General features: G+C 43.2%; 1 protein-coding gene across 2 annotated transcripts; it reads left to right on the top strand.

Annotated features, from left to right (window-relative positions):
* Positions 1-127,110: 127,110 nt before the first annotated feature.
* On the top strand, positions 127,111-270,153 carry LRRTM4 (leucine rich repeat transmembrane neuronal 4). Of its 2 annotated transcripts, none has more exons than XM_064731225.1 (3): positions 127,111-127,982; positions 131,711-133,307; positions 268,772-268,895. In XM_064731225.1, the coding sequence occupies exons 1-2, from the start codon at positions 127,979-127,981 to the stop codon at positions 133,261-133,263; spliced, it is 1,557 nt and encodes a 518-aa protein (XP_064587295.1). In that variant the 5' UTR covers positions 127,111-127,978; the 3' UTR covers positions 133,264-133,307; positions 268,772-268,895. The 2 variants fall into 2 exon arrangements, with proteins under 2 accessions (XP_064587295.1, XP_064587293.1); XM_064731223.1 differs by having other exon boundaries at positions 127,115-127,982; positions 131,711-133,257; positions 268,772-270,153.
* Positions 270,154-288,358: the final 18,205 nt, after the last annotated feature.

Genomic DNA, 288,358 nt, shown 5'->3' with positions numbered 1-288,358 from the left:
CTGTTATCACTGTCACTCATCACTTGATTAATATATATTAATATATATTTTTCTTATATATTAATATTAATAAATATATTATTAATATATTAATACAGTATTATTTAATATATTACTATATTATTTATTAATTTTATATATACATATAATATATATTATTTATACATTTATATATATACATTTATATATATGTATATATGTATATATGTATATATATATACACTTTATATACACTTTATATATATAAAAAGTATTAATTAATTAGTATCCAATTAGTATTAAAGCTGGGGCTGTTATCACTGTCACTCATCACTTGATTACATATATTAATATGTATATCTATATATTAATATACATATTATGTATATCTATATATTAATATTAATAAATATATTATTAATATATTAATACAGTATTATTTAATATATTACTATATTATTTATTAATTTTATATATACATATAATATATATTATTTATACATTTACATATATACATTTGTATATATGTATATATGTATATATGTATATATGTATATATGTGTGTATATATATATATATATATATATACACTTTATATATATATAAATTATTAATTAATTAGTATCCAGTTAGTATCAAAGCTGGGGCTGTTATCACCATCACTCATCACTTGATGAGGACCCATCCATTTAAATCCTGGCTCTGTCCTGTTCCTTGGCTCAGCTCTGCTCCCTCTTTATCCACCAGATCCACACTGGAGGCTCTGATTTCACAAAATTCGGATTCTGAACTTCCTTCCCGCATGAGGAGAGATGGCTGCAGGGTTTGATTTATGCCCAGGGATTTTTCATCAGGAAACTCTGGAGAATTGTTTCAGCCCTCTCACACCTCCCTGATCCATCTTTCTCTGGGAAGTCATTTCGGGGTGTTTGTGATGGGAACATCTCCTGGTACAGAAAATGCTGCAGCTGTAATTCCTGGTGATAGACCAATTCCAAATCCTGGTATCTCCTCTTTCAACAGGGGATGAGGGCTCCACTTCTGTAAAACATAACAAATCTCTGATGTCTTGATTGGGGATAATTTAAGGGGTTTTTACCTCTTCTAAGCCTTGAGAGAACTGAGATTTTCAGTTTTCCAAGCTGGTTTGTATCATGACAGAAAAGATGCATCTGTGTGCCAAAAAATTAGTTCATGTTTTAGACACAAAACAGGAATTTTATTGCAGAAATTTCTTTTACTGGGCTGCAGGTCCATGAAAGGATTTGGATAAATTTTGCAGAGTTCTTTTTATTAGTAATAAAAATTATCCACAAGCAGCGATCGAGTTGGAAACTGGAAGCAGAGATTTTAAACACAATTATCTTAGTGCTCATTGTAAACACTTGGGGTGCAACAACCCTGTGTGGGCTTTTTTATGAGTCGAAATGAATCCTTTAATTGAAGTATTGCAAGTAATTTGAAGCGTTGGTAACTTGTACACAGTAAAAGTTAATGATTCTCAAATATTAAAATATGGGTTATAAAGAGATTTGGTTTAAATTGTAGAACATGCCCTGGCCATTACTGACCTGGAGAGTGACACTGTCATTAATCACTCATTAGTGACTTAATTGGCACGGCTCGGGCAGTTTGTCCTGGTGCCATTTCTTTTGAAGATGTGGCTGCTCAGTGTTTTCCTTCAAAAGAAAAAAACCCACTGAACATCCAGCAAAATCTGGTTTTGTCATTAACAGAAAGAGCAAAGTTAAAACACGCTGTTAAATATCCAATAAATCTTTCGCCTCTTTCTTTTGACCCGATCAAAGGCTCTGTAGTGATACAACTGCAGCTGATAATTTAAGAAAATGTCTTTTATTTTCTGCTGCCAGTCCTGGGGACAATGGCCCTGCGCTGCAGATCAATAGATATTTTCTTGCAGGGCTGATTTAGCTTTGACTGGAAAGGAAAGCAATTAAGTCAGGCAAGGAAGGGTTGGAAATGTGGAGATGAATTCATAGGGGTGGCAGCTTAATGACCTACTTTTGGTGATAGTATTGAAATTTTAGCAGGTTTCAAGTAAATACCAAATGCCAGCCAAACAGTTACCATAGTAATGATAAAGGAAATGGAATTGCAGTCAATCAAATGAATATTCAGTTGATGCAGTTAATTTGCACAAAGGTGCTCTCGTTTCAAACCTGTGTTTTACCACGTCCAAGCGGGGATTTTTCTGCAGTTGGCAAAACATTTCTCGTTCTTCAGGACTTTTGTTGTGAAAATTCCATTGTGGAGCACTGGGCAGCTGCACTGGTGCTTCAAGTGTTCAGTATTTATTTATTTTCCAAATCTTTATGAAGGTGGATATCCCAGCCAGTGGGAAAAGCCTGGCTTCATTTCTTTGGAGGAAAGCTGAGTGTCTCTTGTTTCCTGACGCTCCTGCCACGTGCAGATGAAAGTTTTATTTATTCCAATTGATTTGTTCAAGATTTCCCTGGAAATTTCCTGTATAATCCTGGTCAGGATTCCATTCTTAAGCTTGCATATTCATAGTTTTGGGGAAATGATTATCTGGGCTTAAACATCCTCTGTTTAGGATAAAAACGATGCAGGACCACTTGGAGAGGTCCTTGAAGACACAAAAGGGACAGAGAAGTGCTGGTAAAAATATCACTGTGGTCCTTAAAACCAGTGGATCTTCTCAATGATTTCTACTAATGAGAAATATTTATTTCCATTCCAAAAGGAATGCCACTGCTGCTGCCTTCAGAATGTCCTTGAGTACGATTTCAGTGTGACTTTAATCAAATGTCATTTTAACTCCAGTCCTGTGCTGCAAATCTCTGGTGAAATTCTATTAATTTTCAATTAAACTTCAAGTAAACCAATTAGCATTCTCATTTCTACAGAGCAACAAAGGCAGAATCTGTAATGAGCCTTTCCAGTTGCTCACAGAGGAATAAATGGTCTGGATGGATTTCTCCAGTGTGTATCTCTGGGAAACTTTGTCAAGTATATTACCTTTATCATCCCCTGCTCTGCTTCAGAGTGTAAATTGGCTTTCTCGTGCTGTGCAAAACCATCTTCAGCCCCTTCTCTCCCTGAGCTGCCGTCCAGAATTCTTTGTCTTGACTGGAAATATTTAACCTTGCACGAAAGTGTGTTTGCATCAAAGTCAGAGCTGAGGCACAAGGAACCCTCCTTGTCCTCAACAGCTTCAGGACCTCAATTTGATGGAGAAAAAATTTCCCTTTTTCATTCTAAATATACAAATAGAAGTGTCTGGTTTATCCCAGCTCCAGTTCAGTTTGTTTGTGCCTCTCAACACCACAGCCCATCATTAAAGGTTGATGCAAACTGGCACCAAATTAACTGAAATTCTCTGACTTGAGACTTAGATCCAAAGATTAGGGGAAAAAAAAAACACCAAAAAAAAGGAGATTTCGCTGTTTGTGACGGTGTTCACGGGGGTTTTAGGATGAGGGAAGAGATGAGGATCTGACTCCATGTTTCAGAAGGATTGATTTATTGTTTTATGATATATATTACATTAAAACTATACTAAAAGAATAGAAGAAAGGATTTCATCAGAAGGTTAGCTAAGAATAGAAAAAGAAGGAATGATAACAAAGGTTTGTGGCTGGGACAGAGAGTCCGAGCCAGCTGACTGTGATTGGCCATTAATTAGAAACAACCCCATGAGACCAATCACAGATGCACCTGTTGCATTCCACAGCAGCAGATAATCATTGTTTGCATTTTGTTCCTGAGGCCTCTCAGCTTCTCAGGAGGAAAAATCCTAAGGAAAGGATTTTCCATAAAAAATATCATGGTTACAGCTGTTTACAGGTGCAAAGACGTTTACAAGGCTCCTAAACAAGCCTTGGTGGGATGTGCAGCTTCTTGTGGCACTTGGCTCTTTAAATTTCTTTTTCTCTGCTCTCTCAGGAACCCGAAACCTCCCGAACAGGAGCTGCTGGTGCAGCAGGTGGAGTCCTGGCTGTGTTTGCTGAGCTGGAAGCCGAGGATTTTACTGCCATGGCACTTGGCCCCTTCCTGTTCCAGCCCTCACAAACAACCCCGGAGTTAAGTGGCCGGAACTTGTAGGAACAGGAGAAACCGTGTTAAATTAAATAGAGCAAAAAATGGGGGTGTTTGGGCAACAGGAGGCTTTTAGAGCGTTGTTTGGCTGTTTGAGGAGAGAGCAGCCGGGAGGAGGAAGCGCAGAGCTCCCGCTGCTGCTCCTGACCAGCCAGGGCAAGGTAACGCACGGGGAGCAGGGGATCCAGCTGGAGCTGAAAAAGCAAACAAAGAGCAATGAAAACACACAAATAAATCTTCCTGAAACCCCAAGCAAAAAGCTGCACCAAAACCTCAGTCTGATGTGTGGCCTGCTTGCGGAGATGGGATGATGAGGAGGCAGCAGGAGCTGCCTTCATCCCCCTGCTCCGAGAGAAAACCCTGCTGTGCCCCATTGTATTTGTGGGGTGCCCTGATGAAGGGAGGAGTGATGAATCTGACTCCATGTTCTCAGAATATAATTTATATAATATATATAATAATAAAATAATTTATCATTATATAATTTAATATTATTTATTTACTTGTTTGTTATATTTATTTATTATATATTTTATATATATTGATAAATATATATTTATAAATATATTATATATACTTATATATTTATATATAAATACATAAATATATTATATAATTAAATATAATTATATTTATTATTAGTTCTTATTTATTTGTTATATTTATATCATATTGCATTAATTATATATTACATTATATTCTTATTATATTTTATTCTTTATTTTTATCTATTATATTTACTATATATTAATTATTTAATAATAAAATTTATCATTCTATAATATTACATTATATTATATATATTATATATTATATTATATTATATTATATTATATTATATTATATTACATTGCATTACATTACATTGCATTGCATTACATTGCATTGCATTGCATTGCATTGCATTACATTACATTACATTACATTGCATTACATTATATTATACTATACTAAAGAATACAGAAAAGATACTCACAGCAAGTTTAAAAGATAATAATGAAAACTTGTGACTATTTCCAGAGTCTTGGCCCTGATTGGTCAATAAGTCAAAACAATTTACATGAAACCAATGAACCAATCACCAGCTGGATAAACAATCTCCAACCACATTCCAAAGCAGCAAAACACAGGAGAAGCAAACCAGATAATTCTTGTTTTCATTTTTCTCTGAGGCCTCTCAACTTTCCAGGAGAAGAATCCTGGGCAAAGGGATTTTTCCAATAAATGTGACAGTGCCAGTGCCCTGGGCCAGGCTCCCCATGGCATTCCAATGAGAAAATCCCAAAATCCCATCCAGCTCTCGGAGCCCACATGCTCACCACACCCATGGGGCTCTACTTCAGTTTTAGGCATTGATGAAAGAATTAAAACCTTTATTTTGCTGTTCTCAGAGCTGCTCAGTCGGTGAGACAGAAGCAGACCAGGCTGAGCTAAAGGCTGAGGGTTTAAATGCACATTTCTCTTGCATTTCATGTTATTTTTGCTCACATAGCTCTGAGTTCAGTCCAGTGAAGTGAAACACCCCGAAGTTCCATCCCTGGACTGAGAACAGCCTCCTTCCTTAAGGAAAAAATTAAATGCAAATCCTTCTTCATTTTCCTTTCACGCTTGGATTTTTTTGCAGCAGAAAAAACCAGTGCAGGGTTATTAATGCTGCAGGTTGCAGGATTGACCTTGGCTTTGACAAAAAGCCATTTTCAATTTTCACCCTAAAGGGCTTTGGAAAAAATCTCTGTATGAATAAGTTTATTATTTTAACAATAAGAATATGGGATGCTGTGCTGTGTGATATGAAAATTGGGGTATCCTGTGCATTTTAGCAGCTGAGCCAACACACCCTGCGTTTGAAATTCCCTTTATTGCCAATATATTTTCAAATGCTGGCCTTGAGCAGGCTGAAAGCCTTGCTGTGACCTCTGGTGTTTGGGATATTGGTAAAAACAATAATTTGGGAATCTTTTTGTGGTTTCCTGATGAAAGCGAACGTGTAATTACAGATTTGAATTAATTACGTTGCCCTGGAGTGAAGTGAGATGCCAAAGGCTGAGCGAGCCCCCCAGCTGAAAATAAACCACAAAGATTTATTGTGATTTCTCCTCTGTGTTTCCCCTCAGGGTTGTTGTGTCTGGACCCCAGAGCCCGAGGGAAAAGGATTTTCCATGGGAAATGTCTGAGAGCCCCAGAGCCCTCAGGGAAGAATTATAAAAATTCTTTTTGTAAACACACTCCCCTAAATCCACTTCTTTACACACTCGAGGTGACCAATTAGAGCAAGCAGCCCAGTGATCAACTGCTGTAATTAGAGAAAATCCACTAATTAGAGTCACAATCCATCCATAGAATTTATTTATTAAATCACCCAAATTGCAGGAATTTCAAGGGGGAAGCCAAGGAATTTTCTTCCCCTTTACAAGGAGAAAAATTATGTGGAAGCCTAAGGGTCTGGAATTGGTATAAAGTTGAATTTTTGACACGTTTTTCTGACTTCTTAAAGCAGCCAGAGCTCTTGGATGACACCTCAGAATGAGTGAACTTCTTGGAAAATTTGGAAAAGAATTTTTATTTTGTTTGTGACCCAGTGGAATTCCTGGCGTGAGCTTAAACAGGTTGTGACAAACTTCAAGTGTTGATGTTCAGTGTTTTTCCCCCAGATGTACTTGAAATATTATTTTCCCAGCAGCAATAATAATAGTTAATTATTATTTAACTCGGTTCTGTATTAGTTATTACTGTAATTGATCATTTGGCATAAATAAGCTCTTCATTTGCATTCCTGCAAAATTTTTGTGCCTATCCTTAACAGGAATTAAAAAAAAAAATGCAGGGAAGCAGAGGTGGTTGTGCTTAGCTGCAGTTATTTTTGACACAGTGTGTAATTATGGCTGTAATTCCATTTAGCACATGTGAATGCAGTAAATGAGATAAACACAGGAGTGGCTTCCCCTGTACAACATCCCTGTCCTGACTGGGGTGGAAAAAATGGAATTTTCACTCTTCCAGGTTTGTGCTCCACTCTTCATTTATTTATATATTATTCCCTATATAAATTTCCACGTTTATTTGAGACTTGTGAGCTAATTTCACTTTATTTTAAGTTTATTTATTTATATATTATTCCCTGTGTAAATTTCCACGTTTATTTGAGACTTGTGAGCTAATTCCACTTTATTTTCACTTTATTTATTTATATATTATTCCCTATATAAATTTCCACGTTTATTTGAGGCTTGTGAGCTAATTTCACTTTATTTTAAGTTTATTTATTTATATATTATTCCCTATATAAATTTTCACGTTTATTTGAGACTTGTGAGCTAATTTCACTTTATTTTCACTTTATTTATTTATATATTATTCCCTATATAAATTTCCACGTTTATTTGAGGCTTGTGAGCTAATTTCACTTTATTTTCACTTTATTTATTTATATATTATTCCCTATAGAAATTTCCACGTTTATTTGAGGCTTGTGAGCTAATTCCACTGACCTTCTTCAGTGTCTCATCCCACACCCAGTTCCATTTAAATCAGAAGCAGAGCAGGGGCATTTAAACCTTTTTTTTTTAATATATATATTTATTAGTGGTGAATCACTTACACCATCATTCTCTTTGTCCTTGCTTCGAGCCCGTGCCAAGTTCACATGAAAATACACAAAGTTTGGGAGAGATCCGTGCTGTTCCATATTTCTCTCGTATTCCCTGGGCGATATTTTGTGTTTATTTTGCCCTCCCTGTTTTTGATGTGCGTCTGCACAGAGCAGCCAGCCAGCGGGGGCTGGATGTGATTTTAGGAAGAATTATGCAAACACATTTTTTTTCCTGTTTGCCCAGCAAGGTTTGAGTTGCTCTGACTTCCCCATACAAAGCAAAGGGGATAAAAGTGGGGGAATAAAAAGAGGAGGGATGATAAAAGCGCCGTTTTTCCTCTTAAGAACAAAGCTGTTTTACACTTTGCCGCAAACCCCTGCTTGGTAATATATTTAGGATGATTTAGGAGCGCTTTAGATTTTTTTAGGGGTGGATTGCAGGATTTCTGGGGCTCTGCAGTTTCTGCAGGGCTTTGAATAAATGAAATATTCTCTCAGCTATTGTGCTCCATTACTGAACTATCAGAGCCACTCTTAACCTTTAATGTTCTTGCTCTGACAGCAGCCCTGGCACTCAGAAAAGTTCCATTATTCCTTGCACACGTGAAGAACTGAGGAACAAAGAGGCTCAGACTGAGATTTTCTTCTCAGGCTGCTTGAGTGAGAACTCTCAATCTTCTTCTGCACAGAAGTTCGTTAGTGGTGCTCTATTAATTGGGGCAACATCTAAAATCCTCCTAAAAAAATAATTAGGAATTCCAGGATGTGAGTGTGAAGTCAGAGGAAGTGAAATGATTTCTGTATGGAATGTTTTGGTTGAAGTCATTGAAATTAAAATTATTTCTTTTCAATAATTGTACGAATTCTCTTTGCAGAAAGTAAATAGAGGCTGAAGTGCTTTTTGGAGGAACTAATTTGGATTTGGGGGATTATGTGATGTGATGACAGGAATAACAAATTGATGCATTTTCCTTTGAAACGTGAAATAATTCAGAGTGATTTTTCAAAATAATAAACTCCATACCCAGCTCATGGCTTTCCTTGTGTGGCTTGAACTTTTTGCCTGTTTTTGACCCAGAAACAAGAAAGCTCTGGGGTGGAGCTGGGACTCCAAACTTGGATTTTTGAGGGTGATTCCAAACTTGGATTTATTTCTGCTCCATGCTGGGGCTCTGCCTATCAAGTCACTAATTTGCCTTTATTTTCCTATTTATCCACTGGGAGAAAAATAGAAAAAAAAAAGCAGGAATTGATTTCTTTATTTGCTTTGAAACCCACTGATAAATGTTATGTCCATTGCCTATTTATATATTTTATAAATGTATATACATATATATTTATATATATGGGTAAAATATAAATAGTAAAGGTAAAATATAAATAATTATATACATTATTAATATATAATTATATATAGGTAAATATAAAAATATTTTAGTATTTATATATAATATTATATATAATATTATATATTTTTTATTTAATAATAGCCTAATAAGCATAGCTAAAATATAAATAATTCTATATATTACCTATATATAATTATATATAGGTATAATATATAATTATTTATATTTTTATATCTTTATATTTTTATATTATTATATTATCATTGTTTTATCATTATATATTATTGTATATTTATATATATTTTTATATATTTTATATTTTGAATATGTATATTTACACTGAATAATCACACAAGCAGATATTATATTATTATATTATTATATATTATTATATTATTATATTATTGGTTTTATTATATATTATTATATATATATTATTATATTATTATATATTATTATATTATTACATTATTGGTTTTATTATATATTATTATATATTTATATTTATATATTTAATATTTTGACTATATGTATTTACACTGAATAATCACACCAGCAGATGTTAAATAATCAATTCCACAATAATTAATTGTTATGGCTGAGGGGTTTTTTTAAGGGATTCTCAGACCAAGTCTTGGATTGCTAAATTTTCTGTTCTCGCTGTACATTTGCAGATTGCTGTAAATGTTCTGTTCTTTGGGCTGATTTTATCTTGGCAAACCTGAGCGTTTCCAGGCACAAAGCTTCATTTTCTTGGCAGGAATGAGATGTGAGGGAAATGCGTCCTGCAGGTCAGCCAGGGATGATTTCACCCTGTGTGCCGTGATGAGCCCCTGGACGTGAGGCAGGGGAGGAAATGTCCTGCTGAGAACGACTCTGGTTTGATTTCATGGGGCTTTCCTTGAATTTCAGATCAATCTGATGGTGGGGTGTCGCAGACATCTTTTATGGAAAATCCTTTCCTTGGGATTTTTCCTCCTGAGAAGCTGACAGGCCTCAGGAACAAAATGTAAACAATGGTTATCTGCTGCTGGGGAATGCAACAGGTGCATCTGTGATTGGTCTCATGTGGTTGTTTCTAATTAATGGCCAATCACAGTCAGCTGGCTCAGACAGAGAGTCGAGCACAAACCTTGTTTTATCATTCCTTCCTATTCCATTCATTCATTCCTTCATTATTCATATTCTATTCATTATTCATTATTCATTCATCTTTCTATTCTATTCTATTCTTATCCAGCCTTCTGATAAAATCCTTTCTTCTATTCTTTTAGTATAGTTTTAATGTAATATATATAATAAAATAATAAATCAAGCCTTCTGAATCATGGAGTCAGATCCTCATCTCTTCCCTCATCCTCACACCCCTGTGAACAGGAGGGGAGGGAAAGCCAAGCCAAGCTACTTTTTCCTGGAAGAAGTTAAAATGCTGATAATCTTGGCTGGTTTTTATCAGTGAGGATAAGAGGATTGTGTTCATTAACATTTGTGCATTTTCTCTTTCATTTGCAGCCCCTTTTGAGGTGCTGAAACCCAACTTTCTCCTTACAGCTTATTCAAATAACCCACAAACAGAGCTTTTTCCATTCAGGTTCTATTCCTTGCTCTTTCCTCTGCACTTCCCAGTTGCTGTGTAATTTAAATTACACCAGAGAAACGACAGAAATTTTATTGTTTATTTTTCAGAAAACTTACACTCCTTAAGTTATATGTTACATTTCATCCTGGCCCGTGGCAGGGGTTTGGAACAAAATTATATTTAACGTCCTTTCCAACCCCAAACCAGTGTGTGATTTATGGTTCTGTGGGCAAACACAACAAAATCTCCCCTGAACGCTTTTGTTAGCACGGCCAAGGTTTGATGCGCAGCCTGCACGCTGTGTCAGATTTGTTTCCACGGGTGGCAAGGTCATTAAACATCACCTGCTGGCTCCAGGTGAGGTGGAAGATGCTGTGAAGGAAAATAAAACCCCCTGGCTGCTCCCCGCAAAATCCACCCAAACTCCGCTGCCTGACAAACGGCAGGAATGCAATCAGCCCGGCTCAGCCCTCGGAGAAAAACGGGGTTATTAAATCCCAGATTAGAGATAAGCAATTGCTGATTTTATCTCTCTCACAGACAAGATCCAATTTAGCTGATAGGGAGCTGAACCTGAAGAGAATTCTCTAAGTTGTTTATTTCCCCCAGAAATGCATCGCTAATGTTTAATTTGCAAAACATGTCCTTGCTGTGTTCCTTTTCAACCCTTTTCCCTGTCAGGAAAATTATGGGGAAAATGAGAAAATAACCTGTTGTGTTTTATTCCTCTCCTGAGAGCAACCTGGGCTTGGTAAAGGTCAGCTCCAGCCACAGGTAAATAATTCCAGAAAATTCCAGAAAATTCCACAAAATTCCAGAAAATTCCACATAATTCCAGAAACTTCCAATGGGCTTAAACCCTCCTGGATTTGCTTTTGCTGGAGATTCTCCACCACGTGGATGATTTTCCTGTTTTTTAAATATCTCCTGCAAAATCGAGCTTCCAAAGGACACCTGTAACCTGTAATCAAAAATTTGGGCTTCCAAAGGACACCTGTAATCTGTAATAAAAATTTTGATCATCCAAAGGACACCTGAAGTCTGTAATAAAAATTTTGATCATCCAAAGGACACCTGGAGTCTGTAATAAAAAATTTGAGCTTCCAAAGGTCACCTGTAACCTGCAAACCCACCAGGCTTCCCCAGAGCTCCCTCTGCTCTTTGGTGCTGGAAAATAAAATGGTTTTTGTGAAGCACAAGAGGCAAGGAAATGCAGTATAAATTGTATAAATAAATGGATTAATTTTAATTTTTTTTCTTTTCTTTTTGGTCTCAGCAGTGACAAATGGGATTTGCCAGTGCAGTTTTCCTTCTTGTCAAGATTTGAGTGAGATTTTACTACATTTGGAAATGCTGATGGAAATGCCCCCTCCCCATTGCCATGGAGGAGCCCTGGGAGCTGGGAAATCATCATCCCCACAGGAGGAATTAGGAATCCCAGGGAGTGAGCTCCCACTGGAATTCACTGTCAATCCCTGATTTGCACCAGCATTTCCTCTCCCTCTTCATTGCCGTGGGAGTCGTTTGTAAAAATAACTGTAAAAAAATCCCAAGTTTGGGTCTTTGTGCTGCTGAGATTTGATTTTGAGATTTGAATCTGAGATTTGAGTTTGAGATTTGAATTTGAGATTTGAGATTGAGATTTGAATCTGAGATTTGAATTTGAGATCTGAGATTGAGATTTGAATCTGAGATTTGAATCTGAGATTTGAATCTGAGATTTGAGTTTGAGATTTGAATTTGAGATTTGAGATTGAGATTTGAATCTGAGATTTGAATTTGAGATCTGAGATTGAGATTTGAGATTGAGATTTGATTTTGAGATCTGAATCTGAGATTTGAATCTGAGATTTGAATTTGAGATCTGAGATTGAGATTTGAGATTGAGATTTGAATCTGAGATCTGAATCTGAGATTTGAATTTGAGATTTGAGTTTGAGATTTGAGTTTGAGATTTGAATCTGAGATTTGATTTTAAGATTTGAATCTGAGATCTGAATCTGAGATTTGAATCTGAGATTTGAATTTGAGATCTGAGATTGAGATCTGAATCTGAGATTTGAATCTGAGATCTGAATCTGAGATTTGAATTTGAGATTTGATTTGCAAACCCCTCACAGCCCAGGCGCATCCAAATCCATATCCAGATCCTGGCTGGATTTGTACCCCCTTCACAAAATAAATAATCCCCTCCTTCTAATCCCCTTTTTTAGGTACATTTATGCAGCACCTCACATTTTTTTGTTCCTTGAAAGAGGAATTTTCAGAGCCTGGAGAATGAAGGCTCTTGCCTGGCTTTGATGGATGGTCCTTTTACCCAGGGCTGTGCTGTACCCGTGCACACAACATCCAAAGTATCACACACATTTTCCAATTGAATGGCTCTCCTCAGTGAAGAAAATCCATATTCTCTGCTCAACAATGTGGACCAAAAGTCGAATAAACAGTAAAAAAATAAATGGAGTAACCAGGGATTAGCAGACAGTGCATTATGTTGATTACCCACATTGTCTTCTGCTTAATAAATTCTATTTTGCTGGAAGTCAGCTCAATTGTGTGTGAAAATAGAGAAGGTGGAAAATGAGACTGAACAAGAGGGTTAAATGACAGTGTGCAGTTCCAGAGGCAATTAAAAACCAAAAACTCCAGCCCTTGAGGAGCAGGAAAAGAGGAGGTTTTGAAGTGTAAAATAAAAGACACAATTCTGTGCTAATGTGGGGAAGTTAAAATTGTCTGTCCAAGGCTCATCATTAAACCTCCAAAAAGGCAGAACTTTTTACTTGCAGCCCTAAAAATGGGCAAAGAGGATGGATCAGGGATTTAAACCGTGATTTTGGAATCCCACTCACTGGATCCAGATTAAAATCCCTTGGATTCTCCATCAGCGCTCTGTCCTCAGTGAGACCCTCGTGGGCTGTCCTAAGAACAAATTTACAATGAAGTTTATGCTTTTTTATATCGATAATTATTGCTTTGCATTCTTTTCTGGAAGAAATTTGATGGACTGTTGGTTTGTCCAGTGTCGTTGGAGAGGTGGCACTGTCACCCTCCAACCCACTGCCACTTTTGGAAATCTATAAATGTTGGAGTCAGAAATTAAAAGTGCTTTTGTACCTTGAGACACCAGGCATTTTCTACCAAAAATGGCCGGACCAGTTTGTATTCTGCCAAAATCTCTCCAAAAGGGAGTGATGGAAACATGAATTTGCTTCTGCTGTGAGTTACAAGAGACAAAATTGTTCCCATGTGGAGATCCTTGTCGGATCTCAGGATCTCAGTCCTGAGGTGCTGAGCCACCGAGACCACCTTGGGGGGCTCGGGAGTCCTGGAATGTTCCAGAAGTGTCTGGTGGCTGCACTTTGATCCTACACAGGAGACGACACCTGTATGAGGACAGGAGGGTTTCACCGGGGTGAATGGTGAAGGGATTGGTTAATTAGAGGGTGAGACACAGGGTTTAGGATTTCTGTACAGGGGGGTTTAGAGAAGTAAGATGGAGGAATTGGGGCGTGTCCTGTCCTTCTTCTTCTTCTTCTTCTCCTCCATCTTCTTTGGTGATGGTGGCACTTTCGGATTGGTTATTACTGAGAGTGCACCGGGTAATAAGAATAAATGGTATTGGGGAAAAATGATAAATATTGTACACGTAACAATGGGTATAAAGATAGGTGACTGTCCGGAGGGCAGCACAGTGTGCTCATGGCTGGCTGCTGAGCAGAGCTCTGTCGGGCCGAAAGAACATCTTTTAGATAAACAATTAATAAACATAAAGACCGAAAGAAGAACTGAAGCCTCTTCTCGTCCTTCGATACGCGGGCTGCCCCAAGGCCACTCCGGGCCTTTCCAGGCCCCTCAAACAGCCGAGATAAACCGGACAGATCCTCAAGTGTCTCCCTGTTCCTCTAAATCCTTCCCAGCCTTCTGATGTGGTTTTTCCCTGGATTTTCAGAATTGCTGGGGGTCATTCTCTGCCCGGGCAGTGGAAGGGGTGGTGGCTGAGGCAGGGGTGACACAAGTGACAGCCCTGGCTGGCTCAGCGAGCCGGAGCTCTGTGAGAAGCTGTTGAACTGCGGAGCTCTGAGGGCAGACACAGACAGAACAACCCCTTCAGATCCTCCCGTGCCTCCTGCAAGCCTTTGTCTCTCCCTTTTCCCTTCAAAGCACCAATTTCCCTTTGTGCTTTTTATGTTTTTTTCCCTTTTTTCCCTTTCCCAGCCCTGCTCAGCAAAGGCTCTCCTGGGAGCCGGGGTTGAGCTTGGCACGCTGGGCCAGGCTGGAGCTCTGTGTGTGCACAACTGGCCAGGATAAAACTGCTGGATTCATATTTCAAATGACTCCCCAGCAGCGTGGCAGGGATCCAGGGCAGCAGGGTTTTCCTGCTGAAACCTGCCTGCCCCTCTTAAAACAGCTAAAAACTGTTTATTGTTAAAGCTGCTCCGTGGAAAGAGCAAGGCTTTTGCTAATGGTGAATTCTGACACCTTTCCTTTGGCCTTCCACCAGTTTTATTTCTAAATTCTGTGGATTTTGCTGGCTGTGGATTGCGACTCCATTGCTGGGAATCTCTCTGGAGTTAAAATATCTTTATTAGAGCTTTATTATCCTGAGCTCTCCTATCAGACAGCTGTAATTTAGATACACAAAGCTTTGGTTTGTGTTACCATAACTTTTATCGATTTAACAAAGGGCAGCATTTTTTTTCACTGCTGTAGGAATTGCCCATAATTTGATTTACCAGGGGCTGATAAATATATAATAATATATATGATTTATAATCACTGTGATTATAAATTATATATATATTTATATATATGTTATATTTTATATATATAATATATAGCATATAATATATAGCATATAATATGTAATAGTATATATAATAATAATATAGCATAATAATATTATACATATATATATATATATAATGTATATGATATATATTAATATTAATATATATATTATATATATATTATATTAATAATTATATTATATATATATTATATATATATATATATATGATATGTATATATATGTATTATATTATATATTATATATAATATATATTCTGTCAGAGCACAGAAAGCAGAAGCTGAGAAGATCAGGGAATTTCTCAATCCATCAGGATCCCCATCTCCTCAGAGGGAAGCATTTCCAGGCTGATCCCACCAGCAGATCCCTGGCATGTGGCAAAGGGCCATTTTTTATTATTTACACCATGGAGACACCGAGTGGCTCTGATTATAATTAATGCCTCATTAGCTGGGCTGTCATCACCTCCCTCCAGCGCTGACCCAGACAGGGAAGGTGATGAATTGTTCTGTTGGAAGGATTGTGGGGATTCAGGGGGCTGGAGTGAGAGCGGAGCTGGGGAAGAGCCCAAAATTCTGATTCTGAATTTTGCTCCTCACATCCAGCTGTGCCCCTGCCAGATGTTGCTGCTGTTCCTGACTGGTTCCATCTCACAGCTGCTCTGGCAGAGCTCCCAGAGCCCAAATCTGCTGCAGGGATATTTACTCCCATAAAAAAAAGGAGCAAAGTTAACAAAAACTCCTTTTTTCTCCCCTCAGGAATGTGGGTAGTGTTCGGCCACTGTTGTGGAAGAGTTTCAGGAGAGGAAAACTCCTTTTCCAGCACATCTGGATCTGGAAGTTTTCCCTCTTCAAAACAGGGGACAGAGACACATTTTTGTCAATGTTTTCCCATCTCCTCCATTGAAATGAAATTTTTTATTTAATTATTGTTCATCTGAATCAAAAAGGAGATAATTATTTCTACATATCTTTATATTCTAATTATTTCTGTATATTTCTATATCTGTCATTTTCTGTATAAACTTTTAACACTTCATCCATTTTGATGTTTGAGGCTTCCCTAATGAAACAAATTCTTAAAATGGGGTTTGAATAAACTTCTCTGTTGAAAAAAAAATAAAAATAAAGGATTCACCAGGGAAGGAAAGATCTCCCATTAATCCTGGGAGTGGAGGAGATATTATTGTTATTAATTCCAGTAATTAGGAGGAAAACATAACAAATGACTCCTAATAAGCCTTTCAGACAGGATTTTCTTTTAATCCTCAGGCTCATTTATATTTATTTTTATATTTTCAGCAGCTGAACTTGGCATTGTCTGCACACTCTGCAGTGACCTTTGTTTGTTTGCTGACAGACGCAACCCAGAGGTTGAAATCAAAATGATTTGGGGTTAATTTATTTTAATTTAACAGTCAGGACAAAATCAGAGATAAGGGTATTTTTATTTTTTCAGTTTGTGGATGGATTTCCACTCTCTCCATGCATTTCTTCCTTATTTCTTCTAAACACGGGAATATTTGTGATAATTGTCCTTTTTGGACCAATAACTGGCTGAAAAATCTTTTTTTGGAACTTAAAACCAGTGCAGGGAAAGGAACTTTGAGCTGCTGCTTTCCAGCTCTTCCCTTAACCAGCAATCCCTTATTTTAATTAAATTGTCTTGCATGTAATGAGAGTATTTTTAAATATCTTTAATTTTTTTGCAGGTTGAATGCAGAGCTGCAAAAATTCCTTGCAGGGCTCATTTATAAAATTTCTGCCCGTGTGTGACTTCACAACCCAATGCTGACCAGTTGCTGCTGCTAATTCACATTTTCCATGGGTTCGAACTCAGATTTTCCATGGTTTGAGTTCTTTTCTTTTGGGTAGCTTTATTTTTTCTATTGTTTTGGGTCAGTTTTAGGTCACGATCTGACCATCAATTTTTACTGTGCATTACAGAAAAAAAGAGAACATTTTCATCCAGGAGGTTCGAGTTGACCTGGAATATTTAAAAAAACAACTTCGCCTTGAACTCCACAGTTTGAGCTGCTCCCGCTGTTCCTTACAATGTGAATTTTGTCTCCTGCTCCCTCTTACATTTTTTTCCTGTTATTTATTTATAAGGCAGAATTCAATATTTTCTCTTCTTCCACTTGCTCAATCTCTTCCCTTTCTTTTCCACTTTCCACCAAAACTCCTCTAAATTCAGAGCTTTTTTCCCCAAATCTGCTGCTGCCCCTTCCTCCTATTCCAGGCATCACCCGAGCACCCCAAATTTTATTTTTTTAGCATGGAGAGAACCAGTTCTGAGAAGGTTGGTGTGGATTTACCTTTCCTTGAAAAAAGAAGTTTTTTTTTTATCACAAATATTTCCATATTTAGAAGAACTGAGGAAGAAATAAAAGGAGAGAGTGGAAATCCATCCACAAACTGAAAAAATAAAAGTACCTTTATCCATTATTTTGTCCAAGGTTGGTCCAAAACTTCTCTGAGGTATTTGGACCAACCTGGAAAGGGTTAATTTGTGGTCACAGCTGCCAAAGCTGAGCCATCTGCTGGGTTCAAAGTTGATTAAGTATCACTGCTTTTAAATTAATAAAGGCTCTGTTAGAAGAGTAATTGGAAGTTGCATAAAATATGGATTTAGGACTTGGTATGGAGCATATATTTGATAAGAGCTTTAGACTATTTCTATAAAAAGTTCCACTCTTGTGATTACTGCGGCATTAAATTCTGTAATGTTTGTGGTCTAATCCCATCTAAAGATTAGGATTAGTAGCACAGCATTATTCCCTAAACCCCCAGGCCCGAGTTCCCCATTATTAAAGGCTGCCAGGGCAGATTTGCCCTTCAGGAGAGCCCTGGGAAATTCAGGTTCCCTTTGTTTCCCAGATTTGGGGAGGATTGCCCTGATTCCATCAGCACCATGGACAGCGGCAGGAATGAGAAAGGAACGGGATCCACCCAGCAAAGCTGGAAACAAAACCCTGTTCCGCCTCAGCTGGGGGTGTGGGGGTGTTTGAGGGTCCCAAGGATGAGGGAAGAGATGAGAATTTGACTCCATGTTGCAGAAGGCTGATTTAGTGTTTTATTAGATTATTATATTAAAATAAAATTATATATTAAAAGTATACTAAAGAAAGGAGACATTGATCAATGCTGAGCACAAGAACCCTGAGTCTCTGACTTCTTGTGAGAATTCGGGAATGGTTTGGGTGGGAAGGGGCCTTAAATCATTATTAAAATCTCTATGTCGCAGACAACTTTTATGAAAAATCCTTTCCTTAGGATTTTTCCTCTTGAGAAGCTGAGAGGCCTCAGGAACAAAATGCAAACAATGGTTATCTGCTGCTGTGGAATGCAACAGGTGCATCTGTGATTGGTCTCATGTGGTTGTTTCTAATTAATGGCCAATCACAGTCAGCTGGCTTGGACAGAGAGCCGAGCCACAAACCTTTGTTATCATTCCTTTCTATTCTATTCTATTCTATTCTATTCTATTCTATTCTATTCTATTCTATTCTATTCTATTCTATTCTATTCTATTCTATTCCATTCCATTCCATTCCATTCCATTCCATTCCATTCCATTCTATTCTTAGCCAGCCTTCTGGTGAAATCCTTTCTTCTATTCTTTTAGTATAGTTTTAAAGTAATATATATCATAAAATAATAAATCAAGCCTTCTGAAACACGGAGTCAGATCCTCGTCTCTTCCCTCAACCTCAGACCCCTGTGAACACCGTGACATCTCTACATTTTTACTTTTTAACTACTGCTATGTATTTAATAATCTTTGCTCTGAGGCAGTGATTCCTTAATATTGCCAATGCACACTTTCAAAATTGATCTTTGTTCTTCAAAATCCCACCAGCTCTGAAACAGAAAAGTCATGGAATGGGGTTGGAAGGGACCTTAAAAATTATCTGGAGCCACCTCTGCCATGGCAGGGACACCTCCCAATGTCCAACCTGGCTTTGGACACTTCCAGGTCTCCATTAAAAATCCTTCCAGCAGAAGTTTTCCCTTATTCCACTTTTATGTTTTAGGTGTGTGGAAGAGCTTCAGTAAATGATTTTTGGTGCTGAATATGAAATCCAGATCCATGAGAGCTCTCCCAGGATCAGGAATCATCATTGCTCATCCTGCAATGCTCTGGCAGGCAGGAGAAAGTCACCTCTCATTTTGTTGTTGTGTAGCAGCACTGGTCAAACATTTTATAACTTATTTTAGGTAATTTAATCCCATTAACATGCGGCTAATTTAGCATGACACGAGCTGTAGCTGCGCAGCTCCTGCTTTGTTCATTAAATCCAACATTAAGTCATTGTTCTGACACCCCAAAGAGGTATAATCAGCCACTGATTAATTAGCACCAGGATGTCAGGCTCTAATAATTGACCAAAAGTTTATCTTGTCAGAAACGGCCTTTTGGTGAATTTTACGCGCTCGCTGAAATGGAAAACACAGCCCTGAAAGGCAAGGGCAGATCTCAGGGGGCACCTGCAGGGTTTGCGTGCCAGGTTTGTGTGCAGGGCCATCCTCCAGGGCTGCCCGAGCTCCAGCAGCGCCTTCCCACTGCTCCTTGGGGAAAAATGGGTTTGGTTTTGTGAGGAAAAACTGTGATGGCACAAAACTGTCTGCTGAGGAAAAACTGTTTGCTGTGGTCTCTTCTTCTTCTGTGTTTCCTGATCTCCTTCTTCTGTGCTCCCTGATCTCCTCCTGAGCTTCTTGATCTCCCATTTCTGTGTTTTCTGATCTCCTCCTGTATTTCCTGATCTCCTCCTGTGCTCCCTGATCTCCTCTTCCTGTGCTTCTTCATCTCCTGTGCTTCTTCATCTCCTCCTGTGCTTCTTGATTTCCTTCTGTGCTTCCTGATCTCCTTCTGTGCTTCCTGATCTTCTCCTCCTTTGTTTCCTGATCTCCTCCTGTGCTTCTTGATCTCCCATTTCTGTGTTTTCTGACCTCCTCCTGTATTTCATGATCTCCTCCTGTATTTCCTGATCTCCTCCTGTGCTCCCTGATCTCTCTTCTGTGCTTCCTCTTTCTGTCCTCCTCTGTTTCTTCTCCTTCTGTTTCTGATCTCCTCCTGTGCTTCTGATTCCTCCTGTATTTCATGATCTCCTCCTGTATTTCCTGATCTCCTCTTGTGCTTCCTGATCTCCTCCTGTCCTTCCTGATCTCCTGCTGTGCTTCTTGATCTCCTCCTCCTGTGTTTTCTGAGTTCTTCTGTGTTTCCTGATCTCCTCCTGCACTTCCTGATTTTCCTCCTGTGTCTTCTCTGATCTCTTCTTCTGTGTTTCCTGATCTCCTCTTGCACTTCCTGATCTCCTCCTGAGCTTCTTGATCTCCCATTTCTGTGTTTTCTGACCTCCTCCTGTATTTCCTGATCTCCTCCTGTGCTCCCTGATCTCCTCCTGTGCTTCTTGATTTCCTTCTGTGCTTCCTGATCTTCCTTCTGTGCTTCCTGATTCTTTCTGTGTTCCTGATCTCCTCCTGGTTTCCTGATTTCCTCCTGTGCTTCCTGATCTCCCTTTCCTGTGCTTCTTCATCTCCTTCTGTGCTTCTTGATTTCCTTCTGTGCTTCCTGATCCTCCTTCTGGTCTCCTGTTCTGATCTTCCTCCCTGTGCTTTCCCCTGATCTCCTCTGTGTTTCCTGATCTCTTTCTGTGCTTCCTGATCTCCTTTGTTTCCTGATCTCTTCCTGTGTTTTCAGAGCTCCTCCTGTGCTTTCTGAGTTCCTCCTGTGCTCCCTGATCTCCTCTTTCTGTGTTTCCTGATCTCCTCCTCTGTTTCCCGGGTGCCTTTTCCAGCCTGGGAGCTGCTCTGAGCCTCCAGCTCCTGGGATTTGTCCCCTTTAAATCTTAAATACCTCTCAGGTCAGGGGAGCCGGGTTTATGAGGTGATGGGAGCAGGGAGAGCAGTAAAGAGCTGCCTTTTACGAGTGGCACTGCCATCCAAGCCCCAGCCCTGCTGCTCGCGCTGGAGACGTCCATAAAACCCCTCCGACAATCCAAACTCCGCTCAGGGCTCATAAAGCAAACTCCGCTGGTAATGATGTTTCTTTCAAGGGTTTGTAGCCACGAACAAATCAACATTTCACAGCCTGGGGACAGCTCTGGAGCTGCTGCCTCTCTGAGCTCTGCAAGGTGAGGTACAGGAGATCAGGCAGCCTTTCCAAGAGGGACAGGATTCCTTGGAATTCCTCCCCTGGGCATTTTCTGCATTTGGAAAATGAAATGCACATAAAATGGGAATTTTCTTTCCAGGAGGGACAGGATTCCTTGGAATTCCTTCCCTGGGCACTTTCTGCATTGGAAACATGGCAATGTGCATAAATATGGGAATTTTCTTTCCAGGAGGGACAGGATTCCTTGGAATTCCTTCCCTGGGCATTTTCTGCATTGGAAACATGGCAATGTGCATAAATATGGGAATTTTCTTTCCAGGAGAGACAGGATTCCTTAAATTCCTTCCCTGGGCACTTTCTGCATTTGGAAATGGGGCAATGGGAATAAATATGGGAATTTTCTTTCCACGAGGGACAGGATTCCTTGGAGTTCCTTCCCTGGGCACTTTCTGCATTTGGAAATGTGGCAATGTGAATAAATATGGGAATTTCTTTCAGGAGGACAGGATTCCTTGGAATTCCTCCCCTGGGCATTTTCTGCATTTGGAAATGTGGCAATGTGAATATATATGGGAACTTTCTTTTCAGGAACAATGGGATTCCTTAAATTCCTTCCCTGGACATTTTCTGCATCTGGAAATATGGTAATGCACATAAAAATGGGAACTTTCTTTCCAGGAGGGACAGGATTCCTTGGAATTCCTTCCCTGGGCATTTTCTGCATTTGGAAATGTGGCAATGTGAATAAAAATGGGAACTTTATTTTCAGGAACAACAGGATTCCTTAAATTCCTTCCCTGGGCATTTTCTGCATTGGAAACATGACAATGTGCATAAATATGGGAATTTTCTTTCCAGGAGGGACAGGATTCCTTGGAATTCCTTCCCTGGGCATTTTCTGCATTTGGATATGCATAAATATGGGAACTTTCTATGCCTATAACCAATGGAAAACCACTGATCTTTCAGGGATGATGGTTCTTGGGTATTATCTTGTCCTGAGCAGACCTTATATTTTTATTTTTTAATAAGAAATCAGTAATTTTTTTTTGTTGCAGCCCTGCCAGGCTGGTGTTTGGTCAATAACAGCCAATTTAGCTCAATCCTGGCCCTTGTTTCTGTCACTGGTGGCAGATGAAGCCCATAATGAAAAGGCCACTTGAGCTGTGATTCAACAAATGCTGCTTTATGTTCCTGTGCTTAATAACAACTATTCATGGATCTCTCAGAAAAAAAATAGAGCTGGTTTACTGAAAGTCTCTAAGGTGACACTGATTTTTCACAGTTTAATGTTTATGGGAAAATTTTGGCTGAAATAACTCCAAATGAAGGAGCCCAAAGGTAATTGTGGGGTTTAACATCTCTCCCTCACCGCAGTGTGAATTCCACCTGGTCACACTGAATTCTCAGAACTCTCACCAGTGGGGCTGATGGAAATATTGAGTTTTTGGGGTGGTGTTTAATTAAAAAATCGTGGAGTGGTTTGGGTTGAAGGGACATTAAAGCTCATCCAGCCTCTCCCCCTGCCATGAGACATCTTCCAGCAGCCCAGGTTGCTCCCAGCCTTGTCCAGCTTGTCCTTGTCATTGCAGGCACACCACAAAATCTTCATTTTCTGTTTGCTCTTCTAATTCAGAGCCTTCGGTGACACAGCACATGTAAAACTCGATCCTTATTTGCTGTCACTCCTTTGTGCACACGTGGGAATCCATAAAATCGCAGTGAAAATGAACTCTCCAAAATTACCTGGAGCAAAGCAGGGCACATCTGACAGGAGGGAAATGTTCCTCTGGCATCACCTTCCTGCTGTGGTGCTAATAAACCATAATTCCAAACGACTTGTAAGCTGTGTAAATAATGAGTGACCTCCCATTAAGGGCTGCTCAGTGAATGAGCCTGGCTGCAGTTTGGGCTGCAGGACCAGCGGCTGATTGTGGTCTGTTCTCGGGGTGATTTACATCACCCTGGCACTCCAAAGGGGAATTAAGTGAACATAAATGTGATCTATGCCCACTTTAAGAATCCCTTCCTGCCTGGGTGTTGAATAAAGGGAGCTTACTGTAAATAAGGCTGAGAAAAATGACATTCAGTTGCTGTTTTGGCAAGAGAATGAAGCTCAGCAATCCTCAGGGGAGGAGGACTGGAGCAGAGAAATTTCAGCTCATGAGAAAGGGGACAGAATCCTCAAAGGGTATTGGGAAAATAAATTCAATTCTCTTCACCCAGGTCACTGAAAAGCAGCTCCTGATGCCTTTCCTGCTCAGGAATATGAAAGGTGGGAGTGGGAACCCAACACTTGAGAGGATTTTGGGAGCACTGAAGTGAATTTCATGGCCAGAGAGTCACATCTGTGCAATGACAACAACAGCAAAGTTCCCCAAAAGTTAAGAAATAAGAAAAAGCAAAAATTCCCCACAGTGAAAATTAGGAAACAAACCTATATCTTTCCTGCTCAGGAATATGAAATGTGGGAATGGGAACCCAACACTTGAGAGGATTTTGGGAGCACTGAACTGAATTTCATGGCCAGAGAGTCACATCTGTGCAATGACAACAATAACAAAGTTCTCCACGGTGAAAGTTCAGAAATAAGAGAAACCAAAAATTCCCCACAGTGAAAATTAGGAAATAAACCTGATACCTTTCCTGCTCAGGAATATGAAAGGGGGGAATGGGAACCCCACTCTAGGAAAGATTTCTGGTAGCACTGAAGTGAATTTCATGGCCAGAGTCACATCTGTGCAATGACAACAACAACAAAGTTCCCCAAAACTTAAGAAATAAGAAAAAGCAAAAATTTCCTGCAGTGAAAATTAAGAAATAAAAGAAACCTGATGTCTTTCCCGCTTAGGAATATGAAAACTGGGAATGGGAACCCCACTCTAGGAAAGATTCTGGTAGCCCTGAAGTGAATTTCATGGCCAGAGTCACATCTGTGCAATGACAACAAAGTTCCCCATAGTAAAAGTTAAGAAATAAAAGAAAGCAAAATTCCCTACAGTGAAAATGAAGAAATAAAAGAAACCAAAAATGCCAAATTTCTGACTGATAAAATAAAAAGCAGAATGCAGCGTATTCCAAGGTGGTTTTATATCTTGTAATATTTTTTGAAAAATCCCTTTGCCAGGATTTCTTCTCCTGGCAAGATGAGAAGCCTCAGCTTGTCCACGTTTTGCTCCTCTGGAATGTGATTTGGAGAATTGTTTATCCAGCATGTGAATTGTTTTAATTTAATGGCCAATCCCAGTCCAGCTGTGTCAGACTCTGATCAGTCACGAGTTTTTATTGTTTGTTCTTTTCCAGACTTCTGATGTCTCCTTTCTCTTCCTTTAGTATAGTTTAAGAATGGAATGGAATGGAATGGAATGGAATGGAATGGAATGGAATGGAGTGGAGTGGAGTGGAGTGGAGTGGAGTGGAGTGGAGTGGAATGGAATGGAATGGAATGGAGTGGAATGGAATGGAATGGAATGGAATGGAATGGAATGGAATGGAATGGAATGGAATGGAATGGAGTGGAATGGAATGGAGTGGAATGGAATGGAATGGAATGGAATGGAATGGAATGGAATGGAATGGAATGGAATGGAATGGAATGGAATGGAATGGAATGGAGTGGAGTGGAGTGGAGTGGAGTGGAGTGGAGTGGAGTGGAATAGAATAGAATAGAATAGAATAGAATAGAATAGAATAGAATAGAATAGAATAGAATAGAATAGAATAGAATAATCAGCCTTCTGAGAGCTTGGAGTCAGATTCTCCTCTCTCACCTTGTCCTGGCACCCACAACAGTTTCAAACCAACGAAAACCCAGCAGATCCCCAGCTCTGCTTGTCAGACATTCCCAGTACCAGCCAGGCACAAACTGGGAATGCAGGGAAGGAGGGATGGAGCCATCCCAGCCTGTTTTTGCCAATGCAGGTTCCCTCATTCCCAGCTGCACCAAAAATTCACCTCCAGGATGCAGAAGAGAGCAGAAGAGCGGGGGTCACACGTTCAGCAGTGACAGGAATTCCCTGCAGGTGACAAAAAGCCGCTTGTCTATCAGCAGCCTCCTTTTGTGCCTGACTTTGAGGAGCATTAACTCTGCAGAAAGTGAAACGTGGGTGTCCGGTTATCTCGGCTGTTTGAGGGGCCTGGAAAGGCCCGGGGTGGCCTTGGGACAGCCCGCGTATCGAAGGACGAGAAGAGGCTTCAGTTCTTCTTTCTGTTTTTATGTTTATTAATTGTTTATCTAAAAGATGTTCTTTCAGCCGAACAGAGCTCTGCTCAGCAGTCAGCCATGAGCACACTGTGCTGCCCTCCGGACAGTCACCTATCTTTATACCCATTGTTACGTGTACAATATTTATCATTTTTCCCCAATACCATTTATTCTTATAACTCGGTGTACTCTCAGTAATAACCAATCCAAAGGTGCCACCGTGGCCAAAGAAGATGGAGGAGAAGAGGAAGAAGAAGAAGGACAGGACACACCCCAATTCCTCCATCTTACTCCTCTAAACCCCCCTGTACATAAATCCTAAACCCTGTGTCTCACCCTCTAATTAACTCATCCCTTCACCATTCACCCGGTGAAGCCCTCATCCTTGTCGTCTCCTGTGTAGGACCAAAGTCCAGCCACCAGACACTTCTGGAACATTCCAGGACTCCCGAGCCCCCCAAGGTGGTCTCGGTGGCTCAGCACCTCAGGACTGAGATCTTGAGATCCGACACGTGGGGGGATGAAAGAGGGGAAAACAAAGCCTGTAAACAGCGCAGAGCAAACACCCCAGGCTGCCGAACTTCACTGGCGTGGAAGGAGCTGAGTGCGCTGGGGGCTCTGTGCTCTGCCAGCCCAGGAGAGGCGCACAGAGCTCGCACTGCCAGAGCTGCTCTTGTCCTAAAATGCTCTTCAATCTTCTCCCATTGCCTTCTCCCAGCTCCTTTTCCTCCTACACAGATCCCAGCTGGAGCTTGGCAACAGCCCACCTGAGTGAGGGCTTTGTTTGATGCCTCCCATCCTCCCTGCGTGACGTGGCTCAGTCCCACAGCTGCTGCTCCCACACGTGGAAATTCGCACTGAGATAATCAGGAATTGTGTGCAGGCAGAACCCTCGGGGCTGGACAAAGCACAGGGCAGGGTGTGTTTGCTCCAAAGGTGGGAGAGGCAAAATGAGGGATGTGGGACTTCAGGTGGCTCTCCAAAATGCAGATTATTGTGTACAAAATGCGTTTTATTGTATCCAAAATGCAGTTTATTGTATCCAAAATGCAGTTTATTGTATCAAAAATGCAGTTTGTTCTATCTAAGAGGTTGCAGCAGCCCAGGGCTGTGGGTGACAGAGCTGTGCCCACAGCTGTCAGCTCCAGCTGCAGGCAGGCCTGGAGACCCTTAGTTTAGGTTACAGTGCATTATTTACTTTTCTTTTGGTTACAATGCATTATTTACTTTTCTTTGCTGAGCATCTTCATACAGCAGAACCAATCTATACCTTAACTATTATCTATCATAACTACTGTAATTACCATATTCATGTCACTGTTCTCCAATCACTAAAAGCTAGCACGTCACAATATAAGCCAGAAGTTGTTTTTCGGTTTTCTTGCAGTGGAAAATTCTGAGACTTTTTTCTCCTTGTAACTTTGCTGCCTTGTTTGCCTGTGCTCTCTTCCTGCTTGGTAAAAACATCTTCTTGTTTGGGGTGGGTTTATCCTAAAAACCCCTTCTAACTAACACACCCTTTGCCTCCTTGGTTATCCAGTGAGACTGGCTCAGCAATTCTTTTCTTATATATCAAAACTTGCTTTAATTTCTGTTCCTTCTTCAGATCTACATTCAAAAATCTTTCTGCCAAGCACACAAATCTGTGAGAGTTTCCTGTCAAACTTTCATCCTTCCCAACACAAAGGTTATGAAATGATTGAGACTCATTTGATATTTACCAGCATTGTTTTACATTTAATACCCAGTGCCCAAGGCCAGGCTGGAGCACCCGGGACAGTGGGAGGTGTCCCTGGATCACTGGGGTGGCCCTGGATGATTTTTGAGGTCCCTTCCAACCCAAACCATTCCACGACTTTGTGTTTGTGGGATTTTGTGCGCCAGAAGAACAAAGATCAATTCTGCAAGTGCGTGTTGCCAATATTAAGGACTCACTGCCTCAGAGCAAAGATTATTAAACGCAGAGCAGCAGTTAAAATGTAAAAATGCAGAGATTTTAATCAATTGTCTCTCACGCCTGTTTTAAGGAGAAAAGCCACTTGAATGAGGATGAGCAGATGGATATTGGTCAGCTCTGAAAGGCAGTAATGAATAACCTCAAAATTAAGAGCAGGAGGAAATAGAAAAATCATTTCTGTTGTTTGCACCGCATAAGGGTATAAGAGTTATGTATTTTATGAGAAGAAAACTGCCTACAAGTGGTTGTAACCCAAACCTCACCAGAAAATCCCTGGTGTCAGCAATGTGAGGTCAAATCTCAGGAGCTGCTGATGATTCCTTCCCAAAGGAGAGTGAATTTAGCACTGCAGAAATCCACCTGCATTCCAGAAATACACCTGGATTCTAAAAATACACCTGGATTCTGAAAATACACCTGGATTCTGAAAATACACCTGGATTCTGAAAATATACCTGGATTCTGAAAATAACCTGGATTCTGAAAATACACCTGGATTCTGAAAATACACCTGGATTCTGAAAATAACATGGATTCCAAAAATACATCTGCTTTCCAGAAATACACCTGGATTCTAAAAATACACCTGGATTCTGAAAATACACCTGGATTCTGAAAATAACACAGATTCCAAAAATACACCTGGATTCCAAAAATACATCTGCTTTCCAGAAATACACCTGGATTCTAAAAATACAACTGTATTCCAAAAAATACATCTGGATCCTGAAAATGCACATGGATTCCAAAAATACATCTGGATCCTAAAAATCCCCCTGAATTCCAAAACTTCACCTGGATTCCCAAACCCCTCCTGCATTCCTGCTCTGCACAGCTCCGTGTGCTGGTTTCTCTGTGCCTGAGCAAAAAGAGAGAAACCTTCTGCTGCTGCCAATGGAATTTGGATGAAATCCCCACCAACAACAGGAACAAGAAGTTTATTTGAAGCCTTCCCCGTCAGTTCTGTTCCAGCCTCTGTTCAGTCACTCCAGGCTGCACCAGCTTGGTTCTGTTGGAACTGAGCCTCAGGAAAGGAGACAATTTACCCTAAATTTACCTTAAATTTGCTTTAAATTCACCAAATTATTCCCCTCCACTAAAACAACTTTATGGCTGTGGAGCAGCTGTCCCGCACAGCAATCCAGCCACCTCTGCCACATTCCATGGCCACCGTTATTTATAAATATATTCAGTAATTAAATTGAGTTTGATGACCTTGAGCAGCCCCTGGGGTTCACTTTTCCCTTCTTGGGCAGCTTGAAATACACTTTGGGTACCTTGAATCACACTTGAGGGAATGTGAGGAGAATCATGACATTTACCAGGAAAAATCCTGCACACGATGCAAATTCCCACGTGAGATTAGGATGCAGAAATGATTGAGGCTCGTTTGACATTTAACAGCATTGTTCTACATTTAATATTTGAAAGCAATCACCACCAATAAAACTTAAAAAGCCCAAATCAGGAGAATCAAACCCCCCCAGCCCTTCCCTCCTAAGTGCACACAATAAATCAGGGTGGTTAAGGAGTTTTAAGCCATAAAACTGCAAATCAGGCATTCTGTGCTGCAAATCGACTCCTATTGAGAGCTCTCCCTCGTGCAGCTTCATTTGGAGCTGCCAGGGGTTGCTGACAGAGTTTGCAGCAGCCAACCCAGATGACAGGACCCAATCTGCCTCTGTGGGGGCAGCCCTTGCATCTGCAAGAGAAATGGGAATTTTGGGGTGGTTTTTCTTTTTTTTTTTTTTTTTTCCCCTCAATGCAAAGCGGGTAAAATTGAAAGCAATTTGTGCGAAATTGAAGCGCGAGTTAAAGCGCTGCTGCAATCCATCTCCAAAAGTTCAGCTCTGCTGTACTTGAATTTTTCTTTTTCATTTGTTTTTTAGCATTTATTACAGCAGGGAATGATGATGCCTTAGGAAGGGGAGATTTAGTGCTGTGCAGGAACAGGAGCAGACCAGAACTAGGAGCACTTTGTGCTGCCTGATGCCAAATAATATCTTTGCCTGATTCTAAAATGCACTGCAAATAAAAGCTCTGCATTCATGCACTACATTAGCACTGAAAAGGAGCCCCAGAGAACATCTCATTTCTGCAGCGTGGATTATCAAGCTGCCAAGAAAGAGCTACTGCAAACTGATTTTATGATGCTTGTTACTGGCTGATGAAATTAATGTTGTCACGCAGCAAACACGGATTCTTAATACTTGGATAAAATAGCAGTTGTCATAATGAAATCAGGCTGCCTGGGAGCCAAAATAAAACAAAAAACGAAGGGGAGATGGTGCTTCAGACAATTTTGGGAGTTCAGTGGGGACAGAAAATATTAAGACAGACCTGAGCTTGTTGCCCTTCTCATCACAGACAAATTGGATTATGGGTACCTGGTTGTTTGCTCCTTTGTTTGGTTCCTGAATGCAGTGGAGGGACTGGTTGAGGAATTGGGGAATTGTTTGGGTAATTCCCAATTGGGTAATTCCCATTCTGCATCCCCAGGGAAGGGATGCCAGCCACGAGAGGATGTGCGGCTTCTCTGGATGAATTCAATCGCAACACTCGCACAATTGAAGTTAATTACCTGACCCAAATCCTTTTCTGGGCTAGGAATGCACTGCTGGGGCTTCGCCAAGAAAAAAATGCCACACGGATATTCCCAGTGAAGGCACTGCCGGTGCTGAACTTTTATCTGGAATTTCCTCAGAGTCAGAACAATTTCAGACACTGAAATTGCTGTGAAAATTTTATGGTTTCTATGAAATCCTGGCCCCGTAGGAAAATTGCATCACCAGCTTGGTGGGGACCTGATTTCCCCAAAGTTCATTGTTTATAGTGCAGGATGTGCCTAATTAAAACCCATATAGGAAGTTGTTTTCCCTGAGGTGTAACTTGGGTGCAAAGCTGTTTTAAGGCAAATACACAAAGGATGCCCAGACACCCCTCACCATCCTCTCTGCTCATGTGGGAGCCTCAAACGCACATGAGGACATTTACTCACTCCATAAAGTTTATAAAGCCATCACTGAATATAATTAAAGGTATATTTTCTTCTAGCTGATCTTTTTAAAGTGGGTCATCATGTTGATTTAAGTAACTGCAGTGGTGCCTGTGAATGTTTAATGAAAATAAAGGCCAGCGAGGAACAAGCACAGACAATTTATTGTCCCATTCCCGTTTCACTGAGGTTCTTACTCTCAGCTACAAAGCCACTTTTAGAAGTAGTAATAAGATCATTTCCTCTCCTTCCCCCCCTTCCCCATCCCTTTTATTCTGGGAAGATTAAAAAGAATAAAAGGATGTGGTCATAAAACCTGAAAGGGACAAGATTCACAACGGCTCTGAGCCCTGTTCTGCCTGCAGAGCGTGGCTCCAAGGGGCTCTGGCCCTGGAATTGTGACATTCCCGAGCAGGTGACTGTCCCCAGTCCCAGAACAAGGGAAGAGATGAGAATCTTGACTCCCTGTTTCAGAAGGCTGAGTTATTATTTTATGATCCATATATTATATTAAAACTGTACTAAAAGAATAAAGGATTTCATCAGAAGGCTTGAAAGGAAAGGAATGGAATGATAATAAAATCTTGTGACTCTCAGAGAGTCTGACACAGCTGGACTATGATTGACCATTAATTAAAAACAACTAACAGGACCAATCAAAGATGCGCCTGTTGCATTCCACAGCAGCAGATAATTATTGTTTTTCTTTTCCTCTGAGGCTTCTCAGCTTCTCAGGAGAAAAAAATCCCGGCAAAAGGATTTTTGATAAAATATCATGGCTACAGATCACAATTCCTGAAGCACAACCCCGTCATCATCCTATTTTCTGAAAAAATCCCTTTGCCCAGGATTTCTTCTCCTGGGAAGATGAGAAGCCTCAGAAAAAAATGAAAACTATAATGATCTGATTTTCTTCTCCTGTGTTTTGCTGCTTTGGAATGTGTTTGGGCATTGTTTGCCAACTGGTCATTGTTTGATTGGTTTAATGTAAATTGTTTTTACTCATTGGCCAATGATGGCCAAGCTGTGTCGAGGCTCTGGAAGGAGTCACAAGTTTTTCATTATTATCTTTGTAGCCTTCTGTCTGTACCCTTTCTGTATTCTTTAGTGTAGTTTTAGTATAGCATTTCTTTAATAAAATATAAAAAAAATAATAAATTAGCCTTCTAGGAACATGGAATCAGATTCTCAATTCCTTCCAACATCAAGGACCCCAGAAAATACCACACAACCCCATCAGCACCTTACAGAATCCAGCCTTAAACCACAGCATTGCAGCAGAGAAGGAATTTGGGTCCCAAACTCTATTTCTGAGCTCACTCCCACCACTCTGGGGCACATCTCCCACACTCCAGGGTGGGAAAAGAGTGGAAAAAGGATGGGAGACAAACTCCTTTGCCTGCACCTCAGCTCTGAGAAGGGATCATTAACCAGATTTCCTTTCCAAACCTTCTGCTGTTACCAATCCTATAAATACCCAGCGCTCTCCTATTAAGCAATCACCCCAATTATTAATCCATTAGCAATTCCATTGCAGAAAAATTCACTGTAATGTCTGCTCAGAATGTCTATTCTTGACAGGCCATTTTTTGGGGGGGAGGCATTGTTTAATGATGATTTTAAAAGCTTGGCTTCCTGAACTTAACAAAGAATTAAAACCTTGAATTGCTTCACCTGACTCTGGCAAAAACTGCTCCCAAATTAACTGCACCCCCTGTTCTATGCCTTGAGAACTTCTCAGGGCATGTTGAAGCTCCTTTCCTCTCCTTTTTTTGTGAGGAGGAGCAGGATTATGTAAGAAAATGGCAGCAATTATGATATTAACATAATGGGAACAATTAGTGCGGCAAAATCCGCGAGTTAATTGAAGTGCACTCATGTCTTTTGAAGAAGGGCTTTGTCATATCTTGATTTTCCTTCTGGGTGTTACAATGCTCTGCTTTCTCTGAGAGGGGGTGAAAGCCAAGTGAGAGTGTTCAGGAATTGGAGGGGAAAATAGGAAAAATGTGGAAAAAAAATGGAAAAAGCTGCCTTGTAGCTCTGACACCTGACAGGGATCAGATCAGAAAATCATTGATGATTTTCCCTTGAATCCTTTCAGGAAGAAGGATGAGGCATCTGAAATAAAACATCAGAAAATGTGGATTTTGTCCTCTTATAAACTCTTAGAAAAGCAAAAATTTACTCCTTGAAACTTGGGGAGGAAAATAGGGAAAAATGTGGAAAAAGCTGCCTTGTAGCTCTGACACCTGACAGGGATCAGATCAGAAAATCATTGATGATTTTCCCTTGAATCCTTTCAGGAAGAAGGATGAAGCATCCAAAATAAAACATCAGAAAATGTGGGTTTTGTCCTGGAAAGAAACTCTTAGAAAAGCAAATAAAACATCACAAAATGTGGGGTTTGTCCCCTTAGAAGAAACTCTTAGAAAAGCAAAAATTTACCTGTCGAAACTTGGGGGGGGGGAAATAATTATTTTTCCAAGGGAAATAATTATTTCCAAGGGATTTAATTTCCAGCATTATTTGTCACAGATAAGTGGAATTCACACCCATCTCATGTGCAAAGACAACTGCACTGAGGGATTCCCAGCAGCTACGAGTTTGATTGATTATTAATAAAGTGATTAATAAGTGATTAATAAATATTTATGGCACTAATAGCCCCAGTCTAACACAAACTCACCCCTGATCACCCAACGTTTACTGAATGTGGTTTTCCAGTAGGAGGAAAAATTTTAATTTTTAAATTTATTTTTATTTATTTAAATTTATATTTTTATTTATTTAAATTTAAATATTTATTAATATTTTATTTTTTATTTGATTTATTTATTTTCCCTCATAAAAATCCTCTGCAAAAGGGGTGGGAGAGGAGATTGTCCTGTGGGGATGAGCTGGGCAGCAAAGCAGAAAGGGACAAGGACAACTTTGGGTGTTTGTCACAACTTTGCCCAACTCGGCGTGTAGGGCAACTTGATTGGCTTAATTAGCAAATTATCGTTAGCCCATTAACCAACTTGTAAAGGTGGAATTGTTTCCCACTTTATGCAGTGTAAAGAAACTCAGCCATGTGGCAGTAACAAATTCTGTTTGCTCTCCCTGCTGAAAATTGGCTTTTTGTAGTTTAATTTTAATATTTGGAAGTGGCTCTTGCTGCCTCCCCTCCCTGCACTGCAGCATATGGTTTCCTAAAGGGTTGGAAGGAGAAATTCCATTTGTGTGTGAGTGTGATTCCAGGCACAGCTCCTTCGCCTGAAACCCCTGAGGATGTGTAAAATGTAAAACTGCTAAAAAAAGAAATTTGCTGCGACTTCCTTTGATTAATGGATGGCTGAAGGAAAAAGGTTCTGCAGGAAATTTCCAAATTGAGAAGTGTTTGTTTCAGAATATCGTCAGCAAATCAAAAGTGCAGCACGGCAGCATCATGGGTTGATGTGTTCCAGTGGTCGAGCCCTTCTGGACAGAAAAATGAAATAAAAAAGCCATTTCTTCAATCACAAATGGGCAGAGTAATGAGTTTATTTTGTTTTTAGGATGGATGGCTCCTGACTTTTGAAAGGTGCAGTGTCATGTAGAAATTGTGGCTGATACGGGAGCTGTGATTTGACACCTGCTGACTCCATATATTTAATTAAAACTCAGGGCAGGAAAGTAATAATTTAGCAGCATTATAAAAGGCTTTGGCTCACAGCGAGAGGCATTGGGGGGATCAAAGATCACAACCTTGCTGAATAAAAAGGGGCTCGGTTTAATGATCACTGATCCAACATCATTTAAATGTTCAGCTGAAAAAAAAAAAAAAAAAAAAAAAACCATAATGGGATGTAACGGAACATAAATTCTCCAAGGAGAAAATAAAACCTCTGTGTGTGTCCGTATTTTATATCCCAAAGATTTGGCAAGGACATGGATGCAGCTCCCTGGAGCTGGGGGATGAAGAGCTCAGGAGAAATTGGGGTTTGTACCCTTTTATTTTCTGATCCCATTGTCCAGGTCTGTGCTATTTCAGCTTGGTCTGTCTCTGCTTTTAGTGCCAACCCCATAAATAAACGCTTGGCTACAAGAAATTACGCTTCCAAAAGCTGGAATTCTCAGAACCCATCCATCAGGAAATTACGCTTCCAAAAGCTGGAATTCTCAGAACCCATCCGTCAGGCACTTCAGCAGGCACAGGGAGACTTTGGTGCGCTCCCACCAGGAATTGTGAGGCTGAACCTCCTCGGAGCCCTTGGATGTCTCCAGCAAAACCCCACACGTGCAAAACCAGAAAATTATTTTTAATATCGCACATCTGTGGTGTTCAGGAGCTGCTGAGCTGCTTTAACACCAATTAAAGGTGTTTTTCCTGTAGTTCCTGTAGTTCCCTGATCTGCTGCCACAGGCAGGAGTTTTCTATTGATTCCTCCTCCTCACAGCGAGGGATTTTCAGGCTGACCTGTAAACAACCCAGAGAGTGTTGTGACAATTCCCTTCACTCTAAATCACCTCATGCTCACTGGGCCAGCACCAAGAGCTTTTCTCTTTGCTGGAATTTTTCCTCCTCCTCTAAAACGCTGCAGGATCAGGCCAGGGGAGGAAGGAGCTCTTAAAGTTAAGCACGTGCTTGAGTGCTTTTCTGGATCAGTGCCCTGCTCCATCGATGTTCCCCGGAGCTGTAATTGCCTGCCCGCGTCTGCAGCGGCTGCTCAGCACTAAATCTCCGCGTCCTCTCCTCCTCCTCCTCCTCCTCCTCCTCCAGAGCCTCTGAAGGTCACTGGACAGCCACAGGATGAGGAATCCAAGCCTTGGAAGTGTTGTTGTGGCTGCTGATGGCAAAGATGAAACGATTGTGGGTCGGTGGATGTGGGATCTCAGCACCTCAGGACTGAGGTGCCGAGTCACCGAGACCACCCTTGGGGGGCTCGGGAGTCCTGGAATGTTCCAGAAGTGTCTGGTGGCTGGACTTTGATCCTACACGGGAGACGACACCTGTATGAGGATAGGAGGGTTTCACCGGGGTGAATGGTGAAGGGATTGGTTAATTAGAGGTGAGACACAGGGTTTGGGATTTCTGTACAGGGGGGTTTAGAGAAGTAAGATGGAGGAATTGGGGCGTGTCCTGTCCTTCTTCTTCTTCTTCTTCTCCTCCATCTTCTGTGGTGATGGTGGCACTTTGGATTAGTCATTACTAAAAGTGCACCGGGCAATAAGAATAAATGGTATTGGGGAAAAATGATAAATATTGTACACGTAACAATGGGTATAAAGATAGGTGACTGTCTGGAGGGCAGCACAGTGTGCTCATGGCTGGCTGCTGAGCAGAGCTCTGTCAGGCTGAAAGAAAATCTTTTAGATAAACAATTAATAAACATAAAAACCGAAAGAAGAACTGAAGCCTCTTCTCGTCCTTTGATACGCGGGCTGCCCCAAGGCCACTCCGGGCCTTTCCAGGCCCCTCAAACAGCCGAAAACCGACAGGTGGAGTCGTCATTTTGGGGATTCATTGTCACGACCTTGGGCAGCCAGAGAGCACAGGAGTCTCTTGAGCTTGACTTCTTAGAATCCCAGAATTTTTTACACTGGGAAAAAAACCCCTTGGGATGGTTGAGTCCAACCATCAAACTGCCAAATCCACCCCTAAACCTGTCCCTCAGTGCCACATCCACTCATCTTAATGATTGTGATTTTTTCAGCTCCTTATGTTTTGCCATGAGCTCATTTCAGCCTGGTTATCAAAAGCAGAATATTCCACCTCACTTCAGTCTGGTTGTCCATAACCAGAACATTTCAACTCATTTTTTCTGGTTTTCCATAAGCAGAACATTTCAGCTCATTCTGGTCTGGTTACCATCAAGCAAAATATTTAATCTCAGTTCAGTCTGGTTATCAATGACCAGAACATTCCAACTCATTTTTTTTCTGGTTATCAATAAGCAGAACATTTCAGCTCATTTTGGTCTGGTTATCCATAAGCAGAATATTGAATCTCCCTTCAGTCTGGTTATCCATAAGCAGAACATTTCAGCTCTTTTTTTTTCTGGTTATCCATAAGCAGAACATTTCAGCTCTTTTTTTTCCATGATTATCTAAGCAGTATAAAACAGACTCATTTTTTTTTCCTGGTTATCCATAAGCAGAATATTTCAGCTCTTTTTTTCCTGGTTATCCATAAGCAGAACATTTCAGCTCTTTTTTTTTCCTGGTTATCCATAAGCAGAACATTTCAGCTCTTTTTTTTTCCTGGTTATCCATAAGCAGAACATTTCAGCTCATTTTTTTTCCTGGTTATCCATAAGCAGAATATTTCAGCTCTTTTTTTTCCTGGTTATCAGTAAGCAGAACATTTCAGCTCATTTTGTTCTGGTTACCGTCAAGTAGAACAATTTCGCCAGCACGTTTTTGTTTTTAGTTTGGGTTTTTTTTTTTTTTTTTTGTGTGTCCAGCTGAAAAGCAAGGTGGCAGCAGCAGCTTAAAATGTTCCTCCCTTGGCACATAAAGGTTGGGATTTTGCCTCTCTCCTGAGCCTGCAGGACTTTGAAACCAACCACAAAAGGTTCAGGGGTGCCAGAGGGAAGATCTATGCTCTGATCAGGAGGGATGTCTCCTCAGAGCCCCGTTAGCTGCCAAGAAAGTACTTTTGCAGAAGTGGAGGTCTCCGAGAGCTCCTCAAAGAATTGGCTGGAGGGATGTGGGGTGACCTGGCTGAGCTCGGAGAGGTTTCCTGGAACAGGGGCCGAGGTGCCACGAGCAGGAGCGTGCTGGGAATGCACAGGCACCGCCAGCAGAACGGGCCCTGTAATTGGATTTAAACCCTTCCTGTGCAGCAGGAGCAGCACAGATTGCTGGCTGGGCGAGCAGCCTGAGCCCAGCGCCCCCAGCTCTGACAGCAGCGCTTGGTTCTCACTGTTAGAGGGGTTTAACAGGGAATCCTGCGATGGTTTGGGTTGGAAAGGATCTTCAATCCCACCCAGTGCCACCCCTGCCATGGCAGGAGCACCTTCCACCACCCCAGGGTGCTCCAACCAGGCCTTGGGCACTTCCAGGGATTTCAGCTCCTCTGGGAGTTCCATCCCAGCCCCTCTCCCAATATTTCTTCCCAAAATCCCATCTAAACAAGCACATGGAATCCTGGAATGGTTTGGGTTGGGAGGGACCTCAAAGCCATCCAGTCCCACCATGGGTCCCACACTTTCCATAGACCAAGGTGCTCCAACCTGGCCTTGGGCACTTCCAGGGATCCAGGGGCAGCCACAGCTGCTCTGGGAATTCCATCCCAGCCCCTCTCCCAATATTTCTTCCCAAAATCCCATCTAAACCTGCCCATGGAATCCTGGAATGGTTTGGGTTGGGAGGGACCTCAAACCCATCCAGTCCCACCATGGGTCCCACACTTTCCATCGACCAGGCTGCTCCAACCTGGCCTTGGGCACTTCCAGGGATTTCAGCTCCTCTGGGAATTCCATCCCAGCCCCTCCCCACCCTCCCAGCCAGGAATTCCTTCCCAAAATCCCATCCCAACCAGCACACGGAATCCTGGATTGATTTGGTTTGGAGAAGACCCCAAAGCTCATCTGGTCCCACCATGGGCAGGGACACCTCCCACTGCCCCCGGTGGCTCCAACCTGGCCTTGGGTTGGAGTTGGGCACTTCCAGGGATTCAGGGGCAGCCACAGCTGCTCTGGGAATTCCATCCCAGCCCCTCTCCCAATATTTCTTCTCAAAATCCCATCTGAACCTGCCCATGGAATCCTGGAATGGTTTGGGGTTGGAGGAGGCCTCAAACCCATCCAGTCCCACCATGGGTCCCACACTTTCCATGGACCAGGGTGCGCCAGCCTGGCTTTGGACACTTCCAGGGATCCAGGGGCAGCCTCAGCTGCTCTGGGCACCCAGCACCAAACCATCTGATTTTCAGGAATGTGGAGCCTGGAGAGTTAATAGATTTTTCCCTCAGGTCATCCCTCAGCTGCCGCCGCTGCCATGCTGAGCCCTGGCCCTCAAATTTGTGGTGGATGAGGCCCCATTTTTTAAAAGGCAGAACCAATTCTACTGTGGTGGCTGTGATTTAGAGCTTTGTTCCATGCTAAAACACAAAAAAAACCTCGGGAAGATTTAGGTGCTGTGCCAGCTCTTACAACAAGGAGGATTTAGGTTTGTGCTTCCCACCAACTTTTGGTGCTGTTTGTTGTTGTTGTTGTTGACTGAAGTTTTCTTGAGGGAAGTTCTGGGCTTGGCTGGGAATGAGCAAAGGGTGAAACCACAGAGGGTCAGGAGCAGCACAAAAGATAAAATTCCCAGATTTGCTGTGGCTGCCCCTGGATCCCTGGAAGTGCCCAAGGCCGGGTTGGAGCCAGCTGGGATGGTGGAAGGTGCCCCTGCCCATGGAGGAGGCAGCACTGGATGGGATTTAAGGTCCTTTCCAGCACAAAATATTCCAGAATTCCATGATAAATCCTCCCCCCAAGTGTCTGCACAAGTCAAATCCGCTTCTCTGCTGTGTTGGAGTGTCTTCGACAGAGAAATCCAGAAATGACCAGAAACTCCAGAAATCCAGAAATGACCAGAAACTCCAGAAATCCAGAAACTCCAGAAATGACCAGAAACTCCAGAAACTCCAGAAATGACCAGAAACTCCAGAAATCCAGAAACGACCAGAAACTCCAGAAATCCAGAAATGACCAGAAACTCCAGAAATGACCAGAAAATCCAGAAATCCAGAAATGACCAGAAACTCCAGAAATGACCAGAAACTCCAGAAATTACCAGAAACTCCAGAAATCCAGAAATTACCAGAAACTCCAGAAATTACCAGAAATGATCAGAAACTCCAGAAATGACCAGAAAATCCAGAAATCCAGACATGACCAGAAACCCCAGAAATTACCAGAAAATCCAGAAATGATAAGAAACTCCAGAAATGACCAGAAACTCCAGAAATGACCAGAAACTCCAGAAATTCTGAAATTACCAGAAACTCCAGAAATGACCAGAAACTCCAGAAATGACCAGAAACTCCAGAAATCCAGAAATTACCAGAAACTCCAGAAATCCAGAAATGACCAGAAACTCCAGAAATTACCAGAAACTCCAGAAATCCAGAAATGACCAGAAACCCCAGAAATGACCAGAAACTCCAGAAATGACCAGAAACTCCAGAAATGACCAGAAATGACCAGAAACTCCAGAAATCCAGAAACAACCAAAAACTCCAGAAATCCAGAAATGATAAGAAACTCCAGAAATGACCAGAAATTATCAGAAACTCCAGAAATGACCAGAAACTCCAGAAATCCAGAAATTACCAGAAACTCCAGAAATGACCAGAAACTCCAGAAATCCAGAAATTATCAGAAACTCCAGAAATTACCAGAAAATCCAGAAATCCAGAAACGACCAGAAACTCCAGAAATCCAGAAACGACCAGAAACTCCAGAAATTACCAGAAATTACCAGAAATCCAGAAATGACCAGAAACTCCAGAAATTACCAGAAACTCCAGAAATGACCAGAAACTCCAGAAATCCAGAAATGACCAGAAACTCCAACACCCCAAAGGTGAGCACCAAATTCTACCCCTCCACTCCTGAAAGTTTTTGCCTAGCAATAAAAAATTAACTCAGGAGAATTGCTAAGTAATTTCAAGTACCATAAAGTAGCTGCTGGGAATAAAAAGTGTCGTAACTGCGAAAGCATCAGCCCAGTTTCTGCAGGAGTGAGTTATTATCATTAATTATCACTCTATTTTATAGTTATTGCCTGTAATTTCAGACTTTAAATACTCCAAAGCATAAACAATGCTAATTTAATTACAGTGGGAAAGTCATAAAAATTTGCATGCGGAGGAAGCAATCATTAATAAAGTTTATTCCAAGAGAAACTTAAAATAATAATTAGCATTTGTTGGCATTTTTAGTGTCATGGAATTAAGTATAATTTCTTAGTTTGGGCTCGAGATATTATTTACTTTTGTTTGAGATAGAGGATTGTGGAGAGAGTTGCATGACCTGTGAGTGCTGAGCAGCACAAAAATAATTCCCTTGGTGTAAATCCTTTCCATCAGGTTCAATCCAAGCACAGCATTGGAAAAACCATTCCTGGGAGTGGGAAAATCCAGATCCTGCTGCTGGAAATATTTCCCCAGAAAGGTGAAATGCTCCTCCAGGCACGAGCAGGGCATGGAAATTGCATTTCCTCTGATTTATGCCGTTGTTTTCTGTAATTTGATAATGATCTCCTGTCCTCTGTCAGCAACCACTCCTGCAAGTTGTGTTTCATCTCTGTCAGTGGGATGGTCACTTCCATCAATCCCAGGCGTTAATGAAGTGGTTAATTAGTGCAGAGCACCGCAGCATCCTGCTGGAAACAGAGCTGACATGGAATTATTTTTCTTCCCATTTGTGTTACAGCTGGAGGCCTGCTTATGTACAAAGATATCTGTTTATTATAATTATAATTATATTATTACTATAATTATAATAATTATAATTTAATATATAATGTTATCATATATTAAATATAACATTATTATTATTATTATATCTGTTTAATGTGGATCTTTGTACATTTAACATTAATTTATGGACTGCCTGCATCCTTTTTTCCTTTTTTAATTCTCTTATTTTTCTTTTTCTTTAGCTAATTCTCAAAGCACTTCAGGTCACAGAATTTTACAGAAAAGTAAAATTCTTGGGATTGGAGCCCCCAGCTCTGAAATCTGACAGACAGAGTTAATTAAAGAAGCTTTTCTGCCATGTCTGAGGGGCAGAAAATACAAATTTGTGTATTTAAACTCCTTCACAGAAAGGGGTTTAAACAGAGGGAAATCATTCCTTAACCTCAGATCTTGGCAAAAGTTTAAATTTAAGGGATTTGTTCCTCAAGTTCCAGTGGTAAAACAGATCTGTTTGTAAAAATGAATTCTTTATAAAGCAGAAATAGATAACAGGCAGAAGATCTCAATCAGAATTACTCAGCAGACAGTATAAAACTAAAGAACTACCAGGAGATTACAGCAGAACATAAACCAGTGCTGGCATTAAAGCCGGCAAAATCAACAGTATTGATTAGGAATTGAGTGTAATTTACCACCAAAACAAGGACAATGTGCTCAGATTCCTTCACTCAATCCCTTGGAAATTACTGAAATCCGTTTCCCCACTCATGGGAAAACCCCACACATTCCCAGGAATTCATTTTAATTTATTTTCATTTCCATAATGTGAATAGGCCGCTTACTTTCTCTGCATCAAAACTGAGAATGCTTTAAATCCTTTTCAAGTAAAAAAAGATTGAATGTGTATATCCAGAAGTGAGTAAAAATGGATTTTACTTCTCACAAAAGACCGAAATTTCAAAAATTACATTTTGATGCCAGCAAAACAGAAAGTCCAAGAACTAAAAACGATGTCAACTTCAAAGCTAACGAGATAATAGTTAATTAGAGCTGAATTAGCAGCTACAAAGAAATTCAGGTCCTGAGTCCTGTGCATCCTGATGCCATGAGCAAAAATTCACACACATACAGTGAATCAAAGGATTTGGAGAGGTGATAAACTGAATTACCCACTCAGGGACAATGGAGCGCCACCGCGATTCCTGTCGGTATTTCCAAGGTAATTTTCACCTCTGCCACTGATTCCGTGTCACAGCTTGGCCCTGCCCGTTCCTGATGGCTTTGGAATGGAAATGAGCTTTAAGTGGTTGTTAACAGAAATTGGCTCTGAACCCTTCAGCGGGAGAGCAGAGACCCCTGAGCTCTCCGGGTCTTACAAGCAGGATTTATTTATTTATTTCTGCATATAGATATAGGTAATTATAAACTGTAAAATGGAATTATTAGCTTTATTTGTCTTTTATTCTTGTTTATACCCCATGTTTTTATCCCGGTTTCCCAGCTTCTCTCTTTCGCCATTTCTGAGGTACTTGAGAGGTTCAGACTTCCCAAAACACCTGATGCTGAATATTTCTCTCTAATGTATAAATCTCCCTTTTAATTTTTAAATTCTTACAGAATTTGGGGGCTTTTCCCCGTTTCTGAGGTACTTGAGAGGTTCAGACTTCCCAAAACACCTGATGGTGAATATTCCCCTCTAGTAAACTCCCTTTTATTTTAATTCTAAGAATTGGGTTTTCCCATTTTACTTTCAATGACCAATTATTACCTCATCCCCTTTAATTTTTAATTCTTACAGAATTTGGGTGCTTTCCCCAGTTTCTGTACTTGAAGTTTCAATCTCTCATTATCACCTGATCCCAAAGATTCCCTCTTAATTGTAAACCTACATTTCATTTTCCATTCAGCAATAAGTGGTTTCCTCCATTTCTGGGTACTTAGAGTTCAGTACTTCCAACACTGATATTGATATCCCCTGATGTCACCTCCCTTCTCATTTTAATCCTACGACTGAGTTCCTCCATTGTTACATTCACAATCAGGAATCCTTCCCTTTTTTTCTCTCATCTGTTTTCTCTACAGCTGTGAAAATCATGCCCATCCGGCTGGGGAAATTGAATTGCAGCTTGCAAAGCATATGTTTTTTTAATCACTGGCCTGGGGTGCTGACACAGCCCCAGGAGTGACAAACGAGGGAAGGTGGCGCTGTCACACCCCTGACAAGTTCTGCTGCCATTTCATTGCTAAACAGGGAATTTTTTTTAGCTCTAATTTGTTTTTTTGAGGAGGCAGGAGATTGAGATTGCAGAGGCAGATCAAGCAGCCTGTGTTTATTATTTACATGCTCCGTGGAAAAGCTGAGCTGCCAAATTCAAATGAGGGACAGGATTCTATTGAAAATTAATACAGAGATTTTTTTTTTTTTTTGGCTGTCAGCTCTGTCTGATTTCCTGTCATTTTTTTTTCATTTTTTGCATTATTCAGAGCATCAGTTTGGGTTTGGGGAATGGTGGGAGGGAGTGTGGTGGTCCCAGGATGAGGGAAGAGATGAGAATCTTGACTCCATGTTTCAGAAAGATGATTTATTATTTTATGATATGTATTATATTAAAATAAAATGACCTATTAGAAGTATAGTAAAAGAATAGATGGAAGGATTTCATGGGAAGGGAAGGGAAGGGAAGGGAAGGGAAGGGAAGGGAAGGGAAGGGAAGGAAAGGGAAGGGAAGGGAAGGGAAGGGAAGGGAGAAGGAAAGGGAAGGGGAAGAAGGGAAGGGAAGGGAAGGGAAAGGAAGGAAGGAAAGAAAGGAAAGGAAGGAAGGGAAAGGGAAGGAAGGAAAGGGAAAGGAGGAAGGGAAGGAAGGGAAAGGGAAAGGGAAGGGAAGGAAGAAAGGGAAAGGAAAGGAAGGAAAGGGAAGGAAGGAAGGAAGGAAGGAAGAAGGAAAGGAAGGAAAGGAAAGGAAAGGAAGGAAGGAAGGAAGGAAGGAAGGAAAGGAAAGGAAAGGAAAGGAAAGGAAAGGAAAGGAAAGGAAAGGAAAGGAAAGGAAAGGAAAGGAAAGGAAAGGAAAGGAAAGGAAAGGAAAGGAAAGGAAAGGAAAGGAAAGGAAAAGGGGATGACAATAAAATCTTGTGGCTGCTCACAGCCTCGACACAGCTGGACTGTGATTGGTCATCAAGTAAAAACAATTCACATTCACAATTCTCCAAATCACATTCCAAAGCAGAAAAGCATGGAGAGGCTGAAACTCCCAGCTTCTTGGGAGAAAAGATCCTGGCAAAATGATTTTTCATAAAATATGTCCGTGACAAGGGACAACCGGTGGAGTTGAGGGTGGATTATGCTCGCCCATGTGGGAGGGACCAATATCGGCATTTTGGCGCTTAATATTCTTCAAATTATTTATTTAAAATGATATAATTTCTATAAAATTTATTATGCAATTTATTAAAAAAATTTGAATATTTAAAATATTTAATAATCTAAATAATTAAATAATGGAAATAATTAAATCATTAAAATTATTTTTAAAAAAGTTCACCTGGGATTCTTTGTTAATCTGCTTTCATTTCCCTTCTTTTTGACACAAATGCCTTGCTCTGATGAGTGTCTGTCCCTTCTGCTTTGCTGACGTGACAGAAATGAGATTTCTCCACCCTGAGACTTCCAGAAGTATCTGGGTCAAACGATGTTAAAATCATCAGGAGGAGAAGAAACAAGCACAGCTCATTAATACTTTAATTGGGAGGTGAGAGGTGGAGGTGTGATAATGTTTAATTTTCATCACTCCAAGTAAAACAGAGCAGGAATTGCTCAGGAGTGGGAACAAGAGCTCTGGGATGCGAATTCATTAACAAGTGTTTCATTATAATTTGTTTATGCTTCCTGCTTTCCTTTGGTAAATTATTAAAGTGATTTGAACTCGGCTCTTGGCGCATTCACTTCTTGTAATTGTTAATAGAGGATGTAACCCCTCGGATTTATTTAACAACAAACAAAAGGTAGGAAATGGAATAGAAATGTTTGGATGCCAAATGCAAGACAGATTTTTGTTCTTTTTTATTATCTTCTGTATTTTTTAAGGAAAAAAAATATCATTGTTTCAGGAAAAAAAGCTGCATTCAGCCACAGAAAAAATTAATTTGAAAATGTTTCCAATTCCAGCCACAGGAAATATTAATTTGAAAATGCTTTCAAACACTCTGGTGTTTGAAATTTGGTAAATTTTGGTAAATTTTTGAAGTGATTTGAACTCGGCTCTTGGCGCATTCACTTCTTGTAATTGTTAATAGAGGATGTAACCCCTCGGATTTATTTAACAACAAACAAAAGGTAGGAAATGGAATAGAAATGTTTTGATGCCAAATCTAAGAAAGGTTTTTATCTTCTGTATTTTAAGAAAAAAAAATTAGTATTTCAAGAAAAAAAAGCTGCATGAAGCCACAGGAAAAACAAATTTTAAAATGTTTCCAATTCCAGCCACAGGAAAAATGAATTTGAAAATCCTTTTCAAACACTCTGCTGTTTGAAATTTGGTAAATTTTGGTAAATTTTTAAAGTGATTTGAACTCGGCTCTTGGCGCATTCACTTCTTGTAATTGTCAATAGAGGATGTAACCCCTCGGATTTATTTAACAACAAAAAAAAAGGTAGGAAATGGAATAGAAATGTTTTGATGCCAAATCTGAGAAAGATTTTTGTTATTTTCTGTGTTTTTTTAAGGGGAAAATCCCTATTTCAGGGAGAAAAAGCTGCATGAAGCCACAGGAAAAATGAATTTGAAAATGGGAGAAAATGGGATTATTGAGATGGCTGAGGAGCAAAATCCTGCGGTCACTTGAGCCAGATGGACAAAATTCAGCTGAGGGAACCAAATTCCGTCTGAATTTCAAATCAACAGGTGGGCTTGAAGCATAAATGATATGGATATATATATCCATATATATATAACTCCTGGATATGCATTTTTAGATTGGAATATTACAAAAAATCACATCTTTAATCCCTGGGGTGAATATCCAGGGAATTCAGGTGCCATGGATTGTGGCTGTGCATTCCCTGATCCTGATTTTCCAGGGAATTGCAGCTGTCCAGGCCCTGGATAAATGCTTCTCTTTGATTTTCAAATATTCTTAAATCGCCACCTAATTTCTCTCCTTAGAAATATTGTACAAATCCAGCCTTGTCCCCAAAGCATGGCCCGGCTTTATGGCATTTCAAATACAATATTTCATGCTGGTTTCCCAAAAATTAATGGGTTTATGGTGTTTTTAATGCAATATTTCATGCTGGTTTCCCAAACCTGATGTTTTTCACCCTCACCAAAACCAGAAAAATCAATGCTCGAGCCCACAAAGGACAAACCACTGGCAATAAAGCAGAATATCCACGCTGGGGAGAAAGAAAACTGTCAATAAGGAAATGGATTTTTCTTTCAGGTTGCTAACAACCACAACAAATTGCAAAGTTATGAGCAGCCATTGGCTTTTTGTGGTTTTTTTTTTTTTCCTTCTTTTCTCATGGAGTCCCCAGACTCAAATTAATGATGGGAAAAGGTTTAACTGGAGACCTGAAATAGGAAAAATGTTGCTGTAAATACGATCACGCTTAAATTTGGGCTTTAAAATTTTTAAAATAGGAGACATTTTTGTTCAAAATTTTCAAATATCTGCACTTTTTGGGTTGACTTCTGTTAACACTGCTGAAATACACAGTTATTTGGTAAATAAAATTAAGATGCAATTTTTTTTCAACCTTGACAGTGAGTATGAAATGAAGTTGCATACATATATACAATATACAATATACAATATACAATATACAATATACAATATACAATATATAATATACAATATATAATATGTAACAAATTACATATAACATATTATATATTACATATAGATCTATCTATATGTATATTACATTACACAGAGATTTTATTTTTTTTCTTCATTTCCTTTGAGTTCCATAGGATTCTGCCAGGACATTTCCCTTCCTAATTCCCTCCTCAATCAAACAATAAAAATAAAACCAATTAATGTCTCAATTTTCTTTTATTTTTTCCCTATTCACAATAATGATCCTTGGGAATAACTCCTGGCTCTTGATTTAGGATCCTGTTTAAGACTGGGTGGTAATTCACTGGTTTTACCCCAAAACTGTGATAGAAAATCACAATTTCCTATCACATTAGGGTTTGGAACAAAACTCCGTTTTTTGGCATTTTTAAAGCCATAAAATTGCTCCCCCATGGGTGAAAAGTCCAAATATATTTATAATTAAATTAAATTAAATTAAATTAAATTAAATTAAATTAATATATAATCATCCTTTCCCCAGAGTTGTTTTCCTCCAGAATTAAAGATTTTGGCTCACAGGGGTTTTTAGCCCCTGTTCCTGTTTTTTCCTTGGTGCTGCTGTCCCATCCCAACTTTTCTTTGTGCAACACCAATCCTGGGAAAAATGGAAAAGGAAATTCCCCAAATTTCAATTTTCAAGCTGGAAAAGGGCACCAGGTTTTAGCAAAGGGCTCTGTGGAGCCCAGCACGAGGAATAATCTAAAATATTGCTTTCCCTGCCTGTTTACAGTCCCACCATAAAATCAAAAATTATCCTCCATAAAAAGATCTCCTGGAGCAACATTTGGAAAAGAGGAGGGAGGAGAAGATTGTTTATTAAACAGATGCTGTGAATTTAATACGGGAACATCGTTGCCACCCAGGGTTTTATTAAGGATATCTTCTTATCTGGAAATTTATTGTGTCTGCATCCACTTTTATTTAATCTTGATTTCCAGAAAGAAACAATTAATGAGTTGTTATCTGAGGAGTGAAAGGGGATGAGATTTAAATCAAAAAAGCATCAAAGGCAAGCACAGAGCAGGAGAATGTGGCTTTTTTGTCTTTTATTTTTAATATTCTAACAAAGCAAAAATGTAGAGAGGAACCAGCTGAGGGGACGAAACTCTGCTGGGGTTCTGACCACGAATGATTTCAGTTTGCAAAGGGATAGAAGGGAGGTTTAGGGGGGATTTTGGAGGGAATTCCTGGTTTGAGGGTGGGGAGGGGCTGGGATGGAATTCCCAGAGGAGCTGGGGCTGCCCCTGGGTCCATGGGGAGAAGAGGAGGATCCAGGGGGAGCTCAGAGCCCCTGAAGGGGCTCCAGGAGAGCTGGAGAGGGATGGAGGACAAGGGATGGAGGGACAGGACACTGGGAATGGTTCAGACTGGGAAAGGGGAGAATTAAATGGGATTTTGGGAAGGAATTCCTGGTTGAGTGGGTGCCCGGGGCTGGGATGGAATTCCCAAGGGCTGGGGCTGCCCTGGGTTTCCATGAATTTCCCCAAGGCATGGGTCTCAGCATGGTTGTTGTCCTAAAATCCCATTTTCAGAATGGAATCCTGAATAATAATAATAATAATAATAATAATAATAATAATAATAATAATAATAATAATAATAATAAAAAATAAAAATAAGTAATAAGTAAAAGTAGTAGTAGTAGTAGTAGTAGTATGATAAGAAGGAGAAGGGAGGAGGAGAAGAAGAAGGAGAACAAGAACAAGAAAGAAGTTGAAGAAGACGAGGAAGAAGAAGAAGCAGAAGAACAAGAAGAAGGAGGAGGAGGAAGAGGAGGAGGAGGAGAAGGAGAAGGAGAAGGAGAAGGAGAAGGAGAAGAAGAAGAAGAAGAAGTTGAAGAAGACGAGGAAGAAGAAGGAGAAGAAGAAGAAGAAGAAGAAGGAGGAGGAGGAGGAGAAGGAGAAGCTCCCTCAGCTTTTGCTGAAAAGCTTAGAAAATACAGATAAAATCCAGGGGGAATATTAAGGAGCCGAACGTCAGAGCAGCCTGAGCTTTGCTGATCCTGTCACTTTGTGACCCCAAAACCAGCCCCAGGCTCGGGTCAAGGGTGGATTTTGGGCGAGGGAACGACGACCTGCAGCTTGCAAAGCTCCCCCAGATGGAATTTTATTCCTCTGTAATTCCTGTGCCTGGCATCAAACCCTCCCTGAGATATTCATTATGAAAAATCAGATTAATTGATGGATGGAGCCCTGGTTTGCTGCTGCTGCCTTTCCCCGCCCTGGCAGAGCCCTCAGGGCGTTACAGATGTGTGGCCCAGGGATGAATCCATCCTTCACAATTCCCTTCATCGCTGCCACCCCAAAAATGGGTTAAATCTCGGTTTATGGCATTTTCTGACCTTGCACACCCTCAAACAAGGGGCAGGGCTGGAAGAAGGAATTGTAAAGAACATTTTTGTGATCACACCTCCCTTGCTGCAGGGCGGGAAAACCTGCAGCTCTTCTGGTGGATGAATCATTCATTTTTATTTCACTTACAACTTGTGGCTGTCCAAAAAGCTGTGGATAAATTCTCCTCTGTAAGCGCCTTAAGAATCGACTTTTTTTGGAGAGTTTCAACAGCTAAAAAAAATTAGTTTCAGTTCTCTGGAAGAAAAATATGAGCAACAAGAAGCTGGAATCCCAGCACTGAGATGCTTTGAGATTTTCCTGTCTGATGTTTACACACCTCAACTCTTTTGTAACAGTTTGAAGTGGCAAAAAATAATTTTCTTTTTTACTTTGAGAGTGTGGTAACATTTATTCCCTTAAAAAAAAAATAGCAAAGGAACTTTCCCTGGAATTTTCAGGGAGAACTTCAGCTCCGCCCTAAGACAGGGTGTAACATTTCCAGCCCCAGTGCTGCCTCATTGCCAGTTTATTTATTTATTCAGTATTCAATGCAAATGCAGCTCCTGTGCCTGTGTTGTTGGAGCTCTCTGGAGGAATTTCGGCACAGTCTCAGCCCTTGTTTCCTCAGCATGAATAACAAAACCATCACCGCTGCTCTGCCTGGTGGAAACCTCAGGGAGAAAAGTCTTTTCTTCCCATGGCTCATTTTAGGGTGAAGCACCAGCAGCATCCTGAGGGTGTCAACACTGGAGTAAATATTTCAGCTTTTTGTAGCAGAATCTTCAACTCATTCAATTCCAGCCCAGAATTCCTTCCCTGGTGAAGTTTTTTTGTAAGGCTGCCTCATTCTGAGAGTTTACCTTGGAACGGAAAAGGGGAAATCCCTTTTTTAGGACAAGAAATCAGCTGAAATCAATGGTTCAGAATGTTTCTTTCTCCTTTTTCCCTGCTGCCTTTGACACCTGAGTGGATTAATGCTCCAGCCTCTGCTCTTTTTCTCACAGGTGCAAGACGCAATAATTTTAATGCCCAATACATCGGAGTAGCTCGGGTTCTGTTCGGGATCACGTTGACCTTTTCAGTATTCAGTATTTTGATTATCTGCTGATCTTTTCCCTGCTGGAAGCAGCAGCAGGCAGGGGACGGGCAGAGCAAACAGCAGAGCAGAACCCAACAAAGCTGCTGCTCCAATTTGCAAACCGCAGGACACGTCCAAATATTTGCAAATTGTCTTTTATCAACTCGCCAAAGGGAACAGAAGCTCGGGGATGGATTGCTGTGGAAGGACAGGGGAGATGATGAAGATTGAGGGTTTGATTTACAAGGAGAGATTGAAGTGACAAAGGATGAATGGTTTGATTAAACAGGTTTTGAGTTGGGCTGTAAAAGCTGTCTGAGGGCAGGGAAAAGGCAGAGCCTGGGATGTGGGGTCCAAATTTCAGTGGGGCATTAAACAGCAAAAAGAAAATTTTAGGGAGGGATAATTCAGGTCCATGTGAGGGATTTCAATGCGTTATTGACTGACTGTGGAGTGAGAGGGGTTTGAGCATCTTCTTGAGAGGAATGGGGGATTTGTGTTTCCAAACAAGCTGTGGGGGATAAAACCAGCACTGGGAATAAAAGAAACAATGGGAAGGATTCCACTGATTGATGAATGGAAAAAGAGATTTGCTTTTACAAATAAACTTTAGGCTTGCTGATAAATGAAACTGGGCATTGAAAGATGAAAGAAACAACGGGGAAGAAAAACTCCTAAATTCCGTAAGAATTAAAAATGAGAAGGGAGGGTTATGCATTAGAGGGGAATCTTTGGGATCAGGTGTTCTGGGGAGTCTGAACCTCCCAAGTACCTCAGAAATGGGGAAAGAGAGAAGGGAAATGTGGCTGGAAATTGGGATAAAATGGAGGCTGCATCCTCCAAAAATCTGAGAGACCCCAGGGGATGCCCCATGGCCTCTGCCTTTATTGGAATAAATCAAAGGACTCCTCTGTCTCCTTTTTGGGCATAAACCTCTGGTGTTTGTGGGTTAATTTTCCTGACATTTTCTTCTCCTGTGGCTCTTGATGAGCTGCTGTGCCACCAGTCCTGGCTTGGAGTGACCACACCACAAATCCTGGCTTGAAAAATATTCCTGGGCTGTCTCACCCTCTGAGCCCCCCAGTTTAGAGCTGTAAATGAAACCTGAACTCCCCTTTTTCTCCCTCTTTAATTCCCTTTCTGTTTTCAGCTGAAATTCTCAGCCTGGGTAGGAATATAAGAATGTAAGAATGTAAGAATGTAAAAATGTAAGAATATTTCCCAGCGCTCATTAATCCACGGGCTGGTGTCATTCATGCGCCACCCTTCAAAGAGATGAGAAGGAGATAAAAGGGATCCAAAATTTGCAATCAGGTTCCGTTTGTTCAGTGCTGATGGGGAACAGCCCAGCTCCAAAAGGAGGGGAATTATCTCTGCTGCTCCTCAGGCTGTTGTGTGCAAGGTGCTCACAACAACCAAACCACTCCTGAACGCTGCAATCCTTCTTTAAACATCCCTAAAATGTGATTTTTTTTTCTTGCTTGAGAAGTTTATCCTGAGAAAGGGCAGGGAAAGGTGTCCATGTGAGGGTTATTTCAGATTATTGCTGAAGGAAATTATTGTGGGGCCATTCCTGCTACAGAGAGAGGCCCTGCTAATCAGGCAGGATTTTAATGTCCGTCTGTCCTTGTGTCTTTGTGTCACTTCCAATTAAAATGTCCATTTTTACAAGTGTCACATCCCTGCGTTCTCCAGTTCCTTCTGTGCCCTGGTTTCGTGGTGGTTTTTTAGGGTTTACCTGGGAAAAAAGCCCCAAATTTAATGTTTAATGCCTGGCTGAGGCCTGCAAAGTTTGGTGCCATCAGGATGATATTATTATTATTATTATTATTATTATTATTATTATTATTATTACCCACAAAGCTTGGTGCCATCAGGATATTATTATTATTATCATTATCATTATATTGTGTTATATTATATGGTATTGTATGATATTATATTATCTTGTATTATATTATATGGTATTGTATGATATGATATGATATTGCATTGTATTATATTATATTATATGGTATTGTATGATATGATATGATATTGTATTGTATTATATTATATTATATTATATTATATTATATTATATTATATTATATTATATTATATTATATTATATTATATTATATTATATTATATTATATTATATTATATTATATTATATTATATGGATTGGAGGGTGACAGTGCCACCTCTCCAACGACACTGGACAAACCAACATCCCATCAAATATTCCTTTCTCTATAAAAGAATGCAAAACAATGAGTTATTTACATAAAGTGTGTGAGAAAGTTCATTACAAGAATGCAAACAACAGAAGGCTTAAAAAAATCTTAAATCAGGGCAACATGCATCCTCTTAAAATTTCAAAGACAGCATTATTTTATCTGTCAGCAGCACGTCCTGCTCTGTGTGTGTATTTTAAAAGTCAGATATAACCCAGGTTTCATCACCTCCGAGTGACGATAGATCTCGTTGGAGACAAATTTATGGCGATTCCATTTTTGTGCTGGTGTCAGCCAACCTTGGCAGGCAGAGCCCCTCTTGCTGATGGGATGAATCGAATAAATCTTGGCTTTTCCACTTTCTCTTCCTCCTGCTTTTGAAACCTTGTCCCCTCCTTTATTCATGGCAGCCAGAGCATCCTGCGGGCTGAAATTCCTTCAAGGACCTGGCAGCAATATTTCACCCCCCTTTTAACATTTTTTAAAAATTTATTTCTCTCTCTTTCCTCGATGCATAAAAACCTCCATGAGCAGCTCTGTGATGGCTTCAGAGGCACTGTGTGGATATTTGTTTATTGTCAGTAATTTCCAGAAGCTGAAAGCAATCTCCAAATGCTTCCATTCCGATGAGGGGTTTGATCAGTAAGAGGCCTTGGTTCGTTTGATTTCCCACCACAATCCTGTGGTTCTGCATCTCTGAGGAGCTCCTTCAGCACAGGATGAGGGTTCTCCTGCCTCTGGACCCCTTTTTGCTGCCTTTTTTTTAATCAATAACAAATTTTTTTAATCAATAACAAATTTTGCAGCCCGTCTTTCAAGCCATTTGAGCTGTTGTTTAATTTAATGAAGGATCTGCAATAAAAGATGCAGCTCTTGGAGCCGAGTGAAAAAATCCTGTTAAAATATGGTGTGGTTTTAGTTCTTGGTGAATCGAAGAAAAATCAGAAATTTGGAATGGATTTTGTGAAAGCATTGCTGGGAATGACCTGGGAATGAAGAGTGGAATTCTCAGCCCCTGGTCTGCCAGAGTCCATGCTCATTAATCCCAAATTTCCACTCAAACCGGCCCAAGAACGTGGAATTTCATGCAAATGAACTCCTTCACTGAAAAAGCAACTTTCAAGCTACAGAATTATATTGCAAATAGAAAAATAGAAGAAAATGCCAAGATCTGGAGGTGTTTCTGAAGGGCTGGAGTGAAGAAGATGATAATGATGATGATGATGATGATGATGATGATTATTATTATTATTATTATTATTATTGTTGTTGTTGTTGTTTGAAGGACTGGAGGATTATTATTATTATTATTTAATAATAATAATAATAATAATAATAATAATAATAATAATAATAATAATAATAATAATAATAGTATTGGCTGTGGTGTTATACACAGACACATAGAAATGTTTCTACAAATCCATATCCATATCTCCAACGTGGCAGCTCCTGCAGGACCCTGCAGTTATTTAATTTTTTAATTAACCCTCCAATTTCCAAGAACAATCAGTTCCTTTCTACCCAAGGTCAATGGTATTGAAAGAATTAAGTGAAAATATCTCCGAATATCTCAAAGGTGAGGCATTGCTATTTTTCTTATTTTTTTTTCTTATTGCAAACTTCCCTCTGAACGAGCAGTGGAATTCAAGCTCAAAACCAGGTAAAAATTTCCTTCCCTTATCAGAGCTGAGCTCTCCCAGGACTGTGAATGCCTTGGGGGGAATATCAACAATTATCTCAGCAGATCTGCTGGTGAATAAACCGAGGAAACTCCGAGAACTGAGCATCCTCTGCCTCATCCAAACAAACGAAGATTTCGGCAATCAGATTTGCATAATGAACACGTTTATGCCACATTACAGTCACCTGCTTTGCAAATTCAGAGAGCATTTCCCAGCCATTATCCGCTGTCAGGGCAGAAAAATGGAGCATTTGGGTGAAAACGGTTTGCGAGGAAACGTGAATGTGTTTTGTTTTGTGCTTTTTAACATCTGATCCTCAAGGAGGGCTTAATTGGGGCTTGGAAGTGTGGGATTGGTGCCTCAAGCTTTTGGGGATTTGAGAGGGGATTTTTGGGCTGAATCCTCTTCCAGATTGCTAAAACTCAGCACCTGCCTGTCTTCTGTATCCTCTAATAGTTCTGTTATTTTTTAAAAGCTTTTCCACGCAGTTAATTATTTTATTGGTGTTATTTCCCAGCTTTATCTGTGCAGAAGTTTCAGAGTCCAGCACGGTTACTCTGGCCCATTTTTAAGCAGATTTTCAAGAGCACAAAGAGGAGTTTATACACATCCAAAAATCCTGCAAATCCCCTGGTGCTGCTTGGGCAGCCTGTCCAAATTCGGGATTTTCAGGATTTCCCGTGGGATATTTTTCCTTGTGACCCCTAATTAATTTTTCTCTGATTTCTGGAAGGTCAGTGCATAAAATCTGAATTGCACCTCACATCTTCTTCCCATCCTTTGTTACCTTCCTGAGGGGGGGTTTTAATGCTAAAAGTTTTCAGTTATAGCTCCCCCTGTGTGGATTTTCATCAATGGGGTGATGCAGCTGTAATTCACTGGAAATTAAGGGGCAGCTGAGTGTAAAGTGGGGCTTCTGTGGGAAATGAAAAGTGAAATAACTTCATTAATAACTTCATTTCTTGCCCGGGTGTTGTACCCCCTCCTCTTTCCAATATTTAACTTTTTAGTCCTTTTTTATTTTTTTTTTTTTTGCTTAGATAAAGGAACCCAAACAAACCCCCCACGGAGACAGAAAAAGAAAGAAACTTCAGACAAAAATTGCCATAATTTATGCAAACGATTGCATTTCCCCCTGGATATTTGCCATCCCCTTCAGGCAGGTCTGAAACCTGGCTGGGTGCTCATCCCCTCCCTCCCCCTGCTGCTTCCTGCACTTTTCAGGATTTGCTAAAAACAATTTCCCAGGTTCACTGAGGGTCAAGGAATGGATTTTTTTTTTTTCCTTTCCTTTTTGTTGCTGTGGCTGGAGGTGGAAATCCCAGGGACAAAGCCAGTCCTGCTGCCTTTCCCAAAATAATGAGGAGGAGCACACAAACCTGGGGGAATAAATCTTGTATCAGGGTTCTAATCTGGTGTGGGATCTACAGAACAGGAATTCTGTGGTGTGAGGGACCAGAGGCGTCTGATTCATTTCTAATGGGGGAAGTTAAAATGTCCAGGCTCTAAATTCAGGATAAACTCAGCTCCCAAATCCTCAGTATCTAATGGACAGTCCCTAACACAGTCCCTGGGACTGAAGTTGACTGATTTATTCTGATTTTATGATGTTATAATTTTTAAATTCGATGTAAAGGGCAAATTTAGCATCCAGGGTTGTTTATTTTTTATCTCCTTTTTGCAGACCAGAGGTGACAGAGTCAGATTTTATGAAGTGCAGCCTCTTCCACCCTGGGTCCGTAGTGATTTATGCACTGGCTTTATTTTCTTTTGGGTTTATTATCTTTGCTTGTGTCTCTCCCTTTTATTTATTTATTTTTCTTCCAGCACAAAGTCAATTCCTACACTTGTGATGTATTTTCTTGTGCAGAGAGAAAGAGAATTTATGGCTCCCTTATCAGAGGAAAGGAACTTCTTCCCTCCTTGCTGAGCCCTGAGGACGCCTCAGGATTCAGAGGCAGAAGCTGACACTGCCCAGGCAGAATCCTGTGTTTAAATGGAATTTATGCACCATGGATGAGGTGCATGAATATGCAACAGGCTGTTGCTTTTAAGGGTTAATCCTCTGTTAACGTGGGTCCTTTTTGGGCTTATTTTGTCCAAAATACTGTCCTTAACGTTTTGTTTCTACTGTCTCATATTGTCCTAAATTCTTATTCTCCAAATTATTATTACTCTATTTATATCACTATTTTCATAACCATTTTCTTACTATTAAACTTTTAAATATTTTAAAATTTTAAAATTTTAAAAACAAGTGAAAAGAGATACCCAGATTTTCTGTAACTCTTTATTTCTATTGTCTCATATTGTCCTAATCCTAATTGTCCAGCATAATTATTATTCTAATCATGTTACTATTTTAATAACCATTCAATTACTATTTATAACCATTTTATTACTATGAAACTTTTAAAATTTCAAAAACAAGTGAAAAGAGGTAGCTGGACTGTCTGTAACTCTTGTTTCTTTGTCTATATGTCCTAACCAGTTTCAAGTTACTATTTTATACCATTTATTACTATTGAAACTTTAAATTTAAAAACAAGTGAAAAGATGCAATTGTCTGTAACTTTTTATTTTATTGTCTTGCATTATCTAATTGTCCAAATTTTTATTACTACAATTATATACTATTTTTAACATTATTACTATCTATAACCATTTTATTACTATGAAACTTTTAAAATTTCAAAAACAAGTGAAAAGAGGTAGCTGGACTGTCTGTAACTCTTTGTTTCTGCTGTCTTGTATTGTCTTTAGTCTAATTGTCCAAAATTTTTATTACTCCAATTATATTACTATTTTTATAACAATTTAATTACTATTTATAACCATTTTATTACTATGAAACTTTTAAAATTTTAAAAACAAGTGAAAAGAGGTAGCTGGACTGTCTGTAACTCTTTATTTCTATTGTCTTGTATTGTCCTAATCCTAATTGTCCAAAATTTTTATTACTCCAATTATATTACTATTTTTATAACAATTTAATTACTATCTATAACCATTTTATTACTATGAAACTTTTAAAATTTCAAAAACAAGTGAAAAGAGATACCCAGATTGTCTGTAACTCTTTATTTCTATTGTCTTGTATTGTCCTTTTAGCTCATATATGTCCAAAATTTTATAATTTACTCCAATTATATTACTATTTTTATAACAATTTAATTACTATCTATAACCACTTTATTACTATTAAATGTTTAAAATTTTAAAAACAAGTGAAAAGAGATACCCAGATTGTCTGTAACTCTTTATTTCTATTGTCTTGTATTGTCCTAATCCTAATGGTCCAAAATTTTTATTACTCCAATTATATTACTATTTTTATAATTTTATATTTTATTATTATTATTAATAATTTATATATATTAATATATATTATATTTATTATTATTATTATTATTATTATTATTATTATTATTATTATTATTATTATTATTATTATTATTATTATTTATTATTATAAAAATATATTTTATAATAATTTAATTACTATCTCTAACCATTTTATTACTATTAAATGTTTAAAATTTTTAAAAACCAAGCGATTGGGGTTCTCCACACTCCCTGATTGCTCAGCACAGGAGCTGCTGTCGGCCAGGGCAGAGCTTCCCTCAGCTCTGGAGTTGTTTATTCTGGAGCTGTGTGAAAAGCAAGGGAAGCCTTGTCAGGGCCGTGCTCGTAGGGCTGCAGGAACACTTGTACCTTTTAATAAACAAGATTTCCTAGCAGTGCTCAGCCAGCATCAGTACCTTTTAATAAACAAGCTTTCCTCGCAGTGCTCAGCCAGCACCAGCTCAGATTCCCGTGATAAACAACACCGAGCAGCCCTTAATAACACCTGACTTACAGCAGAATTCCTTGTAAAGCCAAATGAATTCCTCTGCCTGGGGTGCGACGCTGAGAGGAAAAATATGAGAACAAGGACAGGAGGAGTTTTTACACTTTTCAGTGAGTGTCTTTATTTTCTTTTTTTTTTTTTTTTCCCTGTGAAACGCTTGTTAGGTGGTGGAAACAATTAAAGGGAAGAGGAGGCACGAGGCTGGAAGCTCAGGAATAAACAGAGTTTGGAGCCTGGGAATGTGGGAGCAGTCTTTTAAGCCATTTGAGCTGTTGTTTAATTTAATGAAGGATCTGCAATAAAAGATGCAGCTCTTGGAGCCGAGTGAAAAAATCCTGTTAAAATATGGTGTGGTTTTAGTTCTTGGTGAATCGAAGAAAAATCAGAAAATTGGAATGGATTTCATGAAAGCATTGCTGGGAATGACCTGGGAATGAAGAAACGCTTGTTAGGTCGTGGAAACAATTAAAGGGAAGAGGAGGCACGAGGCTGGAAGCTCAGGAATAAACAGAGTTTGGAGCCTGGGAATTGGGAGCAGCCCTGGGGAGCTCTGAAAGGGGACAGGACTGACCCAGCACACCCTGGGGGTGTTCTCACACACCTCTCTCCCAGTAAACTCTTTTTTAATTTTCCCCCTTTTCCCCTATTTTGTTTGCTTGCAGAGTACAAAAATCCATGGCAACACCGAATCTTTCATTCTCCCTTTATCCTTACTCTGTCTGTGATCCCTAACAAGTGAAATGGAAAAAAACAGACATTAATTCAACTTCTAACTCCATTTCTGGTGGAAACTGGAAACTGGAATTTGTTTGGCTGTTGGGAGGAGGCTCAATGAGTTCCTTTTGGGGGGGTCTTGTCCAATGCAGAGCACAAAAATCCACGGCGATCCCAAATCTTTCATTGTCCGTCTATCCTAAGGAGTAAAATGGAAAACCCCAGACATTAATTCAACACCCAATTCCATTTCTGGTGGAAACAGGAAACTGGAATTTGTTTGGAGGAGGCTCAATGAGTTCCTTTTGGGGGCTCTTGTCCAATGCAGAGCACAAAAATCCACGGCAACACCAAATCTTTCATTATCCATCTACCTTATTCTGTCTTGATCCCTAAGGAGTAAAATGGAAAACCCCAGACATTAATTCAACACCCAATTCCATTTCTGGTGGAAACAGGAAACTGGAATTTGTTTGGAGGAGGCTCAATGAGTTCCTTTTGGGGGCTCTTGTCCAATGCAGAGCACAAAAATCCACGGCGACACCAAATCTTTCACTATCCATCTACCCTTATTCTGTCTATGATCCCTAAGGAGTAAAACGGAAAAAAACAGATATTAATTCAACACCTAACTCCATTTCTGGTGGAAACTGGAAACTGGAATTTGTTTGGCTGTTGGGAGGAGGCTCAATGAGTTCCTTTTGGGGGCTCTTGTCCAATGCAGAGCACAAAAATCCACGGCGATCCCAAATCTTTCATTGTCCGTCTATCCTAAGGAGTAAAATGGAAAACCCCAGACATTAATTCAACACCCAATTCCATTTCTGGTGGAAACTGGAAACTGGAATTTGTTTGGCTGTTGGGAGGAGGCTCAATGAGTTCCTTTTGGGGGGGTCTTGTCCAATGCAGAGCACAAAAATCCACGGCGATCCCAAATCTTTCACTGTCCATCTACCCTTACTCTGTCTATGATCCCTAAGGAGTAAAATGGAAAAAAACCAGATATTAATTCAACACCTAACTCCATTTCTGGTGGAAACTGGAAACTGGAATTTGTTTGGCTGTTGGGAGGAGGCTCAATGAGTTCCTTTTGGGGGCTCTTGTCCAATGCAGAGCACAAAAATCCACGGCAACGCCAAATCTTTCACTGTCCATCTACCCTTATTCTGTCTATGATCCCTAAGGAGTAAAATGGAAAAAAACAGATATTAATTCAACACCTAACTCCATTTCTGGTGGAAACTGGAATCTGTTTGGCTGATGGACCTGTTGTAGATGGATAATGAGCTAATTGGCTCTCCCAATTAAGGGATAACTATTGTGTGAATATTAAGAAAATCTTTAGTGATTTTTAGTTATGTTATTGTGGTTTAGATGTCCTCTGTTCTCCCCACGGTTCCCTTTTGCCCTGTTCCAAGTTCTTCTAAGCCTTCTGATGTTTTCAGTTTTGTGATGGAGTTTCTCACACACGCTTTCATGTAAATAATGATTGTTTTGCATTCTGTTCTGGAGGAGGAGGGGAAAATGTGGAATTCAGAGCCACTTCCAGCCCTTCCTCTGCCTGGTTGTCATCCCAAGCCCTCTGAGCAGGGCAGTGTTCGATGGCTGGACAGAATCATTGCTTTGATGGCCGCAGTTTGTAAATCAATTAGCTAAATCAGGAGATAAAGAGCTGAATTGGCAGCAGGGCCGGGCTGGGAGTTCTGTTATTCCTTTTTCTGGGCAGAGACACGGATTTGCCAACACCACCGGCAAATCCTGGGAGGTTGGAACACAAGGGATTGAGGAGGACACAGCAACATCTGGAAGCTCCATTTGGTTAAATCTGTTTGAGGAGTCCTACACGAATTCCAGGCCTGCTGGACCTGCCTGGAGCATCCTGGATTAGTGGAAGATTCCCTGTCCATGGTACTGGATGGGATTTAAGGTCCCTTCCCAACCCAATCCAGTCTGAGATGCTGAATCTAAACAAGGCAGCTCGTGGGAAAAATCCCAATAAAATCCTCAGTCAGATACCCAGGAGCAGATGAAGAAGAGCACAGCAAAAGTTTTCTGAAGGAAATCTGAAAGGCAGAAATCAGAACTCTGCTGTTTACTCCTTCTGCTTTATCCTTCCCTCTAGAATTCCTTTTTTTTGCTTTTCCTTATGGTTCAGTGCTCCCTGCAACAAATTCTGACTCCTTCATAAGCAAATTCCTGTTGAATGAAACATTCCACTAGAGCGGTTTAAACCCAGACAATGGGCTCAAAAGTGCGTCTTTCCCTTCAGCTGCTAATTCATCTGTTGCTAATTAGAGGAAGGACCAGATCAAACATTTGTTTTGCTTTCCAACTCGGAGACACCTGTTGGTGAAAGCAATTAGAGTTTTAGTTCAATAAAACAGCCTCTGGTTTGTTTATGCAGCGATTTGATGTGGGTACATTACTGGAAGTCCATCCACATGAATGAAGCCCAAATGGTGAGGGGGGGAGGAAATCCAATTTCTTTTGTCTCAGCCAAAAAAACCCATGCTGCTCTAATTAAAAATCTGCATGGAATATTTATAACTGAGGAGAAGAAGCAAAACTCCCCACAGCGAATCTGCCAGAAATAATGAGAGCAGAGTGGAAATCCTCTGAGTGAGGGAATCATAAACTTTTCTGTAATGTTTGTCTTCGTTTTCCCAGCTCTGAAGGCCTGAATGACAGTTTGGATAAAATATATATGGTGTTATTAAAAAATAAATCCAGTTCAGTGCTGGAGCTACCAGATGAAATCATGTCGCTTGCATTATGCAGGAGGCTGGGAGATGTTGTAACGTTGCTTTACTGGTGTAAAATGGGAACAAAAGCCTCAGACAGGCAGAGTCAGGGAATCCCAGGATGATTCGGGTTGGACAGGACCTTAAATCCCATCCAGTCCCACCCCTCCCACTGTCCCAGGTGCTCCAAGCCCTGCCCAACCTGGCCTTGACCCTTGTGGATGACTGGAAAAAAGTTTCCTGCTCCTCAGAAAGCTCAAAATTCCTCTTAGGGTCCTGTTCATGAGTGGATTTTGAAGAATTCGGCACCATACCCCCGTGCTGCAGATTTGTGGGGGAAAAATGAATTGTGGTATTGGGTCACAGCAGCCAGAGGGACACATTGGTGAAAAAGTCAAAACAATTCCCATGAGACCAATGAAACAATCACCTGTTGGATGAGCAATCCCCAAACGCATTCCAAAGCAGCAAAACACAGGAGAAGCAAATGAGATAAGAATTGTTTTTCTTTTTATCTGAGACTTCTCAGCTTCCCAGGAGAAAAATCCTGGGTGAACGGATTTTTCCAGAAAATGTGAATGCCACAAAAGGGAGTTTCAACAGCTGGGATGGATTTGGGCATGATGTCTCACCTCTTTGGGGCTGTGCACAGCTCAACATTTCCTCCTCTGTTTGAAGAGCAGCACAGCTGCTTTTGACTCCTGAGTTTTGTCCTTCGTTCCAAAATTGGATTGTTCAGCCCTCTCCACTCCCAATCTGCCTGGGGAACAAAGGGGGCGAGCACAAAGAGGAGAACACAAAGAAACTTTGGGAAAGGAATCTGTCAGCTCTTTGAGAGGATTTTGCCGCGGAGAAAAGAAAAGAGGAGAGTTTTATTTTAAAATCATGAAGGAGCTGTCAGGCAACTCTTGAAACAGGAGATCATCCCCAGTCCATTGTGTGCCACGCCAAGGAACTGAGCTGCAGCTTCAAGCACTTTGCAGATGCTTCAAACTGAGTTATTGAATCACAGAATCCTGGAATGGTTTGGGCTGGGAGGGATTTTAAATCCCATCCAGTGCCACCTCTGTCATGGGCAGGGATACATCCCACTGTCCCAGGGGGCTCCAGCCTGGCCTTGGGCACTGCCAGGGATCCAGGGGCAGCCACAGCTGCTCTGGGAGTTCCATCCCAGCCCCTCTCCCAATATTTCTTCCCAAAATCCCATCCAAACTGCCTATGGAATGCTGGAATGGTTTGGGGCATCAAAGCCCATCCAGTCCCACCATGGGTCCCACACTTTCCATGGACCAGGCTGCTCCAACCTGGCCTTGGGCACTTCCAGGGATCCAGGGGCAGCCACAGCTCCTCTGGGAATTCCATCCCAGCCCCTCACAGCCTCCCAGGCTGGAATTTCCTCCCATTATCCAAACTGAATCTACCTGAGGATGCTGAGTCCCAGCAGGATGGGTTGTGGGGAGGAGGCTGCACCCAAATCCCTTCCCTGGAGATCTCCTGGACCCATCCTGAGCATCCAGACAGGAAAGGAATGATCTGCTGGAGCTCTTTGGAGATGTGAGGATGAAAGGAATGAAATCCAGGCTTCTGCTGTCCCGATAAACGTTTAATAGCGGGGTGTAAATGCCAATCTGATAAGGTGTTTAGTGAATTTAAATTCTATTGTTGACATTAATCCCTGGAGGAGGATTAGACTGCAGCGAACAGGAGCCTCTGGGCTGCTGAATGGCGATGCTCACACTCCTTTTGTGTTCATTAACACCACCCTTTTAATTAATGCCTCTCGGATCCCCTGAACGTCCAGCTGAATGGGTGCTCAGACCTGCGTGGTGCAAGGTGTCTGATACTTTGCAAATTGTGCTTTTATTTTTCAGAGCTTTCCTAAATGAATTCAAAGACAATGCACAACAAGCTCTTGTAAAGCCAAAATTAACATTAAAAAAAAAAAACAAACTAAAAAAACTTTTGATCCCCTCAGTTTTATCAGGGGAATGAATAGACTATTAAGGCTCAATATCCTTATATCATCTCCTGCCATCAGGACGGGCAGGAAATAAGTACCCAAATCACTAAATTGCTTCAAAGCTGCTTGGCAACTGCAAATTGCAAAATTGATCATCTGACTCCTTTATTCCCTCTTTCAAAGGGGAGAAGAAGCTGGGAAGCAGCTCAGGATTGTCACCAGGAGTAAATCCTGGCGCAGCCATCACGGCTTGGTCAGAAGAAGGACACGCTCCTGATGTTAATTAGAATTTCATTCCTTGATTTTCTTATCAGTCATTTCCTGAGGAGATGTCTCTGACCCTGCCAGAGGCTGGGGTAGATGTTCTAGATGGTGTTCCATTAACGGCCATTTTGCTCCTTTATTTTTTGGGTTATGCCCAATCTGTTGAAATTTTGAGTATTGTATTTGTGGGGTGCCCAGACAGAGGAAGGAATGATGAATCTGACTCCATGTTCTTAGAGGGATAAATTATTATTTTATGATACTATATTACATTAAAGGATCCTAAACTATACTAAAGAATACAGAAAGGATACAGACAGAAGGCTAAAAAGATAATAATGAAAACTCGTGACTCTTTCCAGAGCCTCAAAACAGATTGACCATGATTGGCCAATAAATCAAAATAATTCACGTTAAACCAATCAAACAATCACCTTTTGGATAAACAATGTCCAACCACATTCCAAAGGAGCAAAACACAGGAGAAGCAAATCAGAGAATTATTGTTTTCCTTTATCTCTGAGGCTTCTCAGCTTCCCAGGAGAGGAATCCTGGGCAAAGAGATTTTTCCAGAAAATGTGGCAGTGACATCTTGAGTTCATCAGACCCCCACCTGGTGGAACAAAGAAACTCAAAATTCTTTTTCCAGGGCAAAGGCAAACAAAACCCCTTGACTAAAGTTACACAAAAATATTTAAACTGGTATTTTTACCAACACCTGGAGCATCCCAGTAAGGTGTTGGCACCTGTGTAAGGTGCAGCTTAAATGGGGCTGGATGTGGAGCTTAGAAATGTGAAACAAACCCCTAAAAGACCTGTTCCTGTACCTCAAAACCTGCAGGATCCTGCTAAAAACCCAAAATTCACCTCAAAACTGATGAAAAGAAATTTAAAAGTGACAGTAAAATGTTCCATCACCTTGGCTGTGCTCACCCTCTGCTGTGGTTTCTGAGAACACAACAGAGGCTCAGTTTTTGCCCCTTTTTGAGATGTTTTTAAACAGTCAGCTCCTGTTTGTGTTTTCTCTGCAACGCTCCTGAACACAAACACTATCAGGGAAATGGATTTTGCTCTGGGCTTATCTTCCCTTCACTGTGACTTGGCGAAAACCTGCCAGGTAAATGTTTGTGGCCTCACACAGGTCTGCAGATTGCTGCTATCATCCTGATGACAAAAATATGGGACTTCCATTTCTGCCTCCTGGGAGGCAGGAGTTTCAGAAAATTACTTAAATTTTCCCTTCATTTCCCAGAGTGTCCTTTGAAAGGAGAAATGCCCACACCAGCCCCAGAACCACTGAGCACAGCCCTGCTCTTTCTCACCCCTCCAAATGGAACAATCAGAAAATTGACAGCCGAGCTCAAAGGGAGGGAGGAGAAACCTGAGGGGTCGGCAGGAGACAATTTCAGCTCCTCAAAAATCAACCTGTGCTGGAGGAAGGGTTGGGCACTCACTTAACCTGTGGTTTAGACTCAGTTCTGCTCCTTGCCTGACAGATCCTGGACATCTTGTGGGTTTTGCCCCCCTCACTTCCATTATTCTGCGTTTTGGAGGACGCAGAAAATCTGTGTACAAACCCACTGGGGAGATTTAGGACCCATTTATTTGCAGGAGCTCTGAGTTAGTTATGAGGAGTCAGATTTCATCATCATCATCATCAATGTAATTAATTTCTGGTGATCGTAATCATCACCATCATGGACTGGGTGATCTCAGAGGTCTCTTCCAACCTCATCATTCTGTGATTCTGTGAAATATGATTTTCAACAGAATAAAAATACAGGAAGGCCAAATTCCCACCCTGGGTTCTCACACAGAGCCCTTCAGGTTTCCTGGTTCCTCTCTCCACAATGAGAATTAGGGTTCTGTCCTTCAGATGAATGAGAAATTTTCCATCTTAAACGTTAAGAAAAACGTTTTGCGAGTTCATAAAATTCTTGGAGTCTTTAATAGTAGAATTACATAATAATGGAATTATCCTGGAATGGATGGGACCCATCCATCCAATCCTGGCCCTGCACAGATATCCCAAAATCTTTAAAACTCCTGGAGCTCCGGCAGTTTTGGGGCTGTGCCCATTCCCTGGTCAGTGCCCAGAACCTTTCCCTAAAATCCAACCTAAATTTAGACTAAATCCAACCTAAATCAAGCCCTCACCTGTCCAGAAAATATCTCAAGAATATAAAAATTACAGGTGGCCAAATGCAGGATTCTCAAGCAGATAAATCAGGATTTCACTGGAGGCAGTGCAGCCTGATTTTCAAGGCAGGTTCTGCCGTATCATTGAAAAATAATCTCATTTAGGGGTTTTATTCTTACAGCTAATGTTGGTTTCAGAAATCTATAGCTCACTGCTGCATCTTTCCCAGATTTGTCTCTTAATTCACCGGCCCATGTGATGTCTCACATTTTAGACATCAGAGAGTTTTTCCTGGAATAAGGAAATATTAACAAGTTATTTGCAGTCACTCGGTGCTCCCTCCCCTAATGGATTCTGTGGCACTCAGTGTGCACTTACCTCACTTTTATCTCTGCCCATCACCCTGGCCCTGGAGTTTTTCCCATCACAGCAAAATCTCCTTCCCCGAAATGCTGCTGGGAGAATGGAAGGGCTGCTTTAGGAAATAAACCCAGGAGGACAAAGCTGCATTTTGGAGACTCAGAGCCCCCAGGCCACACCGAGGGTCTCTGTGGAATAGGAATCTCCTCCAGCCAGGTCTCACAAGCTCCTGGCCATCTATTTCACACCCTCAGCTACCTCAGAAGGCATTAAATCAGCAGGACGGCTTCTGTGGCAGTGTTGGAAACAAAAAGGTTTTAATAAAAGGCAAAACAACAAAACTCTTTACAGAGAAAAACCCAGCCAGGTGCAAGAGGTCCTTGCCCCTGGTAAAACACCTCACAAAAGCGATTTGTTTCTTTGTTCTCTTCTTTTTCTAGTGGATTGCTCAGGTGGGACTTTTTGGCTCCTGTCCTTAAGATTGAGGTGAAGTCCCCCAGGTCCTGTGAGATGTTTTCACCTCATTGAGGAGAGAAACTTCTGGGCTTATTTCCTTTTTAAGGAAACAAAGGAGAATTTTGTCACTCCTTCAACAGGGGACACATTCCTGTATCTGTGTTTGGGTCTGGGTGTGATCAGGGATCTCCATGGAATCTTCCTCCAGTTTTCCCAGGGTGGTGTCACACACTGCTGGCATGTTGGGACAGTTGGTTGTGGTTGGTCATTTTTGGAGAGATTTTGGCAGAATTAAAAATAAACAAAAACAAAAAACCCAACGGTTTTGGCCGTTTTTGGTAGAAAACATCTGGTCAGGTGTTGCTATAGGACACAAAATAACACAATGAGCACATCCAGCTCTCCCAAGGTAAAAAAGCACTTTTAATTCTTGACTCCAACATTTATAGATTTCCAAAAGTGACAGTGGATTGGAGGGCGACAGTGCCACCTCTCCAATGACACTGGACAAACCAACAGTCCATCAAATTTCTCCTCCTCCAGAAAAGAACGCAAAAACAATAATTATTTACATAAAAGTGTGTGAGAAACTCCATTACAAGAATGTGAACATCAGAAGGCTTAGAAGAATTTAGAACTTAGAAGAACTCATTCCTCTGAACTCCCCAAAGCTCCCTCTTTAAACCAAACCCTCCGTGACCTTTCCAAGCGATCTCCAAAGTTTCCTCCCCGCCCCGCGGGTGTTGTGAAGATTAATTAATGTTTGCAAATCCCCACGAGCTCTTTGGATGAAACTGCTGGGGCTCATTAATATTAATAATAACAGATGAGCCCCGGCAAGGCTGTGGCACAGCGGAATGAATTAACATGAATCAAACAATCAACAACAACAAATGGAGGCCGGAGCCGCGGGCAGGGCGTGCAGCTGGTGGGATGCGACAGCTGAGCCCTCCTCAGTCACTTCCACTGGAATTCAAACTGGCTGCCCCGGCCCCGAGGCACCCAGGAGTCACCTGCTGCTCAGATTTGCTCTTTCCAGCCCTGGATTTTCGTTGTCATCCTCTGTGAGTCGTCTTCAGCATGGCCTGAGTCAACAGAGGAGCTTTCGTGGGGTTCGGAAGGGACTGGGGGCAAATTTGGGGACATTGACCCAAGAGAGAATTTTTCCTTCTGCAGGGATTTCACCACTGGGGCTGTTCCTTCTCCGAAGGAGTTGACTGGAAAAATAGAGGAAAAGAAAAAAAAAAGAAATGAAGGAACAGAGACTGGAGGGAAATTTGGTGCCGTTCAGCATGACCTGAGTCAACAGAGGAGCTTTTGGGGGGTTCTGAAGGGACTGGGGGGAAATTTGGTGCCATTCCCATGGGGACATTGTCCCAAGAGAGATTTTTTCCTTCTGCTTTCACCACTGCATTTCTCCATAATGGGGCTGCTCCTTCTCCAAATGAGTTGACTGGAAAAAGAGAGGGGAAAAAAAAAAATTGAAGGAACAGAGGCTGGAGGCAAATTTGGTGCCTTTCCCATGGGGATATTAGCTCAAGAGAGACTTTTTCCTTCTGCAGGGCTTTCACCACTGCATTTCTCCATGATGGGGCTGCTCCTTCTCCAAATGAGTTGACTGGAAAAATAGAGGAAAAAAAATTTAATAAATGAAGGCACAGATGGTGGATAATCTGCCAGTATCCAAGGAAAAGTGGGATACACTTCCAGTACCTCAGGAGGGTTTCAGGGGGCTGGAGAAGGACTTTTCACAAGGACATGGAGTGGGAGTAGTCTTGAGCTGAAGGTGGGGAGGTTCAGGTGAGATACGGGGGAGAAATTCCTCCCTGTGGGGGTGGTGAGGGGCTGGGATGGAATTCCCAGAGCAGCTGTGGCTGTCCCTGTGTCCGGTTTTCGGCTGTTTGAAGGGCCTGGAAAGGCCCGGAGTGGCCTTGGGACAGCCCGCGTATCAAAGGACGAGAAGAGGCTTCAGTTCTTCTTTCGGTTTTTATGTTTATTAATTGTTTATCTAAAAGATTTTCTTTCGGCCCGACAGAGCTCTGCTCAGCAGCCAGCCATGAGCACACTGTGCTGCCCTCCGGACAGTCACCTATCTTTATACCCATTGTTACGTGTACAATATTTATCATTTTTCCCCAATCCTTTTTATTTTTATTGTCCGGTGCACTTTCAGTAATGACCAATCCCAAAGTGCCACCATCACCACAGAAGATGGAGGAGAAGAAGAAGAAGAAGAAGGACAGGACACGCCCCAATTCCTCCATCTTACTTCTCTAAACCCCCCTGTACAGAAATCCTAAACCCTGTGTTTCACTCTCTAATTAACTGATCCCTTCACCATTCACCCCGGTGAAACCCTCCTGTCCTCATACAGGTGTCGTCTCCTGTGTAGGATCAAAGTCCAGCCACCAGACACTTCTGGAACATTCCAGGACTCCCGAGCCCCCCAAGGGTGGTCTCGGTGGCTCGGCACCTCAGGACTGAGGTGCTGAGATCCCACAGTGAGGGGCTGGGATGGAATTCCCAGAGCAGCTGTGGCTGCCCCTGGATCCCTGGCAGTGTCCCAGGCCAGGTTGGACAGGCTTGGAGCACCCTGGGATAGAGGGAGCTGTCCCTGCCCATGGCACGGGGCTGGAATTCCATGGCCTTTAAGGTCCTTTCCAGCCCAAACCATCCCAGGATTCTCTCCATGGAAATGCAGTCGCTGCCCTCCTTTCCTGGCCATCCTTTCAGCTGCCAGATGCTCTGGAAGTTCAAGTGCCCAACAAATTCACCCTTTGCTCTCCTCTGCTTTGATCATTCCCAGGACAGGATTTCACACCACAGAGCTCAGTCCTTCCCTGCAGCATTTTGCATTTTCCCTCGGGGGATAATTTGCCTGTTGTCGTGTTGAGTCATTTATTTAATGAGACAGGGCAAGCCCTGAGTGGATGCTTTCCACCACGACTGATTAGAGGCAGAGTCCCTGAAGTGCTGTGGGGAGACATCCAAAGACATTCAACCTGTAATTACGGTCGTGGCCAGCATTCCACACCACACACCGCCGGCAAAATGTGCATTTGTTCATTCAGCGCCATTTCCAGGGAATTTTTGGACTCCACCTTTGCTGTAATAACCCAGTGTGGTGAGTTATTTCCACAGCCTGATTTCATCTCCTCTGCCCGTGCCCCAATATCCGTGCAGTTTGTTGTCATTTGTTCAATCCTTTTTTTTTGCTGTATTAAACTGATTGTATTAAACTTTGCTGTATAAAAGTCCTTTTTTTTTTTTTTTCCTGTAGCAACAGCCCAGTCACTTGGTTTGTGTTTGTATTGCTTTTAATTCCCACTGAGAACATTAAATCCCCAAATCTCAGATTCCACCCCCCTCCATCCCCAAACAGCCCATGGAACTCCAATGTTTATGAGTTTAAGAAATTATTGTGGCTTGCAAAGACATTGCCATTACTTTAAACAACTCTGCCCAGCAGAGATTAGCTTTTAGCAACATCATATTGAGGATAATCAGGATGATTACATGAATATCCAGTGTTTTCTACATGAATATTAAACACCCTCAACTTCAGGAAAGACTCTTCCACCGCGTTGTGGATTTTTTTGGCAAACTGCTTTTTTCCCCTCAATTTCTGACACTGTGAAATGAGGGAGAACAAATGAAGTGGGCTGGGGAGTGCATGAAGTCGGAAACGTATCCCTGTCCTTCAGTTTTGTGGCAAATAATTGTGCCCCTGAGGAATTGGCTGTGGAGCTGCTCTGTTGGCCAGCGCTCAGAGCTGGCTGGGTTTTCCAGCTGCCTCCCAGCCGTGGATCTTGGCAGGAGCCCTGAGCAGCGACACCCCAGAGGAGGAGGAGGAGGAGAGGGGGACTCAGATCATCCAGAGTTCAGTGGGGAAAAAGAAAAAATCCAAATATTTTTGTAAATTCCCTCCAGGAGCGGGAATTCCCTGCCAGGATTTTGTTGTCCAGCACTGGGCACCTGTCACTTATTTTCTTTTCAACCTTCATAATTCATTTTGCTCTGTTTCCACGTGTGGAGTTATGTGGCCTTGTCCTTGCGTGTCGCCATCATATTTTCTGGAAAAATCTCTTTGCCCAGGATTCTTCTCCTGGGAAGCTGAGAAGCCTCAGAGAAAAAGGAAAACAATTTCTTATCTCATTTGCTTCTCCTGTGTTTTGCTGCTTTGGAATGTGGTTGGAGATTGTTTATCCAACAAGTGATTTTTTCATTGGTTTAAGGGAAATTATTTTGATTTATTGGCTAATCAGGGTCAAGCTGTGTTGGGACTCTGGAAGGAGTCATGAGTTTCATTATTATCTTTTAACCTTTTGTAAGTATCTTTTCTGTATTCTTTAGTATGGTTTTGTATCATATCATATCATATCATATCATATCATATCATATCATATCATATCATATCATATCATATCATATCATATCATATCATATCATATCATATCATATCATAAAATAATAAATTACGCTTCTGAGAACATGGAGTCAGATCCGTCATTCCTTCCTTTGTCTGGGAACCCCGCAAATCCAACACATGGGTTTGGGAATTATTGGGTTCAGATTCAGCTGGAAATTCTGCAGGGAAATCTTTCCCAAGCCCTCAGCAGCTGAAGAGCAGAGATTTCTGCTTTGTGGTGCTGCTGCCCAGGGCTGGATGCTCCAGATGGGATCAAAGGGTTCAACCAAAGAGAAGTCACAGATTTTAGGGTCAGAGGACAACCCTTGACTATTTTGGGCTAAATGTAAGTATATTTAGCATTTTCATTCCCTTCCTTGAATTTAAACTCTGCTGAATCTTTAGGGTTGGAAAAGACCTCCAAGATCAAGTTGAAGCTTTGCCTGAATCTCACTTTTCCCCCCAATTTGTCCAAGGGTGGTGACATTTCAGAGTGTCCCCTCTGCACAGCTGTTCCTGGTAGATGGACTTTCAATGGACCCAAACCTCAGGAGAATTCAGGCTTTTTAATGCTCAAATTATGTTTAAAGATTGAAATGAGGCTCTAGAAGAGCAATTTATGTTGTTAAAAGCAGAAAATCCTCTGCACTCACCCATTTCCCTCCGTGAGCCTTCGCCCAGCTTGAGGCTCCACTGGTTAAACCCAAAATGCAGCATTCTGGTTTAATGCTGAGCATTATAATAAATGGGCGATGTTGTTCCACATTCCAGCACTTTTACAAACCTCTTGCCATGCAATTCTTCCATATTTTCAAATAACAACACCCAATTAAGCACTTGAATCAGTGCTGCCCTCAGCAGAGATGTAATTAAGCAGGTGTTTAAATCCCTTGTTAAATTAGTCTCTTATATTTTTCTTTCCTAATCTCCCATTACTATTCCTGTGCAGGAAAATAATGGGAAAACAAATGAATCCTGAAGTTCTGGCTCCGGGCTTGTAGGGGTCAAACTGTACCAGCCATGCAAAGAAGATCTATGGGATCTAATCAAATTTGGGGGGGAAAAAAAAACAGCTTTAAAGAGGATTCAGTGAATAACAGCAGTGAAAGGCAAAACATCGCTTCCCTGGGAAGGGAAAAAAGTTAAGTGAAATAAAAATCCACTTCCAGAAGGGCATTATGTGGCACTTTTCCCAAGTAATGGCTCGAGTGCTGTAATTCTGAACGCTCACAAAATGCATCCGTGGCCCGGCCATAAAGAGAATGGGGAAACAAAGAGGTTGCTAATTCAATTACAGATGTTAGAGATCAAGCTCCCTGCTCTTCATCCAAATGAAAATTTACACTAAATAACATTCTCATGAATTGGCTCAGCGGCTTAATGGACTAAAACTCTCCCCACTAACAGATTGCCCAGGCTCAGAGAGGTCCTGAAAATTGTGCCTCTGGTGGGTACCTTTAGCCAGGCCTCCTCTTAGAGGATAAATGGAATAAATCCACATCAGCCCCTTCCCTGTTCTCTTAGCTGAGGGGCACCCAAGAGTTTCTGGTTACAACCAAATCCATTGGGAAAGGCAATAAACGTCCCAAACTTTGAAATGGCTTTGAAAGCGAGAGTCGAGCTCCCAAATCAGTTACAATTCTGAGAGTGGGAGTGATGTAAAACCCAGGGGAAAAAATGTGGTTTTGTTCCATTCCCCCTTCGAAAAGTTTGCACATCCATGTGTGGTTCTGGTGCTTGACATGGAACACCTCAAACCTTTTTTATATGTTTTTAAATTCCCCAAATTCTTCCATTTTTCCAGCTATGACTTAACACTCAGGACAGCCTCAATTCTTTTGGGTGAATTTTGAATCCTAAATGAAGCAGCAAATAACACGTTTCTGCTTAATCCCATGATTATTAAATATAGAGTGTGAAAACGCTATTGATGAAGAGTTCCTTGCTTAAAAGGTTATTTTCCTAAAAATAAAGAGGAGCCCAGGCACGAAGGCTCATTTCCTCTGCCTAGCAGGGACAAAAAGCTGCGTTTAAAGGTCACCGGTTCTTTTGTATGTTAATAAACAATTAGTGTGGCTGGGGAGGGAGCGGCACCAGCTCCTTCAGAACGGGTTCCTGAGCAAATTAACCATTCCTGACAGGTCCAGGATTCCGGGATGAGCATCTCCTGGATGACTTCTCAGCCCGAGAAAATGCTGCTGTTTAATCAGCTCTGGCTAACAATTATTTTTCTCCTTGACGAGCACCCTCTGGGACTCCAGTCCCCCCTCCTCCCTGAGATTATTATTTTTATTATTGTAACGTTTTAGAGCCGATAAGGAAGGAGCATTTGGAAGAGGCAATAAGTGCTTTTTGCTCGCAGGCAGCTCTGCTGTGTATGCAGATGAGTTTGTGTGCTGGCAATCAGAACGGGACGTTCCTCAAACCCTGGAGAGCAGCGCTGGGGGGAGATCCACGCGTGGCTGTGGGGGCAGTGCCCCCCTCACCCCCTGCCCCACAAACCCTGAGCGTCCACTCAACAAACCCTGAGCATCTGCTTCATAAACCCTGAGCATCTGCCCCAAAAATCCTGAATATCTGTTCCACACAAACCCTGAGTATCTGCTTCATAAACCCTGAGCATCTGCCCCAAAAATCCTGAATATCTGCTCCACACAAACCCTGAGTATCTGCCCCACAAACCCTGAGTATCCACTCCACAAATCCTGAGCATCCACTCCACACAAACCCTGAGTACCTGCCCCACAAACCTGAGCATCCATTCTACACAAAACCTGAGTATCTGCCCCACAAACCCTGAGTATCTGCTCTGCACAAACCCTGAGAACCTGCTCTACAAATCCTGAGTATCTGCCCCACACAAACCCTGAGTATCTGCCCAACAAACCTGAGCATCCATTCCACACAAACCCTGAGTATCTGCCCCACACAAACCCTGAGTATCTGCCCTGTAAACCCTGAGAATCCACTCCACACAAACCCTGAGTATCTGCCCTGTAAACCCTGAGAATCCACTCCACACAAACCCTGAGCATTCTGCTCTACAAACCCTGAGTATCAGCCCCATAAACCCTGAGTATCTGCCCCAAAAACCCTGAGTGTCCGCTCCACACAAACCCTGAGTATCTGCCCCACAGACCCTGAGCATCTTCCCCACAAACCTGAGCATCCATTCCACACAAACCCTGAGAATCCGCTCCACACAAACCCTGAGCATCTACCCCACAAACCCTGAGTATCTGCCCTGCAAACCCTGAGTATCTGCCCTGTAAACCCTGAGAATCCCTCCACACAACACCAGAGCATCTACCCACACAAACCCTGAGAATCCACTCCACACAAACCCTGAGTATCTGCCCTGTAAACCCTGAGAATCCACTCCACACAAACCCTGAGCATCTGCCCCACAAACCCTGAGAATCCACTCCACACAAACCCTGAGTATCCACTCCACAAACCCTGAGGTGCCCAAGCTCCCCAGTTTCCAGGATTTCGAACGGAGATGCAGCTGCTCCTGGTGCTCCCCCCAAACCCCTTGGAACGGAGTTTTGTCTGGGTACAATTCAGCTGAAAAGCAAATGCTGCGGAAAATTTACATTACACCCCAGAGTTTCATTGAGCACAGAGCATTTTTCAATTCCAGAGTGAGCTGCAAAGCTTTAACCGGGCAAAGAATTCATTATTTTAATGATAATAATTTACACTTGCATGGGAGCTTTCATCCAAGAAAATACCACCTTAGAATTTTCCCTTCACAGCCTCTCCAAGATGGGATAATTTCACCTTGATAAGTGTGTGCATTATGTTTGCCTTTGCTGCTTCTGAGGGAAAAAAAAATGAAGATTATTATAGTTTGTACAGTTGAGTGTTTATTATAGAAATATTTTGCATTTATATTGTAGTTTTCTTAAAATCTGGATGTGGTTTTAAAACCCTACTTTAAAGCTATCAATCTCCTCTCAGGGAAGATTATCCCAGTGCTGTGTCCTTGGGGAAACTCAGGGAAAAACCTCCTGGGGCTGCTCCGGGTCTGGTTTTGTTTCCTTTTTGAAGGAGGCAGGGACTGATTTGCATCTCTGGGAATGGGGACCCATTACTGACATCAAATCTGTTGGTCCAGGGCAGCTGGGACCTTTAAAATCAAATATTTTCTCTTAAAAGGGAGTTCTCCATCTGCAAGCCTCAGAGTGGGGATATTTTCCTATTTTCCATGGTTTCAGTCCAGCTTTTAATATCTTTGTCTATGGAAAACACAGCAGATCTTCCTTTTCTTCCGATAATGGCAAATTGAGCCAATTTGGCCTCTTTTGATGAGTAATAAATTCCCCAGACCAAAGCTGTTTCCTTTCAGCTTTTGTCTTTTTGGAGGTTTTGCATAAATATGCAAAACTTTATTTCTATTTCTTTTTCTTCTGCAATTCTCTTTGCACTATTTACTCATTTTTAAAAAATAAAATTTCTCTTTCCTCTCACCTCCCCAAATCTGTTGGGAACTTTTAATTTAAACATGTGGGAGCAGCAGAAGGCAGCCCAAAAACACGGAGGCAAAATCATTTCATAGCAAGGGGTTTAAAAATCCTAAATGAGCCAAACTGGGCTTAAAAAGCATTTTGCAGAGGAAATATCCCAATTACAGGACAGATTGCAGGACCTATCCCCTTGGTGATGGATTTATACAGTGTTGGAACATTGTTGAATTTATAAATAAGTTTAGATTTGATTCTGTGTGTTGGTTTGACAAGACAGGTGTCTGTTAAGAAAGGCAGGAAATGGAAAATGTAAACCACCTCCCTCTGAATTATTATCATTTTGAAAGTAAGGGGGTCTCGGGTAAAGATGTGGGAGTAGGAATAACGGTTCTTTATTAGGAAAATTTAAAAAATAAAAATAAAGGTAAAAAAGATAAAGATAAAAGAAAACTAAATATAAAAGTAAAAATAAGAATAAGAATAAAAATAAAATGCAGTAATACAAAACAGCACTGCCAGAAGGAGAGCAGGCCCTGGCACGCTGTGTGCCAGGGTGGTGGCACTGCCCCATCCATGGGGGTGATCCTCTGCAGTGCCAGTGTGGCTCTGCGGGCAGGATCCTGGCACAAGGGGGGGTTTCCTCTGCAGTTCCAGGGCTGCGGGAGATGGCTTGGAATTCCTCGGGGAAATTGCAGGAAGAAAGGAACTGCTGTGGTGTCCAAACCTCAGATTGTATCAGGAGGAATGGTTGAAACCCAGATTTATCTGGCAGGAATGTTTGAAACCTCAGATTGAATTCAGGCAGGAATGTTTGAAACCTCAGTTTGTATCCGGGTAGGAATGTTTGAAATCTCAGATTGTATCTGGGTAGGGATGTTTGAAATCTCAGATTGTATCCAGGCAGGAACGCCTGAAACCTCAGATTGTATCCAGGCAGGAATGTTTGAAACCTCAGATTGTATCCAGGTAGGAATGTTTAAAACCTCAGATTGTATCCAGGCAGGAATGCTTGGCTCCTCCCCCTGGGCGGAGCATCTCCCCATGGGATGATGGGATTTCATCAGCCATGCAGGGACACTCAGTGCCCCATGAGAAGAAGATAATTCATAATCAATGGCCTATGAACAAAAGATAATTAATAATTAATGGCTCATTAACAGCAGAGATCTCCTGGAGGGAGGATTGGGTGTGGAAGAGAAAGAAAAACTGCCCAAAGAACAGAAGAGAGCTGCCCCAGCTCTGACAGATGGGAACAGAATACAAACCCTATCCACATTTTGCATTTCCAACCTAAGGCATTCTATCATAAAGATTTTATAGATTATTTGGGGATTTTCTTCTTTCTTAACTGGTGGGAGTGACAAAATTTGATCAGACTTGAACATTAACGTAACAGTAAGGTAACATAGTAATTAAAATAGTAATAAAATAGTAATTAAAATAAAACTGCAATATATTAGTAGTAGGAATAATCATAGTAGTATAATAATGTGCGATAGTATAATATATAAATTCCAATAATAATTATTAATAATAATAATGAAATAATAAAGGTAATGTAAATTAATTAATGGACAGATATGACCTTATTCTGCCTTTTTCCATCACTGTCACAGCTGTCCCACTGCTTTAAAAAAACCCCAACACTTTGGCTTAAAACTTAGCAAAGCCTCTGATAAACTTAGAAAACCCTTTAATGTCAGCGCCGAGGACAAAACCATCAGGGCAATTAATTGCTTCAGTCACATTCTACATGGCAAAGAAAGAATTAATATGTTTGTATTTTTTAATTTAATAAGTAAATGCAAAAAGAAAATGTAATTTTGGGCTACCCATAGGAACTCCTGCAGGATTTCATGGTCTGGATTCCTGGGTTTGGGGTTGCTCCAACTGGAAAAACTGGGAGTGGTGTTTGTTCTTGTCTTCCTCAAAGCATCTGAGGCACAGGAATGATTAAAGGCAGTAATTATTCATTAAATGAGGCGGTTCCATGCAGAAATCCTTTGGATTTCCCAGCCTGTCAGTGGACCCAGCAGTAACTAAAGCTCCTCGTTCCTTTCCAGGCTGGTTTATGTCTCCCCATCCCCACTTCTTTCCTGTTTTTTATTTTTTTTTTCCCACCAGTGCCTTATTAATGAACTGTGAAAGCTGACATTTCCAATAAGGAACAATTAAATCTGGGACTAAATGAAATGAAGTCATTCATTTACAAAATAATAGCTAACAAGCACGAGGAGGGGGAAAAATGATTGCAAGTCAGGGGAGAAAAAAAAGGAAAAAGAGTAAATTAAGTCTGACTCCATTAATGTTCTTTAAATACTTCTGCTGCTTGGAAAATTAAATGGGAAGCACCTTATTCCTTCCTTGCAGAAGGGAGGAGGGGAAATTCAGCATGGAAAGTGTTAAAGGCAGAAATCCTTCTGAGGTTGTTGTGTAGGGAAAGGATTAAAAATCTCAATTTTCACCTTCTCTTCCTGGCAGAGGTGCTGGAGCAAAGAATGGTGGAATTATGGAATGGTTTGGGTTGGAAGGGACCTTAAGTCCCGTTCAGATGGGCAGAGACGCCTCCCACTACCCCAGGTTGCTCCAGTCTGGCCTTGGGCACTTTCAGGGATGGTGAATTCCCTTGGTGGGAATAGACATCAATGCATTTCAGAAATAAATGCATTTCACCTAAAAATGCTGCTGGGATCAGCACTGAGGGTCCTTCCAGCCCTAAAAACCTTTCCATGGGGCTCCAGGGCTCTTGGATCCAGGGAACAGGATGTGGGATGTGGGATGTGGAATTACCCCAATGACAGTGAGGAATCCCTGGGGTCTGGCTCGGGGTCAGGGTGGGCAGAGCAGGGACAGGAGCAGGAATGGATTCCGGGGATCCTGTGGAGGATCCTCCAGACAATCCATGTTCTCCATGCTTTGTTCCATCACACTGCAAGGACAGAATTCCCTTCAAACCTCAGAGGGTTGGGGCTGAAGTGTCGATCTAGGACACGAAACAAAACAACTTGGACACTGGAGCCTCCGAGGTAAAAAGAAGAAAGTTTCATTCCTGACTCCAGCATCTAGAGATTTCCAAAAGTGACAGTGCCACCTCTCCAATGACACTGGACAAACCAACAGTCCATCAAATTCCTCCTCCTCCAGAAAAGAATGTAAAACAATAATTATTTACATGAGTTCATTACAAGAATGCAAACATCAGAAGGCTCAGAGGAACGGGGCCGCACTGAAGTGCCCCTGCCTCAGTTTCTCTGCTCATGGGTGCAGAATTTCCTGCCCTTCCTGAGGGCCTTCAGCCCCAGCACTGCATTTCAGGGAATTTCACCTCATTTTCAGTGCCCAGTTCCAGGTTTGCCTTGCTGCCTTAATTCATTTTGGTTTAAAATCTCCGAGGGATCAAGTTAATGTTTTGCAATCAATTATTCTTAGAGGAATTTGTAGAATTCACCATTTTCCCCTAAGAATTTGAGTTCTACTTGGATTAATCTAAAAATCTCCATCCTTTTCTCAAACATTCCCCAATGTTTTCTCAAACATTCTCCCTGCAGGAACCAATGGGAAAGATCCCAGCACCGCATTTCAGGGAATTTCACCTCATTTCCTGTGCCCAGTTTCAGGTTTCCCTGGCTACTTTAATTCATTTTGATTTAAAATCTCCAAGGGATCAAGTTAATGTTTTGCAATCAATTATTGTTAGGGGAATTTGGAGAATTCACCATTCTTCCCTAAGAATTTGAGTTCTACTTGAATTAATCTAAAAATCTTTTCTCAAACATTTCCCACAACCCTGTGTGTTTCTTCCCCTCAGACTGAGGAATATTTGAAAAGGAAAATTAGAAAGAGATTCGGATCCATGTTGAAAAAAAAAAAAACAAAACCCAAAGCATTGATTTCCTCAGTTATACTTAAGGCCCTTTCCTTTTGTAAAATAAATAACCTGAATAAACACGTCAGGGAAGATTAAAACCTCATTAAAAAGTGTAAACAGAGTACAAAGGAGATAAAAAAAAAAGAACTTGGCTGAATTGAATAATGGCAATAATAAAATCACCACCCAATAATGCCAGTTAGAAGTCCCTGCTAAGGGGGGAGATGGGAAGCAGAGCTGCTGTTATCTCGCACTCAGGATGGAGATTTCTTCTCAATAATTAGATAACGTTTTAATGAATAAATTAATTCCATTATCCAGGAAATGGGCACGGTTGATAAAGCTGATTCCAAGCCAGTTCCCAAATCTAATCAGGGATATTCTGCTTGGGAGGGAGCTGCAATATTTCTCCCTGCCCACCTAAAGGAGGCACAAATGCTGAGGCCACCACTCCATCCCTGCCTGCACAAGAGCTCTAAAATCCCAATATTAATGCAAATTATGGCTTTCAGGCTAGCAATTATGCATTTTTATTTCTCTGAGGTGAGCAGGATTGTTGCATATATCAAATGCTAAAGAAAACAACTTTATCTTCTTTTGAGGTGACATCCTTTTAAAGACAAATTCACAGAAAAGGTGAAATATTGCCTGGTGCAGAGAAGAACTTTGAGAGCAGGATGAATTTGTGTTAATGCAGTGGCAGCGCTCAAAATTTTTAATTTAAAGGGTAAGGAAAGGGAAAAGATGCAGAGGGAAGGATTTAGTGAAGAAAAGGACAAAATGAGTGCACAGAGGGAATGTTTCCATAGGAAATGACAGGAGCAAGGGATGGAATTATATTTTTGAATTGAAGTTGGAATGTAATGCAGGAGGAGGAGGAGGGATGTGACTGGGCACAGGCACCTTGTGATTATCATCCCTGGCAGGGGACAGCGGGCTGGAAATGCTCTAATTGCCAGCCTGGCCTTTCAGTCAGGACCCAGCACTGGAATTTCAATGATGAAACCTTCGAGATTTCAGGGTTTGCCTCAAAACCTGGGGTGCCTCCCTGATAATTCCCTCCCAGCTGTGTCAGTCACCTCTGACCCCTCCCACCTGTGTCAGTCACCTCTGACCCCTCCCAGGTGTGTCAATCACCTCTGACCCCTCCCAGGTGTGTCAGTCACCTCTGGCCCCTCCCAGGTGTGTCAATCACCTCTGGCCCCTCCCACCTGTGTCAATCACCTCTGACCCCTCCCAGGTGTGTCAGTCACCTCTGGCCCCTCCCACCTGTGCCAATCACCTCTGACCCCTCCCAGGTGTGCCAATCACTTCTGGCCCCTCCCACATGTGTCAATCACCTCTGACCCCTCCCAGGTATGTCAGTCATCTCTGGCCACTCCCAGGTGTGTCAGTCACCTCTGGCCCCTCCCAGGTGTGTCAGTCACCTCTGACCCCTCCCAGGTGTGTCAATCCCCTCTGACCCCTCCCAGATGTGGCAATCACCTCTGGCCCCTCCCACCTGTGTCAATCACCTCCAACCCCTCCCAGGTGTGTCAGTCACCTCTGGCCCCTCCCAGGTGTGTCAATCACCTCTGGCCCCTCCCACATGTGTCAATCACCTCTGGCCCCTCCCAGCTGTGTCAATCACCTCTGGCCCCTCCCAGGTGTGTCAGTCACCTCTGACCCCTCCCAGGTGTGTCAGTCACCTCTGGCCCCTCCCACGTGTGTCAATCACCTCTGGCCCCTCCCACATGTGTCAATCACCTCTGACCCCTCCCAGGTGTGTCAATCACCTCTGGCCCCTCCCAGGTGTGTCAGTCACCTCTGGCCCCTCCCAGGTGTGTCAATCACCTCTGACCCCTCCCAGGTGTGTCAATCACCTCTGGCCCCTCCCAGGTGTGTCAATCACCTCTGACCCCTCCCACCTGTGTCAGTCACCTCTGACCCCTCCCACGTGTGTCAATCACCTCTGACCCCTCCCAGGTGTGTCAATCACCTCTGGCCCCTCCCAGATGTGTCAGTCACCTCTGACCCCTCCCAGGTGTGTCAATCACCTCTGGCCCCTCCCAGGTGTGTCAGTCACCTCTGGCCCCTCCCAGGTGTGTCAATCACCTCTGGCCCCTCCCACGTGTGTCAATCACCTCTGGCCCCTCCCAGGTGTGTCAATCACCTCTGGCCCTCCCAGGTGTGTCAATCACCTCTGGCCCCTCCCAGGTGTGTCAATCACCTCTGGCCCCTCCCAGGTGTGTCAATCACCTCTGACCCCTCCCAGGTGTGTCAATCACCTCTGGCCCCTCCCAGGTGTGTCAATCACCTCTGGCCCCTCCCAGCACTGTCTGTCACTCCTGGAATTCCAGAAAGTTCCTCGAGTGATTGGCAGATTCGAAGGATGCCCCCTAACCCTGGTGTGGTGATCACAGGGGTCCCAGGATGAGGGAAGAGATGAGAATCTTGACTCCATGTTTCAGAAGGCTGATTTATTATTTTATGAGATGATTTTATATTATCATAAAATAATAAAGATTTTAAAAATATATTTAATAATATAAAAAGAAATCAAATATATCTTTTTGAATATATATATACTTATTTTATGAAATATATAGTTTATAAAATAAAAAATTAATACAGACTAAATACAGCATCATTTGGGTTCATTTAACTCATTCCTAACTTCTCTTACTGACTCTAGAAAAGAAATATATTTATTAAAAATAAATATTTTAAAATATTATTTTATGATATTACTTTATAATAATATCATAATAATTATTATGTATAATATATTTACAATATATAATATATAATAATATATAATATATGTTTTAATAATATACAAATAATACAAAACTATTTTATAAAATTATATTTATAATTTATAGTTTTTTATAAATTATATCAATAATAAGACATAAATATATAATAAATTTTATAAATTTATTTATAGAAAGAAATATTTTTAAAATATTTTTTAAATTATTCTATATAGATATAAATTCAGTTTGAGAAATCAGATTAGATATAGATATAGATATAGATATAGATAGATTCAGTTTGGGAAATCAGGGTCAGGATTAGTTATAAATTAAATTTGGGCAAAGATTTTAATGAGCACCTACTCCTGACAGCTCAGGGTACCAGGCTGACAGAAGAATTACCCAGATTTTGTTTTCGGCCTTGTTGGTGTTAATTTTGACAGATGTAAAGGACAAATCCTTTCCTGAGGTTCCTCTCTGAAAAGTTCAGGTTTGATGTTTGTATTAATTTCTGTATATTAACATCAGACTCTGGCAAGCACAAATATTTCTCCCATAAAAAATTCAGCACTCCCTGTTAAATATTTCACAGCAACCATAAACTTTTATCAGTCACTTTAATTGACAGGCTCCTTTAGGTCTGTTTTGTTCTGAATAATTAAATCTTTCTGTCTTCATCAAAAACCCCCAAACCTGTGAATATTCTGTGCCTGTCCCTTGGCAGCTGCGGGTTCTGAGTTTCTTGTTTGCCTCAATGCCTCAAGAAAAATGTCACTGAGCACTTGCCTGAAGTTTTTAGGGCTGCAAGGACTCAGGATTCAGAGGCAGAAGCTGACACTGCCCAGACAGAATCCTGTGTTTGAATGGAATTTATGCACCATGGATGAGGTGGATGAATGTGCAACAGGCTGTTGCTTTTAAGGGTTAATCCTCTGTTATTTGGCAATTTTTCGGGCTGATTTTGCCCAGAAAGAGGTACTTGGACTGTCCATAACTCTCTGTTTTTATTGTCCTAATCAAAATTGTTCAAATTGTTATTACTGTAATTATATTACTATTTTTATAACTATTTGATTATTATTAAACTGCTAAAATTTTAAAAACAAGTGGTTGGTGTTTTTCACGAATATTTCTATGAGGCTTGGATTTCCTTCCTTCCTTCCTTCCTTCCTTCCTTCCTTCCTTCCTTCCTTCCTTCCTTCCTTCCTTCCTTCCTTCCTTCCTTCCTTCCTTCCTTCCTTCCTTCCTTCCTTCCTTCCTTCCTTCCTTCCTTCCTCCTTCCTTCCCTTCCTTCCTTCCGCCACTTCCTTCCTTCCTTCCTTCCTTCCTTCCTTCCTTCCTTCCTTCCTCCTTCCTTCCTTCCTTCCGCCCTTCCTTCCTTCCTTCCTCCTTCCTTCTTCCTTCCTTCCTTCCTTCCTTCCTTCCTTCCTTCCTTCCTTCCTTCCTTCCTTCCTCTCCTTCCTTCCTTCCTTCCTTCCTTCCTTCCTTCCTCACTCCCGCCACTTCCTTCCGCCACTTCCTTTCTTCCGCCACTTCCTTCCTTCCGCCACTTCCTTCCTTCCTGCACTTCTTCCTTCCGCCACTTCCTTCTCGCCACTTCTTCTTCGCCACTTTCCTTCCGCCACTTCTTCCTTCCTTACCTTCCTTCCTTCCTTCCTTCCTTCTTCCTTCCTTCCTTCCTTCCTTCCTTCCTTCCTCCTTCCTTCCTTCCTTCTTCCTTCCTTCCTTCCTTTCTTCCTTCCTTCCTTCCTTCCTTCCGCCACTTCCTTCTTACTTCCGCCACTTCCTTCCTTCCTTCCTTCCTTCCTTCCGCCACTTCCTTCCTCATTCCTTCCTTCCTTCCTTCCTTCCTTCCTTCCTTCTTCCTTCCCTTCCTCCTTCCTTCCTTCCCTTCCCTTCCTTCTTCCTTCCTTCCTTCCTTCCTTCCTTCCTTCCTTCCCTTCCGCCACTTCCTTCCGCCACTTCCTTCCGCCACTTCCTTCCGCCACTTCCTTCCTTCCTTCCGCCACTTCCTTCCGCCACTTCCTTTCCTTCCTTCCTTCCTTCCTTCCTTCCTTCCTTCCTTCCTTCCTTCCTTCCTTCCTTCCTTTCCTTCCTTTCCTTCCTTCCTTCCTTCCTTCCTTCCTTCCTTCCTTCCTTCCTTCCTTCCTTCCTTCCTTCCTTCCTTCCTTCCTTCCTTCCTTCCTTCCTTCCTTCCTTCCTTCCTTCGCCCCTTCCTTCCGCCACTTCCTTCCGCCACTTCCTTCCGCCACTTCCTTCCGCCACTTCCTTCCTTCCTTCCTTCCTTCCTTCCTTCCTTCCTTCCTTCCTTCCTTCCTTCCTTCCTTCCTTCCTTCCTTCCTTCCTTCCTTCCTTCCTTCCTTCCTTCCTTCCTTCTTCGCCACTTCCTTCCTTCCTTCCGCCACTTCCTTCCTTCCTTCCGCCACTTCCTTCCTTCCTTCCGCCACTTCCTTCCGCCACTTCCTTCCGCCACTTCCTTCCGCCACTTCCTTCCGCCACTTCCTTCCTTCCTTCCTGTTTTTAAGGGTTAATCCTCTGTTAACTTAGGTCCTTTTTCAGGCTTATTTTGCCCAGAAAAAGGTACCCAGACTGTCCTTAACTCTTTGTTTTTATTGTCTCGTACTGTCCTCATCCAAATTGTCAAATTTACTTGAATTACGATTATATTATTGTAAAGAGTTAAATAACCAAATGAGTTTGATCTACAACTAATAATTAAACAGATTCTAATAACAAGTTTGGGTCTTTTCACAATATTTTCTAATTTCCTGGTCCTACCCTTCTTCCTTCCTTCCTTCTCCCTTCCCTGTCCCTTCTTCCTTCCCTTACCTTCCTTCCCTATCCTCATTCCTTCCCTTCCTTCCTGTTGATTTTGTTCCCTGAGTGGAAGCCGGAGTAAATCCGACTCAGAGAGTTTTGTCATTGAGTGAAGGAAAAAATAAACAGAATTTAATCATTAGAGCACCAGCCAGTGCTCCTGGAGAGAAGAGAGCTCCTCATCCCCGCTGGTTCTGATGTCAGTGACCTTCCTCCTCCTCCTCCTCCTCCTCCAAACCCATCAGCCCCAAAAGCAAGGGCAGAAATTCCGGAGTGGGGGAACGAACACATCCTGTGGTGGATCCGAGGTGTTTTTGTCCCTTATCAGCCCCTAATGACAGAGCAGAGATGGCAGATAATGACAGGGCCCCCAATGACACCGCTCTGCCAGAGAGGTGAAGAGTGCACGTTTTATTTTGGAAAATAATTATGCAGCTAATTACGGCTCTTGACTCTCCTTCCCCTGCCTGTGTTCTTGGGGAGGCTGCTCTGCTCAGCTTGCACACGACAGTGTCAGTTATTCTAAAGGTCAAAAGAGTCTCTTGTTAGCATTTGTAATTGCTGGAGATGGGGAATGAAATAAATACAGAATAAATACAGCAGCGTTTGGGGTCATTTAACCCATTGTTAACTTCTCTTGCTGACTCTGTTCTGTTCTGTTCCACACTGAACCCACTCTTAGGATGAGTTTATCTGAAAATTAGGATTTATTTTATGTGGGTGAAAGAGGAGAAATAACCCAAAACTGGAGCTCTGGACTCTAGTCAGAAGGGGAATAAAATAAATACAGAATAAATACAGCATCATTTGGGGTCATTTAACTCATTGTTAATTTCTGTTACTGACCCTGTTCTGTTCTGTTACACTCTGTGCCCACTCTTAGGATGAGTTTATCTGAAAATTGGGATTTACTTTATGTGGGTGAAAGAGGAGAAACAACCCAAAAATGGAGCTCTGGAGCCTCAAGGCAGCTGGACACGCAGGGATTGATCACAAGGATTTCTTGAGAATTTCCCTGGAATTCCTGAAATAAAATTCCAGGAAATTTTAGTAAAACGCCAGGAAATTGAAATAAATACAATTTCCAGTGTTGCTCATTTTCCCCTTTTTAATGGGGTAGAGCTGCTCCATCCCACCCCTTTTTGCATCCCAATTTTGTCTAGTTGGGGTTTTGTTTTTTATTTAATTTACAATCATCTGGTGCAATTCTGCACAAACACCCCATCCAGACTCTGTTTAATATGCACCAGAATTATTGTATTTGATATATATCAATTTTAAATCTGTTTCCACACAACCTTGACTGCCTTTCTGGCTGTATATCACTTCATCAGGCCAGCTTAACTAGAGCTTCTTTTTCATTTTTTTATTACCCCCATAAAACCTAGGAATGGAACATTTCGATTTTTCTAGCAGTAATTTTTATTACTTTTTGCTTCTTTTTTTAAGTACTTGTCACTGAGATGCACTGCTTTGCACGGAGTATATTTTCCAGCTCTGCATTATATTTTTATTTCAATTTATTTTAGCCAGAACACCCAGCATACATCTAAATAATACCTCTGGTGGTACAAATGAGTGGGTTATGAATGCAATTAGGGGGGATATAGGAATTGGTGGATTTCAGACCCAGATATTTCCAAGTAACTCCTGCAAGGATAACTCACGTTGCAGTTTTAATGTTGCCCATAAAACCCCATTGCAACGCAGGAGGAGAAAATGAATTTATTGCCATTTTTTATGGGTTTACTTTAATTCTTAGATTTTTCTAGATCTTTCCCCCGGGTGTGTTATTGCACTGCATTTTATATTTTTTTTTTCCCCCAAAGAACACAGAAATTGTCATATTAGCCCTGATCTGCCCAGCCAGAGAATCTTCCCAAGCAGGAATATAATATAATATAATATAATATAATATAATATAATATAATATAATATAATATAATATAATATAATATAATATAATATAATATAATATAATATAATATAATATAACATAACATAATATAATATAACATAACATAACATAATATAATACAATACAATATAATACAATACAATACAATATAATACAATACAATACAATATAATACAATACAATACAATACAATACAATACAATATAATACAATACAATACAATACAATACAATACAATATAATACAATACAATATAATTATTATATCAGGAGAGACCTGAGATGGAATATGGACTTATTTCTCCTTTATAATTTTTCCTTTAAATTTAAAAAAAAATTAAAAAAATAATGCTCACTTTAAAATTTTCTCTATAAATTTCTTGATCTCTATATACAGATTTAACCGATTCCAGCTCTTTTAATTGGAATAAAAACCAGCTGGAGGGAGCTCTCCAAAACTCCCAGGCAAGTTGAGCATTAATTCCTTCACTGAAAGGAGTGGATAGGGAAGTCTGCAGGCACAATAAAGCCAGATCCCCTCAGGTTTTAATAAAATTCTGGTTTTTAATAAAGAATTTGAGAATGAAGACCTGTGGGGAGAGGCCTGGGAGCTGCTCCCGGCTCAGGAGCTTTGATTAAAACATCAGAACTCAGATGTTCCTCAGCGCTCGCTCAGCCTCATTCTAAGTGTCAAAAAGAGATTGTTCACACAAGGATTTGTTTGTTTACAAGGATAATTCTTGTTAAGTGACAGTTTAAAAAGAATTACTGAGGCCTCCAACATTGCTAGGCTGGGATTAAGGAGAGCAGTAAATAAATTCTGGCCTTGGATTCTGTTACAGGGTTGTTTTTCCCCTCCTTTCTATCCAGCAGTCTGGAGGAGGGCTGGAAATCAAATAATCCAGATTATCAGTGAAATTGGAATCCAGATTATTATTATTATTACAATTGGATGGGTGATGGAAATAAAATTTCATTTGAAAAGGGGAATGGCTGTAGAGTACACTCTCTAATTCTCTAATTTTATTTCCTATTGCAATAATTTCTTTTCCTATCTCTATTATTTTTTCTATTTCTCTCATTTTATTTCCCATTTCAAGAAATTCTTTTCCTATCTCTATTATTTTTCCTATTTCTCTAATTTTATTTCCTATTTCAATATTTTTTCCTATATCTCTAGTTTTATTTCCTATTTCAATATTCTTTCCTATTTCTCCAATTTTATTTATCATTTCAAGAATTTCTTTTCCTATCGCTATTATTTTTTCCTATTTCTCTAATTTCATTTCCTCTTTCAATATTTTTTCCTAGTTCTCTAGTTTTATTTCCTATTTCAATATTTTTTCCTATTTCTCCAATTTCATTTCCCATTTCAAGAATTTCTTTTCCTATCTCTATTATTTTTCCTATTTCTCTAATTTTATTTCCTCTTTCAATATTTTTTTCCTATCTCTATTTTTTTTCCTCATATTTTCTATAATTTTTTCCTATTTAATTTTCTCTCCTTTTTTCCACTGCAGGATTGCTCCAACCTCCAGCTGGGATTAGCAGGCTCTGGAATAATTCTGAGGTGGACTCTGATATTGAATCCTGTATTTTAAGAGCTATTAAGATGTTAAAAAAAATTAATAATTGCCTCTCTCCCCACTGGCATCCCTTGAACTTTATCTCCTGCCTGTCAATCTTGGCTGTCAAAGGAATTTAGGTATTAATTACACAGTATTAATTACATTTTATCTGGGATTTTTCCTCCTTTATATGGCAAAAAAACCCCTCTGAATATTCTTATTCTTTTAAAAATGATGTCTGATATTCTCTGGCTGAGCAAAGCAGAGAAAATTTTAAAAAATGGTTAAAAAGTTGTTTGCTAGACAAGAAAAATTCAGGATTTTTAGAGGACAGAATCCAGGGAATGCTGGCTAAAAACCCATGGATGCAGTTTGACAGCAGAAATCAAACCAATCTGGTTTTTCCCTATTTTTAAAGAAGTTTTTTAAATAATTGTATTGAAATTTACCCTGGAACAGATTTTTCCAAATAAAAAGCAAATTTTTTCATCATTTATAAACTTCTAAATGAAAGGCTTAAGGAATTTTAAATTCTTTTTATTATTTTTTTGGCTGGCAATGCTTGGCTGAATTTCTCATCTGACAAGAATGAGAGATTTCAAACTTGGTGAAATGCAGTTTGAGCTTATTTTTTTTTTTTTAAATATCGCTATAAATGATCATTTTCAAATGGATAAAAGAGTTAATGGTGTTCCATGAATTAAATGCTGACGGGTTCTTTTGTCAAAAGTCTGAATATTGGGAAGTAACTTCTCTGACTTTTTGTTCTTGCCATGCAAAACTCTCCATTTCCAATGTTGGGTTGATTTAAAGGATTCACCATTCCCACAATCCAGGAAAATCTCCTGGATTTCAGAAGGAATGCAAGCAGGGAGATTTTCAGGAGCCATCTCTGTGTGCGCTTAAATTACGTGGAGTCCTTCAAAAGGCAAAAAAATTTTAAAAAATCAAGGAAAAAAATTCAATTTGCCTTTGGCAGCTGTCTCCACAATGGCTGCCAGTCACCAGAGGATCTTGGCTATTTTTAAGTCTCCTGAAATCAGTCAGCATTAAGGCAATAGCTGGGCTTGGATTGGAGCCCAGGACTCTATCAATAAAAAATGATTTGTTGGAAGTTTAAAGATGCTTCATCCCCATTCTCTCTCTTTTCATTTGCATTTTAAGCTTTCATCAAAACGTGGATCAACAATCCTCAGGGAGCTTTTTTCCCCCTTCCATCTTTCTTTTTCTCCAAAGAGCACCTGAGATTGGGAGTTCTCAACCTCAGCCTGACACGAGGGGGGTTCTTTTGAAAAGTTATTAAGATGTTAAAAAAAATTAATAATTGCCTCTCTTCCCACTGGCATCCCTTGAACTTTATCTCCTGCCTGTCAATCTTGGCTCGATTGTCTGTCAAAGGCATGGAAGGTTTTAATTACTCAGCCAAGGCCATTTTATCTGGGATTTTTCCTCCCTTATATGGCAAAAAAAATCCTCTGAATATTCTAATTCCTTTAAAAATGATGCCTGATATTCTCTGGCTGAGCAAAGAAAATAGTGGTTAAAAAGTTGTTTGCTAGACAAGAAAAATTTAGGATTTTTAGAGGACAGAATCCAGGGAATGCTGGCTAAAAAGCCATGGATGCAGTTTGACAGCAGAAATCAAACCAGTCTGGTTTTTTCCCTATTTTTAAAGACGTTTTTCCTTCTCTTCAAGGTTCTTCCATTTTTGTCCTGAAAAAATCTCTTTGCCCAGGATTTTGCTCCTGGGAAGCTGAGGAGCCTCAGAGAAAAATGAAAACAATAATTATCTGATTTGCTTCTCCTGCGTTTGCTGCTTGGACATTGTTTAACAACAGGTGAATGTTTGATTGGTTCCATGTTAATTGCTTTTTCTTAATGGCCAATCACAGTCCAGTTGTGTCAGACTCTCTGAGTCACAGGGTTTTATTTTTCATTTTTGTTAAGCTTTCTGATGCATCTTTTCTTTTTCTTTAGTATAGTTTTAGTGTAGCATCTAATATAATGCAATGTAATATATAATATAATGTAATGTAATATATAATACAATGTAATGTAATATAATACAATATAATAATACAATGTAATGTAGTGTAATGTAATGCAATGCAATGCAATATAATATAATATAATATAATATAATATAATATAATATAATATAATATAATATAATATAATATAATATAATATAATATAATACAACACAATACAACACAATACTATATAATATTATGCAATACAACACAATATATTATACAATATAATATATTATAATACAATACTACACAATATAATACAATATAATAATAAATCAGCTTTCTGAGAAATTGAAAGTTCTCAAATTCTTCATCTCCCACCTCACAAACACCACTGAGGAGCCCAAACTGAGCCTTTCCTCGTTGCTTGGTCTGTGCTGAAAAGGCTGAGCTGATTTTTTTACAGCTTTGCTGTAAATATTTGTTAAAAATAGCATCACTCGATGGCTTTGAGCTGACTCTGGTTCCTTACATGTAATTAAAGCAGAGCTGTTTGATCTTCTCCGTGGCTGAGGGAGTGGCTGACAAAGAAACAGCAATTTTCTTGCCTGTCCTGCTTCCAAATATGCGCCAGATAATTCTACAAATAAAACTGGTTGGTTGTTTTTCAGCTCTTTTCTGCCCCCAGGGTATTTTGCACCAGTGTTAACACCTCAGGATAAAAAAAAAAAAAAAACCAACGAAAGTTCATTCTCATTCGTTATTTAATTCCTAAAGTTTCATAATTTGTCTAATTTCTGGGCTTTTGGCATGGAAAGCTCGCTGGCTCTGCCGCTGTTTCCACGCGTGGCTCAGCATTTGGAGCTCTCTGGTTCATCAGCAACGTCAGGAAAATCTTGCTGGAGGTTTTCCATCAAACCCATTTGGTGATGAAGGAGGGAACATCTTTTCCAAGGCTTTAAAACAGGAGCCATAAATTCTGCACTGAACTCCCAACGCCCTCATTAACAGAGAAGGAAATTTTTCAGCATCCCCCTGACCTGGGGAGGGAAAAGGGATGTGCTGGGAATGGGAATGTTCTGAGTGAGGAGCTGGGCATCATTTGGAGGAGGAATTTTCGCTCCTTGATGCCAAATTCCTCATCCAGAGGCACAATCCCTGCTCCTGTCACATTCTGGGGATGAGGGGAAAGAGTTCAGAAACTTTGGCTTCCTCCAGGATGGTTCACTCTGGAATAAACTCCATAAAATCCATTTTTGGTGGGAAAATGATGATAGTTTTCAAAGCTTCCTATGAGTGTGCAATGTGCAAACTCTTTGTCCCATTCTTTAAAAAACGTTGCCTAGAATTGATAAGATGCAAATCAAAGTGGGATGAAAAACAGGTCCCAACCAATCACTGCCATAAAAATATCCCCAAAAATCAGTGTACTCATAAAAGTGTCCAATCTCCGTGCTGTGCAGAGCCAATAAAATCAGTGTAAACAGAATATAACCTTGAGAGGGAATAAATCCATGCCAACGTCATGAAGGAGAAATAATCCCTTGGGCTCGGTGCCAGGCAGTGCAATGCTGGCTTCTAATTGCCTGCAGAGAATAAAAGAGCCAAATGTCCAAATCCAGCTGTTCCTGCAAGCCCAGGATGCTCCTGCTGACAGCCAGGGGCTGCCATCCCATTTATCAGCCATGTTATTTATGTTATTTATTCACTAACAGCTCAGCTTGTCACATGTCTGGGCTTTAGAGCCAAGAAAATCAGCAAAAAAATGACATTTTGGGATCAAAGATTTTCCCATTTTTTGGCTGATTCGCCCCCTGGAATTCCAAGGGACGTTTTCTGCTAGAGCAGGTTGCTGAGATAAAGTTTTATCTGCAATCAAACACTTCTTGCAGGGTTCTTAGATATGCTCCAGGTGTCTCTGAGCGACTCTGGGATCAGATATTCCGTGGTAAGGTCTCCAAGCCATTGTGTCACCTGCTCTGAAAAGAAACCGTTCACTGCAAGGAGATTTAACTTCTGAAGATTAAGTTCTTCAATAAATACAAACCTCACCAGCCCACTTTACTTATCCACCCTGTAATTCCCATGAATTTGGAATATATTAATAAAGCATGAAATAGAAATTTTTCCTCCCCTCAAGGTACTCAGAGTTGGGGGTTTTTTGCCTTTTTTCCCCCCAAATATGGGGAATTAACAGCAAGGAAAGGGTGAGGATTAAAGCAGAGAGTGGCTGAGTTTTATTTTCAAGTATTATTAGAGCATAAATACATTTAGATGGGTTCATATACAAAATATATTATAGTTTGTTATTCAGCTGCATCTGAGAGAAGGGAAATACGAGTTGGGAAGAGTTGGAGTGGGGCAGTGTGATTGAAAATAACTGGAAAGCAGCAGACAAGTCCCTGTATTGATTTTGGGATCATTTGAATTTCATCTCTGTAATGGGAATGGGAAGGACAGGAAAAAGGGATCCAGAGGATGAGAGGATTTCAATGCAGAGCAAGAACATCTTAAGGAGCAATTGAATCTTAATGTGTGCCATTGCTTTTTGTTTGAGAGCCCAGCCTGGGCCTCACCTGGCAACTCCTCCTGAAATTCAAACCCTTGGGACCCATTTGTGCTCCAGAGCTGAGGAGGGAGATTAGGAATTCCCCAGGACAGAGAATTAAACTGAGATTAAACAGGATAAGGAGCAGGGAAGAATAAATGGAACGAGTCTGCAGGTTTCCATGGCGGGGGGTGTTCCATTGCCACACGTGTCCCATTGCCACATGTCCCATGTCCCATTTCCACAAGGGAAATTGTGGATTCCACATCCCTGGCAGTGCCCAAGGCTGGGTTGGATGGGGTTTGGGCACCCTGGCACAGTGGGAGGTGTCCTGCCCATGTCAAGGGTGGCACTGGATGGGCTTTGAGGTCCTTTCCAACCCAAAACCAACCTGGAGTTCTTTGATACTTCTCAGACCATTTATCTATAAAGAAATCAGGCTCTGAACTCTGCTTCTGTCTATTTTTCACATTATTTGCCCAACTTTGGGCTTCAAGAATGGGTTGGGAAACCTGAGAACCTTCTGGTCTCAGCTTTCCTGAAATAAATGTTTCTCTTTGTTTACAGCAGGACTGCAGCGGATTAATTTGATTTTGATTCAGCGTGGGGAAAAAACGTTTTTCCTGAAGAGCAAAAGAGATTATTTCTCACCATTATCAGAGGTTGTGACACGAGGCATGCTCTGTATCCATGGGGTAGGGAAACAGGGACAGGCCAGGAGGCAATTAGGGAAAAAAATAAACCTGTGTGACTCGTACAGGATCTGTGCTGCTCCAGCTCCCACCTGAAAAGCACTGAACATCTCCTCTTGGAAACACACCCTGTTATCCACTGAATAATTAATATCCCTCCTTTGATAAAGAACTTGTCTATGCTAATTGAAGATATCCAGATCTGAGCAGAGAGAGGATTAATCCTCCCGTGGTGTGTAAGTAAAGCTGAGCCCTTTCAAGCTGCCTGAGCCAATTTACAGCAGCTCAGGATCAATCCTGGCTGCCCTCAAGGATTAATTAACCCCGGGCACCTTGGCTAGCAGGAAATGCTCTCCCAACATCCCAGATTGCAAGGCAAGATTTATTCTATTACCATCTGGATGGCTTTTATCAGGTGGGCAACTTTCCTTATCTCTCTCTGAGTGATCACAATCACTCCTCCCTCCAGGGGACAGCTGCTGATAAGAGGCCACTGAATGTCCCTGCATGGCTGATAAGAACTACAGCATCCCATTGGGAGATGTGAGCCCGGGGGAGGAGCCAAGCATTCCTGCCTGGATATAATCTGGAGATTCTGGAACACCAGCCAAGCATTCCTGCCTGGATATAATCTGGAGATGCTGGAACACCAGCCAAGCATTCCTGCCTGGATATAATCTGGAGATTCTGGAACACCAGCCAAGCATTCCTGCCTGGATATAATCTGGAGATTCTGGAGAACCAGCCAAGCATTCCTACCTGGATATAATCTGGAGATTCTGGAACACCAGCCAAGCATTCCTGCCTGGATATAATCTGGAGATTCTGGAGCACCAGCCAAGCATTCCTGCCTGGATATAATCTGGAGATTCTGGAGAACCAGACAAGCATTCCTGCCTGGATATAATCTGGAGATTCTGGAACATCAACCAAGCATTGCTACCTGGATATAATCTGGAGATTCTGGAACACCAGCACGGCTTCTCTGCTGGATTCCCCAGAGGAGCAGCAGCTGCCTCTGCCCCTGGATCTCCAGAGGAAGAGACTCCACCCCTGTCCAGGATCCCTGCTCCAGCAGAACCAGCCCTGACACTGCAGGAGGGCTGAGCCACAATTCCAATGGCACTGCTGCCAACACCCTGACCCACAGGGTGTCAGGTTGGGTTCTGTCTCTGTGTTGTTCTAGTTCACTGCATTGTTTATTTTACCCTTTTATTTTTCTTCCCTATTAAAGAACTGTTATTTCCTGCTCCCATATTTTTGCCTGAGAGCCCCTTAATTTCAAATTTATAACAATTTGGAGAGGGGAGGGTTTATATTTTCCATTTCAGGGGAGGCTCCTGCCTTGCTTAGCACACACCTGGCTTTCCAAACCGAGAAACCCAAGGATCCTGTGGAGCTGTTATCACCTGTGGGATGCATGGGAATCCACAAAATCAGAGGTTTTGGGAAAGCTGCAAAAGACAGGCCAGAGACAGCAGAATTGTGATTGGAGCTAAACAGCAGCCATGAGATTGGTCAGCAGAAAAATTATGTAAAAAGTAGAAAAGCAAGGACAAATAGAACAATGGTCTGTGTATTAATGCTTGTCTAGAATAAATCCCTAAGCTGCAGAAAAGTTTATCTAGTGAGATATTAGGGAGTTCTAAGCTTAATAATGGAGCTCTGTGCATTGTGCTTTAAGGTTTACAAGCAGGTGTTGTATTTGAAATAAAGCAAGCATTGTTTTAACCAAAGCACAATGAAGTTGCTCCAGACAGCACAAAAAGTGGCGCTTCCCACCTCCCAGAGCTGGGATATTTTGTGAGGCTGGGGATGGGTTGGGTACAAAGAGCATCTCAGACTATTTTTATTCCCGTCTCTGTTATTTTTCCCCCTGTGCAGGAACACACCAGCCTCAGTTTGTTGCCTGCTTGCTCCCGTGTCTCACACGGATTTTCTGCCTCCTCAATCACTTCAATTTGCTTGTTTCTCACACAAAAAAATTCCATAGCAACCTGTATTTAAGGAACTCTTTCTCCTCCTGCAATTTTAGTGTAAACAGGCATTAAAACAAAAGTTTTAAATCACAATTAGCTGATGAGCAAACAGCTCAAACTCAGTTTTTTCCTGTTGTTTTTCCTGTATCAAAGACAGTCTTTTACAATTCCCCGCTGCAGATTTTGATTGTTTACATGCAATTTTCCAAGGGGGAAAGATGTTTTCTCCATGGAATTTAACTCTGAATATTATTGCTGTGGGTGCCTGGGAAAACCTGGAGATTTCTGAGCTCCCACATTGAAAATGGTCTCGATTCTGCCCAAGGCTGCCCTGACCCTTGGAATGTGCAAAAATCCTTGGATTTGTAGTGATTTGATCCAAGTCTCCCTTCCTGCAGGGATATAAACATGCAGGAGTGAAAGAAATTATAAATCCAGGCTGTCCTGGCAATTTCTGTGCAGCTGGAGGAGCTGAAGAGGTTTTTCCTCTATAAAAGTCATTTAAACTCAAGCTGGGCTGTCCCACCCCACTCCAGGGTGGGCTGGGGGAGCTCCTTTGTTGATAAAATAGAAATTAAAACCAGCAGGGTTTATTGGATGGAGGAGAACAGAATTTGTCCCAGAGTGTCTCAGCTACAAATAATTAGATGATGATCGAACATCTGCCCTCTTCCCCAAAACCCTCACCTGGTTATTTAAAGCCAATAAATGGAATCATGCACAGCCATAATATTTAATTGCTGGGCATTTGTTTGTTGTAAATCTGCTTGGATGATGGTTTCCTATCCCTCCAGGTGACACGTTGGGTGGAGTTTCCAAGTTCAGATTCTTCGGGCGGAGAGTTTTGCATCCTGCCCTCCTTCAAGGTCACCTCTCACTCCTGAAATGTGGCCGCAAATCAGACATTTTGCAAAAAAACTTCCTAATTTTGAAGAGGGGGTTGTCTCTAAGCAGGTATCTGGATTTCCTGCTCTCAGCACTCTCAGGAAACCTGGGGATTGGGAAGCAGATGGGCAACCAAATTCATTCTGAACCTCCAAAACCCCCCAAAAAACTGTATTTTGGGGAATAATTTACTGAAGAGAAAAATTAACTCCAGGTACAGCTGAACAAAAAAGACAGCAAGGCACAGGTGGAAATATTCAAAGGCTTGAAAAGTCAAAGGTTTCCAAATTTCAGGTCTTTTTTCCAGCAGTGATTTATTCCTGGTGTGTGGATGTTTGATTCCTGAAAAGAATCTCCAGGTCCCAGAGGTCCCCTCTGGTTTTCATGGATCTGTAACAAGCAGGGCTGGAGCTGCAACCTGGGGCAGCCTTTAAAGGGAAAAATGTCTCCTCTTGCCCCTGGAAAGATAAAAAGAGACTGGAAACATAAACAGAGACCCAACTCCTGCAGATCACTCTGGGGGAATTTTAAACACAACGCTGGAAAAGAGAAAAAAATTGAGTTTCGGGTACATCCAAAGCCAAGCTGCCCTGCGCAGTTTGGTGTTTAATTAGTGATAAACACCTTTGGTGACCCTGGCAGGCAACTTCACCTCCATGAGGCTTTTAAAGTCTGAAAGAGTGTTTTAAATTGAGAGCTCCAACCTTCTGGCCTCCTCCCTGACCTGCCACTCCAATTCTTGCACAGCATCTCCCTCGTGCCCACCTTTGCTCTGTCCTTTGTGCCCCGCTGTGAAATATTTGTGTCACCCCCGTGCCCACCTTTGCTCTGTCCCTTTTAGCCCTGCTGTGAAATGTTTGTGTCACCCCCGTGCCCACCTTTGCTCTGTCCCTTTTTGCCCCGCTGTGAAATGTTTGTGTCACCCCCGTGCCCACCTTTGCTCTGTCCTTTGTGCCCCGCTGTGAAATGTTTGTGTCACCCCCGTGCCCACCTTTGCTCTGTCCCTTTGTGCCCCGCTGTGAAATGTTTGTGTCACCCCCGTGCCCACCTTTGCTCTGTCCCTTTTAGCCCTGCTGTGAAATGTTTGTGTCACCCTCGTGCCCACCTTTGCTCTGTCCTTTGTGCCCCGCTGTGAAATGTTTGTGTCACCCCCGTGCCCACCTTTGCTCTGTCCTTTGTGCCCCGCTGTGAAATGTTTGTGTCACCCCGTGCCCACCTTTGCTCTGTCCTTTGTGCCCTGCTGTGAAATGTTTGTGTCACCCCCGTGCCCACCTTTGCTCTGTCCTTTGTGCCCCGCTGTGAAATGTTTGTGTCACCCCGTGCCCACCTTTGCTCTGTCCTTTGTGCCCTGCTGTGAAATGTTTGTGTCACCCCCGTGCCCACCTTTGCTCTGTCCCTTTTAGCCCTGCTGTGAAATGTTTGTGTCACCCCCGTGCCCACCTTTGCTCTGTCCCTTTTAGCCCTGCTGTGAAATGTTTGTGTCACCCCCGTGCCCACCTTTGCTCTGTCCCTTTAGCCTGCTGTGAAATGTTTGTGTCACCCCATGCCCACGCCCTGCTGTGAAATGTTTGTGTCACCCCCGTGCCCACCTTTGCTCTGTCCCTTTGTGCCCTGCTGTGAAATGTTTGTGTCACCCCCGTGCCCACCTTTGCTCTGTCCTTTGTGCCCCGCTGTGAAATGTTTGTGTCACCCCCGTGCCCACCTTTGCTCTGTCCCTTTTAGCCCTGCTGTGAAATGTTTGTGTCACCTGCAGCCCTGGAATTAAATCAGAGCAAAGCTCTGCGGTGGGAACTCCCATAAAAACCTGGAGCAGCCCTTAATTGGCCAGGTAATGATGGTGTTGGAATGGAGCGAGACAGAAAGGAATGCTGGGGTGAGGGGAAGCTCGTTAACCCAGCACTAATTAAGACAAAGCTCCAGGGAGGTGCCAGACCTGCAGCTCCACGCTGGGCATCAAAAGGGGCACCTGGGGCACCTCCCTGGAGCTGCTGCTGCCCAAAATGCACAACCAGGTTGTGAGCTGGAAATGCAGGGAATGCCAGAGACACGGAAATGCTGCTGGGATGGGAGCCTGGGAGCGCAGGATGGGGCACACGTGTGCCATAGAGCGCCGGGGCATTGCTGCCACAAACATTCCTTCTCACATTTCCCCCAGAATTTGTCAGCTGCGAAGAAATTTTTGTGACAAGTGTTCCTTGAAGTGGAGACATCCCCGTGAAAAGCTGCAGCTCCAAAAAATCGATATATTTTCAACAACAACAGCAACAACAACAACAACAAAAAAAAGAGCAGAAAATTCACAGTTAGTGCTGCTCCTGGGTCTTGTTCCTGACTCAGATATTCCCCTGTGGGATCGTGGGTTTGCCTGGCAGCAAAATGAACACAGAGCTCCAAAACTGTAAGGATTTTTTGTTGTTGTTGTTGGGTTTTTAGGTACAGAGCGGTTTTTTTGTTTGCCCTGTGCCTCAGGCTCGGTGTAGCCTTTTCTGCCCTGTGTTAACTCCATCAGATTTCCACGAGCTCCACCTAAAAACTGTTTTCCTCCAAACCTCCTCCAGGGTGCTGAATTTGGGGATTTTGTGCCTCTCAATGCAGAGATTTTTGCTGCACACATACAAACAGGAATATCCATTAATATACCCATAACTATTTATCTGAGGAGGTTTTTTCAATTTGTTTCTTAAATCTTCCCAGGATTTTTCATTTTTCCCAAAGGTGCTTTTGGTGCAACTCTCTCCTCACATCCAAATAATTCCTTTTAGTTTCAAGCAAATGCTTTATTTTCCGAGCAGGATCTACTGAGGGATTCAGACTATTGATTCCTTTCCAACAGCCTCAGTCTGGAGCAGCTTTATCCTTTTTGTTCATTTTTTATGGGTAATGAAAAACACTTTAATATCATTATGCTCATCAGATAAGGCTTAAAAACTCGCCGAGGTTCAAAGGAAAGGCCTAAATAGGTTGGGAGGCTCAGCTCGGGATGCTGTCTCAGGGGAGCTGTGGATTTTCCAGGCTCCTGCATCCTGACACATCCAGCCCTCCCCAGGGTTTATTTAATAATGCCAGGGAATGCTCCTGGGCCGTGGTTTGTGATGCCAGGGGGAATTAACAGCTTTATACCAACACAGAGTAATGGCAACACTCAAAACAGAGTTTTTCCACTCTCCAGCCCCACATTGGGCGCCAAATTTTACCCTGGTTTAGGGCAAATTTGGGAGAAAACCTCCAAAAGGGGCCCCAGAGTTTATTTAATAATCCAGGCAATGCTCCTGGGCTGTGTTTTGTGATGCCAGGGGGAATTAACAGCTTTATACCAACACAGAGTAATGGCAACACTCAAAACAGAGTTTTTCAACTCTCCAGCCCCACATTGGGCGCCAAATTTTGTCCTGGTTTAGGGCAAATTTGGGAGAAAACCTCCAAAAGGGGCCCCAGAGTTTATTTTATAATCCAGGCAATGCTCCTGGGCTGTGTTTGGTGGTGCCAGGGGGAATTAACAGCTTTACACCAACACAGAGTAATGGCAAAACTCAAAACAGTTTTTTTTCCACTCCCTGTCAAGCCCACATTGGCGCAAATTTTACCTGGTTTAGGCAAATTTGGGAGAAAACTTCCAAAAGGGGCCCAGTGTTTATTTAATAATGCCAGGAATGCTCTGGGACATGTTTTGTGATGCCAGGGGAATTAACTGCTTACACCAACACAGAGTAATGGTAACACTCAAAACAGAGTTTTTCAACTCTCCAGCCCCACATTGGGCGCCAAATTTTACCCTGGTTTAGGGCAAATTTGGGAGAAAACCTCCAAAAGGGGCCCCAGAGTTTATTTAATAATCCAGGCAATGCTCCTGGGCTGTGTTTGGTGGTGCCAGGGGGAATTAACAGCTTTATACCAACACAGAGTAATGGCAAAACTCAAACCAGTTTTTTTTCCACTCTCTGTCAAGCCCCTCATTGGGCGCCAAATTTTGTCCTGGTTTAGGGCAAATTTGGGAGAAAACCTCCAAAAGGGGCCCCAGAGTTTATTTAATAATCCAGGCAATGCTCCTGGGACATGTTTTGTGATGCCAGGGGGAATTAACTGCTTTATACCAACACAAAATAATGGCAACACTCAAAACAGAGTTTTTCCACTCTCCAGCCCCACATTGGGCGCCAAATTTTGCCCTGGTTTAGGGCAAATTTGGGAGAAAACCTCCAAAAGGGGCCCCAGAGTTTATTTTATAATGCCAAGGAATGCTCCTGGGCCGTGGTTTGTGATGCCAGGGGGAATTAACTGCTTTACACCAACACAGAGTAATGGCAAAACTCAAAACAGAGTTTTTCAACTCTCCAGCCCCACATTGGGCGCCAAATTTTGTCCTGGTTTAGGGCAAATTTGGAAGAAAACCCTTTCTCCTAATGTGTGCTCATTTCTTGAAAATCTCTTTTTTTTTTTTTTTGGTTGTTCAACTCGTGTCTTAATCTTTATTGAACTCTCCAAAAATGAATTTCAATCTTTATGGTACAAAAAAAAAAAAAAAAAGGAGAATAATGTTTGATTCACACCCTCCTTGATTTTCATCAATCAACCTCTGCTGCTCAAGTACTATTTAATCAAAAAAAAAAAGAAAAAATAAAATCCCAGATGGCTTCAAAGATTTATCACTGGAATGGAAATTGCTGTCTCTCAGTCAGCTCCCACATTCAGTGGCTCCGGAAAGGAAAGGAAAGGAAAGGAAAGGAAAGGAAAGGAAAGGAAAGAAAAGGAAAGGAAAGGAAAGGAAAGGAAAGGAAAGGAAAGGAAAGGAAAGGAAAGGAAAGGAAAGGAAAGGAAAGGAAAGGAAAGGAAAGGAAAGGAAAGGAAAGGAAAGGAAAGGAAAGGAAAGGAAAGGAAAGGAAAGGAAAGGAAAGGAAAGGAAAGGAAAGGAAAGAAAAGAAAGAAAAGAAAAGAAAAGAAAAGAAAAGAAAAGAAAAGAAAAGAAAAGAAAAGAAAAGAAAAGAAAAGAAAAGAAAAGAAATTTTGGTAAAATTGTGGAATTTTAGTGCTCCCAGGTGAATTTTGTGGTCAATTTGTGGAATTTTGGGGTGAATTTGAGGAATTTTGGGATCCCAGCTGGATTTTGGGGTGAATTAGTGGAATTTTGGGGAGTTTTGACTGGCTATTCTGATACAGGTTTAGAGCAAAACCACGATAGGGAAACTTTGACCTTCCTGCTCTGAAACAGCTGCTCGGTGTCTCTGAGACACCAGGAACAACTTGTTTGCAGTAGAAACACAGTTTAAATTAAAATTACCCTCAGAAAGTTCAGGCACAGCAACCCACTGGTTTCTGAGGGGCTGGGATGAATGGCAGAGGAAAAAAAAAAAATCTTATTTTTAGCTCTGCTATTTGTGGCTGCAGATTATTGAGAGATGTAAATGCAGCTGATTTGAGTATGAGATGTTTTTTGGGAGCTTTATCAGATCAGCACTTCAAGGCCGGGGCAATTCCACCTGAGCTCTTGGAGCCTTACAGTTATGTGAAGAATTCTGCTGGATATAAATTGATTTAAATTCCTCAGGAGGAAAAAAAAAAAAAAAAAAAAGAGAAAATGATAAGGGCTGGTCCCATCTGTGATAGGAGTGTGAAAATGGAGTTGGGTGTCTCGGTCTCCTCCCTCCCAATGCCATTCATCCCAGCCAGGAGTGTCAGTAACCTTGGCAACTCCGTGTTTGTGGTTTTTGTTTTCCTCTCTGCTCCTGTGACAGCTGAAATTCCCTTTATTTTTTATTGTATTCTGTGGTGATGTAAAACCAGAGCCCAAATCACATCACGTTGAAGGAGGCGGAGGGAGGAAAAGGCTCAGGAAGCTTTTTTAATGCAAATTTTATGTATCTACAAGCTTAGGGGTAGCTGAGATGTGACTGTAATGTTTTCAACAAGTTTATTTTGTCTGTAGATCTGTGTGGGTGCATTTAATTTTATCTAAATGCCACTGAAACAAAAATTTTTAGTTTTATTTAAAATGCCACTGAAACAAAAATAAAGGGATGGAGATGTGGCATCAAAAGCCATCATTTTGTGCCATCAAAAACCATCCTGGAGGAGAAGTGGGCAAAGATGGGGATTTCTTCCCGACACCCCAGAGTTTTGCAGTCTCACACAAATAACTGAATAAACACGAGAAATTCTGTATATCCCCATTGATTACCCTGGATTTTGGTGCTCCATGCTCAGCTTTTCCTCTGCTTGCCCCAGCTGCATTTTAAGCATTTAATCCTTTATTTTTTTTAACCAAGATGCTGCATTTGGAGGCTGCAGATCCTCGGCTGTGTTGTCCCACTCTGATCTATGATTTAACTTCCCAAGTTCTGCGCTGCCAAAGGACTCTGATAGAAGGTCAAGCTTGTTGATTATGAAAAAGTAATTGAAATTTGTTTTATTGGGGCAGGGGAAGGAAGGGAAGATGATTTGTATGTATCTGATAATAGAAAACATTATGGTCATTTATTTCAGTTTCTGTAATTGAATTTCAAACCTTTCAAGTCGAGGCTTGTGCTCTGTGGATGCATCCCAGCCCAGAAACTTTCTGTCATTCCCTCATCCACTCTTGATCAATTTTAGTGATTGCATGGATTTGTCTCTTCCCGGGCTGTGCTTAAAGAGCAGCAGCTGATGAAGGAGCTGCAGTGTTGGCAAAGAGCTGAAATGGGGGTCAGGATTGCTGATGGCGGCTGCAGGGCTGCTGCCCCATGGGGAGGGCATTCCCTGCATCTGGAATTCCCTGCATCTGGAATTCCCTGCATCTGGCATTCCCTATCCCTGGAATTCCCTGCATCTGGAACTCCCTGCATCTGGAACTCCCTGCATCTGGAATTCCCTGCCCCTGGAATTCCCTGCATCTGGAATTCCCTGCCCCTGGCATTCCCTGCCCCTGGCACAGGCTGGGCAGGGGAAATGGGGGCACCTGGAATTTGTGGTGCATCCTTTCCCCTCTAACATGAGGATCATGTTAGAGAGGGAAAGGATGAGGTGAGAGACTGAGGAATCTGACTCCATGTTCTCAGAAGGCTGATATTATATTAGTTATATTATATTATATTAATGATATTTTATCATATCATATCACATTATATTGTATTATATTAATACTATACTAAAACTAGACTAAAGAAAGGTTATGTTATGTTATGTTATGTTATGTTATGTTATGTTACGTTACGTTACGTTACGTTACGTTACATTACATTACATTACATTACATTACATTACATTACATTACATTACATTACATTACATTATATTATATATGCTCTACTCAAACTATACTAAAGGAAGAGAAAGATACAGATACATTATGTTATATTACATTATATTCTATTGTAATATAATTTAGTTATAAGATCATCTAATTTCCAAATTATATTATATTAATTATATTAATATTATACATATAATATAATCAATATAATTATTATAATATTAATTATAATTATCCTAATTATATTATATTAATGCTATACTAAAACTACACTAAAGAAAGGGGCGACAAGGGGAGGCAGGGAAAGCAGCACAGCAGGGCAGGGGGAGCTCACCCGGCCCCTGCTCATGGAAAAATTTACCTGAGAGTGCTCCAAAACTCTGTCCCAGACAGAATGAGGATGGCAGGACACTGATGAGGGAACTCCTCGCTTTTCTGTAGATCCAGGTGATGCCAGAGCTGACAGAATTCACCTCCCTGCAGGGAAATTCGGGGCAAATCCCTCTGTCCTTTGCTTTGATGCCCTGCTCATCTCCCAGCAGCTGGAAATGTTGAAGTTGGCAACGTCTGACTGATTTTTCCCTCCCTTAAAACAAACCAATTATCCAGGCCTGACAAGAATAGAAGCAGAATGTGGTAATTTCTTGCACTCTTTAATTGCCTCCCAAAGAGGATAAAGCAGTTACTTAAAAAGACTCGAGTCTTCATCTGCGCTGTTGAAATAAAGCCTTTGGAGGATAACTTGAAAGGACAGATGAAGAGCCTGGGTTTGTTCAGGGGAGCCAGGCCTGAATGAGCTGCTGCCTTTGACAAACCTTGCCATCATCAGGAATTCTCTCTGTCCCGGGAAACAAAAAAAGGGACAAGGTTTGGGTTTCAGAGCCACGAGGAGTGACTGAAGGCAGTTCAGGGGGTAGGGAGAAGGTGTGAGGGGTGGATTGTCCCACTGGAGCCTTGAAATTTTCTGTGGGATCTGTGAGAGTTTTGGGTGTCCAGGAACTGAGTCCTCAGATGTGAAACTGTGCCATAATTCAGGATTTACACTGGGGACTGATTTCTTTGTGTTATCTCTGCTGTCAGGAGTTTCCCTGTGCCTCTCCCCAGTCCCAGGTTCATCCTGCACTGCACTGACACTGACAGGTTCCAGTCTGGGGTTTTTGGAGATAAAACCTCCCTGATCCACCCTGTGGGAAGCAAATGAGTGGCTGTGGCCAAAATCACTATTATATTATATTATATTATATTATATTATATTATATTATATTATATTATATTATATTATATTATATTATATTATATTATATTATATTACATTACATTACATTACATTACATTATATTATATTACATTACATTACATTTCATTATATTACATTATATTAATTTTTATAATATTCCTCCTGTCCTTGGCTTTTCTGCAGAAAGAGGCTTTTGAACTAGTTATCATATGGAGTGGGGAATGGAATGTACCAAAGTCATGAATAGCTATTTGTATTTTGAGTGTTCAATACTTGTATGGATAAAAGGGCTCTGTAATCACCTGTAAATTGGGTGTGTATTTGGGAGTTATCCCACAATAAACACAAACTTTCTAACTCTAAACTGTTGGAGAATTTTTGTCCATCACAGTCGGATATCGGTACTGGATCAATGTCCATATTTTTTAATAAATCATATCCAAGGAGAATTTTTTTGCCGATGAAAATAGAAAAAAAAAAAACAAAACAAAACATTAAACAGTGGTTCAGTACAAGGGCTGAGATGCCAAGTTCTGTCTAAGAGAATAGAGGGAAAATCCTGCAAAAATCCCGGGAGCAGGACAGGAGGGGGAGCTCCCCGAGCATCCCAGAGCAGATCCCTCCCTGCCCGGAGATTAGGAGGGAAAATCACTTTCCAGCCTGTCCCTGGGATTGTTTAAATCCCCCCGTGGCCCGGCTTTGAACCAGACCCCAAAGGGTGCAGGGCTCCTCTCTCCCTCAATCCCCAGAGGATGCAGCTGCTCCCGACACGGATTTGTGACAAATCCCACCCCGAGGGCAGCGGCCTCTGCTCTGCTCCCTCTGATCATCGGCGCAATTTAAAGATTTCCCTCTCTTCCCACCCCTCCCGTGCCCGCTGCACCCTTTTCTTCCTCCTGCCATCTAAATCCAGCTAAACCTTCGGAAAAGGAGATTAAGAACAGGTGGATTTTAAACATCATAAACCCAGGTGGATGCTCACATTCCAAGGGGTTTTCCCCCGGTTTTTTAATAGACAAAGAAGTCCTGAACTTAATCTTTGAAGACTCAAAAAACACTTGTACAAAAATGTAAATATCCTTGAGCAGGGCATTTTCTTTTTGATTCTAACCCTTGGTTTTCTTGGTGATTCTAACCCTGACCATCCTCGACTCTTCCTGGCATTCCCTGCTTCACCTTCCTTTTCTTGTTCCAAAACTGAGCCAGTTTCAATAAATAAACTTTCATCGTCCTTGTTGATTTCAGGGGGATTTGTACCTGAGCAGCATCAATGGAGATTTTCCACCCTTTGGCCTCCAGTTCACAGCCACTCTGTACTCCGGGATTAACAGCTCCAGGATGTCCCTGTGGAATTCCTGCTGGGCTGTCGGGTGTGGAAATTGTGTATTTTATGGTTGGTTTTCCCCAAATATTAAAAATGAATATTATATGTGGTGTGTTTGAAAGTGATGCTGTATTAATGTTCTCAAAGAGTGTATTAAAATATAGTTTTAGGGTATAATATAATGATAAATAAAAACTAAGCATGTGGGATATTCCTTTAAAGAAAGTAATTAGCTACTCACACCAGAGAGCAGCCACAGGACGCCAAAATCTTTCAGAGAAAATGAATTTATTGCTCCATTATCAAGTTCTTTCTGCTTCTGCCCTGAAGATGCCATCAGGATTCAGAGGAAGAAGCTGACACTGCCCAGAATCCTGTGTTTGAATGGAATTTATGCATCATGGATGAGGTGCATGAATATGCAACAGGCTGTTGCTTTTAAGGGTTAATCCTCTGTTCACCTGTGTCCTTTTTCGGGCTTATTTTGCCCAGAAAAATTACCCAGATTGCCCTTAATTATTTGCTTTTATTGTCTTGTATTGTCCTAATCCAAATTGTCCAAATTATTATTACTCTAATTACATTCCTATTTTTATAACCATTTTATTACTATTAAAATTTTAAAAATTTTAAACCCAAGTGATTGGCGTTTTTCACATTGGGTGTTTGCAGCAGGGATGAGCTCTTTGCTCAGAGAGAACAAGAAGAGCAAGGGCAGAACGTGGCTGTGGTGCTGCTCAGCTCTGTTCGCTGCCACTTTCTGAGGTGTTTAAAAAACAGAGACAAGGTGATCAGCAGCTGACTGTTAATTAATGCAAATGCACGTGTCTGCCTTCAGCTCATCCTCCAGGATCCCTCCAGTTCCTTGTGGAACTCTCCTCTTGTATGCTTTCCAAATTTTATGACCTCAGCATTCTTTAAAACAGGATTAAAATCACGATATTACCCTTGTGGTTCATTTTTCTAAATGTTATTGTAAAAGAACCAGCAAAAATCAAAAATCACAGTATTTTTGGTATTGGGGAAGTCTCAGGATGTCTCTGGAGTGTTCAGACAAAGGGGATGTCACAAAGACTCTGTGTCATTGTCCTATTGATTTCAGGTTCAGTGCAGCTGAGGAGCGAGGGGTGACACTCTCAGAGCTTTATTTTGGGTTTGGCAGCCCAGCCTGGAATAATTTACAGGAGCGAGGTTTGAACTTGGAGCTGTCCTCGGCGTTTATTTGTGGGTGGCTGGAACCAGGTAAGGTCAATTCTGGATCTCTGCCCAAGATCCCTGCTGATAATTTAGGCATTCATCAATCTCTGCGCTGTCTCCTTCCTTTTCCTGAGCATTCCTGGCCTGGGATTGAGGAAGCAAGGAAGACAAGTGGGAATGTCTTCAACAGCCCATAATCTCACTCAACCAAGCTGATTTATTCTTCTTCTGCTCTTGGAGAAAATTCACTCTTGGAGACAACAAAAACTTTCTCCTCTGTTGTCGCAGACATCTTTTATGAAAATCCTTTCCTTAGGATTTTTCCTCCTGAGAAGCTGAGAGGCCTCAGGAACAAAATGTAAACATTGATTATCTGCTGCTGTGCAATGCAACAGGTGCATCTGTGATTGGTCTCATGTGGTTGTTTCGATTAATGGCAATCACAGCCCAGCTGGCTTGGACAGAAGTCTGAGACACAAATCTTTGCTATCATTCTTTCCTATTCTATTCTTAGCCAGCCTTCTGATGAAATCCTTTCTTCTATTCTTTTAGTATAGTTTTAATGTAATATATATCATAAAATAATAAATCAAGCCTTCTGAAACATGGAGTCAGATCCTCATCTCTTCCCTCATCCAAGAACCCCTGTGAGCACCGTCACACTCTCTGATTTCAAAAACAATCAATCCTCTCTGATCCCTCAGCTTCCCTGCCACGTTCCTTGGGAGATTTTCCTCCAAAGTTGTGTCTGAGCAGGGCAGGAACATCTCCCCTTGCTCTCCCCTGTCTCAGATCAATACAACGACCTTCAGCAGAGCTGTAATTGCATTGGGCAGGGACGCATCAAACCTCAGAATATTTGATTTGTCCTCAACCTGAGCTGAGGGCTCTCAGTGTGTTTTTTTTTTCCTCCCTGGCTTTCTGCAAGTGTAATTCTGTTTAAATCTGTGGGGATCACTCTGAGATTGCTCTCATAAAGGAGGTTGGGTTAATATCCCTCCTGTCCTTGGCTTTTCTGCAGACAGAGGCAACCAGGGGCCTAATTAGTGTGATTGGGTTGGTGCTTATGGAGGCTGCTCCAAGAGGAGCTGGACTGACACCACGAAACTCATTAAACCCAGCTCCTCCAACAGCAGGGCTTTATGTGGCAGAGAAAAGAAATCCGGCAAGGGGGAAGTCAAAGCAGAATCCTCATTAGAGTAATTAGTGCAAGTCATTATTTCCTAGAAGCCTGGAATGGGCACATTTGTTCTGAGGAGATGCCAAGGGTACGGCTGGATGGAGGGGAGGCAGGAGAGGGGGTTTGCCCTGGGAGGGGATGGGTGATCCCATTAACTCAGCACAGCTAATCCCCTTCCACACTCATTCCCTGCCTTTATCTCCACTTGGCTGCTCATTTCCCTCATGGAATTCTTCTGGGTTCCTGTTGAGAAAGGGGAAAAATCCTGCCTGGGCTGTGGCAGGGTTCCTGGAAGGAAAAGAAGCTGCTGGAAGGTCTGAGAGAACCTTAATAAAACCTTAAAAAAACCTTAATCAAAGCTCAATAAAACCTTCTGCTGGTGATGGCACCTCCTTGGAGAATCTGTGTTCCTGTTCCTGGAACCCATCGTGTTCTTTGCTGCTGAATTTTGAATGCCTTGCCTCAGTCAACATAAACAAAGAGTTCTGCCAGCAAACTTCCTTGGAATGGCTTGGAGCGGAGGACTTGGAATGGAGGAGAACAGGAGATCATGGAACAGAGCAGAAAAGTGATTTACCAAAGTCCTGGAACGCATTCTCGGGGCCCCAATTGCAATTCCAGTGTTGAGGGCACCATGGGGTCAACCCTTGGAGCACTCCTGAGTTTTCAAATTGTGAGTACAACCTTCAGAACTTCCTGCTCTGGTCTCTGGCCAGAATTCCTCATGGATGGGCCTTTTATGGGCCCAATTTTGTCTCTGCATCCCTGGAAGCGTCCAAGGCCAGGCTGGACGGGGTTTGGAGCACCCTGGGATTGTGGATGACGTCCCTGCCCATGGCGGGGCCTGGAATTGCATTAATTTCAAGGTCCCTTGATGCCTAAAGCATTCCCTGATATTTTATTTCCCTGATATTTTATTTCCATGATATTGCTGGGAGTTGAGTTATTGGGGAGCCCATTCCCCTGGGGTCCCTCAAATTTTTGGAGGATGCAGCCTCCCTTTTTATCCCAATTTCCAGCCGCATTTCCCTTCTCTCTTTCCCCATTTCTGAGGTACTTGAGAGGTTCAGACTTCCCAGAACACCTGATCCCAAAGATTTCCCCATAACATTTAACCCTCCCTTTTATTTTTTAATTCTTACTGAATTTAGGGGGGTTTCCCCATTGGCTGAAGTACTTGAGAGGTTTAGACTTCCCAATACACCTGATCCCAAAGATATCCCTCTAATGCATAACCCTCCCTTTTAATTCTTACTGAATTTGGGGGTTTTCCCCGTTGCTTCTTTCATCTCTCAATGTCCAATTTCATTTACCAGCAAACCCAAAGTTTGTTTGTAAAAGCAAATATCTTCTTCCATTCATCAACCAGTGGAATCCTTCCCGTTGTTTCTTTTATCTGGTTTTATCCACCAGCAGCCCCACAGCTTGTTTGGAAACACAAATCTACTATTCGTCTCATAATTGAAAATTAAAACAAAATATATATTAAGCAAAAAAATCACCTGGTTGTGTTCTGGAGGTCACATCCTGCACTTGAAAAGGCCAACAAAGGGGAAAAATCTCCATTTTCCCACCCTGACGCAGGAAAGGAGCAGCCGTGACCTTCTACAACATTTCCCATCCGAGCAGGATCCCCCCGCAGGCACGAGACCCCCGGGCCTGCCATAAACCCAGCAGTCAGAAAGGATCATAATTATTGCTGGCTTTTAATGATTTTAATAAGCTGGGAGAGGGAAAGGCAGGTTAAGCGTTCATCTGTACCTGACAGATCCCATTAAGAGCTCGGGGCCTCTCCGTGCTGAAAGGTCTCGTTTGACACATTTTGTCTGCAGGTCACAGCGCGGCCCTTCCGTCTTTCCAGTTGCATTTGCAGCATCTCTGCTCTCCATGACAAAGGAAGGGTTGGAGAGGCAAACGCTGCCTGACAAACGAGCTCCAAACCAGGAATTATCCCCGTGGCATCGCTGAGTTATTTGTTTCCCTCGCTTTGGCATCCACTGCTGCGGATGGGGAGGGTCCAAAGGGAGGGAAAATAAATCCATAAATAAAAATAATCGTTTTTTCCACCATGAAAGCATCACCCTTCTTGTTGTATTGATAAAGCAGGGCGATATAGAGCGATGCAATAAATATCTTTTATTATTAAAAATAATACTTTTTATTATTTATTATAAAATAATTATATTTTTATTATTTATTATAAAATTATTATTATTGTTATTAATTATTATTATTATTATTATTATTTATTATTATTTATTATTATTATTATTATTATTATTATTATAAAATAATACTAAAATTAAAAATTTTATTATTAAAAATGATACCCCGATATCAACCACAGGCAGAACCCCAAACCAAGCCCTCCCTCCTCAATAACTCAACTCCCGGCAATATCATGGAAATATTTTATTTCCATGATATTACTGGGGGTTGAGTAATTGGGGAGGCCCATGGAGCCCTAAAAATCCTAAAAAAGGATTTTTTACATTTAGCACTTCAAACATTTTTCTACTCATGTATCTCATAGAACTGAGTGTGATGGAGCTAATTTCTCAAAGCTGAAAATACAGACTGTCATGGAAATCCATGGGAAGAAATCCATAGGAAGAAATCCATAGAAAGATTCCTGTTTGTTTTATATCAAACCAAAAAAAATCACTTTTATTCCTGAGTTCCTTGCCAGCCAGGGAGTCTTGAGACAAAGAATTAAATATCAGATCTGGGGGTCTGACAGATTTTGGAGGGGTTGTGAAAGTCCCTGTCTGGTTCAACACCAGGCATCGACAAAGCAATCAGTGGAAATTCTTCTTCAGTGCAGATTATGCTGTAAAAGCAAAAAAAAAAACTCCAACCCAGCATTGATTTGGGTTTGTAATAAGATGACAAGTCTGTAATGATCAGAGATTACAGAAATGTACTTTTCATTTCTCTGACACCACGTCAATACCTTTTCCAGCTGTTCTGAATACCCTGAGAGGTTTTATCTTAAAATCTGGGTTTGAGAAAGAGAAGCGAGAGAAAAGGTTATTGAAATGGTGTCACTTCTAAATTCTTTTGTGTTTGATTTAATATATTTTATAAAGTACAAATGGGGTCAGGGAAACACCTTTTGCTCCACTTGAGGCTGACCTGAGCCCTGTGTTTGGGTGATTTTTGGGTTGACCTAAGCCCTGTGTTTGGGTGATTTTCAGAACACAACACTCATGAGCTTTTGGGCTGTGAGGTCAATTTTTCTTGTATTGTGCCTTGCCAGAATTTTTTGCCATTTAATTAACCCCCTTTTTTAACCCCTTTTTAAGGAGATCAACCCTTAAAAGCAACAGCTTGTTGCATATTCATACACCTCAGACATGATGCATAAATTCCATTCAAACACAGGATTCTGTCTGGTCAGTGTCAGCTTCTGAATCCTGACCAAGGCAGGAAGAACTAAGACAGCAATAATAATGAAATAAATAAAATAAATAAAATAAAAATAAAATAAATAAGAGAGCAATACATTCTTTTTCTCTGAAAGATTTCGGTGTCCTGTGGCTGCTGTCTCAGAGTCCTCTCTTAAAAAAATATCTTACATAGCATAGTAAGATACTATTCTATTTTAACTGTTCTATTTTTCTATTATTCTGTACTATTCTATTTTTCTATTCTATTCCTGTAAGATACCATTTCTGTTTTAACTTTATGTTATAACCTAAAACTATATTTAACACACTACTTCATAAAATTAATACAGCATCACTTTCTAACATAACACATATAATATTCATTTTAATATTTGGGAAAAGCCAATCATAAAATACGCATTTTTCACACCTGGCAATGGATTTATTCTGGGTTTATTTATGGAAGGGAGCTCTGGACTGGGTTTCCCAGCAGAATTCCCTTTCTCTGCCTGTGGGCCACACAAACCCTTCTTGTCCCTCTCTTTCCCCTCTCCACCCTCTGCCCCGCAGCCCCGTGAATTTGGGGAATTTAGTTGAAATTCAGGCATTTGTTTTGTGTTCATGTCACACGTTGTTTCTGCCACAGTTGGTCTCCTTCCCCCCTCAGCCAGCAGCACACGGAATAAAAGGAGCTTGTGTGAGATTTGGCTCAGCAGCCTCAGCTCTGCCTCGGTGCCAAAGCCCTTAAAGCTGCAGCAGCCCGGCCTTGGCAGGGATTTTCCTCTTCTCTTCTCTTCTCTTCTCTTCTCTTCTCTTCTCTTCTCTTCTCTTCTCTTCTCTTCTCTTCTCTCTCTCTCTTCTCTTCTCTCTTCTCTTCTCTCTCTCCTTCTCTCTCTCTCTCTCTTCTCTCTCTCTCTCTTCTCTCTCTCTTCTCTCCTCTCTCTCCTCTCTCTCCTCTCTCTCTCTCCTCTCTCTCCTTCCTCTCCTCTCCTCTCCTCTCCTCTCCTCTCCTCTCCTCTCCTCTCTCTCCTCTCCTCTCCTTCCCTCTCTCTCCTTCCTCTCTCCCTTCCTCCCTCTCCCTTCCCTTCCCTTCCCTTCCCTTCCCTTCCCTTCCCTTCCCTTCCCTTCCCTTCCCTTCCCTTCCCTTCCCTTCCCTTCCCTTCCCTTCCCTTCCCTTCCCTTCCCTTCCCTTCCCTTCCCTTCCCTTCCCTTCCCTTCCCTTCCCTTCCCTTCCCTTCCCTTCCCTTCCCTTCCCTTCCCTTCCCTTCCCTTCCCTTCCCTTCCCTTCCCTTCCCTTCCCTCTTCCCTTCCCTTCCCTTCCCTTCCCTTCCCTTCCCATCCCATCCCATCCCATCCCATCCCATCCCATCCCATCCCATCCCATCCCATCCCATCCCATCCCATCCCTTCAAATCCACCTTGAAACCCATCTGATATTGTCGGGGCCTGTCGCAGACATCTTTTATGAAAAACCCTTTCCTTAGGATTTTTCCTCCTGAGAAGCTGGGAGGCCTCAGGAACACAACGTGAACATTGGTTATCTGCTGCTGTCAGATGATGCACTATCAACAGGTGCGTCTGTGGTTGGTGAGAGGCGCAGCCTGCAATGCAAACCCCGTCTGGTTTTCAGAGCAGAGGAGCAGAGCTCTTTGTTTGTGAGCTAATCCTGTTGCTGGTAATAGGATTAGCAGCAAGAACAGATGCAGAGCAATTCCTGGTGTCTCTCTGTGAAAAACGCCGGTTACTCATTTTTTTTTAAATTTTTAAAAGTTTAATGATAATAAAATGGTTATAAAAATAGCATAACCCTCCATTTTAATTTTTAGTTCTTATGGAATTTCGGGTTTTTTCCCCATTTCTGAGGTACTTGAGAGGTGCAGATTTCCCAGATTACTTGATACTGAAGATTCCCCTCTAATGTATAACCCTCCTTTTCATTTTTAATTCTTATGGAATTTTGGGTTTTTTTCTTGCCCATTGTTTCTTTCATCTTTCAATGTCTAATTTCATTTTTCATCAAACCTAAAGTTTATTTTCCTTTGTGTCTGCTGCTTGTTGGACACTCAATTCCCCAGTATTTCTCTCTTCTAGAGATGGAGAATTTATTCTATAAAATCAGGGAATCAGTGGGGTTGGAAAAGGCCTCCAAGAGCATCGAGTCCAACCTTTGTCCAGATCCCACCAAAACTCAACCACAGGGGCCACATCCACTCATTGTTTAACACCTCCAGGATCTGGGACTCCACCTCTGCCCTAAAAGAAATTTTCCCTAAAAAATCCAACCTGAGCTTGCCTTGGTATAACCTGAGGCCATTTCCCCTCATCCAAGAGGGGAAAAGATGCCAGAATTCTGGAAAAAAAACATAAATTTTCTTGGAAAGACCAGAAATTTGAGTTTCTAATTCATCATTTAGGATTGTAACAACTCAGAATTCCAAATGTGCTCAGCTCCAAATTCCATCAGCACCAAGGGCTTGTCAGTGCTGGAAAGCGAGGCCATGCATTCCAGCTTCCTGTGGAAGTTTTGTTTTTTTTCCATTTTCTTCACCCAAACAGCAGCTCCCAATCCAGGTGCTGCCTGTGGGGAAGGTTTGGAGGGACAGAGCTGATCCCTCACCTCTCTTGCCTCCAAATTTGGATTTAATGCCTCTAATTTCAGATTTCCAACACTCAGATGGAGCCAGCAAGGGCTGAAACACTTCAAACTCACCCCCAACCCAAAGTGAGGAGTAAAACAACACACCATGGAGAATTTTCATCTTTAAAATTTAGAATTAGAATTAGAAATTTGAAATTTCATTAGAAATGAAAATTAGAATTTTCATCTTTAAAATGAAATTTTGGTCTGGTCATTCCCTTCCTGAGGAGCCTTCCATAAAATTCCAACCATTTTGAGGAAAAGCTCCACCAGCTTTGTGGGGAGTTGGCTCCTCCTGCTCTGGGATTTTTTGATTCAGAGCTCTGTGTTATTCTCTGGAGGGGTGCCACACGTGTTCATTTTTCAGTCATTAATTCCTGCTAACAGTTCAATCTCTGCAAGATCAAAGGTAGTTTTTGCTATTTAGGTCAGCCATATTTTATTTTTTTTCTTCCCCAAATGAACCAAAGGAAAAGTTTATGCACAGCGCTATTTAAAAATAATAATTAAAAAAATAATACATGAATTAAGTATTTCTGGATGTTTGCATGGTCTGTAAGGAAAAAATGAGTAACATATATATATATAATATATATCATTTATTATAATTATATTTAAGTAGAAAAATTTTTATTTAAAATTTAAAGGGAATTCCTATATATTTAAATATATATTTATATTTCTATTAATATAAATATGGTTATATGAATTCCTATATATTTAAATATATATTTTTATTTATTTATTTTATTTATAAAAAATTATAAAATTATATTTATTATAAAACTAGTTGGAGTAAGAAGGATCCCAAGACGGCACTCAAAAGGAAAGTAGAGGGGGAATGGCTTCCCAAGGCAAGAGGGCAGGTTTGGATGGGATTTTGGGAAGGAATTCCTGGTTTGAGGGTGGGGATGGAATTCCCAGAGCAGCTGCGGATCCCTGGAAGTGCCCAAGGCCAGGTTGGAGCCCCCTGGGACAGTGGGAGGGGTGGGACCATGGTGGCACTGGGTGGGATTTAAGGTCCCTCCCAACTCAAACCAGTCCATGAATATTCCATGAAATATTCCATGAAATATTCCATGAAATATTCCATTAAATATTCCATGAATATTTCTGCTTCCCTTCTGCCCACCCAGGGCACCCCTTCAGCTCCCCCTTTCTGCACCCAAACTCCCCAAACCCAGATTCCCCTCCTGTGTTTTCCCATTTTAATTCCAGCCCTCGTCAATATGCATCAAACTCAACTTTTAACCACAGCTTTCCTTTAATATTTTACGAGCAAGCAGATTTACAAATTATTCCATAAAGGTTCTGCTGGATGGGCTTTCTGATGTTGTAATGCTGTCAATTTATCATCTTGTAAAATTAATTAAAGGCAGCTCGATGCTATAGACTTTTAAAAGAAAAAATAAAAACCAAACCAGGCGTGCGTTTTCCATGGGATTTCATATTTTGTGTTTATATCCCAAAAAAAAAAAAAATAAAAGGGAATATGGGGGATGGATTTGGATGAGGGGATTGAACTGGGGGATCTGTAGGGTCCCTTCCAAACCAAATTGTTTTGTGGTTTTATGAAACAGGAAGGAGGAGGAGGAGGAGGAGGAGGAGGAGGAGGAGGAGGAGGAGGAGAAGGAGAAGGAGAGGAGGAGGAGAAGGAGAAGGAAAGGAGAGAGAAGGAGAAGGAGAAGGAGAAGGAGAGGAGAAGGAGAAGGAGAAGGAGAAGGAGAAGGAGAAGGAGAAGGAGAGAGGAGAGGAGGAGGAGGAGGAGGAGGAGGAGGAGGAGGAGGAGGAGAGGAGAAGGAGAAGGAGAGGAGGAAAGGAGAAGGAGAAGGAGAAGGAGAAGGAGAAGGAGAAGGGAAGGAGAGGAGAAGGAGAAGGAGAAGGAGAAGGAGGAGAGGAGAAGGAGAAGGAGAAGGAGAAGGAGAAGGAGAAGGAGAAGGAGAAGGAGAAGGAGAAGGAGAAGGAGAGGAGGAAGGAGGAGAGGAGGAGGAGGAGGATGAGGAGAAGGAGGAGGAGGAGGAGGAGGAGAAGGAGAAGGAGAAGGAGAAGGAGAAGAAGGAGGAGGAGGAGAGGAGGAGGAGGAGAGGAGGAGAAGGAGGAGGAGAAGGAGAGGAGAGGGAGGAGAGGAGGGGAAGGAGGAGAGGAGAAGGAGAAGGAGAAGGAGAAGGAGAAGGAGAAGGAGAAGGAGAAGGAGAAGGAGGAGAAGGCTGCTCTCTACAGCCCTGGTCCCAAGTATTTCATTACAGCTCATGCACAAAAATCACTTTGATCCTCTTCCATTTCTCCTCCCCCACCATGAGTATTTTTTCCCCAAGAATTCTCAGTGCTTTGCATTATTTTAATTAAGGGCAATTCTCCTGTTGTCATGTCAGGAAGGAAAAGGCAGTGAGTGTTCACAGCATTAGAAAAGGGAGATAATTTCTTTATTTTTATATAAAGATAATTGTGCTTAGTAAACAGTGCTACAGAAATGCTTTTAGGAGTGGAAAAGACTCCAGACTTAATGAAAATATTTAATCTCCAACCCCAGGTGATAACACCAAAGGCACTGAGCTGCAGACAAGGCGAAGTGCTGTAAATTCTGGGATGGAATTCCCAGAGCAGCTGTGGATCCCTGGATCCCTGGAAGTGCCCAAGGCCAGGCTGGAGCCCCCTGGGACAGTGGGAGGTGTGGGACCCATGGTGGGACTGGTTGGGCTTTGAGGCCTCCTCCAACCCAAATCAATCCAGGATTCCTTGTGCTGGTTGGGATGGGATTTTGGGAAGAAATATTGGGAGAGGGGCTGGGATGGAATTCCCAGAGCAGCTGTGGATCCCTGGATCCCTGGAAGTGCCCAAGACCAGGCTGGAGCCCCCTGGGACAGTGGGAGGATGGAGGAGGATCTTTGCAGCCCCTTCCAACCCAGCCCAGTCTGGAATTCTCTTTGCTCACAGATCCCCCAGGCCAGTCCCTCCCTCATCCCCATGGATCCAGCCCAATCCCATCAGCATGCCGAGAAACCTGGAACAAACCAGGATTTAAATCTGGCCTCACAATGGAGAACTGGACCAATTGTTTAATGATTGATGAGGGAAATGTCAGGTGAATTATTTGCCAAATGATACTGGGTCCATCTGTTGCAGAATTTTGCATGTGATGACAGAAAGAAATTAATTATGTCTCCTTCAGAGATAGAAACATTCCAAAGTGTGAATCTCAGCTCTCCTCATAAACAAGCCCAGCATCATTATCTCCATCACCCAAGCAGGAAAATGGGAGCGTCAGTGGAAGGGGAGTCACAAACCTGAACTTCAGAGAGGTGAGGAGCCTAAATCCGCATAAAAACTGACCCAAAACTCACTCTTTTCACAGAGGATGTGAGTCACAGAGGGATCTTTCTGTCTCCAGGTGAGATTCAGGGGTGGGAGGGCCCCAAATTTACCTGGGCACCGGGCAGGACCAGCACAACGCAGGGCTGGCTGTCCCCACATCCCTCCATCCCTCCTCCACAGCTCTGCCTTGTCCACTGATTTCTCATGCGACTCCAGTGGCCTCAATTCCCAATTCCACCGGTGTGTTACATCAAAGGCAGCTGGATTTAACACCATTCAGATTTCAGGAACATTGGAACTGCAGCATTTTAATTTTTTTTTTTTTTTTTTTGCCTCAGATTTAACTCCTTGCTCGCCCCCACCTCCTGTGAGAGGATACCAAGCACGCAGAGTTTTCCACTCCATTTCACAGCACGTTCCCCAAACATATGGATCTTCCAATCCCTTCATCTATTGGGATTTCTCAAACTAAGAATGTTTTGACATTAGGAAAAGGAAAAAAACATCGTGCAACAGGAGGAGCATCCCTGTGGCACAGGGTGCCACACTCCGGATGGTGCCACATATTGACAGTAACTGAGAGGTGCCAAGAGGTAAAATATCAACATTTAACCTCTTTTTGCTTTAGTTTGGGAATGACAATTTCATCCTGAGCCAATTCCGCCCTGATTTTCAGTTAAAACCACATTTTACCCTCATGTTTCAGAGATGAGGGATTTCCTCATCTCTTTGCTGCACTTAGAGATCTTTACATCCAGGTTCCTCCAGGCTGTCTCGGTGAAATTTCTCTGCTGTATTTCACATTTCTACACAAATAAAACCCCCAAAGCAGCAGCTTGACCTATGATAACCCAGCTCCACTCAGTCCTCATTTTTAATTCATCTTTCCCCTTTGACTCCAGAAGACAATCCTTCTTTGCAGGCCATGAAAAATTCAGGAGATGTAGGAAGGGAGTTTGAGAGCAGCCCAGCAAAGAGAGATTTGGCAAAGGCAGGGTTTAGTCCAGGATTGAGGATGTCACCGGGCAGGTGACAAATGTTAAATCAGAGTGTAAATCACTGGTGGGAGAAGATTTCAGAGCTGCCAAATCTTTTAATTTGGGGCTGGGGCAGCTTGGGCTCTAAGTGTAGGGAAAAGCTGGGAATGGCTGAGGTGGGTGCACTGAAGGGAGCAAATCAACCTTGCGAAAAACGCTGATCACTTGTTTTTTAAAATTTTAAAAGTTTAATAGTAATAAAATGGTTATAAAAATAGCAATATAGTTAGAGTAATAATAATTTGGACAATTTGGATTAGGACAATATGAGACAATAAAAACAAAGAGTTAGGACAGTCTGGGTACCTTTTCTGGGCAAAATAAGCCCAAAAAAGGACCCACGTTAACAGAGGATTAACCCTTAAAAACAATAACTTGTTGCATATTCATACATCTCATCCATGATGCATAAATTCCATTCAAACACAGGATTCTGTCTGGGCAGTGTCAGCTTCTTGCTCTGAATTTAACAGCATCTCCAGGGCTGAGTGAGGTAGGAAGAAGCTCATTTCTTCTGATAATGGAGCAATACATTCTTTTTCTCTGAAAGATTTCAGTGTTCTGTGGCTGCTATCTCTGTGTGACACATTCAGCCCTGATTGGCCAAAGAGGCAAAACAATTCCCATGGAACCAATCAAACAATCCCCTGTTGGATGAACAATCTCCAACCACATTCCAAAGCAGCAAAACACAGGAGAAGCAAATCAAATAACTATTGTTTTCCTTTTTCTCTGAGGCTTCTCATCTTCCCAGGAGAGAAATCCTGGGTGAAGAGATTTTTCCAGAAAATGTGAATGCCACACCAGCCTTGGTGCATGGAGGTGGATTTGGGCTCGGTTTGGTTTCCTCTGTTGAGTGGAGAAAGTGATGAGGAAGGAAAGATGTGAGGGAAAGAGAGGAAGAGCAGCAAGGAAGGAGGTGAGGGAGGGAAGTGTGACGGTGCTCACAGGGGTTTCGGGATGAGGGAAGAGATGAGAGTCTTGACTCCACGTTTCAGAAGGCTGATTTATTATTGTATTATATATATTATATTAAAATGATACATTAAAACTGTACTACAAGAATAGAAGAAAGGATTTCATCAGAAGGCGGAAAGGAATAGAAAGGAATGATAACAAAAGCTCGTGACCCTCAAAGAGTCCGAGACAGCTGGACTGTGATTGGCCATTAATTAGAAAAAACCAACATGGACCAATCACAGATGCACCTGTTGCATCTCACAGCAGCAGGCAATCATTGTTTTTCTTTTCTTCTGAGAAGCTTCTCAGCTTCTCAGGTGAAAAAATCTTAACAAAAAGATTTTTCATTAAATACGTCTGTGATAGGGAAGAACGGCCCTGTCTGGTCCTGAAATATTGAATCCAGGAGATGCAGCAGCACTGACAAAAATCCTGCTTTTGTCAGCTCAGCTCACATCATCCGAGCAGCTCGAGGAGCGGTGCCAGCACAGAAAGTTTGCCTGGCATATGCTCAGGTCCTACAGGGAGGAGCTGCCAGCAAGGCTTTGCAGAAATGATTACAGGAGCAAAGAACGAGGCTGTGCTGCCCTTCAGCCCCGTCAGGGAGAGCTCACAGATGTTCTCCCCGCTCCCTTCCCCATCATCTCCCGACACCACGGGTCCCACACCTCCCACCATCCCAGGGTGCTCCAACCCGGCCTTGGGCACTCCCAGGGATGCAGGGGCAGCCACAGCAAACCTGGGGATTCCATCCCAGCCCCTCTCCCAATATTTCTTCCCTAAACCTGCCCAGGGAATCCTGGAATAGTTTGGGTTGGAGGGACCTCAAAGCCCATCCAGTCCCACCATGGGTCCCACACTTTCCATCGCCCAGGCTGCTCCAACCTGGCGTTGGGCACTTCCAGGGATCCACAGCTCCTCCAGGAATTCCATCCCAGCCTCTCACCACCTTCCCAGCCAGTAATTCCTTCCCAATATCCCATCCATCCCTGCTCTCTTGTAGCTTGAGGCCATCCCCTGTGTCCTGTCCCTCCATCCTTTGTCCAAAGTCTCTCTCCATGTTTCCTGTCTCCTTGGAAGTCACAGTTTGGTCACCTGAACCTTTTCTTCTCCAGGCTGAACTGATGCCTTTTGGGACTGCCTAAAAACAGAGCCAGACAAAATTAAGGGAAAACAAAGCATTTCTATTTATTGAAGGACTTTCAGGTACATTTAGGGTGGTGACTACACCCAAAATGGGCTCATGGGTTTTCACGCTTTTGTAAGTTTGGTCCATTTGCATACTGGGGGTTAATCTAATCACAGCTTCAGCTAATGAAGTCATTTACCCCAAATTTGCTGCCCCCAACTCACTTTTGTTTAATTTCTGGGTCCTGAGGCAGAGAGGTGTCCTTGGTTCTCAGGCCAGGAGAGGAATTGATGTGTTTGCCCAAAATGGGGAACAGCAGCTCACACTGGGTATGGAGTTCAGAGTTACGCACTAAAGAATTACAGGCTTACAAATATATAAAAAATATAAAAGTTAAAATCCTAAGGCATCAGAATAATCCTAATTTTCTCCCAGCAGAGCTGCTCCATCCCCTTTGACCCTCCAGCAGCTCCAGCTCCTCCCTGTGCTGGGGCAGCACTGCAGGTAACAATCAGGTAACAATTGAGCAGGGCACAATCCCCTCCCTGACTTTGTGGGAAAATTTCCTGATTTTCCATCACTTTCTGGAAGTTTCCATCACTTTCCATCACTTTCACTATCACTTTCTGGATATCCCAACTCCCTGCTGACAGGAAAACCCGGCCCCAGGTTGGTGAGCTGGCTCTGTGTGGCTCCAGGACAAAGGTTTGTCACAGCTGACCTGGGTGAATCCTGCAGCCTCATTAAACACCCAATAAATCCCTTTTCTTTTTTAATAGTCTCTTGAATTTTTAAATCTTGGAATTGCTAATGCCCAGGCTGGGGATGTATGGAAATGGATATTTCAAAACTGGGCCCTAACTCGAAGCAGGGTGATTTGGATAAATGATTTCGCTTTTCTTCCACCTTTTAATTAAAACCATTCTGTGCTCCAACACCTTCCTTTAATAAATGGCATTAGGTGCCATTAAATTCCAGGGATTACTCCAGGTTAACTCTCTCCTTTCTGGGATTTCCTCAGCTCTTTTTGGGCCTTTTTCTTTACTCTTTTGTCCTGCAACGTCTCTCTCTGCAGACACTTTTTTTATATTTAATTCTAAAAGAGTCCTGTGAAATAGAACAGCATTGTCCAACCTATTTATCCTGCCAGAAACACGAAGGGGGATGAATGCCCACTTGTCATGGAGAGGGAACAGGAATAGGATCTGGAGTGAAAATCTCGACCTCAGGGTGTTTCACCTGGGCCCTGAGCTGAAAAGGAGCTGCTCCCCATCCAACACACGTTCCATTGTTATTCTCAAGTGCCATCCTTCTCCCACAAGAGGCTCCTTGGGGAACTCGGGGGAAGGAAATTGGTTTGAGGAGCTGAGTGCCCTTGATGTCGATGGGTGTGAAGGATGCTCAGCCTCGGCAAAGGGAGCTCTGGACGAGGCTTTGACCTGGCTGGGAAGAGCTGGGATAATGAGGAGTTTCAGGGCAGGGTTTCCTGGTGGTGCTCCTGCTGTTTCCTTCACCTGTCAGGTCTCCTGGGTGAATCTTCTCAGCTTTTTGTCATGTGGAATTGTTGGTGGTCAGCCCAGGGGCTTGCAGGAGGGAATTATTCCATCTGGGAATTGAGGGAAATTGGAAGATTCCTGTGAGCAGCAGCATAAGGGGCAATGGGGAAGATGAAACAGGAAAGCCTGATAAATATGATTGCCTGGCAAAAGATTTGGAGAATATGGAAACTATAAGTGAGATTGAAATGAAAGCAAGCTTTGAGATCCCTCAGTTACTGAACAACTGGAAAACAATGGTGTGGCTGCCTGAAGGTGATCCCCTTTGGATGGAACAACACCCTCTGCTTGCAGACAGCTCCAAGGGTCAGAGCAGACCCTACAGCTTGGCAGAAGGGCCCAAAGAGGAGTTTTTAGGGTTTAAAATGTAACACAGGATGGTAATGTAATGATTCTTATAGGCTGTATGTAAATGCTGTAGGATTTGTATCTTGTACTAGATTGGTTAGTGAGAATCAGAATAGTCAACACAGAAGAAGATTTATTGTATTGGAACGGGAACTTCGCTCTTTTACCCTCTCATCCTCTCTCCCCCTCTCTTCTCTCGGGCCTGCTCTGAGCTGTGGCTGCAGCTCCCAGCAGGGCCCTGCACTTGGCCCTTTGCAATAAACCCCAAATTCCATGACCAGAAGAAGATTTATTGCATTGTAACAGGAACATTGCTCACTCTCTCATCCTCTTTACCACTCTCTTGCCTTCTTTCTCTTTACCACTCTCTTACTTCCTTTGAGGCCTGCTCCGAGCTGTGCCTGGCAGCTCCCAGCAGGGCCCTGCACCCACCCAGGCCCTTTGCAATAAACCCCAAATTCCACAACCTGGCTTCAAAAATCTCTCATCTCCATCCATCCCAACCATCCTACCCTGACGCTCCTACGAATTTAGAATTTGTTTCATTTCCGACATTTGGGCTACAAGGGAGGTGAGCCATGGGTGGAAACACACCCGGGGATCCACAGGGGTTTTCTGCACTCGGGTTTTAACGCACCAGCCCAAGGCAGAAGTCATGGATTGTTGACAATTAAACACTTAGCACATGAAGAGCTGGAGATAAGGACTTGGATGCGAGTTCTGTCATCAATAATTCACAGGACATTAGAGCCTCAATGTCAGAAGTTGTACCAAGCAAGCCCTGACAGGGTATTAATGAAGCTGCTCCAGCCATTACACGCAAATTGCTAATTTATTCATCATTTACCAGCGGTGGGGAGAGGGGGGAAAGGGAAACCTAAGGTGTGAACAAAGCTGCACATCCCTGAGCTGTGGATCTGCTTCATCCTTGGAGAACGAGCCCAAATTAAGAGGGAACATTTTTGGGTTTTCTGTGCTGATTAAAACTTCCCCATTTCTTCTTCTTGTGTTCAAGTGGGTCTGTTTTCATCAGAAAATGTAAAATTAAATAAAAATAAAATTGAGGGGGTGGCTTATTTTGCCCAGAAAGAGGCACCTGGACTGGTGCCTTAACTCTTTCTTTTTACTGTCTCATGTTGTCCTAATACAAATAGCCCAAATTATTATAACTCTAAGTATGGAAAAATAGAAGACAGTAGGGTCTGTTTTCATCAGAAAATGTAAAATTTAAAAAAAAATTTAAAATGAAGGGGGTGGCATTTATGCTGCAGAGTGAAAGCTCCCATGGTTCAGCTCGGCTCCTCAAGTTTTCTGCCTAGGAATTGATGAAATTTTCCATTAGGGCATTACAGGATTTTTAAGGCAGCAAAATCATGTCCAATTTTTGGTAGGAACGTGGGGATTGTGAGGCTCAGTCAGTGGCAGAAGGAGAGCTCCTGTCTGCGCTGCTTCAGCTCCTGTAGGATCCAAGGATTTGGGGAAAAAACATCCCTGGAATTGTGTGGAGCTCCTGTGGACACTGCTCTGCTCACTCCCAGACCTGGCAGGGTTTCAAATGGACCCATCCTGGAGAATTATCAACACAAGGTGGCATAAATAACTGCACACTTCAGCTTTTACATTTGTTGGGAATAATAAATATGAATTCCTGCTCCAGTGCTCCCGGCTGCGATGCAGATGGGGTTAACTGAGATATGGGAGAGGTATTTTCAACATCACTTATGATAATTAAGTTCTGAATCTTGTTTGAGGGAGTTGTGTGTGCTGCTGTCCAACCCGGAATAAAAATAGTGATTAATGATGATATTTTTCATATGCAAATGAATATCTGATCTATAGGTAGCGACAAATTGTCATAACAGAACAAACCAAGCAAGGGTTTTTATTCAGAAGTGAATATTTATGCAGTGTGGGTGCAGATGCAGTCTGGATGCAGATATAGGGGAGGACAGGTTGGTTTCCATGGATTGTTTTGTGGGTTATTATTTATTTTTCGGAATGGAGTTGAACTCTTGGCCCATCCTGCGTCCCAGGGTTTTTCCTGCTCCTTCAGAGGATCCTGGGGCTGTGACTTCACCTGGGATGGATTGCAGGGGCAAGCAGCAAGCCAAGAATTCAGAATTGGGATGGAAGGGCTGGAATCTGACCTTGAGATCTGTGCAATTTTAATTTTTGGTACACAGTGAGATCATCAGAGGAATCACCCCCAGAGATGTGGAATGCTGAGCAGGGAGATCCTGGGCCACAGTGGGAAATATTTTAAATATTTAAAACTTAAATAACACCCAATGGTTGGCTCATGACTGACTTTATAAAGCACTGCCACCATCTTGGCAGCTGAAGTGGGATTTGGGCAGGGAGTTGTTCCCCAAATAACTGATGGGGGTGTTCAGCACAGGGAGGAATGGAAATGGCACAAATATCCAAGTTTTAGGAGCTGTTAAATCTGTTCAGAACAGGCCAGTGCTGCCCTCTGAGCAACCTGAGTGTGCTGGGGCCAGAAATGGTCCCTGTGGGATCCTGGCCCTGCCCTGAGCATTCAATTCCTTGGAGCTTCTGGATAAAGGGCTCCTCAGAACCAGCTCAGGGAGCTGCTGCTGCCCCTGCCCCTGTTCCACATCCTCTGGCACCTTCCTGATGAACTGGGAATTAACCCAGCCCTGGTGAACTGGGAATGAAATCAGCACTGGTGAACTGGGAATGAAATCAGCACTGGGGAATTGACCCAGTCTTGGTAAACTGGGAATTGACCCAGCCCTGGTGAACTGGGAATGAAATCAGCTCTGGTGAACTGGGAATGAATCCAGTCCTTGGGAATCAACCCAGCCCTGGTCAACTGGGAATTGACCCAAACCTGAACTGGGAATGGACCCAACACTGGGGAATTGACCCAGTCTTGGTAAACTGGGAATTGACCCAGCCCTGATGAACTGGGAATGGACCCAATCCTGGGGAATTAACCCAGCTCTGGTGAACTGGGAATGAATCCAGACCTGGTAACTGGGAATGAAACCAGCCCAGGTGAACTGGGAATGGACCCAGTCCTGCAGAATCAACCCAACCCTGGTGAACTGGGAATGAAATCAGCTCTGGTAAACTGGGAATTTAACCCAGTCCTGGTAAACTGGGAATGAAACCAGCCCTGGAGAACTGGGAACGGACCCAACCCTGGAGAATTAACCCAGTCCTGCTGAACAAGGAATTAAGCCATTCATGGTGAACTGGGAATTAACCCAATCCTGGAGAATCAACCCAGCCTTGGTGAACTGGGAATGAAATCAGCTCTGGTAAACTGGGAATTAACCCAGTCCTGGTGAACTGGGAATGAACCCAGCTCTGACGAACTGGGAATGAAATCAGCCTTGGGGAATCAAACCAGCTCTGGTGAACTAGGAATTGCCCCAGCCCTGATGAATTGGGAATTCCAGCAATGGTGACCTGGGAGGTGACATCTGAGAGGTGACACCTGGGAGGTGGCACAGCCCAGGTCCCACCCTGGCTCCAGGCTGGACCCTGCAGATCCCAGCCCCTGCTGCGATGAGAGGAGCTCAGGAGGAACGAGGTGTCTCTGATTCTGCATCTTCACTCCTGCCCTCTTTATCAAAGTGGGTGTTTTTCTGACTAAAAGGCACTTGGATTTAAAAAGAAAAAAAATTACAGGCTGCGAGGCAGGGGATTAACCCTGTCCCAGCCGCAGCAGGACGCGGAGTGTTTACATTTGGAGTTGCTGCCTGCAGTCAAATCAAACGCCTTTTGTGGGGATGATCGGTGTGATCACAGCCCCTGCACCAAGGTCTCACTTTTAACCTGCAAACCTTCCTTTTCCTGCCTCCCTTCCCACGGGAATACAGGAAAAATAAAATAAAAAAAGAAAAGAAAAAAAAGAAGAACAGTTTAGAATTTGCCCAAGCCAAACACACAGGTCAGGTGGATTAGAGCAAGCTCAGGTTGGCAAATCCCACAGGGGAGCAGATGTTTTGTTTGGCGTCCCTTCCCGAAAATCCCACGCCATGAACATTCCATAATCCAGGGCAGACGGAGCGAGCCGGGCAGGGGACGGACGGTGGGCAAAGGCAATGCTGTGTCTTTAATTTTCTTTTCCGAGAGGGAAGCGAAGTCTGCAGAGCCATGACAGCCTCACTTGTTCAGCCTTTAATGCGCGCTGGGTTTTCTCCAGTGGAGGGCACTCGGCGCTCCGCAAACTCCATCCCCGGCACCCGCCAGCTCCGGAGCATCATCGCTCTCTGGAAAGCCTCGGAATTAGACGAGAGCTGCCTCTCAGCACAGCCACAAAACACTTTAAACCCGACCAGCTGAATGGAATAAACCGAGCCTGCGGGGCTGCCGAGCCGGGCTCGGGCACAGCGCGGGAGGCCCTGCGGAGGATGGATCGCGGTGCCCGGCCATGGCAAGAGGCAGCAGCGGCACAATGAGGGATGCCAGGCACCGCCAGAGCATCGCTCCTTCCTCCCGCAGAAGTTGGTTCGTCTCCATCGCCTGCTCCGGCTTTTCTTTCGAAAAAATCGCCACTTAACGCCGCCGCTCCTCTGATGACTTCCACAATGGCTCTCAGAGCTTAGAGTCCCTCCCTACCCCCCCACACTCCCCCCATCCTTCGTCCTGTCTTCCCCACCCCCAACCCCTTCCCTTCTCCTTTTCCCTTCCCCTCGTCCCCCAAAAAATTCCGGCTGCTCCTCTCCGGGGAACTTTGTGGGGTTCCTGGCGGGCAGGGCTGGATGGCGGCGGGGCGAGCGGCAGCGACGTGAGGATGCTGATGGTTTAAAGAGGGAGAGAAGGAGGCTGAGGGGGAAAAACCCGAAAAAATTTTGAAAAGGGGGAAGAGAGAGGAGAAAACATCTGGAGGAAGGCGAAGGAGGACGTTATTGATGACAAAAGGATGGGTGAGTGAACTTTTTGTGGTTTGCTGGCTGGCACAGCTGCAGCTGTGGGGTGGATTTTGCAGCTGGATTATTCGGTGGTGGCGGCGGGGAGGGGGGGGCAGCAGCCAGCGGCGCATTCCGCTGTGCCAGGTGACTCACGGCACTGAAAAATCGCCTTTTTAGCCCTTGTCCCCCCCTCCGGGCACGCAAACACACAGACACACACACACCTTTCCTCCCGCAGTGGCACCCACGGGCGGCTTCCTCAAATCCCACCCCCGCACCTGCAGGGCACCTTTGGGGTCCCGACCCCCCCCCAAAAATCCCTGCCGGCTTCACCCCCCGGCACCGTTCGGGCTGGGTTTAGCACTTTGCAGGATGTGGGAAGCGAAGGGGAGCTGTTTGCATAGGTGGGTTTTGAAGAGGCTGAAAAGATGCCCCTGGTACCTCTGCTACATCTCCAGCAGTCATTTGGCAGTCGGGGTTTTTTTGGAGTGTGACAGGTTTATTCCCCTCCTTCCTTCCTTCCTTCCCCTCATCCCCAGCCCCCGAGTCTGTAACAGCCAGAACATATTTCTTTCTAGCTGGCTGCTGCTGGCAAAAAGAAGGAGCCAAAAAAAAAAAAAAAGAGAATTTAAATTACAAATCTACCCATTAAACTGTAAGGCATTCTAGATCAGGAATTGTTTTTGCAGGTTTAAAATTGGATTAAAGACCTGCAGCACCGGGTTGGTTCTGTCTCTCTGTGTGTGTGACAAATAATAAAGTGATTATTTATCAAGGAGATATGAGCCTTTGAAATATTTCCTGTTGGAAGAATGCATTTTCATTCTCAGCAAGGCTGCAACTCTGGGAGGCAGCAGCCCTAAAATTATTCCAGGCGTGCAGATGGGTGTTGGGGGTTCTGACACCCCCTCCACGCCCTCTCATAATTATTCAGGATTCCATAGATTCAATTATTACATATGTCCTCACATCCAGGGCTGCTGCTGCTGCATGACAAACATGACATCTTAAAGGCAAACCCTTAAATTCAGTCAGGAGAGGGGAATTGAAAGAGAAATAAAAATCCTCCTTTAAACTTTCTGGGTTTGCTGCTCTCTGGAAGTGTTGGGGTGGGTATTTTCATCATCTGCTGGATTAATTCAAATTAATAACTGTTTAGGTATTCACCTAATGAATTAAATGAAGTTTAATGGGTTAAGGTTCATTTGAAAGGAATATGTCTCCTACCTTTACCTGGCATTGGGGTCCCGTGCCAGCATTCCTGGTGCACTTCTCTGCATGGACAAACTTTGTTTCTCTGCATCTATTTCTGTATTTTAGGTACATAAAACTCACGAGTTTTACTTAAACCTACTCCTAAACCTGAAATACTCAGTACAAAAAGTAAAACCTTTACTTAGTGCCTCGTTTTACAATAAATACAGGTTACAAAGGTGGATCAAAACTTCAGGAGAAGCAGATTTCCCTGTTCCTGAGGTAATTTTGGGGGGATTGGATTTGCAGTTGCTTTCCTTGAGGAGCACGTAGGAGCAGGAGCTCTGGCTCATTTCCTCTCCAGCACTCTGGAGCATCCAGCACAGTGACTTGACAAATATGTTTATTGTTCAGAGCTCAGCACAGAGCACTGAGGACACCCCAGCTCCTGGGAGAGCTGGAGGGCAGGAGCACAGAGGGGAGGAACCGGCTCCTGGAGAACCCTCAGGGTCATCATGCAGCTTCTCTTCCATCTCCCCACCTCAGCTGGGTCCTGAATGTGTTAATGGGGAAAATCCCAGGCAATGGGGTCAGAGAATCCTTCAGGATTTGGCCCATATCCTCCCATTTCCCACCCAACTCAGGATTTTCCATGCCTGGGTCTACTCCTGGCTCAGGGGTCTGGAAATCTCAGCCCTCATTCTGGAGAAGCTGCAGGCTGTACGGAGGAATTTTACCAGATTGAATAGCAGAAAGATGCTCTCTTTAACATTCAGGGGAAGCTGAACATTCTCCAACAGGGAGGCAACAGATCCAGAGGAAAAGAAGGAAAGAAAAGGCTGGAAATCTCATCCCCTGCTCCTCCTCTAAAAAATTGGGTGCATGAAAAACAACCAGGGGAGTCTGGTGGTGATGGGGGCCACCAGATGAGAGGTGGCCAGGCAGGCACTCCAAGGATGGAGATTTGCACCACCAAGAGCTGAGGCAGGAGGCAAACAGGTTTGTGTCTCCCAAATCCCCAAATCCCAGCTGGGCTCAGGCTGTCCCCAGTGACGTGGTCATCTGGTCATTTATGACGTGGTCATCTGGTCATTTATCTGCAAGGCTTTCCAATGACACGGTGATCTGGTCATTTATCTGCAAGGTTTTCCAGCAGTGTGGTGATCTGGTCATTTATCTGCAAGGCTTTCCAACAGTGTGATAACCTGGTAATTTATTTGCAAGGGTTTCTAATGGTGTGGTGATCTGGTCATTTATGACGTGGTGATCTGGTCATTTATCTGCAAGGCTTTATAACAGTATGGTAACCTGGTAATTTATTTGCAAGGGTTTCTAATGGTGTGGTGATCTGGTAATTTATTTGCAAGGCTTTCCAATAGTGTGGTAATCTGGTATTTTATCTTCAAGTCTTTCCAATGGTGTGGTAACTTGGTAATTTGTCTGCAAGGCTTTCCAACAGTGTGGCGATGTGGTCATTTATCTGCGAGGCTTTCCAATGGCATAGTGATCTGGTAATTTGTCTGCAAGGCTTTCCAATGGTGTGATAACCTGGTAATTTATTTGCAAGAGGAGTTTCTAATAGTGTGGTGATCTGGTAATTTCTCTGCAAGGCTTTCCAAGAGTGTGGTGATCTGGTCATTTGTCTACAAGGCTTTCTAACAGCATGGTAACCTGGTCATTTATCTGCAAGGCTTTCCAACAGTGTGATAACCTGTTAATTTATTTGCAAGGTTTTCCAACGGCATGGTGATCTGGTCATTTATGACATGGTGATCTGGTCATTTATTTGCAAGGCTTTCCAACAGTGTGGTGATCTGGTCATTTATCTCCAAGGCTTTCCAAGAAAGGCGTGGTGATCTGGTCATTTATCTGCAAGGCTTTCTAACGGTGTGATAACCTGGTAATTTATCTGTAAGGCTTTCTAATGGGGTAAATGAGCCTGCTTGGTCGTATCTTATGTAAGCTGTTACAGCTCCAGAGCTCAGTCCCCAAGGGGACTGGGTGCCAGAAGCCAGCTCGCTCTCAGACCAAGGTCGCGGGTCAGCCCCTAGCAAGCAGGGAGATATTCAGCTCTTAGTGATTAGGCAGCTCTTGTGATTTCAGCTTTGCTTGCTAGGTAGCTTTTCCCTTGGCCTAAGGCTCCAGCAGAGGGTAGAGAGAGGAGAAGCAGAAGACGCTGGCTGTTCCACGAGTATGGCTTTATTGGAGGGTCCGTGAAGGGTCTCAGCTCTTCTTCTTCCAAGTCAGTAGGGGTACAGTGTGCTACTGTTATACCCTTGGCCTGGATCTAATCCTGACCAATGGCAAAGGTGTTAGGGTGACTATAAGTGACCAATAGTAGGGTTTAACACAATATTGCCTTACATGGTTATAGGGATAAGGTACAAGGCGGATGTCCCTGGAGACAGGAAACTTCTTTGCCGCTGTGTCAGCATTCTATTCTCCAAGGGGCCCTGGCTAAACCTGAGGGGTTTACTACAATGGGGTAGTCATTGGGTAATTTGTCTCCAAGCCTTTCCAACAGCCCTTTTTCCCTTTGGCTCTTGCAGGTTTCCACGTGACCAAGCAGCGGGGAGGCTCCAGGGCGCTGCTGGGGCTGCTGCCCCTGGCGCTGCTGGCGGGGCTGGCGGGCGCGCAGCGCGCCTGCCCCAAGAGCTGCCGCTGCGACGGCAAGATCGTGTACTGCGAGTCGCACGCCTTCCGCGACATCCCCCACAACATCTCCAGCGGCTCCCAGGGCCTCTCCCTGCGCTACAACAGCATCCAGAAGCTCAAATCCCACCAGTTCGCCGGCCTCAACCAGCTCATATGGCTCTACCTCGACCACAACTACATCAGCTCCGTGGACGAGGACGCCTTCCAGGGGATCCGCCGGCTGAAGGAGCTGATCCTGAGCTCCAACAAAATCACCCACCTGCACAACAAGACCTTCCACCCCGTGCCCAACCTCCGCAACCTGGACCTGTCCTACAACAAGCTGCAGGTGCTGCAGGCGGAGCAGTTCAAGGGGCTCCGCAAGCTGCTGATCCTGCACCTGAGGTCCAACTCGCTGAAAACGGTGCCCATCCGCGTTTTCCAGGACTGCCGCAACCTCGACTTCCTGGATTTGGGCTACAACCGCCTGCGGAGCTTGTCCCGCAACGCCTTCGCCGGCCTGCTGAAGCTGACGGAGCTCCACTTGGAGCACAACCAGTTTTCCAAGATCAATTTCGCCCACTTCCCGCGGCTCTTCAACCTGCGCTCCATCTACCTGCAGTGGAATAGGATCCGCTCCATCAGCCAGGGCTTGACGTGGACCTGGAGTTCCTTGCACAACTTGGATTTATCGGGCAACGACATCGCGGGCGTGGAGCCCGGCACCTTCCAGTGCCTGCCCAACCTGCAGAAGCTGAACCTGGATTCCAACAAGCTCACCAACATCTCCCAGGAGACCATCAACACGTGGATCTCGCTCATCTCCATCACCCTGTCCGGGAATATGTGGGAATGTACGCGGAGCATTTGCCCCCTGTTTAATTGGCTTAAGAATTTCAAGGGAAATAAGGAGAGCACCATGATCTGCGCGGGCCCCAAGCACATCCAGGGCGAGAAGGTGAGCGACGCGGTGGAAACCTACAACATCTGCGCCGAAATCCAGGTGGTGGCCACGGAGAGGTCCTACCAGGCCCCCAGAACCCCCCAGAGACCCGTGTTCATCCCCAAACCCACCGTGTCCAAACTGGAGAGCCACCAGCCGACGCCGGCGACGCCGAGCCCTTCCGCGGACATCCCGACGCCCGCGGTGGAGCCGGAATACGAGCACGTGTCCTTCCACAAGATCATCGCGGGGAGCGTGGCCCTCTTCCTCTCGGTGGCCATGATCCTGCTGGTCATCTACGTGTCCTGGAAGCGTTACCCCGCCAGCATGAAGCAGCTGCAGCAGCACACGCTGATGAAGAGGCGCAGGAAAAAGGCGCGGGAGTCAGAGAGGCAAATGAACTCCCCTTTGCAGGAATATTACGTGGACTACAAGCCAACAAACTCTGAGACCATGGATGTATCCGTTAATGGATCTGGGCCCTGCACCTACACCATCTCTGGCTCCAGGGAATGCGAGGTATGAACCATGAATCCTCCTAAAACCATTTCAGCTGCTGGGAAGGAGAGGTAAATGTTTCGAAGCTCTTGAGGTGTCTCTGAATGTGAGAAAGATTGATGAGATTTTGGGGTTTTGGGTTTTTTTTCTTGCCTGTGTCGGGGTTTGCTCTGTGGAAGGTTCTCTGGTGTTAAGTGACAACAGGCAGGGAAGGGATGGTGATTATTTTGAATAATTAAGACTTATTAAAAAAGCGATTAAGTTGGAGTCAACAACTGTGATAAAGGCATCTGGAGTGTTGTTCTCCCCCTGTTTGCACCCATTTGATGAGCTGTGGCTACAACAGAATCCTATTTTTAATGGATTGGTAGATGCAGAGGAGCTTAAGAGCCTTTTCTGGTTTAAAACTAAATGTGGAAACCTCTTTCCTCCAGAGCCCACATCAAATCTGGAGGGGTTTGTGGCCTATTTAATGCTAAAGCCAGAGATTTCCTGCATTTTTGGTCTGGTCCAGGAACAAACCAGGGGACAACAGGACTGCAGCAGGATCTTGGAGTTGTTTTCCTGGAGGCAGCAGGAACACAGAGGCTCCTCTGGACGCGAGCCTTTGTCAAACAGCACGTTTGGGTTGGGAGAAGGGGACTCTTGGAGGGTTTAATTGCATTTCAGGGATCAGTGGAGGCTTAGACAGCCCTGCTGGAGCTGATTCCCACAATCTTGATTTGACCCAGCAACACGGGGAAACGCAATCAGGAAAAGCTCTCAGCTCTCTTCTCTTCTGCCGTCCAGCTTTGCAAGGAAATTCCAAATTGCTGCGTTGCTCCACTGCTGGGGATGCAGGGGATGGGTTTGCTTGGGATGCTGCTGCTTGTTTGGAGCTGGCAAAGGAGGATTTGTGCAATTCCACTGCAGTCCTGCTCACTCAATCCTGCTTGGGATGTGGCACCAGGTGGGCTTGGCTTCCTTGGTGGTGGATGTTCTACCTGAGGGTGTTTCGTGCGCCTGTTGCAGTTTATTCCCCACAGGTTGGGGTTGGCTGTGGGAATTGTGAGCCCTGGATTTGGCACCTGGGTGTGGTGAGGATGAGCAGGGTGGGATCTGGATTGTTCAAACCCCGATGTTTCGAATTGAATTTTGAATTTTGAACTGGTGATGGACCAGCTCCATTCATGGGCCTGTTGGAGTTTTTGTGCAGGTTGGGGTTGGGATCTGCAGTTCTGGGATCTGGATTGTTCAAACCCCGATGTTTCGAATTGAATTTTGAATTTTGAGCCCAATTCTCTGACAATGTGAGAGGTTTCATATTTGGCACCTGGAGTCCCCAGGTGGTTTTGGACTGTGGAATTTAAACTGAAGGAATAAAAATGCAGTGGTTTGGGGTTGATTTCTCTGGAGCTGTGCTGTCTTCAGAACAGAAAACCACTTTCCACGTGCCTGTTGGTGATGGACCAGCTCCATTCATGGGCTTGTTGGAGTTTTTGTGCAGGTTGGGCTTGGGATCTGCAGTTCTGGGATCTGGATTGTTCAAACCCCGATGTTTCGAATTGAATTTTGAATTTTGAACCCAATTCTCTGACAATGTGAGAGGTTTCATATTTGGCACCTGGAGTCCCCAGATTGTTTTGGAATGTGGAATTTAAACTGAAGGAATAAAAATGCAGTGGTTTGGGGTTGATTTCTCTGGAGCTGTGCTGTCTTCAGAACAGAAAACCACTTGCCACGTGCCTGTTGGTGATGGACCAGCTCCATTCATGGGCCCGTTGGAATTTATTCCCACCCTTCGTGCAGGCTGGGGTTGGCTGTGGGAATTGTGAGCCCTGGCTTTGGCACATGGGTGTGGTGAGGATGAGCAGGGTGGGATCTGGGATGTGGATTGTTCAACACCCGATGTTTTGAATTAAATTTTGAATTTTGAACCCAATTCTCTGACAATGGGCCACCTGTGAGAGGTTTCCTATTTGGCACCTGGTGGTTTTGGTCTGTGGAGTTTAAGCTGAAGGAATAGAAATGCAGCAGAGATCTGGGGTTGATTTCTCTGGTGCAGTGCTGTCTTCAGAACAGAAAACCACTTTCCACGTGCCTGTTGGTGATGGACCAGCTCCATTCATGGGCCTGTTGGAGTTTTTGTGCAGGTTGGGGCTGGGATCTGCAGTTCTGGGATCTGGATTGCTCAAACCCAGTGTTTTGAATTGAATTTTGAATTTTGAGCCCAATTCTCTGACAATGTGAGAGGTTTCATATTTGGCACCTGGAGTCCCCAGGTGGTTTTGGACTGTGGAGTTTAAGGGGAAGGGAGAAACATGCAGTGATAAGGAAGTAAAATGCTGTAATTTGGGGTTGCTTTCTCTGGAGCTGTGCTGTCTTCAGAACAGAAAACCGCTTGCCACGTCCCTGTCACTGCTCCAGGAAAATGCAGAATGGAGGTGTGAGGTTTGCTTTGCTCACTGTTACAGCACAAGAGGAAAATGGGTGATGTTCAAGACATTTTGAATTCCCCCTGTCTGTCACACCTGGCCTGGAAGGTTCTGTCCCCTTCACACTCAGGTTTAACACCCCTGACGTTTCATTAGCTTGAATAAATGTTGTTTAATTTGGTGGGAAACGGATAAACGTGAATGTGCACGTGGCAAATGAGGATCCAGGAAATGCCACCACCACCCCCGATGCATTTTGGATCCCAGAACACAGGCGCGATGTTTGGGAGGCTGGAATTTGGATAATTCAGATTACAGCAGGCAATTTCAAGGTCCAGGAGGTGCTGTGAGGTGGGGCCAGCCTGGTGTAATTCCCCCAGGTGTTTGTGGTTGTTACACACAGCATTAAACACCAGGGGACCCCAGCTCACCTGGATTCCAGGTGCTGTGGCAGCACCAGAACGGTCCCTGGGTTTCAATTTGGGTTAAATTATGCTGATGACAACAATTTCTGGTTTTTAATTTGGATTAAATTAAACAAGGATGGATTAATTTGGATTAAATTAAATATTAATTAATGGACTGAGGGGGGTTTGTGGTGTAAATCAAATTGTTTTGGACACCCCAGAGCTGTCTCTAACAGGTCACTCTGTGTCCTTATTGAGCTTCCAGTGGTTCTTTGCACGCTAATAAAATCTAGAGGATGATAAAGACTTCAGGAGGTGGAAAGCAGATCATTGAAGGCACATGTAGCAACCCAAAGCCCCCACTGAAATCCTGTCTTCAGCTTGGATTTGACATTCTGCGTCTCCATAGCTACAAGGTTCCACTTGTAAGAGGAGAGATATTCAATGTACAGCACTTAAAAATGGTTTGAAAAAAAAAAATCCCTTGTAGAGTCTTCAGCGGTGGAAAGGGTTTGTGTTTGGTGGAAGGAAAAAAAAAAATAGGAAATGGAACCTCTCTTTATTTCCTAATTTACCCGTGCTTGTGGAAAAACTGTTATTTTGTGCAGGTGCGATGCAGCTCAGGCCCATCCCTCACTCCCTGTGCTCAGCCTCAGCTTTCTCCCAAAAACAGAAGCCCTCAGAGGGGAGAGGAGTGCCTGGATCCCTGTGTGAGGGCAGGCAGGCTCCAGGACTCATTGATCGATTGATTTTACCTCTTTTATCAATTTTTTCCAAAGCATTTTCTGCTTTTGTGGGTTCACCCCCTGTGCTGAGGGTGCAGGAATGGTGTGGGATTGGGAAAAGGCGATGGATCAGCTCCATTTGAAGTGGGAAAGGGAAGGGAAAGATTGATGAGATTTTGGGTTTTTGGGGTTTGGGGTTTTTTTGCCTCCATCAGGGTTTGCTCTGTGGAAGGTTCTCAGGTGTTAAATGACAACAGGCAGGGAAGGGATGGTGATTATTTTGAATAATTAAGACTTATTTAAAAAAGTGTCAGACACTGGGATGGGGTTTGGGGTTGGGTGAGCAGAGCTGGAACCTTCACAGGGATCATTTGTGGTGTGGAGGCATCCAGCTCATGTTATCCACAAAACACTGATTTTCCAAGGCAGAAAAGGAGTGGGAGCATCCAGCTCATGTTATCCACAAAACACTGATTTTCCAAGGCAGAACTGGCCTGGGAATGATGCACTGAGGCATTTCCACAGCTCTTTTCTCCACAGCAGCCCCAGGGATGGTGCTGCTTTAAATTTCCATCAGGTTTGGAGCATCCAGAGGTGGGAGCTGCTTTGTGGGGCTGCATTTCCCATTTCCCATTCCCTTTGTGGGGCTGCATTTCCCATTCCCTGCTCCAGGAATGATTCCCTGTGCAGGGAATGGGAGCCCAAGGCAGGCTGGCTGCAGGCAGGAGTGGCTTTGGCAGCGCTGGGATTACAATCACTGACACCTGGGCTTTTACCTCTTTTAGCAAGATTTTCCAAAGCATTTTCTGCTTTTGTGTGGCCTGGGGGTAGCCGAGGGTCCAGGAATGGTGTGGGTTTGGGAAAAGGGGATGGATCAGCTCCATTTGAAGTGGGAAAGGGATGGGATGTCTGATCAGACACTGGGGTGGGGTTTGGGGTTGGGTGAGCAGAGCTGGAACCTTCACAGGGATCATTTGTGGTGTGGAGGCATCCAGCTCATGTTATCCATAAAACACTGATTTTCCAAGGCAGAACTGGCCTGGGAATGATGCACTGAGGCATTTCCACAGCTCTTTTCTCCCCGGGGATGGTGCTGCTTTAAATTTCTATGAGTTTGGAGCATCCAGAGGTGGGAGCTGCTTTGTGGGGCTGCATTTCCCATTCCCTGCTCCACGAATGATTCCCTGTGCAGGGAATGGGAGCCCAAGGCAGGCTGGCTGCAGGCAGGAGTGGCTTTGGCAGCGCTGGCATTACAATCCCTGACACCTGGGCTCTCTGCTCAGTCTCTTGGCAGGGCTGGCTGAAATAACTGGATGCTCCCAATTTGGGCTCTGGCCATGCAGTTTAGCAGAGTGCTGCTCCCCCAGCCTGGAGTTTGCTTTGTGCATCTCCCTCCCTCTCGTTTTCCCATTTATTTTGTGCTTTTTCTGGAGATCTGGAAGCTGTGAAAAGGGATTTCACAAAGCCAGCCACGGTGCTGTGCGTTTCAGGCATATCACACTCACAGAACGGCTGGGAAGGTGCTGTGGGGAGAAGGAAAATGTTTAAATGTTTCTGTCCCCTGGAAGGTCATTGCTGTCCCCTTTCCCAGGCTGGCAGGGACAGAACAAACAAGAGGCAGACAGGTGAACAGATTTTCTGTGTGAACTGAGCTTTTCTGTGTGAACTGAGCTTTCCTGTGTGAACTGAGCGCTGTGAGGTCGCTTTTTACACCTCTCCTTCTCCATGTCTGGCCGTACCCCACAGTGGATAAACAGCCACCTGTTTTTTATTATTTATTTATTTGTTAAACACACGGGGACAGCTCTGCTGGGCTCTCCACAGGGCTGGGTGTCACCTGTGCTCGCAGCTTTTAAATCAGGCACTCAGCATGGAAATCTGCTCCTTTCCCCTCTCTCCATTGGGAGGAAACGCATTGATAAATTGAATAAATTTACAATTGATAAATAAAAAAAAAATAAATGGGGAAAATATAAATGTAATATGTATATAAATATAATAAAAATATAAATATAATTTATAAATAAAGAAATAATCAATTGAATTAAAGATGCTCAGGCTTGGTGGGGCTGCTGCAGACCTTCTGCTGAGCCTAATTTAAGGGAAACGTTGACACGCTGGTTTTTATTATTTATTTATTAAACATCATGGTCTTGACATTGCTGGTTTTTATTATTTATTTATTTATTTATTAAGCATCATGGTGTTGACATGCTGTTTTATATTATTTATTTATTTATTAAACATCAGGGTCTTGACATTGCTGGTTTTTATAATTTATTTATTTATTAAATATCATGGTCTTGACATGCTGGTTTTTTTATTATTTATTTATTTATTTATTAAACACCATGGTGCTGCTTGGAACAAGAGGATAAACCAGAACAGTTTCCAGAGAGGGCTGAGGGTGAGGTTCCAGTTCCATTTCTCTGACTCAGCATTAAAAGGGGCGCCCTGGGGGCTTTTTTGCCCTTGGCATTGCAAATATAACCCCAGACTAAAGAGAGGTCTGCTGGAGAGGCACCGGTGATGCAGCAAGAAAATGCACAGGGGCGAAATTTCCCCGGGCTCAGCACTTGTGAAGTGTGAGAGTTCCCAAAAAGACGTTCCCAAAATGGAGCGGCCCCGTTTCCGGCGGAGCTGAGCCAGCTGTGCCTCCTGCAGCAATTGAGGGCTGCAGATTTGGGAAAAAAATTGGAAAAGGAAATGCAGGAGGATGTGGAACACTTGTGAAACTCTTACTCGGTGCTTCCTCTGCAACCTGGCCTTGGGCATTTCTGGCTGCTCCAAGCCCCAACCTGGCCTTGAACATTCCACAGATGGGGCAGTTTTTACCTTTCTGAGCTTTCTTTGCCCTTGGCATTGCAAATATAACTCCAGACTAAGGAGATGTGTGCTGGAGAGGCACCACTGATGCAGCAAGAAAATGCACAGGGGCAAAATTTCCCTGTGAAATTTTGCGTGTGAGTTCCCAAAAAGACGTTCCCAAAATGGAGCGGCCGCGTTTCCGGCGGAGCTGAGCCAGCTGTGCCTCCTGCAGCAATTGAGGGCTGCAGATTTGGGAAAAAAATTGGAAAAGGAAATGCAGGAGGATGTGGAACACTTGTGAAACTCTTACTCGGTGCTTCCTCCGGCGCCTGGCTGAGAGAGGAGCCCAGCAGGAATTTGGAATTGTGGTTTTGGATTTGCCCCTTGGAATTCTCAGTCTGCCCTGGTGGGAGCTTCTAGTACTTATAGAGGTTCTTTGTAATTTTTATTTTTCCCCATGTAAACTGTGGTTAAGATTTTCCTTTATGCTGCTTGGGTGTTGATCCAATCAAGGAGCAATTGATGGTGAAAAATGGAAGAAGTGGGATTTTCCTTTATGTTACTTGGGTGTTGACCCAATCAAGAGGCAATTGATGATGAAATATGGAAGAAGTGGGATTTCCCTTTATGTTATTTAAGTGTTAATCCAATCAAGGAGCAATTGATGGTGAAATATGGAAGAAGTGGGATTTTCCTTTATGTTACTTGTGTGTTAATCCATTTAAAAAACAATAGAGGGTGAAAGAGGGCAGGAATTATTTGTGTTTGGGCAGCAGCTGACAGCTCCTGGGTTTAATCACTGCATGGAAACACCAGAGGAGTCATTTTTCGTGTTTGGGAGAACAGGACACAGCAAATAATCTGAGCCAGAGAGAGGAAATGAGACCTGGAGTGTGATTTCTTTGGAGGAGCTGGCCAGGGCAGTGGGGCAGCCCAGGAATTCCCAGAATTTGGGAATTCTTTGGCAATATCCTGGGTTTGGGTGCTCCAGCTCTCAGCCCAGGGGTGGAAAAGTTGAGCCCAAAGTTAGGCCAAGGTTAGGCCAAGGTTAACCAAGGTTAGGCCAAGGTTAGGCCAACGTTAAACCAAGGTTAACCCAAGGTTAAGACAAGGTTAACCAAGGTTAGGCCAAGGTTAACCAAGGTTAGGCCAACATTAAACCAAGATTAAGCCAAGGTTATGCCAAGGTTAGGCCAAGATTAACCAAGGTTAGGCCTCGGTTAAGCCAAGGCCGGGCCTCCAGGGCACCATGCCAAGGACACTCAGTGCCAAGCAGGTCCTTCCACTCTCATCCACCCAATCCCCATTTTTCCAGGTTTTTCCACCACACCAATGCTGTCTTTGACAAAGAAACTTGAGTTCTGTGGTTTTGCTCGTTTTCAGTCCATCCTCATTAAAAAATCAGCTTTTCCTTCTGTGGGATGGCCCCTGAGAGCCCTGCTGATTCCTCCCATCCCTCACTGCCACATGTGGATTATCTTGGAACATGATGGATGCTTTAAAAGGAACCAACACGGCCATCAAAGCCCTGCCCCGGCTCAACCAGAATTCCTAAATCATCCTGGGCCTGAAATGTGCTGCTTCTTAAATTTAGAATGACGTGATTGCCTTAAAGCCTCTCTCCATGTGTTAATTAAATCATCATAATTGTGGTTTCTGGAGACTGACAGGTTATAAATAGTTTTCCTTCTCCCCCCATCCCGCAATAATTGGTGGGAATGATGGGCAGGCCGGGCATTGTTTAACGGTGCCTCTGACACTGCTCTTCCCATTCCAACCCCGTTTCTGGATTGTCCTGAAATAATCAGCGGTGTCATCCTCAAAGGCTGCTTAATTGCCAGGCAATTCTCACATTGCTGGACGAGGAGAGAAGTGCTTTTCATCGTTATCCCGTTAATTTAGCGGGAGGGGAGGTCAGGAGCTCCGGGGTCAGGGCAGAGGTTCCGCGTACGGGAGGCTCTGAATAAACACTGAGATATTTTAGTCGTGGTTTTACGCCCATCTATCCTGTCTTGTCTGAGATTTTGTGGAAATAGAACACAAATCTCTGTTCTTGGTGTTCTGAGCATCGTTTTCCTCTGTTGCTGCCAGGGAATGGTTTGGGTGGGGAGGGACCTTAAATCCCAACCAGTGACAGGGACACCTCCCACTGTCCCAGGGTGCTCCAACCTGGCCTTGGGCACTCCCAGGGATCCACAGCTGCTCTGGGAATTCCATCCCAGCCAGGAATTCCTCCCCAAAATCCCATCCCAACCAGCACAAGGAATCCTGGATTGATTTGGGTTGGAGGAAACCTCAAAGCCCATCCAGTCCCACCATGGGTCCCACACTTTCCACTGTCCCAGGGTGCTCCAACCCAGCCTTGGGCACTTCCAGGGATCCACAGCTGCTCTGGGAATTCCATCCCAGCCCCTCTCCCAATATTTCTTCCCAAAATCCCATCCAAACCAGCACAAGGAATTCTGGATTGATTTGGGTTGGAGGAGGCCTCAAAGCCCAACCAGTCCCACCATGGGTCCCACACTTTCCACTGTCCCAGGTTGCTCCAAGCCCCATCCAACCTGGCCTAGGGCACTCCCAGGGATCCAGGGGCAGCCACAGATGCTCTGGGAATTTATCCCAGCCCCTCTCCCAATATTTCTTCCCAAAATCCCATCCAAACCTGGAATGGTTTGGGTTGGAGGAGAGCTCAAAGCCCATCCAGCCCCACCATGGGTCCCACACTTCCCACAATCCTATGTTGCTCCAACCTGGCCTTGGGCACTCCCAGGGATTCAGGGGCAGCCACATCCCTAAATCCCTTAAAGTTTATGTCTCAGCTGCTCTTCAAAAGAAGAAAAGCAAACCAAGGTCACGTTGGCTTCCGTTAGAACCCGAGCACTGCAACCAGCCCTTGAACCTTTGAAGATCCCTCCTGTCTGTCTGTCCCTGCCCTCCCCTCCACTTAGAGGGGTGCCCTGCCTTTCTCTGGAGCAGGGCTGGGCTTTGGCTGCTGCTGCTGCTGCATGAAAGGCAAAAGCAGAATTGTCTGGAGCCTCGGGGGCCTCCAGCTGCGCCTGTTTTGTTCCTTGCCATCAAAGCCAGCCTGAAGAGCTCTGCTTTGTCTTGGGGAGGCATTAGCACAAGGCTGTTTAGTGCTTTTTAAACCTCCATCCCACATTCAGATGCGAGACAGACTGACTTGGAGCCGCTCAGGTGCTGCCTCGTCCCCGGAGTGAAATCCAACGATTTCAATGGAAATTTCGCAGCCGTTTCTTCCCCCCAGAGTTATAATTTTCCTTCTCGGAGCCTCTTAAATCACACGTTGGGCTGCTGGCTTTAAAAGCCACATCAATGTCACTTGTGAAGGCAAATGAAGGCAGAGCTTGGTCGCTCTGCAGTGGGAGCACAAATTGTACAAATCAGGGAAGGAAGGAGCCCACCGGCGGTTTGGAATTACGAGAAATTTGTATTTGAAAACAAAATCTATGGGTATTTTCTTTGGTGCCATTGCTTTGTTGAATACATTAAGGGTCCCAGTGTGTATAAATTCCTCAGCAATCTGAGGAATTGATTAACCTCTCTCTAGTTATGATTAGCTCCCGAATTTATTCTATTAATTTTCGAGAGTGAGGTCTGGACTCTGTTGTTTTGCTGTAAAAGGTGAGTGACTGGAATTAATGTTGCCTCAATCAGTTTTCCATGGAGGTGATAAGGAAAAGTAGAGGAGAAATTTCATATTTCCCTGATATTTTGCCATGAATTTCATAAAAGTATTGGTGTAGAGAAGGTGTCTCTGTCCATGGCAGGGCAATGGCACTGGGTGGGCTTTAAAGTCCTTCCCAACCCAAACAATTCCAGGATTTTCTGAGTCTACATAAAAAATTGAAGTGGAGAAGAGGAATTTCCCCACCTTGTCCATCCAGGGCATCCAAATGCCAAATTTTGCTGTTTCCACCACCACTATTTCTAAAAGGTGCCTCCAGAGAGTCACCTGAAATCTGCCTTTTACTTCGAGCTAGAACAGCAGGTTAAATCAGGAGAAAAACCAAGATCCAATAGGGGGAAAAAATTATGTGCCAGATAAAAAAACGGAATGGATTTTTCTCCATTCCCAGCAAGAGTTAAATCCCTTTTTCACCAGGGGGGTGGGGAGTGGCAGGACAGGTTTAATCTCTGCTATTCAAAAAAAAAAGGAAAAGCCTTTGAGTGATTGAACTATTCCACGTTCACTCTTTTGAGTAATTATCAGTATTAACCCAAATTAGCAGCCTACAGCTCAATTCAGGTCAAAGGAAATCAAATAAATTATAAACAAAACTCATAGAAAACCCCATAACTTTTCCCCTACCGGTTTTTTTTTGTAATTTTCTGGTTTTTACACTCAATCTCTGGCTGTTATTTTTCATCCTGACCTCATGGCCAGGTAAGACAAGGCAGGGGCTGGCCCCAATTCAAACTGAGAGCAGCAATTAATTAGTGGCTGTGTGTACATTCTGTAAGTGCTTTAAGGAGTACTGGTTAAACATTGATGAATTTTAAAGCAGGATAAGCACATAAATAAGAGGTCACATGTGATTTCTGATCATTTCTTACAGCGGTGTATTAATTTTTTATTCATTCTGGAGAGCTGTTTACAAACTGCCTGGCACCAGCTGCAGTCAGAAAGCAAATAAAGCCCTCAGAAAAGGAAAAATACCTCAAAAAATAACAGAATTCCCCCCATCCAGGGGCATCAGGATAAAGAATTCAGGGAAAAAATAATGGGGTGGAGCTGAGTGGGAGCTGAGATTGAGAGTGGGGACTGTATATATAATATTATAATATATAATATATTATAATATATAATATTAATATTAACATTATATATTAATATGGTAAATGTTCTGAGATTGAGAGTGGGAACTGTGGGACCTCTGGGCCACCGTTCTAATATTCTAATAATATAGAATATTAATAATTATTTATTATTTATTTTTAATGTATTTATTATTAATAGTTATAATAGTCTATTATAATAATTTATAGGAATACCCTGAGATACAAATTTATTACAATAAATATATATTATAATTATTTACATCATAATTTAATAGAATATATTATATAGATTTATATTATATATGATATTTAATATACGTATTATATATAATACAACACAATAGTCTATTATATTAATATATAATTAATATCCTGAGACATATACTTATTTAAATAAACAAATATTATAATTTAATATAACATATAATATATTAATATGATATGTTATATTTAATATATTAATATAATGTAATGTAATGTAATGTAATATAATGTAATGTAATATAATATAATATAATATAATATAATATAATATAATATAATATAATATAATATAATATAATATTTTTATATAAACTATGTAATATATTAAATTATAAATATAATTATAAATTTATAAATTATTATAAATATAATTAAATTATATATTCTATTATATTAGTATAAATTATATATTGCATTAAATTATAAATATAATTATAAATTTATAAATTATTTCTAAATTTTGGTTTACTGAGGATTTGAACATTTTGGGGGTATTTGGTTTTTTTTTTCCTTTCTGCAGCAGTGAGCACAAAGTTGATCAGCGTTGGGCAAGCACCCAATGGCTTTTGGCTCTTCTGGGCTAATTAATGTTGATTTAAGGAACCTTCACAGCTTCAGGACTTTATTATCTCCTGTTCAGAGGGGCTGAGAAATTCTCTGAAGCCCAGAGGAGCTTCTGATTTTTTGTCAAATCAAGATTCTGACTGATTTTACCTGGCAAACTTCACCTGCTGCCCCCTGAGCGCCCCAGCCCTGCCTCGGTTCCAAAGCAGCGCCTTCCAAAATGCCAATAATTCCTCTCCTTTTAATCACCCTGTGCTTCCCCCCGGGCCCCAATTTGTGAATTTTCCTCCCTGATGAGATCAGCAGGAACCAAACTGAATGGATCTGAAGGGGTGTAGGTGATCCTGCTCCGAGTTATGGTAACAAGGATTTCAACCTGAAGGCTCTGCTTAGTTAATGAGTTAATGATAATGCCTGAGCTCATTACACCTCACAGGAGCTGTACAAACATGAACTAATTAGTACCCCCAACTAATACATCCTATTATGCACTGTAATTATGCATCGCTACCAGAGCTGGAGGAGTTATTCATTGAGAACAATTTACCCCACACTTTTTTTGCTTTTTTTTACCCCCTTTTCCTGTCGTGAATCTGTTTGCAAAATATTCCCAGGTGTGGTTGTAGCTGCTCCAGTGGGAGTAAAATCCCTTTAGGATTCTGAGCCATCACTTCCCCCTTTTTGTTTGATCCCTGAATGGGTTGGGAGAAATCCTAAAATCATCCAGTTCCAACCCCCAGGGCTGGTTTGGGGGCTGTTGTTAATTTTGGGATTATCGTTTATTTTGGGATTTTTGTTTTCTCATTTTCTGCAGGTTCAGGTGAGTCAGACCCCCTTTACAACCCTGAGTGGGAATTCATGGCTGAATTCTCTTGGAGGGCTTTTCCAACCCCAATAATCCCAGGAAATTGTTATCAATTGTTATCAATAGTAATCAGTTTTTGACTATCATTTATTTTGGGATTTTTGTTTTCTCATTTTCTGCAGGTTCAGGTGAGTCAGGGCCCCAGAGCATCCCTGAGTGGGAATTCATGGCTGAATTCTCTTGGAGGGCTTTTCCAACCCCAATAATCCCAGGAAATTGTTATCAATTGTTATCAATTGTTATCAATTGTCATCAATTGTTATCAATTGATATCAATTGTTGACTGATATTTATTTTGGAATTTTTCTTGCCTCATTTTCTGCAGGTTCAGGTGAGTCAGGGCCCCAGAGCATCCCTGAGTGGGAATTCATGGCTGAATTCTCTTGGAGGGCTTTTCCAACCCAAATAATCCCAGGAAATTGTTATCAATTGTTATCAATTGTCATCAATTGTTATCAATTGATATCAATTGTTGACTATCACTTATTTTGGAATTTTTCTTGTCTCATTTTCTGCAGGCTCAGGTGAGTCAGACCCCCTTTACAACCCTGAGTGGGAATTCATGGCTGAATTCTCTTGGAGGGCTTTTCCAACCCCAATAATTCCAGGAAATTGTTATCAATTGTTATCAATTGTCATCAATTGTTATCAATTGTTATCAATAGTAATCAGTTTTTGACTATCATTTATTTTGGGATTTCCCATACCTCGTTTTCTCCCTTTACAACCCTGAGTGGGAATTCATGGCTGAATTCTCTTGGAGGGCTTTTCCAACCCCAATAATTCCAGGAAATTGTTATCAATTGTTATCAATTGTCATCAATTGTTATCAATTGATATCAATTGTTGACTGATATTTATTTTGGGATTTCTCTTGTCTCATTTTCTGAAGACTTAGGTGAGTGAGGTCCCCTTTACAACCCTGCATGGGAAATTATGGCTGAATTCTCTTGGAGGGCTTTTCCAACCCTAATAATCCCAGGAAATTGTTATCAATTGTTATCAATTGTCATCAATTGTTATCAATTGATATTAATTGTTGACTGATATTTATTTTGGGATTTCTCTTACCTCATTTTCTCCAGGTTCAGGCAAGTCAGGCCCCCAGAGCATCCCCTTCACAGCCCTGAGTGAATTCATGGAGGCTTTTCCAACCCCAATAATCCCAGGAAATTGTTATCAATTTTTATAAATTGTTATCAATTTCAGGGGCAAAGTGCTGGGGAGGGAAATGCCTGCAGAAAAATGGAATAAAAACCCAAATCCCACTAAGGAGCCAATCCATTCTGGTTGGTTATTTGGAATTCAATGTAATGAAAAGCTGTATATATCTCTGTATATAATATAGATATCTATAGAGAGATATTTATCTATAAATAGATTTCTGTCAGGAGGGAAGTGCAGTCTGTCACTGCTTCTTCTGCAAATGTCTCTGCACTCAGATTTGCTGTTTAATTGTTGCTTTCCCAGCACTTTTGGGAGCAGGAGGGAGATTGGAAGTGTTTAATCTTGGAACAGACACGACTGAAGATGAGGCGTGATTGAAGAATTCTCAATAATGGCTGATTTCAATGAGAGTTATTTGGAGCTCCTCTCCGTCTTGCTGCTCAGAAATTAGGAGATAGTGAAACTGAAAGATGGGAGAAAAAAAAATAAATCAGGAAAAAATACTTTTCTTCATAAAGAAATAAATCTGGGGGAGTCACAGACATGAGATGTCCACGGGATGAGATTTCCTGGCTTCAAAAAGAACTGGGCAGGAACGGCTGAAAATCCATTGGGTGATGCTTTCAAAATATATAAATATATTTTAGAAAACAAGTAGAGATATTTTAGAGATTGTAGGGATTTTAGAAAACTTGTAGAGATATTTAATGAAATGTCAGTTCCTATTCAAAGAATTATTTGCAGCTTGCAATGGACGCCTCCCTGCCCATGTTGGAATGAGAGGTCTTAAAAGTTCTTTCTACCCCAAATAACATCATGAAATGATTTATTATATAAAATTTCATTCTTTGAGTTTAACTTTCAAGATATGTAGAGATATTTTAGAAAACGTGTAGAGATATTTTATGAAATTTCTGCACGTATTCAAAGATTTATTCCCAGTTTGTAGGGGTCAGCTCCCTGCCCATGGAATGAGAAGGTCTTAAAAGTTCTTTCCACCCCAAATAACATAATGAAATGATGATTTATTGTATAAAATTTCATTCTTTGAGTTTAAATTTCAAGATATTTTAAAGATATTTTAGAAAACATGAAAAGATATTTTATGAAATGTTTGTAAATATTCAAAGAACTATTCCCAGTTTGCAGTGGACACCTCCCTGCCCATGGAATGAGAGAGTCTTAAAAGTTCTTTCCACCCCAAAACACTCCATGGAATAATCTATTATATAAAATTTCATTCTTTGAGTTTAACTTTCAAGATATGTAGAGATATTTTAGAAAACGTGTAGAGATATTTTATGAAATTTCTGTACGTATTCAAAGATTTATTCCCAGTTTGTAGTGGTCAACTCCCTGCCCATGGAATGAGAAGGTCTTAAAAGTTCTTTCTACCCCAAATAACATCATGAAATGATGATTTATTATATAAAATTTCATTCTTTGAGTTTAACTTTCAAGATATTTTAAAGATATTTTAGAAAGCATGCAAAGATGTTTTATGAAATGTTTGTAAATATTCAAAGAACTATTCCCAGTTTGCAGCGCACACCTCCCTGCCCATGGAATGAGAGGGTCTTAAAAGTTCTTTCCACCCCAAACCACTCCATGAAATGATCTATTATATAAAATTTCATTATTTGAGTTTAAATTTCAAGATATTTTAAAGATATTTTAGAAAACATGCAAAGATATTTTATGAAATGTTTGTAAATATTCAAAGAACTATTCCCAGCTTGCAGTGCACACCTCCCTGCCCATGGAATGAGAGAGTCTTAAAAGTTCTTTCCACCCCAAACCACTCCATGAAATGATCTATTATATAAAATTTCATTCTTGGAGCTTAACTTTCAAGATATGTACAGATATTTTAGAAAACATGTAGAGATATTTTATGAAATTTCTGTACGTATTCAAAGATTTATTCCCAGTTTGTAGTGGTCAACTCCCTGCCCATGGAATGAGAAGGTCTTAAAAGTTCTTTCTACCCCAAATAACATCATGAAATGATGATTTATTATATAAAATTTCATTCTTTGAGTTTAAATTTCAAGATATTTTAAAGATATTTTAGAAAGCATGCAAAGATGTTTTATGAAATGTTTGTAAATATTCAAAGAACTATTCCCAGCTTGCAGCGGACACCTCCCTGCCCATGGAATGAGAAGGTCTTAAAAGTTCTTTCTACCCCAAATAACATCATGAAATGATGATTTGTTATTTAAAATTTCATTCTTTGAGTTTAAATTTCAAGATATTTTAAAGATATTTTAGAAAACATGCAAAGATATTTTATGAAATGTTTGTAAATATTCAAAGAACTATTCCCAGCTTGCAGCGCACACCTCCCTGCCCATGGAATGAGAGAGTCTTAAAAGTTCTTTCCACCCCAAACCACTCCATGGAATGATCTATTATATAAAATTTCATTCTTGGAGTTTAAGCCAGCCTCAGATCATGAGGAAAAAAGATGATTTTTCTCATCTGGGAAATTATTTTTATTCCTCTTTTGGCTGCTCTAAGAGGGAGCTGAAAAGTGCCCGGATCTGAAATGTTCCTTTGGGTGAAACATTTCAGGCTCTGCCTCCCCAGAAAACACCCCTGGGAGCGCATCCCTGATGGAACTCCTCTCCTGTCTGCCATATTCACACTTTTTGTTAACAGTTGCTCGGATTTTGGTCTGCTGCTCTAAAAATTCCACCCCACCAGCTCCTGGATGGAGCAGAAGGCTGAGGAGGGGAAGAGCTGCAGGGGAAGTCTCTCCTTGCCTCGTTTTTTTTTAAAGAAGAGGAGGTGAAAACACAAATCTGGGCTGAATGCAGCCTGTTAGTCTGGGAGAGCTCTGGGATCACTGCGGTGGGCACAGCATCCTCCAGGTAACCACAGCAACCAGGAGGGACTCAGAAAATGCCACTTTTTGCCCAAAAATATTCAGAAAATGCCACTTTTTGCCCAAAATATTCAGAAAATGCCACCTTTTTTTCCAAAATAAGGGAAATTATAAATACCTGCTTCCCAGAGCTGGTCCTTGTAGTGATTTTAATTGTGTTCCAGTTTAAAAAAGAGCTGTTGAAAGGTTTTACTGAGGAAATAAAAGGAAGGCCACTCATGTCTCAGGTAGGAATTTTTCTGATCTCAGTGTTCAGCCCATCCAGGTGTGCTTGGCTGGTTGATCTTCAAAGGATTTCCAAGAAAAAAGGTCATTAATGGGGTGGGTTTTGTGTACTTTTAGGATTAATTAAAGCAGGTCTGGTGAGCGATGCTGGGGCAGCATTCCAGTGCCTGGGAATATTCCTTCCCCAAGCCCAAGGGAAAAACATCTGGAATTCCCTGTCCATGAAAAAAAGGCTGGAGCTGGATGAGCTTTAAGGAGGTGAAAACACAAATCTGGGCTGAATGCAGCCTGTTAGTCTGGGAGAGCTCTGGGATCACTGTGGTGGGCACAGCATCCTCCAGGTAACCACAGCAACCAGGAGGGACTCAGAAAATGCCACTTTTTGCCCAAAAATATTCAGAAAATGCCACCTTTTTTTCCAAAATAAGGGAAATTATAAATACCTGCTTCCCAGAGCTGGTCCTTGTAGTGATTTTAATTGTGTTCCAGTTTAAAAAAGAGCTGTTGAAAGGTTTTACTGAGGAAATAAAAGGAAGGACCAGTCACGTCTCAGGTAGGAATTTTTCTGATCTCAGTGTTCAGCCCATCCAGGTGTGCTTGGCTGGCTGATCTTCAAAGGATTTCCAAGAAAAAAGGTCATTAATGGAGTGGGTTTTGTGTACTTTTAGGATTAATTAAAGCAGGTCTGGTGAGCGATGCTGGGGCAGCATTCCAGTGCCTGGGAATATTCCTTCCCCAAGCCCAAGGAGAAAACATCTGGAATTCCCTGCCCATGACAAAAGGCTGGAGCTGGATGAGCTTTAAGGAGGTGAAAACACAAATCTGGGCTGAATGCAGCCTGTTAGTCTGGGAGAGCTCTGGGATCACTGTGGTGGGCACAGCATCCTCCAGGTAACCACAGCAACCAGGAGGGACTCAGAAAATGCCACTTTTCGCCCAAAAATATTCAGAAAATGCTACTTTTTGCCAAAATAAGGGAAATTATAAATACCTGCTTCCCAGAGCTGGTCCTTGTAGTGATTTTAATTGTGTTCCAGTTTAAAAAAGAGCTGTTGAAAGGTTTTACTGAGGAAATAAAAGGAAGGACCGGTCACGTCTCAGGTAGAAATTTTTCTGATCTCAGTGTTCAGCCCATCCAGGTGTGCTTGGCTGCTTGATCTTCAAAGGATTTCCAAGGAAAATGGAGGAATTAATGAATTAATCCTGAAAGTGACCTTCAGGATTAATTACAGCAGGTCTGGTGAGCGATGCTGGGGCAGGATTCCAGTGCCTGGGAATTTTCCTTCCCTGGAATCCCCTGCCCATGACCATGGATGAGCTTTAAGGCCCCTTCCAACCCAAACCATTCCATGATTTTGTGATTCTTTGATCCTTTCGATGATTCTTTGAGTGGGGTTCACTGGGGGAGACTCCAGGTGGGCTGGGGCCTTGATGCTTTAGGATTTCAGCTTTTTTATTTTCATATATTTGCAATCCTGCAGTTCTTTAGTGCACAGCTCCAAACTCCACACCCAGTCTGAGCTGCTGCTCTCCCATTTTGGGGCAGACACAACAATTCCTCTCCAGGATTTCAGTTTTATATTTTCCACACATTTATAATTCTGCAGTTTTTCAGTGTATAACCCCAAACTCCTCACTCAGTCTGAGCTCCTGCTCTCCCATTTGGGGCAGATACAAAAATTCCCTTCCAAAATTTCAGTTTTGGGCAGACACAACAATTCCTCTCCAGGCCTGGCAACCAAGGACACCTCACTGCCTCAGGGCCCAGAAATTAAACAAAAGCCAGTTGGGGGCAGCAAACTTGGGGTAAATTACTTCATTACCTGAAGCTGTAATTAGATGAACCCCCAATATGCAAATGAACCAAATATTAAAGTGTGCAAATCCCATTGTCCATTTTGGGTGTAGCCCCTGAGGGATTTCTCTGCTTTAAAAGTACCTGAAGTCCCTTCAATAAATAAAAATGCTTTTTATTGCCTTGATCCTGTCTGCCTCTGTTTTTAGGCAGTCCCAAAAAGGCATCGCTCTCCTGCATCCCAGCCCAGCTGCTCTGGCTCCGTGTCCCTGGAGATGATGTTCCTAAATGCCTGTTTCCCTGACAACCACAGCCTAACAAATGATTGGTCAATTGATAAATATTTTTAGGATCGAGCACAGTTTATAACCTGCTGCCAAATTTCCCAAGGAATGGGAGATTGGAGAGCTGAGCCCCAGCTTTGCACTGACTCTCCAGGCCTGTCTAAATCAAAATTTCCCTTTTTTTGTGGTTTTGTGCTCCTTTTGAGCCATCAAAGCCAAGTGGGTGTTAATTAATGCCAAATAAAAACCAGCCTGGATTCTCAGGGATGCCACGCCTGGCTCATTTCTCCCCCAGAATTATCCAAGGGATGTCACAAAGGGCTGCTCCAATCCTCCATCTCACGTTTCTGTGGTTGAGATGATCCCAAAGTATTAAAAAGTTTTTTTTTTCCCAGCCCTATGACCAAAGAAATTGAGATTCATCATTTCTTCTTTTCAAGGTTTATTTATCTTAATCTATTTTTATGATATGTTTATTAAAATATTTATAATTTACTATATTATAAATTATTAAAATGTATTATAAAATTATATTATAAAATAATATATTATAATATATTATATATAATTATAGACTATATATTGTATATTATATGTATAATTATATATATAATTATATGTATAATATATATAATATGTATTATATATAATGATATAATAGGATAGGATAGGATATGATGTGATATAAATATATTATATATTTATAATATATAATTATATTTATAATTATATATTATTTATTTATAGATTTAGTATGTTTATTAAAAATAATATATTTATTTTCTCTTCTCTATTCCGTTCTTTCTCTGACCTGCTGAGATCTGTCCAGCAGGTCGGGTTGTGGCACAGTCCTGGCCATTGGGTTGGTGTTAACTTTTTATGCTAAAAACTACCTGTGCTTTATTTACAACAATTTTACATTCACAATAATTTTATTTTCGCAATAATTTTATTTTTACAATAATTTTCCAATACCTATCACCTGTGTTAGTCTGTGGAATTTGCAGGCAATCCCAACAAGGGAAGAGATGAGGATCTGACTCCATGTTTCAGAAGGCTGATTTATTATTTTATGATATATATTATAGTGAAACTATACTAAAAGAATAGAAGAAAGGGTTTCATCAGAAGGCTGGATAAGAATAGAATAGAATAGAATAGAATAGAATAGAATAGAATAGAATAGAATAGAATAGAATAGAATAGAATAGAATAGAATAGAATAGAATAGAATAGAATAGAATAGAATAGAATAGAATAATAAGGAATGATAACAAAGGTTTGTGACTCGGGCTCTCTGTCCGAGCCTGCTGGACTGTGATTGGCCATTAATTAGAAACAACCACATGAGACCAATCACAGATGCACCTGTTGCATTCCACAGCAGCAGATAATCAAAGTTTTTCTTTTCCTCTGAGGCCTCTCAGCTTCTCAGGAGGAAAAATCCCGAAGAAAGGATTTTTCATTAAATGTGTCTGTGACACCTTTCACGTCAGGATTCTGAGCGGGGGCTCCTCTCCCTTTGAAAGCCTCACCCGGGTGTTTTTCAGGGATGGATTGAAATCAGGCACCCAAAAGTTTTTGCTGCCGGTTTGTTGAGCCAGGATTCCATTTGAAGCGAGCAGAGGAGCAGCAATGGTCCAGCAGGGAATTCTGTGAAGGGAATTTGTGTGGAAGGGAATCGATTTCCTGCCCGTCCTCCCCTCACAGAGAATTCTTGCTGGTTCTGAAACAGCAGCCAATACCTGTGGGGTGAGCTCAGCTGCGTTTGCCTCTTTTAGAGGAAGAGACACAAAAGTTTCTTTTATTTCCCTGAAATCTGCTCTGAAGGCGGCACTGGAGCAGCCCGTGGCTGGGGATATAAATCTTCATTTGCATGGAGAGTCCTGGAGCGCCAAAGCCAAAACTCTGGAGCTGCTCTGGTGATAAATGAGCCACATTTGGGGAGCTGGAGGAGCAAGTTTACGTGTTTACCTCCCAAAATGTGTCCTGGATGCAATTCCTCATTGCTGACTGCAGCTGTTGGCCAGAGCATCGTTTCTGCGTGTTCCCGTTGCTGTTGGAGCTCACATTCCATTGATTTCATTGCAGATTCTGTCTGATTCCCTCGCTCTGTTATCAGGCAAACATCACTGAAAGGATGAACATTTACAAACTCAGAGCACAAACCAGCACAAAAGCATCTGTCTTAAGTGGGAGAGAGCGGAATAATGTGCGTGACAACAACAAAAAGAGATTTGTCTTGCTGAGAGCCGGGCCGACTCTCATTTGCTGTGTGGGGAAATTATGGCAGATATTGTATTAGCACGGCGGGGCTCTGCCTCAGATGGAATCGCAGAACACAAAAATAACCCCGGAGCTGCCACCAACAGCAGAACTCAGGGGATCTGAGCACACAGGGCAGGACAGGGCTTCAACCTGAGAGAGAAATAATTTAATATTGGGAGGGAATTGGGGATGGAATTCCCAGAGGATCCCTTAAGTGTCCAAAGCCAGGTTGGATGGGGCTTGGAGCGCCCTGGGATAGTGGAAGGTGTCTGTGGGAATTCAGGAATTCAGGACATCCCTCTGTCTGTCCTGGATTGCCCAAACCCCTTCCAAGGAGCTCAGAGACCCTGACACAGAGCCCAAAACCCCTGTGACTTTGATTATGACCCATGGAAAAAACTACAAACCTTACACGAGGATCTGCAAGCCACGGAAGTTTAAGTAGAATGATAGTGAATTTATCACAGGGTGAAAAAATATATTTTTGGGGTTTTTAGAATGGGGGTTCAGGGGGCAAGATGGAGGAATCTGGGCTTGTCCAGCCTCTCTCCTTCTTCTTGGCCTCCATCTTCTGCTGTGATGTTGGCATTTTTGGATTGGTTTAGAGTAGAAACTCACTGTCCAACATAGGTGATGGGTATTGGGAAGGAATTGTAAATATTGTACACGTATTTTTTAGTATAAAAAGATAACACGGCCCCAGGGGCAGGCTGAGTGGTGAGGGAACACCTGAACAGACCTCAGCTGGCCAGGATAAAGAGTTTTATTGATAAGAAACAATAAACAACCTTGAGAATGAGAACTGAAGAGCCCTGACTCCTTCTTCAACTTCCAGGCTGGGAAAAGAGATTTTCTAACACATCTCGGGGTCACTCTGAGCAGCAGAAGTCCTGAGAGGTGTCCAGGGCTTGGAACGGGTCCTTTCCAACCCAAACCATTCCATGATTCCATGTTCCTCAGATTTGGAGATGAAGGTGTCCAGGGCTTGGAACTGCTCCTTTCCAGCCCAAACCATTCCAGAACTCTCATGATTCTCAGATTTGCAGATGGCACCAAGCTGGAGCAGGTGTGGACTCCATAATTCTCAGATTTGGAGATGAAGGTGTCCAGGGCTTGGAACTGATCCTTTCCAGCCCAAACCATTCCAGAACCCTCATGATTCTCAGATTTGCAATGACACCAAGCTGGAGCAGGTGTGGAGTCCATAATTCTCAGATTTGGAGATGAAGGTGTCCAGGGGTTGGGATTGATCCTTTCTAACCCAAACCATTCCATGATTCTCAGATTTGGAGACGATGTCCAGGGGTTGGAACTGGCCCTTTCCAACCCAAACTATTCCATCACTCCATAATTCTCAGATTTGCAGATGAAGGTGTCCAGGCCTTGGAACTGATCCTTTCCAGCCCAAACCATTCCATGATTCCATGTTCCTCAGATTTGGAGATGAAGGTGTCCAGGGGTTGGAACTGCTCCTTTCCAGCCCAAACCATTCCATGGCTCCACAATTCTCAGATTTGCAGATGGCACCAAGCTGGAGCAGGTGTGGAGTCCATAATTCTCAGATTTGGAGATGAAGGTGTCCAGGGGTTGGAACTGATCCTTTCCAGCCCAAACCATTCCAGAACCCTCATGATTCTCAGATTTGCAGATGGCACCAAGCTGGAGCAGGTGTGGAGTCCATGATTCTAAGATTTAGAGATGAAGGTGTCCAGAGGTTGGAATTGATCCTTTCTAACCCAAACCACTCCATGATTCTCAGATTTGGAGATGGTGTCCAGGGGTTGGAACTGCTCCTTTCCAACCCAAACCATTCCATGATTCCATGTTCCTCAGATTTGCAGATGAAGGTGTCCAGGGGTTGGAACTGCTCCTTTCCAGCCCAAACCATTCCATGATTATCAGATCTGGAGATGATGTCCAGGGGTTGGAACTGGCCCTTTCCAACCCAAACTATTCCATTACTCCATAATTCTCAGATTTGGAGATGAAGGTGTCCAGAGGTTGGAATTGATCCTTTCTAACCCAAACCATTCCATGATTCTCAGATTTGGAGACGATGTCCAGGGCTTGGAACTGCTCCTTTCCAACCCAAACCATTCCAGAACCCTCATGATTCTCAGATTTGCAATGACACCAAGCTGGAGCAGGTGTGGATGTGCTGGAGGGCTCAGCAGAGGGACCTGGACAGGCAGGAGGGAGATGAGGGTTCCCCCTGCAGAGTCATTAATTATTTATGTTCCAGCTCTTGTCATTAGCGCTCGCTCTTGACTCGGGTTTCTCTTTAATCCAGATCAAAAACCCGAGTTCAAAACCTGCTCTGAGGGAGTTTATTTAGACTTGAAAAGAATGTGAAGCTGCACAACAATTTTTTTATTTTTTTAGCAGCGACTTCACGCTTTTCCCTTCTCCCGTCTTTTCCTGCTGCTCCTTGACCAGAATTTGTGGTTCCTCTCACAGTTCTGAGTTCAGGACTTGACCCCAGGGCTCTGTCATGGCTCTGTCCCCAAAGGCCACCCTGAATCCACTCAAAATCATCTGGTAGGGGAAACATTCCTTGTTTTCCTCAGCTCTGTGTGCAGCCCTTTCCGTGGGACAAAAAGAGGCGTGAAATTCATGTTCTGTCAGGAAGATAATGATGAACATCCTGTTTTCCCAGCTCTGAACCAGAGCTTCTCCTCCTGCTGCTCCTCAACCAGAATTTGTGGTTCCTCTCACAGTTCTGGGTTCAAGACTTCATCCCAGGGCTCTGTCATGGTTCTGTCCCCAAAAGCCACCCCGAATCCACCCAAAATCCACTGGTAGAGGGCACATTTTTGTTTTCCTCAGCTCTGTGTGCAGCCCTTTCCACAGGACAAAAAGAGGCATGAAATTCATGTTCTGTCAGGAAGATAATGATGAACATCCTGTTTTCCCAGCTCTGAACCAGAGCTCTCCGAGGCTGAGGGCAATGAATAACATGAATAAAATAAATAAATAAACAAGATATTATCTGAGCCGCTGCTCCTCTGTGGCAGCAGGGACTGCAGCCAAGGCTTCACCTCAGCCGAGTGGAGAGGCCAAAATCCTGGAGGGTTTTTGGAGAGAGGCTGCAGGATTTAGGCATTTTCAGGTATTTTAATTCTCTCTGCTGCTACTTGGAGCTCTGGAGCACAGGTTTGGTGGTGTGGCGGCTCTGAGGGGTTAAATCCATTTATGTCCTTTGTGGTCCCATTTCTTTTCCATCTTGGGGTTCTGCGTGTGTTGGTTTTGGTAAGTTTGGTTCTAAGCTTGAGCCAAATTATCTCGTATTAATTACATCAGACACCTTTAAAAAAACAAACAAACCAAGGGAAAAATGAGCCCAAACATCCCAAACCTACTGGAGAACATGGAGGTGTCCCAGAGACAGAAACAGAACCACTTGAGCCCAAATTTCCCTCAATCCTCCCAATCCTTGGTGACCCCAAGAACCTGTACAGGACAGGCAAATCACCCCATAATGGCCTCCACAAAAATATAATTTGTGATAAATGTATAATTTATTTTAGATACAATTGGCATAGTTATTATTTTGTGTTATATTTTATCAACATCGCAGGACTCTGCTAAAACAGAGAAATCACCCCACAATAGCCCCCACAAAATTATAATTTGGGATAAATGTGTCATTTATTATAGATACAATTGCCATGGTTATCATTTTGTGTTATAGTTTATCAGCATTGCAAGACTCCGCTAAATCAGGCAAATAACCCTATAAAATTATAATTTTTTTATAAATGTATAATTTATTTTAGATATCATTGACATCATTGTTATTTTGTGTTATATTTTATCAACATCGCAGGACTCTGCTAAAACACGCAAATCCCCCATAATGGCCCCCACAAAAATATAATTTGTGATAAATGTGTAATTTATTATAGATACAATTGCCATGGTTATCATTTTGTGTTATAGTTTATCAGCATTGCAAGACTCCGCTAAATCAGGCAAATCACCCTATAAAATTATAATTTTTTTATAAATGTATCATTTATTAGAGATACAATTGGCATAGTTATTATTTTGTGTTATATTTTATCAACATGGCAGGACTCTGCTAAAACACGCAAATCACCCCACAATGGCCCCCACAAAACTATAATTTGTGATAAATGTATCGTTTATTTTAGATATAATTGGCGTAGTCGTTATTTGATGTTATAGTTTATAAACATTGCAGGACTCTGAGCTGGTGGGCACTGCAGAATTCCAGGGTCTTTGCAAGGAGAGGAATTCCAGCGGGGAAGAGCAGGAGGTGTTGGGGAGATGGTTCTGTGCCAGTGCAGGCTCTGGATTCGGCTCCTTCTCCCAGCCTGGGGGAGGAGAGCTGTTAAAAGCACACCAATTGTAAATTCCAGCCGAGAACACTGAGAATTCCTTTTCTCTTTAAAAACCAGGAAAAAAAAAACAAACCCAGCGAGGAGGCCCCTCTGTAAATCTGAGCTGATGGGGGAGCTGCAGGTGTGCAGATCCAGCCTGGGGATGGCTTTGGGAACATCATCATCATCATCATCATCATCATCATCATCATCATCATTCCTGCCTGAGCTTTCCCTGCTCACAGCTCTGCTCTTGGGGATGGGCAAAAAGAAACCCTGAGACAGGTTTGGGAGAAATCTGTTCAGCACCATCCTGCAGCTCCATGGGCTGAGCTTTCCATATGTTCTGACTCTGAAATGGGAAGAGGCTCCGAGAGAGGATTTATCACAGTTAATTGGGAATATCCAAGCTCTCAAAACGCTGCAAAATGTTGGGGTTTTGCTCCTGGAATCTTCTTTAGGCCCAATATAATTTGATTTTTTTTTTTACTCAAAGTATTCAGGAGGAATAAGTGATTTATTTAATGCCATTTAATGGATTGCAAAGGAATTTTTTTTTAAATTTTTTTTCCATCGGGGTCTTGAGGTCCTTTTGAAGGCTGGAGTGAATTAAATGAGCTCTCAGAATTACCCTTCCCTCTTCACCCCCTGAGAAAGCCATCTGAGCAGAGGCAGAGCAGGTTTTCTGTTCTGGAAGAAAAAGATCTGATGTTCAGCTCCCTGGGAAGATCTGCAGATCCGTCCCGTGGTGCCACGGAGCTGCAGCATCAAAGGGAATTTTCCGCATGGATCAAAGCACCGGGAAGTTTTGACCACACGGTGCAGATTGAGGTTTTCATCCCTCCTTTAATTAATGATGGAGATAAAAAGTGGGATGGGAAATCCACTTAAGCAAGAGGAAGTAATTAGTGGGAGAAATCAGGGATGTCCTGAGTGGGAAGGGAGACTCAGGGATCATCAAGGTCAAGTCCTGGCTCCAATTAAACCAAAGGAACTGGAAAAAAATAGGTGTTGTCACAGCTGGAATTTTGGTTTGGGGAGTAGCCTTCTCTTTCCAGAGCAGTGGAGGAAAAAAAAAATATGTTTATAAGAAAATTAAGAAAAAGAAAATTTAGTTTTATAGGAAAATTTAAAAAAAAATATTTTAAAAAATATATTTGTATAGGAAAATTCAGAATTCTGATGGCATCCAGAAGGAAAAGTGGTGATTCAGGGAATGTCTTCCAGCCCTTGGAGATATCCAAGTGGGAGAGGAAATTGTGTGTATTTTGGGACTGATAATGCCCTGTGGGTGTCTGACCTTCTCCAAAAGGGCTAAAAATGTTTAAATTTGTTGGGAAAATTGCTGAGCTCCCTGAGCTGGCAGCTTGCAGTGCTGATGTTCTCCCCAAGGTGTTGGGAAGAAATGCTGGGGAATTCTGAGCCCATGCCCAGACCTGCAAGTATTATGTTATTATAATATTATATATTATAATTTATATTTTTATTTATTTATAATTTATATATTATATTATATAATAATTATATTATTATATAGTAATAGTATAGGATAATATATATAGCATATATATTATATATAATAATATATAATAATATATATAATATTAGATACAATGTAATGTAATGTAATATAATGTAATGTAATGTAATATAATATAATATAATATAATATAATATAATATAATATAATATATATAGATTTCCCATTATTTTCCCCTCAGTTTCCCCTTGATTTCCCCCTCAGTTTCCCCTTGATAAATATATTATATTTATTTATATTCATACATAAAATACAGGAATGTGTATATATATATATATATATAATACATATGAAATTATATTTACATCACATAGATATGAAATTATACCTATTGCATGACATATTCCATGTTTAATATGCAGAATTGCAGGGGCGGGGTTGCTGTGGAGCTGTTTGAAGTCCAGCTCATGGATAAACCATGAGTTTAACAACTTCCATTTCTTCTCCCCAGGAAGAAATGGAAATTGTTAAACTGAAAATTCCCCCAGGTCACCTTCCCTGGCATGAGGGTGACAAGGACACCAAACCCAGGGCACTTTGTGCCACCCCTGGTGTGGCACAGGGACAGCCTGAGCTCCCAGGAATTATTGCTGATTCCTCAGAGGCGCCAAAGAAGCTGAGGAGAAAATTCCCTGTGAATGATCAGGGAATGGGATTGCAGGAATCTTTCTGACTTCTTCAAAACCCTTCATCAAAGAGGATTTTTTTAAATATTTTTTTTCTTTCCCTCGTTAAGTTATTTAAATAAATTACCTGGAGCTTTTGAGGCAGACACTGAAGTCGTGTCTGGCTTCAGACAGAGGCAGTGCCGGGGGGGGGAATAATCTGATTATTGAATTAATTCTTTTCACTCCTTTGCCCCAGTTTGTCCCCAGTTCTACCAGTGCTGGAGCCTTCAGGGAGTGCTGGGAGTGATCCCTTCTCACCCCCTAAACACAGGAACAGCAGGATGGGGGTAAAACCAGCTGTGGCTGCCCAAAATTTTTTTTAAAAGAGGTTTTTTTGAAGTTGTTCTGTGTGACTGGAGCTCAGGCATGGATCTGGAATGAGGGAATTTGCTCCTTTCCAGCCCAGCACACAAAGCCATTCCTAACTCAGCAATAAATTAAAGATGAGGCTTTGCTGCCACAGCAGCTCAGCACCAGGGACAGCTCCCGCTCCCGGCCCCTGGAATATTCAACAAATTCCAGCTGCTAATTGTGGTCAATCCCTCAGACAACAGCACCGAGGGGGTGAAAACTCCAGACAGCTCCATAAAGGCTCTGCATGCTCTGATTTGCTGTAAAAATGGGAATTTGTCAGGTCTCACATGAACTGAACGTGACAGGAAACTTGGGATTCTCTGGATTAAGGACGACTCTCTGGGATGCAGGAAAAGCATCCATCCCAGAGAACCCAAATTTCACTTCACATCCCAAAGAATAATGGAACCTTTCGAGGAGCTGACAGGAAACATTTAAAACAAAAGCTTTTTTTCAGCTTATGTAACTTAAAGTCATTCCTTGGAGCTCACGACTCTGAGACGGCTTCAAGATCCAGAGCACCAAGGGGTGAAATAAATGAATTTTCAAATGGCAGTTTTGTGGCTAATGAGGATATTCAGGGTTAGAATTGTGGATTTTTGGTGGAGATGCAAATTCTTAAGTTCAAGGACGCAAACTGAGTGAAATAAATGCATTTTCAAAGGGCAGCTGTGTGGTTAATGAGGATCTTCAGGGTCAGTATTCTGGATTTTTGGTGGGGGTGCAAAATCTTAAATTCAAGGACATAAACAAGTGTTCCAAGACTGGTTGGAAATGTTGAGTAGTGTTGGAGTTACCTCCCGTATTAATGATACCTGTGGATTTATACCTGCACTGCTCCTGCGCTCCTCTCTGCTTTCAGATTCATTTTCTCTCCTCTGATCCCAATAAAGTCACATTAAAGAGCTCAAAGCCTTGGATTTGTCCTCTCCTGGATTTTTTGGGCAAGGGAAAGCTGGGCAGTTTGTGTCACACTAAACGTCACTGCCAGAGGAGGAACTCACACATCCCCTGGAAATTCAGATTATTATCAATCTGTATTTTATCAGCTTGGGATGAAACCCTGGAGTTCTTCAAAATGTACAACTGGGATGGAGTGGTGTAGAATGGAACCATGGTATTCCAGAGGGTTATTAAATATTATTGAATATTTAATAACCCTCTGGAATAGCATGAGGTATATATTAAATAAATGTTTGCAGGACTCCTGGATGAATATGGGATAACACAACAACAATTTGTACTCGCCGTGACGTTGGCAACAAAAATAAAATAAAATAAAAATAAAATAAAATAAAATAAAATAAAATAAAGATAAAATAAAATAAAATAAAATAAAATAAAATAAAATAAAATAAAATAAAATAAAATAAAATAAAATAAAATAAAATAAAATAAAATAAAATAAAATAAAATAAAAATAAATAAAATAAAATGAAATAAAATGAAATAAAATAAAATAAAATAAAATAAAATAAAATAAAATAATAAAATACCTGAACAAGGGCCAGTGTTGACCACCAAAGGAATAACTGCTTTGGGACTCTCAAAAATACCATCCCAACACACTCTGAGGGCAAGCACTGAGCTGCTCACTTATTATAGAGCATTAGTCACTCCAGCACACCTCCAACCTTGCTTTTTGTTCTTTTCATTTCTTCTGCACCAGCTTATTTTTAGAGGGCCGCGCTCAGATTCATGCGCAGCAACGCAAAGCCTAAAATACCAACCTTTAAATTAATTCTATTTCCCTCCCCAGCCCCCCCTCCTTTCTCCAGCAAAAACAACTAAAATTACAGTGCCTGGCAGATCCCGGGCTCTGCCTCTCCCCACCCTCTGCTTTTCATGGAGGAAAAATCTCTGCAGTCCACGTGCGGCAGCTGGGCCGAGCCAATTCCACCTGATGGCGTTGGAAAAACTCATTTCTACTGAGCTCCCAAGTTTGGGACAAATCCTCTGGATGAGTTGCTGGGAACGTGAGGAGGAGCTGAAGGGGTTCAGTCCTGGAGGTTGAGGTTGATTGGGATTTCTTCTGGTGGCCCCAGCTGGGAGTTCTGGGCCGTATTTTCAATTTCTGTCGGATTCTGGAGATCTCTGGGTGCTCTCTGCTGGTGCAGCTCTTTGGAAAAATCTCCTGAGTTCCCTGCAGTTGAAACCTGAGTTTCTGGGCAGATATGGAGGAACAATCCTGTTTTTCCTGAATTTCTGTGCTGGAAACCCCTCATGGAGGTACAATCCCATTTTTCCTGAATTTCTGTGCTGGAAACCCCTCATGGAGGCACAATCCCATTTTTCCTAAATTTCTGTGCTGGAAACCCCTCATGGAGGCACAATCCCATTTTTCCTGAATTTCTGTGCTGGAAGCCCCTCATGGAGGCACAATCCTGTTTTTCCTGAGTTTCTTTACTGGAAGCAATTCATGGAGGCACAATCCTGTTTTTCCTGAATTTATGTGCTGTAACTGAACTGTTTTTCCTGAATTCATGTCCTGGACACACTTCATGGAGGCAAAATCCTGTTTTTCCTGAATTCATGTGCTGGAAACACTTCATTCTCCCAACCAGACAGAAAACCCAGGACTTTGACCCCAAATTTCTGCAAGAAGCTGCTTAGGAGAGGCTCTGTTTGTCCTGGGAATATTTCTCTGCATCAACTCACTCTGCACTTCAATAGAAAACCATAAAAATGCTTTTGGGGCTGTGGCTGCAACACAAACCTGCCCTGGGACAGAGCCAGGGGCATCAGGATTTGGGGTGTGGAAGAGGATCCTTCTCCTCAGGGATCTGGGGTGTCTGAGCCCCTGATTCTATTCCTTCAGAAATTCTTCTCCTTGGGAATCTGGAGCAGGATTTCAGAAGGTTTGAGCCCCTGACCTCATGTGGGTGATTCTATTCCTTCAGAAATCCTTCTCCTTGGGAATCCTGGGGTATTTGAGCCCCTGGTCTTGCCTGGGTGATGATATTTCTTCAGAAATCCTTTTCCTCAGGGATTTGGGTGCCTGGGCCCTGATTCTGTTCCTTCAGAAATCCTTCTCCTTGGGAATCTGGAGCAGAATTTCAGAAGGTTTGAACCCCTGACCTCATGTGGGTGATTCCAAACCTTCAGAAATCCCTCTCCTTGGGGATCTGGAGCAGGATTTCTGAAGGTTTGAGCCCCTGACCTCATGTGGGTGATTCCAAACCTTCAGAAATCCTTCTCCTTGGGGATCTGGGGTGTCTGAGCCCCTGACCTCATGTGGGTGATTCCAAACCTTCAGAAATCCTTCTCCTTGGGGATCTGGAGCAGGATTTCTGAAGGTTTGAGCCCCTGACCTCATGTGGGTGATTCCAAACCTTCAGAAATCCTTCTCCTTGGGGATCTGAGGTGTCTGAGCCCCTGGTCTTGCCTGGGTGATGATATTTCTTCAGAAATCCTTTTCCTCAGGGATTTGGGGTGCCTGGGCCCCTGATCCTATTCCTTCAGAAATCCTCCTCCTTAGGGATCTGGGGTGTTTGATCTCCTGACCTTGTGTGGGTGATTTTATTCCTTCAGAAATCCTCCTCCTTAGGGATCTGGGGTGTTTGATCTCCTGACCTTGTGTGGGTGATTTTATTCCTTCAGAAATCCTTCTCCTCAGTAATCCAGGGTGCCTGAGCCCCTGATGCCGCGTGGGTGATTCTATCCCTTCAGAAACCCTTCAGAGGTGGGGATAATCACGGTGATTTTGGCCATGAAGTGCTGTGACAGCGACAGTGACAGTGACAGGGCCGTCCTTGTGATGGGGAGATGAGAATTCCCTCCCTTCTCATCAGGGCAGGCTCAGACAGGCAGCTGAACTTTGGGAACAGACATTCCATCACCCCGGGGCCCAGCTGGTGGCAGCTGCAGGTGCTTGGATGTGCCAGGGACAGGAATGGGACAGCTCCGAGCACACGACGAGACGGGATCATGGTGCAGAGCAAAAGGAGCCCCCAATTAAAGAGAATTCTCCAATTAAATCCCACCCTGCTCATGCTCCCCAGGAATATCAGATGCCATTGGGCTCCACCATGTGTTCCTTTTTTTTATAATTATTTTTTTTTTTTTCCTTTCCCTTGGTTTTTTTCCCCTCTCCCCAAGGCTGCTGCCTGGTAACCGCAGTATTTTTGGGACTGATTCTTTTGCTAATTGCTCACCAGAAATAGCACCTAAGTTTGGCAGAGCTTTCAGGAGAAGAATGAAGGCTTTTCGTGCTGGGGGGGGAGAAAACTCTGATATGCATAAAACTTGCACAAAAAACCTGGTTTATTCGTCTTGCTGAAAATTCCCTGCTCAGACAGGGTGAATGTGATGCTGACAAGTGGGAAAGGGCCCAGAAAATCCAGGATGGTTTAGGGAGGTTAAAGTTCCAAAAATCCTCATTTCAGCCTTAAAAAGGAGTTGGGGCTGGAGGCAGCGGCTGTGCAGGACCCAGGGATGTTTGTGCTCCTGCTGGGAATGGTTGGGATGGTGAGGGACAGAAAGAGGGAGCAAAAAGGGATGGGAGGTTTGGGATGTCCCCAGTGTTTGACAGGGGCTGTGCAGGGGTGAAAGGGCCTGAGGAGAGCCTGGCCTGGGCCCTGGGGCTCGTTCCAGGGCATGGAAATGTGGGATTTCTGGGATTTCTGTGCTTGCTGGACCTGCTGCAGCTCCTGCTGGAACTGGGGATGTTCCTCACTCCACGTCCTGGCTGAGAGCCTGTCCTGCTTTGGGAGGGGACAGCGGGAGCTGCAGAGCTCCTGTCCCTTTTTTGGGGAAGGAATTCCTGGCTGGGAGGCTGTGAGGAGCTGGGATGGAATTCCCAGAGCAGCTGGGATCCCTGGAAGTGTCCAAGGCCAGGTTGGAGCAGCCTGGGACAGTGGGAAGTGTGGGACTGGATGGGCTTTGAGATCCCTCCAACCCAAACCATTCCAGGATTCCATGGGCAGGTTTGGATGGGATTTTGGGAAGAAATATTGGGAGAGAGGTTGGGATGGAATTCCCAGATTTGCTGTGGCTGCCCCTGGATCCCTGGAAGTGCCCAAGGCCAGGTTGGATCCACCAGGGACAGTGGGAGGTGTCCCTGCCATGGCTGGGGTGGCACTGGATGAGATTTTAGGTCCCTCCCCACCCAAACCACTGCAGGATCCCATAAATATGTAAATTATCAACCTGCACCTGTTTCTTTCCATGTTTGCGTGAAAAACAAAGCAATCATTATTCAGGGACCAAATCCCAGAGGTTTTCCTGGGTAGCAGCTTCTCCTCACTGACTCCTGTCGTTAGATGAGCTGCAGCATTAAAATGAAATTAAAATTTTGATGTTTTCATGACTCCCTGCTGGCCACCAGTCCTTCCAGGCCGTGGGAAGAGCTGGAACCCCTGGGATGCTGGAGGTGGACACGGCAGCACCTGTTGTTGGGAAGCTCCTGGAATTAGATGGGATTAAAACCTCCAGGCTTCTGTGTGAGCCCATCACTCAGCAGGGGATGCTGTAATTATTTTGTACTGCAGGCTGATATAAAATGTCGCCTTTTTTTTTATTTTATTTTTTTCTGACTCACATATTTTTTTTATGGCAACTGCAGAAAAAAAAAAAAATGAAAGCAGATAATGCCCAGAGAGGGGAAGCTGGAAATGAACCAGCTCAACTCTGGAGCAGCTGAAAATGAGCATTTAAAGTAAAAATCAGGAGGAAAAGGAACAACTGGAGTTCTTTTTGTGTCATGTTGTGACTGAGAACAAATGAAAAGACCACAGAACTTGTCCAAGGGTCCCCTAATTAACGTGGCATCAAGTGGCACAATTCAGTCCTGAAGCCTTTTCTCATGTTAATTTTTTTTTCTCCTTAAAGTATTTTTTTTCATGTCTGGATGGTTTTTTCCAAGGAGCCTGGGATTATCCTGAGTGCCTCTCTTAGTGTGGCAGGTTCCTGTTGGCAGCAGTTTGGATGGTGCTAATCCACCTCAGCAGCTGCTTTATTGTTTCAGGCTGTTCTGAGGGTTAAATTTATTCATTCATCTGCTTTTGCTGTTATTTGTTGGGCAATTAAAACCTCCAGAGAACAAGAACTCCTGGAATTATATCCTGGACACAACTGGAGAGTCCCTGCTTGGGAGGATTTGAAATTGCAGCCAAACGGGAAACTCAAACTATGAGAAAAGAAGTTTTTTTCATAGATTTACGTTTCTCATTGCTCAGAGGGGCACCTTAAATTGTCCCAGCCACGTGTTAATGAACCACAGCAGAGGACTGAAATGAGACTTTTTCCAAGTCTCTCATTCTCTATTTGGGTAAAATTGCAGCCCTCCTGCAGTGCCAGCTGTGGTTCTGCTGGAGCAGGGATCCTGGACAAGGGTGGAATTTTCCTCTGGAGCTCCAGGGATGCTGGAGATGGGCCTGGAATTCCTCTGGGAATGCAGGGGAGAAGAAAGGGAATGCAGAGGGCAAAGTCAGCTGCAATGTCCCAAACCTCAGATTGTATCCAGGCAGGAATGTTTGAAGCCTCAGATTGTATCCAGGCAGGAATGTTTGAAACCTCAGATTGTATCCAAATAGGAATGTTTGAAACCTCAGATTGAATCCAGGCAGGAATGTTTGAAACCTCAGATTGTATCCAGGCAGGAATGTTTGAAACCTCAGATTGTATCCAGGCAGGAATGTTTGAAACCTCAGATTGTATCTTGTAGGTAGGTGTTGAAACCTCAGATTGTATCCGGGTAGGAATGTTTGAAACCTCAGATTGTATCCAGGCAGGAATGTTTGAAACCTCAGATTGTATCCGGGTAGGAATGTTTGGCTCCTCCCCCTGGGCGGAGCATCTCCCCATGGGATGATGGGATTTGATCAGCCATGCAGGGACACTCACAGGCCATGAACAGAAGATAATTAATAATTAATGGCTCATTAACAGCAGAGATCTCCTGGAGGGAGAATTGGGTGTGGAAGAGATAAATAAAAACTGCCTAAAGAACAGAAGATAACTGCCCCACCTGTAACAGATGGCAATAAAATACAGATTTATTTTACAATCCAGGACACCTCACCACCCAACGACCTCCACAGGCCCTAAGCCTGAAAAACAAACATTCCTTGGGATTGTTGCCAAATAATTTGCCACAAGAGGAGCCCCTGTCCCTGAGGTGGCTCACGCAGAGCCCTGAGGGATTTCGCAGGGGGTTTTCAAAACACGCCCAAAATCCCAGTAATTATCCCGATTATTATGCTGATAATTATCCCGAAATCCTCTCCCCTGTGTCAGGTCACTGAGGGAAAGCTCGAATTTCCTCTGCAGAGCTGTCAGGTGCTGGAATCTTTGTGGCACTCTCGGCCATCTGGGCTGCTGTAAATCTCCCAGCAGCACAATTCCCCATCGGGAAATTCTGATTATTGCTCAGCCCTCCCTGATGAGGCACCAGCACAGGCACAGCCCTCTGGGGAAGGTGAAGAGCAGGATCCTTGGGAAGATAAACACAACAAAACCCTTTCCCCCAGTGATAATTTAATCTTTCTTAATTGCTGGTTGATTGGATGGACCCCCTAAAAAAAGTGGCACCTTCACAGCCCTTCCCACCCCTCGCTTTAATTTGCACTCTCCCAAATTTCAAACACATTCTCAAGGTGACTCCGTGGAATTTATTATTTTTTTTTTCCTCCTTTTCCCTCTTCACACATGAGAAGCAGAGGAGTGATGGGAGGCCTGAAATGCAGCAAGTGCTAAACAGATTGGGATTTCTTTTTTGAAGCCATAATAGGGAAATGTTATTAGTGGGAAAATGAAATGCTTGACGTTGGCACTTTCTGGCAGCGCGGAGAAGATTTTGGTGGGGGAAGATTCTTTGCAAGGTATTAATGTCACCTAATCAGCTTCTGCAGGGAGACAGGGATGGCATAAATCCTCCCAGGACCTTCCAGCTGGGGAGTTCAAAGTGCTTTTCACACTGAAAAGTTTCGGGAAGTCTTTTGAAAAGCAAAGATTTCTGAGGGCAATCCTGAGTTTTCATGGAGCAGCTGAGGGAAAAGTTGTTCCTGCTCAAGGCAGGATTTAGGGTAACGTTGAATTTTAGGGTTGTTCTGAGATCCTGAGCGAGCCCAGTGGGGTTTGGGCGATGAAATTCAGTGAGGTGTGATGGGATTTTAATGGAAATTAATCAGGGGGGCCTGACCTGGGGGTTATCCTGAAAAATGGAGGGGAAAGGGATGCTCCAGACCCAGCGATGCTGGAATGAGTCTGCCTGGGGATGGTGGCACTGGGTCACACTGGGAGAGGCTCCGTCCTTCTCTGCAGCCGTGGCACAGAGCAGAGAAACGGCACAGGAGGCTCAGGATGGTCCTGAAGGAAGGATTTGGGCAGGAAAGTCAGGATTTGGGCAGGATTCAGGTGTGAGAGCTGAGCTGGAATAGTTGCCTTGACCAACAAAAAGATAATTAAGGAAAAACTTTCATAAAAAGTGGCAAAGATGCTCCTTTCAGACTAATAGTTGATAATAATTAATACAATTTTAATGCTAAAAATAGGAATTTGGGGAGCAAAATTAAACAAATTAAGGAAAACTAGCAAAAACAACTTGGGGAGCTGTGTCTTGAGTGAGGATGGTGAATAAAATAAATAAACAGCCCTTAAACAGGGTTTTAGTGCAAGTTTTGGGGCTTTTGCAGCACAAACCACAACAGGAAACCCCAATTTCCTGAGGCCACCCTGTGGATCACATACCTGGGACAGAGAAGGGTTGGAAAAAGAGGGAGGATTTTGCATTTGTAGGACTTTGATATCCTCAGGCAACTCCTTTTTGCTCCTGCCTGGAGTTGTTGGAGCCAGGGAGCCTGGGGAGTCGTTTCCATGATTTTCTGAGCGATGTTTCCACGGGAGACAGACCCTGCACAGGTGAGGGAGCGGGGAAATCGCAGCCAGATGGGACTGGGAGGGAATGCAAATATCTCCATAACATCGAGAACCGGAGTGTTTGAGCACCTGGGAGATGATGGAAAAATAATAACCCATTTTCCAGGGAAAACAACTTTGATTTGCTCGGAGGCTGTGTCTGACTGGAGCAGGAATTGGAAAACCCAGCCTTGGAAAACTCAGTTCTATCTCCAGCCCATCAGTGCTGCTCAGCTCATTGCAATTCCCATTTTCCTGCTCAGAAATGGTGCTACAGCCCCCAGGTTCCTTCGTGTGGCACCTGAAGTGTAAAATTGTCATAATTTCTGCTTATTTTTGGAGTTCTGGGTCACTGCCTGCCCCCCTCTCCCTGAAAACCCTCAAGGAAAGACGTTAAAATTCTGACTCCAACAAAATTCCTGCTGTAAATATCACCAGGTCTGAAGGATTCGCCTCTCCTTCCTAAGAGAGCTGGATAAATATAAATTTTGACATAGAAAAAGGAAAGGAAACGTTTTCTTCCCTGTCTCAGGAGGTTTGATGAGTGCATTATGCTGCAGAGAGAGGATTTCCCATGGAATGCATTCCTGGGAAGCTCTGGATCACCAGGTGCTTCTGGTGGATGAAAGATTCCCCCCTTTTTCCTTTCCTTTCCTTTCCTTTCCTTTCCTTTCCTTTCCTTTCCTTTCCTTTCCTTTCCTTTCCTTTCCTTTCCTTTTCCTTTCCTTTCCTTTTCTTTCCTTTCCCTTCCTTTCCTTTCCTTTCCTTTCCTTTCCTTTCCTTTCCTTTCCTTCTTTCCTTTCCTTTCCTTTCCTTTCCTTCCTTTCCTTTCCTTTCCTTTTTTCCTTTCCTTCTTTCCTTTCCTTTCCTTTCCTTTCCTTTCCTTTCCTTTCCTTTCCTTTCCTTTCCTTTCCTTTCCTTTCCTTTCCTTTCCTTTCCTTTCCTTTCCTTTCCTTTCCTTTCCTTTCCTTTCCTTTCCTTTCCTTTCCTTTCCTTTCCTTTCCTTTCCTTTCCTTTCCTTCCTTCCTTTCCTTCCTTTCCTTCCTTTTCGTTCTTTGCTGTGGGTTGATCATTGGGTAGATATCTAGTTCTTCATTTCAGGAATAATGAGAAAATCTGGGAAAACACCAGCTCCTTTTTCTGGATGCAGAATTCCATCCATGCTCTGGTGTAGGAACTGAAAGCTTTAGGGGAGAATAATCCAAAATAGGGGGAGAATAATCCAAAATAGATGGAATTTTCCAGGGAGCAGGCAGAGGGATTGAAAGAGATGAGCATTAAGGAGCCAAACAGCAGCGAGGGAAGATAATTTTGAGCCATTATGCACCGGATTTTCCAAAGAGAAAAGTATCTCCAGGATAACAACCACTGAAAGCAAGGGGGGCTTGCGTGTTTTAAATCTTCTAATTCCACCCTGGATTTTCAAAGGAGTTTAGCATGTGGAATGCTGATGAGAGCCTAGCAGAAAATGAAACGAGGTGGGGGGAAAAAAGGAAATGATTTTTCCTCTCTCTGCTGAAAAGTTTTGATGAGAATGAAAAGCATTTTGGGTTTGGATTTCGGTTTGTTTAAATTTAGGGAAACATGGGGAGGAGCTAAGAACTGTCATAATGTTTATTAAAAATAATAAGTTCTAGGATTCTAGGAAGAGGAATAATTCTGAATAAGAAGGTTTGGAAGAGCAAAGGCATCAAGGGATTTGTGCTTGCTGACAGGGCAGGGCCCAGAGCCTTGACTGGGGCCACCATGAGAATTGTAGATTTGAATTAACCCAAATCACTTGATTTTAAAATTTTAAAAGTTTAATAGCAATAAAATCATTACAAAAATAGCAATATAATTAGAGTATTAATAATTTGGATTAGGACAATACGAGACAATAAAAACAAAGAGTTGTTGACAGTCCAGGTACCTCTTTCTGGGCAAAATAAGTCCGAAAAAGGACCCACACTAACAGAGGATTAACCCTTAAAAACAACAGCCTGTTGCATATTCATACACCTCATCCATGATGCATAAATTCCATTCAAACACAGGATTCTGTCTGGGCAGTGCCAGCTTCTTCCTCTGAATCCTGAGGTGTCTTCAGGGCTGAGCAAGGCAAGAAGAAGTTCATTTCTCCTAATAATGGAGCAATAAATTCTTTTTCTCTGAAAGATTCAGGTGTCCTGTGGCTGCTATCTCCCTCTGAGTCCTTTCTTTACAAAAAAAATCTCACATAGCATCATTTCTATTTTAACATTTTGTTATAGCCTAAAACTGTATTTAACACACTACTAAAGAGAATTAATACAGCATCACTTTCTAACATAACACATATAATATTAATTTTAATATTTGCGAATAGCCAATCATAAAACAGGCATTTTTCACACCCCAGACCGCCCCACTCTGCAGGGCCAAGGAGCTGCTGGGAGCCATCCCAGGGATTTCATGGCAGTGCGTTCCACAGGGAAGGATCCCTCGCTGCGAGGAGCCTCCGAGGCCCAGCACTGTCAATATTTCAGCAAACAAGATTAACATTCCACAGGGCACATCCCCACAAGTACAGGCTGCACCTGAATAACAAAAAAAATGACAAAAAAAAAATGGCAAAACCATTCCCAGCTGTACAAGTTCGCAAAGCGAGCATTGTGTCCCAATTATTCCAAAGAAAGAGGAAAGCTGCAAAGAAAAAAAAATTATCAGAGCTTTGCCCTCCTGGTTATTAACATTCCTTGCTGAAATGTGAGCAGGATCATGTTAAAACTATTACATTAATATTCCCCAGAGAGCTCGGGCTGTAATTTTAGCTTCTCTTTCTCACTCTCCCTCGTTGTGCCCTGTGAGTCAACACCGGGAGGATGGCTGGCAATCAGCTCCTACAATTATCCTGGATTGGAATTGTTAACCGTGCCTTCCACTAATAGAACTGCAAATGAAAAGGATCCTTTTCGCTGGAATTTACTGGCTGATGGCGCCTGCAGAGGGCAAAGAGGACAAGTGGGATTTCCTCTGCTCCTCTGAGGGCGGGAATGGAGGGGAGCAAAGAGCAAAGGGCCCCAAACCACAGCCAGGGGGACCAGGGGGCTCTGGGAGATCCAAAAGGGACACAGAGGTTCTCCAGGCTGGGAAATGATTAAAATTTTGGAATTATTTGTGTTGGAAGGGACCTTAAATCCCACCCAGTGCCACTCCTGCCATGAGGGGACACCTCCCACTGTTCCGGGTGGATCCAACCAGGCCTTGGGCACTGCCAGGGATCCAGATCCAAATGGGAAACACAGGTTCTCCAGTCTGGGGAATTCTTGGAATTCTGAAATGATTTGTGTTGGAAGGGACCTTAAAAGTCGCCCAGTGCCACCCCTGCCATGGGCAGGGACACCTCCCACTGTCCCAGGGTGCTCCAACCAGGCCTTGGGCACTGCCAGGGATCCAGGGGCAGCCACAGCTGCTCTGGGAATTCCATCCCAGCCCCTCTCCCAATATTCCTTCCCAAAATCCCATCTAAACCTGCCCATGGAATCCTGGAATGGTTTGGGTTGGAGGGACCTCAAAGCCCATCCAGTCCCACCATGGGTCCCACACTTTCTACAGATCCAGAGTGCTCCAACCAGGCCTTGGGCACCCCCAGGGATCCACAGCTGCTCTGGGAATTCCATCCCAGCCCCTCCTCACCCTCAAACCGGGAATTCCATCCCAATATCCCACCCATCCCTGCCCTCTGGCAGTGGGAAGCAAATGAGACAGAAAATGGGTTCCCATTCCCTTGGGCTCCACTCCACCAGGCTGCAGTGGACAGAGATCCATTAAAAGTTTTAAAAACACCTGCTGGGATAGAAAAACCTGTTTGAAGTGGGTGCCAGCTTTCCCTCACTTGTGTCAAGTTAATTAATTTAATTAATTAAGCCGTTCAGGTTTGATTGGGGCACCCAGAAAACAAAGGTGCCTCCCCTTCCCTCAGCACAGCAAATCTTCTCTGCATCAATAATGGAATTCATGCTGACTCCTCCTTTTTGCCTCTCTGGGATTTCATGCCTGGCTGCTGCTCCTTTGGCTACTTTAAACTTTTTTCAAATTTGGGTTTTAAAACTCTCTTTGCTACTATTTGCTTCCTCAGGAGTTATGTACACAGGATAAGCTGCTCACTCCTTTGCAGTGGCATAAATAGACTGAGGATTTAAAATCTCGTTCTCAAGGAGGTTTTTTTCCGAGCCTACCACTCATTTTTTTTGGCTGTTTTGCTGAATTCACCCCAATTTCCAAACCCCTGTGTGGATTGCAGCACAAAGCTGGACATCTCAGCCGTGTAATTCTGGGTCTCCAAACAGGTGTAAAGGTCGAGGAGCAGCTCAGGATTTATATTTCACACCCTGCTTTCTCCTCAGATAAACCCATTCCCTGTTCCTGCCTGTGCCACTGCAATTCCTCCCTGCTTTTTTTTCAGGAAGCTGCCGTGCGAAATCCCTGACAAAATAACCCAATATTGGCTTTTCTCGTCCAGTGCTTTGACCATTCCAAAGGAAAATCCCTCTGTGGGACCTCGCAGGGTCTCAGGGATTTGTTTTATTTATGGGAGCAATTTGTCTCTAACGAGAGCTCTGCCTTCCAGTCAGGAAGGAGCCAAATGAGCCCAAGGACCTGGATTTCAGCAGTGAGTCAAGAATTGATTTCAAATATTCTTTCAACATCCAAGAATGTTTATTTTTTTACAGGAGGATGAGTCAATACCGTCAGCTGATGTGCAGGGAAGGGGAAAAGAAAGGGAAAAAAAAAAGGAGAGGAGGCCCAAATGGCTGAATGGATAATGGACTTTCTGCCCGAGTGATAATGACTTTAAACCTGCCCTGAGCCCAGTGGCCAGAATTCATTCCCAGCAGCAGCTGGGGATGGTTTGTAGGGAAGTTTTTAGGGCTGGTTTTTAGGGAAGTTGAACAATATCCATCCCAAACTCCAGCTCTGTCAGTACCACACGAGCCCAGTTTTGGGCTCTAACCTCACCTTTTCCACACCTTCAGACCCAACAAAATTGTCCAAACCTGCCCTTCTCTCTTCCTTTCTGCTTTTTGGTGAAATTCACCACACAAGCCCAGTTTTGGGCTCCAACCTCACTTTTTCCACACCCTCCAAACCCGCCCTTCCCTCCTCTCTTCTGCTCCTTGGCGCAATTCATCCGCCCCGCCGAAATCTGACGGATTAATTTGGTTTGGAGCGGAGAATTGTGGCTCTGGTCGCCGAGCGAGCTCCTCAGCATGCACCAAACATCCCCCAGGGTTTAGTTTGAAGTTCATGCTTAAATACCTGGCAGATGGAGGCAGCCAGGTCAAGCAGATGCCGGACTCGGGGCCCCTTGTGGGACGCGTGGTGCTCATCCAGGCTGAAAGGAAACGTTTTGCAGGGCAAGTGGTGAAAGCCCCAGGGTGCTGTCAGGGTTCAGGAGGTTCATCTGGGTTGTTTGCTGTGCTAGAAAAAGGGCATTGCTTGCACAGCTCGTTGCTCTGATACACGGATTTCCAGGCGGAGGGATGGAAATGGGGGTTGGATGGGGCTGGGGAGATGGGCAGAGGTGATTTCTGTCCTTAGAGCCGGGGATTCGAGGGGAAAATCAGGAAAGGCTCTGCCTGGTGTTGTCAAAATTCAATATTTACCAATCCTCTCCATCAGGATTTATAGTCAAACACAGGACAGCTCCTGCCTGGTCCCTGGTGGATTTTTGTGATGGTGTTCACAGGGGTCTGAGGATGAGGGAAGAGATGAGGATCTGACTCCATGTTTCAGAAGGCTGATTTATTATTTTATGATATATATTACATTAAAACTATACTAAAAGAAGAGAAGAAAGGATTTCATCAGAAGGCTGGCTGAGAATAGAATAGCAAAGAATGATAACAAAGGTTTGTGGCTTGGGCTCTCTGTCTGAGCCAGCTGACTGTGATTGGCCATTAATTAGAAACAACCCACATGGGTCAATCCCAGATGCACCTGTTAAATTCCACAGCAGCAGATAACCATTGTTCACATTTTGTTCCTGAGGCCTCCCAGCTTCTCAGGAGGAAAAATCCTAAGGAAAAGATTTTTCATAAAATCCTTTCCTTTTCAGAAAATCCAGATTCTGCCCCCTCCAGTGAAACAGTGAAATCAGGGACATTCAGCAGCATTTCAGTGTCACAGCACTTTGAGCTTTGTAGGGTGGGATGCTTTTCAAACACACCTTTCTTATGGAATAAAAATGTCAATTTTGTCCAGCCCAGGGCTGAAACCAAGAGAGACAAAAACATTCCCAGGTGATCCCAAAATTTTGGAGCCTGGTTTTCAGCCCAACCTCCTTTTCCCCTGACATCCAGGTGGAACAAGGGCGTGGAGCTCTCAGTGATGAGATGGCAATTTAAGACACTGAATTAATTTCAGACACTCCCTAATTTAACTGAATTAATTCCTGAAAAACCCCCTAATTTCCAAGAAGTGATCATTTTGCAGAGAATTCCAAGGATTGTGGTAATTTGGTGAAAGGAATGAGAAATCCTGCCCAAAATTCAACAAGTTGAGAACCTCCAGGTTTGGTTGAGCTTCCAACACGAACTTTGCAAGCAGGAAAAGAACCCTAATGAAGAACAGTCCCTAAATCCTGGAATAAAAGGGGAAAAGGGATTTTTGGGAGGGAAATCACAGAAAATAGGTTGGAAATAACCAACTCAGCTGCAATAAAAAAGTGAGGGGAAGGGGTGGAATCCCCTGCAAAGAGAAGCAGAGCTCGAGAGCTTCATCAAAGCCAACGGCCAATTACGAGGTTGGAACAAATGAGGATAAAACAGCGGATCTTGAAACTGCTCCAAAGGCAGGCAGAGGAGCCTGATGCTTTCCATAATTGATTTCAAGGCTCGGATGGGGAATTCTGTGAATTAGAGGAACATCAATTGTGCTGTTTCCTTAATAATTTAGACGAGCTGCTCCTTTGATGAGCACGTTCCCAGCAGCTGTGGCAGCAGCTCTGAGGGCAAACACAGGCTGGGGGAGAGGCCCGGCACCAGGAGGGAAAGGTTGCGCTTTTTGCAGGAGTTTTGGGAGGAAATCAAAGGAAATCCAAGGGTTCGGAGTCCATTATTTGGTCGTTTGTGTGCAGATGGTTCTTCAATTATTTTATGGCTTCTTGGACCTGCAGGAGACTCACACAGGGATTCGGGATCCAGCTGGGCATTGCCAATAAAATCCACTTTTTCCTGATGAATCCCGAAGTATTTCACAACAAAAGCAGCGCTGTTTTCCTTGCCTAAAAAAAACAAAACAAAACAAAAGCACGTTGAGGCATGGATTGATTTGATTTTAGCCGCAAACATCAAATGTCCCTCCTTGGCCAAAAAACACCTACTCCTAATTTGTGGAGATGATTTAATTTGTCTCTTAAAGCAGCACAAAAATGACTGGTTTCCCCATAAAGTGATAAATTCAGATGACAACACCCTGAGATTATGTGAGCAGGCGATACCAGGGATGTGCTTAATTGAAACATTGGTGCCAGCAGTTGGATATTTCAAATATTTAGTCCCAAAATAACCATTTTCAGAGCTGTATTTATTAAAGGCACAGGTTTAAGGCCTAAATTTTTATCCCCCTCTTTGCTGTAATTCAGGAGGAGCTGACACACAAGGGTGTCAAAAGAATTGACAGAGATATCCCCAAATTCCAAATTCCAGGTGTCTCATTTCTGGAAGAATTGGCAACTTTATGGCCAATTGTGAAATCCCAGATTTTCAGACATCTTGCTGGACAAAAGCTCAGGATTTCAAGTTTGGGGTGAGTCAGTTTTGGGGTTCTTATTTTCATTTTTTCTTTTTCAATAAAACAGAAGCTCTGAGAAACAAAGCTAAAAACAAATTGAGTTTTTTACCAGACAACATTGCAGAATATGAAACCCATCCATACTGTGGCCAGCAGTACTAATTGTGCTGTATTTTCCAATAAATTATTTCACAAATTAACCAAAAAAACCCAAAACAACCCAAATCCTTTGGCTATCACCCCCTGCAACCCAGCTCAATATCCAGCCTCTCGTTGCCATAGCTGCAGCTCAGGAAAATGCATTTTTCTCCCAGATTTATAAACAGACACGGAAACAGTGGAGCTCACACAAAATCCAGTGGATCCCAGCAGGTCCTGGAAGCCCCAGGTGACAAATGAAGATTTACAAGCCACGAGAGTTTAAGCAGAGTGACAGTGAATTTTGGGTGAAAAAGTAGAATTTTTGGGGATTTTAGAATGGGGGTTCAGAAGCCAAGATGGAGGGATTTGGGAAAGTTGAGTTTATCTGGTTCTCTCCCTCTGACCAGAATGTCAGCAACCACAGTTTGTGGTGGATTTTAAACTTTTCCCCCCACTTTTTGTGCTGGACTCAATTTTAGCCATCCCAGAAACTCCAGATGAGGTCATGGATGGTGAACTTGGATCGCCAGGCTTTGAGGCTCAGGGGGACACAGTCATTATTTTAAGTTTTTATTTTTAATTATTTCCATTTCTATGTTTAATTATTTCAATTTTATTTTTTAATTATTTTTAATTTTTTTTAATTTTTTGTGTAAATAGAGCTCTTCCCTGTGAACAAAAGGGATGGACAGGCACACAGTCATTATTTTAAGTTTATATTTTTAAATATTTTAAATTTTTGTGTTAAAAGAGCTCTTCCCTGTGAACAAAAGGGATGGACTGGGACACAGTCATTATTTTAAGTTTATATTTTTAAATATTTTAAATTTTTGTGTAAATAGAGCTCTTCCCTGTGAACAAAAGGGATGGACAGGCACAGAGAAAGCAGCAATAACTCATCAGGAGCAGCCCCACGTTCCCCAGGAGGATGAACCCCGGATAATCGGATCTGCCAGGAGCTTTGGGAATTCTGGATTTTCAGGCTGAAACCTCCAGAAAGCCTTTGCTGCTCCAGCCGGTTTGTTCCTATGGCAGCAAATGGGTGAATGGTGGAAAAACCCCAAATGGCATTTTTAATTGAGTTGATGGAAGGGGATTCAATGTTGAAATTTTTTGCTCTGGAGTTGTCTCAGGAGAACTGAGATGAGGATTTTAAAGATACAAGTGCTCACAGATTGGGGGTACGATTTTCTTATTAATTCAAACTCAGATTCCCTTCCTCACACCCCATTTTTTTGCATCCTTTGCTCCACAGAACTCCCAGAGAAGTTTGTTTTTCAAAAGAATCCAGTTCAGCCACAGGATCACATTTTATTTTTGGTATTTTGCCCTCTCCCAGGCCAGGAATGGTGCTGAGGTTGGAGCAGGAAGGACAAACAGGAGGCACAGGGTGAAGGAGCCATCACTGCCTTTAATCCTCATCAGATCCCACTAAATAATTAATTAATATTATATATTAGTATTCTATTATACTGTATATATCATATATACAATATATTTCATATAAATATAAATATAAATATAAATATAAATATAAATATAAATATAAATATAAATATAAATATAAATATAAATATAAATATAAATATAAATATATATTAACATTATATTATACTTATAATATATTTTAATTAATTAAATATATATTATATATTATATATTATATATTATATATTATATATCATATATCATATATCATATATCATATATCATATATATTATATTATATTATATTATATTATATTATATTATATTATATTATATTATATTATATTATATTATACATTAATATTGTATATTAATATGATATATAATATAATTAATTTATTATTTAACATTATAGATTAAAAAATTGCCTTCCCATGATTGGAATTTGCTTTCTTTTCATGGAGGACATAAAAATAAATACTTACAAAAAGCTAGTTAACAGCTATATATATTTTACATGAAGAAAAGCATAAATTGGAATTCATAACAGCTTTTTAAGCAAACAGAAAAAAAGCCAATTTTTATATAACTTTTTTAGTTTTTAGTATTTTAATTTTGAAATTTTTTAATTTTTTAGTTTTTAAATTTTAAATCTTTTTTATTTTTTTATAAAATGCTCTGGGAATTCCAGAAGGATCAGACCCCACTGATCCCCCTTGTTTTCTCCATTTCTTTCCCCTTCTTTTTAAAAACATTAACGAGCCGTAAGGCCAAGGCTGATAATGAGCTGTTTATTGGCAGGATCACGGGTTGAGGGTGGAATCTGTTGGTGTTGTTAAAGAAAAACATTTTTATTCTGGAGCATCATAAAATGCTGGGCTTCAACAGCACCTTTTGTGTGGTCAGGGATGGATTTATGAACAGGCCGCGCTCTGGATCTTCTTAACAACAGCTTGATTTATTTCGGCTTAGGCTTGGTTCAGTTTCAGCCCTGCCTTGTGCTTTATTTTTGGGCAAGCTCAGAAAAAAAAACCTCAGAAAAAAATCCGTGTTTGTTGTTCCCAGGAGCTGGTGATTTCTGGTTTAACTCTTCACCAACTCCTGATTTTTGCTGGGGATTAATTCCTGTTTATAATGAACATGTCATCGCTTAAGTGGATGAAAAAGTTGCTGCTGGCATTAAGCTCCAGGAACCGAGGGTGATGGGCAGAATAACCTCAATCCAGCTCAGAAATGACAAATTAAGAACCAATATTAGCAAAGAGAACTCTTTAAAGCCTGCGTGGCAGCTCTTAGTGAAATTGTGATGCAAATCTGATGGCGGAATCCAGCACAATGTTATTTATGTGAAGAAACAGAGCTCAATTTCATCTGCACAGGAGGGGTGAGGTTGTTTTCCTCAGTTTTTCCTCAATTTCTCCTGTTGATGTCTCAGTTTGCAGGGGGAGAACTCAAACCAGCTCTTTGCTCACCTGTGATGTGAGATTTGAGATTTGCACCCGTGATTTACGCCTGCCAGAATAAACAAAACCCAGGGAAGTTCCAGAATAAAGAAATTTCCTTCCATAAACTGAAATCCTGCAAGATTTAAAGGATGGAACATTTCAGAATGGGAGACTCAGTGACAAATGGAGGTTTTGGGGCAGCTCCTCCTTTAGTCCAGGCCACGTTTGTGCCAAAAAATCAGAGTTCTGGGAGGGTTTTTCAAAAGCATATTTGAACCAAATAGCAGTGTGCCTTGCAGTGTGTTAATTTAATGCCAGCCTTTTAATTTCTGCTGTGAAATTAAAGCTCCAAGTGTGATCTCCTGGCTCTGGAGAGGAAAGGAGAGCAGAAGAATGTTGAATATCTCTCAGCTGCTCTCTCCCAAACTCCAAACCTGCTGTAGCTCTGCAGTGACACAGAAAGGAGCTGCTTTCATTAGGCTCTGATATTGTCATAACGAGGTGCTGCTGATTCATGGGGATAATTACATTGTTCTCTCAGCCTTTTGTGTGGCAGGGAGAGAGCAGAGAGCTGGAAACGCCTGGAATAACCTCCAGGAGAGTTCTGAATTGTCTGTCTGTCCTCTGGGGACAAGGTGGCACCTCCCAGGGCACACACAGCACATGTTGGCCTGATTGATTTAAATTTTCTAAGCCTTCTGATGTTTGCATTCTTGTAATGAACTTTCTCTTGCATTTTTAGGTCAATAACTCATTGTTTTTACGTTATTTTATGGAGGAGGAGAAATTTGGTGGGCTGTTGGTTTGCCCGGTGTCACTGGAGAGGTGGCACTGTCATCCTCCATAGATTTTGGAAATCTATAAATGTTGGAGTCAGAAATTAAACTTCTCTCTTTTCTACCTTGTAAAATTCCCAGAGTTCTGGGAATTCCAGAGGGTTCAAACACAGAGCTCTGGGAATTCCAGGAGGATGCAAACAGGGGCAGAGCTCTGGGAATTCCAGGAGAAGGAAGCACAGACAGAGCCCTGTGAATTCCAGAGGGTGCAAACACAGAGCTCTGGGAATTTCAGGAGGCTGGAAACATGGACAGAGCTCTGGGAATTCCAGGAGAAGGAAGCACAGGCAAAGCTCTGTGAATTGCAGAGGGTGGAAGCATGAACAGAGCTCTCTGAATTCCAGGAGGATGCAAACACAGAGCTCTGGGAATTCTAAAAGATTGGAAATATGGACAGAGCCCTGTGAATTCCAGAGGCTGGAAATATGGACAGAGCCCTGTGAATTCCAGGGGCTGGAAATATGGACAGAGCCCTGTGAATTCCAGGGGCTGGAAATATGGACAGAGCCCTGTGAATTCCAGGGGCTGGAAATATGGACAGAGCCCTGTGAATTCCAACAGGGCTCTGTGAATTCCAGGAGGTGCAAACACAGGCAGAGCCCTGTGAATTCCAGAGTTCTGGAAACACAGGCAAAGCTCTGAATTCCAGAGGCTGGAAGCAGAGCCAGCCCGTGGTTTCCATGCCCAGAGGGCTCCCCTGGAGCTGGAGCAGGGATGGAGCAGGAGCAGGGATGGAGCAGGAGCAGGGATGGAGCAGGGATGGAGCAGGGATGGAGCAGGGATGGAGCAGGAGCAGGAGCAGGGATGGAGCAGGGATGGAGCAGGAGCAGGGATGGAGCAGGGATGGAGCAGGGATGGAGCAGGGATGGAGCAGGAGCAGGGATGGAGCAGGAGCAGGGATGGAGCAGGGATGGAGCAGGGATGGAGCAGGAGCAGGGATGGAGCAGGGACAGGAGCAGGGATGGAGCAGGAGCAGGGATGGAGCAGGGAGGGAGCAGGAGCAGGGATGGAGCAGGAACAGGGATGGAGCAGGGTGGAGCAGGGATGGAGCAGGGATAGAGCAGGAGCAGGGATGGAGCAGGAACAGGGATGGAGCAGGGGTGGAGCAGGGATGGAGCAGGGATGGAGCAGGGAGGGAGCAGGGATGGAGCAGGAGCAGGGATGGAGCAGGGATGGAGCAGGGATGGAGCAGGAGCAGGGATGGAGCAGGGATGGAGCAGGGATGGAGCAGGGATGGAGCAGGGGTGGAGCAGGGATGGAGCAGGGATGGAGCAGGGATGGAGCAGGAGCAGGGATGGAGCAGGGATGGAGCAGGGATGGAGCAGGAGCAGGGATGGAGCAGGGATGGAGCAGGGATGGAGGAGGGGTGGAGCAGGGATGGAGGAGGGATGGAGCAGGGATGGAGCAGGAGCAGGGATGGAGCAGGGATGGAGCAGGGATGGAGCAGGGATGGAGCAGGAGCAGGGATGGAGCAGGGATGGAGCAGGGATGGAGCAGGAGCAGGGATGGAGCAGGAGCAGGGATGGAGCAGGGATGGAGCAGGGATGGAGCAGGAGCAGGGATGGAGCAGGGATGGAGCAGGAGCAGGGATGGAGCAGGGATGGAGCAGGGATGGAGCAGGGATGGAGCAGGAGCAGGGATGGAGCAGGGATGGAGCAGGGATGGAGCAGGGATGGAGCAGGGATGGAGCAGGGATGGAGCAGGGATGGAGGCCGCTGGCACCGCAGGCCCTCAGCAGCAGCAGCAGCTCCGGTGCCAGAGGCCGGGGCACGAGGCCTCCCCTGGAAACACCAGGCCTCAGCCTTGGCAACCACATCCATAATTCAAGGGCTGGCACGGCTGGGCCTCAGCAAAATGTGAACAGCAGGGTCAGCCTGCAACTGAGACACTCAGCCCTGGAAGAGAGAGTTCAGCTCCAGAATTGAGGATTTCCTCCCTGGAATTGAGGATTTCAGCTCCAGGACTGAGGATTTCAGCCCTGGAATTGAGCCCCTGAGCTCTGAAATTGAGCCCCTCAGCCCTGCAACTGAGACACTCAGCCCCGGAACTGAGGATTTCAGCTCCAGAACTGAGGATTTCAGCCCTGGAAGTGAGCCCATCAGTCCTGGAATTGAGCGTCTGAGTTCTGAAATTGAGCTCCACCACCCTGGAAATTAATATTTCAGCCCTGGAATTGAGACACTCAGCCCTGGAATTGAGACACTCAGCCCTGGAATTGAGGATTTCAGCTCCAGAACTGAGGATTACAGCCCTGGAATTGAGGCCCTCAGTCCTGCAACTGTGACACTCAGCCCTGGAATTGAGGATTTCAGCTCCAGAATTGGAGATTTCAACTCCAGAATTGAGGATTTCTGCCCTGGAATTGAGGATTTTCACCCTGGAATTGAGCCCCTCAGCCCTGGAATTGAATATTTCAGCCCTGGAACTGAATATTTCAGCCCTGGAATTGAGCCCATCAGCTCTGGAATTGAGGATTTCAATCCTAGAACTGAGTGTTTCAGCCCTGGAATTATTTCAACCCTGGAATTCAGCCTCCATCCTGGAGCTGAGAACCTCTGCTCTAGAATTGAGTATTTCAGCCCTGAAACTGTGTATTTCATCCCTGAAATGAAGAACCTGAGCCCTGGAATTATTTCAACCCTGGAACTGAATATTTCAACCCTGGAACTGAATATTTCAGCCCTGGCATTGACCCCTCCAACCTGGCTTGGCCCTGATTGGTCAATAATTCAAAACAATTCACAGAAACCAATGAAATAATTCACCAGCTGGATAAACAATCTCCAACCACATTCCAAAGCAGCAAAACACAGGAGAAGCAAATGAGAAAATTATTGTTTTCCTTTTTCTCTGAGGCATCTCAGCTTCCCAGGAGAAAATCCTGGGCACGGGGATTTTTCCAGAAAATGTGACTGCGACAGCACCTGAGTGAAATTTGTGGTGATTCAGCAACTGCTGCACGTGGAGTTGAGCTGTACTCCAGGTTGGGAATTACTACATCCCTCCTACTCCTGCACCAGAGCTGCAGGTAGTTTAGAAAACAACCATTAGTGCTCATATTTATCTAAATATCCATTTGTCTCTAGTAAAACCCTTTCATGAGGGGCCAAGTGCTTTTCCCCAAGACTTTGTTCTCCAGAACCTGCTTGCACAAATCACCATAATGCCCCAAACATGCTGCAAACACAAACGAGATTGATATGAAAGAGTTCAGTGAGCAGCACTTGGAACGGGGTCCATAATGGGCTTTTTAATTAAATGAATTTAGTCATTTCATCGAGGCAGTTCTCATTACTGGGCCAGTATTGAGCTGACCATTTCCTTCTAATTGCATTGTGTTTTCTCTGGGAGAGGCTCTGGTTTGGGGTTGATTTGGATGGATTGATGTGTGATTGTGTCCTGACACCTGGTGCGCGCCGAGGAGGTGAAGCAGCTCTGATTTCCTAAATGAAGCTGTTGAATATTCCGTGGAGCACAGGAGAGTTATTCACTGCAGCCTGGCCTGGCTGGCCGTGTCCGCACTGCCCTGCTGCAGTGTTTATATAACTCCACAGATTTACATTTCCTTGCCCAGCAGAGTGAATTTTATTAAATCCATTGTTTTCCCACTCGAAAGATGAGATCTGTTCTCTGGTGCGTGTGGGAGACTTCAAGGGGATGTGGATTTCCTACCAGAACTCAGAAAAAAATTTCCTTCTTTCCCCACTTTCCAACATATTTTATACAGGAGTTATATCTTTTCTTTGACTAAATTAACAGAATCATAATTCTCAGAAAATTGTATTTCCTTCTTTTTCCAGACTCCTTCTGTCCTATTTTTTAATACTCAATGAGAAATGTTGATTGTCCTTGGATCAAACCTGTGAAACAGCCAAGGAGTGACCTGGAAAAGAGGATAAACTCTTGGGAGACTGGGAATGTTTGAGGAACTCTGATTTCAGCACACTAAAATAATAATAATAGTAATAATAGTAATAATAATAGTAATAGTAATAATAATAATAGTAATAATAATAATAATAATAATAATAATAATAATAATAATAATAATAATAATTTCGAGTTCTTTAACTCATAATTATTTAACTCAGTAACTCATAAGTCAAATATAATAATAATACAAATAATAATAATTTAAATATTAATAGCTCTAATATAATAATAATATTTATTATGAGTCCTATAACTCATAAGTTATAAGTTATAAACTCATTACTCTAACTCATAAGTCAATAATAATAATAATAATAATAATAATAATAATAATAGTAGTAGTAGTTCTGAGTTTTCTCCTGCAGGCCCTGCCCTTTCACAAGGAAATTGAATAATTCTGTCCCTTTCCATCTTCTTTGCTGCTCTGCTTTAATGGGGAATCTCACTTTGGAAATTCAGTGGGAGCAGCGCACAAAGAGTTCTTGCTGCAGCTTGAATTTCTTATTTTTTTCACCCAAAGATAGTGGTGTTATCAACTCACCAGGGTCAAGCTTACTGTAATCCTCTGCTCCAAGATCCCATTCGAGCAAAACTCTTTTACCAAAGTTAATGGAACGTTTTGTGAGGGTTTTAATCCTGTTTTGAGGAGGAGGGCTCTGATCCCAGGCACCAAATCACTGCAGGAGCCGGGAGCAGGTCTTGGAACGTTGGTTCCATCTGGATTTTGGGTGGTTTTGTTGTCAGGAGTCAAACACAATCAGCCTCCAGAGGGTGAGGGCTTCAAACAGTTAAAGCTCTGCTTTACCCACACAGCTGCACAAGTGCTTTGATAGGAGCAGCTAAAAATGTCAAAGCACAATTTAAAAATGTTAATTAAGTTTCAATCTTTGTGGACAACATTGTTAATCACAGTAAGTGAGTAAAGCAGCAACCCTTGGGTGTTCTCACTGTCACTTCCTATTGAGCAGCAGCTCGTTCCCACTGCTGTCACTTCAGCTTACTCCAGTCTGCCCAGTAAAAATCCCTTTATACTGGTTTGGTAGGCAGGAACTTCTGTTAAACGCTCAGCAGCAGTTGGGAAGTTCAATCTTCATCATTTTCCCCTTTTTTGCTCTGAGTTTGGATCATCACTGTGGAGCTGGGGGCGCCTGTGGAGGTTCAGAGTTTTACACCAGGAGCTGCTCTGGAGGAGGGGTCGTGGTGCTGATCCAGGGATGTGCTGGGGAGCTGGGGCTGGGGCACTGCTGGCATCAAACTGGGCAGGGGGACAACGGTGGCACTCAGACTGGGCACTGGTGGCATCAAACTGGGCAGGGGGCACTGGTGACACTCAGATTGGGCACTGGTGGCAACAAACTGGGCAGGGGGACAACGGTGGCACTCAGACTGGGCACTGGTGGCATCAAACTGGGCAGGGGACACTGGTGACACTCAGATTGGGCACTGGTGTCACTCAGATTGAGCAGGTGGGCACTGGTGGCACTCAAACTGGGCAGGGGGCACTGGTGTCACTCAGATTGGGCACTGGTGTCACTCAAACTGGGCAGGGGGACAACGGTGGCACTCAAATCAGACGCTGGTGGCAGTCAGGTTGGGTAGAGGGGCACTGGTGTCACTCAAACTGGGCAGGGGGCACTGGTGGCACTCAGATTGGGCCGGTGGGCACCGGTTTATCTCAGATCAGGCACTGGTGGCATCAAACTGGGCAGGGGGACAATGGTGGCACTCAAATCAGACACTGGTGGCAGCCAGGTTGGGTAGAGGGGCACTGGTGTCACTCAGATTGAGCAGGTGGGCACTGGTGTCACTCAAACTGGGCAGGGGGGCACTGGTGACCCTCAAACTGGGCAGGGGGCACTGGTGACACTCAAACTGGGCAGAGGGCACTGGTGTCACTCAGATCGGGCACTGGTGTCACTCAGATTGGGCAGGTGGGCACTGGTGTCACTCAGATCGGGCACTGGTGGCACTCAGATCGGGCACTGGTGTCACTCAGATCGGGCACTGGTGGCACTCAGGTTGGGTAGAGGGGCACTGGTGTCACCTCCTTCCTGCACGGGTTTGCCATCCTGTCCTCAGATAATTTTCCCATCCCTTTCCATTCCCTCATGGATTGGCATAATGTTTCCATCTCCTCATGGATGGGGATAATTTTCCAGATTTAGATTCAGATCCAGATTCAGATCCATATTTATGTCCAGATACAGATCCAAATTCTGATCCAGATTTAGATCCAGATCCACTCCAGATTTAGATCCAGATTAGGATCCAGATTTATATTCAGATCCATATTCAGATTCTGGTTCAGATCCAGATTTAGATCCAGATCCAGATCCAGATCCAGATTTGGATCCCTATTTAGATCCAGATCTAGATCCAGATTCAGATCCACATTCAGAGTCACATTCAGATCTACATTCAGATCCAGATTTTGATCCAGATTCAGATTCAGATTTAGATCCTGAATTTTATCCAGATTCAGATCCAGATTCAGATACAGATCTAGATCCAGATTTAGATTTAGAACCAGATTTAGATCCATATTCAGATTTTCATCCAGATTTTTATCCAGATTTTCATCCAGATTTAGATCCCCATTCAGATCCAGATTTTGATCCACATTCAGATCCACATTCCCATCCAGTGGGACCAAAGCTACAGTGAGCCCTGGAACCTGCTGCTCCCCTGGGTTGCCCAGGAAATTCATTATTCAAATCCCTTCTTGCAACTTTTTCCTTTTCTCTTCTGAGGGCAAGTTGTTGAAAGCTGTCTGGACAGGGGCCTTTAATTAACAATTTTTGCCTCAATCAACTGCCTTCCACATCTGGGAGCTCCGAGGTGAATCAGCTTTAATTAAATGTTCTCCACAATTCCAGAAGATGCCAAAGCATCCTGGTGCAGATATTGAAGATGGGATTTCCAAAATCCCGCTTGGCTGATCTCCTCTGCCTGCAGTTGACAATTCTCAGTGGTCTGGATGCTGTTTGTTGATCTTGCTCTAAATTAAATTGCTGCCCCATGTGATGCTCAGGCAAATGGGCAGGGAGGGAGCTCAAAAATCCCAGTTCTGATCCTTCTCACCCACTCCTTTCTTCTCTTTATAGAACCATTATTCAGTGAATTGAAAGAAAAAAGAAAATACAGACTCGGGGAGAACAAACAGGGAATTCCTCTCAGCTTCTGAAAGTGCAGAATTAAGAAAAAAAAATACAAAATGCAGAGCTGGGAAATTCTGAGCCAGAAGTCAAAGGCTTCATGCAGATGCTACAACAAAGTTAAAGGATCTTTTATAGGAATCAAATGGAACAATTCCTTTGTGATGTTTCTGTGCACCAGTGAGGGTGGGAAGAGAGTTCCCTTCAGGCCATGGCCTTCCCCTTCTCTCTATAAAGGTCCCTGGGTGGGAAATAAATGAGATTTTTGGCCTAACCAGAAATTTTAAGCACAGTGGGTGCTTCAGAAAGTGGTGTTTCATCCATTTGGAGCTTTCAGTGCCTGGAATTACCCCGTAGCAGGCCGTGGGTGGTGCAGGAAAATAAAGCTGTTTGCTTTGTGCTTCTGATTGGGCGGAAACGCAAATAATGTGGTGCTGAGAACACTCCAAACTGCATTGAAATGAAGTTATTTGGTATGAACACTGAAATTATGGGGAATGAAACCTCAAAGGTTTTGTTAACGGTGTTCAAAAGCCACAAAGGAAGTGGGGCGAGGGATTAAAATCAAGAGATGAGACACCAGACAATGAGGGAGGGTCTGCTCAGAGATGGGCGTTCTCCATCACACCCTTGGCCAGAATTACTGAAAACACAACAAAAATGGGGCTGGGGAGAAGCTGAACTCCCCCGGGGAGCTCAAAACCCCCGGGGATGCAGTGGAGGAGCCAAAGCTGTGTCTGGAGGAATTCAAAGCAGCCCTTGGGGATGCAGGGAGGGATGTTCATCTCTGCCCTGCATTCCAGCCCCAGGAGATGGATGAGGAGAGCTGGGATCTGGTGAAAACTCCTGAAAATCAGAAGGTTTGTGGAGCAGGGAAGTGTGACGGTGTTCACAGGGGTTCTTGGATTGGGGAAGAGACGAGGATCTGACTCCGTGTTTCAGAAGGCTTGATTTATTATTTTATGATATATATTACATTAAAACTACACTAAAAGAATAGAAGAAAAGGTTTCATAAGAATAGAATTAGCAAAGAATGATAACAAAGGTTTGTGGCTCGGACAGAGAGTCTGAGCCAGCTGACTGTGATTGGCCATTAATTAGAAACAACCACATGAGACCAATCACAGATGCACCTGTTGCATTCCACAGCAGCAGATAATCAATGTTTGCATTTTGTTCCTGAGGCCTCCCAGCTTCTCAGGAGGAAAAATCCTAATTAAAAGATTTTTCATAAAATGTGTCCGTGATAGGGAGCGCTTGGCCAAACTGGTACCTCTGGTACCTCCAGGGCTTTTATTGGGTTTTCCCCAACCTGAATTGCTTTTTGTGACAGAATCCTGAATGGTTTGGGTTAGAAGGACCTTAAGGCTCGCCCAGTTCCACCCCAGCCATGGGCAGGGACACTTTCCACCATCCCAGGGTGCTCCAAAGCCTGTCCAGCCTGGTCTTGGACACTTGAAGGGATCCAGGGGCAGCCACAGCAAAATGGGCAAAATGATGTGAAAGAATTGGTAGGAATGGAAATTATATTTCTAATATTATATATATATATATATATATATATATATATATATACACACATATATACTTATATATGTATATATATATAATATATATACATATATATACATACATATACACATATATATTTCTAATAAGTTTATTAGAAATATAATATAATTTATTAGAAATAAATATTTCTAATATAATGTATTAAAAATAAATATTATATTTATAATAAAGGCAATATAATCGATTATATATATTATTTATATTAATATAATATAAAATAATGTATATAATTTCTATAATATTAGAAAATATATTTCTAATATTATATATACATATACATATATAGATACATACATACATATACATATATATACATATATATATGTATATACACATATGTATATATACATATGCATGCATATATACAATATATAATTTTAAATTATATATATTTATATTTATATTTATATTTATATTTATATTTATATTTATATTTATATTTATATTTATATTTATATTTATATAATAATTATATTATTATGGCACTATAATTCCTAGAACTGATGCTTTCTTGCAGCTCCTGGCAGCCTGCCTTGATTTAGGGTGCACCCACCCTGCTGGTGGGACCATCCCATAATTTCTGCTGCAGCAGCCCCACCTTTCCCGGATCTTTAAGGACTGAGCACAAACATCACCCTGGTTTTGTTTTGTCCTCTCCAACACAGAGCTCCCTAAATTGTGGCTCATGGAGAAGTGGCTGCTCCCACCAGATCAGCTGCTCCTCCTTGTTCTCCCCACCACCACACGCACTGGGTTCATCTCAGTTGTTTTCTGTCACCTGATCATCCACAGGAGGAGGCTGTGAAAGGAGAGAAGGAGCAGAATTATCCCCAATGAAACCACAGCCAGGTCCAGGAGGGGAAACTTCCCACCAAGAGTGTGCATTGTGCCTAGAAAAATTACTGAAATCTTCTTCTAATCCTCCTCAAAGATCAATCTCTTAATCTTTCTGACAGTGGAACTGAATAATCACCTGAATAGGATTTAAAGCCGCCGAGACACTGACAAGGTTTTAAGCCGGGAATAATTTGCAGGGGTTTTGTTTGGTTTGGCTGCTCTTAATTGTCCAGCAAAGCTTCCCTTTCTTATTTCTTGATTTATCTTTTCTTCCCCCTGGAAGCAGAAATTAGAAAGGCAAAAAAGCTGTTATGGTGTTAATTACAAGTGCAACAGCTGGAAAACTGTTTAGGAGATAAAAATCACTCCAGACTTTGTGATCGTGTGGATTTTTGAGGTCTGTTTTTAGCTGGTTTTAGTTAGTTTTGCATAACAAATACAAGTCTGGAACCTCAGGCTACTGCACTTGAGTCTCCTTCCCCATTTGGGAAAAGAGTTTCCTGCTTGTAACAGATTTAATCTCTTCCTTAGGAGGTGATGAATTTTGAATTGTCATTGTATTTTTTTTTTTTTTTCTTCCTGGGTTTGGTTTTTTTCCCTTTTCTCAGCAGCAGAGCTGTGTTTTCACCTGGGCACCCTCAGTGGAAAACCTGTTGGAATCCCATTTGTTCCTGGACCTGTTGGATTTCCACAAAAATGTGTTTGGATCTCTGGCTCCAGGGCAAGGAAGAAATTGCAAAATTTCTGTGATGAGTCCCCTTTACAATAGGAAAGAGTGGAAACAGGCTCCCAAAAATGCACCTAATGAAGCTTTTTTAATGACTTAAAAACACTCTCAGATAATTTCAGATCTCTTCCTGAAAGCATGTGGGAGCTGGACAATCTTGATTACATCATGCCCTTGGAAATGGTGTTAAAATGTGCAATTTCTGACACCAAAACACACTTGGCTGGCTGTCTCAAACATTATTCCCGAGGTGGTTTATTTAATTTTATGTCGCTCCTTTCTCGCCAGAGTAAACAACTCCCCAGGATTTTGGAAGGAGGCTGAAAATACCTCGAGCTGAAAATACCTTTTTTTGTGAATTTCCTACACCTTCCCTCAGATACCTGGCCCCTTTTTTCTCTTCCCTCCAGCACCCAGGCCCTTCCTGCAGCTCCTGTCAGCCCTTCCCAGCTGAACAGAATAATTTCCCCTCCTCGGCTGACAGCAGCTGTCATTAGGGAAACTGCAGGGCCAAACTCTGACAGGATTCTCACAATCGGGGGGAGCTGAGCTTCTCACAGGCTCCGAGGAGCCCGGGCTCTTCAGCACATTCTTGTCACTCGGAACATGAGCTCATCTCCTCCCCAGGAGGAGCTGGCAGATGAGAAAATTATTTCTGACAGATCCGAAACGGCGCCGGTGACATCCTCCAACAATAAAATCTCTGCCAGGGGCTGGGGGGAAGAGAGGGGGAAATGGTCTAATGAAAAATGGTGTTAAAAAAATAAAGCTAAACGGGTGAGCGCTTAAATTGAAGGATTTTCAGCTCCTTGTTTAGGATTTGTTGTTCTTCCATGGGTTAAATATTCGCAGCTGTAATGATCTAGGGATTGGCAGCCCTCTGGCTGGAGGATGTGCCTCAGGATTGAAGGATCCTCGGAGCTGGAGCTGGGTCCTTTCAGCAGGAGGTGTTTGGACATCAGGGAGTCGTGGCAGCAGCAGAAACGTGTGGTATTAACCTGGAATTGCCTGGCAGTCTGGAATGTTATGGAGAGGAGGATTTGACGGGATTTTGGGAAGGAATTCCTGGCTTTGAGGGTGATGGAATTCCCAGATTTGCTGTGGCTGCCCCTGGATCCCTGGAAGTGCCCAAGGCCAGGTTGGATCCACCTGGGACAGTGGGAGATGTTGGACCATGGTGGGGCTGGATGGGCTTTGAGGTCTTCTCCAACCCAAACCATTCCAGGATTCCATGGGCAGGTTTGGATGGGATTTTGGGAAGGAATATTGGGAGAGGGGCTGGGATGGAATTCCCAGAGGAGCTGGGATCTATGGAAGTGTCCAAGGCCAGGTTGGAGCCACTTTGGTCTATGGGAAGTGTGGGACCTATGGGCTTTGAGGTCCCTCCAACCCAAACCATTCCAGGATTCCATGGGCAGGTTTGGATGGAATTTTGGGAAGAAATATTGGGAGAGGGGCTGGGAAGGAATTCCCAGAGAAGCTGTGGCTGCCCCTGGATCCCTGGAAGTGCCCAAGGCCAGGTTGGATCCACCTGGGACAGTGGGAGATGTTGGACCATGGTGGGACTGGATGGGCTTTGAGGTCCCTCCAACCCAAACCATTCCAGGATTCCCTGGGCAGGTTTGGATGGGATTTTGGGAAGGAATATTGGGAGAGGGTTTGGGATGGAATTCCCAGATTTGCTGTGGCTGCCCCTGGATCCCTGGAAGTGCCCAAGGCCAGGCTGGATCCACCTGGGACAGTGGGAGGTGTCCCTGTCACTGGATGGGATTTAAGATCTTTCCAACCCAAACCATTCCACATTTCTATGCCAATTCTGTTTCTCACCCTCCAAACACGCTCCTTATGTACCCATTCTTTTTATCAACTTTATTCAGGTTTTTTCTTTAAAAGAATAATTCATATTCAGTGCAGAATGGTGATAAAGTGCAAAACTCATCAATTATTCAGGCTATTTATGCAGATTTTAAAGTCAGAGCCATTATGTGGCTTTCTCTCTTTCAAGAGAAATTGAAAAGAAATTTAAGAGGAGAAGAACGTTTTCCTGAGCTGGGGTTGGAGTTCAGCGCTCTGGGATTGTTCTGTGCGTTTGAGTTGTTTGGGTTTGCTGTGTGTTTTCCAACCCCCTTCAGAGAAGTCAATTAGGAGGTGACTCAAACAGACAGAGCTGGAAGAGCACCAAAACTCACAGGATTTGGGTAATCTGAGTATTCCTGGTGTCTGCCACAGTGGGCAGAGCACAAAACAGGGACACAGCAGCCACCAGTTGAACTCCCAGCTTGGATTTTCCCTGAAGTGATTTTATCTCCTCTTAATTTCCTTGTAAATTATTATTATTATTATTATTATTATTATTATTATTATTATTATTATTATTATTATTATTATTATTATTATTATTATTATTATTATTGATAATAATAATATCCCATTGTGTTAATTGAGTTATATCAACCAGCACTCAATCAGTTGATTTGGGTTGGTAAAAAATACTTATTTTGGGTTTATAATACTTACAATGGGTTTAAATGGATCCAAAATCTTGGATTTATTTATTCCAAAACAAATCCAAGATTTTGGACCCATTTAAACCCATTTTTCTCATCAAAAACCTGTTTTATTTCAGGAGCTTTGCCTGGTCAGTGTCTTGCACTAAACCTTTTGCTCACTGGGCTCAATTTCCTGGGGAACTTTCTGGACAAAATGGAATAACGTGGGAGGAAGCAAATCCTGAATTTCTTCTTTTTTAGCAGCATCCCCCTGAGCCAGGCATGGCGTGGCTGCATTCTGGGGCCATTTAAGCATTTCCCACATAATCTGGATTTTTTTGTTTATTTTTGATGTCACAGAAAGCTCAGGTTGCAAATCTCTGCTCCGAGGCAATAAAATGATGACTCCAACGAGTTCTGGGCAAATCTTTGAGGGAAATTTGGCTAAAACCCAATTAAATCACAAAAGGGATAAAGCACTGGGCATGGCTGTTTAAAATCCGCCCTGTGGTGCCTCTGGCTGCGTTAGGAGCTGCTGTCACTTGTCGGCCAATATAAGATTTTAATGGTTAAATGCTGCCTTTGTCCGTGGGGACAGCAATGAACTCCTTAAATCAAGAGGCTAATTAATTCTCCTGACAGGCTCTGCGAGCTCTCAATTGAGATTTTAGCCCTCGCTGAGATGGGATTTGACAGTTTGCATGCGGCTTCTCCCACCTCCCCCTGCAAGGCCAGGGCTCAAAAATGAGATTTGGGCTTTAATCTGCAATAAAAACTTTTGGAAACGACTCCTTCAAACGCTTCCAGAGGTTGGAAACGCTTCTGTAAATATTCAACTTATGCAGAAAGTTCCCAAATCTTATTGGGAAAGGTCGTTTATTCCAATTCCTGTCATTAAGCTCCTTTGCCAAGGAAATCGCAGGATGGTTTGGATGTGGCAAAGTTTGGAAGCAGAGGGAGAGAGGAAAGCCCTGGATGGGAACTCTCGGCCCTTTTTCTCCTTCTCTCTGCTCCCTGGATGCCTTTGGAACTTCATGGTTTTCCTTTTTCCAGTCAGAAAAGGAAAAAATGAAAACCATGAAATTCCCTTTTCCCTTTGGGAAACCACCCACCCCACAGGCCTGCAGTCCTCAGGGCTTTTCGGGCTGAATATTTCTGATTTTTTAATGTACAGTTAAAGTTTAAAACTGTACATTAAAGTTGTGTCCAAGGGCTTTTCGGGCTGAATATTTCTGATTTTTTTTTTTAATGTGCAGCTCCCCTTGAGCCAAATGAATTCACTGATGGAGGAATTGGTGTGAAAACTGAGACAGAGAAATCTGAAAGTTTTGATTCTAAGTTTGAAAGTTTGAATATATTTTTTTTTTTTTTAATTCTAAGTTTGAATGTTTGAACTTCTAGGGAATTCCTTATATTCTGTGCGCCCAATGGAGGTGGGCTGGGAGAGCTGAGGGGGCTCACCTGGAGAAGGGAAGGAGCAAGGAAAGCTTCCAGAACATTCCAGGGCCTGAAGGGGCTCCAGGAGAGCTGGAGAGGGACTGGGGACAAGGGATGGAGGGACAGGACACAGGGAATGGCTTCAAACTGGGAAAGAGGAGATTTAAATGGGATTTTGGGAAGGAATTCCTGGCTGTGAGGGTGGGAAGGGGCTGGGATGGAATTCCCAGAGGAGCTGGGATCTATGGATGTGTCCAAGGCCAGGCTGGAGCACCCTGGGACAGTGGGAGGTGTGGGACCCATGGTGGGACTGGATGGGCTTTGGGATCTCCTCCAACCCAAACCATTCCAGGATTCCATGGGCAGGTTTGGATGGGATTTTGGGAAGGAATATTGGGCGAGGGGCTGGGATGGAATTCCCAGAGGAGCTGGGATCTATGGATGTGTCCAAGGCCAGGCTGGAGCCACCTGGGACAGTGGGAGGTGTGGGACCGTGGTGGGACTGGATGGGCTTTGGGGTCTCCTCCAACCCAAACCATTCCAGGATTCCCTGGGCAGGTTTGGATGGGATTTTGGGAAGAAATATTGGGAGAGGGGCTGGGATGGAATTCCCAGAGGAGCTGGGATCTATGGATGTGTCCAAGGCCAGGTTGGAGCACTCTGGATCTGTAGAAAGTGTGGGACCATGGTGGGACCAGATGGGCTTTGAGGTCTCCTCCAACCCAAACCATTCCAGGATTCCATGGGCAGGTTTGGATGGGATTTTGGGAAGAAATATTGGGAGAGGGGATGGGATGGAATTCCCAGAGCAGCTGTGGCTGCCCCTGGATCCCTGGGAATTCTCAAGACCAGGTTGGAGCACCCTGGGACAGTGGGAGCTGTCCCATGGTGGCACTGGATGGGATTTGAGTCCCTTCCTACCCAAACAATTCCAGGGTTTTGTGATTCCAAGTGCAGCTGAAGGAATGGATTTGCTCAGGAACGTTTTCTCCAGAATTCTGTGACAGAAGCCGTGTTCTGAGGGAGGATGGGCTGTGCTGGGTGAGGCTAACGAGGATGAGGTTAATTATCTCCTGTGGTCCAGCCGGTGCCCCCAGCACAGGGATCAGGCTGGGAATGGCTGTTGGAATTTGCCAGGTGAGCTTTGAGGGCCTTTCAGGGCTGCAAATGTCAGTGACAGAGAGCAAACCGTGATTTGGTAAAGTAAATATGGACAAGAAATGTGTGACTTCTCCCCTGCAGGGCCAGCCTCTGAGAGCTCGGATTTATTGGGGCTTTTATTGTCACTTTTCATTCCCCTCGCTGCCTCCCCCACGCCCTGCTCAGCAACTCTGCAAAGTGTTCAGTTCATATTAATTTTAATATTAATATCGCCATTTCGCTTCCCATATGGAGACAACAATCCTTTCTTTTCCTTGTCCCTTTTTATTCTACACTTGTGGCTCTTTAATCTTCGATTTTTAAGGAAATAGATTGCATGTGACAATCCAGGTGTGGTGAATTGGGAAGGAAGGGACTCTGTTCAGTGAGAGACTCTAAAATTTATCATTTATAATCCCAGAATAATTTATAATTTATAATCCTAGAATCCCAGAACAGTTTGGGTTGGGACTTAAAACCATAAAACTTAAATCTTAAAACCCATTTCGTTCTCCCCATACCATGGTCAGGGACACTTTCCACCAGAGCCCCACCCCATAAATTTAAGTTTAAGAGGTAAAACTGGATTATTTTGCAAGAGGAGCTGAGTTTTGGGAGTGGGCAGGATGAGTCAATCCCTTTGCTCAGGAAGGGGATCTGGGGGGCTCAGCAACTCTGCACTCATCACAGCAAAGTGACTCAGGTTCAGTCAATATTAATTTTAATATTAATATCGCCATTTCGCTTCCCATATGGAGACAACAATCTTTTCCTTGTCCCTTTTTATTCTACACTTGTGGCTCTTTAATCTTTGATTTTTAAGGAAATAAATTGCATGTGACAATCCAGGTGTGGTGAATTGGGAAGGAAGGAGCTCCATATTCAGCTCCATATTCAGTTCAGCAAGGAACTCTAGAATTTATCATTTATAATCCCAGAATCCCAGAACAGCTTGGGTTGGGACAAACCCTAAAACTCATCTCGTTCTCCCCATGCCATGGGCAGGGACACCTTCCACCAGAGCCCCACCCAATAAATTTAAGTTTAGGAGATAAAATCGGATTATTTTGCAAGAGGAGCTGAGTTTTGGGAGGGAGCAGGATGAGTCAATCGATTTTTGAGGGAATAAATTGCACGTGACAATCCCGGTGTGGTGAATTGGGAACAGCAGATTTCCTGGGAGAGAATTTCCATTTTTCTGGGGGCAGCTCTTGCTGGGATGTATTTCCATGCATTCCCTGGTCTGGTTTTTGGCATTTGTGTCGGGAATATCAGCTCTGGGTCACGGAATCAGCTCTGTGCTGTGTCCATGTGCCCACAGGGACATGGGGAGGGTGAGAAATGGAGCAGGGCAGGGGTTCTGCTGGAAATGCTGAGCTGGATTGCTGGGAATGACTGATGGAAACACATTTCACCTGCAGGAAGGCTTCACTCAGCCACTCTGCTGACTCAAACGCTCTGTTACAAAGTGAGGCCAACAGCAATCAGCTTATTCATAAGTTAAATATTCTCCGGAGCCATAAATCTCTGCAGGTTAAAGCACCCGAGCTCCTCGCTCGAGACAGATTTGAAATTCTCCCTGGCACCAGGGGATGGAGTTTGATGGAAAGGTCACTTGTCAGGATTGGGGATTGTTCTGAGGGGAGCAGGTGTTTTATCACGGAGATTTGCTGCGCACTCCTGATTTACATCGAGAGGCAGGCTGGGAGGGGAGGCAGCCGGGGAGGAGCAGTGAGAACAAAGTGTGGAGGGAATCGGGCAGGAAGGAGCCAGAGGCTGGTGCAGAGTTAGGGAAGCTGAGCCAGCTGTGGTAAACTCTGGGTTAAACTCAATGCTGACCCCTCTGTCAGCTCAGGGAAACAGGGGAAAATCCAGGAGTGACACTGAGGCCCTGTCCTGTCCTGTTCTGTCCTGTCCTGTTCCCAGCTTCCAGCACCTCACCCTGTCCAGCAGGGCTGGCTCTGGAGCTCCACCAGTTTCTGGAGCTCCACCAGCCCCTGGAGCTCCACCATCCTCTGGAGCTCCACCAGCCTCAGGAGCTGCAATGGTGTCTGGAGCTCCACCAGCTTCTGGAGCTCCACCAGCCCCTGGAGCTCCACCAGCTTCTGGAGCTCGACCAGCTTCTGGAGCTCCACCAGTCCCTGGAGTTCCACCATCCTCTGGAGCTCCACTAGGCTCTGGAGCTGCAATGGTGTCTGGAGCTCCACCAGTCCCTGGAGCTCCACTAGGCTCTGGAGCTCCACCAGCTTCTGGAGCTCCACCAGTTTCTGGAGCTCCACCAGCCTCTGGAGCTCCACGGGCCTCAAGAGCTGCACCAGCCTCTGGAGCTCCACCAGCCTCTGGAGTTCCACCAGCCCCTGGAGGTCCAAGAGCTTCTGGAGCTCCACCAGCCTCTGGAGCTCCACCAGCTTCTGGAGTTCCACCAGCCCCTGGAGCTCTACCAGCCTCAGGAGCTCCATCAGCCTCTGGAACTCCACCAACCTCAGGAGCTCCACCAGCCTCTGGAGCTCCACCAGCCCCTGGAGCTCCACCAACCTCAGGAGCTCCATCAGCCTCTGGACCTCCACCAGCCCCTGGAGCTCCACCGGTCGCCAGAGCTCCACTGGCCTCTGGAGCTCCACCAGCTTCTGGAGTTCCATTTGTATTTCTATTTCTATATATTTTTTAATATATATTTATATTTATTATATTTAATTTATATTAAAGCCTCCTCATAAATTTGATGTTAAAATAGTCATTTTTATTCCCTTAATTTTGTCTCGCTTCTAGTTTTTAGAAATTTTCATTCCCTTAATTTTGTCCGACTCCGTTTTCAGGTAGTCCCAAAAGGCATCAGGACGAGCCCTGCTGTTCCCACATTTCCCATTCCCATCCCCTCCCGAGGTTTTCCTCAGAGCACAACGACAGCAGAACCTCCTTCCCCACTGATATTTCCAGTTTTTCTCCACGAGTATCCTCCAACCCTATTCCCACTCCTGCGGATTGTTGCAATTCCCCGGTGGCAGACTCCCTCTGCAGAGTTTCCAATGTAAAGAATCGGATGATTAAATATTTGACAAGTGCATTCAGCACTGAAATACTAATAAATTGCATTATCTCTGGGGGCAGAGGGTTATTTTTTTGTCATTTTAACAGCAGAATAATGATGCTTTTGGAAGGTTACAGCTTCGCTGCCTGTAGGAGCAAGCGAATCTTCCTTTCTTTTCAATAAGATTTTAATATAATTTGCAACCATTGTTAACTTGTCATATTCTTCCCTCCCCCCACTAAAAAAAAAACCTCAATTCCTTTAAAATCTCTGTCTCCATACAAGCCTCGTGCTTTTAAAACTTGATTTCCTGTCATTGAGCAGAGGAGAATTCCAGATTCGTTATGGCGAGAAGAAGAAATCTTTAAATTGGCACTGGAGGAATCTCTGGTGCCATTTGTTGGTTTCTGAAAGGAACCCAACGAATCAGGACCACAGATTCCATTTGTCTGTTTTCAGCTTCTTTTGAGCTCCAAACACGAATTTCCTCTTTCCACCCACCTGTGGCAGGTGCAGGTTGGTGTTTGGATGTCCTGCTCAGGGTTTTGGTGCCCCAAAATTTCCCCTCTGGTCATTCCAGCTCCCAGACCAAGAGGTTTTCCCAGGATCAAGAAATATTTGGATGATTTAGGAACTTTATCCCAAGAGGTTTTCCCAGGATCAAGAAATATTTGGATGATTTAGGAACTTTATCCCAAGAGGTTTTCCCAGGATCAAGAAATATTTGGATGATTTAGGAACTTTATCCCAAGAGGTTTTCCCATGATCAGAAAATATTTGGATGATTTAGGATCTTTATCCCAAGAGGTTTTCCCATGATCAGAAAATATTTGGATGATTTAGGAACTTTATCCCTCCACCCTGTATTTTTTCCCCCCTTGGCCAATCAGTTTGGGATGGGGAGGCGATATTTAAACCAGCAGAAAATCATTAGATGATTTACAAAACGCTGGAACCCCGCGACGAGACCGTGAGGGCTTCTTTTGGAGTAGAAAATGATTTAATTATTCCTCGCCCTTCCAAGCATTCGTCTTGCTAAAAAATTAAAATGGTTTTCGCCAGGCAGAAAATTGGGCCCCGTGTTAATATTTGTTGTAAGTGAACAAATGGCAGAGCATCAGTGGGTTCCTCTGCTGGGCTGAAAAAGCAAAAATAAAATGAAATATATTCTAGGGTCTCTTTAACACACAACAGTTTTTCAAGGCTAATCAGGATATTCTCTAAGCCTGCTTGGGCTTTATATTTCAATTTAGGCACGGCTGTGTTTGTGTCTGGTGGAATTATTTTCCCTTTCCTTCCTCTTTTGGCGCTGAATTTGTTGCAATATTTGCATCAGCATCAGGGAGGTGTCACCAGAGAGGTGGCACTGTGTGCTGTCCCCTGTTTTCCTGGGTGTTTTCCTGGGATTTGGTGCTCCAGGGTTGTGAAATTGGCGCTTTTTGCCTGAATTTTGTATCCAGAAACATCAGAGACATCAATAACAAACATCCAGCTGCCTAAAAACCTTAAATCAGGTGGTTGTGCATGAAGGATTAATGGATTATTCAAATCATAAATTGGTTTAAAATTGAATTTTAAATCAATTTATGATTTGATTTAAATTGAATTTTTAAATCATAAATTGCCCAAAGATCAATGATCAGAATCTGGGTGATTTCTGCTCAAAACCTGTGGGATTTTGCTGTCAGGGGCCAAAATAAATAATTAGGAAAAAACCAACCACCAGGTGGTTGTGCATGAAGGATTAATGGGTTTTGGCGGATTTCTTAATGATAAATTGCTTAAAATTCAGTGATCAGAATCTGATGGGTGATTTCTGCTCTAAAGCTGTGGGATTTTGCTGTGAGGGGCCAAAATAAATAATTAGGGAAAAACCAACCACCAGGTGGTTGTGCATGAAGGATTAATGGGTTTTGGTGGATTTTTTAAATAATAAATTTTTAAAAAAATTAAATAATAAATTAAAATTTTAATCATTAATTAAAATAATTAAAATGATTTTTAATCATAAATTGCCTAAAATTCAGTGGGATCTAATGGATGATTTCTCCACTAAACCTGTAAGATTTTGCTGTCACACATGGGATAGACACCAAGCAGGAATGTGCAGAATTCCCTAAGAATTTATCTCCAGGGGCTGAAATAAATAATTAGGAAAAAACCAACCACCAGGTGGTTGTGCATGAAGGATTAATGGTGAATTTTTCAACCCTAAATTGCTTAAAATTCAGTGATCAGAATCTGATTTCTCTAAACCTGTCACACTTTGCTATGGGACAGACACCAAGCAGGAACGTGCAGCATTCCCTAAGGACAGAATTTATCTCCAGGGACCAAAATAAATAATTAGGAACCTTTTGCACCTCGTTTCATTCCTGTTTTTCCTTTTCCCTCGGTGTGGCTTTGTCCCCTGGGTTCAGGCTGAGGACAGTGGGATAATCAGCAGGCTCACAGATTCCATTTGTCTGCTTTCAGAGCCAGAAGGAACCTCCAGATAATCCACTTTAGGCTCCTCTCTCCCTGCAATATTTCCCTGGTTAACCCTGGATGCAGCCCTGAGCTCTTTCCCAAGCTCCTCCTGACTTCCCACAGCATCCAATCAGTTATTCCTTATTTTTTTTCCAAAAAAAAGAGATAAAAACAGGGGCTAAAACTTAAATTAGAGATACTCCACCAAAAATAAGGTGTCCATGGAGTATTTCTCCTCTCTCCCTGCAATATTTCCCTGGTTAACCCTGAGCTCTTTCCCATGTTCCTCCTGTTTTCCCACAGCATCCAATCAGTTATTCCTTATTTTTTTTTCCAAAAAAAAAGAGATAAAACCAGCAGCTAAAACTTAAATTTGGGACACTCCACCAAAAATAAGGTGTCCATGGAGTATTTCTCCTCTCTCCCTGCAATATTTCCCTGGTTAACCCTGAGCTCTTTCCCATGTTCCTCCTGTTTTCCCACAGCATCCAATCAGTTATTCCTTAATTTTTTTCCAAAAAAAAAGAGATAAAACCAGCAGCTAAAAGTTAAATTAGGGACATTCCACCAAAAATAAGGTGTCCATGGAGTGTTTCCATTGTGTTGCTCCTGGCTTTTGTTCTCCACTCTGTTATTTCCAGGCACCTCAACCCGAGCCTGACTGTTCTGAGCTCAGGCATCCTGAGCAGGTGATGATGTGTGGGGAAGCAGAAAATCCAAATCTGAGCCAGAAAATCCAAATCTGAACCAGAAAATCCAAATCTGAACCACAAATGGCTCCAAAGCCAGGTGGGATGGGGATGGGGCTTGGAGCAACCAGCTCTGTTCCAGCGTCCCTTCCCATGGTAGATGATTTGGTGGGGTTGGGTGGGATTGAAGGTCCCTTCCAGCCCAAAGCATTCCATGGTTCCACTGACAAGAAGAGCACCTGAGTTGGTGATTTTCCCTTTTTCTCCCCCATCTCTCTGGCTCTGAGCTCTGGTGTAGCCATCCTGTGGGGGTAAACCTGCAGAATGAAGCATTCTGGAGAGTTTTATTTGCTGCTTTTGAGGTTTCTGTGGTGAGCAGAGATCACCAGGCCTGGCTTGTGTTCTCCACTCTGTACCTTAACCTGAGCCTGACTGTTGTGACCTCAGGCATCCTGAGCAGGTGATGATGTGTGGGGAAGCAGAAAATCCAAATCTGAGCCAGAAAATTCAAATCTGAGCCAGAAAATCCAAATCTGAACCACAAATGGCTCCAAAGCCAGGTGGGATGGGGATGGGGTTTGGAGCAACCAGCTCTGTTCCATTGTCCCTTCCCATGGTAGATGATTTGGTGGGATTGAAGGTCCCTTCCAAAGCATTCCATGGTTCCAGTGACAAGAAGAGCACCTGAGTTGGTGATTTTCCCTTTCTCCCCCATCTCTCTGGCTCTGAGCTCTGGTGTAGCCATCCTGTGGGGGTAAACCTGCAGAATGAAGCATTCTGGAGAGTTTTATTTGCTGCTTTTGAGGTTTCTGTGGTGAGCAGAGATCACCGGGCCTGGTTTGAGTTCTCCACTCTGTACCTTAACCTGAGCCTGACTGTTGTGACCTCAGGCATCCTGAGCAGGTGATGATGTGTGGGGAAGCAGAAAATCCAAATCTGAGCCAGAAAATCCAAATCTGAGCCAGAAAATCCAAATCTGAGCCAGAAAATCCAAATCTGACTCAGAAAATCCAAATCTGAACCACAAATGGCTCCAAAGCCAGGTGGGATGGGGCTTGGAGCAACCAGCTCTGTTCCAGCGTCCCTTCCCATGGTAGATGATTTGGTGGCGTTGGGTGGGATTGAAGGTCCCTTCCAGCCCAAAGCATTCCACGGGTCCAGTGACAAGAAGAGCACCTGAGTTGGTGATTTTCCCTTTTTTCCCCATCTCTCTGGCTCTGAGCTCTGGAGCAGCCATCCTGTGGGGGTAAACCTGCAGAATGAAGCATTCTGGAGAGTTTTATTTGCTGCTTTTGAGGTTTCTGTGGTGAGCAGAGATCACCAGGCCTGGTTTTGAGTTCTCCACTCTGTACCTTCACCTGAGCCTGACTGGTGATGATGTGTGGGGAAGCAGAAAATCCAAATCTGAGCCAGAAAATACAAATCTGACTCAGAAAATCCAAATCTGAACCACAAATGGCTCCAAAGCCAGGTGGGATGGGGCTTGGAGCAACCAGCTCTGTTCCAGCGTCCCTTCCCATGGTAGATGATTTGGTGGGATTGAAGGTCCCTTCCAAAGCATTCCATGGTTCCTGTGACAAGAAGAGCACCTGAGTCGGTGATTTTCCCTTGTTTTCCCCGATCTCTCTGGCTCTGAGCTCTGGAGCAGCCATCCTGTGGGGGTAAACCTGCAGAATGAAGCATTCTGGAGAGTTTTATTTGCTGCTTTTGAGGTTTCTGTGGTGAGCAGAGATCACCAGGCCTGGTTTTGAGTTCTCCACTCTGTACCTTCACCTGAGCCTGACTGTTGTGACCTCAGGCATCCTGAGCTGGTGATGATGTGTGGGGAAGCAGAAAATCCAAATCTGAGCCAGAAAATTCAAATATGAGCCAGAAAATCCAAATCTGAACCACAAATGGCTCCAAAGCCAGGTGAGATGGGGTTTGGAGCAACCAGCTCTGTTCCAGTGTAGATGATTTGGTGGGGTTGGGTGGGATTGAAGGTCCCTTCCAGCCCAAAGCATTCCATGGTTCCAGTGACAAGAAGAGCAGCTGAGTTGGTGATTTTCCCCATTTTTGGGTATTTTTTCCCCCCATCTCTCTGGCTCTGAGCTCTGGAGCAGCCATCCTGTGGGGATGAACTCCACGTGTCCGTGTCCTTCCCGAAGTTCCCGGCGTGTTTGTTTTGTTCCCTTGTCAGAAGGATCAGAGCGGTGCCTCTGCCCGGGCTCTGACAGCCACCGCAGCTCTGATAACAGAACTATTTTAAGCTGCTCCCTAACAAGAGCCCTGTGAAACCGCAAGGTTGTGTGAAAGAGAGCGAGGGAGCTCCGCGGAGCTGTGCAGTGAATTATTAACTGCGGCTCCTGGCCCAACATGACAAATAAAATTCCGCTGAACGAAGACGCTCGGCTGTGCCGGGCGCTGATTCGGGGAGATGTTGAACAAATGGCTCCTGGATCAGCTCACAATCTTTCTTAATCTGTCTGCCTGATCAGTGAACTCGGATGGAGGGAGAGCCACCACACAAAATTAGCATTTGCCTTCTGTCATTAGCTGTGCTTTCTTAATAAGAGGCTCGGAAGCCTTGCTGATATAAATGGATGAAATAGACACACATGAATTTCAGATAAATTTATTTCAGTTCCCTGAATCAGCTCCAGAGGTGCAGAGCAGATCCTCATCTCCATGGAGGGAGAGCCACCAAGCAAAATTAGCATTTGCCTTCTGTCATTAGCTGTGCTTTCTTAATAAGAGGCTCGGAAGCCGTGCTGATATAAATGGATCAAACAGACACACATGAATTTCAGATAAATTTATTTCAGTTCAGCCTCAGAAAATAAATGTAAATTATCTGAATGTTTGGAATGTGGGCTGGAGGTTGCTCACCAACAGGTTCATCTTTGATTGGTTCCATGTGAATTGTTTTTAATTAATGGCCAATCACAGTCCAGCTGTGTCAGGACTCTGGTCTGTCATTGGTTTTTATTATAATTTTTTTTTACCCTTCTGATGTCTCTTTTCTCTTTCTTTGGTGTAGTTTTAGTATATAATTTTCATATAATATAATATAATATAATATAATATAATATAATATAATGTAATGTAATGTAATATAATATAATGTAATGTAATGTAATGTAATGTAATGTAATGTAATGTAATGTAGTAATATAATGTAATGTAATATAATGTGAAATAATATGATATAATGTAGTAAAATATGATGTAATGTAATGTAATGTAATGTAATATAATATAATCTATAATGATATATAATAATACATAATATAGTGATATATAATAATATATAATAAATTAATCTATAATGTGATATAATGCAATAATATAATATAATACGATATATAATATCAACCTTCTGATAACTTGGGGTCAATTCTCATCTCCCACCTCATCCTAGGGACCCCCAACACCCCAAAATTTGGTGACACCCCCAGGTGAGCTCCTGCTGGAGGCCCCCAGAGGTTGGGGCTGCTCCCAGCCCCTCCATCCTGGGTATTTTTAGTCCCTGCTATTCCTGGCTGCCTTTACATAATCTCACTTTTTATTTCCCTGCGAAAGGAGATTACTCCGGGTAGCAACAACTGACGCCAGCACAGATCAAATGCTGAAAATAGTTCCCAGAAATGTCAGGAATGATGCTCGGAGGGAGCATGGAGAAAGTCCTGCATTTATCTAACTCTGGATAATCTCCCCCAGAGCAGTTTTGGGTTCAACAATCTGATTTGGGATTGTTTTTCCACATTTCCCATTGTTTTCCAAACACTGTGGGGCCCTCGTGCTGTGGGAGGTCTCTGAGAAATAATTTGGGTGTCAGACGCCTGTGTCAGAGAATTTCACGTGAGATGGGAACAAGAAAGGATGGCAGAAATTGGAATTTTTACATGGAATGATGAATTTGGGTGATTTCTTGCTTTTCTGAAGCTCAGACATGTAAATTGTGTGCTCATTCTTGGGCAGCCCAAACACCAAGTTTTAAAATTTTTATTTATATTTATATCTTTATATCTTCTTAATTTTATTTTAATTTTTTTTAGTTTTTCTTATTATTTCTATCTATTCATTCTCCTGGAAGGGTTTTAACCTCACTAAACCCAATGGAATTCTCTGTAATTCCATTGATATCCCCTGGGAGATCTGACACAAAATCTGATGGGATTAAAGCAGAAAGTTTTCCAACAAAAGGGATCCAACAGGAGCACAAAAAAGCTCCTGGGATCAGGAATTTTCAGGGGTTATTTCCCTCGGATCAGGAATTTCCAGGATTTTTTTCCCTTGGATTAGGAATTTCCAGGATTTGTTTCCCTTGGATCAGGAATTTCCAGCACCTGATTCCATTGCATTGGGAATTTTCAGAAATTCTTTCCCTTGGATCAGAAATTTTCAGGACTCGTTTCCCTTGGATCAGGAATTTTCAGGATTTCTTCTCCTTGGATTGGGAATTTTCAGGATTTGTTTCCCTTGGATTGGGAATTTTCAGGATTTGTTTGCAGGCAATTTCTGGGCTGTATGAAAATGGGAGTGAGGAGTTTTCAGGGCTGCATTTCATGGTGTTCATCTCAATTTTTATCTTGAAACTGCTGGATGGGGCAGAGGAAAAGGGACTTTGTGGTGTCCACAATGGAATTTTCTTTTTCATCCCAGTGGGGCTGGATTTATAAAATTAGAGTCCTGGCAGGAGGTGAGGGATTGTGGCCTTGAGGGAAGTATTAATGTGGGAAAATGGGAATAATTTCTCATTTTTGGGGTTTTTTTGGCAGGGAATGGAATGAACAACCCCCGGGGAGGTTCTTTATGGAGCAGTGATGGTCACTGGCACTCCAGAGCTGCTTTGGAATTGTTATTCTGCCCATCTGCCACCCCAAAAATTGATATTCTGCATTACGTAACCACCTCCAGATTAACTTGGGGGAATATTTGTCTGCTGGAGAAGCAGCTCGTCCGTGGACGGCAGAAACAAATGTGTTTCCTCAATTTTCCATGTTTAAAAGGGGAAAAAAAAAAAAAATCCCCCCACACACCTCCCTCTGCCCAAGAGCTGAGATCAGATTTAATTTAGAGCAAATACTTGAACTTTAATTATGAGCACTCATCCAGGACATTGCAGAGCGGGTCCTAATAATGAAGAGAAAATAATTAAAAATTAATAAAGGAAATATGGTAGACATTGTAGATGCCTTTCTTTCCTATACAATTAATAAATCTGCTTTGAATTACCTGAAAGAGGGGAATAATTATCTCAGCCAGGTAATTGCTGAGTGAGGGAGGGAAATGATGGGGATGTTTCCACCTGGATTTTAAGAAAGGAACAATTTCCATAATTTTCCTAAAATCCAGGTGGGTGAGAAGGCAAAGGGTATTATATTATATTATATTATATTATATTATATTATATTATATTATATTATATTATATTATATTATATTATATTATATTATATTATATTATATTATATTATATTATATTATATTATATTATATTATATTATATTATTACATTACATTACATTACATTACATTACATTACATTACATTACTTTATGTTATTACATTATTATATGAAAAGAAAATTATACACTAAAACTATACTAAAATAATAGAGAAAGGAGACATCAGAAAGCCAAAAAGGAACTAATAATAAAATCTTGTGGCTGACCAGAGAGTCTGACACAGCTGGACTGGGATTGATCATTAAGAAAAAACAATTCACGTGGGGCCAATCAAAGATGCACCTGCAAAAAAAATTTATATATTTATTTATTTTTATTTTTTAAGTTTATTTTTATTTTTATTCTCATTCTTATTTTTAATGTATTTTGTATAAATTTATATAGATTTTAATATATCTTTACTATTTTATCTATTGATGTATTTATATATTTACATATACAATGTATATTTATATTTTATTTTTATTTTTATATTTATTATCCCAAAATCCTGAAAAGCACACAGAATTCAGAGCATCACTCATCCCAGGGGCTCCCAGCGTGTGCCAAACTCCCAGATTGCACAGATAATTACAGACAATTCCATTGTTTCAAGAGAGGGATGTCAAAGAGCCCTTAAAATGATCAATGATGACTTTTTAAGATTAAACTCCGGCTCTTTCCATCATTTCTGTCAGACATTTTAAGGTCATTTTCTTTCTGTCTGATTCTACAGTCAAGGTGAGACCTGGGGGTGGCCAAACCTTCCTGGGACCTGGTGGCTCTCACAGGTGCTCAGGGTTCCTCAAAGTTACTCAGATTCCTCAAAGTTGCCCAAATTACTCAGATTTTCCTTTTCGGAGTTACCCAAATTTCCCTTTTTTAGCAGAAATGTGTCACCATCCCGCCTGGCTCTTTGGGAGCTGATGCAAATATTGGCATTGTCCTTGGCTGGAGCTCCCAGATCTGGATTCTGACCCAGTGTGAGTCCAGGAAAGTTTGGAATTCTAAAATATCAATGAAAAAATGGGATTTTCAGTGCAGACTCTGCAGCTGCCGCCGTGCTGAGCCAATTCAGCCATGGCTGTGCTATTCCTGAATTTCCAGCAGACACGGAATCCGAGAGTTCAGCACCCAAAACAAAGTGACAGCAGCGAAATCATCTTCGCTTTGTCTGTAAAACAGAAAACCAAATGCAAAATCATTCCCTGCCCATGGCAGGGGGTTGGATCCAGATGAGCTTTGAGGTCCTTTCCAACCCAAACCATTCCGGATTTTAATTCCAACCCAAACCATTCTGGATTTTAATTCCAAAGCCAATCCCAGGTGTTCCAATTCCAAAGGTCCTTTCCAACCCAAACCATTCTGAATTTTAATTCCAACCCAAACCATTCTGGATTTTAATTCCAAAGCCAATCCCAGGTGTTCCAATTCCAAAAGTCCTTTCCAACCCAAACCTTTCTGGATTTTAATTCCAAAGGTCCTTTCCAACCCAAACCATTCCGAATTTTAATTCCAACCCAAACCATTCTGGATTTTAATTCCAACCCAAACCATTCTGGATTTGAATTCCAAAGCCAATCCCAGGTGTTCCAATTCCAGAGGTCCTTTCCAACCCAAACCTTTCTGGATTTTAATTCCAAAGGTCTTTTCCAACCCAATCCATTCCAGATTTTAATTCCAACTCAAACCATTCTGGATTTTAATTCCAAAGCCAGTCCCAGATGTTCCAATCCCAAAGGTCCTTTCCAACCCAAACCATTCCAGATTTTAATTCCAACCCAATCCTTCCTGGATTCTAATTCCGAAGCCAGTCCCAGGTGTTCCAATTCCAAAGATCTTTTTCAACCCAAACCATTCCAGATTTTAAATCCAAAGCCAGTCCCAGGTGTTCCAATTCCGATGGTCTTTTCCAACTCAAACCATTCCAGATTTTAAATCCAACTCGAACCATTCCAAATTTTAATTCCAACCCAAACCATTCCAGATTTTAATTCCAAAGCCAGTCCCAGGTGTTGTGTGCCCAATGTGGAAATTGAAGCCATTTTTCTGAGCCTCCCATCTTCTGCAGGGAATCACGGCAGAACCTTTCCTTCTCCCAGCTGTTGGGATATCGAATTAATTAAATTAATTCAATAATTTGTGTCCTGGTGAATCCCAGATGTGGGACAGGATCTGCTGCTGAGTTTTCCACTCCAGAGGGGTGGACACAGCAATGTCCTGATGCCTCAGCTCCTCCTCCCCTTCCTCTGTCATCTCCAAAACATCTGGAAAGCAAATTCAGCAAGAATTGGGAGCGTTGACAACTTGAAAGCCTATTTTTCTAAATATATACAATATATTCTTCCAAATGGGATTGCTAGGCATGGAAAAAAAAAACCTGCTACAAAATTCCCTGAGCTTTTTGCCTTTTATTTAGTGGAGCATGACCCTAAATCTGCAGTTTTTCGTGGCAAATGGATTTGGATCCTGAGCAGCGCCCCTGGGTGCGCACAGAGCTTTGTTGCTCTTGCTCGTGGCGCTGCTGTTTGTTTGGATGTGGAAATTTCTGGCAAATTGTTTCCATCTCCGAGTGGGGGTGGGTTTTTTAAACACAATAAAAAGGAAATCGTTGCCACCTTCAGCTGCGGAGCTGCCTGGGAGATGAGTGTTGTTATTCCTAATTAATGGATTGAGAAACAACATGAAGTGGCTTGTCTGTGATTGTTCATTAAGTCACTGGCAAAAGCCCGGAATAAAATCAGGAGATATTGAATTTGCATCCATTGCCCTTCCAACAGCTCATTCTGTTTAATTATTTCTTTCTTTTTGAGGGGGTCTTCTGAATATCTGGAAAAATCAGTTTATTTGGGGCTTGGTGGCGCTGGCATTGTGGCACCTGAGATGGGAAAGGGACAATCCCGTGGAAATCTTGGTAAAAATGCCAAATTGGGTTCAGGAGTCCTGGAAAGGGGACAGGAGATGGAGAAAGTGAAAATTTCCATGGGCTGTGGTGATGTTTGTGTTCAAGTTCCCACTTGGCCTGTTCAGAGTTTAATTTCTCTCTCCATTCGTGCATCAAGCCCCTTTGCAGCTGTTTATATTTCCCAAGAATAAAAATGAATGATGCCTTTAAATGCCAGATGGGGACATAAACCATCCTATTAATTAGAAAAGTCACTATTAATTGAATAATACAAATGATTAATAATTGTCCAGCTTTCCAAATTAAAATTCCTATCCCGGCTCATTGATTTTGTTTTGCGGTTTGTTTTTGTTTTTTTTTTTTTTTAAGTGCCCACCTCGAACCATTAAAATTAAAATTAACATTGCCATTATTAACTTGTAGCTATTAGAGCTGCTGCTAATGCTTGATTTTTAATATTCCCTGAAAATACTTCAGGCAGCATTGCTGTCTAGACATTATCATTTTCTATTCCATCCCAAATTGTTCCCAGTGTGGTTTCTGGTTGGAACATCAGGCTGGAAGAAATACCATGAAATGAAACAGAAATTTATCTACAGGATCTTGTCAGAGCACAATTCTCTCAGCTGCCACAGACAGCGTGGATTTGCCTATAAATCGCTTTTTTTTTGTGACCATAAATATCTGACGTGTCCAGCATCGGTCAAATTCAAGGCATTTGGGGTTTTTATATTATTAAGAATTTTAGTTTATTTTTAAGGTTTAATTTTTAAGAATTCCACTGTGGTTTTAGAGTATTACCAGGTATTTATCCCAAAAAAATCCCATTTTAACCACACTCCCCACCCAGTTCAGTCAGGAGAGGTGGGAGAAGCTGAGGCTTAAGAGAGAAAGGTGAAAATTTTGTGTTTTAAATGGAATTCTGGGATCAACATCTGTCCTGCAGGACACAGAGAAAATCTCCTGAATTTCTGATTAATTCCCAAAACCTGGAATTTTTAAATTAAAAAAAGGCAACAAAAACACCCCAGAACTTGACCACAACCCAGAGCGTTGAGATGAAATTCTGAGTGTTTTCCATGCTGATTGGGATAATTTTAGGGGTTTTTATGCCTTTTTTGAGGTCTCTGGTTGTTGCACATGAGTTGGACTGGAATTCCAGGAGAACCCTGAGTTCCTCCAGCTGGTGGCAAACAGCAGAAAATCCCAGGAAAAAATCATCCATGGATTCTGCAAATGACAATTTTGGGTTTGCCACCAACAGCCAGGCGTGGAGAAAAGGGAAAATTGTGGGGTTTTATTGGTGGGTTTGGGTTTGTTGTCCGTCTTGGTTTGGAAATCCAGGTGCCTGCTTAGGAAGGCCCCTGAAATGGAAAATGTAAACCCACTCCCTCCAAATTATTATGATTTTGAAATTAAAAGCCTCTCAGGCAAAATATGGGAGCAGGAATAACAATTCTTTACTAGGAATCCTTATGGATATTGCAGACATGTGCAGGTCCTTTGGTTTGAAATGAAAATTGCAAAAAAAAAAAAGGAAAAAATGGCAAAAAATTTGCAAAAAATTTGCATAAAAATTGCAAAAATTCGCAAAAAAAGAGTAAAAATTGCAAAAAAATTTGTTAAAAATGTCAAAAAAAGCCCTGTTGTAGGAAATATGAGAGGAACCAGGCAACGCCTTCCCATATTTATCTGTCAGACCCATCCATCCCTCTTTTCTTCATCCCTCTGTCCCTAAATTCAGGGCACTTCCAGCCCTGTTGTTTTTTAAGCCACAAAAAGCAGGGAATGCTTAGATTGGGTGGGTGAGAAAGTCCCAAATTTCAAATTTGAGTTCAAAATTGAAGTTTCCAGCCCACATTTGGAGGGTTTAAAAGGGTTCGACCAGGCTGGATGGGGTTTGGTCCATCCAACCCAAACTATTCCAGGACTGAGGTTGGAAAAGAGCAAAAAAAAAAAAATTTGATTATCAAAAGGTTTTGATAATCAAAAATCAAATCAAAACCAACGATTTGATTATCATCAAATAATTTTAACCCCTTGATTCTTGCAGGGCTCTGAAGGGGTGGATGGGAGGAATGAAGGACTGAGGAAGGAGCTGAAGATTTTTCCTGGTTTTAAGCTGGGAATAAACTCCTCCCTACATCCCCTAAATCCATCATTGGAGAGGAATTTGCATTTCCAGGGGCTGATTTAATCTTTCACTCCATTTCCTGATTCTCTGCAGTGTTTGTGTCTTTTTTATCTTAATCCTTAACCCAGCTAATGGAGAGGTTTGGGGTGACAAAGCAGAATTTGCAGAGTTTATGACACCTGGATTTAAATTCATCCAGAGCATCCTCCAAACATCGAGGCAGCCTTGGGAATTTGGGAAGGACAGGCAGGATCCAGTGTGGAAATGGAAGCCAGCCTTAAAACCCTGTAAAAAACACAGAAATAAATTTCCCTGATTTATTTAAAGTGTGAAGAGGTCAGAATTCAAGTGTCTCTTTAAGCAGAAAAACAAACAAGCACAACAAGCAGGGCCCAATTTCAGGTGGATTTAACATGCCAGTGGACAGGGGAATTTTTAATAGCTAATCTTCCCCTGCCAGCTCATGGGAAATATCAATCTATTAGGCAGGATTCAAGTGCTGAATTTTTAATGCACTTTTAGTGATTAAAGAGTTCTTTTTCCTCCACTGCTTGAAAGGGATGGCAGTGGCTTTAAAGAGCAGTTTAAAGTCAGAACAACAATGGGGAATTAATAACTGGATTTGTCCATATTTCTCTCCAGGAGGGAGGGGCTGGGCATATTTGCATCCAAGTTTTGCATTCAGAGCACTGGGGAAAAGAGAAAATCCTCGTTTTGGGAGCAGCAAACGAGCCAGAGATGCTGGAGAGGGATCCTGTGACTTTGTTGGCTCAGGGAGAGTGGGTGGGAGCTGGGAGGGGAGCCTGGAGAACGGGGATGGGAAATAAAATTAATGGGGATTATTTGTGCCAATGGATGGGGTCTTGGTGTCCCTGAGGGGAAAATGGGGATGGGAACTAAATTAATGGGGATTATTTGTGCCAATGGATGGAGTTTGGTGTCACTGAGGGGAAAATGGGGATGGGAACTAAATTAATGGGGATTATTTGTGCCAATGGATGGGGTCTTGGTGTCCCTGAGGGGAAAATGGGGACAGGAACTAAATTAATGGGGATTATTTGTGAAAATGGACATGGAGAGATGGGGTTTTGGTGTCACTGAGGGGAAAATTGGGATGACACAGCTTTAATGGGGTGGGCACAACATTAATGGGGATTATTTGTGCCAATGGATGGGGTCTGGTGTCACTGAGGGGAAAATGGGGATGGGAACTAAATTAATGGGGATTATTTGTGCCAATGGATGGAGTTTGGTGTCACTGAGGGGAAAATGTGGATGGACAGGGTTTTAATTGGGATTATTTGTCACAATGGACATGGAGGGATGGGGTCTTGGTGTCACTGAGGGGAAAATGGGGATAGGAACTAAATTAATGGGGATTATTTGTGCCAATGGATGGGGTCTTGGTGTCCCTGAGGGGAAAATGGGGACAGGAACTAAATTAATGGGGATTATTTGTGAAAATGGACATGGAGAGATGGGGTTTTAGTGTCACTGAGGGGAAAATTGGGATGACACAGCTTTAATGGGGTGGGCACAACATTAATGGGGATTATTTGTGGCAATGGATGGAGTTTGGTGTCACTGAGGAGAAAATGTGGATGGGCAAAGCTTTAATGAGGATTATTCATGCCAATGGACATGGAACTATGGGGTTTGGTGTCACTGAGGGGAAAAAGTGGATGGGCAGGGTTTTAATTGGGGTTATTTGTCACAATGGACATGGAGGGATGGGGTCTTGGTGTCACTGAGGGGAAAATGGGGATGGGCACAGAATTAATGTGGTGGGCAGAGCATTAATTGGGATTATTTGTGAAAATGGACATGGAGGGATGAGGTTTTGGTGTCACTGAGTGGAAAATGGGGATGGGCACAGCTTTAATGAGGATTATTTGTGCCAATGGACATGGAGCTTTGGGGTTTTGGTGTCACTGAAGGGAAAATAGGGATGGGTAAAGAATTAATGGGGATTATTTGTGCCATGGATGGGGTCTTGGTGTCACTGAGGGGAAAATGGGGATGGGCACAGCGTTCTGTGTATTTATTTTCTTTTTTTGTTGTTTTTAATGCCAGGATGAGCTGAATTTTACACGTTTAATGAAACTCTGGGTTCTCATTTAATGAAAGGTTGGAGCCACCACAGACAGTGGGAGATGTCCCTGCCCATGGCTGGATGGGATTTAAGGTCCTTCCCGCCCAAACCATCCCACGATCCTGTGAAATCTGATTTTTCAAAGTAACTCTGGCACACAACACATTCTTTTATTGAGATTTGTCTTTTGGATTGGCAGCTGGCAGGTCCCTAAAAATGAAATTTTCAGCTCACTACTTACACCAGTATTGCTTGAAAATGTCACTGCTGCCTGGGACTGGTGGCTGTTCCATTCATTTTCTTCATTACAGAGGGATTTTCATTCCCAAAATTGACCAAATCACTCTTGTCTCTTTGACAAGACTTCATTTTTCTCTCCTGCTTTCTACCTACTGGCTCATATTTCCCCAGCTGGCAGATTTTGAACCTTTATTTATCCCCCTCTCTTCTCCAGCCTCTCACCATCTTATTCCATATGTTTATTATCTTTTTCCATCCCCAAGCTGTGAATAATTTTGAGGGAGATCAGGCAGCTGCCTGGGAATCAGCTGGTTGGCAGCAGCCTGGTGCTGGAGGAGTCCCTGGGTTAGCTCACAATTGCTGCTGAAGGATTTTGGAGAGCACAAAATAAAATAAAAAAAAAAACCACATCCTTTCCCAGCAGTGCCAATCCCAAACTTGTCAGAATTACCAGCTGCTAGTGGTAAAAAAAAAAAACTCTGAAAAATAGTGAATTAAAAGAAAAAAAATCACAATGTTCTGTGTATTTATTTGCGCTTTTTTTAGTTGTTTTTAACGCCAGGATGAGCTGAATTTTACGTGTTTAGTGAAACTCTGGGTTCTTATTTAATGAAAGGATTAAAATTAGGAATATTATCACTGTAATCATGGGAATTTATCAGTGAATGGATCAGATTTGCTTTCTGAGGGTGCTTTAGGAAATTCAGGTCCCGAATTAGGAATGGGGGCTCAGTGGGCACAAATCCCAATCCCAGTCCTGTTTTATTTCTGCTATTTCTCCCTCAGCTCTGCCTCCTTTATTTCTGTGGTCCCCACACTGTGCCTGAACCACTGAGGTAAAATCAGATCTCAAATCTCCTTTGCTGGGTCCAAATTTCCTATTAAAAGTCAGATTATTCCTGCTCTCCTGAGGGAACTGGGAGCACTTTGCCAATCCACACATTTTGGGGTGGAGATGATCCAGGCAGGACTCCAAATTACAGTTCCTGGCATTTCTCTTTGAGGAGCTGAGAAATTGTTCCAAAAAACCCCAAAGTACAGCATGAATTCCATGCAGTTTGTTCCTTCAGCTTTTCCAAGGGAAGCTGCACAGGCATGGAAATAATTTTTGTTTGATATTTTTCCTTGCTCATCCAAGGGTTCAAACAGGCAGCAGGCAAAGCAAATCTCTCTCTGTCTGTAAATAATCCCTGAAATATTTTGATGGAAGAAGAGGACGAAGGGTTATCATTAGCTGGGTCTAATAGCAAGGAATTATGAAAATCTCTGTGAATCTGCAGCAAAATAAAGAGCCTTGGTGCTGGCAGGGGTTTGAGCAATCCAGGACAAAGTCCAGGACTCCTGTGACTTTGATTTAGCCCTTGGAAAAAATTACCAACCTTAGATGAGGATCTGCAAGCCATGAAAGTCTGAGTAGAATGATACTGAATTTATCACAGGGTGAAAAATAGAATTTTTGGGGGTTTTTAGCATGGGGACAAGATGGAGGAATCTGGGCATGTCCTGTTCTTCTTCTTGTTCTTGGCCTCCGTCTTCTGCTGTGATGGTGGCACCTTTGGATTGGTTTACAGTAGAAGCTCACTGTCTAACATGAGTGATAGGTTTTGGGAAGTTATTGGAAATAATTTACATATAGTTTTTTGTATAAAAAGATAACAGCACCCTGAGGGTGTCAGTGTGCCTCTGCCTGCCCTGTTGAGCAGATCTTGGCTGGACAGCACAAAGAATTTTATAGATAAGAAACAATAAACAACCTTGAGACAGAGAAATGAAGAGCTCTGACTCCTTCTTCAGGCTGGGAAAAGAGAATTTCTATCACATCTTGGGGTCTCTCTGAGCAGCAGAAGTCCTGAGAGAGCTCCAGCCCCACAGGAGCCAGGTCTCACATGGAATTTCTGAGGGCAGCTCCCAAATCCAGCAGCTGCTCAGGATTTGCTTTGCACTCACACCTCTGGCGGTTTGAAGCTGCTGGAGAAACATCAAAGATAAACACAAAAACCTAAAGCTTGATTAAGCACATGAAAAGCTGCTGTTAAATTGGGCCTCTGGCTTTCCTTGTGAATCCTCTTTTTATTTTCCCACTTGCCTTTTCTTTCATTTCTTTTTTTCTTTTTTCGCTTCAGCGGGATTTGTGCGGGGAATGTGACCTGGGGATGATCATAAGGGGTGCAAAGGGCTCCTTCACTCCCTCACACCTCTCTGTGGTGAGGATAAATATCACTCCAGACACTTTCTTCAAGGAAATTTAGCTCAGATCCTTAACCCAGCATCATCTCAACAATTGTGCTGAGGGCTCAGGAGCTTGGATCTCTTACACACTTTGGATGTGATGGATTTCATCTTTATTTACAAGGGTGAAAAATTAAAAAGCACTCAGTGAAATGAAGGGTTTCCTGTGGAGGTATTTGAGGCAAAAATTACAATTAAATAGGTGGAAAATTACCTGAGCCGGCTTGTGCTGGGATAAAATTCAGAAGCAAGTGTTAAAAGTGTGCATGAACAGGAAAGGATGAGGAGACTCCAAAGGGAATCTGTGTAAAAGGATCAAATTCACCTCTGGAGCAGCTCCAAGGAATCTCAGCTCTCCCAGAGCAGCAGATGTGCTGCCAGGGTTATGGAATAGGTGTTTATCTAATCTTTGCACTCACAAATTGTTATTTATATGGGAGGAATGCTGAGGTGTCCTGGGACCGCGGCCCTGTTGTGTGGATGATGTTCAGGCCCTGCTCGGAGCAGCCCAGAGATAAGGAGTGCTATCAGCCAGGGAGGTGATGGATCCTGCTAGAAACAAGTGCATAAAGCCTGGTTTAGCATTTTAATTGGGTGTGGGCATGGCTTCAGCACATTGAGCCTGTCCCTGTGCCATGGAGCCTTGTCCCTGTGTCATGGAGCCTGTCCCTGTGTCCTGGGGCCTGTCCCTGTGTCATGGGGCCCTGTCCCTGTGTCATGGGGCCTGTCCCTGTGTCCTGGGGCCTGTCCCTGTGTCCTGGGGCCTGTCCCTGTGTCATGGAGCCTGTCCCTGTGTCCTGGGGCCTGTCCCTGTGTCATGGAGCCTGTCCCTGTGTCATGGGGCCTTGTCCCTGTGTCATGGAGCCTGTCCCTGTGTCATGGAGCCTGTCCCTGTGTCCTGGGGCCTGTCCCTGTGTCCTGGGGCCTGTCCCTGGGTGCTGTCTCTGGCTCCTGAAGCCTTTTCCTGTGCCATGGAGCCTTTTTCTGTGTCATGGAGCTGTTCCTGTGTCATGGAGCCTGTCCCTCTGTCCTGGAGGATGTCCCTCTGTCCTGGGGCCTGTCCCTGTGTCTTGGAGCTGTCCCTGGGGCCTGTCCCTGTGTCCTGGTGCCTGTCCCTGGGTGCTGTCCCTGGCTCCTGAAGCCTTTTCCTGTGTCATGGAGCATTTTCCTGTGTCCTGGAGCCTGTCCTTGCGTCATGGAGTCTTCTCCTGTGCCATGGAACACTTCCCTATGCCATGGAGCCTGTCCCAGTGTCCTGAGGCCTGTCCCCGTGCCATGGAATATTTTCCGGTGCCATGGAGCCTTTTTCTGTGTCATGGAGCTGTTCCTGTGTCATGGAGCCTGTCCCTCTGTCCTGGAGGATGTCCCTCTGTCCTGGGGCCTGTCCCTGTGTCATGGAGCTGTCCCTGGTGCCTGTCCCTGTGTCCTAGGGCCTGTCCCTCTGTCCTGGAACCTGTCCCTGTGCCATGGAGCCTTTTCTTGTGTCATGGAGCATTTTCCTGTGTCATGGAGTCTGTCCCTATGTCCTGGAGCTGTCTCTGTGTCATGGAGTTGTCCCTGTGTCCTGGTCCCTGTCCCTATGACCTGGAGCCCATCCCTGGGTGCTGGATCCTGTCCCTCTGTCCTGGTGCCTGTCCCTCTGTTCTGGCACCTGTCTCTCTGTCTTGATGCCTGTCCCTTTGTTCTGGATCAGGCCCCTCTGTCCTGGAGCCTGTCCCTGGCTGCTGTCCTTGGTTCCTGAAGCCTTTTCCTGTGTCATGGAGCTGTCCCTCTGTCCTGGTTCCTGTCCCTGTGTCCTGGTACCTGTCCCTTTGTTCTGCAGCAGGCTGGCAGGAGCAGAGTTATCCCAGGGAGAGGAGAGGTTTGAGCTCAGGACACCTCAGCTAAAGCTGCTCCTTCCCTGCCAGGGACCTCTTGGTGTCCTGTCCCAGCCCTGGAGGTGGCCAGGGACGTCCTGGAGGTGGCACTCAGTGCTCTGGGCTGGGTGACAAGCTGGGGTCTGGTCACAGCTCGGACTCGAGGGTCTGGGAGGGCTTTTCCCACCTCAGGGGCTCTGGGGTTCTGTGGATGCATCTCCTTCCCTCTCTGTCACCTCATTTCTATCTGGAGTTACTCCATTGCAAGCTGTCCCTGTATTTTTATAAGGAAATCCATTTTCTGATCCTGCTGAAAGAAGGAAAATGGGTTTTAGCTGTTCAGGTAGAAGGTCTTGGCGCTGTGGTGGAGTGGGGACATTTCTTGAGCAAGAACCCAGAGCTGAGCAGACCACAAGTCTGAATTCCTGCTCTGCTTTGGAGATTTTAAAGACTGAATTAAAGAAGGGGAAAAATATTGCTAAAAAATAAGAATCCATGAATTAAAGGCTTAAAAATTGATACTGCTTTGAATCAAAGATATTTCCATCCTGTCTGTTAATGGCAGTGGCTCAGGATCAATTAATAGAACACAAGGCCTTTGTTTATAATGCTCCGATTTCTTCCCATCCGGAATTGTTCATAATACAGAGTTTATTTTTAAACTCTGACTTTCAAAAGAGCCTGACAGTTGTCAGTCTCAGCTAAATTAAAATTATCCTGACACCTCATGATTTCCACCCTGCTCATCCCTCATTATCTCCATGAGTTGAGGGCTCACTTACAGGAGTTTTAAAGATGACTAAAGTGAGGTGCAGAGGGAGAGAAACTTCCAAGTTTCCAGGTTTTTGGAGGGTTGTAATTACATAAACCCCAACATTTCCCAAGTGGAAGTTATTCCCAAGGGAATAACTTGAACAGAAGGGCCTGGGTGAGGGATCCAAATCAAAGTTTTGGGTACAAAAATCCCAAATTTGGTCCCTCAGCTCAGGTGGGTGATGGAGAGACTGAGCTGCTCCTCTCATGGAAATGCCATCTTAACACCCTTTAAATGCATTTGGGTTTGCCAGCATAAATTCATGCCTTTGAAATGGCAAAGGAAAACTGTGCAAGTGTGGATGCAGAGAAACTTCTGTTAACATTAGGAACTGGGAAAGAAAGCTATTAATAGATCCAGCCAGTGATGCTAAACAGAGGGAGAAATGTAAATTCAAACTACTGCTATTCACTGGAAGGAGCCAGGATGGAAAAGAAATCCCAGATTTCCACTGGGACACTGTTCAGATTCACCCTAATCTTCCCAAATGAGCAGAAGGTGGGGAAGGAAATCCTTTTTGTGCATTCAAATAAAAATTTTTAAAAATCCTTTTTGTGCATTGAAATAAACATCAGAGAGAACCTGACCTCCAGCACGACCCCAAAATGAATGTGAAGGGGGAAAATCCTCATGGAATGGGAGGTGGGAATGCTGAGCCAAGGGACTGGGGGCTCAGGGGATGGAGGGGTGCAGTGGGTGCTGCACAGAGCAGCTCCACGCTGATTAACTGCCTTGCATAATTCATGCTCCTCCTTATTTAATCACTCTGGAGTTGCCCTGCTCTCGCTGGCAGTTGCTAGATTGCTTTATTAAATTTAGGCTGTGTTGAAGGAAATTTATTTTTGTGTATTCCTGCTTCATAATTTTTTTTTTCGCCTTTAAATGCTGTCACATAAATTAGGGTGGTGTCAATGAATCTGCATGAGGAGCTTTGCTGTTTAGTTCTGGGGCCAGAATCCCCTAAATCATGTATGACACCTGTATTATAACTTACTTCTCACCATTCTTCTCCAAGATGGATTTACTTCCCAGCTTCCTTCTCATTTCTATCAGGCAAAGGCATTCAAACTGGGAAACAAAGGAGGAAAAAAAAAATGGAAATCTGGGTTTTGTCTCTGTATTCAGAAAGGTGACAAAGATCTGTTCAATCACATCATGACATCAAATAGTGACATCTTTTTATTTCCCATTCCCAGAGGAGAAAGGTGTTTTTTGTGGGAGTTGGTTAGAGGGGGATAAGTCCAGAAGAGGATTAAATATTATAATTAAATGGGTTGGAAAGGAAAGGAAATAAAAAGTCACCAAATTCCACCCTGTGCTATGAGCAAGGACACCTCCCTCTATCCCAGGGTGCTCCAACCTGGCCTTGGGCACTTCCAGGGATCCAGGGGCAGCCACAGCAAATCTGGGAATTCCATCCCAGCCCCTCAGCACCCTCAGAGGAAGGAATTCCTTCCCAAAATCCCACCCAAACCTGCCTCTGGCACTGGAAGCCATTCCAAGAGGAATGTTCTGGACATTTCCTCTTGTCCAGGCCCTCATCCAAAGGGGCTTCCTGTAAGGAGGAGTAAACTGTGATAATTAAAGCTCAGAAAACAGAAATTCTTTCCTCTGTTTTTAGTCACTCCCTTGTGTCATTTAGTGCCAAAACCTCATGAATGCAGTGAAATCAAAGAGATGAATTTTGTAGAAATGGTGTCATTGATAAAAATTCCTTTGGATGAAGGCCTGGACTTTCCTGCTGCTCAAGGCTGGAACCTGCTCTGTAAATCCACCCAGTTTCTCTTTTACAAACTTTCAGCCGATGCCATTTCTTGTTACACAGACTTTAAGTGGCACATTAAGTGGTTTAAACAGTAAAAAATTACCAGATGTACATTTGTGACCACAGAAATAAAAAATTAAATACCCAACACCACCACTCTTAGGCCCAGACACATTTAACACCTGAAAAGTCAACCTGTGTTTGATTTTTTAGGACAGACAACTCTTTAAAAGCCCACTATTCACTGGAAAGAAGCATTTTTCTTCATAAAATAAACATCAATCCTGATTTAGATGCAAGCAGAAAATATTTCCCTCAAAAGTCCTCACCAGAAGCAAAATATTTCCAGAATTGGTGTCTATTCATCAATAAGTGCTGATGTGGACATAATACAGGGTTGGATTGAATTTCCTCCTTGTTATTTGTCTGCAGCTCCTTGATTTATGAATTTATCCACACATATGTGGAGCCATCCTTCAGCTGCTTGAAAACTACCCCATGGAAGTGTTTTTAATGGAAAATTGTTTTCCCCGTTATTCATCTCATTGCTGGGATCTGCTTCCAGTGGTAAAATTAGATTTCCTCCAATAATTCTTTTCAGGCAGCTGTCAACATCCTCCTGATTCTACTTTTCTCTGCCAAATTTACATTCTTCCTTAGGAAAATAAATCTCCCACGGGTTATAGGATTTTTTTTTTATCTCCAAAGCTATTCCTTGGATATACATGAGCGCATGGCTGTATCACTGTAAATCCTCCAAAAAATGGAAAAAAGCAGTGGAAATTAGAGCTTTTTAATGAGAAAATTAACTCCACACTGGTTACTTAAGGCTTTTTCTTTTCCCCATCTGTTTTATTAAACATCCGAAGCGGAACGGGCCTAATCTTCCCAGATTAAAGTCGCACGAATTTGAGGAGTGGAGTACATGCAAATATTCTTTTGTAGTCCTACTAAAATACTGTAATCCTCAGAAAAAAGGGGGAATTAGACTTGTAATAAGGAGATTCTGTGTCCTGCTGGAGTTTAGGATGCCCAGGGGATCCCTGGAAGTGTCCAAGGCCAGGTTGGAGCCACCTGGGACAGTGGGAGGTGGCCCTGCCATGGCAGGGGCGGCACTGGATGGGCTTTGAGGACAATTCCATTCCGAACCATTCTGGAATTCTGTGATTTGTGACAAAACTCTTCCTGTGAGCTCCCCAAAAACTGGGGAGTGGAGTCACGACTTCCCAGACCCGGTGAGGAATTTGCTGTCATGGGATGCTTGACCTCAGGTGAGGAACTCTTGGAAAACCGATGGACAAAGCTCATGGATGGTCTGTCTGGAATGGGGTTTTTCCAGAAAATCAGAATTCCAGAATGGGAATTCCACAGTCCCAGGGTGCTCTGAGCCCTGTCCAGCCTGGGCTTGTGGGATGGGATGGAATTCAAGGGATGGGATGGGATGGGATGGGATGGGATGGGATGGGATGGGATGGATGGGATGGGATGGGATGGGATGGGATGGGATGGGATGGGATGGGATCCAGGCTCTGATTCCACACTGAAACTCCACGCTGATGTTTTCCACTATTCCTTTTAAGACTGAACCTCAAAAGTCCATTTCTTGCACAGTGATTTTGAGAGAAGCAATCCAAGGGTTCCCTTTTCTCTTCCCTCTGTCCTGGTGCTTCAGCAGGGCCTGGTCACTGCCCTTTCCCCACCCAGGAGTACAGAGGTGTCAGGATTTGGGAAGGATTTGGGCTTTTTCTGGGAATAAGCCCCTGGGAAGCTCTGTAATTTGCTTATTGCCTCTCTGGCTATCAGAACACACTGGGCTGGCTGTTTTTTTCCTGCCAGAGCTGCAAACAGCTCCTTGTTCTCATCCCTCCCTCCCTTCCATGCCCACTCCTTACATAAACCCCGCTCCAAACACACTCCCGACAAAAATTGCCTCCCAAATTACAGCGGCGGTGTCACGGAAAGTTTCATTTCTGCCTTGTGCTGGTGCTGGGAGGAACAAAGAGTGTCAGATCCCATTGCACTCCCCCAGCAGAGCGTTCTGAGCTCGGGCTCTGCGTGCAGCGGGCGCAGAGCAGCTCTGGGAGCAGCAGCAGTGACAGGTACACGGTGACACTTTAATAGTGCCTGATAAATCACTGTCACCTGCTCCCAGGGGCACTGGGAGCTGCAGGGAACACATTTCCCTGCTGCCCTGCTCTCCCTCCTGGTTCCCTGCCTGTCACTGCCCTGCTCATTCAGGGTTATGCCCACCCAGCTCAGATTGTGGGGCTGTGGTTCCAGGCAGGGGTTGGCTCCTAAAATTCATTTCTGAGCAAAGAAAAAGCAGAAATTTGGGAAATGTCATGGATTTCACACTTTTCAGCTGGGGCTGTTTAGCCTGGAGAAGAGGAGGCTCAGAGGTGCCCTTAGTGCTCTCTGCAAATTTCTGAAGGGAGGTTGGAGACAGGTGGGGTCAGTCTCTGACAGAACCAGAGAGGACAGTCTCAAGCTACAGCAGGGAAGGTACCACAGAATCCCAGAATCACAGAATCCCAGAATCCCAAAATCCCAGAATCACAGAATCCCAGAATCCCAGAATCCCAGAATCCCAGAATCACAGAATCACAGAATCACAGAATCCCAGAATCCCAAAATCCCAGAATCACAGAATCCCAGAATCACAGAATCACAGAATCCCAGAATCACAGAATCACAGAATCCCAGAATCCCAGAATCACAGATTCACAGATTCACAGAATCACAGAATCCCAGAATCACAGAATCACAGATTCGCAGAATCCCAGAATCCCAGAATCACAGAGTCACAGAGTCACAGAATCACAGAATCACAGAATCACAGAATCACAGAATCACAGAATCACAGAATCACAGAATCACAGAATCACAGAATCACAGAATAATGAGGTTGGAAGAGACCTCTGAGATCATCCAGTCCAACCTGTGCCCCAGCTCCTCTCAGCAGGGATATTTGGGTGCCCGTCAGGGCCCCTGAAAGATCCAGGCCCCTGTAAAATCCCCATCCCTGGAGGTGCCCAAGGAACAACTGGATGTGGCACTCAGGGCTCTGGGTTGGCAAGGTGGGGACAGGTCACAGGTTGGATCCAATGATCTTGGAGGGCTTTCCCAACCTCGGGGATTTGGAGGTCACAAGGAATCCCAGAATCCCAGAATCCCAGAATCCCAGAATCACAGAATCACAGAATCCCAGAATCACAGAATCCCAGAATCCCAGAATCCCAGAATGATGAGGTTGGAAGAGACCTCTGAGATCATCCAGTCCAACCTGTGCCCCAACACCTCACCCAGACCATAGCACCCAGTGCCATGTCCAGGCTTTTTTTAAACACATCCAGAGATGGTGATTCCACCACCTCCCTGGGAAGAGCATCCCAGTGCTTTATTATTCTTTTGGTGAATCTTTTTTTCCTAATATCCAACCTATTGGTCTCTCCCACTGAGCAGCACTGACAGAACCAGAGGACGCAGTCTCACGCTACGTCAGGGAAGGGATAGGTTGGATATTAGGAAAAAATTTTTATCCCAGTGATCCAACTGGCAATCTTTTAATGAGGATAATGGAATCACAAAATATTCCAAGTTGGGAGGAACCCACAACTCTTGAGTGAACAACCCATCCAGGGATCAATCCATGGGAAAATGGAGCCAGGGAAACCCATTGGGTGCACCAGATTTGTGGATTTGGGAGCTGTACTTCCCTCTTTAATGCCTTTTTCTGTAAAGAAAAAAATGAAGCAGAACCACCTCAAACCCTCGCAGGTTCTGAATTTCAAGCATCTGTTCTTCTGAGATTGTCTCAAGGTGCTTTCTAAATATTTGGAATTGGGATATAAGAAAAATTGAATTCTCCTGAAGAGTTTGCAAATCTGAACGGTCCAGATAAGACAAGGATTAAAGGAAAGTTGTTTGAACAAACCAAGATGGAATGATGAAGGTCTTTTTGGCACAGCGACTGTGCTGCCAGGAGAATAGAATCCAGATCTCTGGAATTAATTAATATTAATTCATTATTTGTGTAATATAAATCATGTAATTACCATGTGCAATTTCCGTTTCAAACTCAGTTAATTTATCATTTTATGTCCTTGTAAACTATGGCTGAATCCAGCAGCTCATTTTTATCTTTTTGTTAATTAATTCTTCTCCAACGTAACTCCGGCTTTGTTTTCTACCTGGCATGGACAGTCAGGCATTCAGGTATGGGCTGTGCTACCAAAATGGGATCTGAGGGACTCAATCCAGGGATTCCTGGCTGTCCAAGTGGTTCCTGCAGGAAAACTGGGAATATCCCACAGCAGGACCCTGTGTGCTCATGGATTCATCCGTTTCCTTCATCTCCCAATTTCACACCTGTGTCAGCCTGGGGAGTGGGTTTGGGAAGGAATTCCTCCCTCTGAGGGTGATGAGGGGCTGGGATGGAATTCCCAGAGAAGCTGTGGCTGCCCCTGGATCCCTGGCAGTGCCCAAGGCCAGGCTGGAGCACCCTGGGACAGTGGGAGGTGTGGGACCCATGGTGGGACTGGATGGGCTTTGGGGTCCCTCCCAACCCAAACCATTCCAGGATTCCATGGGCAGGTTTGGATGGGATTTTGGGAAGGAATATTGGGCGAGGGGCTGGGATGGAATTCCCAGAGGAGCTGTGGCTGCCCCTGGATCCCTGGAATTGCCCAAGGCCAGGCTGGATCCACCTGGGACAGTGGGAGGTGTCCCCTCATGGCGGGAATGGCTGTAAAATCCCTCCAACCCAAACCATTCCATTTTTTTAAAAAATAAATTGATGTTTTTTCATCATTTTCCTTCCCCCAACTTTCTCTCCTGGTGAGATTCTTGGGATGTCCTGTGCAGGGACAGAATCTGGACTTTGCAAATCCCTGTGGGTTATTCCATGATATCCCACGATTCCTTCCTTTCCTCCTGCCATGAAATCCATCCCCCCATGACCTTACGGAGCTCTGAGCACAGCTTGGGGTTTGATCTCCATGAAAATAAGAGCAGCTGATGATTTATTTCATTCCAAACTCACATTTTTTAATTAGCTGTCTACTACCAGCACTATTTCATCACCCCATCCATTGACAGGGAGACAGTCAAAGCTGTATTTTTAGTTTTTGTGCTCTGCATTTTTCCCCCCAGATGCTCATCCTTTCTTTTTTTTTTTTTTTTTCCTAATGTAAAGCTATTAATTAATGAGAGACAATCATTCACACGGTGCCAGCGGCTGTCAGGAACTAACAAATGCCAGTTTGAAAAAAAGTGAAATAACAGAACTGGGAGCACGGAGAGGTGGCAGCAGCAGAAGGAGGGAGATGAGAGGAGTTAATTGCTGGACTTCCAAACATCCAGGGAAAAGGAGGTGTTGGAAAAGTTTACAGGGGGGGAATTGATGATGTCCAACTGATGTCCAAATTGATGATGTCCAAATTAACTCCAAATGCTAAAGCTGGGAGGGAAATATTGTGAAATTTGAATGGAATTGTGAAATTTGAATGGAATTATGAAATTTGAATGGAATTATGAAGGAAGGCAGGATGAGGACTGGAAAAAGGGATGGTGGGACAGGACGGAGCTGCTGGGGGACGTTTTTTGGAGCCCTGGATCTCCTGCTCCATTTGCAGCCTCCCCTGGGCCCTGCTGAGCTGTGCTGAGAGGTTTTGCTGTCAGAGCTGGTGGCAGGGTGACCATGGCTGGGTGTCCCCAGGGACAGCAGGGCAGTGGTGGCAGGCACAGGGGGCAGCGGTGACAGCTCTGTCCTGGTTCCTTCCCATGGGAGCAACAAAGTCACAGAAAGAGAGAATGAACTCTCTGAGGGTTAAATAAAACTGGAGCCAAGCAGAGGATGGGGGCTCAGCCATTGAGGAGTTAAATTAAAGCTAAATAAAAGGATTTATTTATTTATAATCCTGCAGTTCTTGAGTGCGTAACTCTGAACTCCACACCCAGTCTGAGCTGCTGCTCCCCTCTTTTGGGCAGACACAGCAATTCCTCTCCAGGATTTCAGGTTTTATATTTTCCATACATTTATAATCCTGCAGTTCTTTAGTGTATAGTCTCAAACTCCAAACTCAGTCTCAGCTGCTGCCCCATTTTGGACAGACACAACAATTCCTCTCCAGGATTTCAGCTTTTTTATTTTCATATATTTGTAATCCTGCAGTTCTTTAGGGCATAACTCTGAACTCCACACCCAGTCTGAGCTGCTGCTCTCCCATTTTCGGCAGACACAAAAATTCATCTCCAAAATTTCAGTTTATATCATTTTTTATATAATAATAAATCTATTATATTCTATATATATATAACTGCATTTATAATCCTGTAGTTCTTTAGTGTATAACCCCAAACTCCACACTCAGTCTGAGCTGCTGCTCTCCCATTTTTGGGCACACACATCAATTCCTCTCCAGGCCTGGCAACCAAGGACACCTCACTGCCTCAGGGCCCAGAAATTAAACAAAAGTGAGTTGGGGGCAGCAAACTTGGGGTCAATGGCTTCATTACCTGAAGCTGTAATTGGAAGATTAACCGCAATATATAAATGGACCAAAAAGCGTAAAAACCCATGACTCATTTTCCATTTTAGGGTGTAGCCCCTGGGGAGGCTTTGTCAGCCTTAAATGCACCTGAAGGCCTTTCAATAAATAGAAATGCTTTTTATTCCCTTAATTTTGTCTGGCCTCTGCTTTTAGGCAGTCCCAAAACGGCATCAAGGGACAGCCTGACCCAGAGCCATCCCCTCCTCCTGCTGCCCTGGCCTCCTGACTGCTCCAGAGCTGCAGCAGCCCAGAAGTTCCCCAGCACAGCCTCTGTCCCTTTGAAAAGAGACATCAGAGCCCTGCGACGCCTTTTTCATCTCCCAGCACGATAATGTTCTCCATCAATCTCTGCTCCAACCCTCCCAGTACTAAAGAGAATCAAAAAATGCCCCTTGATTTCCTCGGTGAGCTCTGGACCAAGCCTCTGCTTTTTACCAAAATGTTCGATGTGAGGAGGGGAAAATGAGCTGAATATGAACAGAGAGCTCAGAGGCTGAGTTGCAGCAGGGCCCCCGAGGAATTCATTATCTGGGTTTTGGGATCCCCTGCTCTGCGGGGTCAGCTGTTTATAGGATCTGAGAGCCGAGCTGGTGATCATTAGTGCTTTGAATAAATTACAAGGCGTCGGGGTGAGGTGGGTGTGGTGTACGAGGGGTCGGTAATTAAAGCTGTTTCTGGGTTAATGTTTTGTCTGATCATCTGTGACGGCGCTCACAGAGGATGAGGGAAGAGACGAGGATCTGACTCCATGTTTCAGAAGGCTTGATTTATTATTTTGTGATATATGATTAATATATGTAATAAATATATATTTATATATAATATTATACTATAATAATATATAAATATATGATATTATGTATTATAGATTATATTATATATTTTATATATTATTATATTATATTATATTATATTATATTATATTATAATATATTATATTATATATTTTATATATTATTATATTATTAAATATAATATATAATATATTTTATATATTTATTTATTATATTATTATATATAAAATTATAGTATATATTATAATAAATTATATATTTTATTATATATATCATTATATTAATTTATAATGACATATATTATTTTATGATATTATATGATATATATAATGATATATTATTTTCTTATATGACATTAAAACTATACTAAAAGAATAGAAGAAAGGATTTCATCAGAAGGCTGGCTAATGATAGAAAGGAATGAATAACAAAAGCTTCTGTCTTGGACAGAGAGTCTGAGCCAGCTGACTGTGATTGGTCATTAATTAGAAACAACCCCATGAGACCAATCACAGATGCACCTGTTGCATTCCACAGCAGCAGATAACCATTGTTTGCATTTTGTTCCTGAGGCCTCCCAGCTTCTCAGGAGGAAAAATCCTAAGGAAAGGATTTTCCATAAAAGATGTCTGTGACATTCATCCAGCCGTGGAATCAATTCATAGCCAAGTTCCCTTTTTAACACGCTTGCTCTACACATCCCTGAGGTTTTGATAAGCACCTTCCAAGGATGTCTGGAATTTTTTTTCATGGATTCCTTCTTGTGATGACAATTTTGATGCATTTTAGCAATCCTGAAAGCAGATCCTTTCCCCACCACTGGCACACTGTTTGCTGTTCCATCCCATGTCAGCTCATCCTTTCATCTTCCTCGTTCAGCATCCCTCATGAGAAGTCTGTTGGAAGTTTACTTTAGGCTTGACATTCCAAATGTTATTTATTGCATTGTCTAGCAGAGTTGTCTCTCCCTCCATGTGACCTTTCAAGATAATTTCAGAGCTGAGCCTCTGGCCCTCACAATGTCTGGGATGGTGACAGCAGCTCCCAGAACTTTTTTGCTCAGATAATAATATTTTATATTCAAAAAATGAGTGCAAGGAGTCGTCAACCTCTCATTTACAGCCTCCTCCTCACTGCACTGCAGAGCAAATCCACAGAGGAAGGCACGAAATGGTTTCTGCTGCAGCAGAACAAGCCCTGTGGACACTGAGATTCCTTCTCCAATATCACTTTCCAACCCCAAGCCATCCCAAAGAGCTTTCCCGAGTCAAATTACCAATTTATGGCCCTGTGCGAAGGCAGAATGATGTACCAGCTGTAATTGTCTCGCTGTGTCTGCTAAGTAGTTGCAAATCTGATCTCTCATTTATTCCTCCCAGCTCGTTCAGCATTCCGCGGCGCTGAGTGCGCTCTGATTTAATTTACCACAGGATCTTCCCCTGGATATTCCAAACCAGGTGCCTTCCCTGGCTTTATTTCTGCTCCTGCTTTTTCTCCCTCAATTCTGATCAGGTTTAAACCAGGAACCTCTTTCCCCCAATGGTATTTGCTTTATTTCTGCTCCCACCTTTTCTCCCTCAACTCTGGTGAGGTTTAAACCAGGAATGTCTTTCTCCCAGTGATATTTGCTTAATTTCTGCTCCTGCATTTTCTCCCTTTGCTCTGGTGAGGTTTAAATCAGGAACCTCTTTTCCCCAGTGATATTTGCTTTATTTCTGCTCCTGCCTTTCTCCCTTTGCTCTGGTGAGGTTTAAACCAGGAACCTCTTTCCCCCAGTGATATTTGTTTTATTTCTGCTCCTGCCTTTTCTCACTCGACTCTGGTGAGGTGAGGTTTAAACCAGGAACCTCTTTCTCCCAATGATATTTGCTTTATTTCAATGCTTTCATGGAGATCTTTGTGGTGGGCTTTGGATTGACCCAAAACATTGGGATTTTTGGGGTGCACACTGCATTGACCCCAAATATTGGGATCTTTGTGGTGGATTTTGGATTGACCCAAAACATTGGGATCTTTGTGGTGGACTTTGGATTGACCCAAAACATTGGGATTTTTGTGGTGGACATTGGACTAAACCAAAACATTGGGATTTTTGGGGTGCACACTGCATTGACCCCAAATATTGGGATCTTTGTGGTGGATTTTGGATTGACCCAAAACATTGGGATTTTTGTGGTGGACTTTGGATTGACCCAAAACATTGGGATTTTTGTGGTGGACTTTGGATTGACCCAAAACATTGGGATCTTTGTGGTGGACACTGGACTGACCTAAAAAATTGGGATTTTTGTGGTGGACATTGGACTAAACCAAAACATTGGGATCTTTGTGATGGGTTTTGGACTAAACCACACACTGGAATTTTTGTGGTGGACTTTGGACTAAGCCAAAATATTGGGGTCTTTGTGGTGGACTTTGGATTGACCCAAAACATTGGGATCTTTGTGGTGGACTTTGGATTGACCCAAAACATTGGGATCTTTGTGGTGGACTTTGGACTAAACCAAAATATTGGGGTCTTTGTGGTGGACTTTGGATTGACCCAAAACTTTGGGATCTTTGTGGTGGACTTTGGATTCAACCAAACATTGGGATCTTTGTGATGGACATTGGACTAAACATCAGGATTTTTGTGGTGGACACTGGACTGACCCAAAACATTGGGATTTTTGGAGAGGACACTGGACAGACCCCAAACATCAGGATTTTTGTGGTGGATACTGCACTGACCCCTAACATTGGGATTTTTGTGGTGGACACTGAACTGCCCCAGATCAAACACTGACACCACAACCCTGCAGGCCATTAATGAATTCCCAGGGCTGGAAGCAGAATGATTGAAGGAACCTTGTGCCATTCCCCATGAAATTACCCTTTCCCCCTTCCTGTGATGAGCTAGAAATGTTCTTCCCTTTTCTTTTGAGGTAGGATTGCTCTTTTCTTGCTTGTTGATGCAGCTGGGAGGATCAATAAGTTTGTCTCTTTCCTCGTGTCTCTGCTTGTCCTCAATTACATTTGATGGGAGTCTGAGCAGGGAGTGTTGAGCTGCAGCTCTTGGTACTTCTCTGGCAGAAACCTGAATAATTTGGGGCAATTTACTGAACGTTTTCGTGCATTGGGTACCTATTTTTAAGCAAAGATAATGAGAATTTTGTTCTACCTGTCTGTGTTGCCTCCTAATCCCTGCTCTGACCTTGCCTGGGGCCAACATTTCCGTAACGTTCAGGCTGCAATGTAAACAATTCTGTTCCTACTGTATTTCTGTTTACCCATGTGGCTTAGGGGGACTTTTTTTTTTATTGAAAACCCTTTAATTGTGTTTGTTCAGACAGGAATTATCTGTGCCAAGGCATTCAAGGCAGCATTTTGTTCTCTTCTCTTTCTTTCCTGGCCCAAATAAAAGGTGAGAAAGGCAGAAGCACCAAAGCATTGCTACAGCTGCCTCTCACCTTGAAACCACAGGGGAAACCCATAAATTCCAAATATTGGATTTAAGGTTTTGAAGATTTTTTGATAGAAATACTACCAAAGGAGAGGCACCCTTGGGATTTACACCACGTTTGGATTTAATTATTCTTAGGGAAGCATTATGTCCTGCCAAGGCGTTTGTCCTTTGCTGTCAGGGCTGCAAGCACCAATTTCAGCGTTCCAGAGAGGACCCAAAATGGTCTGAAAATGAGAAATTGTGGCTGGGATTATTGTAATTTTTGGTGTCGTGAAAAAAGCTCATCCCGTTCGGGACGCTCCAAATGCTCACCCAGAATTGCACACGGGCAACATTTCCTTTGGGTTTGTGTCGGCAAAAAATGGGATTTTGTTTGTGAAAATACAGAAAATTTTGCAGAAGGGTCAGGAGGTGACACAGGTGGAAAGAGGCAGCTCCATCCCAGGGAAACATCTGGATAGAACCAGGAATGCTCCAAAAGCGTCAGGAGCCTTCAGAATGATCAGGATTTTGTGTGTGCCTGGTCTGAGCCTCCCAGAGGCACCGGGGGAATGGGGAGGCTCAGCTCCCATTAATTCTAATGAAAATTTAGCACCCAAATGCCCCTGGGTAGTTTTGAAAAATCTTCTCTTTTAGTGGGAGGCATAAAAGGGAACGTTTTGAATGAGCTGAATTGTGTGAGGAGTTCGTTAGTGCTGGAGATGATAAAAAATGCTCTTCCAGACAATTAATTATCTCCCGAGCCGTTCCAGAGGTGACATCTCCTTCCTGCCTCGGAGCACTTTGTTGTTGGCCTGGAGCTGGGGAGTTTATGCTCCTTTTTAACTCCTTAGCCCACTTCATATATCTCAGCAAGTTCTCCGGAGCCGTAAAAACGTCTCACGGTCGTTTAAGTCCCACAGCTTTATCAATATTGGTATTTAGGAAGAAGGGAACAACTCTTAATTGTTTTCCTGCGCTCTGCCATGGGCTGCAGCTCTCATTAACTCTGCCAGGGAGCTCCTGGAGCAGGAATTTCCTCTGGGATGTTTATTCCTGTTAACAGTGGGTTTTTTTAGGGGTTCTCAGGCAGCAGAATTTCAGGAGACGTGCTCGTGGTGTTCAGAGTTTTCTATGCAAAAAGGTTTATAAAAACTGGAATTTTCTCTCTGCACAAATAAAATCTGAGGCACAGTTCCAAAAGGACAATTCCTTTTGGTTTTGTTCCTTTTATTCCTGAGGGATTGTGCTTTTGGAATTGTGCTTGGATGGGACACAGAGAGTGAGGGAATTGTTGGAGCTGGAGCAGCCTCCAAGACCACCAATCCAACTTTTGAATCCCACCACATTGGAAAGTCCCACACTGTGAAATTCCTTCTCCACTCCTTTTTAACCCTTCCAGGGACCCCAACCATTCCAGGCATCCTGGTATCATAGCAATATTCTGGTATCACAACATCATAACATCTTCTGTTCCTGCTAGCATAACAATATTCTGTGGATCATGATCATTCCCCACTTCCAGACTGATAACCGAATTTGAAAAACACCTTGGATGGGATAATTCTGTATTTTTTTGTAAATGTCCTCCTGAAGCTCAAATGAAGTTGACTTCCAATGTCCTGCTCTTGTTACGGAGAGATCCCCAATTCCACCCCAATTCCTCTCCATCCCTTCTCACTGCTCTCCATAAATAAACTTCCCCAGCCTCTGTTTTGCATTCCCCACTTCCAGGCTGATAACTGAATTTGAAAAACACCTCAGATGGGATAATTCTGTATTTTTTTGTAAATGTCCTCCTCAAGCTCACGTGAAATTGAGTTCCAATATCCTGCTCTTGACTGGGAGCTTGTTACGGAGAGATCCCAAATTCCACCCCAATTCCTCTCCATCCCTTCTCACTGCTCTCCATAAATAAACTTCCCCAGCCTCTGTTTTGCATCCTGGGGGTATCATTCCCTTCTGTCTCCAGGATCACTTACCCAGGGGTGGGATGATGGGAGCCAGGAGCTCGTGCGGAGCCCCGGAGGATGTGTGCGGTGCACCTGCCTCGCTAATTACCACATGCCAGCTTTAATTGCACGACTGCAGCAATGGGATCACACCACTTCCCCTGACATGTTGTGACTGGAGCAGCCCACGTCGTATTCCTCAGCTACCTGTTGCCCCAAAATGAAATATTTGTCTTCCCTGACACAAATTATAATTATCCCAAGGAACCTGGAGCTTCTCCCTCCTCCCTTCCCCCTCTTTCTCTCTTCCTAATTATCACTGTGGCTCCCAATGGAAGTGGTTGGTATAGCTGCTCATTAGCCAAATACTTTCTTCAGCAATTACCAGAAATTTAGGGAGCCAATTTGGAAAAAAACACCGCAGAGTTTTGCCTTTGGAAGAGTCTCAGGTGCAGCTCCAGCTCTGTTGGTGTAAACGTGAGAAGCTGCACTGATGTAGCCGCATTCCCTTGAAGCAGAGACAAATTCAGCTCTCGTTTAAAACCCGGACACCAAATTTTATTGATTGATATTGAAGCTATAAATTGAGCCTGGCTTTAGCAGGCCTGAGCCTACCCCGCACCAGGAGCTTTCCACGGAGAGAGGAGATTTACACAGGCCCAGGATCCTGATTGAAATCCTGTGACCTTTCATTATTTTGTGCTGAAGTAATTTCAGCTCGGCCCTGACAAGCCCAGGCGGTCAAACCCGGCCTCCAGCCCCCATCAGAACACCAGGGAACATATTTCGTGTGAGCCCGGAATTTTTGTGGAGCTCTTGAGGCTCTGCTTCGTGTTCATATCTGAGGTGAAAGGTCTCAGAACCGGCAACTCTGTGAAAATTGTGGCAACCTTGCCATTTCACAGTGTCAGACTCTGAAATACGAAGAACAGAACCGAATATTCTGAGAGGACAACCCCAGCTGTGGGAGCAGCCAGGAGGTGGCTCAGGTGGGGATGTTGCTTCCCACAGGAATGAAGGATTGCAGATGGATATGGGGAGGTTTTATCCCCAAATCTTTTAATATTTTTAACCCTTTTGATCTTTTTATTCACCTTTTCATGGGGGCAGAGGGTGCACAGCTGGCACAGGCCCTGGGCACCCAATGGGGATGATGATGGTGACATTGATGGTGGCAATGATGGGGACATTGATGGTGGCAATGATGGGGACAATGACGGGTGAGGATGAGGGTGGTGGTGATGATGGAGACAATGAGGATGATGATGGGGATGTTGATGGTGACAGTGTTGGGGACGTTGATGGTGACAATGATGGGTGTGGATGAGGGTGGTGGCCATGATGGGGACAACGAGGATGATGATGGGGACGTTGATGGTGACAATGATGGGTGTGGATGAGGGTGGTAGAAATGATGGGGGACAATGAGGATGATGATGGTGATAATGACGGGTGAGGATGAGTGTGGTGGCCATGATGGGGACAACGAGGATGATGATGGGGACGTTGATGGTGACAATGATGGGCGAGGATGAGGGTGGTGGCCATGATGGGGACAATGGGAATGGTGACATTGATGGTGACGATGATGGGGACATTGATGGTGACAATGATGGTGGCCATGATGGGGACAATGAGGATGATGATGGTGACAATGATGGTGACAATAATGGGTGAGGATGAGAGTGGTGGCCGTGGTGGCGACAATGGGGATGATGATGGTGACATTGATGGTGACAATCATGGTGACAATCATGGGCATGAATGGGGCTGGTGGCAATGATGGGGACAATGAGGATGATGGGGACATTGAGGATGAGAGATCCAACAAAAGGGCGATGGAGATCCAACCAAAAGCTTGGGTTTGGTTCCATTCAGGACAGTGGAACTTTGCCATGTCCAGGTGTCTCCATGTGCTGGTTCTTCCAGCAGGAACTTGCCAGAATTTGGATTTCCAGTCCCACACCAGCCCACGGGAGCTAAAGAGGGGTCAGTCAGCACAATTCCAGCCCTGGAGGAGAGGAGGGGACACAGACTTTGGAAAACAAAGAGTTGCAGGAGTTAAGCTGAGGGCGCGAGGCGCTGGCTGAGCTCCCAGCTTTGTCCCCGTTTTTGGGTGACCTTGGCCGAGTCACACCATCTTTCTTTACCTGAGAGCCGTGCGTGGCAGCGATGGCGTCTCCCTGGGCAATGCCTTTCCTGCTGCATTCTGCTGCTCTGCTGTCTGGGATCGCAGGTGTTTCTGGAAATTCGGGGACATTACAGGATGGATTGTCCCATCCTACGTGCGTCTGGGAGAGCAGAGCTCCATCAATACAGAAATAATCACCCCAAAGCCGGCTGGATCCCTTCCTCCGCGCTGCAACCCTGGCAGATGCGCTCTCAGCAAGATCCCCCCACATTCCGCGGCCGAGCAGAGCGCGGGATGATGGCGGGGAAAACAAAAGAAGAAGATTAATTAGGCTGTCACTGTGTGGAATTGGGTTTGGGGACGGCACGGAGCCGGGGCATTTTTTTAATTAGAGGAACTGGGAGGGGGAAAGGAGCCAGGGCGTGAGGGGCAGGCGTGTTGCTGTAAGACATGAAATAACTACACAAAATAAAACAACATGCACACGCTGCTGTTCTCAAGGTAAAAAGGGAAGTTTATTTTCTGACTCCAATATTTATAGATTTCCAAAAGTGACAGTGGGTTGGAGGGTGACAGTGCCACCTCTCCAATGACACTGGGCAAAACAACAGTCCATCAACTTTCTCCTCCTCCAGAAAAGAATGCAAAATAATAAGTTATTTAGGAAAGTGTGTGAGAAAGTTTGTTACAAAAATTTAAACATCAGAAGGCTTAGAAAATCTTCAAAAATCAGGGCAACATGGGTGTCGCAATAGGACACGAAATAAAACAACCTGGACACTGGAATTGCATGGTGAAAAGGGAAGTTTAATTTCTGACTCCATTATTTATAGATTTCCAAAAGTGACAGTGAATTGGAGGGTGACAGTGCCCAAGGCCAGGCTGGAGCCACCTGGGACAGTGGAAAATGTCCCTGCCCATGGCAGGGGTGGCACTGGGTGGCTTTGTGGTCCCTTCCCACCCAAACCATTCCCTCCCAGCTGTGGGGTCACCTCCCTCATAAAAACCAGCCCCAAAAACCCCAAAACCCCCAAATAACCCCAAAAACCCCCAAACAACCCCAAAAACCCCCAAACAACCCCAAAAACCCCCAACAACCCCAAAACCCCCAAACAACCCCAAAAACCCCCAAACAACCCCAAAACCCCCAAACAACCCCAAAACCCCCAAACAACCCCAAAAACCCCCAACAACCCCAAAAACCCCCAAACAACCCCAAAACCCCCAAACAACCCAAAAACCCCCAACAACCCCAAAACCCCCAAACAACCCCAAAACCCCCAACAACCCCAAAACCCCCACAAACAACCCCCAAAACCCCCAAACAACCCCAAAACCCCCAAACAACCCCAAAACCCCCAAACAACCCCAGCTGTTTTCGGGCTCTTGGGCACTCAAATTTTAAACCGGGCTTGGGCAGCTTAAGGCAGGTCTGACAACCAGACCCAGGTTTAGAAGCCACAGAGACACTTTTTGAATCCTTATCCCCATTTTGTCCCCTCAGTAAATAAATTGTTTTAAAGCTGAAATCTTAAAATCACTCAGGCTTTCAGTGACTGCCTTGGATTTTTTTATTTTTTTATTCTTCCCCAGCCAGAAAGCCAAATTATACAGGTTATATCCCATGTAATTCCTTTTCTGGCTCTATCTTATCTCCAGCTCTTAGCTGATGTGATTGAAAAACTCTGCCATTCCACGACATAAATCCCAATAAAGCCCCAAAGGCCAGCCAGGAGCAGGTCCAGTCTCTTTAAAGTCTAAATGTTTTTATGTCTTGATTTATTTTTTAATTAATTCTAAATTATATCTAAATATTTTCTTTATCTAAATATTTTTAGATCTTTTTATGCCTTGATTTATTTTTTAATTAATTCTTTTTAATGAAAGGAAGGGAAAAAACTCAAATTGCACCTCCTGATGAACAACAGTGTGGGAAGTGGGGAGGAGAGAAAAGCATTTGGATCTGGAGCTGTTGCATTTTGCAGCCACCTAAAATACCCAAATTTTTCTGTTTATTTGTCACTTTCTTGTTTTATTTGTCAGTTTTTTATTTTATCTGTGTGATTGAGTCGTGAGTCTCGTGTTCCTGAGAGCAAACCAGCCCAAAAAAGAACATTGTCTCAGACCTTAAATTCTTCGTGGCTCAAGTGGCTGAATTCCCAAAGTTTTCTCCCTGTTTTCAGCACAGCAGCAAAAAGGGAAAAAATTATAGAGGGACAAGCAGGGATGGAAGTGCTCACTATTTGTTTATTTGGGGTTTTAATGCTCCCAAACCACATTTCAAACTGAATTTTTAGGTGGGACACTGAAAAGTTGCACAGATTCTCCTCTGAGGCTGAAATGTTCCTTGTAAGCTGCTCAGTGGGATTCTCCAGGGTGGAAAAATGCTGGATTAAAAAAATTTTAAAAATTAAGTTAATTTAAATTTTAAAAATTAAAAAAAATATTTTAAATTTTAAAAATTAAAAAAATTATTTTAAATTTTAAAAATTAAAAAATTCTGGATACAGATTGGTGCTTGAGGTCTGCAGGTTCAGGGAATTATAAATATCAGAAGAGACCTTCAAGATCTTCCAGTCACCCCAGCAGCTCCAGCACCAGCCCTAAAGATTGTCCCCAAGTGCCACATCCAGAGACAGTGACCCCACCAATCCCATGGGGCAAATTCTTCCAAGTCCTGACACCTTTTCCACTGGAAAATCCATTTCCAAAATCCAACCTGAGCCTCCCTGGCACAGTTTGGGGCCATTTCCTCTCTTTGTGTCACTTGAAACCTCAAAATCCTCTCAGAGAGCTGAAACTTCCCCCAGATTTCAAAAATAACCAAATCTCCCCCAACATGTTTATTAAGGATGTTTTGGAGGCAGAACCGCCTTGGCCTGAGCTGGATATAATTTTTGCTGGCATGACAAGTTGAGATTAGAGCTGGCGTGCCGTGGGCAGGATTTAGTGCTTCATCTCTTTGTATTCACCTCAGTCAATAAGGCAGGAAATTTATTTACTGCCCAGAGTGAGTTCAGTGCCTGTCTGGAGCGTTGTTTCAGCAGCTGGGAATGGCAGCACATCTGCAGAGGGGGGCATATGTGGCCCGAAGTTTAGAGTCCGGCTCGCTGAGGGCGAAAGGCCGACGCCCCTCTGCAATTCCTGGCCAGCGCCCTTCGGTGTCTGATGGCCTCGGGCTGCGCCTCACACCGCTGGTATTGGGGAGGAACGGAGCTGACCATTTCACCAGGGGTTAAACATCGGAGCTGACCATTTCCCGGGGGTTAAACATCGGTTTATTGAAGGTGTTGCGGGATCCAAACACGGGGAAACCAACCGGGAAGAAGTTTCTCCATAGGGGGTGAAACAGGATTATAAAGGAGGGGTGCAGAGGGGGGCATATGTGGCTCGAAGTTTAGAGTCCGGCTCGCTGAGGGCGAAAGGCCGACGCCCCTCTGCAATTCCTGGCCAGCGCCCTTCGGCGTCTGAGGGCCTCGGGCTGTGCTGGCTGCGGACTGGCTCACACCGCTGGTATTGGGGAGGAACGGAGCTGACCATTTCCCGGGGGTTAAACATCGGAGCTGACCATTTCCCGGGGGTTAAACATCGGTTTATTGAAGGTGTTGTGGGATCCAAACGCGGGGAAACCAACTGGGAAAAAGTTTATCCATAGGGGGTGAAACAGGATTATAAAGGAGAGGTGCAGAGGGGGGCATATGTGGCCCGAAGTTTAGAGTCCGGCTAGCTGAGGGCGAAAGGCCGACGCCCCTCTGCAATTCCTGGCCAGCGCCCTTGGGCGTCTGAGGGCCTCGGGCTGTGCTGGCTGCGGACTGGCTCACACCGCTGGTATTGGGGAGGAACGGAGCTGACCATTTCCTGGGGGTTAAACATTGGTTTATTGAAGGTGTTGCGGGATCCAAACGTGGGGAAACCAACTGGGAAAAAGTTTTTCCAATAGGGGGTGAAACAGGATTATAAAGGAGGGGTGCAGAGGGAGGCATATGTGGCTCGAAGTTTAGAGTCCGACTAGCTGAGGGCGAAAGGCCGACGCCCCTCTGCAATTCCTGGCCAGCGCCCTTCGGCGTCTGAGGGCCTCGGGCTGTGCTGGCTGCGGACTGGCTCACACCGCTGGTATAGGAGAGGAACGGAGCTGACCATTTCACCGGGGGTTAAACATCGGAGCTGACCATTTCCCGGGGGTTAAACATCGGTTTATTGAAGGTGTTGCGGGATCCAAACGCAGGGAAACCAACCGGGAAAAAGTTTTTTCATAGGGGGTGAAAACAGGATTATAAAGGAGGGGGGTGGGTACAGGCGGAACCAATCGGGAAAGGTGAGGGGATGAAGTTCACAGAACTGACACTCCATGGAGACCAATAATCAAAAGGTAAAGGAGGTGTCCTGGGACCCCAGCCAGCCACCATCTCCAGAGAGGAGAAGGTTCTCGAAACCTGGGAGGAGAAAGGGAGTGATTGACTGGACCCAGGGAGGAAACAACTTTCACTTATAAGGGAAACCAGGGAGGAGCAATTACACATCGGCAACTATGAATAGCGGTTACTATGGCAACTTAGCTGACAGGCTAGCAGTGGCGGGAAAAACTGGGGGAACGAAACCATTTTACACATAATAGGGGAGAACAATACATAAATTGGGGGAATAACACAAGAAACTTAACAACACACTACAACACACATCCATGGATCTGCTCTGGAATGAATGGCCTTCGATGCCCCGGGAGAAGGATGAACAAACCTGTTGGTGCTGTATTGACAGAGAGATGAATTTCCCCTCCGAGTTGAATCCCGTGGATTTTGAGGATTTTTCTTGAGAAAGTTTTCCTGTTTGATTGTTGTTGGAAGATGGGGTTTAAAATAATTCTGGTTTTTTTTTAGATCTTGGGGTCATTAACAGGCAAAATTGGAACTGGAATTTGAGGGGAAAGTTGTTCCCATGTGGAAAGAATGAGGGAAACCTGTTTGGGGGGAAAAGACAGAAATTTGGACAAAACCATTTGGATTTTGCTTTTTCCAGGCAAGGGGAGCACAGGGCCCTGCTGTCTCCCAGCACAGCTCTGGTTTTTCCATGTTGACCTGGGAAAACTTTCGGCTTCCATCCCACTCCACCACAGGGCGTGGAATTCCGCATTGGGCTGGAATTCATGGCTGGAATTTCACCTGGGCTGGCAAAATATGTGAAAAGGGAAAATCCCCGGATCTGCCCCTTCTTTCCTTTCTCTCAGGTGATTTTATCCCTGGGAAAACTCGTGGAATTTGTCCATCCATGAGTTTCCCCTGTCCTGCCCATTCCAGGCCCATTGTTCTCATTCCCAGCCACTTGAAGCCCACAGTGAAGTGGAGAAAGTTCATCATTGCCCAAGCCTTAATTGAAGAGATTTAAATCTTGCAGCACTCTTTAGGATATCCATAATATATTATGTATTAATTTATTAATGAATACATAAAATAATTATACTTTAACACATAAGCTTAAAAATAAATAGGTTAATTAAGGACGTGTAATGAGCCATTTAGAGCAGAAAATGGGTGTCACTGAGAGCTTTGTCTGGGTGTTGAATTGGGAGATGGCCTGGGGGCTCAGGAAATGGCCAGTCTGAGGGGGAAAACTTGGAATGTTTTTGTGAGTTGTGAATGATTCCTGGGATCACACAAGATGGGAAAGAATCCAAATTCTGGAATGCTCGGGGCGGCACCAGGTGGAATCAGCCTGGGTGTGAACAGAACCTTTTTATTGGAAAGCAATCGCTCCTTAGTAAGCCAAAAGTGGAGGGGAAAAAAAATCAGCAATTCCTCTTTCTGCTCCAGCGAAGCTCCTGATTCCCCGGGAAGTTTGAGAGACTTTCTCCTTTGCTAAACAAAAAGAAAAAAAAAAAGAAAAAATTAATTGGAAATGACAAGAGGAAAATGATCCAGCTGAATGCTTTGATAAGCAATCAAGGCTTAATAGATTAGAAAATATAATTAATTACTTAATTATGCTCAAAGTGGTTGTTGTTGGGAGATTGTTCAGCGAAAAGCCATTGTTGGGTGGGAGGATGTGCCCGTGGAATGAACGTGGGGCTGCAGGGAGCCTTTGGGGGAGCAGAAAAGTTGTTCCACGCTCAGATTCCACAAATCCCAAAAGGTTTTTACAAGGAGGAGCTTCCCCAGAGGGTGCTTGGATGTCCGGTTTTCGGCTGTTTGGAGGGCCTGGAAAGGCCCGGAGTGGCCTTGGGGCAGCCCGCGTATCAAAGGACGAGAAGAGGCTTCAGTTCTTCTTTCGGTTTTTATGTTTATTAATTGTTTATCTAAAAGATTTTCTTTCAGCCCGACAGAGCTCTGCTCAGCAGTCAGCCATGGGCACACTCCCTGCCCTCCGGGCAGTCACCTATCTTTATACCCATTGTTACGTGTACAATATTTATCATTTTTCCCCAATACCTTTCACCCTTATTGCCCAGTGCACTTTCAGTAATGACCAATCCCAAAGTGCCACCATCACACAGAAGATGGAGGAGAAGAAGAAGAAGAAGAAGGACAGGACACGCCCCAATTCCTCCATCTTACTTCTCTAAACCCCCCTGTACAGAAATCCTAAACCCTGTGTCTCACCCTCTAATTAACCAATCCCTTCACCATTCACCCCGGTGAAACCCTCCTGTCCTCATACAGGTGTCGTCTCCTGTGTAGGGTCAAAGTCCAGCCACCAGACACTTCTGGAACATTCCAGGACTCCCGAGCCCCCCAAGGGTGGTCTCGGTGGCACCTCAGTCCTGAGGTGCTGAGATCCCACACTTGGATTGAAAAATCAGGGGTTTGAGGTGCAGGAAACCCCCTGGATGAGACCACCCTGAGCTCCATCTGGGTTGTCATTCCCTGGAAAACAACATCCCAATGATTAAAGGATGCTGTGGCTGCTCCTCTTGGGTTTTGGGCTGTGTGATGTGGCCCCGCCATCTGGAACATGTTCTGGTCATTCCTGTGCTGCCTGAGCCTCGGAACAGCTCCTTGATTTGAGCAGGAATCACTGGACCCTTTAATGGTTTGGAGCACAAATTCAAAATGGCCTTGAATTTTTAAGTTTTACCCCCCAAAATTTCACCCCGCTCCTTTTAATTTCAGGGGAGTTCTGGGAAAAAAAAAGAATAATTCTGATATTCCTCAAATTTTACCCTGCTCCATTTAATTTCAGGAGAGTTCTGAATAAAAGAATAATTCTGATATTCTTCAAATTTTACCCTGCTCCTTTTAATTTCAGTGGACTAATGAAAAAAAAAAAAAAAGAATAATTCTGATATTCTTCAAATTTTACCCTGCTCCTTTTAATTTCAGGGGGAAAAAAAAAAGTAATAATTCTGATATTCCAAAAATGCACTGCACATTTTTCAATGCTTCTCCCAAGGGTGGATCTCAGCTCTTAATTATTTGGAGCACAGATTCAAAATGGCCTGGAATTTTTAAATGTTGCTCCCCCAAATTTCACCCTGCTCCTTTTAATTTCAGGGGAGTTCTGAAAAAAAAAAGAATAATTCTGATATTCCTCAAATTTTACCCTGCTCCTTTTAATTTCAGGAGAGTTCTGAAAAAAAAAAGAATAATTCTGATATTCTTCAAATTTCACCCTGCTCCTTTTAATTTCAGGGGAGTTCTGAAAAAAACAATAATTCTGATATTCTTCAAATTTTACCCTGCTCCATTTAATTTCAGGGGAGTTCTGAATAAAAGAATAATTCTGATATTCCAAAAATGCACTGCACATTTTTCAATGCTTCTCCCAAGGGTGGATTTCAGCTCTTAATTATTTGGAGCACAGATTCAAAATGGCCTGGAATTTTTAAATATTGCTCCCCCAAATTTCACCCTGCTCCTTTTAATTTCAGGGGAGTTCTGGGAAAAAAAAGAATAATTCTGATATTCCTCAAATTTTACCCTGCTCCTTTTAATTTCAGGGGAGTTCTGAAAAAAAGAATAATTCTGATATTCCAAAAATGCACTGCACATTTTTCTGTCCCGGTCATATTTCCCTGGAAGAGCCTGTGAGCTCCTAATGTTGGCAGTAACTTTTCCATAGGTTGAAATAGGTGACTGGTTTGGGTTTATTTCCTGAAAAACACATTTCCCATCTATGCAGTAAATGAACTAAAGGCAGCTATGAGGAACTGTTTACTCACCAGCTTTAGCTACAGAAGAGGAGAAATTCCTTTAGAATTGCGCAATAAAACTTCAGGAGCACCAAATTAGTCGTGTTTTGCCTCATTGACACAGAGTGGTTCCCAGCCAAAGTTTTTCTTGGGAAGCTTTCCTTGCCTGGCTCAGGAATCCAGGTTAAATCTCGCTCCCAGTGAGCTGCAGGAAAGTCCAACGTGGGCAATTCCTTCCCGCTCCCCATTGCTGGGTTGGGAATAGAGGAATGGATTTTCCCTGGAGGGGTTCAGGCTGTGGAGGAGGCAGCAGAAATCTCAGGGAAATCTTGGATTCCATGGGCTGAGATCCGTCCCTGCGAGAAGGATTGATGGATCCACCGTGGGAGAAGGACTGATGGATCTACCCCTGGATCCCAAGAGCTGAGATCCATCCCTGGATCCCAAGAGTTGAGATCCATCTCCAGGAGAAGGATTGGTGGATCCATCCCTGGATCCCATGAGCTGAGATCCACCCTTGGGAGAAAGATTGATTATCCATCCCTGGGAGAAGGATTGATGGATCCACTCCTGGATTGCATGAGCTGAGATCCATCCCTGGGAGGATTGATGAATCCATCCCTGGGAGAAGGATTGATGGATCCACCCTGGGAGAAGGATTGATGGATCCATCTCTGGATCCCATGAGCTGAGATCCATCCTTGGGAGAAGGATTGATGGATCCACTCTGGGATAAGGATTGGTGGATCCACCCTGGATCCCATGACCTGAAATCCATCCCTGGGAGAAGGATTGGTGGATCCCATGAGCTGGATTCCATGAGCTGAGATCCATCTCCAGGAGAAGGATTCATGGATCCATCCCTGGGAGAAGGATTGATGGATCCACCCTGGATCCCAAGAGCTGAGATCCATCCCTGGGAAAAGGATTGATGGATCCATCCCTGGATCCCATGACTTGAAATCCACAGCTTGGAGAAGGGTTGATGGATCCACTCCTGGATTCCATGAGCTGAGACCCACCCCTGAATCCTAAGAGCTGAAATCCACCCTTGGGAGAAGGATTGATGGATCCATCTCTGGGAGAAGGAGGAGGATTGATGGATCCATCCTGGGAGAAGGATTGATGGATCTACCCCTGGATCCCAAGAGCTGAGATCCATCTCCAGGAGAAGGATTGGTGGATCCATCCCTGGATCCCATGAGCTGAGATCCATCCCTGGGAGAAGGAGAAGGACTGATGGATCCACTCCTGGAAAATCCACTGCATGAGCCGAGATCCATCCCTGGGAGAAGGATTAGATGGATCCATCTCTGGATTCCATTAGTTGAGATCCTTCCCTGGGAGAATGGATCCACCCCTGGGGATTCCATGAGCTCAGATCCATGCATGGGAGAAGGAGGAGGATTGATGGATCCATGTCTGGGAGAAGGAGGAGGATTGATGGATCCATCCCTGGGAGAAGGATTGATGGATCATGGATCCACTCCTGGAAAATTCACTGCATGAGCTGAGATCCATCCTCGGGAGAAGGAGAAGGAGAAGGACTGATGGATTAATCTCTGGATTCCATGGGCTGAGATCCATCCCGGGGAGGAGGATTGATGGATCCTTCCCTGGGAGAAGGATTGATGGATCCCATCCTGGTTCCCACGGCACCAGCAGGAAAAGGGCTGCTCAAAAACGTTGCTCTCATTCCCAGCCACTGCCAGCCACACATCTGCTGCTCCCTGAGCTCTGCTGGGGCTGTTGCTGGATGTGGCACTTGGAAAAATATCCAAGGATCTCAGTCTTTGGAAAGGCTTCACATAAATCCTGTTCCACTCACATTTACCTGCCAATCTCCATTAGTTCTCAAACCCAAAATCTCTTTTGGGCTTGTTTAGGGTGCTTGGGCTGCAGTTTCTTTGCTCATTTTTTATTTCCTTGAGTTTGGATCAAGCCCTGGCTGGAAAAATTCAGAAAAAAAAGAGCAGAAACCTCATTCCCAAATTGTGGATTTATTCGTAAAAGATGGAGAGTGTTAATCTGGGGTCCAGACGTGGGAAGGGGCTCTGAGAAGGACACAGGGACAGCCAGGTGAAGGAGCTGGGGGACAGCTGGGAGGTTTGGGATCTGACAACATCAAAGGAACACAAATTAACAGGAAGCAGCTTTGGTGGGAGGCAAACAGTTGGTGGGAAGGAGCTGAGCTCGGTGAGGGCAGATCTGCCTTTGAAGATGAGAGCTCAGCTCCTGCAGCTGCGCTCCAAACCCTCCCAAACCCTCCCAAACACTCCCAAAACCTCCTGCTGCTGGATTCTGGCATGGACAGCACGGCTAAAAGAGTTTTTAAGGCACGAAATTACCAAATCTGCACTTAATTGCATCATCCTGGGGGTGTTCAGCCTGGAGAAAAGGAGACTCAGGGGTGCTTTATTTTATATTTAATATATTTTTTTATATTTATTTATATATGTATTTAACTATATATTAATTATATATGTATGTTATTATATTAATGATAACATTTTTATATTAATTATGTTAAATATATTACTTATTAATATTAATATATTTATTTTATTTATTTATTTTATATTTCGTATATTTATACATTATTTTATTGTATATTAAAACAAAAATTTTATAAATTTTCATAAAATGAAATTGTGTTGGGCTGCAGAAACAATTTAATGGTTTCGCTTTTCTGAACTGGAGGAATCTTTGGAACAGAATTGATGGCCCTTGATTTGCAACACTGGGGCAAGAATTTGAGATTCTGAGGGTTCTAAACCCCATTCTGGTGACTTCCCCAGAAGGTTTTTTGTCACTGTGGTCCTTGAGTGACTGCACTGGGGTCACCATCCAAGGATTCCATTAACATCAGCCTCAGCCAAAAATCCAGCAGGAAACTCAGGGGTTAGGAAAACACACAAATATTAAATATAGGAAAGATTTATTAGGATTGTAACATCTTTCTCTTGCTGGGGGAGCATCAAGGCCCCGTTGTGGTGCTGCTGAGGGGTGCTGGGAGCCTGGTTGGTGTCAGTCCTGGCAGTGGGGATGTGTGGACAGCGTGTGTGTGACCGTGCTCACAGGGGTCTGAGGATGAGGAAGGAGACGAGGATCTGACTCCGTGTTTCAAAAGGCTTGGTTTATTATTTTATGATATATATTACATTAAAATTATACTAAAAGAATAGAAAAAAGGTTCTCATCAGAAGGCTGGCTAAGAATGGAAAGGAATGATAACAAAGGTTTGTGTCTCGGACAGAGTCTGAGCCAGATGTGATTGGCCATTAATTAGAAACAACCACATGAGACCAATCCCAGATGCACCTGTTGCATTCCACAGCCACAGATAATCAATGTTTACATTTTGTTCCTGAGGCCTCCCAGCTTCTCAGAAGGAAAAAACCCCAAGGAAAGGATTTTTCATGAAAAGATGTCTGTGACATTCATCCAGACGTGGAATCAATTCATAGCCAAGATCCCTTTTTAACACGCTTGCACTACACATCCCTGAGGTTTTGATAAGCACCTTCCAAGGACGTCTGGATTTTTTTTAAGGATTCCTTCTTGTGATATATTGCATTAAAACTATACTAAAAGAATAGAAGAAAGGATTTCATCAGAAGGCTTAGCTAAGAATAGAAAGGAATGAATACAAAGGTTTGTGGCTCGGACAGAGAGCCCAAGCCAGCTGGGCTGTGATTGGCCATTAATTAGAAACAACCCCAATCACAGATGCACCTGTTGCATCCCACAGCCACAGATAACCAATGTTTACATTTTGTTCCTGAGGCCTCCCAGCTTCTCAGGAGGAAAAACCCCGAGGAAAGGATTTTTCATGAAAAGATGTCTGCGACATTCATCCAGCCATGGAATCAATTCATAGCCAAGTTCCCTTTTTAACACGCTTGCTCTACACATCCCTGAGGTTTTGATAAGCACCTTCCAAGGATGTCTGGATTTTTTTTTTTTAAGGATTCCTTCTTGTGATATATTACATTAAAACTATACTAAAAGAATAGAAGAAAAGGTTTCATCAGAAGGTTGGCTAAGAATAGAAAAGAATGATAGCAAAGGTTTGTGGCTCAGACAGAGAGCCCAAGCCAGCTCACTGTGATTGGCCATTAATTAGAAACAACCCCAATCACAGATGCACCTGTTGCATTCCACAGCCACAGATAATCAGTGTTTACATTTTGTTCCTGAGGCCTCCCAGCTTCTCAGGAGGAAAAAACCCCAAGGAAAGGATTTTTCATGAAAAGATGTCTGCGACACCGTGTACCCACCACCAACTCCTGCTCCTCCTGGGCTGCCTGCACTCCCCAGCACACACACACACACACAGAGCTGCCACGGCCACATGACAGGGGGAGTCATTTGGGGATAAAAGCTCTGTATTCATGTGTTTAGCTCGTGGAAAAATCTGTCCCTCAATCTGTGCGAGATCTTTTTTTCTTGTTTGCTATTTTCCTTTCTCCCACCCTTCATCTGTCACTCCTGTCTGGAGCACAAGCTCTGCAGGGCAAGGGCTCGCAAGCGTCGGGTACCAGGAGCAGCTCCAGCTCTTGTCGAGGCCTCTGGGCACAGCAAACAGCAGATTTTGGATGATGAGAGGTTTATTCGTCTTCAGATTTCTCCTCCCAGTGTTTTAGAGGGGATTTTACTGGTGGAGCAGGTATTGGGTGATTGTTCCAGATGGTTGTAGAGCCAGGAAAGGGAAAGAAATTCCTCCCTGTGAGGGTGAGGATGGGCTGGGATGGAATTCCCAGATTTGCTGTGGCTGCTCCTGGATCCCTGGCAGTGCCCAAGGCCAGGCTGGACAAGACCTGGAGCAGCCTCATTGAGGAACCCTGAGTTTAATGAAATTTATATTTTTCCAGTAAACCCATTGGATTGAATCTTTTTGCAATCCAGGTCTAATTTTCAAAGTTCCCTTTGCTTTTGCCAACACACTTTCTCTAAATAACTCATTGTTTTGCATTCTTTTATGGAGAAGGAGAAATTTGCTGGACTGTTGGTTTGTCCAGTGTCATTGGAGGGGTGGTGCTGTCAGCCTGTCACAGACACATTCTATGAAAAATCTTTTCGTTAGGATCTTTTCTCCTGAGAAGATGAGAGGCCTCAGAAATGAAATGTAAACAATGGTTATCTGCTGCTGTGGAATGCAACAGGTGCATCTGTGATTGGTCTCATGTGGTTGTTTCTAATTAATGGCCAATCACAGACTCTCTGGTCAGTCACAAAATTTTGTTATCATTCCTTTCTATTCCTTTCAAGCCTTCTTAATAAATCCTTTCTTCTATTCTTTTAGTATGGTTCTAATATATAATTTTCTTTCAATATAATACATATATTAATATAATAAATCAGCCTTCTGAAACATGGATTCAAGATTCTCATCTCTTCCCTCATCCTGGGACCTCTGTGAACACCACCACACATTCACCCTCCAACCCACTGTCACTGTTGGAAATTTATAAATGTTGGAGCCAGGAAATAAAGTTCCCTTTTCCACCTTGAGAGCAGCAGCAGTGTTTGTGTTGTTTCGTGTCCTGCAGTGACTCAGGTGCTCGGCAGCCCTCTCCTGGCTGCATCCAAGAGCGCTCAGCTGGGCGGGGAAATCGCTTCCTTCCCGCTGGATGGGACTGAACTCTGCTTTTCCAGAGAAATTCTCACATCTCTGTGTGGAAAGGGCAGATTTGGCTCCTGGCAGCTGCTCCAGGGGCATCCTGACAGTGCTGGGGATGCTCTGTCCTGGACAGGATTGTGTTCATGTGTGGTAATGCAAGACTGGAGATCTCTAAAGCCAACGGTTTTTAAATCTCTTATTGGTTCATTCCATCTGGGATATTTGCTTGCTATGCAGGCTGGGCAGTGGGGAAAAGAAGAAAATTAATCAGGCATATACATATATATATATATTAAATATATATATATATATATATAATATATATTGAAATTATATATAAATATATATAAAATATACATGTATCTGTATATATATATATGTATGCATATATATGTGTATATATATATGTATGCATATATATATATGTATGCATATATATGTATGTGTATATATATATGTATGTTTTTCTACTATATGTATATATACATATATATTTTATATATATTTATTTTATATATTATACATATATAAAATACATATTATATATAAAATATATATGTGTATATATTTTTATATAGGTTTTCTATATGAATGTATTATATATATTTATATATGTATATATACATTTTTCTTTTATATATTTATTTTTAAATACATTATATATAAAATATATTTTAATATATATTTTTATATGTACATATATATTTTTTATATATATATTTCTCCTCCATCTCTCTCCTTTTTCCTTCATCTCTCTCGGTTTTCCTCCATCTCTCTCATTTCATTTTTCCTCCACTCATCCCTTCCTTTGACATCCATTTTCTGTAAAGAACGACCCCTTGAGATGACTGAAAAACCCCAAATTATCTGCTCTTTTAGGCCAGCATTGAGCATTGAATTTCAAATTATGGACTTTGTCCTCTTAGAGTTTACTGGGGCTGCAGGAGCTGGATATCATTTATATTTTTAATATTGCCATATTAAATGGAATTGGGGCCAGTTACAAATATGCCAATTGAAAATGTGGTTCTAAGCAATTTTTTAATCAAAATGGATTGAGATTCACCTGATTGCAGCCAAAACCTTTAGTGTCTAGGATAAATAGGTAACAATGCAGGAAAATTTCCCATTTTTTTTATCCCTTTCTTCTCATGCTGGTGTTGTTTGATACCCGGTGTTTTGTTTATATCTTCTCATATCTTTAGGACAAAATATTGTACAATTTCAGCCTGCTTTAGGAAACACAGTTTTTGTTCTCTTGATGCACAGGATCAATGCACAACTTGAAACAGTATTTAAAAACCTTTGGAGAAGCCATCAATTCCTGGAGAGCTCTTTTGCAGCCCATCAATTCTGGGCAGATCTAATGAAAAGCAGAGTTTGAATATGAGACAGAGACTTATTCCCCTCATTCTGCAGCTCCTTCATCTGTCACCGTGGCAGCAGCAGGATCAGATGTTCCTATTAAACCCTGGATTTATTTGTTGGGACTAATGGAGGGAGCAGTTGCCATCTCTTGGATCACCACATGGAAGAGCAACTGCACCTTTCCCTTTATCGCCATAATTCTATTATTTTTGAAGAATGTGCCCCATTCCTCACATGATACTCTGGAATATGATGGAAGGTCCAGCTCCATGGGATTTTGGGGCTGAAACATCAGGAATTCAGCAAGCTGGGAGTGCTGAGGGTCTGGGGGATTCATTATGGGATTCTTGACACTTTTTCTGCTCTTTCTTTGTGGCACCTGGCCTGAGAGGTTGAGCACAAACTCAATTCAGTCTGCAGCTCTGCAAGAGAGGGGAGCACAAATCCCTGGGGAAAAAAGAGCTTAAAGTGTCTAATAAAATCTGAGTTGACTAAAATTTTGGAAGGTCTGTGCTGCAGGCCCAAATTCCATGGAGTTGGGCCTTCCAGGAAATACCATGGAAAGTCCAGGTCCATGGAATTTTGGGGCTGAAACAGCAGGAATTCAGCAAGCTGGGAGTGCTGGGGGTCAGGAGAAGGCTCTTGGGGTGTCATTGTGGGATTCTTGACCCCTTTTCTGCTCTTTCTTTGCCGCCTTAGGCCGCAACTCTTAGGCCTGGCCTAAGAGTTTGAGCTCAAACTCACTTTGGTCTGCGGCTCTGCCATGAGTGGGGAGCACAAATCCCTGGGGAAAAAAGAGCTTTAAGTGTCTAAATAAAAGCTGAGTTGACTAAAATTTTGGAAGGTCTGTGCTGCAGGCCCAAATTCCATGGAGTTGGGCCTTCCAGGCAGGCCCTGAAATACCATGGAAGGTCCAGGTCATGGAATTTTGGGGCTGAAACAGCAGGAATTCAGCAAGCTGGGAGTGCTGGGGGTCAGGAGAAGGCTCTTGGGGTGTCATTGTGGGATTCTTGACCCCTTTTCTGCTCTTTCTTTGTGGCACCTTAGGCCTGGCCTGAGAGTTTGAGTTCAAACTCACTTTGGTCTGCGGCTCTGCCATGAGTGGGGAGCACAAATCCCTGGGGAAAAAAGAGCTTTAAGTGTCTAAATAAAAGCTGAGTTGACTAAAATTTTGGAAAGTCTGTGCTGCAGGAGTTGGCTAAAATTTTGAAAAGTCTGTGCTGCAGGCCCAAATTCCATGGAGCCAGGCCTTCCAGGCAGGCCCTGGAATACACGGAAGGTCCAGCTCATGGAATTTTGGGGCTGAAGCAGGAATTCAGAAAGCTGGGAGTGCTGGAGGTCAGGAGAAGGCTCTTGGGGTGTCATTATGGGATTTTTTGACCCTTTTTTTGCCATTTCCTCGTGATCTTTTGGGCTGGAGGCACCTTTGGCCTGGCCTGAGAGGTTGAGTTCAAACTCAATTCAGTTTGCAGCTCTGCATGAGTGGGGAGCACAAATTCCTGGGGAAAAATTAGCTTTAAGTGTCTAAATAAAGGCTGAGCTGACTAAAATTTTGGAAAGTCTGTGCACCCAAAGATATGGAGAGGCTCCCAATAGGGTTTTTCTACCTGTGGATAAGAACTCCTCCAAAGGACTGTGCTGTGTTTGAGGGACTCATTCTTTGTTTCATCCCCAGGCTTCCATCCCTATCGACTTCCAGAGGAAACAATCCCAAGAGCGCTCAAAGCAATTATTAATGGCTTTCTAATTAGAATATCTAGATAATTTGTTTATTTGATCAGCCCTCCAAGGCAGAAAATCAAAGGTTCCTGTGCATCTCATGCCGAGTTTTTCATCAGTGGGGCTTTTCTTCAGGAGCCAGACACGTCATAAAAAAACAGATCAAGCCATTTAAAAGAAATATTTTGCCCAAGGAACAATAACAAGGCTTAGAAGGCTTTTTCTTCTTTCTGGGAGTTTCCTTTAGGGAAACCTTTTCATTTCCTGATTGAAAGATCAAATCTGCCCATGGAGGGAGCAGTGGGGTGTGGATGATTTTTCTCCTGATCTCTAGAAAAACACACTCAGCTAAAGAGTCCGTGGAGAGGTTCTGCTTTAAAGGGGAAGGCATTTGTGTGATTGGAGAGAAGGATTAGGAATTTATCTGTAGAGAGGGCGAGGAAATCTTCAAATTCAGTTCACAGTGTCAGTGGAGCTGTCAGTGTGATGTTACATGGCTTTAAAACCTGGGATGCACTCGGCAAGGGTGACCCAATAAATCATAAAAGTTCTCTCTTTGCTGCACCCAGGCTGGCCGGAGGATGGTTTAGAAGTCGGTGAATGCTTTCATCTCAAATTAGAAATTAATAGCTGTATTTTAATTCAGTTTGTATTAAATTGACCAATTCTATGAAGTATTATATAATCCCATAGATTCCTAAATTGCTTATTACCAAGATGTGCAATTTCTTAGGTTAATGTGCCTCTAATCACATCTAACACAATGATGTTTGTTTAATTCCTGTAGTTACTAATTATCAGTTGGCTTTTTATGAGCTACAAATAGACCTTTAACAGGAACTGGGGGCTGCAGCATCTTTGTCCCACGCAGAGAAAATGTTTCTCTACATTTTCCATACTAAGACCTCTCTTCTGTCAGTCCATGACAATTTTGGGGTCTCATCCCCATAAAAATACAAGAATTAACAAGTTATTAATGATAATTTTGTAGAATTTAGGTTCCAAATCTGCCACATCCCCATGGAATGCCAGCCCTCGGTGGATGTTCAGCAGGTTGTCCTGGATTTCCTGGATAAAACCAACAGATTGTTGGTGGTTTTTTTCTGGAACTCCTGATTTTGGGGCAGTGGCTCAATGCCCTGTGGGACCTTTTCTCCAGCCTGAGGCTGCCAACTCCTCCCTCAGCCCTGGCGGCAGCTGCAAAGACCATGGATGTGATTTGGGAGGAAAAAAGAGAGAATCCAGGATGGATTCTGTCTACAGTGGAAAGTAAATTGGAAATTTACTCAAATTGCTAGAGACTGACTGTGGGAATTGCATCTCCAACCCCAGCTTTTGGTGTTACCCAAAATTCAGAGAGATTTTGGCCTAACAGAGGCACCAACCCCAGTGGGATCTGTAACTCTCAGAAATCCTGGGCTGATTGAGGAGCTTGAAGACCTTCACCTAAACCTGCAAAACTGCAGCTGGCAGATTTCCTTTTTCTTCTTTCCTGAGCTGCCCAGGTGCCACAGGGCCCAGCTCAGTGACAGCAGAGCTCACCAACCCTCCTCAGAGCCAAGCACGCTCTAAATGTTTTAATAAATGAGATTTTTGATTCTTTTGTTTTAATCAATGAGAATTACCTGAGGAAACATGAACTGCAGAACAAAAGGCCTGCTCCAAACAGCAGCCAGGCGCTTTTGTGTTTGTTCCAAGCAGAAGCAGAGCACACAGACCTGCTCATATTTCAGCGCTGAGCTCAGCGCCCGCGCTTGTCCTTCGGAATGTGTTTGATGGGAATGTTTGATGGGGCATTTTCCTGAATAGGGATATTTTTCTGCTCTGCCTCCAAAGGGATGTTCCAGGGCCGTTGCCTGTGATTTTTCAGCGGCGTGAAATGCGCTGGAATTGTTTATCCCAGCTCTGTCTGCCTAATGTGCCCAATCAATCTGTCTCTGAGGTGAAGCCGCGTGCTCCGCTAATCACCGCGCTACCACAGAACATCTTGCTTATTTTTACTCTAAATTATGATCGGCTTGGAAATGAACTCTGAATTTGATTTATCAACAGCTCCGATGCTAATTCACCAATGAAGTCATGGTGCTCTGAGACTAAATATTAGCGCTAATGAGAAAACATCGCTGCCACGTTTTGTAACTCCGAGTTTCCGCAGCTCCTAAAGTTGTGGGTAATTAATTCATCGAATCATTAACTGGGCAAGCATTTCCACAAGAATCAGTTTACCTGGATTAGAGATTACCAGCAAATGTCAAACCAGATGATGTTGAGCTACCAGGGAATATTCATGCTGTTTAAAGGGGGAAATGTGTCCCTCTAATTCACCAATGAAGTCATGGTGCTCTGAGACTAAATATTAGCATTAAAGAGAAAATCGCTGCCACATTTTGTAACCCTGAGTTTCCACAGCTCCTAAAGTTGGGTGTAATTAATTCATGGAATCATTAACTGGGCAAGCATTTCCACAAGAATCAGTTTACCAGCAAATGTCAAACCAGATGATGTTCAGCTACCAGGAATATTCATGCTGAGTTTTTATTGTTTAAAAAGGGAAATGTGTCCCCTTAATTCACCAATGAAGTCATGATGCTAAATATTAGTGCTAATGAGAAAACATCTCTGCCATGTTTAGCAACTCTGAGTTTCCACAGCTCCTAAAGTTGTGTGTAATTAATTCATCTAATCATTAACCGGGCAAGCATTTCCACAAGAATCAGTTTACCTGGATTAGAGATTACCAGCAAATGTCAAACCAGATGATGTTGAGCTACCAGGGAATATTCATGCTGAGGTTTTGTTGTTTAAGAAGGGAAATGTGTCCCCTGTAGGGCAGGGCTGGTTGTGCCCTGGCAGCCTCCATCAGCAGGGACGGAGCAGATGTTGAGATTTCAAACCAGGGTGTTCCTCCTCTTGGAAAACAGAGGCACCAGAATGGAAGGAGTTGAACTGCAGAGATGTCTGAACAGTGCCTGGATAAAGCCCAGGTGTCCAGACTGAGCCAGCTGAGACAGCCTGGGACTCAGAAATTCATCATTTTCCCTGCCAGGATCTGGGTTTAGGCTCTTTCTGGAGCAGTCATTTGTCTGAGGCTCCTGTGACAGCGTGAGCCTTTGCACCGTCTCCTTTCAGGGATAAAACAAACTCCTCTCCATCCAAACTTCTCCCCAGAGACTGCTGGGCTTGCCAGTCCTTCCTTAGATTCCATTTCCCTGTCTCCTGTTGGGAATTCTGGCACTGAGTCACCCCGACAGCCACGGCCATTCCTGAGCCTCCACAAAGGCTTTTCCTGCTCTGCAGGATGATGGATGCTGAGGGAAAATGAGCACAAAGAACAAACTCATCGTATTTCCAGCACAATTCAGACCTGTTCCCAAAACCTGGGTGGCCGAGGTTTGATTTAAAAAACTCTAGGGAATTGTTTCAACCTGAAAATGGGTGATTTCATCTGGTTGAGGTGAGGCAGGGAGGTCATCCCTGCCTGATTCCCTCCACAGATTCCATCCCTGGCTCCTGTTGGGAATTCTGGCACTGAGTCACCCAGACAGCCACGGCCATTCCTGAATCTCCACAAAGGCTTTTCCTGCTCTGCAGGATGATGGATGCTGAGGGAAAATGAGCACAAAGAACAAACTCATCGTATTTCCAGCACAATACAACCTGTTCCCAAAATCTGGGCGGCCAAATTTGATTTAACCAACACCAGGGAATTGTTTCAACCTGAGAATGGGTGATTTCATCTGTTTGAGGTGAGGCAGGGAGGTCATGCCTGCCTGATTCCCTCCACAGATTCCATCTCTGTCTCCTATTGGGAATTCTGGCAGTATTGGGAATTCTGGCACTGAGTCACCCAGACAGCCACGGCCATTCCTGAATCTCCACAAAGACTTTTCCTGCTCTGCAGGATGATGGATGCTGAAGGATCCATCTTCCAAAATGAGCACAAAGAACAAACTCATTGTATTTCCAGCACAATTCAGACCTGCTCCCAAAAGTTTGATTTAACAAACACCAGGAAATTATTTCAACCTGAGAATGGGTGATTTCATCTGTTTGAGGTGAGTCAGGGAGGTCATGCCTGCCTGATTCCCTCCACAGATTCCATCTCTGTCTCCTATTGGGAATTCTGGCAGTATTGGGAATTCTGGCAGTGAGTCACTCAGACAGCCACGGCCATTCCTGGGTCTCCAAAAGGAGTTTTCCTGCTCTGCAGGATGATGGATGCTGAGAAATCCATCCTCCAAAATGAGCACAGAGAACAAACTCATCGTATTTCCAACAAAATACAACCTGTTCCCAAAACCTGGGCAGCCAAAGTTTGATTTAACCAACACCAGGGAATTGTTTCAACCTGAGAATGGGTGATTTCATCTGTTTGAAGTGAGTCAGGGAGGTCATGCCTGCCTGATTCCCTCCACAGATTCCATCCCTGGCTCCTGTTGGGAATTCTGGCACTGAGTCACCCAGACAGCCACGGCCATTCCTGAATCTCCACAAAGGCTTTTCCTGCTCTGCAGGATGATGGATGCTGAGGGATCCATCTTCCAAAATGAGCACAAAGAACAAACTCATTGTATTTCCAGCACAATTCAGACCTGCTCCCAAAAGTTTGATTTAACAAACACCAGGAAATTATTTCAACCTGAGAATGGGTGATTTCATCAGTTTGAAGTGAGTCAGGGAGGTCATGCCTGCCTGATTCCCTCCACAGATTCCATCTCTGTCTCCTATTGGGAATTCTGGCAGTATTGGGAATTCTGGCAGTGAGTCACCCAGACAGCCACGGCCATTCCTGGGTCTCCAAAAGGAGTTTTCCTGCTCTGCAGGATGATGGATGCTGAGGGAAAATGAGCACAGAGAACAAACTCATCGTATTTCCAACAAAATACAACCTGTTCCCAAAACCTGGGCAGCCAAAGTTTGATTTAACCCACACCAGGGAATTGTTTCATCCTGAGAATGGGTGATTTCATCTGATTGAAGTGAAGGAAAGAGGTCGTGCCTGCTCGATGCCCTGCAATGAGGCTGCTGCTGTGAGCACAGAGGGAAATACCCGAGCAGGAGCTGCAGCTGGGCACACAAGTTGGCATTTCCCTCCTGGAATTGCTTGGTAGGGAGGTGTCACATCCTGGAGATCATGTTGGGCTGGATTCCAGCTTGTCTGAGGTGTCCTGTTGGGAGGCAGAGCAAGGAATTAAGAATGTGTGAGTGTTTAACAACACAGGAGAGGTGAGAGAGAGAGGGAAAAGCACTCTGGAAATGAGGTCACTCAGCATCACTCAGACCCCAGTCCAAATCCTTGAAAACTCCCTGAATCCAGTGGGAATATGGAGAGGTTACATCCCTGTAATACTGCTGCTCTTTCCAAGTTCCAGAATAAGGGATTTTTTATTGATGTTTGGCTAAAAATCTAGGTTTTGAATGCTACACCTACAAAAAACAGAAGTCCAGGCTGAATTCCAAACTCTGACTATTTTTAATAGAACTTTCATGTGTGGTAATCACACTCCCAGACATTTTAAATGTAAGTAAAGCTGATAGAATTCAGTGTTGTGTCAAAGGAACACAAAAAGACAAAGAATGCAGATTGCAGTGTGGGTCCCTGCATTTGCATGTTTGGATGCCTTGGTAACACCTTTGTATGCAGAACAGAATCAACCTGAATTTTGGGTAGTACCATTTGGAATTTTGGGTAACACCTTTGTCTTGCAGAACAGAATCAACCTGAATTTTGGGTAACACCATTTGGAATTTTGGGTAACACCTTTGTCATGCAGGCCCAAATCAACCTGAATTCTGGGTAACACCATTTAACACCAGGCCAGAATTTCCCTGAATTTTGGGTAACACCTTTTCATGCAGGCCAGAATGAACCTAAATTTTGGGTGACACCATTTTGATGCAGGCCAGAATTTCCCTGAATTTTGGGTAACACCTTTTCATGCAGGCCAGAATGAACCTAAATTTTGGGTGACACCATTTTGATGCCAGCCAGAATCAACCTGAATTTTGGGTAACACCATTTGGAATTTTGGGTAACACCTTTTCAATACAGGCCCAAATCAACCTGAATTTTAGGTAACATCATTTGGAATTTTGGGTAACACCAGGCCAGATTCTCCCTGAATTTTGGGTAACACCTTTTCATGTAGGCCCAAATCAACCTGAATTTCAGGTAACAGCTTTTCAGTGCAGAACAGATTCAACCTGAATTTTAGTAAACATCTTTTCATGTAGGCCAAAATTTCCCTGAATTTTGGTTAACACCTTTTCATGTAGGCCCAAATCAACCTGAATTTCGGGTAACAGCTTTCAATGCAGAACAGATTCTCCCTAAATCTTGGGTAACACCTTTTCAATACAGAACAGAATCAACCTGAATTTTGGGTAACACCATTTGGAATTTTGGGTAACACCATTTAACACCAGGCCAGATTCTCCCTAAATTTCAGGTAACACCTTTTCAGGGCAGAACAAAATCAACCTGAATTTTGGGTAACACCATTTCAATGCAGGCCAGAATCAACCTGAATTTCAGGTAACACCTTTTCATGTAGGCCAGAATTTCCCTCAATTTTGGTTAACACCATTTTGATGCAGGCCAGAATTTCCCTGAATTTTGCTTAACACCTTTTCATTTAGGCCCAAATCAACCTGAATTTCAGGTAACACCTTTCAGTGCAGAGCAGATTCTCCCTAAATTTTGGTTAACACCTTTTCATTCAGGCCAGAATCTCCTTAAATTTCAGGTAACAGCTTTTCAATGCAGGCCTGAATGAACCTGAATTTTGAGTAACACCTTTTCATGCAGGCCCAAATCAACCTGAATTTTGGGTAACACCATTTTGAATTTTGGGTAACACCTTTTCAATGCAGAACAGAATCAACCTGAATTTTGGGTAGCACCTTTTCATTCAAGCCAGAATCTCCCTAAATTTCAGGTAACAGCTTTTCAATGCAGGCCCAAATCAACCTGAATTTTGGGTAGCACCGTTTTGATGCAGGCCGAACAACTGAATTTGGTACACCATTTGGAATTTGGTAACAGCTTTTCAATGCAGGCCCAAATCAACCTGAATTTTGGGTAGCACCGTTTTGATGCAGGCCAGATTCTCCCTAAATTTCAGGTAACACCTTTTCATGCAGGCCAGATTCTCCCTGAATTTTGGTTAACACCTTTTCTTGTAGGCCAGATTCTCCCTGAATTTTGGTTAACACCTTTTCTTGTAGGCCGGAATCTTCCTGAATTTTGGGTAACACCTTTTTGATATAGGCCACATCCTCCCTCAATTTCAGGTAACACCCTTTCAATGCAGGCCGGAATCAACCTGAATTTTGGTTAACACCTTTTCATTCAGGCCAGAATCTCCCTGAATTTTGGGCAGCTCCAGCTGCTCCAGCTGTTTTTGAGGGGAGCACTTGTGCTGCAGCAAAGCTGCTGAGCTGGGAACCTCTCCAGTGTCACTTGGGCTTTGACGAGGAGGATTTGCATTCCTTAAACTCCCACTGCTAAACCTTTTGTCTTCCTCCTGTAGCTGGGGATTTGTGTAAATTGTGCTCCTGTTTGAAGTGTGTGGCTGCTTGGGTGCAACATTTATTACGTTTAGAGTGGAGATCTGTGGGGTGTGGGCTTGAGAAGTCAATACTGGGAAACTAATCCAGGCCTAAACTCGCTGAAAACTTCCGCCTCTCACAGGGGAACAACCCCAGGCTTTGCTTAATTAGCTGGTTGCAGTTTTGGATAGAATAATGAAATAATTTTGGATAGAATAATGAAATCTCCATGGAATGGTTTGGGTGTGAAGGGACCTCAAAGCCCATCCAGTGCCACCCCTGCCATGACAAGGACATGTCCCACTGTCCCAAGGTTCTTCAACCTGGACTTGGACACTTCCAAGGATCCAGGGCAGCCCCAGATCCTCTGGGAATTCCATCCCATCCCCTCCCCACCCTCCCAGGGAAGGATCACATTTCTATCATAAAGGCCAAACACAAAATGTTCATTGTGTGTCTGATTCTGGGGCTCGTTCTCCTGCTGATTTCTGTTTTCCTGCTGCAAAAACTTTCAGTGCTGGTTTTAGAATTGAAAATGGAAATGAAAAGAGAAAAATTAAAGAGAAGATTTTCAGAAAATGCTGTGCAGGATCACAACAAATCAGAGAATTGTGACTGCCCCATCCCTGGAAGTGTCCAAGGCCAGGCTGGAGCCACCTGGGACAGTGGAAAATGTCCCTGCCCATGGCACTGGACGGGCTTTAAGGTCCTTTTCAACCCAAACCATTCCATGATTCCATGTTGAATCCCCCCAGGGATGGAGACTCCACCCCCGCAATCCCAGGGCTGTATTTATTTGTCTGGATTTTTTTAAATTTTACCTTACTGGAATTTCTTCTGATTTTTTTTTAATTTTTTTGGTCTTCTTGGAGGCCAAAGCAGCTGAACAGGCCCAGCTCAGGTCACAGCTGGGTTGTTTCAGTCTCTGCACAAACAGTCCTCACCTCAAAGAGCTCCAGACTCCAAGGACAAGCAGGGGCAGGGCTGAAGCTTCTCATTTTACAGCTCATAAAACGACTTGTGCAAGGTTATATCTGAGCGTCTCAGGTATTAGTTCCATAGCAGGAGTGGGAAAAAAAAAATAAATTACCTCAGAACCTAGAACAAAAACACTTCTAAAATTAATTCTCTGCAGCTTAGATGATATTGAACGTGTTTTGTTGATCTCTGGATCTGTAAAAATAGAATGGTAACGGCTTTGTGTGTTGTGAACAGCATCCCCGGTGTTTTCCATCATTTTCCTGGGTGAGTGCTGGCACGATTGTCCCCAGAGCTGCAGCAAGGCTGTGTCCTGGAATGCGCGGGGGCGTGAACGGCCCTGGGATCCGGCTCTCTGGTGAGGGGCGAAGGCCAGGGCCCCTGCGCATCCAAAACCAGCCCCCCTCGGCGTCTTGGCCTCGGGCTGAGCTGGGGGATAGCTCAGAGCAGCGCGGTGAGAGACGAATTAGGAGGCGACCACTCGCTGGGGGTAAACTGTCGGTTTATTACAGAAGAACCAACAAGGAGGGGAAACACCCAGCAAATGGCCCCGAACAAGGGGCAGGAGAGGGTTTTAAGGGAAAAGGGGGGAAGAAGGCAGGGAAACCCGGCTATCCAATAGAAATACATATTTGGAGGTACGAAACATAACTGATATACTAAAGTAACCAACTGTTATAAATCATAGGAGGGGCTCCGGGGCTACAGCCAACCATAACTCCCAGAGAAAAGAAAATTCTCGAAACCTGGGAGGAGAAAAAGAGTGATTGACTGAGCCCAAGGAGGAAACAACTTTCACTTTATAAGAGAAACCAAGGGAGGAGCAGTTTCATTTCCATAGCAACCTAACTGGCAGGGTAGCAGCAGGAAGTAATACAGAAAATGGGGGGAGCAAACTAACGAACTTAAGAACACACCACAGCACTGGAAAGGCTTTTTGGGGGCTCAGGAGTCACCTGGAGTCACCTCAGAGGAAATAAAAGCTGAGCCCTTGTGTGTCCCAGCAAATGCAGAGCTGTTTTCCAGGCAAGGACAGGTTTTAGTGCATTTTTTATTATCTCCTCCAGTTTTTGGGCCTTGGTGCACGCTGCCTGCAGAGGGTGGGTGAGGTTGGCAGTCGTGCAGGTGGTCATCTGTGTGGTTGGTGTATCCATCAGCAGGATTAGCACAACATGATATCAGCTATTCCACATAGTATAGCTAATTACAACAATAAATATATCTCTACCATCATTAACTCCACATAAATCTCTCGATTTGCAAAGCCAATATATCATAATTCTGAAAATGTAATATTAGATATATATATATATATATAATAATCTTAAATATATCTTATTCAATATATATCTGAATAAAACTGTATCTCTACCCATCACTTTACATCACACACTAAATCCATTATATTTGCAAAAAGCCAAATATATAATATAATATATATCTGAATATTATTGATATAAATTATTTTAATTAATTATTTCAGATAAATATAATATATACATCTTAATATATATCTATTTAGATATTTATTGAATAAACTATACTCTAAAAAGTCACTTAACACACCAATAAAATCCATTTCATATTTGCAAACCAATATTAAATATATCTGATATTTTATTCTGAATAATATTATTTCAGATAATAAATAATATAAAATCTAAATAGTAATATTCATACATATTATGAAATAAAACTATACTTACGTCACTTTAACACCACCACATAAAATCCATTTTCATATTTGCAAAAAGCCAATATTATCATATATTGAAATAGTTATTTTTAGATAATAATATAAATATATTATCTTAAATATATTATATTTCAGTAATATATATTGAAATAAATATATCTCTATAATAGTCACTTACATAACACTAAATCCATTTCATATTTGAAACCATATTTAGTAATATCTAAATATATATTAAATAATATAAATATAATTATCTTAAATATATTTCAGATATGTATATCTGAAATAAAAACTCTATAACAAAGTCACTTGAACACCACGCACATAAGATCCATTTTCATATTTGCAAAAAGCCAATATTATAATATATATCTGAAATAGATATATATATTTCAGATAATAAATATAAATATAATATATCTTAAATATATATCTATTTCAGATACATATATATCTGAAATAAAAACTATATCTCTATAACAAAGTCACTTTAACACCACGCACATAAAATCCATTTTCATATTTGCAAAAAGCCAATATTATAGTATATATCTGAATATTATAATATATATCTGAAATAGATATATATTTCAGATAACTATCTATCTATAACAAAGTCACTTGAACACCACGCACATAAGATCCATTTTCATATTTGCGAAAAGCCAATATTATAATATATATCTGAATATTATAATATATATCTGAAATAGATATATATTTCAGATAACTATATATCTATAACAAAGTCACTTGAACACCACGCACATAAAATCCATTTTCATATTTGCGAAAAGCCAATATTTTAATTTATATCTGCAACGCTCTGCCTCAGTTTGGAGCTTGCAGCCCGGCCTCAGGTGCTCAATGAGCTGTGCGTTATTGCAGCCAGGACCTCCATCCCTCGGCTCTCCGGAACACAAACAGTCCTTGGCTTTTATGGGATCATAAAAAGCTGCCCTAAAGCTGAGGCAGGGACTGGCACGGATATTGCTCTATCCAGGGGAGATCCTGTGAAGCCACAAGTGAGCACAGTTGTCCCATCAAATTCCAGCCGGCAGCTTGTCCTCTGCGTCCCTGCCACTCAGCTGCCGCGCCAAATCAAATCTGCAGCTGAACTCCAGCTCTTGGAAGGGCTTTTGGGATCTCTCCAGCGTTCTGCAGGGGATCCACATCAAGAGGAACTCTGACCCTGCAAAGTTTCCCAATTAGCTTTAACGCCTTTGCTTTTTCCATGCTTTTTTTTGGGAGCAATGAAAATTTGGGAGAAATTAGCTCTGCTGGTCTTCACTTAAAGTTCAGCCTGGAAAATCAAAAGGCATTTGTTCCAAGATTGGATTATGTGTAGGATATCTGCAGCTATAATGAGCTCAGGTTTGCTGGCAGCGTTAGAATCAACTCTCGCCTCTCTCTCTCTCCTGCCACATGTGTTTTTCTCCCTCAGAGCATATTTCTTTCGACTTGATCAGCTCATCTCTTGCAGATGATAAAATTATCTGCAAAGATTTGTATCTGATGTTGTGCCATAAATCATATTTAGTCGTAGGATTAACATTTGCAAGCGTGGAATATTTATGGAAGTGGGGAAAAAAAAAAAGAAGAAAAAAAGCAAAAAAAGCAGGTGGGGGGCTGGCAGTTTCTGAGGATTTACATAAGGAAGAGTTGGGATTCAGGGTTTGGAAATCCATTTGTACAAGGTGTGGATGTGCTCAGCTCTGGTGAGCAGCAGTGGAGCTGCTTGGACAGGATTTATCTCAGGGAGGTTGGGAGATAAAGAACGCGGGGAACCGTGACCTTGGGTGAGCAGCTTTGTCCTGGAAGCAACAAACAGATGTTCCAGCTGTGCTGGCACCACCTCTGCTGCCAGCTGCCTCTGCCTTTCCCATTCCCAGGCTGCTCTGGAAACACTCAGCACCTTTCCAGGCGCTTTTGGAAGCTGCTGGGTTTACAAACCCCTTGGTTTGTTTTTTCAGAGCTGGGTCATCCAAAAGAGCCAAAACGGAGCAGTTTGAGCATCTGCCCACAAACTGGGGAAAGGGAGAGAGGGAGGGAGAGCAGCTCCCCCTGCTCTGGCTCCAGCACTGCCAGGCAGGATCCGTACAGGAGTGGGGACACAGATCATGGAATCCTGGAATTGTTTGGGACAGATCATGGAATCCTGGAATTGTTTGGGGTGGGAGGGACCTTAAAATCATCCCGTTCCAGTCCCACCATGGGTGCCACACTTTCCATAGACCAGGTGGCTCTAACATGGCCTTGGGCACTTCCAGGGATCACAGCTGCTCTGGGAATTCCATCCCAGCCCCTCTCCCAATATTTCTTCCCAAAATCCCATCCAAACCTGCCCATGGAATCCTGGAATGGTTTGGGGTTGGAGGAGACCTCAAAGCCCATCCATCCTCACTATGGGTCCCACACTTTCCATAGACCAGAGTGCTTCAGACTGGCCTTGGACACTTCCAGGGATCCAGGGGCAGCCACAGCTGCTCTGGCAATTCCATCCCAGGGAGGAATTCCATCCCAATATCCCTCTGGCAGTGCAAAACCACTGTCCATATAAAAAATCCTTCTCCTTCCCTTTTATCCCTCTAAGAGAGGCTCTCAGATCCCCCTGGAGCATTTCCTCCTCCCACAGCTCTCCCAGCCTGGCAGTGCTGCCCCAGAGGGACCTGAAGGTGCTGCAGGGAGCTGGGAGCCCTCAGAGCTTTCTCCTGTGGGCTGATCCCGGGGGGGTTGAGGCCGGGTTGGGATTTCTGGTAACTGAGGCCGGGTTGGGATTTCTGGTGACTGAGGCCGGGTTGGGATTTCTGGTGATTGAGGCCTGGTTGGGATTTCTGGTGATTGAGGCCTGGTTGGGATTTCTGGTCATTGAGGCCGGGTTGGGATTTCTGGTGTCTGAGGCCTGGTTGGGATTTCTGGTGACTGAGGCCGGGTTGGGATTTCTGGTGACTGAGGCCATGTTGGGATTTCTGGTGATTGAGGCCTGGTTGGGATTTCTGGTGACTGAGGCCGGGTTGGGATTTCTGGTAACTGAGGCCGGGTTGGGATTTCTGGTCATTGAGGCCGGGTTGGGATTTCTGGTGACTGAGGCCGGGTTGGGATTTCTGGTGACTGAGGCCGGGTGGGGATTTCTGGTGACTGAGGCCGGGTTGGGATTTCTGGTGTCTGAGGCCAGGTTGGGATTTCTGGTGACTGAGGCCGGGTTGGGATTTCTGGTGTCTGAGGCCTGGTTGGGATTTCTGGTGTCTGAGGCCTGGTTGGGATTTCTGGTGATTGAGGCCGGGTTGGGATTTCTGGTGATTGAGGCCGGGTTGGGATTTCTGGTCATTGAGGCCGGGTTGGGATTTCTGGTCATTGAGGCCACGTTGGGATTTCTGGTGACTGAGGCCGCATTGGGATTTCTGGTCACTGAGGCCGTGTTGGGATTTCTGGTGTCTGAGGCCTGGTTGGGATTTCTGGTGACTGAGGCCGGGTTGGGATTTCTGGTGATTGAGGCCGGGTTGTGATTTCTGGTGATTGAGGCCGCGTTGGGATTTCTGGTGACTGAGGCCGGGTTGGGATTTCTGGTGATTGAGGCCGGGTTGGGATTTCTGGTGATTGAGGCCGGGTTGGGATTTCTGGTGACTGAGGCCGGGTTGGGATTTCTGGTGACTGAGGCCAGGCTGGGATTTCTGGTAACTGAGGCCGGGTTGGGATTTCTGGTGATTGAGGCTGGGTTGGGATTTCTGGTGATTGAAGCCGTGTTGGGATTTCTGGTGACTGAGGCCGGGTTGGGATTTCTGGTGATGCTGCACCACCACGACGCTCATCTGCTGCTCTTTGCTCCCGTTCCTCATGCAGGTCCCTCACCACATGAAGACCTTACCCTACTACAGCTACGACCAGCCCGTGATCGGCTACTGCCAGGCCCACAAGCCCCTCCACGTCAACAAGGGCTACGAGACGGTGTCCAGGGACCCGGCGGAGCCCTCCACGCTGGACCTGGGCCGCGAGCACAGCTTCATCGCCACCATCGCGCGCTCCGCCGCCCCCGCCATCTACATCGAGAGAATACCCAACTAACGTTGGCCAACCGCCTCTTGGGGACAGCTCTGGGAGGGACCTTTGGTCCTGCAGGAGACCAGGCAAGGTTGTTCCAACGCCGCCGTTCCAGCGGGGAAACGCTCCCGAGGGCAAGGAGGTGGCGGCGCGGCGCGGAACTCGCGGCGCGGAGAAACTTCAGGATTTTTTCCCTTCGCTTTAAACTTTCAAACAAATTCCTCGGTGTAAATATTAAAGAGAGAGAGAGAGAGAGAGAGATTGTCGAGTTCTTATTAAAAAGAACGACAGCGACGGCGGCGACGACAAATAGATTTCACTCTAGCTACATAAAGGGATGGATTAAGAGTTTTGTTTGTATATTTGATTTTTCTACATTGCACGGTTCCAGGGAAGGAGAACCACAGGTAAAAAATAAATGGGGTGGGGAGGGCGAGGCTCTGGGGAGGGTCAGCCATGTTCCCTTATTAAGTGTTTATTACAAAGATCCGTTGACTATTTTTGTTCTTTTTAAACCAACAAAAGATAGCTCTATATTTTCTTTTTTTCCTTTCGGGGGTTGGGTTATTTTTTGGGGGGTTGTTTTTTAAGTGGTTGAGCATTAATATTTCAACCTTCAGACATGGGCATTAAAGCTTATGTTGAACCAAAAGGACCTTGGCAATTGATGCAGCAGAAACAAAGAAACTCGGGTGCATGTACATTTAAGACACAGGCTGTACACTACGGAGGGGGCTTTTGATTTTTTTTATCTTCATTGTGCTTCATTGTTGACACTCTAATTCCTTTTTGGGCTCTAAAACAAAAAAAAAGGGGGAAATACTGCAACGGAGTCACGACTCAGATTTCCAGGCCAGTGGTGCTTGTTAAACAAAATTCGTGGACGTTTGGGAACCAAAATGGAAGTGAAGTGCTTGAAATGGATCAGAAGGAGAATCTTTTAAAGAGCATTTAGTGCAACTCACTGGCTGACACAATTTCTAAAACACAGCAGAATGTGTAACGTTGCTTTTTTGGTTTGGGTTTTGGTTTTGTTTTTTTATTAATTATTATGATCAGTTAGTTTTTGTGTAGTTTTTATCAATAAAATGACAACAACAAACAAACAAACAGAAAAAAAAAAGAAGTGGTGGAAAAAAAAAATAAACATATTATTTTGTGGTTGGGACACCACAGCCACGGTACTGTTTGAATGATTTCTGTGGGTGTGTGACACGGGGACAATGCTGGGTCCTGTTCCTCCCCTCTTGGAAGGAAATCAGGGAATTGTTCTGAAATTAAACAACCTGAGTCTGAAGAAGCTCAATTTATTTGGTTTGGCTAAAAAAAGAGGTGGTTTGGGGGCTGGGGGAGGGGAAGAGAGGGAAAACAACCTTTTTTTAACACTAAAAATTGGGGTTTTAATCAGAAGGGAGGTTTTTCATCTGCAAAATTGAGCTGGAGCTAAACCAGCTCAGATTAGAACACGAGGGATGAGTTTTTATCTGGAGGGGGAATAACACGTCGACAAAGTTTAGGGCAGGATGAATTTGGTGATTATTTCAGGTATTTATTTGGGTGTGTTATGCAAAATCTTGGCCACAAGGCTTAATGAATTCCTGCAAGTGCTGAGTGCTGTCTCACAGGCACAATATTCGATTGTCTCCTGCGTTTCTCACCTGGAAAACTGATTTATTTTTCCCTGGAAGGCAGGGAAGGATGGGGATGGATGTGCTGGGCTAGGCAGGGAAACGTGGACACACAGAATGAACCAGAAACACGGAAGGTAATGCATTTGGAATTAAGTGCTGGGCAGGAAATGAAAGGAAAATGGAGTGAAAATCCAGGTGAGGAGTTTCCAGATCAGATCTCCTGAGATCTGTCAGCCTTGGCAGAGCCATGGATGGAGGGGAAAAGCAACAAATTTAAAACACTGACCCATGCAGCTGGAAATGAAAGAACTCCCACCCATTCCTGTCAGCTCCAGGTCAGCAGGAGGATGCATTCCAAAAAATATCCAGAGTGGAACAACAAAAAATATCCAGAAAAAATATTTAAAAAAATATCCAGAGTGGAACAACAAAAAATATCCAGAGTGGAACAACAAAAAATATCCAGAAAAAATATTAAAAAAACATATCCAGAGTGGAACAACAAAAAACATCCAGAAAAAATATTCCAAAAAATATCCGGAGTGGAACAACATTCCCATGCTCCTGAAGGATGAGGATGGAAATATTTTTATTTTAAGGATCGTTAACGGCAATTTAATAATCCTGGTGTCGTTTTTGAGAGGATCACTCTGCGTCTGCCAGGACTGAAAAAGGAAATGTCACCCAGAAATATTTCTTGTTTTGGTTTGTTTTGTTCCTTAGCCCCTCCACCTGCTGGGCATGTGGATATTGGAGAATATATTGTTTATTTTTTTAAATTTCATTTATAATCGTCTTGAATGCAACTTCCCCTTGTGCTCTGGGAAAAGCTACTGAAAGAGAAGGTAAAATTAAACAAACTCCCCCTTCTTTATTTCCTTATTTCAAAATAACCTAATTTTAGCACTGATTTGGAGGATGTTTAGAACTGACATTAGATTACAGATTTTCTTGGCAATTAGTGGGAATTGTGGGAACAAAACAAACTCCTGTGGGCACAATTTCTGGGTAAATTCATGGTTTTCTGCCTGAAATGTTGCTGGGTTTCCTCTGTTTATACCCTGATGGCAGTCTGGATGAGAAGTCCAAAACTTCTGTTTGTATCTTTCAAAATAAAGGAAGAAATGCTCCAAGAATGAGTTGATGGCATCAAGTTAAACCTTCCTCAAGTGCTAAAGTTCTGCAAGAGCCAAAAATTTGGATTGCTTTGGATCAAAACAGAAGATATTGGGCTGAGCTCAAGTGATCAGACCAAAAGGTCTCTTTGCAAGGTGATGTGGGGCTCCAGATTTTACAAAAATCCGAATTTTTATTCTCCTGCCTGCAATTAAAGCCAAATAAATTTCTATAAAATTTATATAAAATTTACATAAAATTTATGTAAATTTTGCTCTCCATTCATAATACCAGAAGCCATGATTAATGTGTTGACCCCCAGCCTTTTGTTATGAGTTTTATATCTGTTGTGCTCTTTTTGAAGTCTCAGTTCCTGCGTTCACAGGTGATTCTGTTGCACCTTCAGCCTCAGACTGTGACTCTCTTTAGTCCAGGCCTTTCTGCTCCTCTTCACACAGTTCTGGCGAGGGAAGTTCCTGCTCTGCAAGGGAGAGTGGAGAAACTCAACAGATTTCCAGGTAAGACCCAAAAATTAAAAATTTAAACGTTGATGGTGTTCCCAGGGATTCCTCTCCCAGAAAAGGAGCATTAATGAAGGGACCTCGTTAGTGAATGGTGGCTTTGGTGGCATCTTGGAGGTCACAAAGGAGCTGCTGAGCTTCCAACCAAAGCTATGAATTTCATGCTCTGCAAAAAACCCAACAACTGATGGGTCTAAACAACAGATTCTCCAAGATTTTGGTAAAAATCAGATGCTGCTTTTCTCCTCGGTTCATATTCACCTTTCAGATGTCCGTGAGGAGGTGAAATTCCCCCATCCTGGGAATGCTGGGGTGGGATCTGCATCCCACAGCCCGTCCCAGCACTTCTCCTGCTCCCAGTTATTCCCAAGGCTGGCAATATTTTGCTGTGAGATTTTAAAAAAATCTTTTTGGAACGAGCTGCCCTTTTCAGTAATGAATTGCGAGTGTTCCCAAGATTGATAAACACAATTTCATCCTGACTCCCCACTGGAAAAAGTCCCTGAAGGAATTTGGCACCATGGCCATGGCAAATCTAGTGCTTTTATAGATATTTTCAAGCTGCATGAAGATTTAAGGCTCTAATGCAGTGTGTATTGAAAGTTATTAATTTTTAGGTGGTTTTGGCTCCTTTAAATGTCACTTGTCACTTTTTTAAAGCTGTAGAAAGGATGGGGGGGGTTGGTGGGGCTGTGAGTCCATCAAGCTGGAACCTTGCCTTAAATTAAGAAAAATAAATTACCTGTCTGATATTAATGCCTTCCTCATAAGGGTGAGAGCAATAAAGAAGGCTCAGACTGACTTGGAGTTTGGGTTTGTTGGAGGGCAGGAATGAAAAACCTTCCTTGATCCCCAGAAAACGGAGGAAAGGAAATTTCAGGGAGACACCACCCATTCCAAAGAGCAAGAGCAGCAAATGTTGAGATCCTGCTCATCACTGAGAAGATGAGGTTTGATTATCTTGATTTTAAAAAGTGACATGATAAAGATAAGAATAAATTAAAAATAAGAATAAATCTGCCTCTTTTGGGTAAAAACTGTGGCTGCCCCATCCCTGGAAGTGTCCAAGCCAGGTTGGGTGAGGTTTGGAGCAACCTGGGACAGTGGCAGGTGTCCCTACAAGGTGTTGGTAATGGATTTTTCAGGTCCCTTCCAACCCAAACCATTCCATGATTGTCTGAATAAAAACCATTCCATGATTGTCTGAATAAAAACCATTCCATGATTGTCTGATAAAAGATCCCCAGCCTGACCCCATTGTGTAAAAGAGTTAAGCAGAAAAAAATATAGGTTGTATATTAGGCAGTTGGTGATATCCTATAGGTAGGACATTAGGAAAAACCTAATTAGGATATTAGGAAAAAATATAGGTTGGATATTAGGAAAAGGTTTTTTACAGAAACAGGGATAAAGTTCTGGAATGTTCTGCCCAGGGAGGTGATGGAGTCCCCATCCCTGGGTGTGTTTAACAAAGCCTGGATGTGGCACTGGGTGCCATGGTTTAGTTGAGGTGCTGGGGCTGGGTTGGACTCGATGACCTTGAAGGTCTCTTCCAGTCTGGTGATTCTGTGAATTCTGTGAATTACCTGACTCTATGAATTCTGTGAATTCAGTGCCAAAAATGGGATTCATTTACATGCCAAAAAAAGCCTTTTTCTCCCCCCTTTTTTCCCATTGGGTGCCATGGTTGAGTTGAGGTGTTGGGGCTTGGGTTGGACTCCATGATCTTGAAGGTGCCTTCCAACCCAGTCATTCTGTGAATTCTGTGAATTATCTGACTCGATGAATTCTGTGAATTCAGTGCCAAAAATGGGATTCATTTACATGCCAAAAAAAAAGCCTTTTTCCTTTTTTCCCCCTTGGGTGCCATGGTTGAGTTGGGGCTGGGTTGGACTCGATGATCTTGAAGGCCTCTTCCACCCCAGCAATTCTGTGAATTCTATGAATTCTGTGAATTCTGTGAATTCAGTGCCAAAAATGGGATTCATTTACATGCCAAAAAACCCCTTTTTTCCTTTTTTTTCCCTCATTTTTCCCCCTGGGTGCCATGGTTTAGTTGGGGCATGGGCTGGACTCCATGATCTTGAAGGTCACATCCAGCCTGGCGATTCTGTGATTAAACCCAGCTCTTTGCAAGCTCGCTCTCAGCTTTTGGTGTGAGTAAAACAAAAATCAGTGACAAAGTCAAACCAGGCCTCTGTCCCCGCCTCCCCCTGCCCTGCTACCCCCCAGTGATATTTTGTGTACTAAAAAGGCAGAGGAAAATCAAGTTGATAAGGCACAAACTGCAGCAGCTCGTGACTTTCAATCAGCTCCTCGGGCTCCCCAGTGCTCTGGAGGGCTCTCGTTGCTAAAAGGGTGTGCTCAGAACAGCAGGATCCAAGGATCTTGAGAGCCTGATGAGGGAGGGAAAAGAAAGCATTTTCCTCCCAAATCCTCCTGGGAATTTAGGGTTGAAAGAGAGGGCAGGTTGGAAAATACGGTGATGTCAGGGTCCCGCTGGGATGGAAAATGTGGTCACAATAATTTAGAGCAAAATACATCATAAAACCTTGTCATAAAATCCTAGAAAGGGCCTGGGTTAGAAAATCCCTTTTAAATTCCTCGTGTTGGACAAAGGGAGCAGCACTCCAATAAACTGTTGATGATATTCAAGTTGTAATTTATAAACAGTCTCCTCAAACATTGTGGTATTTGCAATGTATTTATATCATATTATGTAAGATAAATGGCTGGCAAACATTCATAAAGTATTTATTGGACATGCCACTGTTTGTTCAATGATTTATAAATCAATGCTGGGAAAGGGGAAGTGGTGGCAGAGTTTCAGATAAATTCATTGCAAAATATTTGCTGTGCATCAATAATTCTGATATTAATTAGTTTAGGCCTTATCTGCAAGTGCCTTGGGAATGATTTACAGTTCACTTTCTCTCCAGCCCCAGGCTCAAGGGGCTTGGGCTGGAATTCCTGCTCAGGTTGGGGCCAGGCCTGGGTGTTCACAGTCCTGGTTCTGTCCAGAGCTGGATCTGTTCCTGGTTTGTGCTTGTCTTGGTTTGAAAATCCAGGTGTCTGCTGAGGAAGGCAGGAGCCTCCCTGGAAATGGAAAATGCAAACCCCCTCCCTCTGAATTATTATAATTTTGAAATTAAGGGGCTCTCAGGCAAAGATATGGGAGTAGGAATAACAGTTGGAAAATTAAAAATACAGATGCAAGAGTACAAAAAAAGAAAATAAACCACTGAGAGAGCCAGAAGAGGAGCTGGCACGCTGTGTGCCAGGGTGGTGGCACAGCCCCATGCCAGGGGGGCTCAGCCCTCCTGCAGTGCCAGCTGTGGCTCTGCTGCAGCAGGGATCCTGCACAAGGGGGGAGTTTTCCTCTGGAGCTCCAGGGCTGCTGGAGATGGGCCTGGAATTCCTCTGGGAATGCAGGGGAGAAGAAAAGAAAGCCACTCCTCTGGGAATGCAGCGGGCAAAGGTGCTGGGTGTCCAACTCTTGTATCCAGGCAGATTGAAACTCAGATGTATCCAGGCAGGAATTTTGAACCACTGTATCAGCAGGAAGTTAACCTAGATTGTACAGTAGGAATGCTGAAATCTCAGATTGCATCACTTAGAATGTTCGAACTCAATGTATCAGGAGGAATGTTTGAAACCTCGTTGATCCAGTGGAATTTTGATCTCGATTGTATCAGAGAATGCTTGAAATCTCAGATTGTATCCAGGTAGGAATGTTTGAAACTCAGATTGTTCAGGTGAATGTCAACTCAGATTGTTCGGCAGGAATGTTTAAACCTCAGATTGTATCCGGCAGAATTTCAAAACTGATTGTTCCAGGTAGGAAGTTCAAACCTCAGATTGTATCCGGCAGGATGTTTGAAACCTCAGATTGTATCCGGTAGGAATGTTGAAACCTACAGATTGTATCCAGGCAGGAATTTTCGAAACCTCAGATTGTATCCAGGCAGGAATGTCGAATTCGTTGTTCCAAGTAGGAATGTTTAAAACCTCAGATTGTATCCGGGTAGGGATGTTTGAAATCTCAGATTGTATCCGGGTAGGAATGCTTGGCTCCTCCCCCTGGGTGGAGCCTCTCCCCATGGGATGATGGGATTTGATCAGCCATGCAGGGACACTCAGTGGCCCATTAACAGAAGATAATTAATAATTAATGGCCCATTAACAGCAGAGATCTGGAGTGAGGATTGGGTAAGGACAAGATAAATAAAACTGCCCAAAGAACAGAAATCTGCCCCACCTCCAATAGGTGGGAATTGAATACAAACCCCAGCCTAAACTAAGCAATTTCCCAGTTTATTGCCCCAAATTCCCTGTTTGTGCTCCCCGCTGGTGAATCCAGCTGCAGATGGACTGGGGAAAGGCCAGCAATGGGAAGGAGCAGCTGCTTTAGGGAAAGGTAGAAAACAGCAGCTCCAAAAACTGCCAGAATTAGTTAAATCTCCATCTTCAGCCTTAACACCCACAACCACCTTCCTGCCCTGGGATTTTGAGGCAGAAATGTGAAGTTTTGGTGTTTTGCTGCCCTTTTGTGCCTGATCCCAGCATGGAAAATGGAGTTGACATAAACTGGGAGTATCCAAATGATTTGTAAGTATCTGGGCTAATGAATGAGCTCGAGCTCTGTCAATATTTGCAGCCAGGGCTGTGGAATTAGTGTGGGTAATGCATGCAGGAGATGTAATTTTCAATTTACTTATCAATGTAAACATTCATTTAAAGCCGAAGGTGAGCCTGGTTTACAGAACTCAGCTTGCTGGGAAAGCAGGGAAATTTATAATTTACATTTTTCAAGGGAGGGCTGCTCACAGGTACGCAAATCAGGAATATTTTGGTGTTGTTTTGCTGTGCAAAAATTCAGTTCTTTCCTAAAAACCAAACCAGATTCTTGCATCCCGTGGAAGATGACTTGATGTGTTATTCCAAGTATATTTTTTCAAGTATATTGTGTGGGATTTTTTTTCCCTGAGAACAAGAAGCCTTTCCCCAAAACAAATCTTTTTGTCTCTCTCTCTGGTTTTCCCTGTTATTGTTGATAATAATCTCATCCATAATGGATGTGGGACTGAAAAATTCCAGGGAGTTCGCATTTACCAGCGTTGCCAAGGGAAGGAATTCTCTCCCAAAGATCCAGCTTTAATATAAAAGAAGAATTGCTGATATTACCATGTTCAGATCCAAAAAACTGATAATGGAGCCCTGCTGATGTTCAATATCAGCTGGATTCCATGAGCCTTGTGCTGGGATCAGTTTTGAAGGTTGAATTTATGTGATGAGGAGCTGGAATAATTACATCCCTAAAAAAATCAAAACAAAAAACCATTTTGTTCTGTTGCTGAGGAGCTGGAATAATTAAATCCATAAAAAAATCTACTGCCCTGGAACTGCATGTCAGGAAATACCTCTCTGACAGATTTCTCTTCAATTGTAATCAAATTGAAGGAATTTGGTATTTTTGGGATATGATTGAAATGTAACTGAATGTGGCAGAGGTTTATCCCAGAGTTTCTGCTGCAGCAGAGCACAAAGGTTTGTTCACAGCTGCTTAAATCAACAATTTCACTTTATATCTCAGTTAACATTCTCCCAGGGAAAGGAAACAATTGATCCCATCCAAACTTGGTTTTGTTTGACATCAGTTTTTTGAAGTGTTTCAGGTCAGGCCTAGCAGGAGGAGGTGAATTATCTCCTGCTGCTTGCTGAGCTCCCCATGGCTGTTTTTTTATGGAAATAACTGGAATTCTGGAGTTCTGCTGCATCTCAGCCCTGATGGAATTTTACTCCAGGCCATTGCACCAAAATCTTCTGGAATTTTTTCCCCCAAAATCTTCTGGAAGTTTCTCCCCCCAGCCTCTCTGGGCAAGTGGAATCGACAAAACAAAAATCAATCTTAACAGAAAGATTTTCTTAATTAACTCAATGGAATAATAAAACACCATTTCAATCAAAATCACAACATGATAAATTTACTGGAGAAACTAAAAAGGGTATAAAGAGAATATTGTAGTTTTTGGATATTTGGTTTTTCTTGCAACTTGTGGCTTCATCAAAAACAAAGCAATCTTTTGTCAATATTAGTCTAAAACTGTCCTTTTCCAATCCATATTTAATGATTTTGTTCTGTTTTTTTTTTTAAATTTTGGAATTTTTTGAATGTTGGAATTTTTGGAATTTTGGAGGTTTTTTGGAATTTTTTTTGTTCTATTTTTTGGAATTTTTTTGTTCTGATTTTGGAAACGATGGAGTTGGGGCAGCAGCAGGAATGGGGTGAAGGACTCTGCCATCTGTGAGGTAAATATGGGGGAAAAAAACCCCATAGAGATAGGGGAGGGAGGGAAATAATATTAATTTTGACATTAAGTGGGTGAGGAGAACAGGAGAGCTGGGGGACAAAGCCCATGCAGGACCAGGAGGGAAATCACCTTAATTTTGAGAGTTTGGCATTGAGTGGGTGAGGAGAACGGGAGAATCAGGGGACAGAGCCCATGCAGAGACCAGGAGGAAAATCACCTTAATTTTGAGAGTTTGGCATTAAATAACTTTAATTTTGGGAGTTTGGCATAAAGTGGGTGAGGAGAGCAGGAGAATCAGGGGACAAAGCCCATGCAGGGACCAGGAGGGAAATAACTTTAATTTTGAGAGTTTGGCATTAAATAACTTTAATTTTTCGAGTTTGGCATTAAGTGGGTGAGAAGGAGAGCAGGCCCCTCGTGCTGGTGACAGCAGGAGAGCCTGGGGACAGAGCCCATGCGGGGACCAGGAGGGAAATAATCTTAATTTTGAGAGTTTGGCATTGAGTGCGTGAGGAGCAGAGCAGGAGAATTGGGGGACAAAGCCCATGCAGGGACCAGGAGGGAAATAACTTTAATTTTGAGAGTTTGGCATTAAGTGGGTGAGAAGGAGAGCAGGCCCCTCATGCTGGTGACAGCAGGAGACCCTGGGGACAAAGCCCATGCAGGGACCAGGAGAGAAATAATCTTAATTTTGAGATTTTGGCATTAAAAGGGAGAGCAGGCCCCTCGTGCTGGTGACAGCAGGAGAGCCTGGGGACAAAGCCCATGCAGGGACCAGGAGGGAAATAATCTTAATTTTGAGATTTTGGCATTAAAAGGGAGAGCAGGCCCCTCGTGCTGGTGACAGCAGGAGACCCTGGGGACAAAGCCCATGCAGGGACCAGGAGGGAAATAATCTTAATTTTGAGAGTTTGGCATTGAGTGCGTGAGGAGCAGAGCAGGAGAATTGGGGGACAAAGCCCATGGAGGGACCAGGAGAGAAATAATCTTAATTTTGAGAGTTTGGCATTAAATAACTTTAATTTTGAGAGTTTGGCATTAAGTGGGTGAGAAGGAGAGCAGGCCCCTCGTGCTGGTGACAGCAGGAGAGCCTGGGGACAAAGCCCATGCAGGGACCAGGAGAGAAATAATCTTAATTTTGAGAGTTTGGCATTGAGTGGGTGAAGAGGAGAACGGGAGAATCAGGGGACAAAGCCCATGCAGGGACCAGGAGAGAAATAATCTTAATTTTGAGATTTTGGCATTAAAAGGGAGAGCAGGCCCCTCGTGCTGGTGACAGCAGGAGAGCCTGGGGACAGAGCCCATGCGGGGACCAGCTGTGCACAGGAGGAGGCAAAGAGGCGTCCCTGGAACATCTGTGCAGCACAGAAACCACAGGGGGAAGGAGCTGCCAAGGAATCCAGGCTCAGGGACAAACAACTGCTCCAGTCTGAGCATTTCCCAGCAGCGAGGCAGCAGGGAAGGGGGTGAGCGCCAGGTGGGAGAAACTTCTGGCATGTGAAAAACACCAGCCAGAATTTCTGACTTAAAACCAATCCTGGTTTTAGAATTTTAGAAGTTTAATAGTAAGAAAATGGATGTTGAAATAGCAATGTAATTGGAGTGATAAAAATGTGGAGAATTAGGATTTAGGACAATTTAGGATTTGGGGAAAATTTGGGTAACTAGGATTAAGACAGTACGAGACAATAAAAACAAAGAGTTAGGGACATTCCAAGTACCTCTTTCTGGGCAAAATAAGCCCAAAAAGGGCCTCACGTTAACAGAGGATTAACCCTTAAAAACAACAGCCTGTTGCATATTCATACACCTCACCCATGGTGCATAAATTCCATTCAAACACAGGATTCTGTCTGGGCAGTGTCAGCTTCTGCCTCTGAATCTTTTTAGGATCTATGGGGCACAGGAGATCTATAGGGCAGGATTTCAGGATCTATGGGGCAGAGGGAATCTCTGGGGCAGGATTTCAGGATCTATGGGGCAGAAGGAATCTCTGGGGCAGGATTTCAGGATCTATGGGGCAGAGGGAATCTGTGGGGCAGGATTTCAGGATCTATGGGCAAGGAATTTGGGAGATTCAGATCTAGCAAGGAATCGTATTGGGGGGCAGGATTTCAGGATCTATGGGGCAGAGGGAATCTGTGGGGCAGGATTTCAGGATCTATGGGGCAGAGGGAATCTGTGGGGCAGGATTTCAGCATCTATGGGGCAAACAGGATCGTAATCTTTGCTTTGCTGCCTTTGTCCCCCCTTGTCCTCTATTAAACTCTTTAAGTCCTCACAGCAGAGTGAACGTGTTTTTCACAGGAGGCTGCACGTGCCTCTCCCACATCCAAATCCCCCCGCGCTCTCTGCTCCACACAAGGCCACCAACACCTCCCAGTGTTTGTTTATTTATTCTGGCATTTCCACAGCCCCTGCAGGCTCTGCACCACGGGATGGGCCAGCCAGGGCTGTTGTTTTCCTTCCTAGGCACGTTCAGCATTTCCATGGCCAGCATGGGTTTCATCCTTTAATTTTGACAGAGAGGCAGGAGTGGAAAATGATTTTTGTCACCTGTGGTTGTGTTGTCAGGGGTCTCAGGACAGGGAAGAAAAAAGAATTTTGACTCCATGTTTCAGAAGGCTGAATTATTATTTTATGATATATATTATGATATAATATATTATTATATATATTATTTTATTATATATATAATATATTATTTTTATATATACTATATTAAAAGAAAATTATATATTAAAACGATACTAAAAGAATAGAAGAAAGGATTTCATCAGAAGGTTTGAAAGAAATAGAAAGGAATGACAATAAAATCTTGCGACTCTCAGAGAGTCTGACACAGCTGGACTGTGATTGGCCATTAATTAGAAACAACTAACACAGACCAATCACAGATGCACCTGTTGCATTCCACGGCTGCAGATAATTATTGTAATTATTAAATTTCATTTCTGAGGCGCCTCAGCTTCTCAGGAGAAAAAAATCCTAACAAAAGGATTTTTCATAAAATATGTCTGTGACAGTCACCCTCCAATTCTCACCTGTGCAGGTGCAACGTGTGGTGTGGACAAATCCAGAGCAGATTCCATGGAAAAACCCTGGGGATGGAGAAGGGAGGGAGGGGAGGGGAGGGAGGGAGGGGAGGGGAGGGGAGGGAGGGGAGGGAGGGAAGGGAAGGGAAGGGAAGGGAAGGGAAGGGAAGGGAAGGGAAGGGAAGGAAGGAAGGGAAGGGAAGGGAAGGGAAGGGAAGGGAAGGGAAGGGAAGGGAAGGGAAGGGAAGGGAAGGGAAGGGAAGGGAAGGGAAGGGAAGGGAAGGGAAGGGAAGGGAAGGGAAGGGAAGGGAAGCTGTGCCTGTCAGATCACTGCCGGGTGTTTGATTCCTCCTGGGTGCTCACAGTGATTTCCTCCATTTGCTGCGCTGGATGAGTCAGGAATGCAGAGCCCTGAGCTCTGCAGTGCCCGTGCTCTGCCCTGCATCAGCTGCTCCCTCCCCACCAACTCTGAATTCACATTGTCATGAAAATTAATCCCCAAACGCCAGAGGTTTATGTCCAAAAAGGAGACAGAGGAGTCCTTTGACTTTATTCCAATCAAGGCAGAGGCCATGGGGCATCCCCTGGGGTCTCTCCAATTTTTGGAGGATGCAGCCTCCCTTTTTATCCCAATTTCCAGCCACATTTCCCTTCTCTCTTTCCCCATTTCTGAGGTACTTGAGAGGTTCAGACTTCCCAATACACCTGATACCAAAGATTCTCCTCTAATGTACACCCTGCCTTTTCATTTTTAATTCTTACAGAATTTTGTGGGTTTTCCCCATTTCTGAGGTACTTGAGAGATTCAGACCTCCCAATGTACCTGATACTGAAGATTTCCCTCTACTGTAAAACCCTCCTTTTAATTTTTAATTCTGTTAGGAAAATTAATCCCCAAACGCCAGAGGTTTGTGTCCAAAAAGGAGACAGAGGAGTCCTTTGACTTTATTCCAATAAAGGGAGAGGCCCCTGGGGTCTCTCAAATTTTTGGATGCAAGGAGGGGATTCTGCTCTTTTCTGCCTCCTGGAGAAGTTTTGATGATTCCTCAGCACTTCAGAGAGAAAACTTTGCTGTTTTCATCCTGTTCTAATCACACGGGCAGGAGGGGAATAAGAAATCAGCTCTTTCAGATCTGTCAATTTTCAGAAGCCATTAAGCCATTCCGGTTTAATTTGGGTTCGGAGCTGTTCCATTATGGCTGCAGGGAAGGAGCCATCCCCGAGGACCCTCGGGACGTGCCAGAGTGCTTTAGGATCACTTTGGGCAGTCAGAGCTGTGTGAGTAATGAAACGTCTGCTCCAGGAGGGCCTGTGCCCACCCTTGGCAGGGCAGCCTGGCAAGGAGCTCCTCCCCAGCTTTGCTGCTCCTTCCCATCTGTGGGAATCCACAAAATCAGAGGGTTTTGGGAAAGCAGCACAAGGCAGGCCTCAGAGACAGCAGAACTGTGGTTAGAGCTAAGCAGCAGCCATGAGATTGGTCAGCAGAAAAATTATTTAAAAAGTAGAAAAGCAAGGACAAATAAAACAATAATCTGTGTATTAATGCTTATCTAGAATAACTCCCTAAGCTACAGAAAAGTTTATCTAGCAAGATATTAAGACGTTTGAAGCTTAATAATGGAGCTCTGTGCATCGTGTTTTAAGGCTTACAAAGGGATTGTATTTGAAATAAGCAAGCGTTGTTTAACCAAAGGTACCTGTGCTCATAGGGGTTGGATGGAACTACTGTCAATATAGAATATATACTATACAGATATAAATACTGTCAACATGCTTTTGCTTTGTGTGATCGGTCAAAAAACTCATAAAGTGAGTTGTAACATTGAGTTCTGTGTCTTCTGCCTGGTGGGATCTTCCCATTGCCATAACCATGGAATGAGGCTGATGCTGGAAAATCAAACAGCTCAAGGCAGGTTCCCAGCAGTCCTGTCCCGTTTTTGATTTGTACAGAGCCCCTGGCTGGTGTCACCATCCCTCTGCCTCCTGCAGGAGCCCTCTCCATCTTTTCCTTTCCTTCTCTCTGATTTTTTTTCCCCTTTCCTTCCCAGCAAACCTCTTAAGTTAAGGCACCACAAGATGCAACATGACATAATCAATACAGAAACTTTCCCAGCTTGCCAAGGCTCGAGATATTTTTTTTTTCTCTTTTCTTTTTTTTTTTTTTGAAGTGTCTTGCTATCTGTCAGCATGTGCTAATTGAGCCTACACACCCATATGGCACCTGCTCCCTGGAGGGAAGCGTTTCCATAGCCCTGGAGAGCACAGGGAGTGCTTTGGGAGGGAAGCATTTGCCTGGGAATGTTGAATTCCTGGAAAACAAAGTGGGGATGGCACCCCCAGGGCTCAGCTGGAGCCTTTGGTGCCACTGCTGGGCTGCTCAGGACGCTGACACGGGGTGAGTTGTGCTTAAATTTAGAGCTGTGGGAGGTTTTGGTTATGAGGAGGGGGAGAGAAATGATGTAGAGGGGGGTTTTAAACCATCATTCCAAGGCTTTGGGATTTTTGGGGTGTGCAGGTTCAGTTCTGTACCCAGCCTGGATTTTTAGGGATGTTGATGACACAGCCAGGAAGATTTGAAATCAGTGGGGTTGCTCTCAGAAGGAGAGATAAACCAAAGGTTTGGGATCAGTGGGGTTGGTACAAGAGTTGTGTGCACCTCCTGAAACCCCTGGTCAGCCCCAGAAATGCAAGAGCAGCACCCAAAGAGGAGGAACTGGGCTGTTTCTGGTAGAAAACCCCCTGGAGTTCAGGGTTGAGTTGCTGTGCCACATCCTGTGGTGCCGCATAAACCATAATTCAGGGCTTTGGGATTTTTGAGGTGTGCAAGTTAGTTCTGTACCCAACCTGGATTTTTAGGGATGTTGATGACACAACCACGCAGATTTGACTCTGAAATCAGTGGGGTTGCTCTCAGAAGGAGAGATAAACCAAAGGTTTGGGATCAGTGGGGTTGGCACAAGAGTTGTGTGCACCTCCTGAAACCCCTGGTCAGCCCCAGAAATGCAAGAGCAGCACCCAAAGAGGAGGAACTGGGCTGTTTCTGACAGAAATACCACTGGAGTTCAGGATTGAGTTGCTGTGCCACAGCCTGTGGTGCTGCATAAACCATAATTCAGGGCTTTGGGATTTTTGAGGTGTGCAGGTTCAGTTCTGTACCCAGCCTGGATTTTTAGGGATGTTGATGACACAACCAGGAAGATTTGAAATCAGTGGGGTTGCTCTCAGAAGGAGAGATAAACCAAAGGTTTGGGATCAGTGGGGTTGGCACAAGAGTTGTGTGCATCTCCTGAAACCCCTGGTCAGCCCCAAATGACCAAGAGATCAGTGGGGTTGGCACAAGGCTCATCTGCACCTCCTGAAACCCCTGGTCAGCCCCAGAAATGCAAGAGCAGCACCCAAAGAGGAGGAACTGGGCTGTTTCTGACAGAAATACCACTGGAGTTCAGGATTGAGTTGCTGTGCCACAGCCTGTGGTGCTGCATAAACCATAATTCAGGGCTTTGGGATTTTTGAGGTGTGCAAGTTAGTTCTGTACCCAACCTGGATTTTTAGGAATGTTGATGACACAACCACGCAGATTTGACTCTGAAATCAGTGGGGTTGCTCTCAGAAGGAGAGATAAACCAAAGGTTTGGGATCAGTGGGGTTGGCACAAGGCTCATCTGCACCTCCTGAAACCCTGGTCAGCCCCAAATGACCAAGAGATCAGTGGGGTTGGCACAAGGCTCATCTGCACCTCCTGAAACCCCTGGTCAGCCCCAAATGACCAAGAGATCAGTGGGGTTGGCACAAGGCTCATCTGCACCTCCTGAAACCCCTGGTCAGCCCCAGAAATGCAAGAGCAGCACCCAAAGAGGAGGAACTGGGCTGTTTCTGGTAGAAAACCCCCTGGAGTTCAGGGTTGAGTTGCTGTGCCACAGCCTGTGGTGCTGCATAAACCATAATTCAGGGCTTTGGGATTTTTGGTGAGTGCAGGTTCAATTCTGTACCCAACCTGGATTTTTAGGGATGTTGATGACACAACCACGCAGATTTGACTCTGAAATCAGTGGGGTTGCTCTCAGAAGGAGAGATAAGCCTGGGCCTAGGCCTTTTCTCATTCCTTCTGCTGTGCTGAGCATTCCCTGGTGCTCACTGAGGGGCACAGGAATTACAAACAGCAATTGCTGTGCATTGGGTGCACCAAATGTGCCTCCCATCCCCTCCCACCCCTCAGGGCTGTTGTGCTGCAGAAATGGCACTGATTAAATTCCCTGTGACTCTGTGCTTGTGTTTGATGCCGTACCTGGACAGAGGAGGGATTTTTCCCCCAAAAACTCCGGGGTTTTGTTGGTTAAGCACAACGGAATTGCTGTTTTTGTTGAAACCCCACATCTGCCTCAGCTTTGATGTTGACCAGGCCCTAAAAACACCTGCAACAAGCAGGTGAAATAAAATCCCACCCTCCCACACAGCAGAGCTCTGTGACCAACCTGAGAGCAGCTAAACCCCACAGGCCAAGGCTTGATAAAGTGATTTTATGATCACTCCAAATCCATTTAGTTTTCCCCATGTCCCTTTTCTGGTTTTCGCCTGCCCGCTGTCTCCGAGGGCGAGCTCTGCACTTGTAGCTCTTGCTCAAAATGAATTTAGGGTGGTTTTCAGTTTTCACAACTGTTATTGAGTGCTTGGTTGGGATTTTTAGGTGAGGTTTCCCACAGAAGCTGGGGCTTGATGGAATCCAGTATTTTTGCACAAGCAGAGAGCAAAAAATGAGAGCTGATAAGAAATCCCAGCACATTTTGTGTGTGGAAGGGAGGCTGATAACATTCACCCACCTCCCTGCAGTGGATTGTCACAAGAATTGTCATCTGAGAATCTCTTGATCCTCGTGGTGCAGAGCTGAGGGGCTTTGGCACTGCTGGGACACCAACGTGAACACCCCGAGGGGAGGCTGGAACATCCACGTGCACATTTATGGGGTTGGGACCAAATATTTATGGGGTTGGGATTCCCAGAAAATTAACCCACAAAAACCACAGGTTTATGTCCAAAAAGGAGACAGAGGAGTCCTTTGACTTTATTCCAATAAAGGCAGAGGCCATGGGGCATCCCCTGGGGTCTCTCCAATTTTTGGAGGATGCAGCCTCCATTTTATCCCAATTTCCAGCCACATTTCCCTTCTCTCTTTCCCCATTTCTGAGGTACTTGAGAGGTTCAGACTTCCTGATACAAATGATTCCCCTCTAATGTAAATCCCCCATTTTAATTTTTAGTTCTTACTGAATTTACGGGTTTTTCCCCATTTCTGAGGTATTTGAGCGACTCTTCAGAACACCTGATCCCAAAGATTCCCCTCTAATGTATAACCCTCCCTTTTCATTTTTAATTCTTACTGAATTTAGGGGTTTTTCTTCCCCATTGTTTCTTTCACCTTTCAATGTCTAATTTCATTTATCATCAGCCTTAAACTTCATTTGTAAAAGCAAATATCTTTTTCCATTCATCAATCAGTGGAATCCTTCCCATGGTTTCTTTTACCTCCCAGTGCTGGTTTTATCTCCCAGTTTGTTTGGAAAGACAAATCCAATATTCCTCTCAGGACCAAACATTTTTGGGGTTGGACCAAACATTTGTTTCCCTCCAGGGGCTGATCCTGCCAAAGACATTGGAGCTGCATCGTGGAGGGGATTTAGGAATATTGGGGCCAGTGATTCCTTAGGATTTCAGCTTTTCTATTTTCCATTTATTTGTAATCCTGCAGTTCTTTAGTGTGTAACTCTGAATTCCATACTTTCCCAGTTCTGCTTTGAGCTGGTGAAAATAAATCCCCTTAAATCCCCTTGGTGTGTGTATCCTGCAAGGGCCTGGAATTCTCTTTGGAGCTGGAGTGGGGATTCACTGGAGCTGCCTCAGGTTTGGGGTGGAAATCCAGTGCCAAACACAGGGGCTGAGCCCTGCTGAGCCCTTCCTACCCCTCACAGGGCAAATCCCACAGTGGAACAGCCACAATTTTTGGGATATGAGGCCGCTGGAGCGCAGAGATGGCAGGAAAATCAATAAATAAACCCCAAAAGCTGGGAAAGTTGGCTTTGCTGGCTGGAATTTGTTTGGGAAGGGAAGTGCTGGTGACCAGATGTGTGTGGGAGCAGGGAGGAGGTGCTGTGGGTTTGCAGAGCTGGTGGCAAACACAGAGTGGGCATAAATTGGATTAGAGCAGCTTGGAGGGCTCTGTGCAGCAGTGGGTGTGTGCCTGCAGAGCCAGCCTGGCAGGGCTGCTCTGGGAATATCCCAGGATTTGGGATGGAGGCTCCAGGACTGCAGGGTTGGGGAAAATGAAACAGGAAAGATAAATACGATATATAAATATGATTGCCTGGCAAAAGATTTGGAGAATATGGAAACTATAAGTGAGATTGAAATGAAAGCAAGCTTTGAGATCCCTCAGTTACTGAACAACTGGAAAACAATGGTGTGGCTGGCTGAAGGTGATCCCCTTTGGATGGAACAACACCCTCTGCTTGCAGACAGCTCCAAGGGTCAGAGCAGACCCTACAGCTCGGCAGAAGGGGCCCAAAGAGGAGTTTTTAGGGTTTAAAATGTAACACAGGATGGTAATGTAATGATTCTTATAGGCTGTATGGAAATGCTGTAGGATTTGTATCTTGTACTAGATTGGTTAGTGAGAATGAGAATATTGTCCTGGATTCTGACATTTACTCTTTACTTCTCTCAGGCCTGCTCTGAGCTGTGGCTGCAGCTCCAAACAAGGCCCCTGCACCCAGGCCCTTTGCAA

Source organism: Zonotrichia leucophrys, chromosome 22 (assembly GCF_028769735.1).
Source record: "Zonotrichia leucophrys gambelii isolate GWCS_2022_RI chromosome 22, RI_Zleu_2.0, whole genome shotgun sequence".
Classification (NCBI taxonomy): Eukaryota; Metazoa; Chordata; class Aves; order Passeriformes; family Passerellidae; genus Zonotrichia; species Zonotrichia leucophrys.
Note: the sequence above shows the minus strand (reverse complement) of the source record. Positions and strands in the feature narration are given on the sequence as shown.

Excerpts from the sequence above, each read along its gene's own strand:
- LRRTM4 (XM_064731223.1), top strand. Across the intron at positions 133,258-268,771 it reads CTGGCTCCAGGGAATGCGAG|GTCCCTCACCACATGAAGAC; the intron begins GTATGAACCATG and ends TTCCTCATGCAG.